This window comes from Amblyomma maculatum, chromosome 4 (assembly GCF_055883805.1).
Source record: "Amblyomma maculatum isolate TAMU_Amacu chromosome 4, ASM5588380v1, whole genome shotgun sequence".
Classification (NCBI taxonomy): Eukaryota; Metazoa; Arthropoda; class Arachnida; order Ixodida; family Ixodidae; genus Amblyomma; species Amblyomma maculatum.
The window spans coordinates 129,598,635-129,886,992 of NC_139347.1; the positions used below are offsets into that span (position 1 = coordinate 129,598,635).

Sequence of the window (288,358 nt, forward strand, 5' to 3'; positions counted from 1 at the left end):
GTTTGATCGGTCGGAGCTACCTGCAGGAAGCAGCTATCAGAGGGGGATCGCACTGCAATTCACAACATCTTGATAGCGGGAAAGTTCATCACGGACAATTTGGCGAATTATGTCTGATAAATGCGGTGGCGCATGAGATTCCACGCTTGCAACAGTGGTCACATTCGGCAAACGGCCGAACTTCGGGGTTATGCGACACAGCTTTAGAGCTTTGAACGTGCGACAGAGCTTGATCACAGCTGTGGTAGAATCCAAATTATCTTTTGTAATTAAAAAGTTATATACGTCCTCTGCGATGTCCTTTAAGAGGTGGCCAACCCTGTCTTCTTCAGACATGCTCGGATTCACCGCTTTGCAGAGTTTTAGGACGTCTTCAATATACATTCTGCATGTTTCTCCAGGCACTTGCGCTCGCTGGAGTAAAGTCTGCTCAGCGCGTTTCCGTTTTGCCGTGGTATCCCCGAAACAATTTCGAATCTCCTTTTCTAAACGATCTCAGCTCGTTAGGGACGCTTTATGGTTCTCAAACCATGTCAGGGCTGTGGCGTCCAAGAAAACAACATTTGCTAGCTTTACTTTGCTAGCTTTACTGTGGCATGCCAGGGATTGTACTTTCTCACCCGCTGGTAACTGGTGAGCCACTCGTCCACGTCTTCGCCAGCCTTGCCAGAAAAGGTCCGTGGCTCGCGAAAGTGCTGCCAGCGGGTGTCGCTGCGCCTTGGTGTTGTGCGTCGCTTTCCTGGAGCATGTTGGTGGAAGATCAGTGAGTCGTCTGCTCCAACGATGTCGAGAAGGGCCCGTGGTGATCGTTCCAGTACCTGCCACCACACTGTTAGGTTTATTTACAAGATGACTCCACTTCAGCTGGTGCGTTCACTGAATGTTGGCGAGCTTCCTCGTCCTCACCATTCCTTCTGGTGTGCTTCTTTTTCACACTTACTTGTTCTCTCCTCTGCGCTGCCTGACAATAATTGTAGCTCTAGCAGAGATGCGCTAAATTTAAGTGCCGACAGCGAATAGGTGCTGTCTTGTACCTATCTGAAGGTAAAATGGCGAGAAACGGGCCAAGTTGCGTATTCGCAGTGGTTCATCCTGCTAACACATAGAACGACAATAGAACGCGCTAACATAGAACGACAATAAACACAACAACACAACACCTCGCGCTCCGTGGTGTTGTGTTTATTGTCGTTCTATGTGTTAGCGCTTTGAATCACTATCTGAAGGCGTTGCAGGTTGTTGTCCGTGAGAATAGCCGAATCAGCGGCTCTAATAAATCGACGCGAGTTGCGTGGGTAACAAATTTGATCGCCATTGCACCACTTAGTAGCCACACTAAAGTGCTAAGTTGCAGGCTAAAAAATGGTGTGTAGGGAGTGGGGGGGGGGGGGGGGGGCTGAATATCAGTGAAAAGACCGCTTATATTGCTTCGAGACTAAAATGCCTTTCTACTGTGTCTGTGCATTTGCGGCGAGTGACAAAAAGCTTGCACTTCCCTCTACTGCAACTGTGACAGCCGCTACTTCACTTTTCGGAGGTGTGCTATAACAAAGTTCACAGCCAAAGAAGTGTTAGGTAACCCCTTTTGGTTTTTATTTCTGTCTATTCGAAATCACTTACATGCTGGCTGGCAAAACAAATATAAAAGGTAGAGTCGTACTTTCACCGTGAGCCAGAGCAACCAATATCATAGGAAATAAGAAAATACACAGGAAAAGCGAAATAAAACATTCAGTGCGACAACAGCACTTGGATTGCAGGAGAAAGAGCGTAGTGCGAAAATCACCAAATACAATGAAAAAGCGCATTTTTTGAAAGAGACTGCACAAAACTGTACAAAATAATCATTGCATGCGCGTACACTCACACTGTCTCAAGACGCCTGCAGTTTATTGTTGTTTTTATTTTTTTGCCCATAAACACATTTCATTGTTATTTTTATGGCAGCCTTAACAACTTGATGCGAGCAGAAGTAAAAACAATAAAACAAGTTCTATGCACCACAAGACTGCTTGTAAACATGAATACGTTCATGACAGCAGTATTCTTGGGCCATTTTTATTTAATGTCTACGTTAATGATCTTATGCGTACTGATGATAATGCCGTATTTGTATTATATGCGGATGATTCAAGTTTGTTCTTTAGCTCAACTAATGAAGCCGAATTGTTTGAAATGGCGAATAGGGCGTTGTCAAAGGTACTGAAATGGTCCGAAGTAAACAGCTTAGAAATAAATGGGAAAAAAACAAAAGCAATTTTATTTGCTCCTAAAAACAAACGTCTGGCCTGTAGTCGGGAGCTAAAATTAGGTCTCCGTAAAATAGATATCGTTAAACAGCATAAAATCCTAGGTGTGACATTTTCCAATCAGATGACATGGGACAGTCATGTTGAACAAGTGGCTAAAAAACTTTCGTCTGCTGCAGGTGCCTTATTTAGAACGCGCGACCTCTTTCCTATGTCTGTCAGACTACAAGTGTACCATGCCCTCTTCCGCTCACACCTTAACTACTGCACGCTAGTATGGGGGACGACCACCAAACAAAACATCAGTACACTTCTGCGTCTAGAAAAAAAAGCCATACGTTGCATAAACAAAGTACCATTTTTGCATCCTTCAGCCGAGCTATTCCGTCAGCATCATATAATCAATATTCAGTCTCTTTATAGTTACCATCTTCTCCACCACCTCCATTTTGCTAATGAAAAGTATAAAGAATTTCTAATTACGCTCTCGGGTGCAACATTACGCTGCAATATTTCTAAAACACGTACACCTGAAAAATGGACAATTCCGCACCACCGAACAAATTACCTTCTGCAGTCATTAAGTTATACAGTGCCAATGTTGCTAAATAAGTTCAATTTATCCACTCTTAGTAACGCTGTACTAACACGCAAAGTTTTACGTTCAATGTTTATAGGCTGACCTGTGTTTTGCTGTTTCCAGTGTAAAATGGTACCGCGTGTAATATACATAGTAGATTGAGTTTTGTGTCCGTCATGTTGTAATTATCGGTTTGTTGTAATATTTTGTGTATGTAAACGCTAGTCTTTATATAACACCCTGATATAACTTATATTTTCACTTCATTCGTCTCATTTGTATGTCTGTGATAAAATATCAGTTTTGTTTTTTTTCCCAAGTAGCAACTGATCTCTTGTACTCATTTTTTGTACTGCTGTCACTGTTGCCTGCCGCCGGTTTCCAGGCCCCGTCAAGCTGTCCCCACAGCTTTTTGCCTGGGAGACCGTCAACAATGTAAAATGTTGAAAATAAAAGTGACTTGAATTGACTTGACAGCACCACGGTTTCGTCGCGAGTATTCTCTCTGTGGCAGAGGAAGGTCTCGGAGCCCCTCGCCTGGTGGACACACGAGGAGCCCATCGGCCGAGGCTTGACCGTGAGCTCGTCCGCCACCGCTCATGGTTTCTTCCCTCCAACTTCCAATCTATCGCCACAACATGAATCACAGCTTCGGTATGGGGGTTCGTGGTTAGTGCTGGTGCCAAGCACCAACACCTCTTTGCACAAGGTGCAATAGAACACTGCTTCCTCACAATAGAAGCAGTTTCCAACAATACTGAACTTGTAGACTGAGAAAAAAGTATGTTGCGCATACGTGCCTATATGAAAACGTGAGGCGCTAACATGGAGTCGACGATCATTGCAGAGAGCTGAGAAATAGTAACACAAAACGCATATACATAAATAAGAAAAAATATTGGTCGAATTGTCGAGATATGCAGATTTCTCTATAACAGCCTAACAACAAACGGCACTGTAAATACTTAAGCTACTCAGTCAGATAACAAAAGATCTAGAATGGCTATAGCAATCACGCTTGAATGATGATAACTCTCCATGACACAATAGCAGGCGGGAACTTATTGCATTAGGTTCTTTGTAAAGTTAGGGTATCGCACTTTTTGTACGTTTACAAAAATAGGAAGCACTGTGGATGCAGTGCAGAGCGTGAAAAGCAGGTGGGAGAAGAGATTATTAATCGCCACAAGTTAACAATTTTGCGTTTTTGGTACCCATCTATTTATTTTGTTATTTATTTGCCATGTGTGCTCTACGTAGGGCTTCTACAGGAACAGGTAAAGTGCCCCACAATCAAAGTTGTTGCTCTTTGAGGGGTCGTTGCGCCTGTGTGTAGACATGGTGCCAATAGTCGTGCTTGGTGTACGCTCGCTCGCCTTGCAAGTGTTGCAACTGTGTCGACGTCATTCAGTGAAAGTCATTTGACTGGGCTGGAACTATCGCCCATCTGGCTTGTACATTTATGGGGACCCCTTCTGGTTGTAGACGGAGGACCCGGTCGACTACGTACATGCAAGTGATGCTGAGTGAACACTGACAAAGTTGCTAATTTTAGCAAAAATGCTGATGTTTCGTACCCGAGGACAGCTGAAGAAGAAAATATTGTGTAAGAGATAAGATCGTCGAAGAGGACCTTATATTCCTTGATGCTGACACTAACACAGATGGCTTGGTGGAGGTTATATAATTGCATGGAAATGATGCGTGCGCGCTCCCAAGTTTAGGAAAATGTCTATAAAAATGCAACAATTGAGAACACCTTTGAAGCAGGATAAGCAGTGTAATCGGAGTTGAAATTTCAAATTACGCTACGCATTTTCGCGCAAATACATATCCATAAAGAAAGCACTATTTGAGAGGTGTTGCGGCTGCGATAATGTTGCTCATAGTAAGTACGGATAGCTCTGATTACTTCACTCAAGGATGATATTGGAAGTCATCTTTATCAAAAATAGCAAACGCCAACAACGCAAGCGAGAGTGGCCATAGCGGATAATTGCAGCGCAAAAGAAACAAGGATGGCAAGTCACGTCAAAACAGGACTTGCGCACACTGCCAAATGAATGTTTATTTAACAGGCCCTATTTTATACTCCAAATTCACACAAGATCAGTAATCAGGGAACCCAAAGCACAATCACTGGCAACACGACAACCACCAAACAAGGAATATCAGAGACAATCTAGAGGCATTTACCTAAGGGGGCAAAAAGGGGGAAAGGTTAGAGAACCGGCAGATCGTATAGTTGACGTCATAGCAAAAGCAGAATAAAATGTTAAAGCACTAAAACCAACAGAAAAAAAAACAATTACTCGTGCAAACGTCACGCATAGTCTTTTAAAGAGCGTACCAAAAAAAAAACAACGTACACACACACCAGCCCTAAACAAAAAATGATTAATTGGAGTGAGCATACAAAAAGGCGATTTCTTTCTCCGACAAGCAAATTGACGGCGTGCTGAAGCACCAATCTCCATCCCTACACATAGCCACGTTTCAACTACCTCTCTTTGACGTTGTTCTTTTGCACCTTTATCTCAGATTCATGACGCACTGGCTCACACTTGAAATCGAAGTCTGGCCCTTATGCCATTGCCTAGGTACTGTTATGCGACGTCTATGCCTTACGATTGGACCCGTTGTTGTTAGCGCTGTCTTTTAGTATTTTTAATTCTGATTTTGCTACGATATGTGTCAACTGATTTTGCTTTGAGGGTAAGTAACGGATCTGCCGGTTCTCTAATCTTTCCTGACGTTTTTCCCCGTGAGGTACATAAACCACTAGATCGCCTCTGATCTTCCTTGTTTTGATAGAATTATTGTTGTGTTGGCAAAGATTGCGCTTCATGTTCTCCTACTAATGATCTTGTGTGATTTTGGAGTATAAAATATGGCATGTTATTCAACAAAAAATCAGCTGGTAGTCTGCGCTAGTCCTGTTGTCCTTGCTATTTGCCTTACTTGTTTTCTTTGCGCTGCACCTCTCCATGGTGCCTCACTGACTCGACCACATAAAGGTACTAATGGATAACGACAACATCGGCAGTATGCATTAGCGCCACTTTGTATGTGCTAAATGCAGTGCGAAAATTACGCTGCAAACATTCTTATGCCCTTAATGGGTATCAGTAATCCTAAAGCTTAAACATGAACGGTTAGATATACTACCAACGACTGTCACCTTAACATTAGGTGTGACAGCTTCAGGAAACACGGGATTGTAAAAAAAAGAGCCAGTTTCACTGCGTAATTTTCCTAACCATTTACACTAATGAACTGCACTGCTATTTCTGGGCAGTTTTCGCTTCATAAGCCTAGTGGACAGCAAGACGCCCTGACACCTGTCCAGCCCTATGCTGAGGTAGGAAATTCTTGAAAGGAATGTACTCCTGCACGCGGTCTCCCGCTCTTCACTACGCGTCGTCACCAGTGTAATAATAATTTGTTAGCGCACAGGCAATTGTTCCCTGCAGAATGTTTTCACTCAGTGCATGAGCTGCTTTGGGTCTACGAAAGACCAACCTCCAACCTTTCAATTTCGACAGCGACCACTGAGAATCTCGATGGCAAGGATTGCTGCTGCGCTTCCCAGGAAACCCAAGAAACACAGAAAGAAGAGTCTGAATTCTTCAACCTGTTTTGAGTGCGGTATATCATTCTCGTCGGTTGAATAGAAGGGCTCGTCGTCGTCTGCAAGTTTCTTTATGGGAGCTTCAAAGGTCCTGCGCACTACATAGTCATAAGCCCTCGAAAATGGGTAATTTTTGCGCATAGGCGTTACGCCGAAAAGGGGCCTCAGCCGTTCCTTCGACATCACTAAGCCTTGACCTTCTTGTCCAAGGAGTTGATTGGACATGCGTTGGTGTAAGCAAATATGGCCTTCCTTTTGAGCACAGATAAGACAGTCTTCGTTGTTTTTTGTCACCAGTTCCGTTCCCATTGTTTGTTTCCGAAACAGTGAGTGGAGTTTAGCGTGGAGAACGTTACCTGTGTAGTTATTTATCAGATCGTACTCCACTGATGTTCCTCCAACCACGCACAGCGATATCTTTCCCAAGTCCACTGCGTCTTCCAGTTCGTCCAGCGTGTCGATAGCTTCCGGAGGTCTGCGGAAGCTAAGTCGTGACGTCAGTTCGCTCCGAATGTAGTTGGAGAGTGGTAGAATGGCGACTAGCCAGACTCCGTACAACAGCGTCCTGCTCAGAGTCCAGCGCCTCGTGTAAGGAATGGGTGTTGAAGTGGCATACAATGACGCCACCAGGAACATCAGCGAGTCCAATGTTGTGGCAATCGAAGAGAGCCGGAATTCCACATAATCCGCTGTTGCCAGCACGAGCAAAACGGAGATAAGTACTACGAGCACTAGGTAGAAAGCATGCTTGGAATCAATTATGATATGAAACAGAGATACAAGTTGCCTTTTCCCGCGCTTTGCGTAGAAGTTCTCGTACGTGTACATAACTGGTGGAGAAAAGCTGCTGTTACGTAGTGCGAAGTCGGCCGCTGCGCAGACATCCCCTAAGACGTCAGTTTTTCCTCTGGAGAAATCAAGGAATATGTCAGTCAGATCTCCATACGTCGAGCGCTGAATCGTCACATTGTAGAAAAGCAAGGCTTCTCTAATGGGCTGGTATCTCGGGTGATTGCAGGGGTGTTCTTCGTTAGTGAAAGATATATCGTAGCAAGCCTCGCGCAGCACGGTATTTTTGAAGGAGATTGGCTGCCTTCGTCTCAATTCTTCCCTTTGAAATCTCATGCAGTCCTGGGAGTAAACATGCAATGACGACGTACTGTCTGAATCCTCGAGGGAATCACTTAGGTAACCGTCGGTAAAGCATCTGTCACTGCACTCAATACATTTTAGGATTTTGTTAAATTCATTCGAAATCGCACGATCCATGCTCATTGCTGCGGATACTTCTTCGGAGATCACAGTCCAGTCGACGAGGTAAAAGGAGTTTTGTTTTTCAAACGTTGCTTGTAGACACGATGAGACGCTTCTGCCAAGTGCTGGTATTACGACGACTGTGCTTATTTTGTTGTAAATATTCATATCAACCATGTGTTGGAAGCCATCACTTGGCAGCATCCAATGACTTGAAGGCCAAGGAAAATGCTGCGTCCAGTGTATGTCGGAGTAGCTCCAGAAACCCTTGCATGTTGCTACAGCAACGTGATCGTTTTTACGTATTCCAGATCCTAGCGCGCGAAGTATGGCTTCCTTATCTTTCTCGCTCCCTGTACCAGAAAATGACGAGGATAAATATGGTGCCAGCGTCGCTAACAGTAATACACGACCAGGAATCATTCTTGCAGTCCGGCTGTAGAGCCCAAAAGAGCCTAGGGTGTTCTGCAGTATTAGTGTTCGCTCCGCAGGGCCTTTGTTCACCCTATCTTACGTGGCATAGTACTCCAGCGGGAATGATGCCTGGTTCCTGACAGGTTGACAGAGATTAAAGGATCGCTTTGACGAGTTTTGCGGGCAAATACTTTAGAATTGAAAAAAAAAAGGATGCGATTCTTAAGGAGAAAAAGCACGAGCACCAGATACCTTCAAGCCTCGCTCTTGTTTTCTCATTCGTAGTTTAGTTAAGGGTGTTTGTGAATACGGCTATTGAAACGTCCTGTGTGCGACTATCGGCTGCCTTTAATAAAAAGCAGTGTTATACTCCGGATAATACACGAGAAACAATAAATTCGAACTGTTTTACACTGCTGTTACAAATTATGGTCCAGATCCGGTGCCACAAGTTTTAATACATGCAGTCTGCGCACTCACCCATGCAGAAGGAAAGTGATTTATATACTCTGAGATTTCCCAGCCTTACCAAGGGCCTGAACTACGGTCGTAGCCTACGTTACTCTGTTGCCAGTCTTGATCATGTCTGTCAGTGATATTCCAAAAAAATACTCAGGTATGTCCACAAGATATGAGAGAAATAGATGTCAACATGCCGCCTGTCCAAGTCCAGACATTTGAGAGGGAGAGCACCAAGACAAAACCTAGCCTGCACAAGTGTACTGCACTCTATTGTAATTGAGTGGCAACGCAGATGCCACCCTCTGTAATAATTCAGCAGTCGTTGCTATTGTCTTACTCTTGATGGCCGAGGTCCGTACATGAAGTGCGATGTGCGAAAAATCCGATTCCCAGTCAGCTTTTCGGTGAACAGCCTATATTTAGATGCACGTGAAGTAAAGTGCGAATCCGATGCCGTGCATTAAATGCCGTGCTGCGCCGGCTTGTCAGTGACGAAAAGCGCCGTTGAATGACTACTTCGAGCCAGTAAACCTCTGCATTGTATTCGGCATTGGGCTGTGCGTTGGACAGTTCAATTGCGCTGTCATTTACTCACGTATTGCAGCGCAAGCGTCTCGCTATATTTGTATTTATACTTTACCGATGCAGCTTTCACAGTGTCGTCATCGCTTCGTAAATATCAGCAGAAGCGCAGTAGTCGTGTATGGAGCCCTATACACGAACGTCACTAGACAGAATTATCCGAGGCAAATTCACCCAGCTTGCTAGCGTCTCCATGGTGATGGACTGGCTACAAAGTCCACATAAGCAAATGATTTCCAGGGCGACCTCAGTAAAAACAACTCCGGAAGGAACTATATAATGTATACGGGAAGGCAGGTGAGTAGCCTTATTTCAGAACCGCATCCTACGAAGCGGCGGCTGCAATGTAGGGTCTATGTGGTAGAGGTGAAAAAGTGGAAAATAGCGTGCTCTATTGCATAAAGGAAGAGTGAATGGGGCGGCGGTTCTCGCCAGAGAGCCGTGGAAGGACTTCGTTTTATTTAGTGATGCGCGTCTCCCTGAACAATGGAATGTAAAGCTCAACTTCTGCGGTGGGATGTTTTTTTTTCTTTTTTGTATGGCCCATGCTGGAAGCACGCACCAGGCTCTGGGTGGCTGGTGCTCAATTATTCAGGCATTGAAGCCGCGGGTGCAACTGGGGCGGAACTCGGGCGGAAAATACAGAATCGCCTAATTCTTCTTTTTGCTTTCCAGGCATGTCCGCCGAGAAATCTGCTAAAAGGAAAGATTTGGCGCGTATGCATAAACGGACATGCAGCGCAGACCATGGCTGCATAGTTGTTTTCGAGTGTTTGGAAGGAAAGAAAATACACGTCAGACAAGACACACCGCAAAATATACCAGGCATGCCGACAGCCAGAGTGGCAGCATTAATTTTTCTGTTGGAAATGGCACTCTGTTTTTGCCCGCTACTCAATGTCTTCATTTTATTGTATGCACATGGAACCTCGTGGTGTGCCCTGAATACCGTGGCAGGACAAAGTAGCGTTTATTGCGATAACGTTATAACGTCATCACAGAAAAAAATGGCGTGGTTACGCTCAAAATTTTCTTTTCATTGATAAAATTATATTGCCTGTTTAGTCGCAAGATTGCCTGTTAGTCAGGGACACCGGAACTGGGGAACAAGGCGTAGCTACGACCCAACATTTTTTTCTTTGAAGTGCGGGGTGCTACGCCTTTCCTATTTTCCCCACTTTCCCACCGTGCACACTAAAATACATGTTTGAGCCTTCCATTTCCATGTCCAGCGTTCTATACATTGTCCATTAATATAGTTAAAAACAGTGTGTCAGATTTTACGATGTGTCTTTTATAAGCAGGCCAGCATATTTTTGTGGATTTATAAATAATGTATTGCTCAATTTGGCTTTATATTTTCCTATTTCGTCTAAGAGAAGCTTCATACCAGAAAGAGCGAAAATGAACGCCAAATCAGAGAACGAGAAAAATGCACCGATGTTTGTCATTCGTTATGTGTAGTGTAAAATATATTTTCGTTATCGATGGGTAAAAAGTATACTCTACTAATGCGCTTCTCTCTGAGAAATCTTATGTCAGCTTTGACGATAACACGAGAGCCTGCAAATGTGACACCTAGGCTGCATCATTTCCTGAAGAGCAGAAAGAGGGGAAATGACCGAAGTGAAGTTCGCCAAAAAAATGTAAGGAACTTGAGGTGCATCATATAGAAATACGTGAATAGTGATTGTGTTTTCACGTGTGAAAAAATCTAGTCAGGGGAAATCTATAAGGAATTAGACGGAAATTAACCACATGCCGCCGGTGGGATCCAAACCCACGACGTCCGAATTTCCTGCCCGGTGTTCTGCCGGCTCTGCTACAGCGGAGCATATTCACTTTTTTTTAGGTATCTAGATTGCACATAACCTATCTTTCGATGCACTGAATACAGGAGCGTGCCCTTTAAAACGGATGTAGTGGTCGTAGCCACCATGTTTGGCTATATTTCTTACATTTCCTCAGTTTTATATGTCGGTCCATCAATTAGTCATTTTCCTTATGACGTCTTTATACATACACTTTTAACATTGTCAGACAGCTCTGCTTTTAAACCGCCAATCCTCCAATCACTTTTTCCTCTTCCATTTTCATCTGCTCCATTTTCACACCTTTTTAAGGCAGGTTCTTTCTTCTGAGAGCTGTATCTCCTAAAGTGAACACGACAGAGGGTAGCAGCTGACATTGATATCTTTGAATGTGTGGGAACCATTTGCACTGGAAAATTACTTCATGTCACTGACGGATGTGGTAGCAGGTAGTACTGGTGTCCCGGGAGAGGGAAAGCCCAAAATTGTAACACCAGAGCATACCACTTCGAGACAGGCAGGTTATAAAATGAAAAGAGAAAATGAAAAGAGGGAACCTAACGCGGAAATGAGTTCAGATATCCTTTAACTACTTAATGTTGCTGCACTGAAGGAGAGCTTGTTCCCATATCATTGGCAGTATACACATATGAAGTTGTCTACGAATGCAGCGAACAGCAGGGGCGCACCGGGATCAGCGCGAAAACACAGAGCGGAACTGCTGCTGCCAGACAGCACTAATCATCGTCATAATTTATGTTGGCCGACGTAAGAAACGCGTCTAGCAACTGTGTAGGGTCCCGGGGGGAAATGAAGCTAACATGGCGTCGTAATAAACGTGTTCGTGGTGCTCATCTGAGTCGTATTATTTACCACTTGTTGGCTGACTCCGGTACACCTCAACTGTACAACGCTGCCTCTGCAGTGCTGAAAATATCAGAAGTTGACAGACGTGAGTTCAGCATGCACAAGCAAGGAAACCTCTCTGGGTTGCGGCGAAGACCATGACGGACCTGATGCACAGTTGAAGTAACAGAATATCCAAACTGCAGAAGACCTCATGAGAAACCTAAAAGGAGTGCCGTGAAGTATGGACAGGCAAAGAGTTTAAGGGAGACTGCGAGAGACTACTCGTCTTGCAGAGGGGCGGTAAAAGCGGTTCACCGCAGTTGAACGCGCACAAGCAAGCCGCAGAGGATTTTTAGTAACGCAAATTAAGCGACGACGCATCAGCACGAATAATGCCACTCTTCAGCGAAGAAACCGTCAGCTCCGGCACCGCAATTTGCAAATATTACAACTTCTCAGAAAGATTCTGCGCCATAGACACCTCTACTGACGCTCAATAGCATAGCCGCGGCCAGTCCGCCAATACATCCACTGCCTGTGGCTATCACGGAGAAACAAATCAACATTATGCTTAAATAACTGATAGGCACCCCCTGACAGACCATTGCTGGTGTTAACAGGGCCGTTGATATGCTTTATTTGGACAGCTCCTGCTCTCCAAAGTTAGGGCGCTGTTGAGCAGGTTCTTGAAAATCTAATAGACGACAGCAATCATAGTTTTTCTGTCGTTGCCACCATCACTAAAATGAATCTCTCGATCTGCACTCTTTCGTAGGAATGCTCGAAGTCTGCGAAGAGGCCTGACGTACTTCAGGCAGAGGAGATTCTAGTACCGCTTTCCCATATCAGTAGTATGGGATCCGAGTATCAGCTCTATTTTTAGCTTGTCAGGGTATAAGCAGTTCTTATCAGGAGCGGTTGAATATCCAAGCAAGCTTATACTATGCATTCGCTTGACTGTATATACGTTCAACATCCGGTTTCCGGCAGCAGCTTCAACGAGTATGTTGCTGTAACTGTAATCCTGAATGAACACACAACCTTTAGGTGTAGATTTGAAGCAACACGACCAGAGTCGCTTCCGGACTGTCATTCACAGACCCATAATTGGAGATTTCAGTGCGCAGCATCTTTTCTGGATCCGCTCTGTAATGAGCGCTTGTGGTCAGAATATTTGTAATTGTTTTAAAAATGCAGCTATTGCTCGTAATTACGGGACTCCGACCTTTTTTCACTGAACTGCCCACAGCAGTTGCCTGTGCCTGGCATTTGTACCGAGGTGTCTGTTATAATACACAGCTTGGTGTCCTGATGTCGAAACGTTTTCGGCAGTGATCGTACTAACATATGTGCAGCCTTACTGATTTGACCGCCTTCCACGAGCCAAGGCACGCTGCACTAAAATATATTCCGTAACGTTTCATTATCGAGCTGTATAACCCAGATGATGTGATAGCAGCACATTGGTTAATGCAAATAAATAATTATATATGCTCCAAAATCTATGACACCAGTAGGTGTGCTACATGCGCACTTACGTGTGGGTCGGTGATGTGCAGGACGAAAATACCGCAGGACGAATACTGCATGTTTTAAACTCTAGCCTTCTCTGCGCGTGAAAAAGAGAGTACAGCACTTTTCGCCGGATAAGCACTAGGCTGAGCCCCCGGAGACCACTATCAAGAACCTGGCGTCATCTGAGCGCTGTGATTTCCAGCAGCAGCGTCCTTCCCGTACATTTGTACTTCTTCCCCAGGGAGATCGTGAAGTTCCGGGGATTTTTGCTTCCGAATTGCTGGAAGCTCAGCTGTAGTCTCGCCGCATCCGCGTGATTCTCCTACCATGGATGATCGCCTGGACATTCGTTTCAAGCCGCGCGAACTCAGAGAAGCGCTTTCCGCTTCTAAACAAAATTTTCTTCCCCAGAGCCCGATGAAATTGCCTACAGTGCACGGACGGAACCTTTTAACATGACGTAACCTTACTTGAGTTACCGTTCGTTTTCCACATCAAAGGAGAAGTTTCAATGTGCATTTGCTTAAACCAAGTGCGATTGCCCAATAACATCACATCTTACAGATCTTTAGTTGTCGGAAGTTGCGTCGGCAAAAGAATGAAACTCAAGATATAGCAATCTTGAATGTTTGCTTGAAACTTTAAGCCGGTACCCAGCAGCGATAACAGGATTTCTCAACGGGCGTTCTCCTATAGACAGTGTAATCGATATGCAGCAAGGGTGCTTTCGGCAATGTTCATCATGATGAAATATTACATGCTTTCGAGAAATGCATAATTGGCGGATGGTTACATCAGTGGATTGCAAATTTTTTGTGGAACCGGGCAATGCATAGTGAGAGATAAATGTGACATGACATATCATCTTGTCATACAGGGTGCACGTCCCTCAACGAGGAGCAGTAAGTCCCACATTATTCAATCTCTAGCTAATGGGGTTATTCGAAAAACTTCCAAACACATTTTCAGTATGCTATTAAGCCGACGACCATCAAACGTTACGCGTCCCCAAGTGGATATGAGGTTATGGCGTTAAGTTGCGTGTCCATTTTTGTCGATGGCTCAGTGACGACGACCTCATCGCAGCTGCATGTATAGTGTCTGAAAGCGCGTACTCCCAGCGTTTAGGGTTCAAATCATCATCTATATCAACCGGACTGGCAAGCATACGAGAGGTCAGCCGCTACATTGGTCAGCAGACAATAATTATTGAATATAGAATTAAGACTTGAATTGTAGACCACAGAAACAAGCATGAAACCAAGTACATATAAGCAGCTGATTGGGTGATTGTTCTTTACTTCTAGCTGAGGCGTTCGAGCGTGACCACTCCATCAAGTTTCAGTGGATAACCATTCACCGCGGTATAGCAGAAAATGAAAGCGCTGGACCGGAAACTAAGCTCGCTTATTCTGATCCAGCTTTCATAAAAATCTCCTTCTTGAGGAAGTGCACTTCAGCCTTACTGGCGCATTCAATACAGAGAGCCTCGCAGTTACACTGGAACTAAGTTAACCATATGTAAGGCGACTATTTTGATCTTGGTGAAGGTTTACGACCACGCCTGCATTAAAATATGCGACTCCAGGCAACCGTGCTCTATCGGTAACGGCTTGGGTTTGAGTAGCCAAAAGATTCATCAACAAAATCAGAGTTGAAGCCAGCCTGAACTGCTTGAACTGTAGTATCCTTAAAACAATTTACCATGTTATTTACGAGTACCCTCCTCATATTTATGAGAGGAGAGCATTTGGAGCTGCTGTCAGGAGGTTGGAGAAAACTACACTTTCGGCGGCAGGGTGAAACCATGCTGATTTATTTATTTATTTATTATTCCTGAAAGGCCCTATTGGGTATTACAGGAGGGACCACATAACTGGCGTGTCATGAAGGCTCTCTTCGAGCTATAAGGACTACATTCCCGCCTTTTACACATGTGTGAGCACGATGAGATGATTTACAGTGCGTACCCTATGTGCATGTGCGCTTCTGCTGGAACACGTGGACGTTCACTTTGATAATTTTCTGGTGCAGCGATGGCCGTGTTAAAACGTTTGCACTTTACTATGGAACGGTGCCCGTATGTGTGCAGTGACAACTGGAACGATGGCAACTGTTTTATGGAGCAGTGCCTGGCATGCATGTTTACGCGTTTGTTCCCGCAATGAATGTGCAGAGCTCTTGTCTGAAACTGTGCTAATATGCATGCAGTGACAACTCAACTGTCTCCGAGTATTTGTGGCTCCAAGTAAGTGTTGAGCTCTTCTTTGCGCCTGTGCAAGTATGTATACAGTGACAATAGGTGTGTGTGAAAATGTTTAGAAGCATGTACGAGGTCTCCTCAGTGACTTGGATCACCACACAAAATTTAACTGTATTATGACGTAATCACCCTCCATTCGCATTCTAACTCTTCTTTACTTCTCTTGCCGCCCTTATCCAGTATGGAGTAGTAGTCCACGATCTCTCTATCGTCGGCCGATCTCCATCTCTCCTTTCAATAAAGTTTATTCTCTCTCTCCTGTGTGTGCTCTTTCTGCGCTGGCTAAAATTTCTGTATGCAGTAACCAACCATTAAATTATTCAGTAAGTAGCCAACAATTAAGAGCCTTCAGATAGCGTAGCCAATGACTTTCGCAGTGGAAAACAACTGCTTCTGAAGTACATCAGGCACATTAGTGCAACATTATGCCGAGATCATAGCGAGCTCACTAAGGTGCGGCGATGGCCCAGCAGCAAATCTCTCCCTTCGCATTGTCCGTCTCGACAGAAGGCTCGGGTTTTATAGCCCAGAAATCCGATGCAGCAGTCCTCGCCCTCGAGTTAGGATGCATCTGGGGTCACTGTGGTAATCTGATGAATGAACAAGGGGCGTCAACTGGCTGATGGCAAGGATGTTAACCGTTTGGCACGGCCTGTCAGATGGCTGATCACCTTTCATCTGCCAAGCTTGGAGTTGCCCGAAAGCCAGTGAGCAACAGGGCTTGCTTCGCAGAGTGCCGGCCGGCCGCATGCTATTGATATCAACTAGGTGCCAGCAGAATGCGTGCTAAGGCACAGTACTACACATATTAGCTTGGCGGGCTGTTACATTACCATCAGACACAAGCGCTCAGCGTCTAGATCTTATATGTTTCGAAAACATATGGCGATTTGTTAGTGCTGTGACTTCCTCTTTATCACTCCGCACACTTCAAGGATAGCTCTGAGGAAGGCCACGAGCAGCTATATTTTTCATACAAATGGACTTCTGTGCACACTTCCCTAACGCTGTTTATCTGAGGTCAGGCGCGTGTAGTGTTTTGTTCATGCGGAAGCCGCGCGTTCGGATCCCACTGGTTGTATGTGGTGGTTATGCTTTCTTCCTATTTATTTAAATATCAGCTGTAGGAAACCTAAAAGAAACTATTTTCCCGGTGTATAACAGCACAAATATTTTTTTCTCTGTCACCGAAAGGACGTGACCGCATCAAAGCCTTTCGTAAAGAGATTCAGCGCTTTCTCCGACGAGCAATAGAAGCGGTTAGAGCCAGACTTTACTGATTATGCTGATTAGTATTTGCAAGCGCAGCAATACGAATTTAAAAGGCCATGGTCCACCCTGCTGCCGAAAATATTTTCTTTCCCTATAAACGTGCAGCTTCGCCCCCGGAAGGCAAGGCCGCAAACATTTTTTGGAAGGAGCAGTTAGTAACGCAGTTGCAGCTTCGGCAATCAACTCATTTTACCGTGCTGCTTTCCTACAGATCCCTTCCAGCCAAATTTCTCTTTCTCCTCGGCGTTTAGCGGGATACCCTGTTCGGTAGGCCATGCGTAAAGAAAATGCGCACGTCACGACACTGCCTTTTGAGATATTTATGCCCTTCTTTTTGCTGCCTCGTGCGTGTTAAGCAGGGTCCCCAACGGGTAGGGGGCCCCCAGGCGACGTTTTGCTCGAAAGCCGAAGAAGGAACTTCCTTCCCTCCCATAAAGCTCCCTGGTGGTTCTTAGAAAATCAGGTGGGCCCCGTATGTCTCCAGTATGTGTGCGTGCGTGCATGTGAGTGTGTACCGTTGCTGTGCTCATATGTATGCGCTTTTATGACCGCCAGAGCACACACTTTCAAACGTCAATGGGCTAGGAAAAGAAACTGGCAACCTTTTTTCGCGTCGTTTTATAGTTTTGCGAAAATGAAAAGTGTGGCGGAAAAGTACGTAGCGAGTGGCTGACACAATTAGCCGTCTACACCCCCCCTTATCCCACTCAATCAGAAAGAAGGACCAATTGATTGCGTCAAGGCTGCAACGTCAGCGCGGGCCAGCGTGGTCAACGAGGAGGTCGACTTTTCGAACGAAAGCATGAGAGAGCTGTCATTTCTGTTTTTGCTGCTTGCCGACGTCAGCATCCGTGTACCATTTTGCAGAGAATATCTTAGAAACCTAATCAAAGCATCGGGTTTCTTTAAGAGGTCCTACCGTGGGCGGTGGTTATTTAATAGAAATGTATATATCGTTTCTACTCACTTTAGAACTGATGAAAAATTGTGATATTCCTCGGACAATTTTTTTTGGTATAGCTGCAAGCCTTTATTTGATGGATGTTAACAATCGCTCTCTTCACAAATATACGCAACGTTGTCTCATTCCTCTATGCCACTGCTCTAATCTTCGATTCACGTTCAGCCATGTAAGACGCGTGCCTGGCATTCCTCCGGTTTGCGCTTTTAGCCAAGTGCTAAGCTGCTTCCCGGCAGTGATGAATAGGTGTCGTCTTCCGAAGGTTCGGAAGGGTGATTCGGCAGACGAAGGAACATGAAAAGCCAGGCAGTCTTCATGTTGAAAGAAGAGGAAAGATATAATCACAGATTATGTACAAAAACGACCGAATTTGCACTGGTGGCCTCACACAGAGCTGCCATCGCCCTAGCAAACGGGTACATCTCAGGCACAAAACATAGCTCACACAGAGAACCGCTTAGCTCACACAGAGGAAAGCTTACGTGCTGAGTACGGAGTTGCCAGTTGTGCTCGACTGGACAGAACCACTCAACCGGGTCTGATGGCTGCTTTTCATGGCAACGACAAAGACATGAGCGCGGTCGCTTCACATGATCCGCCTCAAATTCATGCAGCCAATCAGACCCGTTGATTAATAAGACCCAACTCCGGTTGGTTGGCAATATTCTCGGACCCAGGTCCTTAATTCTTAAAAACAAAATGCAGCATGCATGCTGAACGGTCTCTCCACTCGAGGTTTCTACCTCTCCCCATCGGCGCTCGTCCTCTTATCTCTTCACGGTGCATGCCGCTGCCGCGTTTCCCGAAAAAGCGCCGCGGGAGTTGAGACGAGGACTCTATTTTGTTAGCCACAGGGGGCCAGGGTGACAATACAGTCAGTGGCCGTTAACGGGAGGGGCTTGTCGCCGTCGCTGCTGCCCAAACCGGGAGAGTTGCCGCGGGTGGGCAAGGTCGAATCGCGCTTTCATGACAAAGCTGGAAACTGCAATATAAACAGCACCTTCCCGCGCACCCAATTTTTGCGCTGAAGAGAGCGCAGCTGAGGTGTCTTCGAGACGCCGTGTGTCGAACATCTCCATTAACTGCCCCGCTCCTTCCTTAGTGGCGCCACGTGGGGGGCCGCTGTGAAAGCCTGTTCCTGGAAAACAGGCCTTCCCAGGCAGAGGTGAGCGCAGCTATTGCCGCGTCCGGAAAGTCTTCCAACGCCTGCAGGAGGTGACAAAAACGAAAGGGCATTCCAAGTGTGCTCGGGAAGCGGCCGGCACCGGCGGAGAGGCGAGAAACAAACAAACAAAGAAAACTCTTCAATCCTGGCGCCGAGGAGCGGGGTCCGGCTGCCCTTTCAAAGCGTCGCGAGGCTACGCATGTAAGCACCCCTCCCCTCCCCCCCCCCCCCCAAAAAAAAAAAAACTGTCGTTTATCGCGGCCTTACGCCGGCGGTGGTATTCGTTCCCCAAAGCAGCCGTTACCGATATTTCTGCTCTATCTACGCTGACATTCTCGCACAATAATACCCTTGATGCGTTCCTGAATTCGTAGACGCTTGCTGGCTTTCCAGTCATCAAGCACCGTTAAATCATCCGTTCGAATTGCTCTGAGCGCTTAGATGTGGAGTGTTCACGCACCCGGCACGAAAGGTGACCTGATTTGATTTCATTCACTCTTTTTGAGTCAGTGCCGCTAGACTGCAGGCCTGCGCTCACAATCGAAGTGACCCGCAAGGGGCCCCGATGTACTACCAAAGAAACAGCCAACGCGTTTTGTAGTAGTACGTGTTCCTTCGTAGGGTCATTCATTTTGTCTACCTAATCTTCAGTGTATGTAATGAGACGAATGCCAGTTACGCGTTTCATTTCATTCCATTTATTTACTCTCAGGGCCGTTCGGTGTTATACAGAGGAGTGGCTGGTACAAACAAAAAAGCAAGAACAAATAATACAGGTGTACTGGGCAGGTTAATGCAGGTGATCAAATACGCTAGACTTGAAGCAGTCTGGTACGGTGATGGACACGACGGAGGCGGCAAGGTGTTTCCAGTTTAAGCTACCCATTGGAAACAAGGATTCAAAAAAAGATTAGTTGTGCAGTTTGGCACGCCAACTTTGATCCTGTGGTCTATGCGTGATGAGAAATAAATAGGTGCACTAAAAAACGATTGCTTCAGCTTTTCATTGCCGAAATAATGTTTGTGAAAAAGACATAAACGAGAAATGCGACTGCGTAAAGAAAGCCCAGGAGAATTTATATTTGCTTCGTAAGCGTTACACTGACCAAACGGGAATAGTCAGAATGAAACGAGCAGAGCAATTTTGAATGGATTCGAGGGCTTGTATGAATGATTTAGTGTGGGGATCCCAAACAGATGAGGCATACTCAAGTTTTGCGCTTACAAGAGACTTATAAGGAAGTACTTTCAGGATCACAGGAGCCAGGAACAAAATGTGGTCAGGGACCAAAGCGTTCGTTTAGCGTTATTAGTAATATGTTCAACATGCGCTTTTCATGATAGGTTGTTAGTAATGTATACGCCAAGGTACTTATAATCACAGACAGAAGTTAAAGGAGATTTATTTAGGAAATAAACCATGACGACGGGTTAAACATACGTGTTACTCTCATCGCTTTGCACTTACCAACATTTAGTTTCATAGTCCAGGTGTGATACCAAGCGGAGATGTTATCAAGGTCAGACTGAACAGCAAGTACATCTGAGGGGTTAGATATTTGTCAATATACAAGACAGAACCAGCGCCCGTCCCGTCTTGTGTGTCTTCTTGCTGTGTCCGGTTTCTTTGTGCTCTGTTAATTTTTTGATAATACACAATCATCCGCGTGAAGTCTTACTTGTGAGTCAATGGAATCAGAAAGATCGTTAAAATAAATTGGGAAGAGCAAAGGACCTAATACGGAACCATGAGGAACGCCGGATGTTACAGGACTTACGGGTAAGTCACAGTCGTTAATGGGGAGGTACTGGGTATGACCCTCCAAAAAGCATTCGATCCACTTTATAACATTAGCATCGAGATTAAGTTTGCTAAGCTTGAAAAGTAGAAGTTTATGTGAAACAATATTAAACGCCTTCGCAAAATTGATAAAAATGCAATCCACAAATGACGATGAATCCAAAATAGAAAACAAATCATTGGTAAAAGCGAGCAGTTGCATTTCACAGGAATGGTGTTTTCGAAAACCGTGCTGATCGGGTGTGAAGAAACAGTTTGATTCAAGATGAGAGATTAGGCTAGAATAAATTATGTGCTCAAGCAACATGCACGAAACTGACGTCAATGAATAGGTCTATAATTGTGGGGGCCGTGGACATAACCAGATTTATGCACCAGAGTTACCTTTCCCACCTTCAAGCAGCGTGGAACTCAGTAAAGACTTTGAAAAGACATACGACAATGTAATGGATGAGTAGGCGTGGGTGCTTTTTACAAATTTGTAGTTAATGCCATCAGGAACAGCTGACGATAAAATTGTTGCAACTTCTATTAGTTTGCAAATATCTACCAAGTTGATAAGAATAGGATCCATGTGTAAAATGTCATGCGCAGAAATAGCAGGAAAGGTTACTGGTGCAGCATGGGAAAACGATGATGAAAAGGAGTTATGAAGCACGATAAAACACTGTTTACATGGCAGAAAAATCCTTTCATCATTCTTCAAGCGAGCGTGTTTCTTCCTTGTAGGGATGCAGCCGTTGTAGTCCAGTAAATTAGAACTAAAGCAGAGCGTATACTACATGGTTCTCGCCGGTGTGGGCTTGAATCCGATTTCAGAAACGTGCTGAATTGTTTCACTTGTAGCTAACTCTTACGTCAAGTTGGATGTTGGGCTCAACTTCACTTTTATGCTCCACCACTAAAATATTGTACTCTGATTTCCAGGAAAACGACCTTAATATAGATCAGGTTATAATTATAAAACTGATTTTTTATTCATATGATTTCTTTGATTACTGGCCTCATTCGCATGCACAGGGAGCCTGTCAGAGATAAGCTTGTTTGATCAATGACAGGTTGCAGTAACCACTGTCAGTGAACTCAGTTCTCAATATAAAGCCGCGACAGCTGTCGTTTCGAACGTGCGTCATTTGTGCGTTATTTTTAAAAGTGCACATAGACGACCTTCATGACCCCATATGTTTTCGGAATAAGAAGTCAAGAAGTCTTCGCTTTAGAAAGCAGCAGCCTTGACTCATGTCTGACTTGGGAATCGGCACGTGCCTTCGTAATTAAGCCGTCTGGGATATGTTTCACTTCCGCGTACTTTGAGGATTTCGGCATGCAGTTGGAAGCAACTGCATTTGAGGTCGGATATGTCCAAAAGGTGATCAATCCCCATTGAGCGAGGATCGCGGCATATAAAGGCAGCGCTATAGACAGTCTCTCTTCTCGCAGTATGACGCTCTCGACATTGTTTGCATTATGCATTTTTGGCGTTTACTTGCTGAGCGACGCATCCGAGTGCCCCATGAAGAATGAAAAAGTCTCACGTAATCTGACTGAGGTAAGTAAATGTTGGAGCCTTTTTATACGATAATTGTATTGAGTAACATTCCGATTAGCAGTGTTAAATCTTTTATCATTAGTTGTACGGAAAACTGAAATACCACAATGGTGATTTTGGCTGGCATAACGTTCTAGAGGAAATATACATTGTAAACTATAAGTTTAAGTACCTGTGGTACACGTAGCTTATAAAGTCGCCGCAGAGGACGAACCCGATATAAGTCATACAACCTGGTGTTTGACCTGGTGTTTGTAACGTGCGATGACATCCCCTAGCTCAACCTCCGAAATACTAACCTGTCTAGATATGCGGCCTACAATCTGAAGATTTGGATTCAGCAGTCCAATTAAATGCTACTTGGCTACTGTGGTGGGTACAACACCTGGGAGGATTCAACCAGTACGTATGCGAATGACTATATTGCGTCGCATTGCAGTTGCGTTATAGTTGTGTAACTTACTGGTGACCTTTTTAATCGTGGACTATATATCGTTTCCAGCTATAACTGTCGCATTATATCACGTTGCTTTGGTGTCGTCCGTGCTTCTATCTATTCATTGTCTACATGATTCAGCCGCCTTTGACACGTCCTGTCAGGAAAACAAAATCCTCTTGAGCACGAGAAAACCCGGAACAAGCAAACTTCAATCACAGCATGTAACTTTCCAATAATCAAGTAGCTTTAGATCATACGTGAGGATGTGCAAGGGCGACTTTAGTTTTCTACATGTGTTAGAGAAATAAGGTGATCATTTGTTCACATCGTGCTTCAAATAAATATCATAAGATGCGCGTTCAAGATATTTAGCTACCAGCTAAGCACCGCTGGCCAAACTGATTTAAAGCGCTTTGCGCATTTATACGCATTGCGTATAACTGAATTAAGCTCCCAGCTGAACTGTTTCTCAGAGGTCAAATTGCATACGGAAATGGCACTTTGTCGTGAGTACTTTTGTACCATATCTGTTTAGGATGCTCGCCTCATCCGATCGAATGTCTTTTTCAAGACATCCAAAAGTTGTTCGAAGCAGACAGCGAGCAGCTAATCGTTATTTGTAAACATATTTGCGGGATAGCTGTCGATTGCCGATACGTCTTTCGGCTTTGTGACCTATGATAAATATGCGTCTTCTTGCCGTACTGAAGAATTGTGTGTCACAATGCAGATTTCTTACTTTGGTTCGATTCTCTGTAGATCTAGATCACTCCGTAGCGCATTGATCTGGTAAGCTGATCAGTACGCTACGGAGTGAACTTTGCTGAACCGAAATGAGTGTTTTCGATTAGCACGCTTTCGCGTTCGATATCCAAGAGCGTTGCTTGTCCTTTCTCACATTAACACATTTTGTGATCGAGAAATTCGAATCGCCCGCAAATACATGACATAGCAATCGGCATGACAAACGAATGATTGTGGTGGCTTTCTCCTTTTAGAGTCTGCCTTGCGCGTAGCAAAAAATACAAAGTTTCGCTATAATATTTGCATTGGCTAAAAGGCCAACGCGACGCTGTCACAAGCGTCAATGGCTTCGTAATAACGTAGGCTCACCTTTTGGGTGGAACAGTTGTGAAATCTTTGGTCTATGCTAGCTTTCATCTGATACTTTAAGCAAAGAGAACAGCTGAGCTTTATATTTAGCCAGAATATTTTAGCTGCATTTTTATTCTTACATTAAGAGATAGCAAGCGGGCAGAGTGGGTCAGAGAAATACCTCAATTTACCGACATTCTATTGGAAATTAAGAAGAAGAAATGGGCATGAGCAGGACATGTAGTGCGAAGAGAGGATAACCGATGTTCGCTTAGGGTAACAAACTGGATTCCAAGAGAAGGAAAGCGTAGCAGGGGACGGCAGAAAGTTAGGTGGGTGGATGAGGTTAAGAAGTTCGCGGGGGTCAAATGGATGCAGCTAGCACAGAACCGGGTTAAGTGGAGAAATATGGGAGAGGCCTTCGTCCTGCAGTGGGTATAGTCAGGCTGATGATGATGACAATGATTCTGTTAATTAGGAATTTTGAAAGATACATCATGCCTCTTGACCAGCAGAGAGGGTAGTTCGATAGTCAGGTTCAGGTGCAGGTGTCCACATTTAAAGTGTCCACATTTAAGGTGTGACAGTATACTTCTCCCGTCCTGCAAACTAATTTGCGTAAAAATGTAGTTTACTGGGACGCGCACTCATATGGATCCCACGAGCTCAGCATCTGAGTTGCATGTGCCGATGCTTTCATTGGCTAAGCTATTTCGTGACGCCTCAGCGCGAATTGCGTCTTTAGCGGTTGCCGCAGTAAGTTAGAGCCGGTGGCTGGCGTAGCATCCCTGGGACCCACTGGGGCAGTAGCATCGCCCGCTTGATGCTCGCAGCCGCAAAAACGTCAGAATCATGCAATTGTCAGGTGGTAGATGACAGATGAAGGCGCAGGGCCAGCGCGCGCGGGTCAGCGGTCAGCGGGTTGTTTGACGTCACGAGACCAGACTGTACGACCCCCCCGCAAGGGCACCTTGTGTAAACTAGGTGTTGGTGCTTGGTGCCACCACGGACCCTGAGCCCCCATACTGAAGCTGTCATCCGTACCGTGGCGAAAGGTTGAGAGGTGGAGGGAAGAAACCTTGAACAGTGGCGGTCGAGGCCATGGTCAAGTCTCGGCCGATGGGCTCCTCGCCTGTCCAACAGGCGAGGGGCTCCGGGACCTTCCTCTGCGTATAAGGGTGAACCAGAGGCGACATATATTAGGACCACTTAAACAATCCATACTGCATGGAAACACTACCTTTAAAAAAACCTGATCGACCCCCGAAAAGGAGTCGCACCGAAGTGACGCAAAAAAATCAGTACACCAACTGAGAACTTTCCAAAATTTCTTGTCTTGCGCTCTATAACCGCATCTCAACCAGTAAATGAACTGTCAGTCTTTCTGATTGCCAACTCTCTGAAGGCCATCATTGGGGCAACCTACAAAGCGAAAAAACTAGGATCTGGTGACCTGCTAATAGAGGTATCAGACAAAAGTGAATCTGACAACATTCTCATAACAAAAACATTTGCTCACCTTGACGTTCAGGTATCACCCCACCGCAGTCTTAACAGCTGCCAGGGAGTTGTTTCTGAGCGAGACCTCCTAAACGAAACAATCAGATCTCCTTTAGGGCCTACAGAACCAAGGTGTAACGGCAGTACGAAGAATAACAATCAGGCGAAAGAACGAAGAAATAAAAACGAAACATATTGTTCTCACCTTCCACCGGAGCACACTTCCTGAATTTATCAATGTGGAATTCATCCGATGCAAAGTTAGCCCGTACATACCAAGCCCCCGCAGGTGCTTCAAGTGTCAGCGGTACGGGCATGGTAGCCAGACATGTCAAGGACGCCATACCTGTGCAAAATGCAGCGCACATGACCATGCAACCGATAAATGCAGTGCAACTGACTACAAATGTGTAAACTGTGAGGGCACCCACCCTGCCAACTCGCGGTCCTGTGCAGCCTTTCAGGCCGAAAAAGAAGTAATCAATATAAAGATAACTGAGAAGATAACATACGGAGAGGCGCGAAAAAAGCACAGAATGCTTTCCTCCGCTCTTTATGCTGACGCAGCCCGCAGAGGGGCCAGGCCGCGTCCAGTAACGGTGGGCACGCAGTGCAATGCTGCTGACATGCTCCCACCACGGCTCCTCACTAAGCAGCCACCGGCTGCACCAATCTTTGCAATCCCGGAGGTCACTTTCCCCCAGACGTCCGGGACACCAAAGACATCTGAGAGGGACTTGGTTCCTCTTGAAAAACCTCCTGCCTCCATACCTTCACCAGAGGCGATGAAGGTGCGCATGGACTCCGCAGCGTCAGCGGCGCCTAGGGAGTCCGCCAATGAGAGGCGGGGCCTGCTAGACCGCCTCAAAAAAAAAAAAAAAAAAACATACACCAGTTAAGCCCCCTGATAAGGGCTGCGAGTCTTAACCCTACTCTATATTCTTTCCACATCTACCAAAATGGCTACCGAGAGCATCATTTATTGGAACTGTCGAGGACTTCTAAAAAATCTGGATGACGTATATGAAATCCTCGCCGAATACCAACCAAACATAGTTTGTCTGCAAGAAATGTATCTGAAACCAACAGACACAAGTTTTTTCAAGCAGTATCGCGTATTCAGGAAAGATAGGCAAGGCAGTACTCACCCCTCCGGTGGCGTTGCCATTGTAACACAAAAGTCAATCGCTTGTCGAAACATATCGCTTAACAGAGACTTAGAGGCAGTGGCAATACAAGCCTTAATATTCGGTAAAATAACAACGGTATGTTCGCTGTATATTCCGCCAAATCATAGACTGTGCAACAAAAATTTTGAAAAGCTGATTGACCAACTCCCAGAACCATGGCTGCTGGTCGGAGACTTTAATGCCCACCACCCATTATGGGGATGTACAAGAACGGACTTCCGAGGTGCACTAATTGAAAAGTTCTTGTTGTCCTCAGGATCATGTTTACTCAACTCAAAACAGCCAACATACTACAGCTCAGCTCATAATACGTACACAGCCATTGACTTAGCCATTAGCCAATGGCTCCGATGCTCTTGACAGCTACAGAGTGGGTTGTTATTGACAATCTATATGGAAGCGACCATTTTCCCATCTCTGTGAAGTACACAGGCAATAAAAATGTAAATGCATCTAGTCCCAGGAAATTTAAAGAATATGTGGCCAACTGGGAGATGTTCAGGGAACACTCAGCTCTGCCCTGTTCATCAGTTACTGGCTTAGGCGTTGACGAATCTCAACTCTTGATCACGCTGCACATTATAGATGCTGCAGAAAAACACATTCCACAAACATCAAGTAAGCCACGAAACAAACGAAGGCCGTGGTGGAATGCAGAATGTAAAACTGCCCGTGAAACACAAAACAAGGCATGGTCGAAGTTTCGCCGATACCCCACGGCTGAAAACCTAATAGAATTTAGGCGCGCAAAGGCAAATGGCAAACGTGTTCGACGCATCTCCAAGCGAGAAAGCTGGTCATCATTCCTTTATTCTGTGAACTCTTATTTTGATGCTCACAAAGTATACAACAGAATAAGAGCATTCAAAGGAAATAACACTCTCCCAACACCCCTTGTCAGCACTAGTGGTGACTCTCTTGAACAGCAAGCAGACACACTAGGGCAACACTTCGAATATGTATTCAGCTCAGCGCACTATACAGATTCTTTTTTGCGGCACAAGGTAACTGAGGAGAGGAAGCCTATATGTGATAAAATACCGTGCACAGGAGGGTACAATAGCCCTTTCACCATGCAGGAGCTGAAGATTGCACTTGGCACATGTAGGAACACAGCATCAGGTCCTGACAGGATCACATATGGAATGCTCAAACACCTGCATACGGGCACGCTTGAAACCCTACTTTGCCTGTATAATAAAATATGGGCCACAGGACGCTTTCCTAAAGCATGGAAGGAAGCGATCATTATCCCGATATTAAAACCCGGAAAAGAACCCACTCTTGCTGCCAGTTATCGGCCTATTGCTCTAACCAGCTGGTTATGTAAGCTTTTTGAAAAAATGGTAAATCGCCGCCTCCTACATTTCCTTGAATACAATGGTCTTCTTCATCCAAACCAAGCTGGTTTTAGAGCTAGGCGGTCAACAGCTGATCAGCTCATTGCATTCGAGTCTTATGCAAGGGATGCTTTTGTACATAAATATCATTGTTTATCTGTCTTTTTCGATCTCGAAAAAGCATATGATACCACTTGGCGCTATGGTATCATCCGCGACCTCTTCTCCCTTGGCATCACAGGGAACATGTTGAATACAATTCGAAGTTACTTGTCTGAACGGGCCTTCAAAGTTCGTGTTGGCAATACATACTCAAAGCAGTCCATACAGGAAAATGGTGTCCCTCAAGGTGGTGTTCTCGGTTGCACACTTTTCATAGTCAAAATGAACTCTTTAAAAAGTGTGTTGCCAAAAACCATTTCTTGCTCCGTATATGTTGACGACATCCAGATAAGCTTCAAATCTTGCAACTTGGCCATCTGTGAAAGACAGATTCAGCTAGTTGTTAACAAATTGTCCAGGTGGGCTGATGACAATGGGTTTAAATTTAACTCTGAAAAAAGTGTTTGTGTACTTTTCTCTAAGCAGCGTGGCGTCAGACCCGACCCCAAAATTACACTGAATGGTCAGAGCCTTGCCTTTAAAAATGAACATAAATTTCTTGGCGTAGTTGTTGACGAAAAACTTTCCTTCATTGCCCACATAAAACAGTTGCGACTGAAGTGTCTCAAAGCAATGAATCTGCTAAAAATTCTCTCTCACCGGTCATGGGGTACCGATCGCGACTGCCTTCTGAGCCTTCTGAATAGTGTAGTTCTATCACGCATATACTATGGCCCGATGGTCTATGGGTCAGCATCATCCTCTGCACTAAAATTACTTGATCCCGTGCACCACTTCGGCCTCCGCCTCGCTACGGGCGCTTTTCGAACTAGCCCAATTGCTAGCCTTTATGTCGAGGCGAACCGATGGTCACTGCAACGAAGGAGAGAATTTACTTGTGTAACTTATGCTATGAAGGTACTATGCCAACTGAACCATCCATGTCGCCGGCTCCTGCTTGACAAAACTAGCACAGCACTCTTCTCAAGAAAACCATCTCTAACACCGCCATACCCAGTCAGAGTTGCCACGCATATTGAACAACTGGACGTTCCGATTAACAGCCTTCATACAACTTCACCAAAAGACTTAATTGCTCCTTGGGAAATGCATGCTGTTAATTTTGACCTGTCGTTTCTTGCAGTGGGGAAGCACGCATCCTCTATTGCCATACAGCGGCACTTCATATTACTTCAGGCGAAGTACACTTGTGATGAATATTACACCGATGCTTCGAAGTCTGCTCAAGTGTCCTGTGCAGCACATGGACCACACTTTTCACAGTCAAAAACTCTGAACAGACATACAAGTATATTTACCGCTGAATGCCATGGAATCCTGCTAGCTGTGAGACACATTATAGCAAAGAAAATACAGACATCGATCATCTACACAGACTCCCTCAGTGTTTTAATGTCCCTATCCTTTCGAAAGTGGCACAATAAGAACCCAGTCCTGAATTCCCTTTATAACTCCCTTATGTCTGCCCATAAACTAGAACTTAATATTACACTGTGTTGGGTGCCAGGCCACCGCTGTATACCAGGAAACAAGGCAGCAGATAGGCTTGCTGCATCAGCTGCCCTTCGAAACACTACAGACACTGACAACATATCATATCAGGATCTCAAGCCTCACATCAAAAACACGATCAGACAACAATGGCAAGAGGAGTGGGACATGGCAACGGAGAATAAACTACACACAATAAAACCAAGGATAGGCAGATACACTACAGAAAAACAAAACAGATTCAAAGAAGTAGCTCTGTGCAGGATGAGAATAGGTCACACATACACAACACATTCATATCTTTTAACGAACTCTCCTGCACAACGTTGTTCGAGATGCGGTTGCCGGCTCACAGTGCTCCATATTTTATTTGAATGTCAAAGACTTGAACAGCATAGCAGACGTCACTTTCCTAAATTATACAAGAAACAAATACCGACACTTCCATCCATCTTTCTTGGCGATCATTAGAAAGACTTTTTAAATATTTATTAAAATTAGGCTTTCTATATTCAGCCATTTATCAACATGGGCGTCAGCCCGTTTTTTTTTTAATTAAATGGCTTTCTTTTAAAGAAATTGTTGCTGAGGCAACTTATTCTTTTAACACGTACATCTCACCCTTTCAGTTTTACTCAAACCACTAAACACCTTAACTCAATGTACACTCCGGAAAAACTTTTAGGCCCTATACACCATCGTATTTAAGTACTTCATTAAACACCTCACCTCGGACATTTTATTAACTTCAGTTGTCACTTCACCTTGTGTTTTGGCGCTCTTTGGCCAAAGATGCCCTTGCGCCATAAAAAATCAGTCCATCATCATCATCATCATCATCATCAGACTGTACGACCAAGATGAAGTTAACTGCCAGCTCAGGCAGCTCCTACTCTCCGGAAAGTTGAGATGGAAGTCAAACACAGTCGAACAGGGTGTGCTGTCGCTGTGATTGGCTAATGTCTTTCGCGACATCACTACTGCATTACCTCACGGGAGAAATTCAAGGTAAGGACGGCATAGCTTGAATTTCGGCATGGCAATAGGCTCAGCCTATCGCCATGACCGACCATGACTTGCTTTAACATGACATTTTGCTTTGACTTTGACCTAGACGATGAGCCAAAACAGCATTTTCAGCACACTCCGTTTGGAGTAAATGGGTTAATCCGTTCCTAGCATTTTCTTTTGGAGTAGGGTAATAATACTAAGACTGCAACAATTGTCCAGCATATACAAAACTCGAATATTTAACATGAGCTTGCAACTAAATCTAATTTTCATTACTGACGCACTGATAATATGTGTGCATGGGATCATATATACTGCGTAATTAGTAAAGAAACACAATAACCTAGAGCACAATTCGCTGTTTTTATGATTACGCGTCCCGTGTTTAATCCCGATTTTTTGTTCACTGTATCACGTTGAGTGCGACTGAAGCTGGCGCGCAGTTGAAGAACCACTAAGCTTATTATTCGTACCAAGCATAACGAAGGTTTCGCTTGCGCAACCTGGCGTAGTGGAGCTAAGCCGCAGCAACGTTTTTTTGCGCCCAAGGAGCCTACTTCTCCCGCGCACATTTGTTGCAGGGAGACGCAGACGTACGCGACGTAGCATCTGGCTTTCGGTGTAGGGTGAGGCACAACGAGGCGGCAGAGGCCGCGGCAGGCCGGCGCGACACAAAACTCCAACGTTTAAGAACTGGACAAACAATTTCGCTTTCTATCTGCGTTGCTGTATATTGGAGCTGTCTTCCCTGATTTGGTGGATTGGTACAACGTCATCGGAATGACGTTACCGCAGCTATTCTTCGTAGGTGATTTCGGTGTAGAATACTTTCATGAAATTCATTAGCCACTTTTGTTGTGTATGCAACAACAATACTTGCAATAAAATACTAGACGCTTCAGCTCGGGTAAGCACGAAATACCTCTGCAATAGCATTGCTTTGGCGCGGCACCACAACCTCGCGGACTTTTTTATGTGTGGTTGATCCTGTGATTGCACATAATGCTACTGTTCGTCAGATAACCCGAATGACACCTGTTTATTCTTAGCACTCACCCGGGAAACAGAGTCACGGCAGAATGTGTTTAAACATATCCTATACCCGAGACAGCTTTCTGTGGGTATGCAGCGAAAGCTACACAGCCCAAACGCACCCCGCCCACAGCAGAATACAGATCTTACGGTAGATTTGCGTTGTCAACCCTGGAGGAGCTATGTGCGTAGAAGGTGGCGGAGGGGTTATAGCGTTGAGTGTTGAAGCCGTATATGCGGAATGACACACCGGCCACGCCAGCCCCGTATCAAAGAGGGAGAAATGCAGAAGACGTAAACCTAGTGTATGGTGTCAATGTACGTTACTTGCAGACAGTTATTTGTCAGACGTCATAAATCTTCAACCTCGTTCCTCGCCTGGTGCGATTTATTGGGCGAAACAGCAGTATGGGAAGGGTATCACCGGCATTCTTTGCAAAACTGAAGATAGCTCGGTGCCAAATGGGGACAGACGCACAGCTAACGAAGTCACATCAATTAACACAAAGAGCAAAATATGAAATTATGTCACACACTGTCTTTTCAGATTTTAGTTCTGCATGATAACGTCTCATCGAAGGAATGATTGGCCCAATTTGATTATCGAGGGTGACGGATAGAGAGGGGTAGCTTCGTATGCTCAGTATCCAATTCATTTCAAGTTGCGTACACAATAGCCTTATATGGCTTGTCGGGCAAAGAACACGTGAGCGTCAACAGCGTCTGCGACAATGAAATGCAAAAAAAAAGTTATGAAATGCTAGTGTGCACCGCGTCTTAAACGGCTTAAATGCTATTTATTTCTGACCCAATCCTGCTTACGAAGTTCCTTAAATGTGGTGTTCGAGATTATATATTGTTAAATAAGTGCCGACACCGAGTTTGGGTGGCTTTCTCCTTCTTGATGATGTGATGATGCTTAAGACATGCCTGAATATGAATAACCACGAGGTTTCCACTTACGAACGTACTATTTGATAATTGAATCATCTTTCCTCCCCAGTTTCGGTTTTCGTTTCAGCAGCCGGGCGATGGCTGTGACGTCCCGTCTTGGACACGCGGGGGATGAAAAAAAAAAAAGCAACATAATATTTAGTCCACTAGTTGTGGCTACAGTTAAGGCACGCTGTCTTAAGCATTGTAGAGAATTCATACGGCAGAACAACGATTAGATCGCTCCTTTTCTCATACCTAACCAGAACTCCTTCCCTGACATCCTTCACTTGACTGACGTCATTGCAACCGTTCGTTCAGATGTTGAGACCGAAATGAAACAGGCGAAAAAAGAAAATTTCTTATAAATTGTGCAGTGGTCGTAGGCGTATATCACGGAATGATCTGTGGACAGTGACATAAATCAGGAACCCGAGATTTAGTGTCATTACTCGTTTTTTTAAGAGCTCAGCGACGTACAGGTAGTCCACCGTTTTAGTAAAACAAACATATAGCTTGTGCTCGATGTTGTATAAAGTTGTGGCAGATTTGCACTGATATATCTCTCTGGGTTGGTGGTAAAATTCAGAAATTGAGTGGCTTGATTTCTTTTGCACACCAGTTCATGGCTAAGGGTCGTCACATATACGCATTCGAGGAGAGCTCAACAGCACAGTTGCTTCTATGCACTGCCGACCTGCCCTCCGATGTTAACAACAGAGAGGTTCTGTTTAAAAGGTACACTCAAGGTCAAAGTGGGTAAGTTGTTTTAATTCAAACAGATGGCAAATTTACCAATGTGGTAGCTGTAGCTCGCTGTAACCGTTGGCGGCATTGCCTCTTGATAGGAATGAAGTTCTGAAGCTTAAAGGAACGTTCGTGGACTTCGACCACCCTGAAGGCCCTACTATAATGCTCGTCAGTGACCAAAAGGGTAAGTCAGGCGAAAATATTCGCGCAAAAATTTTCTTGCTACATCTTTAGCTGCCTATGATACTTACTAAGTCAAGATTTTTCTTCATATTGAAGGCAGCGCAAAAAACGAGAAACAAGAAGTAGAAGGACACAACACGAGCGCTCGTGTTGTGTCCTTCTACTCCTTGTTCCTGGTTTTAAGCGCTACCTTCAAAATGAACAATATTCAACTCGCCCAGCTTTCAACCTTACCAAGATTCTAGGTTCAATTTATTGAAAACTGAGGCGACCATCGCCTAAGTAGTACAACAATTCTGCGGCCCGACAGAGTGAAAAGTATGAATAATAAATTCTTTATTTCCATCACTGAGAGGGAAGATTGTTGGTAAACGTCGTTTGAAAAAAAAAAGGCGCCTTTAAACGCATGCAATGGCACTGCAGTATATACACAATAAATCATGATCAACTCAATGCACATTAAAAAGCAATAATAAATAAAACCCACAAAACGGAAAGAGATATGATCACACACCATTGATTTTGTACGCAATCGACGGTTAAATGCACGTAGCCTTCGTAGAGAAGCTTGTAAATTAGAACCTGATTTATGGAATGAATTTAGAAGTGTTCGCAGTATTCTAGACGCTTGTGTCAGATAATTTGCTTGCGCAGTTACCACCATTTACTGTTGTGTGTAACAAGCAGCGTACGAATGTGTTTTCATTTATATCCTACAATATATGAAGAACCTTTTGGATTTTTTTTTGTCTCTTGCTTGAGGGCATGGGGTCACTTACAATTGTTAAAAGTAAGCAGGCGTATGATATTCAAAAATGTAATTACAGAGAATATTGTAGAGAATATTCTACATTAATAGGATAATATTTCGTTGGGTATATCGTAAAAGAAGACCAGGTTGAGATGGCAAGGCAAGGTATGCCGTGTCTGGCGTTTATTCTGATGACGAACCGAGGCGCGAGCCACAGGCGGCGCCGCGGGATGATGACGATGGTATGTGCAAGTAAAAGAAGATCCATGGAAGGCCCACACATGTCTTTGCGAGCGGTCGGAAGAGGACAGCTTGGCCGGTCATAAGCAACCGGTGCACCTCGGCGCACAAATGGCTTCAAACGAGAAACAAGAACAATTTCACTACCGCGGTGACGTCGATCGGCTGGGGGATCAACAGGTGTGAGTTTTGTAGTTCATTGGGGAAGTTTAGTTGATGAAATTACAGTGATGACTTAGTAGCGGTATCCGCAGGGCTGTGTAAAGTTATACTTCGTCACCAGGAAGGAATGAGGCTACACAAGTAGACTCGTAGCCACTCTTTCGGTCTTGCTGGCAGGCTTCTGTGTTGAGGCGAGCAAGATGACGCCATCCAACCACACGGGATACGAACTGGGCACGTAAAAATGTGGAGGAATAGTCAGGCGCTGCGAACTGTCGAGGATTGTAGTGGGAGGACGGCCACGAACGCGAAAAATGGAGATTAAGCGGCAGTCCGCTGTACTACTGTACTGTATACGAATATGACGGATGGTAGATTAGTGTCCCAAGTTCGATGATCAGGTGTGACGTAGAAGGTGATCATATCCGATAGAGTGCATTGAAATGGTTCAGTCAGACCGTTAGTCTGGGGATGGTAGCTTGAAGTTGTTTTATGGGGGGTTGATGATGCGCGCAGAAACGTCGATAACGACTGTCGATAAGAAGGTCGTCCCGCGGTCACTTAGGAGCACCCGAGGAGTGCCATGCCGCAATACAATACAACGGAAAAAGAAGTATGACACACCAAATATGACTCGTCAAATATAATCATCGGTGTCATATTTGATACAACGTCCCTAGACAGGCAGTGTCCCAGCTTCACCTACCCGCCCATACACTGCGGTCCCGCGTTGACGTTGCTGGAAGTCGCGATGCTGTAGTCGCGCTTGTCTGCAGCTCTCGCGCGTTGCCTGCTGCGTCTGCATGAAGACAAACGGCAAAGCACAAATGCCTGCAGATAGTTTTCCTTTTTTTTTTTTGGTACAATAAAAAACCAAAATATGGATTAGGTAGTTATTGTACATTGTGAAAAGCGCACTCTGCACGTCCCAATGGTGCAAACACCAATTTGATGAACAACGGAAGAACGAGACAGTACGAGAGGAAACGTGAGATCGCCTTCTTGCTGGGCGATCGTCCCACCCTCTTGTGTGTGTCTTGATTTATGCATTCCAAAGAAGAAGATCAAGATTTTTATTGCGTTATATAAACAGTAAATTAGTTAATATACAGCAGGAGGTCCCAGAGCACGAAGGCTGTATGGGGACCTCCTACTTGGACCTCCTATCAAGCATTTGCTTTTCAATATGTTCCTTTGAGCGGTTACTCAGCTTACCTTCATTTATATTTGCGTGATTTAATAAACGTTGCTTCATACTGTTTGGATATCACACAGTTGTTTCAGCCAACGTGGAGGTATTTAGTGACATGCGTAACGCCACCATATACTGCAGACATTGTCTGACGATGCAGTGTAAGCAAGGCGCTGAAGGAGATCAACCAGTGCTGTTTCAATTGCTTGGTATATGAATCGTTGTTGTTATTGTTTTCATAAAAATGGCGCATGCTCACAAAGTGAATTAGCCATGACCAGGCAGTGATTATAGTTTCTGAGATAGCACTTTACAGAACTGAGATTATAAATTTAGTAAATCATTCTCACTGACAATGATGGTTGAGGGTGGTGCATGGACTTGTTGAACATTAAATTCCGAGATTGCTGTCTCGATACTCTCCTGACAACGCTCTCTTCTTCCACGCGGCTGTTGCACGAATGATATTTGTTTTCATTGTCTACATCGCAAAGGGATTTTCTTATTAGGTGCCATTTTTATAGCGATGTAGTCTTAGAGGCTCTGTTCAGCACTAAATGCGGCGCCTGCGTTGTGAGCGGAAAATAACGTTCATGGCTCTGGCAGGTAGTTGCTGGCAGGTGTCATTCAGTTCAGTTCACTCATTCAGCCGTGTCCGACTCTTCGTGACCCTATGGACCATACCACGGCACGATTTCCGGTCTCTCACTATCTTCCTAACATCACATACCTTCATCTGCACCGCCTCGAGGATGCCATCTAACCATCGCGTTCGCTGCCTACCCCTTGTCCGGTGACCCTCAACCTTTCCCAACATCAAATCTCTCTCCAGCGACTCCTCTCTTCTCATCAAATGACCAAAGTAGCTGAGATTTAACTTTAGAATTTGACCCTGCAATGAGCAGCCAGGGTTTATGGTCGATAATATCGACTGATTTGATCTTCTGGCAATCCAAGAAACTCTCAAGAGTCTCCGTCAGCACAATTCAAACGCGTCAATTCTTTGGCAGTCAGTCTTCTGCACTGTCCAACTCTCGCATCCATACATCACAACTGGAAAGACCATAGCACGAGTTATACGAATCTTGGTTGGCAGTGTAATGTCTGTGCTCTTTACTAGGCGGTCAAGGCTAGCCATGGCTCTCTTTCCCAGAGGCAGGCGTCTCCTAATGTCATGGCTACAGTCTACTTCCGGGACAATCTTGGAGCCCAAGAAGAGAAAATCTGTCACAGCTTCCACTTCTTGTTCCTTGATGCTCCAAGACTTGATAGGGCAAGACGCCATGATCTTTGTCTTTTTAATGCTCAGGTTAAGCCCAAACTTCTCACTCTCTTCTTATAAGCGCATCAGAAGTATCTTGAGTTTCACTTCACTCTGCAGCCATTAAAGTAGTACCATCCATATATCTAAGGTTGTCGATACGTTTCCCAGCAATCTTCACTCCAGCTGAAGACTCGTCCAGATCGGCCTTCCTCATGATGCACTCAGCATATAGGTTAAATAGGCAGGGCGACAGTATGCAGCCTTGTCTCACTCCTTGCTCAATCGGAAACTAATCAGTAAGACAATGCCCAGTTCTGACTATGGCCTCTTGCCCTTCATACAGGTTCCTGAGGAGACAGATGAGGTGAATTGGAACTCCCATCTCTTGGAGAGCTTGCCACAATCTGCTGTGATATACGCAGTCAAACGCTTTCGCATAATCAATAAAGCAGAAGTAGATGGGTTTCTGGAACTCTCTTGCTTTTTCCATGATTCAGCGAAGGTTAGGAATCTGGTCTCTAGTTCCTCTGCCCTTGCGAGACCCAGCTTGCACGTCCGGAAGCTCCCGATACACATACTGCTGCAGCCTACCTTGGAGGATTTTCAACATCACCTTGCTAGCATGCGGAATAAGCGCGATCGTGAGGTAGTTGGAACAATCTTTGGCACTGCCTTTCTTTGGAATGGGGATGTAAACTGACCTCCTCTAATCCTGTGGTCACTGCAGGGTTGTCCAAATTTGCTGACATAATGTATACAGAACGTTAACAGCGTCGTCATGGTTCAGGTTTTGAAGCAACTCAGCTGGAATGCTATCAATTCCGCTAGCTTTGTTCTTAGCAAGGCTGGCTAAGGCCCATTCAACTTCACTCTTCAGGATGCCCGGCTCGAGATCAGTAATCACAACCGTCTTATGTTGGGTTTGCACATCCGGGTCCTTCTTGTACAGTTCATCTGTGTATTCCTGCCACCTCTTCTTTATCTCTGAGGCTTCAGTGAGGTCCCTGCCTCGTTCGTCCTTTATCACGCCCAGCTTAGCACAGAAGCAGGTGTCATAGAAGTACACTAATTGGTCTTCGGGTTGTGTGACGTCATGGGATCATGTGACATGGCCGATTAGGCAGTCGCCAAATTCGAGCGTCGTCTTTAAGATGAGCGGTTAGATCACGGAATCCAGCCTTCCATGAAGATTGGGTATCTCGAATTAGATGCGCTGCCTATATGCCGCGTAGGCAGGTTCGAACGTCTTTCTCAAATAGAAGCTTTTTTTTTTATCGATGTGTAGTGGTCTTTCCCTATAATGTGATAATGCTATAATGATTATATATTCAATAATAGAGACGGTAAATACAAAGCAAGGAGCCACGCGTAGCTATTAGGTTTCTTGAACCTGTCTTCTCAGACGCCATGCGATGACTTTATATTGAAATCTAAAACGTAACGTTGTCGAACTGTTTCCATTCTTGTCACCTAGCTATTCATCTAGATTTGTCTTTTTACTTGCACAAAGCCATATGAATATATAATGAGGATATAGAGCAGCAGTTTAGTGAGAGCCTGGCGCTAGCTTTTTGTAGTATAAGGCACTCTTTGTGTTGTCAACCTTTAAATACCTTACTTTCTGCAGGCGGTCCACCATTCCAGTCAGAAATATTGGTTTATCAAGACAAAAGCAATACATGTGGCGTATTCCTGGTCCATGCATTGACAACCACTGAAGGTGAGCTCATACCCTGATGGCTAGTAGGTACTCCATCATTTAGTGAGAGGCTTCAAAAAGTAAGGTGGAGTGGTGGTCAACTTCCGAGCGCATTAGCTGTGGAAGACGGCGGGGACATTCCGTTCCCCTGGCGCTCTCCACCCCTACTTAGTCACCCAGTAAGGCGTGAAGTGGCATAACATGACTGCTCTAGACCTCTTGTTCAAAAACATAAAAACAAATGCAGTTAAAGACGCAACGAAAAGAGCATTATAAGCGGTAGATACACAAATACTTGCAACGTAGATGATATAATATTGTCGTATGGCTTACTACTGTGAACATATTGCCATGAATTGAGTTGCGTTTTTTTGCAGTTTGCTGCAGAGAAGCCACATGCACATTTAATACCTGGCCGCCTCTCTCGATAATGAGAAGAGTTATCTTTTTGTGAATACAATGGTCTCGAAAGCGTTTGCGGGCAGCCGCAAAGCCAAGTACAAAACTTCGCTATAAAATGGTTTGCAGAAACAAATATATTTCTTCATGTATTTCAATGAAAGTTCAGTTAAAGGTCAGATCACTTAAAGATGAAAATGAAACGCCTGAAGTATTTCACCTCGGAGACATCATGATGGGCGAGTCTGTATGGCACTAGGAAAGAGCAGCGCAGCTACACAAGCACGAAACAGGGGCGCTCTAAATAAAATCATCAGTTATCAGTCAGCGCCTTCCTTTTTCGTGTTTGTGCTGGTGCGCTGCTATATCTTAGAGTATTTGATCTCTTGGGATGACCCAGCGTTTTGGCTGCCCGGAAGAATAAATACTGAACGTAGTTTTCCGCGCATTAACAGCCCTTGTGGATTGATTCATGACTGTACGTTTGCACCACGAACCGTCGTGGTTCGTTAGTTAGTGTTTCGACAAGGAGAATTAAGTGTATTCGTCAATATTCGCCTGATTCAGTCACAATCATCGTCTAACAGGTAACTTTATCCGAGTCTAGTAAGCGGAAAGTCGTGTTGGTGATGGGCACATGGTCGGGAACCCATATGCTGCGCGACAGACTGTATACAGCGAAGATTTCAGTTCTTGCGAGGCCATGCATCGGTATGGCATGCGCCACGCTGATGCATTCCAGTCTCTGAACGAGGTGATTTGCCATACGTGGCGATATTCGCTAATCGGGCTTACCAAATGCACAGATGTGCTTTTTGTTACAGCGTCGTCGCCAGTACCTTGTACTAGACAGCTTGTCGTTCCGAGCACAGGGTAGGTTACACGTTTCGGTCTCAAGGAGCGGAAGCGAGCAACGGGCTGTGTGCAGTGACTTCGTAGCGGTATGTGAGTAAGCACACAAATGAAAACACTGTTTACGATTTTGTTTCGTTGAGCGGGTACGACTACGAAATACAAGTGGCCTCAGCAGTAGCTCCAGTTGGGAACAGTGCTGTGTTGCCTATCTCGCACCGATGACTGAAGGCAGGTGGCGTTTTGAAGCAAATATCTGCCGACCTCTAACTGAACAGGTGAGAAACACGATATGGATAAGATATGCGGGTCGCATTTGATGACTACGAGCCAAGTGTCGCGCATTCCGGTGCGTCAGTGTAGATAGTGGTGGCGCGGAATTCCGGCTACGTTTGAGCTTCACCTTTAAAGGTAAAACATGGTAGCGTTAATGGTTGTCATCAAAGTACCAGTTTCACTTTCTTTTTCAAGGCTTAATCGGTAAAACCTGACATGCCGCGGTTGTATTTGTGTCATCTGAGCAGCATGAAACGATGACATTCATAACGGCGAACTGGTTGCGCTTGGCGTAAATCTGCCTCATCGTAAACACACTATGATACCTAGAATTCTGAAACCGGGTCTTGACGCCTTCTGCGGGGGTTCAGCCATCGTCATTGAACCTCACGGCATTGTGTACAGCAAGTAACCTTTATAAAGTTCTTGTATATGACAACGAGATGCATGGAACAGCATCGATTCGCAGACTGCGTTCAGTGGCCGACAGTGTCATACTGTGTCAGTGCGGCGAGCTCTAAAAATCATACAGGGTCGGAATATCGAGTAAGTAGTGTTATAACTTCCTTTTGCACATTGCAGACAAGAAAGATTTGAAGGGCAGTAAGCAGTGGAGATTTGGATAATGAAGGTCAAGCAAACAAGTGCAAGATACATATTGGAAATAGGACATAATGATGCGCCACCTACGTATACCCATCTAAAAAGCTGATCGTCTACTTGTCTCGAAAGAGTCAAACTGCGCGAAAAAGATAGAACTGAAAGACACACACAAGCACAAGCAAGGTGCGAAATGTTTACATAGATCAGTGCCGCTTGTTCCTTGTTCTTGATAAGCAGGAAGAGCCCAGGGGTGGAGAAATATACTGCAGTATTACACTCTGATGGGCTAGTTGGCAACTTTTAAGAGAAAGAGTACTGCACGAAAACGACGGGACTGAAGACACCCAAGTCATGTCTTCCAGGCCCGTCTTTCTCGCGCAGTTTTATTCTTTCCCTTTGAATGTAACAACTGCTTTAAGATCAACGAAAAATTCATTTGCCAATGACAGGGCGCTTACGAAACTGAAAGTAGCCCCTGGGGAAATAGTTCGAACAGACAATCTTTGTTAGGATAAATGTTTTAGAGTACAGCTTTCTTATTCATAACCTGCTTCGGGGCGCGTCGCCTTCTTACCTGGGCAAGAGGTGTTGTCGGGCTTGTTGGCTTGAATCTTTCAATGACATGATAGGTTATTCGCAAAAAAGGACGACACGAATACAGTATGTGATGTTGTATACGAAATTCCATTGGCATGTGGAAATGCCTGCATTTACCAAACAGGCTACTGCGTTAATGATCGTGCAGGGGAGCATGAGCGCACGTTAGGAGATAGGAAAGGTAGGACGAATTTGACCGAACATTGCCGGGAATGCAAATGGCCGCGACGACTGAATGATATCATGGTTCTTGGCCGGGGCAGCAACACCTTGGCGCGCGAAATATTGGAATCTTTTTAATAAAGAACGTGCACAATTCAGTCAGCGATACCTTTCTTGCCTTATAAAGAAGAGAGGATTGCTAAATATTTGTCTTGTAGAGTAGATGGTGTTTCACGCTTACCATGCATGCTATGGCTGTATCCGGGCGCACGCGCTTACATGACTTATTTTTGGGGGTGTAAACGTCTAAATCTAAATTCTTTAACTTGCCCTTTTCCTTTACAGTCTTCTCCATTCGCGTTCTTTTTTGCGCATAACCTATCATGCCATTGCAAGATTCTAATCTAGGGAACAACACAATACGCTGTGAGCACGTTGCAGCGACAAGGCAGGTGGAATATAGACCGTAGAAAGACTCGTACGACGTCATCTTTTTCGTTTATGTTTTTTTCTTGCCATCCACAAGACAACATCAAGATAAGCAGATAACAGAGATGCCGTTTTATAGTGCAGGAGTAACGCAACACTAGAGCGGGTTGCTATGTTAGACCTGAATTACATGTTTTTCACGCAGGCCGCTATGGGGCAAGCAGTGATCTGGAGATGCGCATTACTCAGCACGAGGACGTGGGTTAGAACCAACCTCGGAGGCCGCCATTGTGTAGAGGTGAAACGTGAGGTGTGCGTGTGATGTGCGGTGTCAGTGCAAGTTAAGCAACCCATGGTGGTAGACATTATCTTGGAAAACAAAATAGCGCACTTCAAAACATAGACACAGGAAGGGAACGACAACACAGTGCTGAGTTGTCGTTCCCTTCCTGTGCCTATGTTTTGAAGTGCGCTATTTTGCTTTCCAAGATGATTTACCAATTAGCCCGTTCTTCCACCCTTGCTGGTAGACATTATTTCGGGTCCTCATACAGCTTGCAAAAAATTCCAACGTACATTCTATAGACAATGCCGCTTGGAAACATAAATCACAATAAACCGTGTTGCGTGCATACCATTGTAAAACAATTCGACGCCACTCAGTGATGTAGCTGGTTGACATTGTAATCGAGTGCATTTTTACCAGGGTCATTGCAATCTATGTTTACTGTATAGCTTCACTGAAACCTGCGCTCTATTGCTAAGAAATGCTTCATCCGTACGAATGTACCTCGATCTGTCAGGAAATTTCAACTAGCTTCCTCTGGGGAAGTGCACATTTTCCTTCTTGGCTGGTTATTAAGTGTCCGTCGGCAATACCCTTGGTGTCCAATTTTAGTCGGGGGCGACTTTAACGCCCCTCACCCGGATTGGGGGTATCCGATTGCAACCCCTCGTGGTAGGCGTGTACGGGACGCCTTCACTGATGCCCGGTTTGTTCTGCTTAATCACCTTAGGACAGCAACACGGCCTGTACGTCACATACGTAGTGCTGCCTATGCTCCAGACTTGACGTGGTGGTTGGGCGCGGGAACTCCCTCATGGCACATGGAGCCAGACTGCTGGGGAAGTGATCACCACCCTATCATCATCGGTCTCCATCCCTCCCGTCTCCGCCCTTTACGCCGCAAATGTTCTGTGATCAACTGGGACAGCTTTCGCTCATTTCTCGACAGCATGTCTTCAGATTCATCGTCACTCCTTGTGTATCGTATACAAAAAGCACTAAACAGCGCTACGACTACTACCTGGATTGATGTAGGTCGACCGGCACCAGATTTCGGCCTGCTTAACTTGTGGGCAGCCAGCCGTCAAGCTGAGCTGGCTGCTACGCGAAACCCTACTTCGGGGCAGGCACGTACACGACTTAATTTTCTTACTGCCAAGATTCGGAGATATGAACGTGATCTCTCGCGACGCCAATGGCATGCATGATGTAAACAATGTTCGGATAAATTCTCGAATGCCTCACTCTAGAGAACGTTTCGTGCAATGGAACACGGTCGTCGTTCTACTGACGCAGCAGCAACAGCATGCTTTGAGGCTAATCTGTCGCCGGGCGATTTTGCCAAAGAAGCTGCTCGAAAATGTTTTCCAAAATACGATATATTGCCTCCTTCAGCTGCAAATTTTAATTTAGCAGGTATCCCTGCAGACGTATGGAAACTACCATCTGCTGCCAACGCGGATGGAATTGCGAGTCTTTTTTTGATGCCTGAGCTGCTGGCTGCAGACGATGCGAAACGGAAAACAGCGCCCGGCCTGGACAACATTCAATATGAGGTTTACAAGAACCTCAGTACTGCTGCACTCTTTCAACTACTAGACACCATAAACCAAGTGTGGCTTGATTCTGTCGTACCCGAGAGCTGGAACACTGTTGTCGTGATCCCTTATCCTAAACCTGGGAAGCCTGCAATAGGCCTCGCACACTTACGACCAATCTCCTTAACATCAACGCTTTGCAAGCTGTCAGAGAAAATGCTAGCCACACGACTTTCTTGGTAGCTTGAACAGCACAGTTTTTGTCACCCTGCTCAAATTGGATTTCGTCCATACATAGGTACAGAGGACGGGTTGGCGGTCTTGGACACAGCAGTTATATCATCTACCCGCAGCCCCAATGTACGTACCAATTAGCAATGGACGTTGAAAAGGCATATAACAACATCAGTCATCCTGTAATCCTGAATGCTATTGACATGCATCATCTCCCTCCGAGAGTACGCACTTTTGCCGCATAATTTTTGGACGGAAGAAAATTTGCAATACGCCTCAGTGGTGACACAGCTGGTTCATTCGTTTCACTACGTGGCGTGCCCCAGGGATCAGTACTGTCTCCGACGTTGTTCAATATTACTTTCATCCAATTGGCGTGGCGCTTACATGATATCTCTGAAATCAAGTTTTTGCAATACGCAGATGATATCAAGGAGCACTCACCATGATCTTTTTCCTTAAGAGGCCGCTCTTCAGTCAGCATTAGACGTAACCTCTGATTATGCATCCTATATTGGCCTTCAACTTTCTGTGTGTAAAACTACATACACGTCAGTCGCCAGCCGCTGGGGACGACGTAATCTTACCTCAAATTCAATTCGTCTCTGTCAGGCACCCCACTATACAAGAAAGTTCGAGCCTGAAAATTCTGGACTTAACAATTCACCAATCCGGATCAGCGACTGCTAGGCTTTCTCCGGCAAAAAAAAAACAATCACTTAAAACTATGAGTTAATTAAGAAGAATTGTACCTAAAACGGGTGGCGCTGGCTCGTCTGTTGCACGCCAGTTAGTGAGGGCGGTTCTGCAGCCACGTATTGTTTATCAGGTCTAGTTCCAGCATCTTGCAAGAGCGCAATGGGATTGCCTTGAAGCCGTAAATCGAGAAGCTATGAGGACTATAACATGCCTTTCACGACTCACATCGGTCGTAGCGTTACAAGAGAATGCGCAGCTCAACACCATCGATGAACTGGTGCAGCAGCGCCGTGATGCTCGCAGACTCAGGGCCACTTTGTCACATTCAGCGCAAGCACTGAGGGCGTATGCAACGTCATACATTATTCTTCAGCCACCTGCGTCAGTTCTTCTTTCCTGGAAATTTGTACAGTTAAGAGACGACAAGCCAACTGATATCCGCAGACCAACGTCTGCCAACTAGGCATCGTTGCTTCGCCAGAAATTTGAAGAACAAGATACTCACCTGCCTCAAGATTCCATAGTAGCATACGTGGATGGAAGCCTGCAAGCCTGTGAAGCCAAAACAGCAATCTGCTGTTCATGGAGACCTAGCCTGAATCAGACCACTACGTTTCAGCTTTCGGAACCACTTATATCTTTCTGCGCTGAGCTCGTGGCAGTTCAGGAGGAACTCTGCTCCGTGGCTTCCATAACCATGCTCCCTGCAGCCCACGTTGTCATCCGCACTGACGCACTTCAAGCAGTACGTCTGCTCTGACGTGTCAGCCGCTGCCCTAAAATTTGCCAAGACATCCACCGGCTTGCGGCGCGCATCCCACAGTCAGTACACATTGAGTGGGTCCCACTGGATCTGCTGCCTTCCCAAAGTCAAGCTGATTTAGCGACCCGCCTCGTGAACCAAGACGCATCAATCCCACGGTTCCTTGAAGTGGACGACGCTGCCCTCCTTTTGTCAAGAAAGGATCACCTCCGGCGCCGAACACGTGCACTTATCCCTCCGTGTACGATATCCCTTCCCCGCGGTCTCACCCATGCAGAGAAGGTTGCGCTTAGGAGGATCCGGGTCGGTGTTGCCCTCACATCAGCTGTCACTAGGACGTGGTCATACTTCCAACACTTATATCCTCGCCCAGGGTGCCCGATCTGTGAAAACGAAGATGATGAGGCCGACATCCACCACTTGCTGTGGGACTGCCCGGCATTCAAACCAACACGAATCCGGCACCTCAGGATAGCTGACCTTTCAGCAACCAATCTTGCCTCATATGTGGCTTGGACGCAGGGACCTCATCATCGCTCACTCCTGGACCTCATAAAATCAGCCAACCTTTTTCATTCATTTAATCATTTATTCATCCTTCATCTATACCTTACTGATTCCCTGAGGCAATAAATATCGATTACAAAAATTCCTTCTCCTCTGAATATAATCTAGTCAAACCATAGAGCACGCTGTAAACAGCAGTTGCTGTCTACATCATGAATACAATTTTGCGCTCTCCTGTACTGTGCCTGAGGTCTAAGAGTTTTGAGAACTCTAATATGTGGAGTATAAAATATAAAAACAACAAACCAAATCACTTCAGGGGCAACCTGCGCACGTACGGCAGATGTCATTTGTTCAGAAAGTCCTCGTTACTAGACAGAAAGTCAACCAAAATTAATTTAATATTTTCCGACGCATTTTAAACCATAAGATGAAATGATGTTACAATAGCTTTTGAAATTATCAAAATCCTTTTTCTTAAAGGGAAACTAAAGACATCCAAAGATGCTATGAAAATCTAATAAACTGCATTTGGTGACACTGTCGCCGCATATCCGGCAGCAAAAAATCGAATAATTGCTGAAATATTGCGATAAGAAGTTGAGGTTTTTTCTTGTTCCCGCCGGTCGAATTCAAACTGTGCCCTCCGACTACGTAGTCGGAGTTGAGTGACGCACACTATCACGTCAGCAGGGACACCGTGATAGCTAGCGAGCCGGCGCGGCCCGCGGCGTCGCATCCCTCAATGGCCAACATGGCAACAGCGTACTCGCAACGACGGCCACTACCGAAATAAATAAAACGATGAAGAGAGTAATTTACCGAGCGATGGGCGCATAAAGGAAGAAAAAAAAAAGCACAATACTTTAAAAGTTTCTCAAGCTTTTGCGCTCCTTCATGCACTGTGTATAAACAAACCGAGCCCTCGGTCATTGCAACGCTTCCCTTGATGTTTACATACAAATAAGATTTAGTTTCCAGCAAAATAGTGTCCTCGCTGCTGCGCTTGTCAGTTTTGAAGCTTCGTCGCACTTTTTTTCTTCAAGATTTGTGCTACAGCTCCGTGTTCAGCGAAAATTAAGTCCACGGTAGCAGGGCATGACCGAAGTGCCGGCGCCACCAAATTTGCCAGCGCTGGGAAATTCCACATGTCAAATTGGATCTAGTGCACAATATAGTGCGCATAGGCATCCAGAACATTAGTTGCAAGACGTGAGAGCAGGCAGCATGCTCCGATGGTCAAGAAGTTGTAATAGACCGATCCCACCGGCCAGTTTCACGACGCCGCCGCTGCCGCGGTGCATGCTGGTAGATGAAGTCATTCGGCCGATCCGCCCGCCTAGAGTGCCGGCGTGCCGCGTTTCCGAATGGTTGTTAGCTTGTATGTATGTCCGAGTGCATTGAAAAAAAATTCACCTGTTACGTTCCTAGACGCCATAGCAATAGCACAAGGGAAAAGCTACTCTGGTGTTAAGTGTAGTTTTTCAGCTCGTTCGGTCGAAAAGCCTTCGGCGCCGTCATCGTCGTAATAATAGTAGTAGACAGCTTGTGTTGAAAATATTTGAGGGCTTCGCAAAAAAATTCTATCATGCTAATATTTGATTGAAGTGATTGATAACACATTCGTGTGTGATAGGTGATGAAAAGTTAATAAAATCATAATTAATTGTTTAATTGGTCGATTTGAGATATAAAAAATGTAAACATGGGTTCAAAGTTGTCAAAATACTGAGAATGAAAAGTCAATGCCTGCTGATGCTATTTAAATTATTCAGGAAATGTAAGTGATCAATTAGTTAGTTGAACTAAAATAAACACAAAATACAAAAGGGCTTCGAAGGTGTAAAAGTTTAGAATAAAATGCTAATGCTTGATGATGCTAATTAAGAAAATTTGGAGTGTGTAATTGATCAAATAACCTTATTATCGTGATGGTACATCAAGACCTACAATATTTTTATATATTTCTGTTTTGTTATATTTATTTTCAATTTTTTTGTTTTTATTTCTTTTTATACGTTATTACTTAGCATCAGCAAACATTCGTTTTCCGTTCTGAGCGGTTTGATACGCTTGAAAGCATTTTTCATTTTGTTAAATTATTTTAAATAATAAACTCATAACCCACATTTTAAAATTTTTTCACTGCCATCTTGACGCATTGACTTTTCATTCACATTATTTGGAGACCTGAAGCCTCTTCTCACTTTTTCATTTTTCGTTAGTTTAATTCATTAGTTGACCAATTAACGTACTATATTCCATGAATTAGCTTAATCAAGCATTGGCTTTTAATTCTGAGAATTCCGACACATTTAAGCCCCTTTTTCTTTTTCTTTTTAATTATTTAAATAATTGACTTATCAATTACACATTAAGAATTTCCTTAATTAACATAATCAAGCATTACTTTTCAATCAGAGCAATTTGACATCTTTGAAGCCCCGGTAGTGCAATTTTTCATTTTTCCATCTATTTCAATTAATTAATTCATTACACACGCTAAATTTTCTTTCTTAATCATAATGTATTGGCTTTTAATTGTCAACATTTTAACACGTTCGAATCCCTTTCTCCTATTTCTCACTTTTTGTAAATTTCTCGAAGTAAATAATATATTAAGATTAAGATGATGGAAGTAAATAATTGATTAAGATAATTTAGAGCGTGAAATTGCACGCTCTATATTATCTTCATTACAATAATCAAGCACTGCCTTTTCATTCTGAGAGTATGAACCTTCCTTATCTGCCAATAAAGATTTTCCATCATAATTCTGAGCATTTGACCACCTCTGAACCCCCTTTCTCCACTTTTTCATTTTTCAATTACTTGAAATAATTTATAAATTACACACTTCGCATTTTCCTAATGAGTATCACCAAGCATTGGCTTTTCATTCCGATGGTTTCGACACCTTTGAAAGCCCTTTATTCAAATTATTTTGTTCATTCCTCATTTCTTTAATTCGTCAAATAATCAGTTATACAAGTATTTAACTGGCCATCGCCTATCACATATCAAACAGTTATCAATCACTGGAACCACAAATTGCCGTGATATGTTATTTTTACTCAGCCCCCGATTATTTCCGACATGTGGTGCCGACTATGCTGTCGGCTTTTCTACCATACTAAAAGAACAAAAGGACGTTTCGAACATTTGCCTTGCATGTAACAGTAAGCGCAATTTTCTAAAATAATGACAAATTTTTCTCGGCGGGGAAGTCTGAGAAATGTGCGATAAGTTCGTGTGACGAGGTGATTACAGGCCTGCAGGGCATGCGCGCGCGCTGACCAGCCGACTACAACTAACATGGCGCAGGAGAAACTTCCGGAAATCCGGCGCATGCGCAGATCGCTTGGTGGGATCGGTCTATTGTTAGACCGGCAGCAAAAACGTTTTATTGTAAATGAGGCCATGATGTAAAGACCAGAAATATTTCCAAGGTTCTTGTGGCGCGGCGTAGCCGAGCGTTCCCAGTCTCCTCGGCTACGCCGCGCCACAAGAACCTTGGAAATATTTCTGGTCTTTACGTCATGGCCCCATTTACAATCTTTTTTCAATTGCATTCCGGCACTCTTCCAGTCAAACCATGGCTGCAGAACAAAGGGCTTTTCGTACCTTGGTCTATTAACTGCATTGTTTGCAGAAAACCTGAGACCATTGAACACATCTTCTTGGAGTGCCATGACTCAGTTTTCCTCTGGGATATCTTGAAGCCAACTTTAAAAAAGGAATTGCCAATAATGCCATTCGTTATCCGATATCTGCCTAGCGCCGACCCTGAAGGAGTGCCGAATGACATGCTGATGCTATTATGTATGCATAGCGTATGGAAAACGTGTATGGATGTCAGGCATGAGCGAACCGTTGTACACCCCGCTCGACACTACTTCATCGAGAGCGTGGTATACCTGAGAGAAATTCTGCGTGTACAAGATAATTCTCCGGAGTGGCTACCTTTACTGGACCAGCTAGCTTCAGTAAAGTCCCTTTAAATCTAGCGTTTTAGGCAGAACGTGCCTAGTGCTTTTAGCATTCCTTTTGTTTTGCTTTGTTGTTGTGTATTAAGAGTGTATGCTGTGTGCTTAAAGAAACTGGTAATAAAGAAAAAAAAAAAAGCGGCGTAGCCGAGCGGTTAGCGCTGAACGACGGAACAAGCAGTGGCGAGTTCGAATCTTACCGCTACTGGCGTTTTTTTTTTCCTACAAATCGTTTTTTTTTGTACCTTTTGTAATGTATTTCTGGTGCTTCGTTATTTTTAGTTTTTTCTTTTTTCCCGAGGCCCTTTATTTCGCCGGGCGACGGGCGCAATATATCGACGATCTCCTTGGTATGAGCGGCAAGTATATGCCCTTTTGTTTACGACGCCTGCAAATAGCACGTTGAAGGTCTTGTTGACGCAGTATGTTGGTCAGATGTGCCATGACTTAGTGAACAATTGAATGATAATGCGTTTTTCCTTCGGTACTTAGCATATGTATGCTTTTCGTGGCGTACGTAGCTGCAGTCGAGCGGTCAGGTCGCAGTCGAAGCGGCGACGGCGGCGATATGTTGGCGCAGTGTGAACGAAGGAGCGTGTCGGCGGCAGCGGATTTCGCTCGCTCGTGCCTCCGAATGCTCAAATGGGAACAAGCAAGGCGCATCTGCTGCTCCAAGCTCGTAATTCAGGCGCTGCAGGTCCAAACAAACTATCCGAGTGCGCACGAAATGCCTGAGCCGAAACATAACCAAAACTAAAGTGTGCGCCGATGGCGCCTCCAAGTATATTTGCCTTGCAACGTTTACGTATGATAAAAGCGTGTTATTATAATCGATAGAAAACCTACGACCGCATTCAAACGGGCAACGTAATTCGCATTTGTCAGCCTCCGTGATCCCTAGCGCGTCACGTGATTTGTAGTTGCGCGTTTCGGCTGTGGCGGCGATACCTGTATTTCTGTTCTTCCTCTTTACTACCTTATAACAGCTCTGTTTTCAGTAAGAGTGGATTTTTTGTAATCAGGAATAGGCATTCTATCGATGCAAGCCCACTTCAGTTTTCTCTTTAGCGTCCCTTTAAGCCCTGCAGCGAGAGAAAAGAGGGCAAAGAAAAAGATCATAGCGAATCATATCACTGTGTACCTGGAGGCTAACGGATTACTTAATGAGCACCAGCACGGTTTCCGCCGATGGCTCTCAACGTCCACGCAACCTACAGAGACTGTACATGAGTTTGCAAAGGATTTAGATGACCGTCAGCAGATTGACATTAAATGTGTAGATTTCGCAAAAGCCTTAAGGTTCCGCACAATGACTTGCTTCTTAGACTGCATAAAATAGGAATTATGAGGTTCTGAAATGGATACAGGCCTGCTTGTCTGGCCGTATTATTGAACGTACTCGGACGATTGCTTTTTTTGGTCTATATAAATGACATTGTTGCTACTGTTAAAATACCTGTAAAAATTAATCTTTTTACTGATGACTGTTTAATTTATGCACCAGTATCTTCTACGGAAGACCAGAATAAAATTAATAAAATTAACCAGCGCCCCCATGCTTTCAGTGAGTGCTGTAAAAAAATGCTCAGCTGTTATAATTTCGAGCGGATGGAGCACTGATGCTTCCATGTATTTCAGGCATTCGCCATGCCTGACGCGGGGAAATAACTTTCGGCGAATTTGCTGCTCGCAAAATTTTGTTCATGACTGTTCAGTCTTTTTTGCTTGGCCAATTTTCGCGAGAAAGGGCAGTCGAGGCCATCTAGGTTCCGCTATTTTTGACAGCGATGAAATAAAATAGCGCGTAGCGCGGAATAATAGATCAGAAAATTCAGAATATGGCTTCATGGTGCGCAACAAGTCACGCACTGCTGTAGCATTCGCAGGGAGCTTCCTGCACGCCTCATAGCTCTTTTCCGAAATTGCTTTCAAAATTCATTCGATTTCCTCATTCCACGCGGTGCTTTAGATAAAATCTTTCTATGGTTTTTAAAGGTGATGGAGTACCGTTGCTTACGATTAGGAACTGGCCATTCGAGTTAACCACCAGATTGTACTTTAGGGCGCTAGGTAAATTCTAGTTGCTTAACTGTTCCATTCACATCTTGTCCTATATAATTTACATTGCGACGGCTTTGTTGCCTTGCAGGAGGGTGCTATCCAGAAATCCCGAGTTCGCTGTGTGAATTGCGTGATACCAGTAATACGACAACTGCGATTCAGGCCTCCGACTGCTACGAAACGTTTCAGAAACTTTGTAAGCCGAGGCCCAGTAATGATAACGCGATAACCAACGACCTATGGAGCTGTGGAAAGACAAAAAATAATGAACGCTGTAAACCGGTAACTGATTGGTATGAGAATGCTTAGCATTGTCTAATCAAATCACTATGAGCACCTGCAGTCTTCACTCATCAAAGTTCCTAAGAACGGCTTTGCATTGTACATCAGTCTCCATCATCAATGCTCTCAACTGCGATGGAATATCTGTATCTTCTGTTTTGTTTCATGCCTCGCAATAAATGACGCCCTAAAGGCAGCTCAAGTGTATTGTCATTTGCTGATTGTAGGTTTGCAAATTAGCCTCGGTTGCGTAACGAGCAAAGCATAAACTGTGTTTTTTCTTTCAAAAGAAATGCGGAAGGATAACAACAGCCTATAATGACAAAAGTGTCAAGCGCATTATTTAGAAAAAAATCATAGAGTTAAGTGTAAATTATGTTGCAAAAACAACACTAATCAGAAACCATATTTAGCACAGTTTGCAAATTGCGGCAGAGTCAAATTGGCGCCGGAGAGTTATGTAAGTGGTGGAATATTGGACACATATATCCGATATTTCCATTTACACAAGGCTAATCAAGTCAGCGTATGTATTGACAATAAGCCTTAGGCGTACAACTGACAAATGCTGTTTATGCGTCGGTCATGACGATACAGATTTATATATCCTCAATTTTTTTTCCGATAGAAAAACAGAGATGGCAAGGGGAATAGCTATCTGCTTTGCTATACTACTCCAGAACATCATATATTCAGAGTCTCATTTTATGCGTCTGGTGAAGTCTTTGGCCACTATCTTCATGGCTTCCGGATTGTCTGGGTCGCTTGCGGCGTCCGTGTTAATGACATTTATAATTTCTCAAGAAGTATTGCTCTACGCTCCCACTCAGGGGTGCCTACTTCCCGAATTGTATTCGCAGTGCATATTTCTAAATAAGCGACACTTCGATTTCTGCACGGACTCTATGGCCCAGGGTTAGCAGTATTTGTTAGTCGACATTGCAGATTTTGAAAGGGTGCTACGTCACTGCGTGTGCTTCGGAGCATGATGAGTTGACCAGCACTTTTGGGCATGTGTCACCTGTTCATAATTAGGGAGGATTATTAACGATGCGCCCTTAACGGTGCGCACACTCCCAGACACCCTTAGAGTGAGTGGGGGTAGCTGCTCCGGTCGTAAAGATGATTCCCTCGACTTGCGTGGCAATCTCAGCCGGAATTCAACTACCTTGTAGTGACAGGGGGGGGGGGGGGGGGCGTTTGGTGCCCAGCTGTCGCCGGTTCAAGCCAGAGTAAGGGTCGGAGTCAGAAGTAACAAACAAAACAAACTTTATACACAGCGAGAGTCGATACAGAGGAATACACAAGAACACTACACTAAAATTGTACAGTCTAGCGGTTCACAGAATAACAAACGCTAAGCATGCAACTACAGAGGGATTCAATAACACAGGCTTTACAACACAGATCAGGGAGAGACACATAAACAAACACCAAATTGTTCACCGGGCACTGTTGCAGTCCGACGCCTCGAGAGTCACGATGTGGCCGCCATACCAGACGAGCGCCGCTCCCTCGCAGGTCCGTAGGCTTGCCAGCAGCGGGTGATCCCCGGGAGTTCAGTCGATGAACTAGCGAACACACCGCAACCACTGGCTGACTGACTGACTGCACAAGCGGCGCGGCCTCAATAAATAGGGCGCGCCGCGTCTGTCTGTTAAGGCGCGCTAAAGCTAGCGCGCACACACACTTAGCTTCGCCGGTTAGAGCGCTCCCTTTTCCTTCTGTCGAGCCGCGCGTCGTCATTGGCTAGGACCCGTAGAAAATTCTGGAGAGCTCTGGCGTATTCCAGACTGATGAATCACAGTCATCGCCGGGTGATGAGAAAGAGGGCGACGGTGACGCGTACAAAGCTACGCGGTCTCTCGCTCGGGGAAGGAGGCTTTTCTCGAACATTGTGGAAGCTTCCATGCGGCGCCGCGCGGGCCTCGCGCCACGCCGGCTTAGTAAAAATGTGCGCCGATTTCGTGACAGCATGATAAATTCTTCCAGTTTTGTAAACACGCAGCTGAAAGCGGCGCTTCGTGGATGCGTGTGAAGGGTGTCCTACTGCCGCCTTGACTGTCACCCGCAGTATGTGCAGCCGTCTTAGCTCTGTTCGATTTTAGTGTTTAGTAAATGACATACGATGCGCATGGTGACCGGCACTTGGACAGTGCGTGATATTCCACTCCTCAAGGGGTGAGTCATATTGACGACCCCAAAAGAAAACATTTACTTTTTAATTATATGAAACCTTCGTCTTGCTTGTGCTTATTTTGCCGCCGCTTTGAAGACTTTCGTTCCAGTCTGCGTCAATAGCGGTTTTGCACGATCCCGCGTTGTATTGACGTCTGTGGCTATTTCAACGTTTGACGTTGTCGTTTGTAATTAGTTATCTAGTCATTCCACGTCGACTAAATTTATCATTTCGCGACATTACTTCAGCCTCTACTTCAAACAATTTTTCTTTTTCTCCTAACTCTTCAATAAACGAAGCAAACGTGCAGTACAGTTTGCGTCCACGGTTTGCGTCCAGTTCCTGATGAACCGCAATCACAAACATAGTCGAGTAATGTTTTTCGATTAAAAACGATCTATTTCGTCCTCTTGGGCCGAAGAGCACACAAAAAGGTCCTAATTAGAACACTGGATACTTTTTACAATTCGTGGCAAAAGTAAATCAATCCGCAGAGAGAAAGGTTGGCCAACCACGGCTGGCCGTGCTATTAGGGACAAAGCAACAACACCTGTTGACAACAAAGATGCATTTATTGCTGTAATAATAACACTCCCAGCTAGCAATAAAACACGCTAATAAATCTAAGAGATCCGAATCACAAGCAAGGGCGCGGCACGTGGCTGGCAAGCAACATGTCTAAGCTTCCGCTACTGCTTTTGCAGATTTTGCCGTGGATTTTCACCGCCGCAACAACCAGCAACGATCAACGACTGGTCTTCTTCCGAGTGCCTCGTGACAATGAAACCGTGGAATGCCTCATACTCGATTACCATATGTCATCTGTGATGTCATTACTCGACGCCGAACTAAACGGGTCTCGCAGCGACCACTGCTTCCGAGGGCACTGCACTTGGCTGGCAAGCAACATGTGTAAGCCTCCGCTACTGTTTTTGCAGGCAGTTGTTCCGAGCAATACGACTGCTTATTGTTGCAACAACAGCTTCTTAATAATATTACCGTGCCCTCGGAAGTGTTGTGAAATTTTGTGCGACTGCTGGTCAATGCTTCTTTTATTGCTTATGTCGGGAGACATTGAACAGAATCCCGGGCCAAATGTGAATGAGAAGTTGGAAGAAATCTTTGAAACCCAAGCTGTTCGCGCGTAAGATGTACGACATCAAAAGTGAAATTGCTGTAGTGAGCGCAAAAACCGACAACTTACAGAGCCTATTTGATGCATTTGATGCGATGAATAGCAGGGCCTGTAAGTAAGAAGAAATAGTTCTACAACAGGCGGCAATGCTTATCGATTGTGAGAACCGAAGCCGACGTAACAATTTATTAGTATTTGACGTCACTCAAACTGAGACATACACTGAAACGGAAACAGAATTAAAATTCAAGGAACTTGTTATGGAGAGTATATTTCGGAACACTATTGGCGTGCAGTTGGACACAGTGGAGCGAATTGGTAAGCACCAATTATAGAAATGTAGACCAGTTATTGTTAAATCGGACGATTCCAGAGCAAAAGAGAGTCTGCTGAAAAAAGGCACAAAACTGAGAGGAACTTCGTGGCGCTTTAGCCCTGGCTATGCCAGAGAAACGCCGAAAAGTATGGGGCAGTGCGGTTGCAAACAAGGCTAAGAAGGGAAAGGTCTTTTTTGTTCATGATAAATTTCGCATAAACAACGAATCCTATGTCTGGGATGACAGCCGAAACCAGTTGTCTGCTGTCTACAGGCCTTGGCGATAAGGCTGATAATTCCAGACAGTATCAGTCAGATGAGCCAGGCAGCCCAGATGACGTGGATTTCTCTATCAAGAATGTGACGTTGAACATGTCATCGCAGATATAGCTATCACTTATACGTTTGAATGCGCAAAGCATTGTAAATAAGACTACAGGATTAGGAAACTTTCTTCTTTCACAGAGTGCGTATATTTTAATAATAACAGAAACCTGGATGAACAAAAATATAACTGATGACTGTATTGTTCGTTCAGACTATATAATGCTTAGAAAAGACAGGGACACACGTTATGGGGGCGTTTGTGTCATAGTAAAAAAAAAAAAAACCTTTATCTGCTGTAATGTTGGATTACAGAACTGCTGATACAGTTTAGTGCAAGATACAGTTTTATAAGGTTACTTACGTTATCGGGGTTGTCTACCGCGAACTATCTGCTTCACCTGAGTTTCTGGATGAACTAAACATTTTCTTATGCGAAATTGTGAAAAGAAACACGAAGACTAATAATGAGTGGCGTTTTTAACCTACCACACATAAATTGGCAGCGCCTATGTTTTGTTGGACGTGATTCATCTAACGGAGAGCAACCATTAAAATTTTATTCGCGTATACCATAAAGCAAATTGTGCAAGAGGATGCAAGAATAACGCCCCATTCACGATCATTGTTGGACTTGGTGTTCTTGTCAAATTATATGGAAGAGCACACTGTTAACGTCGAAGATGGTGACCACAAGATGGTTGTTGCTGCCATACCATTTAGAACCAGTGAATGCTCAAGGCCTTTATCCCTGTGCGCATTAAAGATTTCGGGCGTGCGGACGACACCTCCATGTTTGATTGCCTGAAATCTGGCTTTGACTATTTTGAAATTTACTATGATTCCAAAACAGTAGAAGAGTTCTGATAACAATTTAAGAAAATTATACAACATTGTGTTGACAGGTATATTCCAACTCGGGTTAAAAAGACTAAGCACTGAAGCCTCTGGATCACCAGGGACATAATTCATATGAAAAGAAAGACAAAGATTACGTAAAAGGAAAAATAAACGTATTCAAGTTTTGTGACTTCGTGCTGAGCTGAAGCATGCGTTGAAAGAAGCTAAAAAAAGTTCCTCGATGAAACGCTTTGCCGCTTCCTCAAAACGTCACCGAAAAAGTTCTGGCTATATTTCAGTGATAGGAAGGATAGAATAAAAAAGGTCAAGCAAGAAAATGAGGTAGATAAAAATGACCATATAGTCATCATCATCATCATTATCATCATCATCCTGATTATACCCACTGCAGGGCGAAGGCCTCTCCCATGTTTCTCCACGTAACCCGGTTGTGTGCTAGCTGCATCCACTTGACCCCTGCGAACTTCTTAATCTCATCCGCCCACCTAACTTTCTGCCGCCCCCTGCTACGCTTTCCTTCCCTTGGAATCCAGTTTGTTACCCTCAGCGACCATCGGTTATCCTCTCTTCGCACTACATGTCCTGCCCATGTCCATTTCTTCTTCTTAATTTCCACTAGAATGTCGGTAACTTGAGTTATTTCTCTGACCCACTCTGCACGCTTTCTATCTCTTAATGTTACCCCTACCATTTTTCGTTCCATAGCCCTCTGGGTTGTCCTCAACTTAAGTAGAACCCTCCTGGTTAGCCTCCACGTTTCAGCCCCATAGGTGAGTACAGGCAAGATGCAACTGTTGTATACTTTCCTCTTGAGCGATACCGGTAAGCTACTAGTCATAATCTGCGAGTGCTTGCCAAATGCGCTCCATACCAATCTTATTCTTCTTGTTATTTCCTTTTCATGGTCCGGATCTGCGGTTACTACCTGTCCTAAGTAGACATATTCGCCTACTACTTCCAGTATTTCGCTACCTAATGTAAACTGCTGTTCCTTCCCGAGGCTGTTGAACATTACCTTAGTCTTCTGCATATTGATTTTCAAGCCTACCTTTCTACTTTTTCTGTCTAGGTCATCAATCATTATTTGCAGTTCATCTCCCGAGTTGCTTAGCAAGGCAATGTCATCAGCAAATCGCAGATTACTGAGGTATTCTCCATCTACCCTTATCCCTAACTACTCCCATTCCAAGTCTCTGAATACTTCCTCTAAACAAGCTGTGAATAGTACTTGGGAGATTGTGTCTCCTTGCCGAACACCTTTCTTTATGGGAATTTTGTTACTTTCTTTATGCAGAACTATGGTTGCTGTGCAGCCACTATATATATCTTCCAGCACTTTCACGTACGGCTCGTCTACCCCCTGATTTGGCAATGCCTGCATCACCGCTGAGGTTTCAACTGAGTCAAATGCTTTTTCGTAATCAATGAATGCTATGTATAAGGGCTGGTGATATTCTGAGAATTTTTCAATCACCTGATTGATGGTATGGATAAGATCGACAGTAGAGTATCGTTTCCGAAACCCTGCTTGATCCTTTGCTTGACTGCAGTCTAAGGTTGTCCTGATTCTATTAGCGATTACCTAAGTAAATACCTTATACGTAACAGACAGTAAGCTGATTGGTCTGTAATTTTTAAGGTCCTTAGAGTCTCCTTTCTCGTGAATGAGGATAATGTTTGCATTCTTCCATGGTTCCGGTACCGTCGATGACACCAGGCACTGCGTATACAGGGTGGCCAGTTTTTCTAACACGATATCCCCCCCGTCCTTAAGCAAATCTGTAGTTATCTGATCCTCTCCAGCTGATTTCCCCCTTTTTATAGTTTCTAGTGCTTTCTTGACCTCGTCCTTCGTCTCTAGTGGAACGTCTGGCTGTTTTTCCCTAGCGCCAATCTCATTACGGTCCTGACTACTTTGGCTACTGTAGAGATCTGTATAGAACTCCTCGGCTACTTTGACTATCTTGTCCATATTAGTGATGACGTTGCCCGCCTTGTCCCTTATCGCATACATCTGGCTTTTGCCTATGCCCAATTTCCTCTTTACCGCTTTAAGGCTTCCCCCGTTCTTTACAGCATGCTCAATTTTCTCCGTGTTATACTTCCGTATATCGGCCACCTTTCGCTTATTGATTAGCGTTGATATCTCGGCAAATTCGATCTGGTCGGTTGGATTGGAAGCTTTCATACTCTGGCGTTTCTTAATCAAATCTTTCGTCTCCTTAGACAGCTTACCGGTATCCTCTCTAACTATCCTACCGCCTACTTCTACCGCGCACTCAGTAATGATATCTCTGAAATTATTGTCCCTTGCCTCTAGGGTAATGTCGCCATCCTCAGTTAGAGCTGAATACCTATTCTGTAGCGAGATCCTGAACTATTCTGCCCTCCCCCTCAGCGCTAATTAATTGATGGAGTTCTTTCTTACTAATCTGCTGCGTTCCTTCTTCAGATTCAGGCTAATTCGGGACCTCACCATCCTGTGGTCACTGCATCGCACTTTCCCGATTACCTCTACATCTTGCACAATGGCGGCGGTTGAAAACATTATGAAGTCGATTTCATTTTTAGTCTCTCCGTTAGGACTTTTCCATGTCCATTCCCGGTTCTTCCGTTTGCTGAAGAAGGTATTCATGATTCGTAAGTTATTGAGCTCTGCAAACTCAACTAGTAACTCCCCCCTGCTATTCCTAGAGCCAAGGCCATAGTCACCTACTGCCTTGTCTCCTGCCTGTTTTTTCCCTACCTTGGCATTGAAGTCCCTCATTAGTACAGTATACTGCGTCTTTACTTTTCGCATTGCCGATTCTACATCTTCATTGAAGCTTTCAACTGCCTGGTCATCATAACTACATGTAGGTGCATGGGCCTGTACAACCTTCAGTTTATACCGCTTATTAAGCCTAATTACGATGCCTGCAACCCTCTCATTAATACTGTAGAATTCATCTATATTACCCGCTATATACTTGTTGACAAGGAAACCTACTCCTAGTTGTCGCCTCTCTGGTAAACCTCGATAACACAGTACATGTCCATCCTGCACTACAGTATATGCCTCACTCGGCCTCCTAACCTCACTAAGCCCTATGACATCCCATTTCATGCCCTCTAGTTCCTCTAACAGCACTGCTAAGCTAGCTTCACTAGCTAGGGTTCTAGCATTAAATGTTGCCAGGGTCAGTTTCCGATGGCGGCCTGTCCAGCGGAGCCAGGCTTTCTTAGCACCCCCTGCTGCGTCACAGGTCTGACCGCCGCCGTGGTCAGTTGTTCCGCAGCCGCTGGTGACTGAGGGCCGGGGTTTTATGGAGCTTATCATAGGAGGTTGTGGCCAATTACTGCACCAGGGTGGCCAACTCCTGTTCTGGTGAGGGAGTGCGTTGCCGGAGGTGGTCACCGGCATCAAGTCGCACCCCAAACCTGTTTATGCAATTCCATCGACACGCGGACTTTTTTTTTCATTCGGTGGAGAATTGCGCGGCACCGGGATTTGAACCCCGGTCCTCTTGCATACGAGGCGGATATTCTACCGCTACGCCACCGCTGCACCGCTATATCCGCTGCACCATATAGTACATCAGTTTATTCACTTATCCCACTCCGTATTCACCGCAACCAAAGACGACACAGACTTTAGTTCGGAACGCTTGTTGCCTAGCCAAATAGATGACGTCATAATTGCACAGGAGGGCGCATTTCAGCATCTCCTCAATTTAGATGCTAAAAAAGCTAATGGACCAGACAACATACCAGCCCAGTTTCTCCGAAGATAGGCTGAGTGGGTGTCGCGGCACCTTAAACTTATTTTTCAAAAATCCTTGCACACGCATGTGTGCCGCAAGATTGGCGCAATGCAGTAGTAATTCTGGTGTTTAAAGGGGGCATCCGAATACTCGTAATAATTACCGCCATATATCTATTACGTCGATTTCTTATAAACGGTTGGACCATATTACAGCGAATCACATCTTTCATCACCTAAAAACAAGCTCTGTACTTTACCCTCATCGGCACAGTTTCAGAGCCGGTCTATCAACTGAGAAAATCACAAGCCTCACAACCCACCACAAACAGGCCAAAGGGCATAACCCCGGGTAGAAGCTTTAACCCATCGTTTGCCGGCTCCTTAATAAAGTTATACATACATACATACATACATACATACATACATACATACATACATACATACATACATACATACATACATACATACATACATACATACATACATACATACATACATACATACATACATACATACATACATACATACATACATACATACATACACACACATACATACATACATACGTACATACATACATACATACATACATACATACATACATACATACATACATACATACATACATACATACATACATACATACATACATACATACATACATACATACATACATAGTTTACAAATTGTCGATGACGATTGATGCGAAGCAGCAGATTGACGTTCGCTGTAGATTGCGACAGCTTTTCATGAAGTGCTGCAAAACAAATGGGTTTTAAAGTGGAAAGAGCTAAAATATTTTCGAATAGATTAAAATAGATTTAAGCATACTTAACGAATTGTAACCAGGTTAATTAGCACTGCTTTCAGGAGTTCTGCAGGGGTCTGTTCTGGGACCGTTGTTATAATTGCTGTATATCAATGATATCTATGCTGTCATGGAACCTAATGTAAGACTAAAGCTATTCTGTTTATTGTATTTTACAGTTAGAAATATGGATGGACCAGCTTATAATTACCAATTATTTACAAGCATTAGAAGACCGGTGCAAAAAATTTAACATGCAAATAAATTGTTCGAAATCTACACACACGTACAGTACAACAAATGGGTTCGTTCTTTCGTTCGCATGATTTGTTTGAAAGTGTCCTTTGATACTAAACTGAAGGTACTGTTTGATGATGGTGTATTCAGTGCTTGTAAATAAGGGTGTTTTTATATGAAGTTTTTCATACTCTCGCTTCAAAGGAGGAAGGTGAGGAGGTGCTGCTGATAACAATGCTGCAGATAACCAGCGCATGCGTAGATAGTCCCTCTTTCCATCTTCCCCTCCTTTCTTTCATTCGCTATATATTTCCGAGCCGGAAATAAAGCGTCGTGATTTCGCTCTGCGAATCTGCCTGGTTTTCATCGCGTAGCTGCCGGCCTTTGGCCGGTAGATCGCAACAGTGGCGACAAGGATTCTGCTGCAGCAAGGAAACCACCAATACGCCCAAGCACGACAGTCACGCAGAAGGAACCCACCGCCAAGGATCAGCCATGGCACACAGGCTACCGGAATTCGAAGACGAAAAAGATAAGTGGCAGCCGTACCTTGTCAAGGTTCAAGCTTATTTCGAAGCGAATGATCTGATAGACGATGCTAAGAAAAGAGCCCTGCTGGTAGCGGCGCTTGGAACAAGGACAATAGAAATTTTGAACGCGAAGGTAGCACCGCGAAAGCCTAACGACCTTACCTACAAAGAAGTTGTGGAGACGCTAAGCAGCTACTACAACCCGGTACAGATTGAAATCTTTGAAAGTTTCAAGTTCTTCCATCGCTGCCAGCAAGAAGGGGAATCTGTACATGCATTCATTGTGGCAATACGGCAGATGGCACACAATTGCAATTTTGGAACGATGCTAGACAGAATGATAAGGGACCGTATTGTGTGTGGTGTCAGATCCAAGAATCTGCAGAAGCAGCTGTTAGTGAAGAAAAATCTGAATCTCGAAGAAGCCGAGGCTCTTGCCCTCGCCGCAGAGAGCGCTGAACGCGATTCGCAAGGGATTGTTACTGACCAAGAACAAGCGAGATTGCTAAAGCTCTCTGGCCAATACGAATCGCGCACGAAGTCACATGGCGTGCAACAATGCCAATATTGCTGTAAGCATGGTCATAATACAAAGGCTTGTCGACTAATCAAGCGCAAATGTTTTAAGTGTGCACGGCCAGGGCATTTAGCGCGAATGTGTGCGGGAAATGAAACAAGCAGGACGCTAGCACTAACAGCACAGACGCCAGAAACCGAAGAGAGTGATAGTAGCGCGTCCCAAATCTGGTCCTTGACCACCACGCGCTCTCTTATACCCCCCATCAGAAAATCGTTTGCATGGAATGGCATCGAAATAATGATGGATATTGATACCGGCTCCCCTGTTTGCGTCATTCCCAAAAGCATTTACCAAGTGCACTCCCATCAATGGCTGCAGCTGCAATAGTCGGAAGTACAGCTTTCATGCTATCTCGGAAAGTTGCCACTCCTCGGTACACTGACCATGCCAGTTTCCTATGAAGGTACCACAGTACAATGCAGTCTGACGGTTTTAGACTGCAATGGCCCCAGTCTTTGCGGCCGGGACCTGCTGAAAAAATTGACAGACGAATGCATTCAGGTGCTGACCATGTATTCGAAGCCTTCCGTATCAAAGCAAGCCTGGGAGGACGTGCCGATGCTGCTCCAGCAACACTGTGACCTGTTCACTGAAGGCGCTGGTCTCATGAAAGGTCCGCCAGCCCGACTGCACATCAAGGCCGGAGCAAACCCCAAGTTCTTTAAGGCAAGGAAAATTCCTTTCGCACTTCGTGATAAAGTGTCTAAAGAGCTTGACAGATTAGTCTCGGCTGTCATAATATCACCAGTTCCTCATTCTGAATGGGCAGCGCCCATCGTGCCAGTCTTGAAGAAGGACGGAACAGTGCGCATTTGCGGGGATTTTAAGATTACACTGAACCCTGTGTGTGAGGTTGAGCAGTACCCCTTGCCTGTCATAGACGACATTTTTGCAAATCTATGTGGAGGAAAAAAATTCAGTACTTTAGACCTTCGCGATGCTTACAATCAGGTTGAGCTAGATGAAGACTCGCGGAAATTAGCAGTGATAAACACACACAAGGGGCTCTTTTACTACAACAGGTTACCGTTTGGCATCGCATCAGCGCCAGCGATATTCCAACGAAAGATTGAATCGGTGCTGCAAGGACTAAAAGGGACTCAGGCTTATCTAGACGATGTCCTGGTAGCCGAGAGCAGCGATGCTGATAACGCAAATCTGCAAGCGGTGCTACAGCGTTTCCGCGAGAACGGTATCAAACTTCGTTATGACAAGTGCAAGTTTGGCGAACAATCGGTGACGTATCTTGGTCATCGTATTGATGTTGAAGGGCTACACCCTCTCGAGAAGCACGTGGATGCAATCAGGCTAGCCCCTTTACCGCGAAATGTTGCCGAGTTGCGATCCTTTGTGGGAATGGTTACATATTACAACAAGTTTTTGCCAAATCTTTCCACTATGCTTGCACCCCTGTACAGCCTTCTTGAAAAAGGTGCAAAATGGGTTTGGCACGAAAAAGAAGACGCGGCATTTAAGAAGGCCAAGGATGCTTTGTGTTCAGCCCCAGTGCTAACGTACTTTAATCCGCAGCCGGAGTTGATGTTGGAATGCGATGCTTCACCTTACGGTGTCGGTGCTGCCCTTTTCCACAGAATAAATGATGAAGACAGCCCAATTGGCTTCCGATCACGGACGCTCACCTCAGCTGAGAGAAACTACTCCCAAATTGAGCGAGAGGCTTTAGCCCTGGTGTTTGGCGTGACACGGTTTCGCGATTACCTGTTGGGACGGGAGTTCACGCTTGTAACGGACCACCGCCCCTTATTAGGTCTACTCCGACAGGATCGTCAAACTTCTGCCATGGCTGCCGCCCGAATTCAGCGCTGGGCGCTTTTGCTAGGGGCATACAAGTACAAGCTCATTTGTAAACCTGGAAAACAGATGCTAATTTCTGACGCTCTAAGCCGTTTGCCTCAATCGTTGCAGGAGCCGCAAGCGGAAACAAAAGATCTGTCGGAAATGGTGCTTATAATCGACGAATGGGACCAACCAGCGGTTTCCCACCAAGAGATTCAAGCGCTCACAGCAGCTGACGGGCTTTTGCAAGAGATATGCAGGTACGTGACTAACGGATGGCCCTCCGTCGTAGAAGGTGACAGCAGGCAAGTGGCGGAATTCCGGAAAAGGAGACATGAGTTGTCTTTGGAGAAGGGGCTGTTGTACTGGGGGCATCGTGTGGTGATACCAAGTGCGGCGCGTGAGAAACTGTTGACGATGCTACACGAGTCTCATCAGGGTGCGTAAACCATGAAGACAAGGGCGAGGGCTAAGGTTTGGTGGCCCGGTTTAGATCAAGGTATTTGTAGATTGGTCTCAAATTGTCGAAGCTGTGTGCAGGCTTTGCCCATGCCCCCTAGGAATCCTGTCAGCTGGCCGATTTCAAGAGAGAGGTGGTCACGGCTGCATGCAGACTATGCAGGGCCTATTGGAAACAAAATGTTATTAGTAATTGTCGATGCACACAGCAATTGGATAGAAGCCATTCCAGTATCTCGAGCAACCGCTAAAGTCACTGCCGATTGCATGAGAACCTTGTTTAGCAGGTTTGGATTGCCCCGCACCATAGTTACCGACAACGGTACACCCTTTACTGGGTTAGAGTTTGCGGTATTCCTACAGAAAAATGGAATCGAGCATATTCGTACCCCGCCTTATCACCCCCAGAGAAATGGCCTTGCGGAACGGGCCGTAAGAACAGTCAAGGAGGGCTTGAAGAAATAGCCGGGCGTGGAGTTGACAACTGCTCTGGCGAGAATTCTTTGTAACTACAGAAATTCGCCACAAGCTTCAGGCTCTACTCCGTCCGAACTTCTTCTGGGATACCGTTTGCGTACAAAATTAGATATGTTTTCCTCCCAGGAACTACGAAATGCCCAAGCATTCAGAGATTGATTCCGCCAGTTGGTACTCCACACCGGGAAAAGAAGAGAGGTTAACCGGTAAATGAACTTGTTTACTACCCTGCACTGGGGGAGAGGGGTACGTGGGTATAAAAGTTGTGGGTGAGAGAGGGATGGGTGATCACAGTACAGTCACATCACATCACGTCACAGTCATATCACGTAAAATAAAAAATCATAGCCTTTCGATCAGTCCTGTGCTTTTCATAAAGCGGAGCAGTGCCTGGGAGGCCTTCACCGCAGACGATCGCTGAGGCCAGGGACCTAGGACCTCAATTTCAGTTAGTGGGCGTACATCTAGACGCTCCAGCGCACGGCATAGACAATGTCTTTCCTCTCTGTATATGGGGCCCTCACAAAGAATGCGGCCTATAGTTTCGTCGCACCCGCAGTTTGTGCATGCAGAGCTATTTGCCATACTTATCACAAAAGAATAAGAGTTTGTAAATGCTACACCAACCCACAGGCGGCACAGCAAAGTTTCTTCACATCGGGGTAGGCCAGGTGGAAGCCGGAGCTTCAGGTAAGGGTCCAGGGATTTTGAGCGGCAGTTCGCAAACTGGTCAGAATTCCACTAGAAGAGCGTGTGTTCCCGCGCAAGTGCGCGAAGCCTGCCCGCTGCGTCTGCCCTGGAAAATGGAATCAACACACAATCGCCGTCTTGGTGGGCTGTTCGTGCGATCTCGTCCGCCAGGAGATTGCCCGTTATGCAACTGTGTACTGGAAGCCATTGGTAGATGATGTCATGTCCTCCATTTATGGCACAGTGATGAAGTTGTCGTATTTCCGCGGCGAGTTGTTCATGGGCTCCACGGCGAAGAGCCGCTTTTAAGGCTTGTAGAGCTGCTTTTGAATCTGTGAAAATAGACCATCGTTGCGGGCTTTGCTGACTGATATGCCTAATAGCGACACGTAGAGCGGTCAGTTCTGCGGCGGTTGAAGAAGTACGATGAATTGTCCTAACTTTTACTTCGGTAGTAATTGTGAGTATGACCATGGAGCCTGAAGAACTCACGCCATTCACTGAACCGACGGTGTAGACGTGCAGACGATTTGCATGGTACTCGTGGAAGTATTCAAGAGTGATTTGTTTTAGTTCTGTCGGCGATAGCTCGACCTTCTTCCTGATGCCGGCTATTTAAAGAAGCACGTGAAGTTGATGCAGGCTCCACAATGGAGAGGACGGTCTAGATGCGGGTGTAAACTGGGACGGCAGAATAGCGCGATGCGCATCAACGGTCTCTGTAAACGATGTACGCGGCCTGGTAATAGGAAGACTGGCCAAATGATGACAGGGAACCCGGGTGATGTGTCGGAAATGTGCCCTCAGGGCGTCAACTGTTAGGTAGGTAGATATGGGATGCTCCTGAGCAATCAAAATGGTAGCAGCCGTAGAGGCACATATCGGCAATCCCAGTCGGGTTCGCAGAGTTTGAGCTTGAACGCTCTGTAGAATTCCCAAGTTGGTTTTCCTGACATTTCCAAGAGCAGGTAAGCTGTACCGAAGAAATACTATGAATAATGCAATGTAGAGCTGGAGCATCGACCGCACGGACGCTCCCCATGACTTTCCCTAATAAAGGCAAGTATATGAGCAATTGCTGTCAGCCTCTTTTTCATGAATGAATTTGGGGAGTCCACGAAAGATTTCTGTCGATGATCACTCCCAGAAAGCGATGGCTGCTTTTGTAGGGTATTGCTTTACTATCAATGCGTACGGTGTAAGGTGACGAGTTCTTGCGTGTAAATACAATTAGCGAACACTTTTCAGTTGATATCTGCAGACCTTGCAGGTGGAGGTAGGACGCAACTATACTTGCCGCCTTTCGAAGCCTCGCTCTAACCTGTGGGCGCCTAACTCCTGATGCCCAGATACAGATGTCGTCCGCGTATATTGAAAGTTGCGCCGACGGCGGTATTAAGTCAACAAGCCCGACAGGAGTAAGATTGAAGAGTGTTGGGCTTAGTATTCCACCTTGTGGGACTCCACGGGAAGTGAAATGGGAAGATGTTGGGCCATCCTGAGTCTGCATAAAGTGAGATCTGTTGGATAAATAATTGCGTATCCAGCAAAAAGTACGACCGCTGAGCTCCGCGGCTTCAAGAGCGTCCAAAATGGCCTGGTGAGTGACGTTGTCATATGCGCTGTTTATATCCAGGAACAACGCCGCGGGTAAGCGCTGCAAAATTTTTTGCCGTTGTACAGATGATACCAGGTCCACCACGTGGTCAACCGAAGAGCGTCCACGTCGAAACCCTGACATTATATCCGGATATATGCGGTAGTGCTCCAGGTACCACTCAATACGTGTAAGCAGCATTCTTTCTAGTAATTTACCAATGCAACTAGCCAGTGCAATTGGATGGTATGATGTCAAGTCCAGAGGCGATTTGCCAGGTTTCAGGAGCGGAACTAAACAACTGCACTTCCACTCGTCTGGAACTGTACCCTCACTCCATGATTTGTTGTAATATTCCAAAAGAGCGTGCCTAGCTTCTTGTCCAAGATTTCCAAGCGCAGTGTATGTTACACCGTCGGGACCCGGCGATGATGACCATCTGCAAGAAGCCAGCGCAGCGTCAAGTTCTTCCACGGAGAACGGAAGGTCCCTTCGTGAATCCCGTGAAGCTGAAGCTGGAAGCGCCTGCGAGCATTGCGACGGAGGACAGAACGTAGATACCGACGCACGAAGTCGCGCCTCGACCTCAGAGAAGCGAGGCGCCTACAAAAGAAAATTAAGCGCCGAATTCAAGCCCTCCAGGAAAAAGGTTGGCGGTCCTTCTGTGAAACGCTTGATCCCCGCAAGCTTTTATTACGCATCTGAAATGTCGTTCGTGGTCTCCGAACATCCCCTAAACAGCTCTACCCATTCAAATCTCTCGCACTCTATCAAAGACGTAGTGAGGTCGACGTAGCAGAAGATTTCTGCGCTAGGGTAGCAGGCCAATCGACTTCTACGGCAACGCTACATTTCGCTTCAAAGACCCTCGCACGAGGGTTGACAGTGTCGTTAAATAAATATATAGATGTAACGGATGAATTTCGCCCACACTAGGGCAGGGGACATCTCCGAGGCCACATGGCAGGTGCAGGCGGGATAAGTGGGATAAGTTCACCGAGGCATCGGGTTGATGGCGACAGCGGAGCTCGTGTGGCTATAATTGGGAAATTCGCCAACTTTACTTAAAGGGCGATTACAGGGCCGTTCTATGTATCCCCGTTTTGTACTTCTGTGAATAATACACAGGTCTCAGATTCTGTTCGCAAAGCTTTAGTACCTAGCGCTCGGGGCATATTAAAAAAAAACAAAAGAATTTTGAATGGAGGAACTCTTCCCACCGAGAGCGACCGCCATTTTGAAATGCTCGTGAGACGTCAGAAGAGAACACGCGGCGGAGCGTCGTTTGAAATGCAAGCTGCAATAACAAATGATAAGTCTCTATTTCTTTTGTGGATGATTGACACAGTGGTCATCCCTCATGCAGAAGTGCATGATAAGATGTTTCCGCAAGAAATCGATATAGACTAACGCACACTTTCTTCAGAATAAAACACAATCACAGTCTGTGGACTGCACAGTTAGGCTCTTTAGTTTATCGGCGCACGGATCTGTCGCCTTACACGCCAGCCACACTAACGGTCGTCTATCACCTATCACCGGCCAGACTGAACAATTTTGCAAAATTGCTTCACATGCCGAAAATAATTAGGTTTGACTAACAAGCGCATATAACAGCAAGAGTTACCACTTCGTCCAAAAGTTTTACCTGCTCTAATAATCTCTCAACGTATACTCCCCTTTCACTGTTGGCTTCTTTGGGATTTCCTGATAATTTTTGGACTGAACAAGTGACCTGCAATAGCTGAGCAATCAGCAACACAAGGGTAACCCATCCCTCCTTTCGCCTCGTGCACGGCAGAAGGAAACGTTAGACATGTACCTTTTGAAGCAAAACGCTTCACTAGGCTATTCAACACCGGGTCTAGAGTGCGTGTGATCACTTTTAGCCACAGCTGCGCATGCGCGAACTCGCCAAGTGACGTCACTAGCAGAGGCGCAGGTGTTTGAAGCGAAAAGCTTCACTACGAGGGTCAGAGCCGAGCTTAGCATATTCAATGTGCCGTATGCCATGACGTCACAGCCAAGGCCCTAGCGCAGCCCCCTCACCGAGCCGGCGTTGCCTAGCAACGCTTAAGAGGTATGCGACTCCTCCTCATTAAAAAAAATTAGTATCCATCCGGGATCCAACCTTCATCCCTTGGATCCCCAGCCGAGCGCTTTACCGCTGCTCCACGGCGCGGGTCGTGAAGCACTGCTCATAATTCCGTTTGTGTACCGTGAGGATGATAGCAAGATTCCGCGCGTGACAGATACTGCGAATGGTGCGCAATTTGAACATACCAAATACTAAAATAGTTGGACAACTCAATTAGGGTGACACCAAGGATGTGACGTCCCCATCTGCCGTCAGCTATTAGGACCAAGCGGGAACGAGTGCGCTCCAACGCCGCCGGGCGGCACTTGTCTTCCGCGAGCGACAGATGCTACGCCTTTCCTTTCCTGTAAACCAATAATAGAACGCCGGTGAACTTATACCCAGTCAAGCGTGCAAGTTAGAGTGCACTTAAGGGAAGTGCACTTCACAGCTCAAAGGACACTTTATGCTATGCAGTGCTAAACGGAAAAGTGGAGTGCATTCGCGTCAGCACTCGTTGGTACGAAACTGGCAACTGAAAAACATATTTGAAAAAAGAAATTCGAACCTCCAAGCGTGAAGTTAAGAGAACTGCTTTTTAAAGTAGTAAAACACACCAAAAATGCTTAAAATTTGACACCGGGCCTTGATTCGGAGACCATAAACAACATAGAGGAAGGAAACACTTCTTTAATGATGAACAACAACACGCTGCCCCTTAACTAAAAACAGCGTCGCCGCGGTGGGGCACCACGCTTAATTTGGAAGTTGCGTACATCTTTACATCACATTTTTGTTATGTGATATTTTGCCCGTCGTTATTATAAAACAATTCCTAAAATAAAAGTATGTACCAAAAAGTAAAATCAACTTGTATGCATATCTTATTACGTGACATTTGTGACGAAGAAATTTCTTCTAGCCAGGCTACATACTCAGCCCACGCTCAGCCCTCAAAGTGTGTTTTGCGAACGCACTCCGACCTGTGTGCACACTTTGGCAAGTGCACTTATTTTACGCTGTTTAGCAGCCATAGAGTGCACTTTTCGTGACACTCGCCGTGAGTGCACTTTATTTAGCGTGCTTGACAGGGGTATTAGACGCGCTCGACATGGAAGCCAAGGAGAGTTTAGCTGCTGACGAACGGCGCAGAAGACTGGAGAAATTAGCTTCTTCTGATCCAGGGGTAGTCACTGCTTTTCGATACGTGTATCCAGGCATAACAGAGCGAAGCCATTTTCAATTTTTTTATATGCGCGTGCGCTTGTTGCTAAAGAAATGAACTATAATAGCGTAAAAATAATGTTCTTCCGATTCTATGCCTAAATAATACAACAGCATGAGCCCATCTACTTAGACCTCCTCGACAATCTCTAGACGAAGCACAAATCAAGGCCGCTGATCACTAAGGTCGCACATTATGGTGGGGGCTTGTCAAATAAAAAAGAATATGCGAATAAAATATTTTTGCTGAAAAAAATAAAGCTCTTGGTGACCACCATCCGCGGCGTGCACGCGATGGTGGAGTCGACACCGCGAATAGCAGCCGACATGGAGATGATATCTCGTTGTTACGTGTGCGGCCAATGGTGGCCAGACCAGGAAGTTGGTTTCGAAATCAATAATAAAAATTCATTGTAAAACTATCTACTACGTCGAATGAGATTGTAACGCTCACCAACGCGACGTACCACACCGCCGGCTTCTGGACTGGCGCCTGCTCGTCGAGAGCGCAGCGGCGGTGTTGTGTTCACTTGAGAGCCGGCGCGCGGTGTGTGCCTTTTCGTTCGTTTCCCATGACCCTGACTCGGGGTATGCCTGGCAAGTGCGGATTTCAAGTCACAGCCCGCAAAGACCGCTATACGGTCACCTTTTGGGCGCTGCGCCCATCCGCTCGAAGGTGCATCCGCCAAGTCCTAGCAATAGGGCGGACGGACGCATGCGTCCTCCGCCCGGATGACGCACCCAGTTGGTCAACTTCAGATTTGAATGCCTCAGTGGCATGCGTTCTCGGAGACGCATCCCAAGCTCGTCTTACGTTTGCAAAGATGGCCGTTTGCGAAGCGCCGACCAAGCATAGCGCGAAACAAGGCCTAGGTGGATGGTGCCTGTCGATGAGATATCTTCGTATCGCTATTGCTTGTTTATTACGATTATGCTACTGCTTCACATTTGCGGTGCCTCGACGTGTTTATATGTAGCCGTTTTTAATTACTGCAGGATTTTCACGGACAGCATCAAGAAGCAGCTGCGCGTAGTGATTAATTACCTGTGCGCGCAGTGTCGTGACGCTGGGACTACGTCGACCCGGCCTTCACTTGGTAGCGTGCAGAGACTCGGGGTTGAAGTAGGATTGAATCTTCGAAGTTGGTGAAATATGTACAAGCAGGTTTAATGGCACTTTGAGAAACTTATTTACAAGATTATTTACACGAAAAAGAAGGGTACATCAGCAAAATGACAAGCGTTAAGAGTTCATAGCGAGAAGCGACTGGATGAGCCGTTTACCCAGGGCCCAGAGCGACATTTCGTGCTCTGCAGCGTCCTTAAAACCCCCCTATGTCCAGCCCCTCTCTGAAGATGTTGACCAACCAAATCCAGGGCACGCCCCTCAGGTATCGGCATCCAATCGAACACATCACTGCACTGATGGTCTGAAGCACTGACTGGTCCGGCATTCATTCGTTGGGCGTGATCACTTGTTGGCGGGAAAAGCTTGGGAACGGCGAGGAGAGGAGGTACATTTCTATTCTTCAGCAAAGAAACCACAGGCTGGTTCTGACAAGGGGTTTTACTTCTCAGAAACCCGAGTGCACGTGGCGCCGCATAGGGCTCCCAACATGGTCCCTTTTCGACAATTGCAAATCTTTCCTGCATTCCCGGGAAATCACTTAATGGCCGTATGAGTCATGCTCCTTTCTTGTCCTGCACGTCAGCGGACATGTCACTCTGTCGTCTCCTTTGGATAGGAGGCATTCATCACTGGAGGATAGTACTTCTCGACTGGAAGGGTGAACAAAAGAAAGAAAGCACTTCCTGCTATTTCCCGCAGGGGGACGTTTCTTTGTGTTTTTCCAGACGTTCTCTTGACAGGGTCAATTTGGCATTTGCAGGTTGTCCACAAAGCAAAACATGCTTACAAAACAGGATTCCTGGAAACAGGCTCCCTTAGAGCCATTGGACCATCACCACATTTTCACAATACTTTTCCATGCCCACAGGCGAACAATAGAGCGCGCAAATGCGGATGCTTGGTCGTAACAGCCTCCTCCCCCGCCAGAAGAGTCTCGGAGGGCAGCAGTCCCAGCTGCTGCATGAAGAGACGACTTAATGGCCTGCACGTGAACGCTTGAAGCTCGCTGTTGCTTGTCGCGTTGTCTTGATTGTTGTAGGCCAAATTGTTCGAGCTGTCTGAAACTCAACCACATGTCGAAGCAAGCACTCGGCTCCCGTCTGAAGAGACCAGGTTAAAAGAAAACTGCCATTGTTGTTCGAGAAAAGCCCACTCTCAAGACGTTCAGGACCCACGTATTCCTAGAAAACCAAACGTGCTGCTTTACATAGTCACACATATACAAGCGCACGAAAAAAAAAAAACCTGATTATCAATTTGGATACATGGTGAGGAACATCTCGGACCGCTTAGAAAGAGCGGCTAAGCGCGTCCGCATTCCCATTTAACTTCCCCTTTTTGTATCTTATTTCAAAATTGTACTGCTGTAAAATCAAGCTCCACCTAAGAAGGCGACTGTTCTTTGATGTCGCAGTTTGCAGCCAAGCCAGGGGACAATGGTCCGTCTCTACGGTGAATTTGGCCCCTCCAAGATAACACTGCAATTTTTGAATGGCCCATACAATGCAAGTGCACTCTTTCTCTGACGCGCAATAAGCCCTCTCTCTAGAACTCAGTTTTCTGCTCAAGTAGAGCACGGGGTGCTCATTACCGTCGTCATCTCTCTGGCAGAGAACAGCACCTAACCCTCGATCACTGGCATCACACTGGACCGTGAATTCTCGGTCATAGTCTGGAGCTCGCAATACCGGACGGCTAATCAGCACAGCCTTCAGGTTTACGAAGGAGGCTTCCTTTTGTTCGTCCCAGACTACATTTGTCGGTTCTGTCTTGCGGAGAGCGTCGGTCAGAGGGCTAGCCAAAGCTGAATAGTTAGGGATGTAGTGATTGTAGTACCCAGTCAGACCCAGGAATGCTCGAATTTCCGTCTTCGTGCTCGGCCGCGGGTAGTCTGCTACCGCAGAAATCTTAATCTCGCTGGGTTTCCTGAAACCTTGACCTACATTGTGACCCAAGTAGTCCACGGTCGCCCTTGCCAGGCAACATTTCTCGGCCTTTACGGTTAGTCCAGCTTGACGCAAAAGGCTCAGTACAGCTCTTAGATGTACCATATGGTCCGCCCATGAGTCGGAAAAAACCGCAATGTCGTCTAAATAAGGCACCGCGAATGTTTCACACCCCTTTAAAACCCTATCCATGAGTCGGGAAAAACAAAATGGAGCATTTTTGAGCCCGAAACTCATCATTGTTGGCTGGTAGCTGCCCGTCGGAGTGACGAAAGCCGCGTATCTGCTGGCGCGTTCAGTGAGCGGTACTTGCCAGTATCCTCGAGTAAGGTCCAGCGTAGTCACATATGCCGCTCTACTGACCTGTTCTACTCTCTCCTCAATATTCGGAATAGGATACACTTGATCCCTGGTGAGAGAATTTAGCTTTCGGTAGTCTACCACAGGCCTAGGGTCTTTACCTGGAGCTTCTACTAAGATCATAGGCGAAGCATAATCGCTTTCCGAGGGTTTTATTACTCCCAATTCCAGCATGCGAGTTACTTCCCTATCCAGAATTTCTCTTTGCCTTGGAGAAAATCGGTAGCACCTTGATCGCACTGGCACGTCTGAAGTCAGCTCAATATCATGCTCAGTCAAATCAGTTCTGCCTGGCCTGTCCACGAAGCAGGCCTCAAACTCTGTTATTATCTCGCCCAGATCGGACAGCTGGGATTTCTTTAGTTCTCCTCTCTGCTCCGTCTTTTTGAGAAGCTCCTGAGCGTTGCTTCCTTTTCCGCTGAGGCAAATCAAGTTGTCCCCCATCTCCTCGGGAAGGTTTAACGTTAGATTTACCACGGCTTCCCTCTGCACATAAGGCTTCATAAGATTGCAATGATAAATGCGCACTTCTTTACGCCTACCGGGAATTTTCACTGCGTAGTTAGTGTTAGAAAGCTTTGCAACGACTTCAGCCGGTCCTTCCCACTGTACTTCGAGCTTATTCTGCCTTGAACTTCTCAGCAACATCACCTGGTCCCCGATACAAAACGTCCTTTGACGGGCTGTCTTATCATAGTACACCTTGGAACGAGCCTGGGCTGACTTCATGCTGGCCTCAACGAGTTCCTTAGTGTTATGTAAGCGATTCAAGAGGTTCAGAATGAATTCTACTACTGTTGGGTCTTCTCCGCGCCCCTCCCAGGCTTCGCGCACCATTCGCAAAGGTGAGCGCAGTGACCTTCCGTACACCAACTCGGCTGGGCTAAATCCAGTGGATTCGTGCGGCACTGACCGCAAAGCGAAAAGCGCTGCAGGCAGGCAGGTATCCCATTCGCGCTTGTTTTCATAGCACAGTCCCCTCAGGACTCGTTTGAGAACAGAGTGCCATCTTTCTACGCTGTTGCTCTGCGGATGATGGATCGAGCTATGCACTACCTTAATGCCGCATCGCTCGAGAAATGAGGTGGTGAAGACACTCGTGAAAACGCTACCCTGATCACTTTGGACCTCGGAAGGGAATCCAACTCGTGCAAACACTGACAGCAGCGAATCCACTACACTCTCGGACGTCACCTCGCGCAGCGGAACAGCCTCTGGAAACTTTGTGGCTGGGCATAACATAGTGAGGATATAACGGTACCCTGACTCTGTCACAGGAAGTGGCCCAACTACATCTATTACTAACCGGTGAAACGGCTCGGTAATGATTGGTACTAACACCATCGGAGCTTTCCACTTATCTTGCGCCTTTCCAACCCGCTGGCACGTGTCGCATGATCGTACAAAATTTTCCGTGTCCTTAAAACATCCAGGCCAATAGTATTCTTGCAACAGCCTCTGCTTTGTTTTCCTTATTCCAAGGTGACATGACCACGAGCTGCCATGGGAAAGTCGCAGTAAGTCTCCGCGGTACTTTTGGGGAACGACTAATTGGTCCCGCTCTACTCCGCGCTTATCCTTGAATAAGCGATACAGCACTCCCTTTCTCATCTCAAAAGAAATGTTCTTTGCTGTCTTAGTGGCGCGGTGGCGCTCTCTTATCTCCTGTATCTTGGGATCATTGGCTTGCTCCATAGCTAAGTCCTCTCGAGTTCCACTTAAAAGTCTCGTGAGATTACTAGACACTGGCGGCAAGAGGTTACTCTCAAGAACGTCCTCATTCCGCGTCTCATCAAGCTCACTTTCAAGTTGACATATCTGAGATGCCTCGCTCTCAAAGTTTTCTGACCTGCTATCTTCCGCATTTACCACTGTTTTAACTGCCGTTTCCTCCGCTGTGGATTTTTCTGGAATGAGCAGTGTAGCTAGTTCTCGCGCCTTTGAACGTGTTAAGGCTTGCACAACTCTGTCTCCGAAAAGGATGCCCCTCTTTCGCAGCAGCATGTCCGATTTGTTGGAGAACAAATACGGATAGCACTTAGGAAGCTTTCCTGAAACGGCAGCCTCGGTTGTTAATTCGCCGAAAGGGCCCTCGATGACCACGTTCGCGATCGGCAAGCACACACTCTGTTCCTCAACTACCTGTCGGATCCATGCACACTGTCCTGTATAGTCGGAAGGCGATACATACGCCGGATGGACAACATCCATCGTTGCGGCCGAATCGCGCAGTACCTTGCAAGGCTTCCCGTTGACTACTAGGTCATGCAGGTAGGGTTCTAAAAGCTGCATATTTTCATCGCAGTCCCTGACATACGAGAAAGCAATCTTTTCTTTCCTGCAGTTGACGGCAATGTGACCCTGCTCATTACACCTAAAGCATGTGAGCGGCTTCCTAGCCTCAAGCTTATTCTTTGTGTTCTGCACGTTGGTCACTTCCCCACTTTTCTCACTGCCGTCCTTTCTAGGGAATTTGCCTGAAGAAACCTTCATTTCTTCGTTTCCAACTCTAGCAAAGTGCCTTTCCTGACGGTTTTTCACACTGAACTTGGGATTGCGGGGCCTATCCACTGCTGGATTACTGAATTGTCGGCGCGAAGCATACTCCTCAATAAGTTCGGCAGCTTCAGTTGCCGACTTAATTTCGCCTCGGTCCTGTAACCAATTTCTTTCTTTTTCTGGGAGGCAGTTATAAAACTGCTCCAAAAGAATTCGCTCGACTACAGCGTCCCTATCACTGTAGGAATCTGTGCTCTTTAGCCACTCGCCCAAATTTACTCTTAAATTGTACAGGAATTCAGGGTAACTCTCGTCCCTGGACTTAGTAGCGTTCCGAAAACGTTGTCTGAACGCCTCGGCGCTAAGCCTATACTTTCTCAGAAGGCAAGCTTTGACCTTCTCGTAGTTGTCCGCGTCCTCCTTGCTTAGCCGCGCGACAACCTCCGCTGCCTCGCAGGGCAGAACCGTCAATAATCTCTGAGACCACGTGTCTCGCTGGAAGGACAGTTTTTCGCAAGTTCGCTCAAAGTTAGCCAGGTACAGACCGATATCCCCTGATATCACATATGGCTGCATGTACTTTGACATCTTGAAATCTGCCTCCTTGTTGAGACGAGGTACCGCTAGCTGGGGACAATCGCCCGACCTCTTGCTCAACTCTAGTTCTAATTTCCGGAGCTCAATTTCTAGCTCCAGCTTTTTTGCTTCTCTTTCAATTTCACGCTCTTTCTGCTGTCTGAGCTGTTCCTTTTTTTGACCGATGAGGTTCCATGCTTCACTGAGCTCCTCATCATCGGTTCCCAGATCAGTGATTGCCTTTATAATCAAGGGTTTTCGTGCCAAACCACTTGTATCAATTCCCAATTCCTCACACAATAGCAACAGGTCCGGTTTCTGCAGCTTTTGTAGGTCCATGATCGCTCCGAGTGTCGGCTACTTCCAAAACAACTGTGCAAACTACCAACCTAAAGGCGTTTCCACACTCTCTTTACCAGTTCTAAAGTCTAACCCTGTTCTAGAACCTGGTCCACATCAGAAGAAAAGCCAAGCACTCACCCACACATGCGATCGATCTTCCGAGCTGCCCTCTTGTTGGCCGATTGTTGCTCCTGCTTGTTGCTTGAGATGCCACCTCCGATCACAAGGTGTTGTGGCTTGTAGCTTCAGATCCACCTCCAATCACCAGATGTTGTGGCTTGTAGATTCAGATCCCAACGCTGGGCACCAGTTGTCGTGACGCTGGGACTACGTCGACCCGGCCTTCACTTGGTAGCGTGCAGAGACTCGGGGTTGAAGTAGGATTGAATCTTCGAAGTTGGTGAAATATGTACAAGCAGGTTTAATGGCACTTTGAGAAACTTATTTACAAGATTATTTACACGAAAAAGAAGGGTACATCAGCAAAATGACAAGCGTTAAGAGTTCATAGCGAGAAGCGACTGGATGAGCCGTTTACCCAGGGCCCAGAGCGACATTTCGTGCTCTGCAGCGTCCTTAAAACCCCCCTATGTCCAGCCCCTCTCTGAAGATGTTGACCAACCAAATCCAGGGCACGCCCCTCAGGTATCGGCATCCAATCGAACACATCACTGCACTGATGGTCTGAAGCACTGACTGGTCCGGCATTCATTCGTTGGGCGTGATCACTTGTTGGCGGGAAAAGCTTGGGAACGGCGAGGAGAGGAGGTACATTTCTATTCTTCAGCAAAGAAACCACAGGCTGGTTCTGACAAGGGGTTTTACTTCTCAGAAACCCGAGTGCACGTGGCGCCGCATAGGGCTCCCAACATGGTCCCTTTTCGACAATTGCAAATCTTTCCTGCATTCCCGGGAAATCACTTAATGGCCGTATGAGTCATGCTCCTTTCTTGTCCTGCACGTCAGCGGACATGTCACTCTGTCGTCTCCTTTGGATAGGAGGCATTCATCACTGGAGGATAGTACTTCTCGACTGGAAGGGTGAACAAAAGAAAGAAAGCACTTCCTGCTATTTCCCGCAGGGGGACGTTTCTTTGTGTTTTTCCAGACGTTCTCTTGACAGGGTCAATTTGGCATTTGCAGGTTGTCCACAAAGCAAAACATGCTTACAAAACAGGATTCCTGGAAACAGGCTCCCTTAGAGCCATTGGACCATCACCACATTTTCACAATACTTTTCCATGCCCACAGGCGAACAATAGAGCGCGCAAATGCGGATGCTTGGTCGTAACAGCCTCCTCCCCCGCCAGAAGAGTCTCGGAGGGCAGCAGTCCCAGCTGCTGCATGAAGAGACGACTTAATGGCCTGCACGTGAACGCTTGAAGCTCGCTGTTGCTTGTCGCGTTGTCTTGATTGTTGTAGGCCAAATTGTTCGAGCTGTCTGAAACTCAACCACATGTCGAAGCAAGCACTCGGCTCCCGTCTGAAGAGACCAGGTTAAAAGAAAACTGCCATTGTTGTTCGAGAAAAGCCCACTCTCAAGACGTTCAGGACCCACGTATTCCTAGAAAACCAAACGTGCTGCTTTACATAGTCACACATATACAAGCGCACGAAAAAAAAAAAACCTGATTATCAATTTGGATACATGGTGAGGAACATCTCGGACCGCTTAGAAAGAGCGGCTAAGCGCGTCCGCATTCCCATTTAACTTCCCCTTTTTGTATCTTATTTCAAAATTGTACTGCTGTAAAATCAAGCTCCACCTAAGAAGGCGACTGTTCTTTGATGTCGCAGTTTGCAGCCAAGCCAGGGGACAATGGTCCGTCTCTACGGTGAATTTGGCCCCTCCAAGATAACACTGCAATTTTTGAATGGCCCATACAATGCAAGTGCACTCTTTCTCTGACGCGCAATAAGCCCTCTCTCTAGAACTCAGTTTTCTGCTCAAGTAGAGCACGGGGTGCTCATTACCGTCGTCATCTCTCTGGCAGAGAACAGCACCTAACCCTCGATCACTGGCATCACACTGGACCGTGAATTCTCGGTCATAGTCTGGAGCTCGCAATACCGGACGGCTAATCAGCACAGCCTTCAGGTTTACGAAGGAGGCTTCCTTTTGTTCGTCCCAGACTACATTTGTCGGTTCTGTCTTGCGGAGAGCGTCGGTCAGAGGGCTAGCCAAAGCTGAATAGTTAGGGATGTAGTGATTGTAGTACCCAGTCAGACCCAGGAATGCTCGAATTTCCGTCTTCGTGCTCGGCCGCGGGTAGTCTGCTACCGCAGAAATCTTAATCTCGCTGGGTTTCCTGAAACCTTGACCTACATTGTGACCCAAGTAGTCCACGGTCGCCCTTGCCAGGCAACATTTCTCGGCCTTTACGGTTAGTCCAGCTTGACGCAAAAGGCTCAGTACAGCTCTTAGATGTACCATATGGTCCGCCCATGAGTCGGAAAAAACCGCAATGTCGTCTAAATAAGGCACCGCGAATGTTTCACACCCCTTTAAAACCCTATCCATGAGTCGGGAAAAACAAAATGGAGCATTTTTGAGCCCGAAACTCATCATTGTTGGCTGGTAGCTGCCCGTCGGAGTGACGAAAGCCGCGTATCTGCTGGCGCGTTCAGTGAGCGGTACTTGCCAGTATCCTCGAGTAAGGTCCAGCGTAGTCACATATGCCGCTCTACTGACCTGTTCTACTCTCTCCTCAATATTCGGAATAGGATACACTTGATCCCTGGTGAGAGAATTTAGCTTTCGGTAGTCTACCACAGGCCTAGGGTCTTTACCTGGAGCTTCTACTAAGATCATAGGCGAAGCATAATCGCTTTCCGAGGGTTTTATTACTCCCAATTCCAGCATGCGAGTTACTTCCCTATCCAGAATTTCTCTTTGCCTTGGAGAAAATCGGTAGCACCTTGATCGCACTGGCACGTCTGAAGTCAGCTCAATATCATGCTCAGTCAAATCAGTTCTGCCTGGCCTGTCCACGAAGCAGGCCTCAAACTCTGTTATTATCTCGCCCAGATCGGACAGCTGGGATTTCTTTAGTTCTCCTCTCTGCTCCGTCTTTTTGAGAAGCTCCTGAGCGTTGCTTCCTTTTCCGCTGAGGCAAATCAAGTTGTCCCCCATCTCCTCGGGAAGGTTTAACGTTAGATTTACCACGGCTTCCCTCTGCACATAAGGCTTCATAAGATTGCAATGATAAATGCGCACTTCTTTACGCCTACCGGGAATTTTCACTGCGTAGTTAGTGTTAGAAAGCTTTGCAACGACTTCAGCCGGTCCTTCCCACTGTACTTCGAGCTTATTCTGCCTTGAACTTCTCAGCAACATCACCTGGTCCCCGATACAAAACGTCCTTTGACGGGCTGTCTTATCATAGTACACCTTGGAACGAGCCTGGGCTGACTTCATGCTGGCCTCAACGAGTTCCTTAGTGTTATGTAAGCGATTCAAGAGGTTCAGAATGAATTCTACTACTGTTGGGTCTTCTCCGCGCCCCTCCCAGGCTTCGCGCACCATTCGCAAAGGTGAGCGCAGTGACCTTCCGTACACCAACTCGGCTGGGCTAAATCCAGTGGATTCGTGCGGCACTGACCGCAAAGCGAAAAGCGCTGCAGGCAGGCAGGTATCCCATTCGCGCTTGTTTTCATAGCACAGTCCCCTCAGGACTCGTTTGAGAACAGAGTGCCATCTTTCTACGCTGTTGCTCTGCGGATGATGGATCGAGCTATGCACTACCTTAATGCCGCATCGCTCGAGAAATGAGGTGGTGAAGACACTCGTGAAAACGCTACCCTGATCACTTTGGACCTCGGAAGGGAATCCAACTCGTGCAAACACTGACAGCAGCGAATCCACTACACTCTCGGACGTCACCTCGCGCAGCGGAACAGCCTCTGGAAACTTTGTGGCTGGGCATAACATAGTGAGGATATAACGGTACCCTGACTCTGTCACAGGAAGTGGCCCAACTACATCTATTACTAACCGGTGAAACGGCTCGGTAATGATTGGTACTAACACCATCGGAGCTTTCCACTTATCTTGCGCCTTTCCAACCCGCTGGCACGTGTCGCATGATCGTACAAAATTTTCCGTGTCCTTAAAACATCCAGGCCAATAGTATTCTTGCAACAGCCTCTGCTTTGTTTTCCTTATTCCAAGGTGACATGACCACGAGCTGCCATGGGAAAGTCGCAGTAAGTCTCCGCGGTACTTTTGGGGAACGACTAATTGGTCCCGCTCTACTCCGCGCTTATCCTTGAATAAGCGATACAGCACTCCCTTTCTCATCTCAAAAGAAATGTTCTTTGCTGTCTTAGTGGCGCGGTGGCGCTCTCTTATCTCCTGTATCTTGGGATCATTGGCTTGCTCCATAGCTAAGTCCTCTCGAGTTCCACTTAAAAGTCTCGTGAGATTACTAGACACTGGCGGCAAGAGGTTACTCTCAAGAACGTCCTCATTCCGCGTCTCATCAAGCTCACTTTCAAGTTGACATATCTGAGATGCCTCGCTCTCAAAGTTTTCTGACCTGCTATCTTCCGCATTTACCACTGTTTTAACTGCCGTTTCCTCCGCTGTGGATTTTTCTGGAATGAGCAGTGTAGCTAGTTCTCGCGCCTTTGAACGTGTTAAGGCTTGCACAACTCTGTCTCCGAAAAGGATGCCCCTCTTTCGCAGCAGCATGTCCGATTTGTTGGAGAACAAATACGGATAGCACTTAGGAAGCTTTCCTGAAACGGCAGCCTCGGTTGTTAATTCGCCGAAAGGGCCCTCGATGACCACGTTCGCGATCGGCAAGCACACACTCTGTTCCTCAACTACCTGTCGGATCCATGCACACTGTCCTGTATAGTCGGAAGGCGATACATACGCCGGATGGACAACATCCATCGTTGCGGCCGAATCGCGCAGTACCTTGCAAGGCTTCCCGTTGACTACTAGGTCATGCAGGTAGGGTTCTAAAAGCTGCATATTTTCATCGCAGTCCCTGACATACGAGAAAGCAATCTTTTCTTTCCTGCAGTTGACGGCAATGTGACCCTGCTCATTACACCTAAAGCATGTGAGCGGCTTCCTAGCCTCAAGCTTATTCTTTGTGTTCTGCACGTTGGTCACTTCCCCACTTTTCTCACTGCCGTCCTTTCTAGGGAATTTGCCTGAAGAAACCTTCATTTCTTCGTTTCCAACTCGAGGAGAGGAGGTACATTTCTATTCTTCAGCAAAGAAACCACAGGCTGGTTCTGACAAGGGGTTTTACTTCTCAGAAACCCGAGTGCACGTGGCGCCGCATAGGGCTCCCAACATGGTCCCTTTTCGACAATTGCAAATCTTTCCTGCATTCCCGGGAAATCACTTAATGGCCGTATGAGTCATGCTCCTTTCTTGTCCTGCACGTCAGCGGACATGTCACTCTGTCGTCTCCTTTGGATAGGAGGCATTCATCACTGGAGGATAGTACTTCTCGACTGGAAGGGTGAACAAAAGAAAGAAAGCACTTCCTGCTATTTCCCGCAGGGGGACGTTTCTTTGTGTTTTTCCAGACGTTCTCTTGACAGGGTCAATTTGGCATTTGCAGGTTGTCCACAAAGCAAAACATGCTTACAAAACAGGATTCCTGGAAACAGGCTCCCTTAGAGCCATTGGACCATCACCACATTTTCACAATACTTTTCCATGCCCACAGGCGAACAATAGAGCGCGCAAATGCGGATGCTTGGTCGTAACAGCAGTCAGTTTCATAGCAGCGACAATTAGTGGGAGGCCACGCGAAACGATTTTCGCTGTACGGAGGAGCGTCGGGTAGTCGGCACCAATCTGCTGCTTGATGCTTCGTGAAGTATGTTCGCGATTGTTGCTTGTTATTGTTGTTTCTTGTGTGCTACGATTGCTCTCATTACAACCGTGCGCCGATGGCATTGTTGTTAGTGTTCTTGGCCGCTTTATAAATAGGTATGGGTTGTGGGAATACAACAACGGCGGGCTCGTAATCAAGTACTAGTGCCGAGAAAAAAAAAACGTCATTTTTGTTCTGAATGGAACGATTACCATAGAAATGGCTACGAAAGCTAGGAAGGTCTGTATGATGTTTAGGACAAGTGTATTGGATTGTCCAGTGTTATATATGGTACAGAAAAAAATGTATATATTGACACAATCTGGAATGAAATGCCATCTTATGTGTTATTCAGTTTCTTTATTGGAGCAGTATAAGGGTTGAAGGCTGGATGTTTTCTGCTCTTTACTCAGAGCAGTCCTCATGGTATTCTCATTAAAAAAAAAAAACTCTCACTGTGAGCTATATTATTAGAGTAAGAGTATCTGCAACAAGGTCTCAGTAGCAAACCACCTGCACGAAAGTATATAGGGCTCCATGGATTCAGCTTTATCATGCGGCGCACAGAGAATAGTGTGAATCTTGGGGTGCAAATACATGGCACAAGGCAAATGTTTACACCTGGAAAGCCTTAAGCTGCATGCAGTAACACTTAATGAGAGTGATGAATGCTGGTACTCTCAAGTATGACTCAAGGAGCAAAGACTTTAGGGATATTCATAGCAGAAATATACTTTCGATCCTCATTGAACTCGATCTGCATTCAGCTCGTGCAATCGAGACCGAGCCTGCTTGGATCGAAGCTGTTTCTGAGCGCTCTTGAGTTTTGAAGCACATCCGAGAGCGCGCGTCGCCACCCTCGATGTCACCTAAAGCACACGGAGGAAGCTCCTCAGTGGTCATTCAAAACGGCCGTGCAGCACCGGATGCTTCAGTGCTTCCTGAAAACCTTTATGTAGATCGAATTCAAATATGATCAAAAGTGTTCGCGTCGCAAAGGTATAAGATGGAGCAGGGGATTTCAGACTGAGTCTGCTAGGAAATGGGCTGCTGCATTCCACTCATTTCCGCAATATCCTTTGTACCTGGTTCCACTATAGTTCTTTCAAGTGCATTACAATGAAAAACCAAAGGTATATGCAGAAAATAGAATCTCGCACGCTTCGTACTTTCAAGACAGGCAGGTTGCACATGTAAGCACTTCAGACGTGACGTGAAATCTTGTGAACAGCTGACCAGCGGCAAGGAACTTGGCTACAAATATTGTTTTGCAGTATACATTACCCTCTTTGTCTTATGAACAGCAAAAAAAAAAAAATAATTTTCATAATATCAATAACATGCCCCTATTATTTACTGCTGCCATTGATGCATTTTCCTTTTTTATTTTTAGTTTTTAATTGATTTCATGGTTGAATTTGTTTACAAGTATTTGATTCGCTTGAAAAGCTCACTACATATATCTTGCTTTCTGAATGCTGAAATCAGGTTCGATTTGTGCGGGTAGTCGCGTCTGTTCCTCTCCCTGTAGTTACCATGCATACATGGCCTTGTCTCTGCAACGTGTCCATCGTCAATATTGATTGCGGCTCGTGTGTAGTGTGTCTTAAAACTGCCTTGGGTGCGATGTGACCATTCTGAAAACTATTTTGTATACATAAAATGATCTCGGCTGTCTGCTTTCTGACGCGACTACAGAAGCATCGACACCACTTAGCAGCTTGATTCTTCGTGGTATATTTTTTGCGATTATAGCCTAATTATAGCAGGCCTGTCTTGTCTGTGCCCCATCTTGTTCTGCTTAATAATTATGTTATGGGCTCTGACATCCTGATCGTGTGCCGACGGCGCTGCTATTTTTCTTGTCTCTCTGGCAAGGGCACATATCTACGATGTGTATTAAGGGTTGATGCTGAGCCGAAAACAAGAGGTAAGATTCTTGTCCCAACAGAGCACATACCATGTAAACATCTTCTTACTCTCGTTCTAGTCTTCTAGCCTTACAGCTTTACAGCAAGTACTTCTACAAGCATTAGATAGTCAACACGTGTGGCACCCTAGCGGTATGTTTACATGACAAGGCAAATGCTATTTGAGTTACTAAATCGCACACCAGTTGGCTTCGCCCCGGGAGTTTTCTTCGTTCCTATTCGCTTAGCGTTGCGGTCTTTGTTTAACGAGGCTATTTAATGAGTGTCAGGGGGGATTTCGGGGGAAGATGCAAGTAGTAATAAACATGCTGCAACCTCGTTCTACTCCGAGTAGTTCTCCAAGGGGCCCAGTGGCACACCTCAACAGACCGCCCGTCAGCGCACCCAAGCACGGCGGGTGAGATGAGAACCCTTTCGAAGGCCTGCATTTGAAAAGACCATCGCCGTTCTAGACGAGCACGGCGGGTGACAGCTTAGACAGAGGCTTTGAAGCTTAATTGGCCCAGTCGACACGGATATGCTGTGGCAGAACAGGAGTCTGCGGGATAGACGACGGCGACACAACGAGCCTGGTCAACGACGATGCCTGACAGTGACAACGGCTCGGAAAGCCAATTCGTGAAGACGCTCCCAGCTTCTTGAATCCGGCACACGGGGACCCACCACCAGGGACGCAGCGGCAGTCAGGCCAATACCCCTTTGGCATCTGCCGGCGCATGCAATGTCAAAGCCCTAGGTTTTAGAGAGCGATTGCGCTAAGGAAGGAGGAAAAATGACAGAGGGAAATCAGAATGAAGAGTTGGCAACCGCCGTCAAGGCAGACGAAGGCGAGGTAGACTCCGTACTGGAGGCTACGTCAGAGCAGTTGGCACTACTGCAATTGCAACTGAAGATTGTAGAAGCCCAGAAAGAGAATCAAAATTGATTCTGGAAGCAGAGCGATTGCGCTGTGGACAGAGTGTGGAGCCTAGCGATAACGGCAGCACCATCACGGCGAATGCTAGAACAGATGAAGATAGAAGACTAAAATACGCGAGCCTGTTGAAAGGCGTCCTAGGATCTATGCCGAATCAAGATCAATTAGTGTCTGGGTAGTTTGACGAGATGGAGGCGACCTTATAATCGTATGACGTCCAGACCGAGTGCTGGGCCAGACTGGTTTACTGGTCACCGAGGCTGAGCGAAAAGGCGCGAGGACTCTTCGTACGGTTATCAGCAGACGGGAGGCAAAATTTCGCTTCTTTGAAAAACAGAATTCTTCGCGGACAGCGACTGTCAGTCGCAGAATACAAGACACCATTCTCGTCAAGCAGCAAAGCGACAGGCGAAACATGGGAGCAGTTCACCGTACTACTGGAGAATTATCTCGTCTGCTACCTAAACATCTGTAAAGTCCGCACCATCGACGAGTTTGAACAGCTGGCGGTGACAGACTGAATCAAGGAATGCTTAAGCGCCGACGCAAGAGAATACATTGCCTTGAATGAGAAAAGAGGTTTGCTCAAACCTAGTGACCTCGTAGAGCTCGCAGATAACTTCGAAGAGAGTCACAAGTGTAGGTCAGCGGTAGGACTAGCTGCGGCTGCAACGGCAAACCACCATTCCGAGAAGAGATCCGCCACGTCATCTCAATTTTGAGGCAGCACGGCTGGAAGGCATCCCGGGCGACAGTGCTATATGTGCCACGAGAGAGACCACTTTGCAAGGCAATTCTCGGGGAAGGAAAGAGCCGCAACAAAAGATGGAAGCAGCAGTCGCAGAAGCGAGAGGCCGGTTGTTGCTAGAGAGGAAGTTCCAGTTAGCGAGGAGAGCGCGACAGGGATAATCAGGTGACAGAATGAGACAGGCGATAAACGGATCATCACAATAGAGAGCACGGGTCAGCATCTCAAAGCCTTGGTTGATTCAGGTGCCGATGTGACAGTCCTTCGTAAGTCACTTTTCCGCGAGTATGAAGCTGCGGGTCAACGCTGAAGCTGACAGAAGCATTTGGGGGTCCGGTAGTCGCCGAGCTCGCTTACGTGCCATTAAAGGCAACGGAGGGTGCTCCCCTAGTGTTGTTCAACCCGCCCGAACGAGGAGTGCTGTGTGCACTTACCGATGAGGTAGTCGCAGGCCTAGATGCACTGATTACGCCAGATGACTACAATGAGCCTCTCGGGGAGAGAGCAATGAGACAAGCAGATGGGTTAGTAACTCGGGAATTAGACACAGATGAACCAGATGGGCAGGATACGGACATACTAACGAGGATGCTGTGGCGTTCGTCGTCGAGGCTGAGCCTACTTCCAGCCAAACCGAAACGAACCAGACAGCAAGGAGCTGTTCCGCAACGCTCAACTTGCCGGCGAATCTCTAAAAGAAGCTTGGCCGCAGGCTAAAGAAGGCTCGCATGCCATATTTATACGGGACGAGCTGCTCTTCCATCAAGAGCCAGTTGCCGGTCAATTGGTACCACCATCGGAACGGCGCTCGGAGGTTTTAAGGTTGGCACATGATTCGGTATGAGCAGAGCTCATGGGCGAACCTAAAACGTTCCAGAGAATAAAAGGGTCGTTTTACTGGCCAGGCATAGCGAGAGATGTCAAGCAATACTGCCGTACGTGCCATTCATGCCAGGTAAAGACCCCTGCGCGCACTCTCGATCGTGTGCCGATCACACCCCTCTCTAGACCAGACAGCCCGTTTCAAGTCGTCAACGTCGACTGCATAGGGCCAATTGAACCATCATCTGCGCGAGGGCACCGTCCACCGTTCTGCGTGGTTGATGTTAACATTCGGTAGCCCGAGGTCGTATGCTTGCGCGCTCTGACAGCGAAGGCAACGTGCGAGGCGTTGCTACAGATCTTTGCACGCATGGGAAAACCGGAAACGGTGGGCTGTGATGAAGACACAAATTTCGCGGCCCAGTTAACTAGACAGATGCTGTCCAGGCTAGGAGCTTGACCAAGCGTCTCCACGCCCGACCACCCGCAAAGCAACTGACTGGTTGAACACTGTCACGATACCTTATTGAAGTCCATGTTATTCCGTATTGTGGAAGAGCACGGGAGGGATTGGGACAAACTTGTCCCATTCGTGCGGTGGGAATACAGAGAGGTAACATAACAAAACGACGGGCCGATCTCCGTTTGAGCTGATGTACGCGAGGGTACCAGCGGGGCCCCTTTCCATCTTACAGAAGTCGTGGAGTGGAGACTAGTTCGTCCCGGACTTTTTGACAATGCCATCTGAGGAATATTCTTCGGAGCTGCGCAAACGGTTAGCTGAGGCACACGCGAGAGCCGAAGGTAATTGCACAGGTGCGCAGAGAAAATACTCGAGTGGCTACCATCTCCGCGCGACAGGTAAACAGTTCTCGGAAGGGGACGAAGTGTTGTTGCTGGAGATGGTGGGCCAAAGCAAATGGATGGGAAAGTGGATAGGGCCGGTCAGAGTTGCACAAAGGTTGCGGTCTTACAGTTACCTAATCGAGTTGGAAGGCGGCACATGTCGAGTTGTGCACGCCAACAAACTCCAAGCGTACCACGCACGCGTTAATGTTGTAGGCGCAGTTTTCGAAGGGGACAGTGACTTCGGCAACGTTCCGACATTTCCAACACTGTGTGACGAAGGAAGTAGCAGGTCGGGCGAAACTGTGAGCCACCTTACACCATCGCAACGGGGAGAGGTGACCGCGGTGCTCGCTAAGCACTGACAAGTATTCGATAGTAAACAGGAAGCTAGCGGAGCGTCTGATTCATTCATAAACCTTTATTCATGAGGATGACCTGAGGCCTAGAGGGGAAGGGGGTGGGTTAGGTGAGGTTGAGGGCGCCAGACTCCGACATGAAGTCTAGCAGGGCACTAAGCTTGCGCTTGGCGTTGGTATTGGGGGCTGTCCAGTCTTCGTAGCTCTGAATGTGGTGAGCAGATGTGTAGCGTACGCGGAGGCCAGCCGTGCCAGGACAGGTCCAGACCAAGTGCTGCAGGTCAACGGAGTCAGCAGGGCAGTTGGGGCAGCTGATCTTGGTTCGGCGCCATTGACTCAGGATGTCCGGTGTGTACGCTGCACCGGCTCGCGCCTTGTGAGTTAGAACTTGGGCTGGACGAGAGAGGCCGGAAGGGATCGGAGGATTAATACCGGGGACAAGGTCCCGCAACAAACCCCTCCGCTCATGTTTAAGCCGCGTGATGACAGAGTCCGGTATGATGGAGACGGGAGAACAGTAAGGGCGGTCCGAGTTGGACGGGCCCACATCAAGGCTATGCCGGCGGTCTTCCTCTAGCTGCGCTCCAGCGGCCTCGTGGGCCATTCTATTCCCAGTTCCTTGTGCGTGATGTCCAGGTGTCCAATGTATTCGTACCGAGACTTGTGAGGTCTCTCGCAGGTATCGGCAGCGCTCTTTGATGCTGTGTTGTACCGAGGTCTTGTAAGAACGGGCTTTCAGGGTTTTTATAGCCTCTTGACTGTCGGTGTAGATGTGGATGAAACGATCTGTTCCTTTGGTGCAGTGTTGAAGGGCCTCGTCGATGGCTGTTAATTCGAGTTCAGTTGCGGACCAGTACCTGCGACCACTGTGGCTAGTGGCGTGCAGCTGTGAACCCTCTTGGTAGTAAGCAGTGGTTGCAAACGTGATGCCGGTGTCATCGTCATGATATAGGGCGGCGTCGGTATAAATGCGGAGACCGATGTGCTGGTCTTGTGTATCAATTATGTGGCGTTGTCGGTGATCTCTTCCTGGTCCTTTGGTGTTGGTTGGAATGGGTTTTGGATCTGTTACCAATGTTTCTGTCCATGGTGCTGTAAGGTGGTCCAATATGGGCAAGTGTAGGTTAGCTTCGTCAAAGATTCGAGTGAGGAGCGTCTGCTCCGGCGACGTCCATCGTTTCCCTTTTCGCCACCATGCCAGGAATGCGGCGCTGCCATCGCGCGGCGAAATTTGAGCTTGGGTTTCCTATAGACAGTATGTCCCTGACTATTCGCGTATTGTACTCTCGTTAACTAGCCTGACGAAAAGGCAGACCCCTCATCGGCTACCTTGGGACAACGAGGCGCACAAGGCGTTCGAAGGCATTAACGAGTGTTTAGGGCGCGCAACATTGCTATATGCACCAGATCCTAGTAAGGGGTTTATCCTAGCCACCGATGCCTCCGACTACGCCGTAGTAGTATGTCTCGCATGCCGTAGTAGTATGTCTCGAGGAGGGAAACGAAAGCCCGATCGCATTTCTAAGCAGGAAGCTCAGTCCGGCCCAGACTCGGTGGGCCACAATCGAGAAAGAAGCCTACGCGATCATATGCGCGCTCAGTAAGCTCGATGCTTGGCTATTTGGTGCGCAGGTGCGTGTAGTAAGGAACCACAATCACCTCAAGTACCTTACGCTTACCAGCCCGCATAGTGCCAAGCTAAATCGCTGGGATTTCGCTCTCCAAAGGTTCAATCTCACGATAGAGCACAAAAGGGGCACTCAAAACGTCAACGCCGATGCTATGTCAAGGCTTGTGGCGGCCGACTGAATGGAGTTTAGCGCATCGATACAGAGGTAAATGGCTTAGGGACGCTTTGGGCTTTGTCAGTGCGTGTGCGCGCGGATGGCGGGGTGGTGGGGGGGATATTGAACCTGACGCGAGCAGCATCGCATTGGTTGCTTGTGTGTGCTGTGTGGCTGCAGTATAGACTTATGCAGCACACTTAGTCGGAGGTGCTACGCTCATCAACGCGCCGTACCACACTGCCGGCTTCTAGACTGGCGCCTGCTCGTCGAGAGGGCAGCGGTGTGTTCACTTGAGAGCCGGCGTGAGGTGCGTGCCTTTTCTTTCGTTTCCCATGACCCTGGATTGCGGAATGCCTGGCTGGTGTGGATTTCAAGTCGCCGACGCAACGCCGCCCGTATTACGACTCCGGACGTCCGCGCGTCAGCAAAGGCGAGTAGCAGTATTCCCGACCGCAGGTTCGGAGATCATCTGCGGTGTGTGTGTGTGTGTGTGTGTGTGTGTGTGTGTGTGTGTGTGTGTGTGTGTGTGTGTGTGTGTGTGTGTGTGTGTGTGTGTGTGTGTGTGTGTGTGTGTGTGTGTGTGTGTGTGTGTGTGTGTGTGTGTGTGTGTGTGTGTTAGGCTCTTGTGTAAAGGAGCAGCGGAAGCTCATTCCCACGGGTCTCGGGCTGTCTGGCATGGGCGCACGTGACGATGGCCGCAGATTCGAGCACTATGGAATGTGCACGCGTGAATTTGTGCGGACAGCACTACAGGTGTGAGGAGGAGCTATGCTGGAGCCTGTTAGCCCCACCCAGGGAGTTTACTTCGTTTCTATTGGCTTAGCGTTGTGGTCCTTGTTTAACGAAGCTATTTAATGAGGAATCGGAAGAGATTTCAGGGGAAGTGACGAGACAGCCCAGCAGGCACACCTCTGCAGATCGCCGGTCAGCGCATCCGAGAATTGCGGGTGAGATTAGAACCCCTTCGAAGGCCAGCAGCTGAACAGACCGTTGCCTCTCTGGACGAGCACGGCGTGTGATAGCTTGGACAGCGGCTTCTAAACCCAACTGAGCTCAAATTTCGAGAATTTATAATTTAACGTGTGCGGAGTGAAATGTAATAATCAGTTTATGCTGAAATATTAGCTGTTATGACCTATTTTACTCGTTGAACAGCCCTTTGGGCCAGAGCAAATACACTCATGAATGTAGATGTGTAGTTTGACGTCTGCCACTTGGCTGAATGCCCGCGCAACCCATTCATATATCACAGCCAGCAGGTGTGAACGGGCCTTAAAGTGGCTGATTACCGCTAAACATTGCTTATTAGCACCTTTTCTTTCGCAATGAATGCACCGTTCACACTAAAAGAAATGGAAACATGCTCTGCGTTAACTGTTTGAGTGGTATTTATAGTTTGGACCACGAGCAAGCCGTGTCGAAGTGATGGCATGATTTTAATGTCAAATTATTCATGCGGGACTCGTTCCTCTGATTCGATGAACATGAGCTTCTTCTGAAAATTGTTCGCATGTTATGCAATGGTGTGGCTTGTTCTGGTAGGAAGTACATTTTGTTCAGCACTTAAACGGACATAGAATGTGAATAGCACTGCAGCGAAGTGCGGCGGCATAATTGCAAGCTGATGGCGACATGTAATGCACTATAATGGCACATGACAGGCGGGCTCCTTGCATTTGTCATCACGCAAACCTGGCCGCAGAGATTAGGTTGAGGCCTGCTTTCTTGTGCATTAACAAGTCTTTTTGCAGTAATCAGTACCATGCCATCACCTTGCTCGTAACCATTCTGGCAGCGCATTGAGCGGTTTTATTTATAGGTCTTAGCGACGGAAAGACGCATGAGCTATGTGTTTGTACTTATCTGGAGCGCATTTATTTCGCCTTGGTTTAGTTATAAAGTTTCGTGATTGCAGTGAGCATAATGGGTAGCATGTATGAATATCTGACATTTGAACGTAAGAGCGGGGCCTCTATTCTTCTTAGACCATGTGAGTTGTAATGCGGCAGCTTCTTCGTTTTCATTAATACTGCTACGAATTCGACGGCGACGAAGCCGGCAGTGGCGAACGGCGTAGCGCTCGCGCCAGGTACGGTGGTCATTGGTCACCCCACTCTCCCATTTTTTCTTTATATAATGGTGCCGAAATTTCACTTTTTTATTTTTCAGGAAACGACATAACATGGCATGTAAAGCGTAAAAGCACACTAAGAAATGTTTTCTACCATATATCGATCCTCATTGAGCCTTTTTTGTTGCGGAGAATGCGGATCTTTCAAAGTACTCAGAAGCGCGGAGGAAGTGCTTCAAAAAAAAAAAAAAAAACTGTAAAGTTCACATAATATTTCTGAGCCTCACTAAGTCACACAAACCTTCCTTTTCAATGCATTCGCAAGTGTGCCTGGGCATGAATTAGGGGATTTTACGCGATGATTTCTAGCACCACCTGCACCAAGTGCCTGTTTATTGTCCAAACAGCATATCACAGAGTTCCATATTGCTTGCTAATTTTCCCGTCTTAATCCTCAGCTTCAGTGATCGCAAGTTTCCCCCTCACGTCGTCATTACTTGAGGAAGAAAACAAATTGTAGTAAACGGTATTATAAATGGCGCATCGCCGGTCATACGTTCCACCATGTTGATTTACGTACTGACACCACGTCACACACGAAGTTCCAAACAATAATGCGCCCCCACCAGGCTCCCTTTCGATGCCCGCTCCCCTGTTCTCATCTTAGCATCCTCTTTAAGGAAAATTACACGTGCCCTCGTTCCCCCGTGTACATTCCCACTCCCTCGTAACTTAACGAGGGTGGAGGGGGTTTCCCTTAGAAGGATAAGAGCTGGGGCGGCCCTTACCCCGTCGGTAAAATGCCGATGGGAATCGCAAGCAGACATCGGACCAACCACATGCCCGAAGTGTTCCACACCAGCTGCAGAAGTGGATGTTCGCCACCTGCTATGGACGGGACAAGGGCATCAAGGACACAGATTCAGCGCGAAGTGGGTCTAACCACAACAAGGGAAGAGGACTTTTCTAAATGGCTCACCGACAACGCTGAACGGGAGCCTGCTCCGGTTCCTCACAGAAAATAATTTACACGAGTTTATATAATATGCTTTATGGCAAGCTTGCGTACAAAAAAAAAAGTCTCTTAGTTTAGGCCGCACAAAAGCAAACAGCGCTGTAGTATTCAAGCTGCCGTCTATCGAGAATAAGAAAAAAGTTTGAATGAAGCTTTACTTGTCTAAAACCGTAATCGGAATGCCAGACAGCGTGCGATGAGCTGAACTCGTTATTACTTAAACAAATTATGGGTGACACTTAATGTCCGCCTTTGAGGGTATGACGCGATAGCATGGACTACGAGCCCATACATCTTGGAAAGCAAACTAGCGCGCTGTGTTGTCGTTCCCTTCCTGTGTCTTTGTTTTGAAGTGCGCTAGTTTGCTTTCCAAGATGATTTACCAACTAGCCCGTTCTTCCACCCTTGCGAGCCCACACATAAAGCCCGCTTTAACCAAGCCGTATGAATGTACCTGTATGGTCTAGGGGTAACGGGAATATAAAGGTTCTGTGGCAGGCGGATTCTGATATCACTTTACTATATAAAAGGACACCCCGAGTTGGCATCTTCTGCCATGCGTAAAGTCAGGCAATCCTACTCCTAATCAGTGCACTACCATATCAGGTGCAAGCTATTGCCTGCCAGATTTATGCTCATGGTTTTTCGCACAGAAAGACGGAGACGCTATCGCTTCGCGATGCGAGTCGGATTAATGACAAGCGTGGATCGCCCAAGTCCACTCCGCGGTTAAACCTCATTATTTCATCCGGTCGTTTTGTTTCTACCACGTCGCCATGTTATATCGCTAGCCAACGGCACCATGAAAGCACGCGATAAAACATCACGCGTCAAAACAGCGGACAAGGAGCAGTGTAGCAACAAAGCAGCACAGGTAAAAAGCAAAATAGCGACAAAACACCAGAGGCAAAAAGCAGCACGCGTCAAACCAGCGCGCGGTATAAAACAGCAAACGACAAAACAGGTCAGCACAGTACGGTGCAACGCAACTGGAGCAGTAAATAATAAGTTACAACCGCGAAGGTTAATGTACAACGTAAACCGCAACAGCGTTTGGAGTCTGATATTGTTGTTTTTGTTTCGGTATGCCGGAAAGACACCTCAACGAGCTTTAGAATGCGCATTTCTAACCTTCGATATTTCGAACATGCCACAGACACACGCACAAAAAAACATAAAGGTGGGTCTGGCCTCTGATGTTGACTGCCTATAATGGCGCATTATATCATTGCCCCTTAAAATAAGAAAAAAAAACGTTTTTAATTGAATTTAAATAACCGCTCACTCATCAAGCCCTCTTCACATACACGATGCCTGCTTTGAAACCCACCTGCGTAGGGCGGAGAGATGTATCAGTGTAATTTTAAAGTACAAAAATGTTCACGAGTATAAAATCACCCTCCACATTGTTACAATATGGCCATATAAAATCGACACATAGTGACGGATTATTGTTCCTCTGCAGACCTGATTCATTGAAAGCATCTACCGATTTTTTCAATAAAGCTCCTGAGAGCGACGCCTTCGACAAGGCTCTGTCTGTGGCATCCCATCATCGGCTACGATGTCCGGTAGTTTTCTCGAATTCGTTCTTTCCTGTGATGTACTATAAAACCTTCATAATGATATCTTTTTTGTTTGCTTCTAGAATGCCTGTAGAGGAAGCAGACCAAAGCGAAAACTGCCGCAATGTTTATCCTGGTGGAGCGTCTGCAATGCAGTCAAAACCAAATCTAGGATTTAATCGCAGCGCGAATAACTGGTTGTTTATATGAAGGTGTCACCACGCAGAACAGGGCAAGCTGCCGTAAAGAAATTAACACAATTTTCGCAGAATATATCTACTTTCATGTGGAGAGTGAAACTGGGCATGTCGTTTCCTCGTTCCTGATTATCCTTGTCGCAGCTGGCGCAGCAGTATGGTTGAGTTTGAGTATTTCAGGCTTCCTGGGGACATAAAATGACTCTTAAATTTAAAGCCACTAAGTAGCTTTTCGCTCTCAATCTATCCTGCGTTATGAGTTTTGGAAGAAAATCGAGCTTCCTCCTTGTTGACTCAATCCTCTCAAATTCCTTTTCAACCAATCCCTCTCCCATAGCCTTTATCGCATGCATACTGCGCTGCTTCCTTTGTTTTACCTGTTCTTAATTCCTCGCTCGTGGTCGGTCACTTTGCTGCAGGAGGGTAATTGTTAAAGCCCTCCCCACTGGTCTCCTGCACTCTCGTCCGAAATCTACGAACGGAATTAAAAATATATCTCAGAAACCTTTGGTGGTGTTTGCTATAAAGCGAACAAACGAAGGTCCTCCGCGTCGAAGACGAGTGACAACGACGCCACCATTACGCCGACGCTCCTTATGAAGACGGCCTCGGAGATCACGCGGCCAGACTTCAAAGTGACACTACCGCTACGCACGACGACAACATCGACGACAACATGACTAGCGTCGAAGGTGACACCACCGCCCAGAGAAGTTCAAACGGTGTGCACATGCCGCGACTTGAGCACACGACGAAGTACAGATTGAACGCAGAAGACTACATGAAATACGAGGACACGAACAAGTGACCTACCAGTTGCTGTCGACGGTCGCACGGTTACCGCCCTAGTAGACACCGGAGATGGCCATTCTAACCTCAATGGAGCGTTCGCCACCTGGCTCCAGATAGGGAGAACCTCTTGCGATGGATCGCTGATCCAGAACGCTGTGGTCGACCTTATTACACCGTCGGGACGGTGCACCTCAAGAGTAACAGTCAATGGACGAATTTGTCCTACCAGTTTTGTGGCCCTGCAGCAGTGCTCCCGCAACGTGAATTTCAGCATGGATTTTCTGAACAAACGTCGGGCGATCATCAGCCTTCACTCAAAGCTGATCAAGCTTACAACCCATATGGACATACCTGTTGCGGCCACTTCGACGCGTCCCGTTGCTATGAACATCCTTGACAAAAAAAATGAACCTACTGCCTCGAAACACGTCATCGTCTCCGTAGGTACCGGAAGTACCGAAACCTCCGAAGGCGTCGTAGAGGGCAACATCAAATTGCTATTCGATCGAAGACTGGGCATCGGTAAAGGTATCGCCCATTTTTGCAGGGGACAAAGTCATGTTCTGGTAAAGAACTTCACTGGAGAACACCGATATCTTAACAAAAGCAGTACGATTGGTTTCCTCGACGAGTAAATAGACATACGAGAAGACATACATCATACCATCCCTACCGAGAAGCAGGGAAAAAGCAGATACGCACGCTTTTTGAAATCTACAGCGAGTGCTTTCAAATATAAAACTTGATTGGCCATGCACGGACGAACGCACCCAACCTCTTCATCAAAGACCCTACCGTGTACGCCCCGCCATCCGCGATCAAGTTGAGGAAATGCATCGATGTGGCGTAATTCAGTCATCTAATAGCCCCTGGGCGGCACCAGTTGTCTTAGTGAAGAACAACGGCCCTTGAGCGTCGATTACAGCCGCTTGAACAACTTAAAGGATGTCTACCCGCTCTCTCGCATCGACGACACTGTAGACAGTCAGCAACACTAGGTATTTCTCGTCCATGTACATGAAGAGCGGGTACTGGAACATTGAGGCCGACTAATGAGATCGCGAGACGACGGCGTTCGTAACAACAGACGGCCTCTTCGAATTCAAGGTAATGCAATTTGGCTTGTGCTCCACACCAGCCACGTTCAAACGAGTAATGGACACTGTCCTGGCTGGCTTGAAGTGGCAGATTTCTTTGGTACACTTGGATGACGTTATTGATCAAACTTTGAAGGTCACGTAAAAAAGATGCGGACAGTGCTTCATACCATCTATTCATCGTGACTAACATTAAAATCAGAGAAGTGCCACGTCACCTACGAGAAGCTGTTATTCCAGGGCCACAACGTGAGCAAGAATGGCATTCGCCCAGACCTGCGGAAACAGTGGTGTTTGCCCTGTTTCCACAGCCTTTCGATAAGGAAGCTCTGCGCAGATTCCTTGGGCTCTGCGCTTACTAGCACGATTTTTCATTATCTTTTCGCGCATCGCCGAACCGCTGAGACAAATACAAAGGCTGATATACTTAGCTTTCAAATGGCAAACGCTGCAAACGGAAGCTTTCAAGGAACTTAATCACCCCTTACAGTCCCCTCCAGTCCTCGGGCATTTCGACGAAAACACCGAGACCGAAATACATAACGGCGCAAGCAGCGTTTGGCTGGGCGCAGTTCTCGTTTAGAGAACAGAAGGGCAGAAAAGCGTTATCTCGTACGCCAGCCCTTCCCTCTCGGAAGCCGAGCGAATTAGTCGATGACCGATAAAGAGTGCCTCGCGATCCTCTGGGCAACTTGTTCCAGCCATACTTAAAGGGTCGACCATTCGAGATTGTTAGCGATCACAGCACGCTCTGCTGGCTCGCCAATTTGAAAGACGATTCCGGCCTTCTTGTGCGATGGAGCTCCAAGAAATTACCATCACGGTTGTCTACAAGTCTGGCCTCAAGCATTCTGACGCATTCTGCTTGTCACGGACCCCTATTGAAGCACCCCCGATTGAAGATGATGATGCTTCTTTAGGACCGGCAAGCACAGTCAGGTTTGCACGGCGCCAGCACTCGAACCCAGAGCTGAGAGCCCTAGCGGATTACCTAGAAGGAAGGGCCGTTCATCCTTCATTGTGTTCAGGCATCAGTGTTCGTCCTCCGCATTGCACAACGACCCGTGAAGAACTTCACACCCAACAGGACCGCTTGCCTCCTTGCCGTGCCGGAGGAACTACGAAATATTTCGGCTTTAGACTATGGGGGGAGGGAGCTGACAACAGGACAAATCTGGATGGCACGCACGCTGCATTGAGTCCGAGAAAAGTATTATGTGCCACGATTAGCTGCCTACATCGTCTACTAAATCCAAACATGTCGTTAGTTTCAGCGACGCAAGACACCCCCGATGATACCTGCTGGGTTGCTGAACCCGTTAAGCCCCAACTAAGCCCTTCCAACAAATAGAGATAAACCTCCTCCGCCCTTCCCAACTCCATCAACTGGCAACAAGTGGATCACTGTGGCCACCGACGACATTAACCGCCATGCTGAAGCAAAATCCGTGCCAAACAGTTCCACATCGGAAGTCGTCAAGTATTTTGTCGGACAAAATCTCCTCCGACACAGTGCCCAGAAATACTTATCACGGAGATGGGAACAACATTTAGGATGACGCTGATGCAATCTACTTTGACATATAGTCATACAAGCACCAACGTACAATGGCGTACCATCTCCAGACAAACGGACTTACGGAGCGTTTAACAAAAACAATTACGAACATGACTAACATGTTCGTCGATGACATACACAAGACATGGTACTTTCTGCCTTACTTGGTTTTCGCGTATAAAATCGCCGTCCAGGAGACTAGGGCGACCACGTTCCAGCTTGTGTATGACTGGGATCCCACGACCAAGCTAGACGCACTGCTACCGCACGAAAGAGTCGAGGAGAACCAGAACACTGCCGCCTACCTTCAGCGTGCAGAGGATGCTCGACGACTCTCACGACTGCGTATGAATACCAACAACGCATTGACACCCTATTATAATAGTTGCGACGAAGCGACGCACAGTACAAACAGGGAGACCAAGTCTGGGTTTGGACGCTGATCCGCCGTCGCGGACTAAGTGGAAAGTTGTTATATTGTTACATCCATACTTCGCGCCATATGAAATCCTTTGCTGCATCAGACATCTGGACTATAAAGTCATTCCTGATGGTGCGAAAACATCCCAGCGGCGACGCGCGCCTAGAAATCGTACATGTTGCTTATTTCGGAAGCCATACTACGCGCGTTAAACAGTACGTGATGTGTAAACTTTCTAATATTAATGCTTACCTTTCTCTGTTTATTTTGAAACATCGGGGCAGTGTTTTTTGAAGCGGATAGCGATTCCGGGAATCATTCAAATCTCTATTTGCTGTTTTTTAACAGCGCCGGCATGGCCTTATCACAGTGATTGTAGCACGGATCGATTATGTATTCCTCCTTTCCTTCGTTGCGGAAGATGCTTCCAGATTATGTAGTGTTTGTTCGATAAGCAAACAGCTAACTCATGCCAACGTGTCGGCGTAGGGGTGCCGCCTCCTTTCCCTCTATCTGTAATTGTGATATAAGAGCTCTGTAATCTACGTTGCGCGGGCATTTGTTGCCCAGCGGAATGCGCAGTCGGATAACAATAAATGGAGTCCAGGTGATTGCTCGGCTGCTGTGTCGTTGTTATTCCAAGAGACAACTTCTTGGCGACGATGATGCTGAAGCAGATCGATGACAACTTCTGCGGCGGCTATATTAAAACGGATACTCAACCCATCTAAGAATGACCACAGTAGAGCGACTGGGAAGCATCCAGGATGGTAACGATTGGACAAGTGGAACCTTTCGATGATTATCGGATATATTGGGACACATACGAAGAAAGGTTCAATGCATTCCGGCGAGTGAATAAGATTCCAGACGCCAACAAAGTGGACGTATTCGTGAGTACTGTGGTCCCGAACACGTACAAGATATTGAAGAGTTTAACCGCCCCGACGATGCCAGCCAGTCAGCCTTCGTCAGAACTACACAAACCATTACGAGATTACCTTTCGCCCAGGCTATCGGTCATCGCGGAAAGAGCAAATGTTCTCCGAAAAATGCAGCTGGAAACGGACAGCAATGCAAAGTTCCTAGAAAACGTGAAGCAGTACGCAGAGACATGTAACTTCGACATGAACATAAAAAAAAAAACACCGAGAGACAGATTTATATGTAGGCCTGGTCCGGGCCAAGATCCAAAGAGAGACTGTTTGCTGAGGAGTAGTCCCTGGCTTTCAAATAGGCGGTTGACACTGCCTTATCAGTGGAGACGACTTCCAAGAACGTCACAGGGCGCCAGCCTAGCAGGGAAACTCAGGAGGACCTTCAGAACGTTGCTGCAGAGAAGAAACGGGCAGGAGACGGTTCGCAGTTTACATGATGCAGCTTACATCATCGCAAACGTACTTCCCGATTTCGAACAGCGACATGTTTTGTATGCCATTGCGTTCGGTATATTCAGAAGCTGTGTTACGCGGAACTGACGTCTTGTTTGCACCCTGCGAAAGGCAACGTAGAAGATGCACAACGAAAAAAACACCCGGAGGCAGAATGTTTGCGTGTCAGTTCTTATGAAATGGGACTGTTTGGATCAGCTCAGGCTCGACTGGAGTAGCGTTAATCACGTGGATGCTCATGACCGCCGGGCCTTGATAGAAGTCTTGGACCGACTTTCCCAGTTCTTCAGCAAGGAACTTGATGACAATAAGCAAGCTCGACTAGCCATCAAGATGGAAATATACTCAAAGTTTTGTGATGCTAGACGCATTTCGTTTGCGCTGAAAAAAGCCGTGTAGAAAGAACTGGATCAGCTGGCTGGCATGGACGTGGTCGAGCAAATTTAGAAAAGTCGTTTTGCCTCGTCAATTGTGCAAGTAGTAAAGGTGGCATTGTGCGGATCTGCGGGTATTATAAGGCATCCTTGAACCCGTGCCTAAATATTGACAACCACCATTTGCCAAAGATTCAAGAAATATTTGCTACCTTGGCGGGAGGGCAGATGTCCTCTAAGATTGTAAGTGCTAATGGACAAAGCTTTACGCGGATGCCTCACTATAAATACGCACAAATTACTCTTTTCAGTAAATCGCCTAGCGTTTGTGACTACGTCCGTACCCGCCATTGTTCAAAAGATCATGAACAACTTGTTAAACGCCTGAACAATATGCTACTTAGATGATATTCTTGTCATGATTGAAACGAAAAGGAACACATCGAGGACCTGCATTCGCTAAAAATTCGGTTTCAGGAAACGGGCGTTTGCATTAAGGAAGAGAAGTGTGAATTTTTAACACAAGAAGTGTAGCTACTGAATCCTATGGTTAGTAAGCAAGGAATTTCAGAAACGCCAGAGAAGGTGCAGCCCGTAATAGAAGCTTCCGTCCCCATCAATATAAAGCAGCTGGGAACGTTTAGGAATACGAAAACATACCACAGAAAATTTATACCAGAGTTGTCAAGGTAATTTTCCCAATAAATCAGCTGCTCTGTAAGAATGCGCCGTGGGTATGAAGTGAAGAGTGCGATCTTGCGTTAAAATAAATAAAAAGAGTACTAGTAAAAGGGCCGGTCTTGCGCACATTATGATCCGCAGGCACCGCTTCAGATACTGTATGATGCAAGCACCGCTTCAAATACTGTATGATGCTTCATCACATCGGCTGGGTGCCGTCCTACCGAAAATAAGAAGGATGGTTCCCGATGGTCGATATGTTTGTGTCGCGCACATTGCCACCGAGTGAATGGGACTAGAGCCAGTTAGAGCGAAAAGCTCTCGCCTTAGTTGTCGGAGCTGGAAATAATAGCGCACAAAGGAAGACGGGACCAGCAAGTGGACACGGACAACGCTACCGCCACTTGTCCGTAGCGCTTATCCGTGTCCATTCGCTCATCCCGCCTTCCTTTGTGGGCTATTTCCAGTTTAGAGTGAATCACCACCAGGCCCAAACCTATTCTCTGCTTAGTCTTTGGAATTAAGAGATTCCATTGTACATTTATGGCCGCAATTTTAGCTTCGTAATTGATATCATAAGTCTTTACAGACCACCTTTAGTCCAAATTCCAGAATACGAAGCCTTGCGGTTGTTGCAGAGGTGGGCCACTTCTCTCGCGCCCTACTGTTACGACCTGCACTGTTGTTCAGAGGCAAGCAGCGTGGAAGCACAGTGTCTGCCGCGTCTAGCACTACCCGATATTCATGACAAGGACGACGACAAAGGAACCGCATCCGACACACTTCGCTGGGAAACATTACCATAACAAGCTCGGAAATTGCGCGAGAAACTTCACGGGACCCCATCCTACGACAGGTTCTTAATGCGGTCACGATACAATGACCAGAACGTGTAACGAACACAGGGTTGAAACCTTTCGCCCTGGCAGGACTGGAGCTGTCTGTGAACCAACGTTCTTTATTCTGGGAAATACGCATTGTGCTTCGCCTGTCATTACAAAAGGCAATCCTGGACGGGCTGACCGAGGGGCATCCTGGCTTGGTGCGGATGAAGAAAGTTGCTCGAAGCTATGTCTGGTGGCCAGGAATTGATGCCGACATGGAGACCGCTGTGCATACGTGCGCGGCCTGCCAGCAGTAACGGGCGTTGCCGACTCAAGCTCCCCTTCATCAGTGGGCTTGGGCTACAAAGCAATGGGTCCGGCTCCATCAGGACTTCACTAGGCCGCTTCTTGGGCGCAATTTTTAGTTGCCGTAGACGCCCATTCACAGTGGCCGCAGATTTTCTTCATGCATACGACCTCGGCAGGAGCTACCATCGGCTAGCTTCTTGACCTTTTCGGCCATTTTGTATTGGCAGAGGTTACCGTATCTCATAACGGACCACAGTTTTGCAGCGAATTTCAGTCATCTTTCAAGATGAACGGAATAAAACGTGTGCGGTGAGCCCGTTATCATCTGTCAAATAACGGTTTGGCTTAAAGGCTCATCCGAACAATGAAGGACGCTATCTGAAAGTACGTGAAATCCCAGTCCATTGAAGAGAGACTAGACAGTTTCCTTCTAGGATACCGGAACTCTCCCATGCTACCACTCAGTACTCTCCAGCAGCACTTTTGATAAGGCGACCCCTTAAAACTTGGCTTGATTTACTAAAACCTAGTGCAAAATCAATTCCAACAGACATTTGGGCAATGAAAGCTTTACAGAATATTCACCGTTGGTGAGAGAGTTTTCGCGAGACACTCTAGACACGGTCCAGAATGATGGCAAGCAACGGTGACAGCACGCTCGGGGCCAGTGCCTTATTTATTTATTTATTTACCCTGGTATGGGGCATTACATGTTACAGGTAACTATTCCACGTGGAGTCATGGAATAGAAAGGCATCACGATGATATACGCTCAAGGGAGGTGCCCCCAGAGACGCCTGCCGACCAGGGTGACGGATGGTGATGACTCCTAGTAACGGTGACAACCTTCTGAAGATAGCCTCCTCTACTTTCTCTGTGCCTGCTCTAAGGCTACAAAGGCGCTGTCTGATGAAAATGGCTTCGCGTCGGCTTTTTACTCGGAGTGGCGCTGCCAACCTCGGAGGTGGGCGCGCGCCTTTCAAATGGGGCCGTTTATGGGTGCTGCAGCCGCTCCGGAATTAAACTGCTGCTTGCCTATTTTGTCAAGGGCCGACTCATTCTACGCCAAACAATATCATTTTCTGACAGCAAGAGAGGAATAATCTTTCCTTCATTACCTCCCAGCCTTTCAAACAAACACTCCAGTTGTGAATCACCAGCGCTGGGGACTACTTGATATCTATTCTTCGGTTGCATTAACTTCAGCGAGTCGCGGACGCTGCGCTATTTATGTTCAATCATTTGTAACCCCAACAGAATTCTAAATGCCAAGTCTTTTCCTATAATTGAGCAAAACCGATAACCCACAGCAGGCAGCTCTAACTTCTCACAAGAGCACCAAGCTGTGGCGGCTCTTAGATCACATACGCGGTTTTAAGTGTGGGGAGTTCATATGCGTCGTATAAGATATGGCATCACGCGTTGCATCGCGACGCAAAGGGGAAGAAAGTCGCCTCCTTCCACGAGATTCCCGTTGTCAGAGAACTAATGCCTCAGTGCTTGAAAATCATCTCTGTAAAGGACTGGGTGCCAAATACCACATCACTGCATTCAGTCGTCTGCAGCAAACGTCTACATTCAAACTAAAACAGGGATGGACGCAAGGCTGAAACTAGAACGTGTGACTCCCAGCATTCTTCTAGACTATCCGGAATACATGCAGCCACCTGCGAAAAGACTAAAACGCGACGCCGCTCTGCACCAAAACGAGAAGCAGTCATTCTTTGCCCCCTCGCACCCGTGTCCTGTGCTCGCCCATCGCTGCTGATTGCATGAATCCTTCCTTAAAAAAATCGCCAGTTTGAGCCTCCGTTATCAATAACGGTATCTCCTGCTTTGCTTTTGAACGGTCGGTAAACACTGGTGATTCAATTAAATGACGGCGAGAACCAGTCAAGTGGGAAGCCGCAACACCCAAAAGTGCTGGAGGTGAGACAGGCTGACATGCGCAGCTGGATTTCGCTTGTCGAACGCTAGAAGTGGCGAAATAAAAACGGGATTTGGAAACCGAATACTGCAATTGAAGCAAGCAGTGAATAAACGGGAGTGCCTAAGGCAACTGAAATGGGGTTGACGCTTTTGACGGCGTCGCCAAGCGGCGAGTGAGACTTGCTTGGCTGCCCTGGTTGAACACGTCACAATTAGGAGTTTTTCCATAACCAGACATATGTATACGTAGTTGGTCAAAGGTTGTTATGTGCCACTGTACTTAAAAAAAAAAAAAAACAACCTGGCAACAAATTCCTGCGAGCACATCAGCAAAGAATGTCCCCTGAGCCTGCCGAGTTGGTCTAATTTAGAAAATTTTTCTTCGAGTCAATTGAGGAGAGATATAGGTTTCCCATCTACTAGTAGGCTCCCTAACATCCTTTGTCAAACAAACGGGAAGTAACGGAGGCGGAAGTAACGGAAGGTATGCTCTCTGATTTTTATTGAGATAACAAATTAGCGAAAAGGTCGTCATAATTAACAAGCAGAGAAATTCATTTGTGCAGGACGTCGGCCTGCGAAGCAGCATGGATAAAAGAGGCAGTGGATCCTGCTTTACCTAACTTAATGTAGTGCTTTATGCTAGCAAGGCTGTTGAATATATAGAATGTCATAATACATAGAATGCTTACAATCAAGTTCTGTTCAGAATGCGTGTTTGGTGGAAAACGCCCATATAATAATTTTATTAGGCAATGCAGCCGAAAATCGAGATTCTATCCTCTCGCTACTGCTATCGAATGCCAGGCCGCCGCTTCCATAATTTGTTTGGAGAAATGCTTTTTATTCAAGCATGCGTGCACATAGGTGCATGACTAGAAAATACCAGGTGCACTCTCACAATTGCGTCGCCTATCATGCATGTTGAACTAAAATGAGGAAATGCACAGTAAGAGAACGGTGCACCGCGTTTTACGCTGCGTGCTGCTGCTTCCACATACTGTGCTTCACCCATGTCTACACGCGCCACATGTCGGCAGCCTTACGTACAACAATGCCCTCGTCACTGCTGAACAGGCACCAAAGATAGAGGAGGCTGTGGTCTGGATAACTATTGTGTATTGATGAACCGCATACCAGGCAACCTTGGAAACATGCCACGACCATTGCTGAACTGAAACCTCTCGTTTCTAAGGACGTCAGTGACGAATCTAGGCATCCTGCGAGTGCCACGGGCAGCAAACAGTCAAAACAACACCGGTAGCCGAGAAGGAAAATACGTCCCCAAGGTCGGTGCATATCACATCCGTGGTCATGCCAACGAACGTTTCGTCACTGCTTTGAACAGTTAGTTCGATTCAGTTATATTCGTATGAACGCCAAAAATGTTTCTTTGTTATACCTGTTAGCCTTGTGTAACAATGTGAGCATCCTCTAGGATAAAGGGAATGTAGTGTTTGTTTGATAAGTAGACGGCTAACTGATGGCAACGTGTCGACATATGAACGTCGCTCCCTTTCTCCCTCTCTTTTGTATCTCGATATAAATGCGCTGTAATATATGATGCATGGCCATTTGTTGGCCAGTTGAATGTGCGGACGGAGAATAATAAACCGGGGTTCAGACGATGGCTTGGTTGCGGGCTTTCCTGTTCCAAGATACAACAAAGTACACACTTCGAAGGATTCCAACCACGCGAATGTGTTTCTGCAAAGTTCAAGGTTATGCTACCAACCTGTTGACAGTTTTATCTGCACATTTCTCCACAGCCTTTATTTGAGCGGTAACGAGTGAGACGGGCCGTCTATATACGACGACCAGCGAAGCACATTTGCTGTTGTCGCCGCCACCTAATTGCGCATTGCTTTTGCGGGCTCGTCAACCCAATGAAGAGTTTCTTTAGTTCACCACCAGACGCTTCATATGTATATTCATACTGTCAACCACGTGATATAAAAACGGTAGGAATATAACTAGCCCTTATACATAGCATTCATTGATACAGAGAAAACACTTCCCTCATTCGGAACCTCAGCTATCATTCAGACATTGCAAAATCAGGGTGTAGATTAGCCATATCTCAAAGTAATGGAAACTATCTATAGCGGCTGCACAGCAACCATAGTTTATAAAGACACCAATATAATTCCCATAAAGAAATGGGTTAGTTAAGACGATGTGAACTCTCCAGTACCATTCACTACTTACAGAGATGAAATATTAGATTAGGAATGGGAGTAATTAGGGATGAAGTTTAATGATTGAGAAACGAAAATCAGAAAGGTATGTTTAAACGTTAATATGCAGAAGACGTAGGTAATGCACTACTGCCTCAAAAAGGAACACCCGATTACTCAGCAAAGCACTCAAAGTGCCGGGCGAATACATTTATTAAGGACAGCTATAGAAAGAGCAGATGCAGACGACGAATGGGCAATAACTGGGAGAATAAGAATGCATTGCAGCCCATATGCAAAGCACTCGCATGTTATGAGTAATAGCTTATCGGCGGCTATCGCTCAAGAATAAAGTATTAACAGTTGCACCGTACGGGTACTCACCTATAGGGCTGAAATGTGGATGCTAACGGAAAGGGTTCTACCTAAGTTGACGACAACACAGAGAGCTATAGAACAAGAAATGGCAGTTGTAACCATAAGAGATAGGTAGCATGTCGAGTGGATCAGAGAAATAACTCGAGTTAATTACATTCTAGTGGAAATTAAGGACAAATGGGCGTAGGCAGGACATGTAGTGCGAAGAGAGGGTAACTGATTTTCGCTAAGGGTAACAAATTGGATTCCAAGGGAACGGAAGCGTAGGGAAGGAATTGAGAAAACTTGGGTGGGTTAGGCTAAGTTTTCAAGTCAAGTAGGCGCAGCTAGGACAGGACCGGGTCAACTGCAGGAATATGGGCGAGGCCTCCGCGTTGCAGTACGTAGAGTTTGTGTCATGATGATGATGATGCATTATACCATTTTCATCGCAGGACTGAAGGGCTACATATTCAATGGAATAGTAGAAGTATCTGATATTGACAGAAAAGGCAAACGTTTCTACCATATGACTTTGTAAACTCTAATACGTGCTCTGAATTCCTGACAATAAATTGGTCATCTATGGAAAGCCATTTGAGCGTACCCTGTAATCAAAGAGCCACATATTTTTCAAAGCGCCCTTTTCAGATACCCTTGCCCGAAAAGTTACATCAGTCTTCAAGGCTATCCCACTAAAGAAAACTTCAAGAAAATTCGTTTATAGTCGGGATTAGCTTTTGCAACAGGTCGGAGGTTCCGTTTGTTACAGTTCTTGCATTACATTGTACCTTAGAAATGTATTGAACTTTATTTCATGTTGGTGCAATTTCTAACAGTATTCGTCTCTTCCTGGTTAAATGCAAGTATTTCCTTGGAACCAGCTCGAGCACTTGCAGTGAGTTGGGCATAGCGAATTTCTGCAGTTCTGGAATGAAATATGCGAGCACATTTATCAGCATAGATGTTCGAAAATTAGCTTAAAAAAGCACTAGTGTAGCAAAAATAAAGATGCCGAGGGGCCTATTCTATGTTTTCAATTCCAGGTAGGTTTTCGAACAAAACCGAAGCTTCCAAAAGGGTCGACTGAAAGTTCTAAATGTGTCACGAAAACTGCACTTTCTGTCTAATTTTCTAATATTAAGTTTGGAGACGGTGTTTGGGGAAACTTGTTTAGTACAGAAATGTAATTAAAATGCAAATATAGCACAGCCCATCTAAAGTTCAGTACATTCGCTACACCGTGGATTGTTCACTATTGGCTTGTGGTGAAATGTGAGGAGCACGGGGAAGAATAAATTTATTTCAGTGATGACTGCTATCGTGGCATCCCTAGAATGTCCTTAGTAGTCCAGGTGCTATCTAGGTTCTAAGTAATTCTTGGCTAGTTGATCAGCCTCAAGTCGGTTGAGTTATCTGCTCACGCAGCGCCGTCTAGGGAAAAGCGGGATTATCAAGGGGTAGGATCTCTGCGCGCTGGTGTTGGCAACCAAAAACAGCCAACTCAAGATTGCCTCTTTTGACATGCAAGCATAAAAACCTGAAAACACGTGCACGTGAGAGACCTCCAACGTTTTCGAGATCATTGATGATTATGATGAAAAATAGCGCAAAAAGTACACGAAGGACGTATGGACGACACGGAAAAGCGCAAACTCGCTAGTGGGGCTGATGCTGGAGCACGCAATTTACACTGGTCCTTGTCCGTGTCGTCCATGCATCCTTTGTGTACATTTCGCGCTATTTTTCATCATGAACTTTCACCAACTCGCCCAACTTTCGGCATTACTTAGCATTGATGATTACATGTGTCCCCTAAGTTCTGAAAAACGCAAAGATATGATTCATTTAAAGGTATCTAAGCGACAATAGCAACACAATTTATACACAATGTTTTTGCCACGAAAACCCAATTTGACGAACATGTAGTCCATAGATGTATATTAACTTCGAGTTACGTTTTCAAACACCGCGAAAGATGCCAGGCAGGTTCGGCCCGCTAAGTCCAGTTTGCTACACAATTTCAGTTCCCTAGCACTAATTGGGTCACTGGCGTTGGGGATGCATCGGAACCATACACAACTGAACTGTTGTGTAACTTAGTACAAACTCACAGCATTACTCGAACGTCATTAGGGCATCCAAACATACATATGTTTTTTTAAGTACACTCTGTGGACCCCAAGTGTGATATTTGCTTATCACACTTCGGGTTTTTTAAAGATGTGAAGAACAAAACGGCAAACTTTGTTAAGCTCTGCGAACTTTGTTAAGTCCCTACACCGACTTGAGGCTGATCAACCAGTCAAGAACTATTTAGAAGCTAGGTGGCTCCAGGACTAATAATGACATTCGATGGGTGCCACGACGGCAATGTAGAAGAAAGTAGCGCAGGAAAAGGGACAAGGAAGTAGACAACACGAGCGCCGACTAACAACTGAATGTATTCAAAGCGGGAGCGTATGAACACACTGAGCGACAGATGCGCAATCAGGAAAAAGAAGAAGGCCCACATTGTCAGAGGGGCTTCATGCGCAAGAATACCTTCTGTTTCGTTGTCGTACCACGAGAGTGCCTATATTAACTCTTAATGGTGAGCATGACATGTTTTCGCGTTGAAGTTGTGGCCCTTCTTTTTCTTTCCTGCGCATCTGTCGCCCAGTGTATTTGGTGTAAAAGTAGTTTAGGTAAGTGAACGGCGCGGCCGCGCCGCTACGTAGAGACGAGGCCGCAAGATTCTGCTTGCGCAGAGCGTCAACAGATAGCGCTCACAAATATTGCCCTATTTCGCCCTTCGCGCCATTCCTGTTCTTTGTCTGCCGAGACTTGCTTCTGCTTTCGTGCTCGCGTTTAACGAAATCTGCATCTCTCTGATCAAGTTATTATATGCGGCGGTGTCATGGTGTAGTGTTTTGTGCCCTTTTGTAATAGCGGCTACAAATCGTGCAAGGAGAAGTACTCGCTTTGCAAGCCTTCGGACGACGAAGCAAGGTTTGAAGCGTGGCGGCGAGCGTTACCTCGCAAAGATTGAGTATTGCAAAGAACCGATCGTGTTTGCGAAATACATTTTGCTCCCCATTTCATCTTGAAGACGTGGTCAGCGGAAATTGATGGCCGCGTGCTAATGTCCAGGAAGAGGAGAGCTTGCCTCAAAAAAGACGCTATTCCGTCTATCTTCGTAGGGGCGTCGAGCTACCTCTCCAAGCGGATCGAGAGTTGTCGCAATACACCGAAGCGACTGTCTGATCGTGCAGCTTCAATCTCTCAAAGCAGCAGCAGCGGCGGCGTCGGATCAACATTGCGCACTGACACAACTCTCTCTGCGACAACCGCTCCTGGTGAAACGACGTTGCGTCATCCTGTGAGACTGTCACGGTTAGCTCACCACTTGAAACGCTCTTCAACGAAGCAGGAAGCATTTGCCTGCCTCAGCATTCGTGAGCAGTGCATCGCACCGACGGTGCAGGGGTGAGGACATTGTATTTATCGACACATAAGTAACACACAGACAAAGGGACGGTTCTTCAGAAATTTTCAATAGAAAGACTTTGTATGTGAAGGGTGACCTGACAGTTCAGGCGTATGTCTTCGGCAGGCCTACGGATTGTGCTGCTGTTGGTATAAATTCGGTTGCCGCATCGTCATTCTAGATTGAAGTTATGCTCCAGACTGTTGATAGCCTTAATGTGTGGCTGGGAGGTCCGAGTTTGAAGGACCTCCCGAGTGCATCCGGAGTGTGCTTCCGTCGACTGCCACAAGAGATGAAGACACAACAAGTGCCCATTACTGTCACCTGGAGGTGGCATATGTCATCACCGCCGTGGTCTCGCCGACACCTTTAGGTTGCATGCCGACCGCCAAGCTGCAAGAGCGAAACAGGAGCGACCATTGAAGCGCATTAGGCTTTCCGTGCCGCCTTCCCAGCAGGAGAAGCTCAAAGCTTTGCGCCGTGCAAAATCAGCGTTGCTGCAGTCACGAGTGCGGCTTATGAAGCGCAACAAGCGCTTGATTAAGCAGATACAGGACACAAGAACAGAGTTAAAAAAATTGCAGGAAGACGTCAGAAGTAAACTGCAAGCCCTGAATATGCCACCAGCGCAGATGTTTTTGCTAGAGGAATGTATTTCAGCTGCTCGGAGCGCCACAAAGAGAAACCGGCGGTACACAGATGACTGGATTCTGTTGTGCCTATTGCTACACATACGCAGCCCTGCTTCATACGTGCTTCGTACACACCGCCCCACGTCGTTAAGATAACCGTGGCCGAAGATACTGACATCCCCGCCTGTTCTGCCGTCCTCGTGCCCGTTTCCAGCGCCTGCTTTTCTGATTCGACAGTTGTTTTCATTCCGACTCATGCTAATAATCCTCGCCATTGCTTAGTCCTGCCTTTCGCCCTTCTGACTTTCTGTGGTGGCTACAGCGCCATGTACGTCTCTAACCCGTTGCCTTGTCCGTCAACGCTTCTTCGTGGAGAACGCCTTGGTCATGTCGAGTCCTTTGATGACGCTATGACATATGCCGTCTCAGAAGACCCAGCCCCACTTCAGCTCGATACTATTGACTTGCCTGCTGAGCAGAACGACAATTCCACTGCAGCTTTTTCTGGCTGTCTTGATACCAGCCTTTCAGCAGATCAACGCGACCGGCTGGTCAGCTTACTTCAGCTCTTCCGTTCCGCATTGGACCTTCCTCTGACATCTTTGGGGCGCGCAACCGTGGTCACTCACGGATGTGCGCCCTCGCACTCATCGACACCGGTACGGACGCCCCGGTACGCCAGCGTCCTTATCGCGTAGCTGCTGCAGAACGTCAAGTTATCACCGATGACGTTAATGACATGCTTCAGTGTGGCGTCATCCAGCCTTCGCACAGCCCTTGGGCTTCTCCAGTTGTTCTCGTGAGGAAAAAGGACGGCTCTGTACGGTTCTGCGTTGATTACAGGCGTTTGAACAAGATAACGCGAAAAGACGTATACCCCCTTCCACGTATTGATGACGCTCTCGATTGCCTTCAAGGTGCCAAATTCTTTTCATCTGTGGACCTTCGCTCGGGCTACTGGCCGGTACCCATGGCAGCTGACAATCGACCAAAAACCGCTTTTGTGACACCTGACGGTCTCTATGAATTTAGCGTCATGCCGTTTGGATTGTGCAACGCGCCGGCCACCTTCGAGCTCATGATGGACACAATTCTGTGGGGACTCAAGTGGCATGACTGTCTTTGTTACCTGGACGATGTTGTCGTGTTTTCAAAAGATTTTGCGTTACATTTGGACCGTCTGGAGCGTGTGTTAACGTGTTTGACTGATGCCGGCCTGCAACTAAATTTGAAGAAGCGCTGCTTCGGGGCTCGCCAGCTTCTTATATTGGGACACGTTGTTTCGAAAGACGGTGTTCGTCCAGATCCCGCGAAACTCCGTGCAGTAGCCGAGTTTCCACGCCCAACTTCTCTAAAGGAGCTCCGTAGTTTTATCGGGCTGTGCTAGTATTTTCGTCGCTTCGTCCGCAATTTTGCTTCGATCATCTCGCCGCTGACTGAGCTTTATGCCGGCGACGCCATTCTTTCGTCTTGGACATCCGACTGTGATGAGGCCTTTTCGACGCTTCGGCGCCTTCTAGTGTCGCTGCTGATTCTCCGCCGTTTTGACCATGCGGTGCCTACCGAAGTTCATATTTATGCCAGCGGTGAAGGTCTCGGCGCTGGCCTTGCGCAACGAAAGCCCAGCAACCCAGAGTACGTTGTTGCTTATACTAGCCGCACCTAAACAAACGCCGAAAAAAATTATTCTGTAACCGAAAAGTAGTGCTTGGCCATCATTTGGACCATTGGGAAGTTCCGCCCATATCTCTACGGTCGTCCCTTTTCTGTTGTTACGGACCATCACGCACTCTGCTGGTTGTCCACCCTTAAAGACCCATCCGGGCATCTTGCTCGTTGGGCCCTCCGCTTAAAAGAGTACGACATTCGGGTCACCTACCGGTCTGGCTGTAAGCATTCTGATGCCGACGCCGTCTAGGTCACCTTTTCAATGCGGCTCTGACTCGACAGCTATCACCATAGGTGACTCATCTTCACTAAAATTGCCACATGCCCAATGCACAGAGACAAGACCCTTGGACCGCTTCTCTTCTTACGCTTCTATCTACACCTTCTCTGCGCCCAGCTTCACGAACGCTTCGCCGTGATTTTTCCATCCGCGACGGCATGCTTTACCGCCGAAATTACCTTTCCGACGGACGCAAGTGGCTCCTTGTCATTTCTCGGCACCTCCGTTCAGAAATATGCGCCACTTTTCACGCCGATCCTCAGTGTGCCCACGCCGGAGTGTTGAAAACGTACACTCGTCTTCGCCTATGCTATTACTGGCAGGGTATGTACCGCTTCGTGCGTGATTACGTTCGCGCATGCCAGGAATGCCAACGCCGCAAAAACCCTCCACACCACTCCACCGTTCCGATGCAGCCCTTGCCCTACCCCAGCCGGCCATTCAATCGTGTGTGCATTGATCTTTACGGGCCACTACCAGTAAGTCCAGCTGGTAACCGTTGGGTCATTGTGGCTGTTGACCACCTTACCCGCTACGCAGAAACATCTTCTTTACCTTCCGCGTCGGCGCCAGACGTTGCGTCTTTCGTCCTGCGCCATCTCGTTCTTTGCCGCGGTTCACCTAAAGAATTTCTCAGTGACCGTGGCCGTGTTTTTCTTTCCGAGACCATTGAAGCCCTTCTTCAACAGTGCCGCATTGTCCACTGTTCTACCTCGGCCTACCATCCGCAGACAGATGGCATGACGGAACGTTTTAACCGCACCTTGAGTGACATGCTGGTCATGTATGTAGCGTCCGACCATTCAAACTGGGACCGGCGTCTCCCATTCGACACGTACGCTTATAACACTGCCATACAAAGCACGACCGGCTACTCCCCTTTGTCCCTTCTATACGGCCGTGAACCCACCTCAACTATGGACAAGATACTTCCATATCTCCCTGACACCTCCGAAGCGACCACCGTCTCTCCAAGTGGCAGCATATGCAGAAGAATATCGCCATTTGGCCCGATCATTTACAACCCAGAACCCAGGTCACCAGCAGTTCCTTCGCGCACTGTCTTGTCCAGCACAAACTCCCTCGTGTGGCTTTGGGTTCCTGCCACCACCCCCGGGCTCTCTATCAAACTTGCTTCCAAATACCATGACCATATCGGGTTATTTTCCAGACCTCTCCGGTGAACTACGTTATAGAAACGCTTGTTCGACACCAGATATGCGTCGACGCGGGCGTGATACAGTGCGCGTTGACAGCCTCAGGCCCTGTTACGACCCGCCTGTTGTGTCGACGCCATGAGTCGGCAGGATGTCTCCTTGTTCTCCCGGGGATAATTTTAGTGTCACATCAACGCTCGGTGACTGTCAACGGTGACAAAGACGACGAGCGTATGTCGAAAGGCGCGTGCTACAAAGAATACGGCAGACAAAGAAGAAGACGCAAGAGACTGACGCACCAGTTAAACGGTCGACCGAAACACCGACCTAAGCTTGAATGTACCCTTAGACATAGATTCATTAGATGAAAAAATCCTAGTGCGGAAGCAGTAGGTCTCCATGCTTTCACTTTTTGAAATGGGAAAAACCGCGTTTTTAGCTTTAGTGATAAACAATTTCTTTTCGAGATAACTACACCGTATCTAACAAAACTAAGGTTCATTCCTTAGCGTGCAGACGTTTTCCTATCACATATAAAAATATAATTGAAAACAAGAAATGTTCATGGGACTGCAATAATCGTTATCTCAACACACCCATTATAAAATGGCGTGCGTGCGTGCTAACCTACTCTTTAGAATTTTTAAATATGCGCTCTGTTGTTTATCGTCTCGTTCTTTATAATAGCTTACATGCTTAGTTACCGGCAAAGGAATACGTCGATTCTAATCAGTAGCCGAGAACTACGAGAGCTATCAGAAGTTTTGTAAGAACAGCCGACAAGTTAGGCTTAGGCATCGGGCTCTGATAAGTGCAAAGAGCATGCAATACAATGGCATCCAGCAAGAAATACAACGGGGAAGTAACAAAGCTCCTAAAGATAAAAAACACACCTCTCAGAATATGCCTGCTCAACATGCGTAGGCGGAGAACCTTTCCCGGCTTATATATGTCGTAAATCTGGCTTTCTGTTTGGACTACTGGCTTGACCGATGCTGCTTGACTGCATAATTTCTTTTATCTGCCAATGCAAAAATGCCGTACGTGTCAATGCACGTACGGAGTACAATACTGAAACCTGCCTTCAGCGCAGACATCCCTATGCCAAGGATATTGAAATTATCGATGGACACGTAAAGGCACGGCTGCTGTGGTCGGTACCCTAACACTACTTAACTATGATTTTGCCTGAAATGTATGTGGCGCATTTTGACGGCAGCGCAGTCGAGTCTTTGGGCCTATCGTCCGAATGAACTGTTGATTCTGTTGATCTATTCTGTTATTTATTTTTACTGCACACCCCGCCGGGGTGGCGCAGGGGTTACGGCGCTCGACTACTGTTCCCAAAGACGCGGGATCGAATCCCGGCCTCGGCGGCAGCTTTTCGATGGAGCCGAAAGGCAAGGCGCCCGTGTGCTGTGCGATGTCAGTGCACATTAAAGAACCCCAGGTGGTCGAAATTTCCGAAGTCCTCCACTACGGCGTCTCTCATAGCCTTAGTTGCTTTGGGACGTTAAACCCCACAAACCAACCAACCAACCATTTTTACTGCACACGCTACATGGGGCAATCGTTGGAATTTGTTAACCAAATCATCAGTAAATTTATTTCAGAGACAATGGAGAGCAAAAACGCAATCTGTATGAAGCACGGCAAACCAATATACACTGCTTACACGGAATACATAACAGGCGCAGCACTATTAATGAAATGCGCACTGCACTATGAACTGGAATATGTATACATTCATACGGAATTTATTTCTAGTAATGCCACTTTATCCTAAAAGTTAATATTGGTGCTCCGGCTTTCCCATGCAATCTATTGTCTTAGAGTTGGAAAATGGTTTGGTAGGTTTGTGGGGGTTAACGTCCCAAAGTAACTCAGGCTATGAGAGACGCTGTAGTGGAGGACTCCGAAACTTTCGACCACCTGGGGTTCGTTACCGTGCACTGACATCGTACAGCACACTGGCGGCTTGCTTTTTGCCTCCATCGAAAAGCTGCCGCCTAGGTCGGGATTCAATCCTGCGTCCTTGGGAACAGTAGTCGAGCGCCGTAACCACTGCGCCACCCCAGCGGGGCATAGTTAGAAAATGGGCCACGTAACTAAACTCCGATTATTAAAAAGGACCAGACAACATTCGTGTATGTTTTCCTCAATCGGCGGGAGTGGACACAAGAGGCAAGAATCAGAAAGAAAATAAGGTATGCTAGCCACCAATTGAATTTTAATTTTGAAAGGTTGTCATTTTGACAGCGTTTTGCCCCATATAGGTATGCGGACAGGTACAGTGAAGAATGAGGAATAAACCAGACTTGGTGTAATAAATTTGGTTGAAGAAGAAGAAAGTTGGACTAACCAAGCCAAGAAGTTCCAAGAATTAGCCAATTAGCCAAGACTTGTCATAGATGAAATGGCAGATGCTCTCGCAACAGCTTTAAGGCGGGAGTACCAGAGCGGAAATCTTTGATAAAGCAGTAGTTCGACCGTTAGGGCAGCCCTGCTTGTCTGAGAAGCGAAACGTGCGCTTGCCGAGACGGTCGAGGCTGCCCTCTCCGCACTACTTTATGCCATTTCCTCCCCATATAGCTTTGTGTCCAGGGCTGAATATTGCAGCGAAACCTTCAAAACTGTATTTGTTGTTTTTTAACAGCCGCCGGCATACAGGCTTATCACTCTGATTCTGGACCGCGTATCAGTTCCGTAATCTTTGTTAATGCTCAATGTCGCGAGTCACACCTTTATCAGTTTCGTTGTAGCGCAAGATGCATCGAAGATTCTGGCCACTCGGGTGTCTTTCCACAATGTTCCAGCCCGTGCTGGTAGCTGTTTGCGACGTTATCTAGATTGTTCTGTGCAGCCATTAAATTGAGCGTTGACGAGTGTGATGGGCATTTTTTGTTCGACGATCGACGAGCACGTTTGTTTCTATCGCCGCCGCCGAGTTACTTAGTTCTTTTGCGGGCACAAGTCAGCCCAAATAAAGAGTTCCTTTAGTGCAATCATCGACCCCTTCATTTGTGTCATCGATCTCGTCACCAGTACGTGACATCTGGTGGAGGTGCTGCCTTTGATCCTTCAGGCGAAGACCCAAGCCGTGTTCCTGTCGCCCTGGAAGACCAGCCTACAGGTCACCGAGCCAGCCGCCGACTTCAAGGCCTACAACCCGAACATGGTCTTCTGCCTGACCCCATTCGATCTCGGAAGGCATCGACGCTGACAATGGCCCAACCTACAGCACCGGTTGTTTTCGTCCAACCCCGGGAGCCCCCCTGCTTCCATGGCCGACTGGATGAAGATGCTGGAGACTGGTGGACCTTTTCGACCGTGTTGCTGAATTCAACGGCTGGAACGACGCCGCGAAACTCAGGCAGGTCTACTTTGTTCTTCAAGGACATGCCCGAGTTTGGTTCGAAAATCATGAGGCAGCTATGAAGGATTGGGACATTTTCAAGGAAGCGTTTTTGACTGCTTTTTCAAGCGTCGTCCGAAAGGAAAGAGCCCAGGCCCTCCTTCAGTCAAGACTTCAACTCCCTAACGAGCCTGTCCTGGCGCACGTTGAAGAGATGAAGCGCCTCTTTCGCCGCGCCGACCCTAACATGACTGAAGGTGAGAGAGTCAAATTTTTAATGTGAGGCGTCAAAGAATCGCTTGTTGCAAATCTTGTCCGAAATCCGCCAAAAACCGTGGCGGAATTTGAAACGGAAGCGTCTGCCATCGAGAAGACGTTGTACACCCGGATGCGCCACTACGAGCGACCACTTCAGCCAGACTACTCAAGCCACTACCCCAGCGCATCTGCAAGTGGAGAAAACCTTCTGGACCTCAACCGGGAGATCGCGCGAGAGGAGCTCCGCCGATTGATGCCATCATCGCAACAACCCCAGGTGGCGACGCTCGCGGACGCCGTCCGTGAAGAAGTCCAGCAGGCGCTGGGCGTTCCTCAAGCGACGGCTGCGACTGTTCTAGCGCAAGAGGCAGCAGCAATGAACTACGCTGGTGCATTACGTCGCCCTGCGCCCCGACGTGATGACTTTCCGAGCCCTCGCCGCTACCGTCCTGTTCCTGAAAACCGCCCCTTGGCCCCCGCCCGCCAAGCCTACCAACGACCCCCAAACCCCAGGAAGTACGGCGCCTGGAGGACTGCAAACAACCGGCCATTATACTTCCACTGCGATGACGCCGGCCACATTCTGCGCCACTGCCCGTACCGACGAATCGGTCTCCGCGGATTTGCAGTCGACGCTCCACGACCACGCCCAGGTGAACGACCACTAGAAATTGACAACTATCTGCGTAGCGGTGAGATTGCGCCACCAAGCCGTCGGTTAAGATCTCCATCGCCGTACAGGGCCCGCTTTGCGTCGCCAGGCCGTACCTATGATGTGAGTATGCGCGGAAGGTCCCCAGGTCCGAGCAGGGGAAACTAAACAAAGCAACCTTTGGAGGTGAGGTTGCTCAACGGCGAAAAGACGAACATCCTCCGCCGCTGACGACCACTAACGACGACGCAGCCATTTCACCGCCGCTCCACACGACGTCATCGACGACAACACGGCCAGACTGCAAGCAGACACCGCCGCCCAGCGAAGTAACAACGGTATGCCCCGGCCATGACTTGAAGAAAAGACGGAGCCGAGATCCGACACTAAGGCCCACGTGCAATGCGAGGACGCGAACAAGTGACCTTGAAGTTGATATCGACGGTCGCAGAGTCACTGCCCTAGTAGACACCGGAGCTAATTCAGTCATTAGTGGACCGTTAGCCTCTCAGCTCAGAAAACTACCACTGCTTGGGATGGCCCGCTGATTCGCACCGCAGGTGGCAACCTGATTACTCCGTCGGGACGATGCACTGCAAGAATAACCGTAAATGGGCGTACTTACCCCACCAGCTTTGTGGTCTTGCAGCAGTGCTCCCGCGACGTGATTTTAGGCATGGACTTCCTAAATGAACATAGGGCTATCATAGATCTGCGATCCAAGCTCATCAAGCTCTCTGCAGACAAATTCATTCCCGCTACGACGACGTCGATGCAACACATACCTCTAAACGTCCTCGATGAAGAATTGACCGTCCCGCCCCGATCAAGCATCGCAGTCTGCGTAGGTAGCGTAAACATCGAAACCGCTGAAGGCATCGTCGAAGAAAATATCGAATTGCTCTTAGAACGAGGTGTCGGCATCGCAAGGGGCATCACGAAATTCCGGAGAGGTCGAGCTGAGGTTCTGGTAACAAACTGCACCGAAGAATACCGGCATCTCAACAAGGGCACGACGATCGTTTTCTCGACGAATTAACGGACCTCAAAGATGTATTCGCCCTCCACGACCAAACGCTAGAAGACGCACCGGACCTATTCCGTCAGCCCACATTTGACATCAACCCGGCATTGACCCACAACAGGAAAGACCAGATTCTCAGTCTGCTTCGAAGCTATAGGGAGTGCTTCTCATCGTCATCGAAGGTACGGCAAACACCACTGGCCAAGCACCGCATAATAACGGACGAACACGGCCGAACTCTGCGCCAAAGTCCTTATCGTGTATTGCCGCGAGAACGCCAGGCCATTCGCGATCAAGTTGAGGAAATACTGCGTGATGACGTAATCCAGCCATCGAACAGCCCCTGGGCGGCACCAGTCGATTTGGTGAAGAAGACGGCACACTTCGCTTCTGCGTTGATTACCGCCGCTTGAATAGCATAACGAAGAAGGATGTCTACCCGTTTCCCCGCATAGACGACACTCTCGGCCGGCTCTGCAATACAAGGTACTTCTCACCGATGGACCTGAAAAGCTGATATTGGCAAATTGAGGTCGACGAAAGAGATCGCGAGAAGACCGCATTCATCACACCGGACGGTCTTTTTGAGTTCAAGGTGATGTCATTTGGCCTCTGCTCCGCACCAGCCACATTTCAACGAGTAATGGACACAGTCCTGGCGGGCTTGAAGTGGCAAATTTGTTTGGTATATTTGGACGACGTTGTCGTCTTCTCGTCAAACTTTGAAGACCACCTAAAACGACTACAGACAGTGCTGTAAGCCATCAAGTCATCTGGACTAACGCTAAAAGCAGAGAATTGTCACTTCGCCTACGAAGAACTTCGTTTTATAGGTCACATCGTTAGCAAGGACGGTATTCGCCCAGACCCGGAGAAAACAGCTGCAATCGCACAATTCCCACCGCCTGCCGACAAGAAAGCTGTGCGCCGATTCATTGGGCTGTGTGCTTATTATCGACGATTTGTCAGAAACGTTTCGCGGATCGCCGAACCGTTGACGCAGCGCACGAAGGCTGACGTACCTTTTAAATGGGAAGCGCCGCAAGGAGAAGCCTTCGACGAACTTACGATCGCCTGCAATGCCCTCCTGTACTTGGTCGCTTTGATGAAAACGCCGAGACCGAAATTCACACCGACGCGAGCAGTGTGGGCCTAGGAGCCATTCTCGTCCAGAAGAGTGCCGGACAGGAAAAAGTAATCGCCTACGCTAGCAGGTCCCTCACAAAAGCCGAAGTCAATTACTCGACGACCGAGAAGGAGTGCCTTGCGATCATTTGGGCTACTTCTCGCAGCAAGCGGATAGCGAGCCACACAGTGAATACCCTTGGTGACTTACTCGGTAATATCCAAAGTTTCGCCCATACCTATACGGCCGACCATTCAAGGTTGTTAGCGACCATCATGCGCTCTGCTGGCTGGCTAATTTGAAAGGTCCCTCCGGCCGCCTTGCCAGATGGAGCCTACGACTCCAAGGGTTTGACTTGACTGTAGTCTATAAGTCGGGCCGGAAGCACTCCGACGCAGACTGCCTATCACACGCTCCCGTCGACGCTCCCCCGAAGGACGATGACGACGACGCCTTTTTGGGACCGGTAAGCGCCAGCAGTTTCGCAGAACAATAGCAATCAGACCCTGAGCTGAAAGCGCTAGCTGATTACTTATAAGGAAAGACCACTTCCCCTCCTGGTGTATTCAGGCGACATTTATCATCGTTCGCGTTAAGCAATGGCCTCCTAGTGAAGAACTTTGCAACCAACAAGACCGCGCAGCTTCTTGTAGTGCCTAAAAACCTCCGGCAGGAAATTCTGCAGGCGTTGCACGATGAGCCCACAGCAGGCCATCTCAGATTTGCGCGCACGTTGCGTCGAATCCAGAAGTATTACTGGCCGCGACTGCCTGCCGAAGTTGCCCACTACGTGAAGACGTGTCGTGAGTGCCAACGACGCAAGACGCCGCCGATCAGACCAGCAAGACTACTAAACCCGATTCCGCCCCCAATCCTGCCCTTTCAAGAAATTGGGATGGATCTCCTCGGCCCCTTTCCACCTTCGTCTATGGGTAGCAAGTGGATCATCGTGGCCACTGGCTACCTTACCCGTTACGCCGTAGCAAGAGCACTACCAAATGGTACCGCGGCAGAAGTCGCCAAATGTTTTGTCGAACAAATTCTCTTGCGACATGGCGCCCCAGAAGTGCTCATCACGGAAAGAGGAATGGCGTTTACGGCAGAGTTTACGCAAACCATCCTGGAATACAGTCATACAAGCCATCGACGAACAACTGCGTACCATGCCCAAACCAATGGCCTTACGGAGCGCCTGAATAAAACTATCGCGGACATGATCTCCAAGTACGTCAACGCTGAACACAAGACCTGGGACGCCATCTTGCCGTACGTGATCTTCGCGTATAACACGGCAGTCCAGGAGACGACCAGAGCGACCCCGTTTAAGCTTGTGTACGGTAGGGAGCCCACGATGACGCTCGACGCAATGCTGCCGCACGTAACCAGCGAGGACAACCTTGACGTCGCCGCCTACCTGCAGCGTGCAGAGGAAGCCCGACGACTTGCACGGCTGCGTATGAAAGACCAACAGCGCACCGCCAGCCGACGATACAATTTACGACGACGCCACGCAGAGTACAATCCAGGAGACCAAGTGTGGGTTTGGACACCAATTCGCCGTCGCGGGTTAAGTGAAAAGTTGTTGCGTCGGTACTTTGGGCCGTACAAAATCATTTGCCGCGTTGGACCACTGGACTATGCAGTCATTCCCAACGGAACGTCAGCATCACAACGGTGACGCGCACGGTCAGAAATTGTACATGTTGTACGACTGAAGCCATATTACGCGCGTTAAAGAATCTGTGTTGTTTAAACTTTGCAGTGTTTATGTTTACGTTTCTTTGTTTTGGAACCTCGAGGAGATGTTTTTAAGGGGGGAGTAATTCCGCGAAGCCTTCAAAACTGTATTTGTTGTTTTGTAACAGCTGCCGGCATACAGGCTTATTACTCTGATTCTGAACCGCGTATCAGTTCTGTAATGTTTTTTTGTTAATGCTCGATGTCGCGAGTCACCCCTTTATCAGTTTCGTTGTAGCGCAAGATGCACCGAGATCTGTCTCGAAGGTTCCGGCCACTCGGGTGTCTTTCCACAATGTTCCAGCCCGTGCTGGTAGCTGTTTGCGACGTTATCTAGATTGTTCTGTGCAGCCTTTAAATTGAGCGTTGATGAGTGTGATGGGCATTCTTTGTTCGACGATCGACGAGCACGTTTGTTTCTATCGCCGCCGCCGAGTTGCTTAGTTCTTTTGCGGGCGCAAGTCAGCCCAAATAAAGAGTTTCTTTAGTGCAATCATCGACCCCTTCATTTGTGTCGTCGACCTCGTCACCACTACGTGACAATATGGTGACCGGTCACGAAGGGGGGCAGTCCTCACAATAGTGAGTCTTCGGAGCTGCGCACATTCCTAGCCACTCGCACCTCTCCTTGCAGTTTAGTTTTGTTGCTTTCACCTAGGTGGCGCGAGAACTAACCATGAAGCAGTCAGATCTGCAAATGCTAACCATCACCGCTATTTAAGACTACTTTTTAAGGTTGTTTTAACATACAATTGTTACGTCAATTAGGCTGCGCCGCACGATGTTGCGCATGTGAAAGAGGACGAAGTGGTTGCGCGTAAACTCGTTCAGGGACAAGCTTTACTGAGACTGTGCTGGAGATTTACTGTGCGTAGCTTTCATGCATTCCTCATACATTTCGTAAATATTAAACCCATTTCTCCGTAACAACTTGGTGGAGTTTATGGCATAGTCCTGGAACCTTTCGAACATCGTCGACGAAGCAGACGCTTGGCTGGGCTCCCTCCACCTCACAGCCATGGAGAGCCACGACCACAACAAAGAAGGTCATTCTTCTCGCTCAACTGGAGATGCTTCTAATTCAGGCCAGGAGCACTACGTACCGTTCAGTTCGTAGCCGCATCAGCGGGAGCCCACAGCATTATCTGGTCTGGCCCATGAGGATGTCGATACATCCTCATGTCGAGGACTGGCTGAAGCACTACCAATATGTCAGCAAATGCAATCGCTGGGACTCGGCCATGCAACTCGCTAACGTGGTATTCTTTCTGGCCAACACGGCGCTGCTTCGGGTTGAGAACCATGGAGTTAACCTTTCTACCTGCGACAAGTTGTGGAAGAGATAACCAACTGTTTCGGAGACTCCACATCGAAAAGACGCAAGGCTGAGAAAACCCTTTCCTAACGAGCACAGTAACCTGGAGAGACTTGCATGATATACATAGAGGAAGTCCTGAAGCTCTGCCGCATTGTTAATAGACGCATGCCTGAAGAAGACAAGGATGGCCATCTCTTAAAAGGATTCGCCGTAGATGTTTATAATTTCCTTGCCAGAAAAGAAACCCTAGCCAGTACTTCGGACGTTATCCAGCACTGCCGTACATTTGAAGGTTTAACAATACGGCGTATTGTACCCAAATTCGGACGCCTTTCCAACTTCCCAACAGTTACCAGCGTTGACTACATTGTTCACGACGATCTCGCCTCTCTGGTCCGCAGTGTTCTGAGTGAAAATCTGGCCCAGCACCTGCAAGGCGCCGACGCGAGACCTGTGTACTTGGAATGCGCAGTTCAGAGACAGCAGGCTGAACATCCAGCGTTGTCGCGTCAACCAGAACTTCCGCGCTACTCCTACGGCAATGCGCGCGGCTATTCGTGTCTGACCAGCCGCTTTCCTCCACATTCAAACGTGTGTCATGCAGCTCCCATCGTCTCTCAACCACCGTCAAATTCCTCCGGATCCAGCGCCTACGCTTTTCGTGAGTCGCCCGTTTGTTACAACTGTGACCGCCGCGGGCACATAGCGCGGTTTTGTCAGCATCGGCGACAGCAGACCTCACGTTCTTGGACCCGCCCTTGGGCAGGTTGCCATGACCACGACAACACTGAGTGGCGTCAACCTCGTCCACTACAGTCTCGCCCAGGCGTCTTTCGCAGTGACTCTCTAGTTTCTGAGTGCAGCTTCACACCACGAACACAGCGCCGAGTACAGTCCCCATCCCCACGCAACGCTCGCCTACGCCACCACCTGGCAGGAGCGACCGATGGAGGCGAGGTCGCGAAGCTATCATCTTCGCCAATTCCTCTGCCTACTGTGATGCTGAAGAACAAAATAAATATTACTGTAAATGCTGTAAATACGTTAGCTTTATTGGATACTGGTGCAACAATTTCCGTCATGGGTCTCAGTTATAGAAATCGCCTTGGACCGACAACAATGTTCGCTTGGGACCGAAGTGCCAGCTTTCGCGCTGTTGTGGCAGAACATTTGCGTCCAGTGGGTCTTGGAGTTGGAACGCGCATCGGAGCTGAGTGGACGCACTCCACAAGTGCTGCGCAGAAACCCATGAATTTGGCCGTCAAGTCACCTTTGATAGGCGTGAAATCTTCACTGACGGTTTCCTAACTACACCTGGACTTCGTAAAGACTAACAGCAAGCGCATGAGTGGAAATTTGACCATTTCACGAGACGTCAACGTTGGTAGCGACCGCCACCACCCTAAGCCTAACGACGAGTACGGCACACGCCGCCGGGAAGCCGGCACCGCTAGGCACGCCGACGGCACGGCCGCACCCCTGACTCTCAAACCATCGCAGCTCATTCCTTCAGCCTCGAGCACAGATCGCTCCCAAGCCATGGAGCTTGGATCACAAGGAAGAGGCGCCATGGGGCAGGAAATTAAACCAAAGTTCCCAGCTAATGACACCTCGTGGCGCGTTGCTAAACAGCTCGAAGAGTTGAGGATTAAGAGACTCGGAGCCGCGAACGGCCACGAGGCAACGACTCTAATCTCAACGACCCAGTCGACAATACCCAGCTTCGCAGCGAGCCCTGCCGCTGCACCCAGAGATGAAGACATCGCCAAGGAAGCAAGACTTCGTGAAACTGCCCAAGAGAGGATTCAAAATGTTTCGACCGATGAACCAAAATCTAAGGGTGAATGACTTCAAACCCCGCGAATACATTCAAGCCCTGCTGAACGCGTGTAACATAACATACATTGGCGACATGCTCGTCGCGGTCAATGACACTTCAATCATAATGATAGTTCGTACACCGGACGGCGCTAAGGCAGAGCCGCTACAGCGGACAAGAAAGTTCACCTTGGGAGGCAAGACCTACGAGTTCAATGCTTATTGCTCGACATCGGAGGGCACGATAGGAGGAGTGGTACACGACATCCACGCCGGAACCTCACAAGAAACTAATGGCCAACATCCAAGTAACCACCGAAGGTGTCAGGGTGGTCTACGCTAGGATGCTAGGCAAACCAGAGACAGCAATGATCGCCTTCGAAGGCTCACGACTGCCCAAGACGGTCGCCGTAATGGGGGGACTCTACAAGGTGTACCCCTACATGCCGACCAGGCAGGTGTGCTTCAGATGCCACAAGCACGGTCATCGAACCGACGTTTGCCCACAACCGCTGCCTCAATACCCACTGTGTAAACGCACGAACATCGAAGGACACATATGCGGCCCTCCCATGTGGGAGTGATGCGGTGAAGCCCACGCAACAGAAGAGACTGGATGCAAAAAAGACGACTAAAAAATCTACCCAAAAAGAAGACGAAAGGCATCAAAACCACCCATAGACCGAAGTGGTTCGACAGCGAGGAAATCGAAAGAGAGGGAAGGAACGGTGTTTGAAGATCCAAGTCCGGGACTCGGGACGCTGGCTCCAGGCCACCATACAACGAAGCGGATTTCCCGAGCCTACCGAATGCTGATCACGACGGAGGTGCGAAGAACGCCATGAGGTCACCGCCGAAAAAGGTTAGTCGGTTTAGAAGTACTTCTCCCACTGTTCATGACAAGACAATACTAGCCAGCATACAGGCCGCCGAGGCCGCTAACCGTGAGCTCAGGGAGGAAAACGAGAGACTTAAAAAGAGGCTAGCCATGCTAGAAAAAAGACAACAAAACGAAGTAAACGCTGCGCACAGGACCAACTACGAGCTGCCACCAACGCAAACAACATCTGCCCCTAAACAAGGCCCCCCGATCACTCTAGAAAGCATGGACCTCATGCAACTGAACAACATGATGCTAGCATTGCAACAGATAGCAAACAGAAAAAAACATCGCAGGCCAAACAATAGAAGAGCTCTATCGACGACACAACAAAAGGAGCTGAACCCGATAGCGTTTGAGGAGACACAAAGATCTTCGCAGGGCAGGCGTAAGCGTTCAACCTTAACCAGAAGACGAAATTACTAAGCATATGGCAATGGAATTGCTGCGTGTTTAAAGGGAGGGCTGATTTTAGCGTCCACGTTTTGAAACAGACAATACCACCAGATATCATAGCGTTGCGAGAAACTAACTCGCCTCCCAAGATGGCAAGCTACAAAGTTTTGACCGATGAAAAATTCAAGAAAGTCGCAATATTTTGCTACAAAGACATCACAACAAGATTCGGTCAAAGGAGATCATTGAGCATATTTTCATTGAAATCTTCCCGAAGAGAAGGAGCGACGGCAAGCTTATTCCTCCTAAATGTCTACTCCCCCCCCCCAGACATTAAAGAGCTAACTTCGATGCACTAATGGAAGAAGTGAGAAAAGCCAAGGATAACCAATTATTGATAGTGGGGACTTTAACGCCCCACACAGAAAATGGGGGTATCGGATAGACTGGGACATGGGAAGATCCATCGTAACCAACATGAATGGGCGCAACCTGGAGCTTGTTACCGACCCCCGTTTCCCCACAAGAGGAGGAAACAGTGTTTCCAGGGATACATGCTCTGACCTCACAATAATCCGGAATATAGAAGAGTGTATATAGACCAACACCAAGGAAAATTTTGGTAGCGACCATTTCGTTATCCAAACACAGGTAACCTTAATGGAGTACAGCAGACCCCCACGTGATGCTAAAAATCACCAACTGGCACTAGCTCAGAGAACAGACGACTGAGGACCAAGAGATCATCAGCTTACAAGAATAGGCAGAGGCGATTAGAAAAGTCCATAAGAAGAACACAACGTAAGTCGCGTTCATGGAAGACTTCCCAATTGTAGACGCCGCCTACTCCATATATGGGACGCACGCAGGGGATGACCAAACGATGGAGAAAGCACAAATATAACAGGAAACTCAATGGAGAATTGCACAAATCAATAAAGAATTCAGCGAATACGCCCTTAAGCTTACGCGCAATAATTGGAACCTGATCTGCAAAAGTTTAAATGGAAATCTTTGCAGTGCGAAAGCGTGGGCACTACTAAGACTCCTTATTGACCCAAAAAACTCAGAGAGAACACAGCAAGGCACTAGAAAGGATTACGCATCAGTTCCGAGGAACAGATGAGCAAGTCATCGTCCACCTTTGGTCAAGATACGTAGGAAACACACACACACACCACCATGCACGATACAATACACGGGAGAGGACAACCAGAAGCTAGACGCCCAAATACCAACACACAAGGTACATGGTGCTGCCAGACCATTTGTCAAGAATACAGGTCCAGGCAAAAACCAGATTACCAGCGCGATAATAAAAAGCCTAAATGACAAGCAAATCCAGATACTAACGGATTTTATCAACAAACACTGGGACCAAGGTACAGCTCCCGAGGAACGGAGACACGCGGATATTAAATGATCCCCAAACCAGGCAAACCATCTAACCTGGATAATCTCCGACCCATTTCGCTGACCTCTAGCGTGGGGAAGCTTTATGAAAAAGTTATTAAGACAACACAGAGTAACTATCTAGAAGACAATGACCTGTTTCCGGGCACGATGTTCGGCTTCAGGCCCAGGCTCTCTACACAGGACGTCCTACTGCAGCTAAAGGAGACTGTCATAAACAGAATAACGGCAAGAAATGAGACCATCATACTGGCCATAGATTTGAAGGGCGCATTTGGCATTAGCCACGAAGCGATACTCAGGGAACTCTTGGCAACAAATTGTGGAAAAAAGACCTTCGAGTATGTCAAGGCGTTCCTAACGGACAGAACAGCCGCCATTGGGATTAGTAACATACGGTCAGAAACGAGAAAGAACCCCAAAAAGGGCACACCATAAAGATCAGTTATATCTGCAATACTGTTTAACATTGCCATGATAGGGAGAGCGAGAAGACTCAGGAACAAAGAACACATAGAACATGCAATCTATGCAGACGATGCAACACTATTGACCCAGAAGGAGTCCACCGGGGAAAAAGAAGAACGGTTACAACTCGCTGCGCAAGAACTTGAGGATTTCACTCGTTCAAGCGTAATGCAGTGCTCTCCGGAGAAAACATAATACATAAGATTACACTCTATCAGGTAGAAACCACTGGACATCGAGCTAATCATGAACAGACACCCGATTCGTCAGACAGACAAAATGAGAATACTAGGTCTGTGGTTACAAGAAGGAGGCAGGCGGGATCACACGATCAAATCTCTTAGCACTGTGACCAACCAAATCTCTAGAATGATAAGCAGGGTAACAAACAAAAGAAGTCGTGGCCAAGTGGTTTGGGCGCCCGTCTCGGCTGCGGGAGGTGGCCAGTTCGAAACCCGCCGCCGGACACCCATTGGTAAAATTGGGTACAAGCGTCCCCCGGCATGGCGCTCGGCTCTTTCAGGGGTGTGCGTTTGGAAGAGGCTCTGATAACCCTGCTGTGCTCCTTCGAGGGCTTAAAGGTCCCCTGAAAGGGGTCACAAAGAAGGGTAAACAACGCCATAACACTGATAGTTATTGAACCACCCATCATTCTCCCACAAAAATTTTCGATCTAGCTTCTGCAACACCAGAGATATCGGCGATTAAAAATGACCCTTCCAATTTTCCCTCTCAACTCGTACGCCGAAGGGAGCCATAAAAAACAGAATACAAGCAAGTTCAAAGCTCCGCCCAGACATACGTCACTTCGACGAACTTCCGGTTGCCGCGCGCTCGCTCGCTGGAGTACTCGCGCCAACCCGTCCTCGCTCGCACACGCCTGAGGAGTTCGCCAGTTCGCGCAGCGACGGTTAGTGTAACCGCGAACCCGTGGTTATCCTATGTTACACGGCGGACCAAACCATGGTAGCACCACTAACCGCGGTAACCGCGAACCGAGCTTGACGACCTAGGTTAGCGGTGTTAACCGAGGTTATGACGGCGTCTGTTGACGGAATGCTACTCGTCGGCGCCCGAGTGCGCGAAACGTACGAGCGGGTCTGCTTCACAAAGTTATTCATTTGCCCACTGTATCACGTTTAAAGATCGATGTATAGATTATGGTGCCGTCTTCGATTACGGCCGACAGCGCAGCGACTGCGTACTGAAGCCTTGTCTTGCCTACACTCTTAGAAAAAAGGTAGTATTTTTACTAACTTTAGGGTAGCAACTGCTTGTCACATATGTTACTACCTTGTTAGTAAATGCAGTTAGCAATGGGAAGGTTAGTAACTGTTACTAACCTTCCTGTTGCTAACTTCAGTTACTAATAGGGTAGCAACCCATTGAGTTAGTAAGTGCAGTTAGTAACGGGTTAGTAAAAGTTACTAACCCTGCCGTTACTAACTGCAGTTGCTAAAAGGGCAGTAACTAATTGAGCTAGTAATATGTATACATATAAAACTTTTAAAATTCCTGCTGCTCACATCAAAACTGCCTCTTGAGCTGAATTACATAGAAAGGGAAGACACCTTTTTGCTCTGCAAGTAATAAGAACAACGAATATGTTTAACAAATCGGTAAAATCAGTATTACATTTTGAATTTAACCCAGAGTCACATAATTGTAGCCCATTAATATGCACAAACAATTCTGCTGATGCACATTTTGTACCAAGCCATACTTATAACTACAATTGATTCATATTGGGTGCTTTGCACTCGGCGTGGAGCAAATGTTTTGCTCTATTTCGCACAGCTGGAGAAATGCAGCATGCTTACGAATATATTTATGCGCACACTTCTGAGCAGATGCATCTCAAACGGCTGTACATATAAATTTTGTTCGCATAAAATATTTCATCTAATCCCGGGCTTCTATTTTGTAATCACTACACGCGTATTATTGTTACACGTAAAAAAATTATTCATGACATTTTTGCTAAATATCCGCATTTCCGCTGTGATATTCTAAACAAAAAAGGGAAATTTCCACTCTTCTATAGCCCTAGCTTAAATGTCATTGATGTGGTATCTACAGAAGGTGTTTTCACATCACGCAAACTGAAAAATTAAAAAAAGTTGCCTTCTTTTATACAAGAGACTCCAATCAACTCTCATCAAATAATGCTCATTGTCATAAGAACAGTGGGCCAGTAGTTTGGTTCCTGGATGTTGATCAGGAACTAAAATTTGCACTGTTTAAAAGCCAGGAAAAAATATAGTCAAATAGTGCAAAACGGACTGAACTTTTATTTTCCCTCAAAATCTACATTATGCAGTCTTCTTCAAGCCCTCTTCAATGCATGATATGGTGCGCAGTACTAACGGGGTCCTGGTTGATGTTCGAAGGCCACAAAAATGTTATAAAACAGCAAATGTGTTCTTGTTGTGGCTGCTGTACTTAATATCGAAAATCCAATATATTTCTATAACAGCTGCAATACCGTCTATAAGGTCAATGGCATCCACATTGAGTGCCTCAAAAGTGGCGACGATTTCTTTGGCTTCATGCAGCTGCGAAGACTCCAAAGAAAAAGCGGGGTAGGTGTCCTGCGCCAATACCATGAGTCAAAATTAGTGCCACTTTTAAACTACCGAAGGAAAATTAAAGCAGTACACTTGCCGGCCCTTTCAGAAATCTGGGCTGCTCCTTCAGAAGCATCGGCAATATGCGTAGAACATCAACCGCGAAGCAATCGGTCAACCAAAATTCTGTTATAGCACTGAGCAAGACTATGAACATGGAAAAGTTATACATACACTTTTTGTGCCTCCTTCCAATTTTTCGAGATGTGCTTCTATCTCGGAGACTGTTTCTTTGGCACACCGTCGACCCTTGGCCAGCTCCAAACACCGCGCTCCGTAGTGATTTATAAGTGCCAACAACTTTGGTACCAAATTTATGCCTGTCATTGCGGAGAACTCCTCATAAAGCTTGAATGAGAAAAATTTACACTTCATTACTAAATTCAATATTTTTATCGATAATGTTAAAACATAAATCGAGACATAAAAGAAAACATCTGACAGAAGTCTGTCTGGCTGAGAAACTTACCGTAAGGTAAAGGTGAATAACCCCAACAAAGTTCTTTAACAGAAAAACACGAAGTTTCGAAGCGGACTTGGCTTATTCTTGGTGTGACTCCGGGCGAGGCGCAGCTTGGTTTTTTAAGCCCTTGCATTGACCCCCTCCGTGTTAATGGCCGCAAACCATAGATGTATGAAGAAGGAAGGATCCCCAGAGAGCGATTAACATTCCCCGTTGTTTGCTGAATATGCCACGACTCAGGTAAAAGCCTCCTGCGGATATTAGTGTCATTGTCTTTTATAACCGTTCTGTTGAAGCCGATTTTGTGATCGCATCTGTTGCAGTGTTCGGACACTGCACTGGCTGACTATGCATTTGTCAAACGTCCGCTCTGTGTTGCTTCATGCTTTCCTCGAAGTTTTTCGTTTCCCCTACATATGAAGCCGGGCAGACCGAGCAGGAGTTTTGTAGACCATGCTTTGAATATTTTCTTTAGGGTGGTGGTCCTTCGGGCGAGAGAGGAGGCGTTCGATGCTGGTTGCCAGACCCTTCCCTCTTCGCACATCCGTGGTTTACGACCATTGGCGCGAAGGTCGTCAACACAACGGCTTAAAAAGTCGAGCTGCGCCTTGATCAGAATCACGACATGAAGAAGGAGCCCAGCCGGCTTCAAACCGTCGTGTTTTTCTGTTAAAGAACATAGGTGGGGTTCTTCACCTGTACCATGAATGAGGACAATGTGCATTCATGCAAGAAAGAATTCGGAAAAAGAATAAATGTAGCATCCTGCTCACCATTTCCGCATTCGATAGAGTAAGGTACTTTTCGATAACTTCGGCTGTTGATGGCTACGTGTCTTTCATCCACTGTCTCCTTGATGCACTAGTCTGTTTCATCGAATCGGATAGCTTCGCCTTATGAGGAGAGGACCGCTTGACCTCTTTTTTCATGAACTACACGTGTCCATTAACGGTCAGTTCATCATGCAGAATTGCTGTGTCTCGCGGGAGATTTGTAGTCTGAAAAGAAACACCAAAATGAAGATCTGCAGGGCTGAAAAATCTACATCTACACAAAAAGTGCAAGCCTAACAAACGTTTCTTTGAATTACGTTGCATCTTTTCTGATACTAGACATACGCGACGAAGTTGTTTGCACTGCACTACTGGCCCAATCGCATTAGTCAGAACCACAGTGATTGTGCGAAACAACCCTATGCAAGGTAAGCCAAGGCAAAAACAATCTAAGCTGAGCATTTTCTTTCTGTGTAAGCTATTCACAAAGGAAAAATGCAGTGTTCACGGAAATACATCAAGTTGGAATGCCCTGGGATGAACATAGCCGAATTGCCGCAGAATTGCTTTCGATATTTATCCCTTTAGACAAGTATTTCTGAATGCTTGAAAATGCTCATGTAAGTCTGTAAGTCTTACTTTTTACTGAAAAACATGTAAGAAACCCACGCTTTCATCTGCCATTCTGATCGAGGCTAGATCAGGCAGGGCATCAACGGATACGCGTATCAAACATCGCCGATCGCTGCCTGTCACTCTGATAAAGGTACCCTATTCAGGCGGCAGTCCACATTGCACATTTTAGGTTCGGAAATCACTTACCTCCATCCGTCCTCTCACCAAGGCATGACCAAAATCCGTGTTCTTCAAAGCATCCGCAACATCGGCTTGCGTTTGTTCTTTAACACTGATTATCTTTTTGCGCTCTTTAAACAATGGTATTCGAATGAACGGAGTTCCGTAATCATTCTAACACGTGGATAATGTTCTGATCAAACGCCCACAACATGCTTTACAAACACGCACGCACGGGAAACGGGCAACAGGCGGCTTCCCGCGCGACTGTGCCCCGACGTAACGTAACACAATCGTGCACCCGCCAGGAGCCTCAACCGACGGCGCTATCAGCGCCACCACCGCCGTCCACCGGCCAATTTGGTGTATGCAGGGGAAGTGGAGCAGGCATGGCAACAGGAGCCGGCGCGCCGCTGCTGATAGCTGCCTGATTTCAGCCTGCCTTGGGGTTGACAGGTATTTTTCGGGGCTCAAACATGCATCAAATATTTTGAGTCTGGACATGGTGCACCATGTGAAAGACTTTTGCACAGAAAACGGAAGCGAAGTGTCTGACTAATGCATCGCACAGATTTATACCTCAGCGTCCTCTAAATGCATCAAACTGACAGTAGTAATATTTTTTCGTTCGCTGTAAGCAAGGTTTAAATTTTCCTTTTTCAACTCAGCTGCCAACCGACCAGGCATATCGGAGAAGCTAGCTGCAGCTCTAAGGCAGGCATTGCAGGAAAATGAAAACATGTTGCTGCTGTGACATGTTTTTAAAGCGCAGCGACAAGTTGCCGAAAACTGGTCATCCGCAAGCATGGGGAATACTAAGTTCCAGAACAGTACCCAAGTTTTCGACGGTTACCAATTGAAACTAGAAGGAATCAAAAATTATTCTCTCGCGAATGATACGCTTTTATTTAAAAAAAAAAAAAACGTATACATGCTACTACGTAGGACAGTCATTTTCCTCATGCCACCTCACTCTGGCCACTTTCGGCAAGCTGCTGTTCGTGACGTTTCTGCCAACGATGACGAGGAGGGATGGAAGCCGAGTCGATGGCGAAGGTCATACATAGCCATTGCACAGCATATCGTGGGAACGCACCGCCGGCGGGTTTCATTGAGGTGAAGACGAGACGCCTCGTCCGAAACGAGAGCAGCCGGCGCCGATCGCTCGCTTCAAAAAACCACTGCCGTGAACGCCACGAACAAAGAGCCCTTCCCTCGCGGTGTTGCCTTACGCGCGCTGCGGCGTCGCCTCCTCTGTTTCCGAGGTCTATGCAATGGCCCTGTGGCCGCGTGAAAGTAAACACATGTGAATTTTATAAGTCCTCGATCCTTTTCGACTTGATAGTTTTGCTCGCTTGACATATTTACTCTGCCTTATTTGCTCAGCTTGTTGGCATTTATATTGTATATTATTTATAAATGTAACACCTAGCCCTACTTTTCATTTATTTTCCTTGTTCCGTTTTCAGAAAAAGGTGAATAGGGGATTGGAGTTCGTGAATGTTACGCAAAAAGTGTTTACTGCTTCATCAACAAAGCATTACCCTATCAAGTTCCTCTGAGGTGCGATATACAGGATGGTTATTTTTTTATTTATGTTTACAGAACATTAGTTTGAAATCTGACAGAGTAGAATCGGTGCGGCCTAATCATGTGCACAGCTAGATGGACACGTGCGTGATAGAACTTAGTGATTGGACACTTACACAGCAAACTACATATAAATGGATGCATGATAATATTTCACAATTGAAGGCTTTCAACATAGACGCTGAGTCGACTTCTATGTTTTTCTTGATTGGCAACGCAGTTAGAAAAATTTGGATAACATGTACGCATTTCAGAGCTCGTTATAAGCTTGTGTCCCGCATTCCACATGTTTAAAATGGTGTCAAAAGCACTTGGATGCAGAAAATACGTAATACGCTTGCCTATTTCATGACACCGAAGCAATTAACGTGACTTCAGCGACAATACTTCAGCGTCCGTGCAGCGACGTCCTCTTATAAATCTGCAAGGCGGGAATCCAACTAACGAGCTCTTAAATGCCTATGGCTGAGGTTAAATTTTTTGAAATGCGTAATCATTGCGAAAGTTTTAAAACTGTGCTCAACTTTTATGCTTACGGCCTTCAGCTTCACGATATATTTCCCTCTCAAAATGAAACTAAAAAGGTTGCCTAGCTAATTTTACTTAGTCTTCAAGCTCTGGCCGCCTTGCTGTACTATCCATCTGCACAGGCTGCACGAAAGTTTCGCTCTTATATTTAAAAATGGCACCTATAAACGCCTAAAAAATTACAAGTATAAAGGGATGTTTCAGTTACTAACTTGGGCACACGAGGTAGTAACAGAGACAGTAGTAAAATGTTAGTAACGGTCCAAGAACTTACCAAGAAGTTAGCAACGGGAATCAAGAGGTTAGCAATCGTTGCAGTTACTAACTTTTCGCTCGACTAGAACGTTAGTAACGGTTCTAGAAGTTAGCAATTGCAATCAATACGTTAGTAACTTCAGCCGTTACTAACTTTTTGCTTGCAGTCACTAACTTTTTACTAACTTTTTTTTAAGAGTGTACAGTATCGTTTGAACAGCTTGTTGCTGGGCAGAACGTCAAAAAATACGTGGCCTTAGCTATGAAAGTACACGAGTTTGCAACGCTTGCAGCGCGGTATGCCGCGAGCAGGCTGAGGTACGTTACACAATTACCGCGGGGGTGGAACGTGCGAGCGCGGCGAACGCCGGCGCCGTGCGTGACCGTCCCTAGTTGTCGCTAGGCCTACATTGTTTCGCTTCGAAGCCGCGGCGGTGGACGCTTTGGAACATAATCAACGCTGTCGTAAATCGTCTACTTATGAAACTGCCTTATAGTGATTCCTATCCTGCCATAGTAAAATAATTATAGGATTAACTCTGCCGACGCATTAATCGCAGAGCTAGTATACGAGCAGATCGGATCAGCCGAAATGCACCAGCGGCAGCTGGCTTGAGCAGAAACTAGCTTGTATCACGGCTAACGCTCTTACCAGCAATTTGCTGCTGATCAGCGATCCTCACGAGGGCTTCGTACTTGATATTCGGCTCAGTATTCCAGACGCCAACAAATTTTAGCACGCTTTATTTCGGACATCGGTGCTAACGATCCGCCGTGTCGTTCACGAACGGTATGCGGGAGGAGGAGCCACAGCGGCGGTGTTTATGGCGGTCGAGGAGGTGCTGCCATCGTGCGGTGCTTGACCGTGCTGTTGACGCCTCGTCGGACGACACTCCGATACTCCTGAAACCATGTTATATGAATAAGATATTTGTAAATGCAGCTTCGTTCTGCCGATCCCTGCGTCGCTTCGGTTGTTGCACTTAATGGGCAATGGCCACCTAACCGATAAGGGCGGCGAGCTGTGTAACAGCCCGCACAGAGTTCGAGCAGCGCACGAGCAGACGACTTTCGCAGCTACCGGAAGTGTGTCCGTGACGTCATGATTGCAGTGACCGCAGCGAATGGCAGCTTCTAGCAAGCCTTGCCAGTCAATCGACCCGTGACGTCACGGGACTGGGAAAAGTTCCATGCGACACCGCCAAGCGACATTTCCTGTGCCCGCGAATTTCAAAAAACGCTGTTTTTAAAAATTAATAATAAATCGCTGGCTTTGTTCCAAGGAGTTATACTTTGCGTTAATGCTCAAAAGGATCTGTTCTACACACTGAACACGTTTATCAGTGGTTTCTTGGGGGCCGTTTCCGTGGACCTTTAAAGTTTCGAACTAATGGCACCGAAGCGTGGCCTTGTGGTGGAGCATCCGCCTCGTGTTCGGTAGGTACCAGGTTCGATCTCTATTGCCGCCGGGCACCCACCGGCTTTTCAATGGGTACAAGCTTTCGCCCGGCCTGGTGCTCGGATATTTGGGGTGAAATGTTTGGGAAAGGGGTCATAGGTCTCAAACAGCTGCTCCGATGTGGCAGTGATAAGTTCCGCCATTGGAAAAGGGCCCAGTATGTGGCCCTTTTTTCTATCAGCCCGGCCTTTGCAGGCCATTAGTTGTTCGAAACTTTAAGCCCTCGAAGGAGCACAGTAGGGTTAGCAAAGCCTCTTCCAAACGCACACTCCTGAAAGAGCCGGGCGCTGGGCCGGGGGACGCTTGTACCCAATTTTACCAATGGGTGTCCGGCGGCGGGTTTCGAACTGACCACCTCCCGCAGCCGAGACGGGCGCCCAAACCACTCGGCCACGAAGGGGGATCAAGAAAGAAGACGCAATACGTGTAGTGACAGCCCTCGTCTACCACGCCTCACCTACAGTCTCCCGTATCTTCAAACAATCAAGACGGAAAGGAGGAAGATAAACGTGCTAATCAGGAAGGCATACAAACTGGCTCTAGGATTGCCGCCATACGCCTCTAACAGCACGTTTGACGATTTGGGTATGCACTGTACCTTCGAAGAACATAGTGAAGCTATGCTGGACGCCGGAGATCAAAAAACTTAAACAGACACAAGAGAGACCATGCTCTCCTTACGAAACTCGATTATACCCTTAAATATGACAATAGCGCAGAAACCACAAACATCGCACCAGACATGAGGGACACTTTCACGGACAGACCACTGCCCAGAAATATGGACTCTGTCAATCATAATGGCAGAAGGAATGCCAGAGCCAGAACCCTTGACAAACAACTGAACACAAAACACTTTGTGATGTACGTCGACGCAGCGAGGTACAAAGGCAGAGAGGCGACCGCAGCCGCGGTCATTGAATCACGAGGCAAGCTCATATAGATTGTTTTATAGGAAGGGAAAGACACGGTAACTGTCTCACTTTTTTCTGCGGACACCTCAACCGCGCCGTAAGGGAAGGGAGGAAGGCGGAAGTGAAAGTGGAAGGGCTACGGAGTAATTTCGAACACCTGGGGATCTTAACGTGCGCTGAAATTGCACAGCAGACGGACGCCTCTTCGTTTCGCCTCCATCGAAACGCAGCCCGGAACAAGTATACGAACCAAATGCATCTGCACAGCGGAAGAGGTGGCAGTAGCCCTAGCAATCTCGGAAACAAACCGAAGACAACACAGTTACTGGATAATCTCGGACTCGCAAGCCACCTGTCGAGCCTTCTAAATCAGCAGGATTCATCGCATAGCAAACATGTTCATAGCCGGCCGATCAGAAGGAACAGACCCAAGTCGGCAACAGCCGATTGTTTGGGTCCCTGACGCTGGAGTGGAGGGTAACATTAGATGCCGTCGTCCGAGGTTTCACTAGCCGGGAGGCGGAGCAATCGATAGAGCCTTTCACAACACCAGAAAAATACGGGGAAAGAATACGAGCGTGTAGGGAGAGGCGTAGAAAGTACACATTTCCACATGACACACTAAGCCGAGAACAAGCCATTACACTTAGGCGCCTACAAACACGTATCCAATACCACAAGATATGGCCAACACAATACAAAAGCGAATGTGCTTGTGCGGAGACACTATACCACACAAAATGAGGATGTAGGGCAAGCCCCATAATGCCTAAAATAGATAGCCCTAGTCCTGAGCAGTGGGAGGACCTTCTAACCGACTCGGACGCGCAGCATCAGCTCATGCTGGTGCAGCGGGCCGGAGCCGCTGCTGAGGCCAACGAACTTCTGGACAGAGGACTGCCTATTACTGCTCTTTCCTAACCCACTACCCCAATTTTCCCCAATAAAGTTCATCAATCAATGGGTCTCTGCTGCCAGTCAGTGGTCATTGCTAGGGAAACGTTCCGAGTTGAATTTGTAGTTTTAGCAAGAGCCACACGCGTAGTTATTCTCGGTATTAATTTTCTGCGCGATTGTGGAGCACGGTCGATTGCACAGCCGGCGAAATTTCTCTGCGCCGCAATATTCTGTCTGCTTTTGTAGACGAGACACCTAGCTCTTGAGATGGCGCATTTTATGTCTCCAAAGGTATACTGTTACCTTCTATGGCTGCAATGTTTGTGCCGTTTCACAGCTCTGCCGAATGAGCAGGCACCAACTCGTGTGTTTGTTGAAGCTGACGTGAACAATGCCGTGAAGAAAAAGTTACCAGTGCCGTAAATGGTAGATGGTTGTGCGCTCGTGTAGACTGTAAACATTTCGTCAGAACCCGTTTGTTTACCATCCGGCCTCAGGTTGGCTAAATTGGACAGCTACGAGGTCCTTTCTATTCTGTCTGTATCTCCTCATCCGCACCATCGCGTGGATTCTGATTACAGCGCGAATATAACCCGGATAATAAACAAATTGCTTTCGTCATCCGACCAGAGAGAGTTATGTGAAGTTCTGGCTACTTACGCCTCTGTGTTTTACTTTGCTCAAGACGCCGAGTTTTCTGTTCCGCCACGATCACGTATGTCACGCAAGATCCACACTGGTGATGCGATCCCTATCAGACAGAAGCCCTACCGAGTATCGCCAGTCGAGCGCAGAACAATTAACGAACAAGTCCAGGACATGTTGAAGAAAGGTGTTATATGGGAGTCCTCCCGTCCTTGGGCAGCCCCCGTCATCTTGGTGAAGAAGGACAACTTGTGGAGATTTTGTGTAGACTATCGTCGGTTAAACGGTTACAAAATAGGACGTTTATCCTCTTCCACGCATCGACGATACCTTAGATTATCTTCAATCCGCTTCCTATTTCTCCTCAGTAGATCTTCGGTCGGGCTATTGGCAGATCCCGATGCATCCGTCGTACCGAGAAATGACAGCCTTTGTGACATATAACGGACTTAATGAATTTAACGTGATACCCTTTGGACTGTGCAATTTACCAGCGACATTCGAGCGATTTATGAACACAATTCTGCGTGGTTTAAAATGGGAGGTATGCATGTGCTACCTAGAGGAAGTCATCATCTATGAAAGGACATTTCGGGAGCATAATCAGCGACTTAGTCTTGTGCTGAACTGCATCCGAAACGCCGGACTAATTTTGAAGTCTAAAAAGTTTCACTTCGGTGAACGGCAGGCCTTTGTGCTTCGACGTTTAGTGGATCAGGAAGGTATTCGGCCCAACTACCAAAAGATTGCTGCTGTGCGAGACTTTGTAAAACCTCGAAACTTAAAACATTTGAGAAGCTTTCTGGGGCTATGTTCATATTTCAGCCGTTTCATTTTAGGATTCGCCCAAATTGCCCATCTGCTCACTTCCCTCCTGCAAAAAGCTGCTGTGTTTGTTTGGTCCTTGGGATCGAGTCATCGTTCCGACAGCTGCAGTTTCTACTCACATCTGGTTTTAAGCCATTTCGGTCCGGCTGCTACCACCGAGATTCACGCCGATGAGAGCAGCGTGGGCGTTGGTGTGGTTCTCATCCAGCTCCAGAACGGCGCCCAGCATGTCATCGCATACGCAAGCCGCACTTTAACGAAAGCAGAACGCAAATACACAGTGACAGAAATGGAATGCCTCTCTTTCAACTTCGCCGTTACCAAGTTCCGCCCATATTTGTACGGCCGTCACTTCAACGTAATTACCGATCAGCACTCCCTGTGTTAGCTTGTTGGCCTGCGCCACCCCGCCGGTCGATTAGTCGCTGGGCATTACGTCTACAAGAATATGACTTTTCTGTGTCCTATACGAGTGGTCGCCGCCACGCCGCTGACTGTCCCGATTTCCTCTTCCATGCACGGCAGTCGGTGAAGATGACCTGGACGACTGCCTGGCGCCTGTGAGCGAAACATATACCAGACAACGTACAGTTCTGGCAAGAGCAATGTTAAGACCGTGAACTTACTCCGTTGTTTGATAAGGCGCGCAATTCAGCATCTACGCCTTTTGTTATTCAAGATGGTCTAGTCCTCAAAAAGAACTACTCAACTGATGGTGCCCGTCTTCTCTGGTTGTCCCGGCTTCTCTTCGCAATGCTGTCCAACATGCGATGTATGACGGCATCACTTCAGGTCATCTTGGTTTTGCCCGCACTCTCGCGAGGGTCTGACAACGATTTCATTGGCCAAGGTTGTACACGACAACGAAACGCTATGTAGCAAGTTGTATCTCTTGCCAACGCCTCAAACGAAGCACCACTTCACCTGCTAGCCTTCTTTAACCTGTAAGCCCCCAGGGCGCCTTTCGAGAAAATTGGGATTGATCTGATTGGTCCTTATCTCAAATCGTCTGATGGCCGTCGCTGGATTGTAGTAGCTATTGCGTATTTGATCCGATATGTGGAGACGTCTGCACTCGTTTCTCCCAAAGCAAACGATGTGCCGAACATTTTATTACACCAAATCGTCCTTCGCCGCGGCACCCCCCGAGTGATCATCCGTGATCGCGGTCAGCAGTTCACTGCAGATATCGTGGAAGAACTTTTACGGCTCTGTGGCTCCAAATATCGTCATTCTACTCCCTACCACCCTCAGACAAGCGGCCTTACCGAGCGTCTAAACCGGACTCTCATTATCACGGTGTCAATGTACGTAGCATTAAATCACAAGAACTGGGACGCCACCTTGCCCTTTGTAACTCAAGGTTATAACAAAGCTAAGCATGAAGTGACCGGATATTCTCCTTTTTTCCTTCTTTACGCGCACTCACCATCAACCTTCCTGGACACCATTCTTCTATTCTTGGTGTACGATGACGCATCCGTGTCGCAACATCTTTGTCTTGCTGAAGAAGCGCGTCGTCTTGCTCGTTTGCGAACTATTGCCTCCCAAGACCGCACGAAGGTTCGGTATGATGCGGCTCATGCTGCAGTATCCTATGAACCCGGAGATTTAGTTTGGCTTTGAACGCCATTGCGACTCCGCGAACTGTACCAGAAGTTCTTGTGGCAATACGCCTGACCGTTCGTTGTTTAAGTCGTTTAAGTGAAGTAACTTACGTTATCGCTAAAGTAACATCGACAAATCGATGCTCGCGGAGGACTCAGCTGGCTCATGTGGCACGACTGAAACGCTGCTACTCCTAATCTGCTTGACTCGCTCGAGGACGAGCTTCATCTGTCCCGGGGTAAGCTGTTACGTCAATTATATGCGCTGGGTGCTGCGCATGCGAAAGAGAAGGACGAAGTGGACGGTTACGCATCTTAAAGACGAGGACGGAGTGGTTGCGCATAGACTCGTTCTGGAACAAGCTTTACTGAGACTGTGCTTGAGATTTACTGTACGTAGCTTTCATGCATTCCCCATATATTTTGTAAATATAAACCCATTTCCCCGTAACAATATTGTCGCGACTCAAGCCTCAGGGAGCCGTGAAGGTACACGGTACCGTGAAGGTAAGACCCGAGAGTAAAGGCTGGTTCACATGCAAGCGATTGAGCGAACTGAGCGGCGAGCGGCAGCGACAAGAGCGAAAAATTTCCAACGAGTCGGAACTACGTCGCTCTCGCCGCTCGAGCCGCCGCGACAGCTCAGAACAGTTTTTTGCCTCGCCGCGGCAGAAATCGCTTGCGTTTTCGCTTGCATGTGAACCAGGCTTAAGGTCGGCTTCTAGCTCCGACGACAGTGTCGAGCACCAGCGCGCCTCTCGAGCAAACGACCGCTTCGTCGTCGTCGGCACCAAGCACTGCGGCCGCGCGGTGCTAGGCACGTGCGATAAAGAAACATCGTCCCGATGCCAAGGTGAGAAGATAAAAAATATTAGGGGTGAGGTGAAGCGTGATTCCGTTCTCTCAACGGTTGGGTCTAAGGCTCCATTTTTTTTAAAGGTAGCGACAACTACACGAGCGCCCTCTCGAGGGGTCCACGGGGCAGCGCTAGCAGACGACGCGCCGCACTTTCGTGCATACCGCATACCGCGTACTCACGAAGCCGTGCTCGGTGCGCACATAAACTGTTTAATTCAACAGATTTGTGTCCTATCGTGCTCAAAAAGCTTCAAAAGACAGGAGTAACAACTTAAACATGCGTGTGCAGCATAAACGCAAAAAAAAAAAAAAAAAACGCGTGCGTTAAACGAGCCAGCTCATTCTTCTGACCGTTCGCCTCAGTACAGCGGTCAGGAAACTGTTAATTAATTATGCTTTGAAATTAGTAGCGAACTTAAAGTAGAAACAATATTTCAGTAAGCGTATTGAGCTCGGTTCCTTACTAAAAACATAAGTCGACTGCGAGTTTTCTGCAACGTTTGGGAACGTCGTAGTGCATAGAGCTCTAATGCAATTAGGGCGTCATTGCGTTTGTAATCGTTCGAATATACTCCGTTTTACACACTTTTTTGGCTCGAGTTTATTTCATTTAGACAGTATTTCAATAGCTTTATTTTGGAGAAAAAGTTAGTTTCTCTGCAGCTGTGCATTGCCAGCGCATGTATATCTTCAAACTACAAAAAAAAAAAAAAAACCCGGGTATGATGCGTTACAACGCTCACGGATGTTTTCTCACTTTTCTATTCTTTATTTGCTTTATATTCGTTTCCTTATAGCCTACCGGGCAATAATGTCACCAGTAATCTTGGATGCCGCCTCTTGAAACTTGACGAGTCCCTATGCGCGTTCAGCGTTTGCATTCCGTGCAACGCCGCGAGACTCCTCCGTTAAAAGAATAGCTCAGTAGCGTTTCACACACACGGGTGCTTTTACACTTTTTATTGTACACATTTTTGTTTTTTGTTGTTTTTTTTTTACTTTTATATACCGATATTTTGCATAGGCAAATATTAACTTTCCATTTCGAACAATTTAACACATTCGCACCCTCTTTTTCCAATGTTTCATTTTCCATTTATATCAATTAACTAATCAATTGTTCGGAATACATTTTCATAATGACCATTATCACGCATTTCTTTTTCATTCTGAGCATTTTGACACCACTAATTCCACGCGTTATATTGCAGTTCAGATCTGTTCAGAGAAAGTAAGGGGGCGCGAAACGGCAGTGAGTTTTCACTAGACATCCAGAGTACAAGTAATGGCTGCATAGTCATAGCGTCCTTGATATTTTGCTGATGAAATAGCATATGCCCAAACAAAGGTCATCCCGGGCAAGCGAACGGCTTTTTAAGCAGACAGAAATCATTTCTCATAGTCGGGTGCTTTCTGCGGCCATGAAAATCTTACGCCCGATCCTGTGAGACCATAGCTTCCTTCCGTTGCTATTATCGTCACCGGGAGGAATGGAAAATGACTTTTTCGCGTCTTCCGCACGGTTCCGGCAGCCGAAAGCACAGCAGCCCGGTGCAGCTGCATGTCACGCGTGCGCTTCAAAATTTGAGATCAGAGATGTAATTCTTGCGTTAGCTTAAGCATTAAAGACCAACTGTCCACCCTCCGGTCGAAAATATTTTCTTCCCAGGTGACTGTGAGGCTTCGCCCCCAGAACGCAAGGCCGCGAAATGTTTTTGAAAAGAGTAGCTGATAACGCATTTACAGCCACCCCAGTTACCAGATTCTGTCCTGTTTCTCTCCTTCCGTTCCCTCGCAAAGGTTTTTCACTCTCCTACCCGGTCGTCTAGCCTCCGCAAGACAAATTCCCCTTCCTCCTCCGCGTTTGGCGGGAGGTGGGGCGTGACACTCCGCCTGCGCGAAAAAAAAAAAAAAAAAGAAAACGGGCGAGGGAGCGCGCGCCTCTGAACTCAGTCGGGCCGTGGCGAGGGAAAAGCGCAAAGCGAGGGGTAGACACCCATTCTTCACCCTCAGACAGCGAGACGGACCAATGGACGTCGTTCGCGGGTCGTACGTCATTACTGTGGCTCGACGGGCCAGCGCAGGAAACGGGGAAGCTGGCTTCCCGAAGGAGAGCATGAGAGAGCTTTGATTTGCATTTTCGGTGTTTTGAGGCGCGCGTGTCACTGTAGCTTTTTGCACAGACTATCTCCGGTACCTGATCGAAACACTGGGCTCCTTCGCCTAAAAGGTCCTTCCCTGGACAGTGGCCCTTTAAGTACTGCATATACACTCCTAAAAATGCAATAGAGGTGTGTGCAGGACATTTTGCTTAACTAATCGGCCAATATCACGCTGACAAGCGCAGATCGCAGTGCATTTCAGCGGCACAGCGAGCACCGCTGGACCCTCTGGGCGGAGATTGGTGGCGAAGAGGTCACGTGCAGTCAACCGGCCTATCGGAGGGAGGGGCGGCTGCATCAAGACCTGTCGCTACCTTTAAAAAATAAAGGAGCCTTAGTTGGGTCTAGTTGGGTCCTCTGAGCAGCGTCACCTGGCGACAGATAGCAGAAATATTGTAAAAATGAATAAGAGCGCATTTAAAGCTTGCCGTACTCCTTGCCTGAGTGGCGCAATGAAATAACATTACTTACCATTCGCACCTACCAAATAAAATATATGTTCGAATCCTGTGTTTGTAACTGGGACCCTACCGTTGAGGATACGGAATTACGCATTGGAAACCCGTTTTGTTGCTGCAATTTCTTTAGTAAAAATCGAAAAATTTGCTTCAGGAGCGGCGCGCTGCAAAAATGTTAATTTTCAACCTTACATAATGGCACGATGCTTACATTGTTTGCACTAAAACATTTGTTTCTCAATTATGCTGGTTGTTTACTTAATTTAAACCAACACTTGAAGCTCTAGGTTGCTAACGAATCAGGTAAAAACGCATCAAAATCGCCCGAAATTTGAAAGCAAGTAGAAGTGAGCCCTTATACATAGCATTCATTGATTACGAAAAAGCATTTGACTCAGTTGAAACCTCGGTGGTGATGCAGGCATTGCGAAATCAGGGGGTAGACAAGCCGTACATGAAAGTGCTGGAAGATATATATAGTGGCTGCACAGCAACCATAGTTCTGCATAAAGAAAGTAACAAAATTCCCATAAAGAAAGGTGTTAGGCAAGGAGACACAATCTCCCCAGTACTATTCACAGCTTGCTTAGAGGAAGTATTCAGAGACTTGGAATAGCAGCAGTTAGGGATAAGGGTAGATGGAGAATACCTCAGTAATATGCGATTTGCTGATGACATTGCCTTGCTAAGCAACTCGGGGGATGAAGTGCAAACAATGATTGATGACCTAGACAGGAAAAGTAGAAAGGTAGGCTTGAAACTCAATATGCAGAAGACTGAGGTAATGTTCAACAGCCTCGGGAAGGAACAGCAGTTTACATTAGGTAGCGAAGTACTGGAAGTAGTAGGCGAATATGTCTACTTAGGACAGGTAGTAACCGTAGATCCGGACCATGAAAAGGAAATAACAAGAAGAATATGATTGGGATGGAGCGCATTTGGCAAGCACTCGCAGATTATGACTAGCAGCTTGCCGGTATCGCTCAAGAGGAAAGTATACAACAGTTGCATCTTGCCCGTACTCACCTATGGGGCTGAAACGTGGGGGCTAACCAAGAGAGTTCTACTTAAGTTGAGGACAACCCAGAAGGCTATGGAACGAAAAATGGTAGAGGTAACATTAAGAGATAGGAAGCATGCACAGTGGGTCAGAGAAATAACTCAAGTTACCGACATTCTAGTGGAAATTAAGAAGAAATGGACATGGGCAGGACATGCAGTGCGAAGAGAGGATAACGGATGGTCGCTGAGGGTAATAAACTGGATTCCAAGGGAAGGAAAGCGTAACAGGGGGCGGCAGAAAGTTAGGTGAGCGGATGAGATTAAGAAGTTCGCAGGGGTCAAGAGGATGCAGCTAGCACAGAGCCGGGTAAAGTGGAGAAATGTAGGAGAGGCCTTCGTCCTGCAGTGGGTAGAGTCAGGCTGATGATGATGATGATGAAAGGGAGCAACTTCGATTCCAGTTTGAAAAGAAAAACAAAATCACCTCTATTTTTATTAAAATCGCTCTCAAGAATCTTGAGCAGCTAAGAAACATTGCAGACCAAAATGTGCTGCAATATATTGAGTAAAGGTATGAAAATAAATATAAAACTGAGCACTTGCCCTGAAAACTCCCAATATTCAGCCCTCCATTTAGGCACTGCTCAATAAAGCGTTCTCATTGAACCTTTTTGTTTATAGTACCCAGGCCTTGTTTTTTTATCCCAGCAATAATTTGAAGTTTTAACCCTTTATAGGGCGCGAGCAAACCACAAAAGCAATATTGTTTTTTAAAGGAAGATGTGTTTATTCAACTCAAGAAAAGAAGCTTGAAGCAACTTGCAAGATTCTACTTGATTCTAATAAAGCACAGAAGGTGGGACAACCTATGTCCCACTGTACGGATAGGGGTATAAAGCAGGGTGGGACATGAGATGTCCCGCTGAGCATGAGATGCTGTCATTTGTTGGAAGGTTTCGTTCAAAAAGCGCTCATTTGCCTGGATGGAAAGGCGAGAAACACTGGACACATAATGACACATTGCAACCGGCACAGAGGAACTTTGTGCGCACCTCCGATCGCTTTGTGGAGCACCAGCGGCACCTCCTCCTTGTTCCAGATGCTTTTGGGAAGTGATCCTTGTTGGCTTGCATAACGATTTGTCTCTAACTATCATCTGCCATACTTCTTCATCAAAATACAAGGTGAATGCTCTGCTTTGCGGATTCAAGTTTACAGAAAATGTCGGCGGCTTTTCATTGATGTCAGGAATGTCGGTCGGCAATCCTGCAATCCACCCTGTTGATTGAGGTTCTTCATTTTCATCTGATGTAGGATCATTATTGATGCCTTTATCAAGCACTTTCTTCCCTTGTTTTTTCTTTTTTCGACATGTTTTACGGATTTTAGGCCCTGGCTCGTCATTGCTATCTCTTTCTGATGTTTCGATCGGCACAAGGGCTGATGAGGACGGCACATTGAATTCGTCGCTTGAGGAATCAGTGAAAGAATCACTACCGTAGTCTTCCGGGAGGCTGAAAAATACTTCTAAAGCCTCTTCAGCAGTAAGGGTTTTCTTATTTAAGGTAAAAATGAATAGATCGGATTTTTTCAAGCAAGTACAGGTACTAGGGAGTAAACGTGAAGCAAACAATAACACGTGCTGTATCAGATTTTCAAAAATAAATCATGGTTCGCTGTATGCAAACCGAAATGCTTGTAGTGACACAATCTAGACACATACATAACCACGGGGAATGGAAAATAAGTCTTACCAGCCATTTGGGAAGGATCATACGGAAGTCCGAAAATCACCGAGAAAGAAACTTCACACCTCGAAAAAAGCGGCACATTTGAGCGCTTGTTGGACTGTCTACGCCACCTTGTGTGGCGAATATAAACTAGGATATAGTTAACTGATCTATTCATAGATGGCACAAATAGTACTTGACGTTCCAGTTGACTTCAGATTTTCGCTACCATGTTTTTTCTAAAACCATTAAGGTGGGACACGGGTTTCCCTATGAGGTATAAAGGGTTAAATTTGTCCATGCTTTCTTCGTGTTATATTGAAATCGGCCCAAATTCAAGAAACAAAAAAAATGGACAACTTTAATCCGAATTTTAAGAAAGTGCACCAACGTCAATTTTCATCAAAACATCCTAAAACCAATCCTAAGTATTTTACAAGTATCAGACACTAAGAAGTATTAAATAATTTCAAATAAAATTTTAATATATTGTTACATTAGTCTCACCGGTCCGCCAGTGTTGGCTCACTTCAATCCGTCAGCGCCCACAGAAGTACTCACCGATGCAAGTGGTCATGGAATTGGTGCCGTTCTCGCACAACGTCAGCTAGGTTTACCTCGCGTCATCGTCTATGCCAGCCGACTCCTCTCTGCGGCCGAAGAAAATTATTCCATCACTGAACGTGAGAGCTTAGCCCTAGTTTGGGCCATTACAAAGTTCCGCCCTTACTTGTATGGGCGACCATTCACAGTAGTCACTGATCACCACGCACTGTGTTGGCTTTCTACACTCAAAAACCCTACTGGCCGCCTTGGACGTCGGGCCTTGCGCTTTCAGGAGTACAATTTTTCAGTAGTTCATAAGTCTGGCCAGTTGCATCGAGACGCCGATTGCCTGTCCCGTCATCCAGTCGACCCGTCAAGTCAACCTGAATGTGACAATGACACTTGCGTGCTCTGTATTTCTGATTTTTCCAACGTTCGCCGTGAGCAACGCCAGGACCCTCAGCTTCGAGAAATTATCAATCGCCTCAGCGCCGATCGCCATGACCCTTTCCTTCGTTTATTTGTGCTCCACGACGGCACCTTATACCGGCACAATATGCGACCTGATGGCCCCGACCTTCTACTAGTAGTCCCTCAGCACCTACGCACAGCCGTCCTTGAACAGTTTCACGACGTTCCCACAGCCGGTCATCTAGGCGTCTCTCGCACATACGGCAGTGTGCGCCGTCGGTTCTTTTGGCCAGGCCTATATCGCGCAGTCCGCAGCTACGTAGCTGCTTATGACCGCTGTCAACGCCGGAAGAAGCCATCAGTTTTACCAGCTGGACTTCTGCAGCTGATCGACATCGCCATAGACCCCTTTTCTCGAGTGGGTCTGGATCTTCTAGGGCCTTTTCAACGGTCCGCATCTGGGAATAAATGAATTGCGGTGGTCACTGATTACACCATACGCTACGCGGTCACACGAGAAATACCATCCAGTTGTGCAACTGATGTCGCTGCTTTCCTCCTCAACGACGTTATACTCGTCCACGGAGCTCCCCGCCAACTGCTCACCGACCGTGGCGGTTGCTTTCTTGCTCGTATAGTCGACAAGATCCTACGGTTGTGCAACGCTCGTCATTCTTTGACGACTGCCTACCATCCACAGACGAAGGGGCTTACCGCACGCCTTCACCGGACAATGACTGACATGTTTTCGATATACGTTTCTGATGACCACTGCGACTGGGACATAACGCTGCCATTTGTGACATTTGCATACAATTCGTCACCTCACGACACTATCGGCTACTCCCCCTTCTATCTTTTATACGGCCGTGAACCTCTGCTTCCTTTTGAGAGCCTGCTCCCGTCTGTCGGCACTGCCAGCTCATATGCTGGTGACGCCATAGCCCGAGCTGATGCTGCCCGCGTTGTTGCTCGCAACCGACTCGCAGCCTCCCAGAGCTCCCAGAAACGTCGCTATGATTCCTTTCATCGCGATGAGGGCGCTGCGAGTGGCCGCCGAGTGCGGACACAGTTTTCATGGGCTCTGAATTTTTGCCACCTGTCGCGGAAATTGACCAGCTACCCACAAGATTCTTCGTCAGGGAACCAAGAAAGCTACAAGGACCACGCGAAGTGTCCTGTTTCGGCAAGTAAACTTTGTTTCCCGCCGATTTTTCGGTTTCTCGTCTTCACTGACCACGTCTACGGCACGGCGCGGGAAGTAGGGCAGACTCTAAGGAAATGACAAACATGGAGATCGTTGATGGAGAGAATATAAGCCCCGGGGATATGATACAAGGCTCATGGTTCACCGTGAGGAAGTCGAAGGCGCTACCACTCGAGATCGCGGAGGCGTAGACAGACGAAGGAAAATGAGACACGAAGGATACATCTACGACGAAGGAAGGCAGACGCTTAGCACGCCAATCAATAGAGACGCCACGTACGCATTTCCCGCCGTGCACGTACAACATCATTCTGCGGCCGAGAGGCGGCCTGACAAAATTGCTACAGGGTGGAGAAGTGACCGCGATAGACGCGGTGAAGATGGCGGCAGGACTCGATCCGTTCAAAAATAAGGACGATGTCGTTGTGCTCAACCACAAGCTAAACTCGATTATGGTGTGCACCAGCCAAAAAGAGAAGATGGCAAAGTATTCAAAAATTACCCACCTCCCCTGCGGAAAAATTCGCATCGACACATTTGCCTACTTAGCGTCTCCTGAACATTGTGGGAAAGACGTAATACATGGCATACCTCTATACCACTCCGTGGAGTACATCTTGGACATGTTGAATTGCCTCAACAATCCTCGAGTAGTGAGCCCGGGGGCTTGGAAAAGACTCCAAGACGGTGCTTATGCTCTTCGAGCAAGCGGAGGTGCCCCGATGGATCTTCTATGGAGGCATGCTTCTGAAGTGCCAACTTTATCGCAAGAAATATGAAGTTTGTGAATCATGCGGGGGACTAGGACACCGTTCAGATGTCTGCCCGGACCCCGAAAACATAAGATGCAGGGGGTGCGGCATGGAGTTCCCGCCACAGGAGCATCGCTGTGAGCCAAAGTGCATGCTCTGTGGGAAAGACCATATTCTCGGAGACTAGAAGTGCAAGAAAATGTATCGCACCCCGCATCACGTTAAGAAGAAGGCATGGGACAAGCTGACTCAACAGCAACAGCAGCAACATCAACAGCCGCAAGCTCAAGACCAACCTCCGACGGGTCGGCGCAGCAGATCAAAAAGCAAGCAAGGGCGAGAGTTCGAGGGCAGGGACGAATCCTTTCCCCGGCTAGACGGCAAGAAGACGGAACTGGTGGAATGTTCCAGCTTACGGGACCCGGCGGACGCCTGGCGGCGGAGCGGCAGCCAGGAGTAGCAGGGGGTGAGTTTCGCAGATATGGTCTCCCAGAAGGAATTGGCAAAACTAAGAGATGAAAATAGACAGCTTAGAAGCATGCTACAAATTCTTAATGGGGTAGTAGATTCCCTTCGAGTTCAAATTCAAAATCTGCAACAGCAAGGGCAGTCCAGATCTGGCACAGCCGCTAATCTCAATATCAGGCCCAATACGCAGAATGCTAAAGAGGATAGCATGATCACTGACACGGCAAACCCTCCACCTGCAAAACGGAAGGCACGCGAGGATCCCTCCGAGGAAAAGTCAGTAGAAGAAAGGGTGACCCGAACTGAGGGGGCGCTAGATTCGATGGCCGCCTCCCTAAATAAATCAAATCACCTCCCAACTCCAGACGCTTGCGGGGGCAGTGCAAAAACAAGCTGAGGAGTCTCAAGTACTCCGGAACGAGCTGCTAGGTATCAACGCCTGGCAGCAGAACATCGAACAGACCCTTGCGAGTAAACAGGGCTTGCAAGGCTAAGTATGAGATATGGCAGCGGAACTGTCGCGGATTCCGAAGGAAAGGGCCGGTGCTGCAGCAGTTCCTCACAACGATAGAACATGCGCCTCTCGCATTAACACTTCAGGAAATTGGGGGCCCTACTAAACTTTCGGGATACCAAGCATTCCACAGCGATAAGGGGGAGCGGGCGGCAGTGACAACTTTAGTTAAGAGAAATATGGCAGCAGTACAACACGACCTCGCATCGCCAGAGTTAGAAAATGTTTTTGTGGAGATTATCCTGGGAACCAGTCCTAGGACCAGTATCTTCCTCCTCAATATTTACAGCTCACCGAGGCAGCGCAAGGCCAGATTCAGGACTTTGCTCCGAAAAGCAGAGCAAGTCAGCGGGGAACATGAGTTAGTGATTATGGGAGATTTCAATGCAAGACACCCTGCGTGGGGATACTGTACACCTTGCCCTAAAGGGAGGCAGTTGTGGGAGAATATACAAGACCTAGGGTGCACTATACATACAGATCCTACCTGTTCGACACGAATTGGGAACAGGGTTAGCGTCGATACATCCCCCGACCTCACACTATCTAGGCGCACCCTCAGTCCCCAGTGGAACAACACGGACATGAACTTCGGTAGCGATCACTACATAATCGCGCTTAAACTTGGGGTGGCCCCGGCCCCAAACGTCGTGCAAAGCCGGCGATAGTGGAATGGGACAAATTTCGGGACAACAGGACAGGCGACAATGAAGGAAAAATAACCGACTTCGACACGTGGGTTGCACAACTAAAGTCCGACGTCAAGGCAGCAGCTGAATATTTCGATGACGCTAACGCTCCGGATTTAGTGGATAGTCGTCTTCTCCGCATGTGGGAGGCAAAGGAACGAATGGAAAGGAGACTTAAGGGGCAGCGGTGGAATCGTAACCTAAGGCGCAAGATAGCTCGGCATAATAAGGCCATTGAAGATTACGCTTTAAAGCTATGCGAGCAAAACTGGGGGGATCGATGCGAACACATGGCGAATAATATAAGCATGCCTAAGACCTGGGGTCTTCTTCGTCACCTTCTGGACCCTGAGAGCTCGAAAGCTCAAGTAGGCACTAACCTCATGAAGATTGGACACTCCTTTCCAGGAGATGACGAGAAGTTCTTTCGACAGTTGCAAGACTTGTATGTTAGTGATACAAGCAGGATGCGCCCCTTCCTGATTACTTAGGGGACGCCAATGATGAGCTTGATGCCCCTATTAGCACGGCAGAAGTAAGAGCAGAGATTATTCGGCTTAGAACCAACGCGGCACCGGGCCCAGATGGTATCACTAATAAAATGCTGCGAAACCTAGATGACCAGTCGGTAGCCGCACTAACTCAGCTTATGCAGGAGTGCTGGGAGAAAGGGGAAATACCTCAGCAGTGGAAAACGGCTGCCATTATTCTCATACCCAAGCCTGGTAAGCCACTTCGGTTAGACAATTTACGGCCAATATCCCTAACATCATGCTTAGGAAAGCTACTAGAGCATGTTATCCTAACCAGGCTCACCAAATATATTGATAGACACGACCTTTTCCCGCGGGAAATAATAGGCTTCCGCTCTCATCTCTCGACTCAGGACCTCATGGTCCAGTTGGAACATGACATTATCCGGTCCAAGAGTAAAGATGCTAAGGCCATCCTTGACCTCGATATAAAGAATGCATTTCATAATATCTCGCCCCAGGGAGTCATGGACGGCCTATCAGCATTGAATGTAGGGACAAAAACGTATAACTATATCAAAAACTTGTTGAGTGGGCGTAGTGCTCGCTTTAAATTCCGCGATAGCACATCATCACTTTTCCCTCTGGGCAGTAGGGGTGCTCCTCACGGCTCGGTACTCTCGCCTCTTCTCTTCAACGTAGCAATGGCAAAATTACCAGCACAACTACGACGTTACCCTCATTTAAATTTTAGTATTTATGCTGACGACATTACACCATGGATCAACCGGGGTAGCGATGCCGTTATTGAACACACGCTACAAGAGGCGGTGGACACGATCGTGCGGTTCGTATCAGAACGTGGACTTACATGCTCGCCGGAAAAATCAGAATTCTTAATTTACAATCCACGGTGCCTGCGGAAAGAGCGTAAAGTGGATATACAGATTTCGGTACAAGGACATCAAGTTCCCCAGGTGTCGCAGATCCGTATATTAGGTCTCCTTCTCCAAGATAATGGCTACAACGAAGAAACTATTAAGAAGTTTGAGCGGCATGTATCTGAAACAGTTAGCCTCCTCCGCCGAGTTTCGAGTAAAGGCAGAGCACTAAAGGAAAAAAATCTTTTGCGCGTAATTCAGGCATTTATCATTAGTCGAATCAGCTATTCTACGCCATCCTTACTCATTAAGGCAGCAGAGCGACAGAAATTAGAGAGCCTCATCCGCACAAGTATTAAAAGAGCCCTTGGACTCCCGCGCTGTACTTCCACCGCTAGCCTCCTGCAACTGGGCATCTAAACACATGGGATGAGACCGCGGAAGCGGTGCGCACTTCACAGGTAGAACGGCTCCGCCTAACCGCCGCAGGCAGATCCATTCTAGAAAAACTGGGCATCGACACTTGGGGAGGCGCTCAGACAAAATCTGAAATAGACATGGCTGCACGGGACAGGCTATGGATACCTCCGCTGCCAAAAAACATGCATCCCGAACACCATACGGAGCGTCGGGAAAAAAGAGCTCAAATGCTCAGTAAGAAATTTAGCCGCTTGCCGCCGGAGGAAGTAGCCTTTGTAGATGCTGCCGGAGGGGCAAGCCCCTTTATGGTTGCAGCGGTATCGAATGGGTCGGGTAGACCGATCACCGCGGTCACCCTGAAAACTAGATCTCCTGAGGCAGCTGAGGAAGTGGCTCTAGCTCTAGCCTGCGCCCAGACAAAGGCGCGTTTCGGGATCTGCGACAGCAAAACTGCCATACGATATTACAGTCGTGGGTTGATTGCTCCCCAGGCAATTCGAATATTACAGCAATCACCAATCTCGCGAACTATACAGCTAATTTGGACTCCATCGCACACTGGCGTTCCCGGCAACGAATCCGCCCATGCCATGGCTCGAGGGCTCTACCACCGAGCCGGTGGCAGAGAGGGGGGGGGGGGCTTGGAGCGGGGAGCATAGAGTGTGCCAAATCGTACACAGAAATTCTGCCGCATTATAGACTGAGTAGACGGGTGGATGCTGCGCCAGCCCCTACCCTAAATTGCAGGCAGGCCGTCGCCTGGCGTCGCCTTCAGACTGGGACATTCCCACACCCGCTCCTGGTGAGCCATATGCTCCCAGGAGAAAGATCTGAATTCTGTGCAAACTGTGACTCGAGAGGGACCCTCGAACACATCCTCTGGGACTGCCCCTTTTCTCCCGGGAGGGGTCTAAATCTGACGCCGCAACTCTGGGAGACCATGCTGTGCTGCTCGGACCCTGGGCTCCAGCTAGCCGCCATCCAGCTGGCCTGGGACGCCGCCGGCCAACAACGTCTGCCGGCCTGCGTCTGAGGCGGGGCACCGCCATCCATCCCAAGCGACGGAGGGCCGGAGCCTCTTCATCCGCTGGAATAAATAAAAAGTTCTGCTCTCTCTCTCTCTCCTTTCATCGAAATACCCAGTATTCTTGCGGCTCTCTCGTGTTGCTTTGGACCCCAGCTCGCCGCGTTGGCCTCTCTGAAAAACATTTGCACCATTATACAGGACCCTACCGTATTTTAGAAGTGACTACAGTGACATATAAAATTGGGCCCTTACATCCCGCACGCCATACCTCTACACCACACACCGAGACGGTCCATGTTGCACGCCTCAAGCCGTACTATACGGACCCTGGTTTGGACGCTAGTACGTACCGGCACGGTGCTTTTCAGCCGGCTGGGTAGTGCTACATTAGGCGTTGCATGCACTGATATGCGCATAAGGAAAGGAGAAGAAGACTCTCGTGAGTTCCAGAGAAGACGACGTTCGAGCAGAGTCGGCTGGTTCCTGCAGAAAACGTGTTTTTTGAAAGCCTTGTCTTCCGGGTCCGCCCTCTGCTCCGAACTTTTTAATTTGTAGAAGGGCGTATGGCTTCCCCTTAAGGAGCAGGCGTGAAAACTTCGGTTTGTGATTTGCTGGATTTAGCTACATTTATATTCTGGAAGTGTCCAAAGCCTTCAAAGTGCTTATAAGGAATTTTTATGCTTGTTTTCAAGGTTGAAGATAGCATAAGATGTACTAAATTCGGTATTTCTGGCAATTTCATGGGGAAACGCAAGTGACGGTTGGACGCTTTCACTAGCGTGTATTTTTGTATTGCAATGTGCAATATTATTCAACCTATTTCTTATTCATATTGTTACGCACCTTTGCACAACATCGACGGAACATGAACAGTCGAACGATTGGTAGAGGAAGAACGAGTGTCAGAAAGACGTTTGTAGTCGCCGTCCTGTTTCCATTGATACCTTTGTATACATAAACCCCTCGTGCGTACTCAGCTCGTAACAGTTTTGGTAGAGAAGGCCTTGGGTATTGAACTCGGAGCATTCCATCTATTGAAGAAGCGGTGCACTCGCTGGCTTACCACCAATTCCATTGGACATGGCTGAAGAGGGCAATACCGAGCAACTGGGACAATCGACGGCGAACAACTGGCCACACTACCGAGAGCTCCGGACATTTTTTGGAAAACCTGAGGAAGACGTCGACGAGTGGCTCAAACACTACGAAAGGGTGAGTGTTACAACACAAGCACACACATTGCGCCATCCGTGCTTCCATGAACCACAGACGGACGTTCGAAGTGGAAATGCGTTTAATCAGGTCGAACAACCGGCTTATATAGTCTGACCGGCAGAGGGGAAAGGGGGAAAGAAGGAACGAAGGGAAGGGTGGAGGGCATTCTGACTGGCGTTCGCCAAAGGCGGAACTATAATTCAGGACGTTTTACAACATTTCTCTTCCCTTAATAAGAAAGTCGCTGTCTTCCCTTAATAAGAAAGTCGCTGTCTGGAGGGGGGGGGGGGCGCCGCTAGCGTTCGCCGCGAGCGGACGCACGCTACATGTGCTCTGCCATTAATTCCCAGCATTACCGAATTCCTGCTTCAAATCGTCAAGAGTTTACCATCAACGGGTTTACCTCGAGTCCCTGCATCGACTGACACCACTGGTGGGCCGGTGAGTCCGGAATTGCCACTTTCTCGCCCGCTTAACTGCTCAATGCCCGAGGTAGGGAGCTAAGCCTAGCACCTTCGCGGCGGAGACGCTGCTCCGCCGGACAGCCGCTGCTTCGGAGCAGCTGCGTTCGAACGGTAGCGTTCGCTTCGCCACGTCGACACCAGCCTCGCTATGGCGAATAACGCCATGCAAGCATTACCAGTGAGAAGATATGACCCCGCGGCAATGAATTACACCACCATTGCGCCAGCTCAAATGCAAGCGCCTCCGCAAGTCACTCCCGGGGAACCATCAACCTCTGGATAGAATACCCAAATCCACAAGAACCTCCCCGATGCTACGCGACCACCACCATCACCGATTCAAGAACCAGCCACGCAACAGCAGGGACCTGCTACCCGGGCGCCCAGGCTCCCTCGGCTATCCAACCTGAGTAACTTCACTTACAAGATAGTGATGAAGCCTCGAATGACTTTTGATCTACAAGCAATTGCTGCTCGCCCGTTCGACCTTGAAGAGGGCATACAGGCAACTCTCACCACTCAGCTACAAGAGCGGCCGATGCTTAGAATCCTCAGCAAGCAGAATATCATCATTGTTTGCACAAAAAACGAGCCAGACGCGCACCGCCTTGCCGCACTTACTCACATCCGGCTGAACGGCAAAGCTCTCGCAATTACTGCTTACATCACCCTCCCTGAAGAGGTCTGCAAAGGGGCGATTCACAACATCAAGCCCGACGTGAGCGATGAATCCATCGTTCAAGCCCTTTATTCTCCCGACCACCATATCCTAAGTGCACGACCATTCGGAAAATCATCCTCGGCGGTAGTAGTATTTGCTGGACACCGAGTTCCGTTCACTGTCAACTACGGCTGGTCCGAGCGCCGTTGCTACGTCTACCGCAAGACCAGGCCAGCATATCTCAACTGCGGCACGCCAGGGCACAGGATCGACGTCTGCCCTCAACCCAGAAAACCACTATACCAACTGTGCGGTAACCAGCTCACCGAGGGAATACACGAGTGTAAGCCCATGTGCGTCCTGTGAAAGGGTCCCCACAAGACCTATTCCAAAGACGGTGGAGAGAAGTTTTACTCTGTCAAACCCAAACTCACAACTTCATCAACCACCACAGCCCACCTTGAGGACCACAGTCAAGACCCGGAAGACCATAACCAATATCTGCGAGGGAGGCCACGGACAAAAGAGCAGACTTCGGAAAGGAGACGCACCTGCTCCCGCTCCTCAAACGGAATGCGATCTAACTCGAGGTCGCGAGACGCAGCGGGTGGCCGAGAACGCCAGGACGAGCAACAGCGGCAGCACCACGGGAGCACCAAAAACAAGATGTCCGCGGGCCAGCCTCCCGATTCCAGAGACCAGTCCCAGCTGCCCATCACCCGAGCTACGGATACAAAGGTGAGCTGGGCAGAATGGCCTCCCCTCTCCACTTCCTCACCTCCCTCACAGAAAGACAACATTATAGAGTCACTCAGACAGGAGAACATACAACTAAAAGCAGTGGTGACTACACTCACCGCACGCCTCAATGCCATAGAGCACAACATGCGCACAAACACAGGCCCGAACCCACAACCCAATTCCGGAGCTCAAAACGCACCCTTAACCCAACCCATCCTAGGGGAGGTATATCAGCAAATTATTGAGGAGCTCAGATCCTTCAGAAAAGAATTCCGAGCCTACCAGCAGTATGTAGAACATCAAACGGCTGAAACACGCGAAAGCATGGTAAACACCAAACACTACATGGAAACCGCAATTGCAGCCGTCCGTGACGAACTGCCTGAAAAAAAGCACAAATCTCGTCTAATTAGACATGTGATCTTGGACGATCCATCAGACAGTGAGCAAACATGTCAGCCGATTCAAGAGTAACGCTGTGGCAGTGGAACTGCCGGGGATTCAAGCGGAAACAAGCAGCCCTTAGCATGTACATCACGCAAGCACAAGAGCCCCCGGCAGTGATCTTGCGGCAAGAACCACTTGCAACAGGGTTGAAGCTAATAAGTTACAAAACGTACCAGCACGACAAATTCTCTGCCATACTAGTTCACAAATCGTACACAGCCGTATTGCACGAAGAGATAATCGAGTACATATCACATTGCTACATCACTCTCCTGGCGCTAAGGAGAGGTGAGGAAGCCATACACATATTAAACGTCAACAGCCCACATAAAGACAGACACCCTAGGCTAGGCCATCTCGTTAAAAGGTTCCTAGCGCTGGCGGGCAAAGCTCCGTGCGTGATTCGGGGGGGGGGGGGGGGGGACTTCAACGCCTCGCACCCTTTGTGGAGATACCCGAAGGCAACACCCAAGGGTCGAAATTTGGTCGAAATAATTACTCATGAGAGACTCACTCTCCTAACAGACCCTGCGTTTCCAACCAGATTGGGCAACAGCATTTCCCGAGATACCTGCCCAGACCTTGTGCTTGTAAAAAACGCAGCTAATCCAAATTGGAGTCATACGGACCAGCACCTGGGTAGCGACCACTATATCCTCGCCACCAGCCTGACTACCGGCACATACAAAAAGAACTTGGAACTGCGCGACTCACGGACTGCGACAAATTGAGGGAATCCCGCCACCCTTCGAGCAGTCCCATCGCCGACACAGACGACTGGACATCAGGAACAGCTTAACTAAGTTTACAAAAAGGGTCCAAACAACCGAAGACTGTCCAGCGGTCGACCCACATCACCTACACCTATGGGAGGCGCGGCGTTCTCTCACTAAGAGATGGAGAAAACAGCGACATAATCACAAGTTACGGCTCCGCATTGAGCAGATCAATACCCAAGCAGAAAAGTACGCGTGTACCCTTGCCCGACAGAACTGGAATTCGCTCTGCGACAATATCCAAGGCAATCTCGGAGTGTCTAAAACGTGGCACTTATTAAGGTCACTCATCGACCCTAGCAAAAGCAAATCGAAACTTGTGATCGGATGAACAAGATAATTCACTCTACACCGGGCACCAAAGAAGAAATTCTAAATCAGTTGCAGGACAGATACCGATGCGTAAGCCAGCACATACCCCATCATGAGTATACTGTGGCCTACCAAACGGTACCCTTACAGCCCCTGTTACGGAGGCAGAGGTCAGGGCCGAACTCGCTGGGATGAGGAAAAACACCGCTGCAGGGCCAGACAAGGTGACGGCCCAGCTTCTATACAATCTCCCCGACGACCAGATTACATCATTAGTCCAATATTTCAACGAGAAGCGCTGGGATACAGGACAACTTCCATCATCCTGGAAGATGGCTGACATACGTTTCATGCCAAAACTCAACAAACCCTTGCAATTAGACAACCTCCGCCCGATTTCCCTAACGTCATGCTTGGGAAAACTCTTTGAAAGGGTCATCACCACCCGGCTTACCCGGTACTTGGAGAGCAATAACCTACTGCCGCCAACGCAGTTCGGATTCCGGCCGCATCTGTCAACGCAAGACGTTCTACTATACATATACAAAAACCTTCTCGAGAAACCTCCAAATACCCAAACCAGGGCAATTTTAGCACTTGATTTAAAAGGCGCATTTGACAACATTTTCAACTCCAGCATTCTGCGCGGCCTTGCAGATGTCAACTGCGGTGTGAAGACCTATAACTACATCAAAGATTTCCTTACATCGATACAGGCTATCCTCAATCTGGGATCCTTCCGATCACAGCCCATCACACTTGGCCCGCGAGGAACCCCACAGAGGGCGGTCCTGTCACCCCTTCCATTCAACCTGGCGATGAAGGACCTGCCATCCCAGCTTCAGAAAATTGAAGGCATACAGCACGCCATCTACGCAGATGACATTACGATCTGGTGCCGCACTGGGAACGACGCAGAGGTAGAACAACCTCTTCACGCGGCAGCCGACGTGGTCCACCAGTACACAAAATCTTTAGGTCTATAATGCGCCCCAGAAAAGTCGGAACTGCTCATACTCAAGAACCCAAGACAACCTCTAGTTCAAAACATCTCAGTAAGCATCGATCGACACGAAATCCCCAAGCCATCCGAAATTAAAATCCTTGCCAGTACATATCACAAGGCCGCAAAAACACCGCGACCGTCAAAAAACTCGCAACAACAACGCATCAGATAACAAGGATGCTCAGCCGCATTTGGAACAAGCACCACGGCTTAAAAGAAAGGGACGCTATTCGCCTTGTACAAGCTTTTGTTGTCTCACGAATAATGTACGGGACTGCCTACCTCCGTCTCACCTCGCAAGAAATCGCAAAGCTAGAGTCACTAATACGGGGGCCTATAAAACGGCACTGGGTCTGCCGAAGACCACATCAACATCGCGCCTCATGTCTATCGGCGTCTACAACACACGCCAAGAAATCTGGGAGGCGCAACGACTGTCACAGCTCAACCGCCTAGCCATCACTCGAACAGGCCAAATCCTTCTTAACAAGATACACCTCAAAGTACCCTACACAGTAGACCAAAGGACGGAACTTCCTCTATCAATCCGCAAGAACATCTATGTCCATCAAACACCCAAAAACATGCATCCGACATTTAACGCGGAGCGAAGAAAGGCCAGAGCTGAAAGCCTTCGCAAGAAATGGGATGGCAACCCGGACACGCTCTACGTGGATGCAGCCGGTCCATTCCAAGGGCGGATGACCATCGCCATAACGAATCCCGAGGGCAAATTAGTCAACTGCGCATCAGTCCGCACATCCAACCACACTCACGCTGAGGAGGCAGCCATTGCACTAGCGCTGGCTACCAACCCAAATGCTATTGTACTCACCGACTCCCGAAATTCGTGCAGAGTTATTACCAGCGGACTCATCCATCATTCATGTCTGATACTATTAGCAAAACACCCTCCTAATCGGGCCTCAATCATATGGTTTCCGGGACACACGGAACACACAGGAGGGAATGACGCCGCCCACCGGCACGCCCGAGCTCTCTTACACCGGGATCCCCCCTTAGCCGATGAGGAAAAAGAGCATATCACAGAGCCTATAATCACCTTTGCTGAACTCCTACAGGCCTACAGCCAGGCCAGACAGACATACCCCACACCTCACAAAACTCTAGACAAGGTAGAAGAACGCACCCTCTGCCGGCTACAGACAGACACTCTCGTTACACCATTTAAACTCCACCAACGGTACTCCTCACTTTACACACCAGAGTGCCCACACTGTGGAGAAATAGCTACGGCTTTTCACATGGTGTGGGCATGCCAATAAATCCCTTTATCGATAAACTTAATCCAAATTTGGAGTAGTGGGAGGCCATTCTGCACAGCGAGGACCCCGACCAACAACGAGGACTGGTTCGCAGGGCCCACGCTGCGGCGCAGGCCACTGGACTGCCGGAATAGGCGGACCACCCACAACTCCGAGAACTCCTATGCACTCAATAAAGTTTTCAATCAATCAATCGCTGTCTGGCTTCTTTTGGCGCGTGGAACGTCGAAGTGTCGGCGTCGTACACGATGGCTGCGTCGATGCGGTTCCTGATTGCTGTTGATGGGGACAGCTTTCGGCGTCTTGCGCTGCTGTCGAATTCGCCGGTGACGTTGGGGCTGGCTGTGGGGTACCTGATCGAGGAATCGCGCACTCCACTTCTTTGTCGTGGGCTACAGGCATTGGTATACCAGCTTGCACAGCGCTGTCTTCCGCTAGGCTGTGATCCTACGCACGTGGAGGAGTGTGTCGAACACGCACCTGGTCGACGTGACGCCTGACCGGTCCGGCCGGTGTCTCTATGGTCACCATTCGTGACCCTCTTGTAGACGTGACTGTTCCAGGCCGCCATTTTTCTCCTATGCCAAAGTTGCGCGCATAGACTGCAGCTCCAGGAAGAGGTGGTGACCATTCACGTGGTTCAGAGACAACTTGTAGGGATGGGTGAAAAGCATGTATCTATGTGAGAGAGGAGACGATAACTAAGAAACGCCTCTAACGGAGACTAGCCCGAGCTGTTAGGTGTCCTACTGTAATTAAAGAGCAGTCTGGATATGTGGATATCTAATCTTCCAGCCCCCATTTTTTTGAGGCCATCCTTAATCGTTCTGACTGCTCTTTCCGCCGACCCATTTGACGATGGGTGAAACATAGCCGTTCGCAGATAAGTTGTATTATTCTTTTTCATGAAAGTGTCAAATTCAAGACTGCTGAACTGAGTCCCGTTATCAGATACTACAGTCCTTGGGATTCCAAACCTGCTGAATATCTCGCGCAAGGAATTCACTGTCGCAGTAGAATTACCTTATTTCATGGGAACTGCCTCAATCCACTTACTGTATGCATCAACTACAACGAGAATCATGCTTCCCGCTAATGGCCCTGCGAAATCTACATGTATCCTGGACCATGATTATCGAGCACTAGGCCAGCTTTCTGGTGGTGCTGCGGCTGGCATGGGCAAGCTTTGGACACAGTTTGGACAGTTTACTGATGGTCGTTCTATGTCGTGGTCCAATCCTGGCCACCAAAATGATCTGGTAACTGCTTCCATCGCTGTACACCCCTGATGTGTTTCGCAGGTGTAGAATACGATCTCGCGCTTCCTTTGGCAGTATTACGCGGTGCCTCCAGTACACCAGCCCGTGGGCCAGCCCTTGTCGTTTGTCAAAAAATGGGATTGCGCCCTCATCAGCTATACAGCTTGCCGTCGACGGCCAGCCATCCTTTGTCAACTGCGCAACCCTTTTCAGTTGCGAGTCATTCGCAGTTAATTGCTTCAGTTCATCAAGGGACACCGTTCTGTCATCGAGTCCTGCTAGAGCAAGAATGTAATCAGGGGAAGTTCTCATTGCAACTCTGTCGTACGTTGTGACAGTCGACTCAGGGCGTCGGCATGCAGAAGTTGCTTACCCGGCGAGTACTGGAGCTTGTAACGGAAACCACCCAGGAACAGAGACCAATGTTGTATGCGCGCGGCTTCCAGCTATGGGGTCGGTCAATCAGCTCTCCGCAATCCCAGGAGAGGCTGGTGATCAGTAACAAGTGTGAACTCTCGACCTACGAGAAAATCCCGGAACTTCGCTACGTCAAATACAAGGGCAAAGGCTCGCGTTAGAGTTGCAATTTCGTCCAGCCTTTGTTAAGGTTCGCGAACGGAAGCCTATGGGCTTGTTCACCTTGCCATACGTGTGGAACAGCGCGGCTCCAATCCCGTGTTGCAAAGCGTCACACTCTAACTTGAGGGCTGCAGCCGTATTGAAATGGGCAAGTACCCCTGCCCGACGAACGCCTTGTTTAGCTTGCATAAATGCCGCCTCCTGTTCAGGTTCCCACACCCATCGTACGTTCTTTTCTAGCAGCTTGTACAACAGTGCAAGGACAGATGATAAATTTTACATGAACTTGGCGTAAAATGTGATCATGCCCAAAAATGCACACAGCTCCTGCACATTTTGCGGACTAGGAGCTTGCATGATTGCTTCAATATGCTGTTCTGTCGGATGTAAGCCCTCACGGTAAATTCGGTTGGCGAAATGTACATTTGTCGAAATGTACATTTGTCCAGTCTTAGTTTGACCCCGTGCTCTTGGAAACGCTGGAGCACAAGTCTTAATGTATCAGTCTCGCCGTGTTTTCCCGATACTAGAATATCGTTGAGGTATGCCTGAACACCTGGCATGCCTTCCAATATCGTGTCGATTAGCCGTTCGAAGATGACAGGCGCGGAAGCTATACCGAAAGGCAAGGGGTTGTGGCAGGACAACCCACAGTGCGAATTGATAACGCACAGTTTTTTGGACTCGTCATCGACAGGGATCTGATTATAGGCGTCACGAAGGTCAAGAGTGCTGAATTGTTCGCCACCATTCAAAGACGCAAAAATGTCATCAATAACAGGCAGGGGGTACTGTTCCAGCTCGCATGCAGGGTTCAGAGTTACTTTGAAATCTGCACAGATTCGAACACTGCCATCCTTTTTGAGTACCGGCACAATCGGTGTAGCCCACTCTGTGTGCGTTACTGGGGACAATAATACAATAGTTTCAAGCCTTTCAATAACTTTGGATACCTTGTCGCGTCATGCAAATGGAAGAGAACGGGCCTTACAGAATTTTGGTGTGGCTCCTTCTTTCAGTTGCAGATGCACTCGTGGTCCGTCTATCAGGTCCAATTCTGTGCTGAAAACATCTTGGAAGTCCGAGAGCACATCGTCCACCGTTGATGTGCAGTTCGTTCCTAAGCGCTCCGCCAGCTTCGCCCCGACGTTGAGTACTAATGACCCTGCGTTGCTGAACTCTGATATCAAGTCGCGTCCGCAGAGACTTGGTCCTGAGCAGTCAACAATAATTAATGAGCCCTCGACGCTGGTCCCGTTGTACGAAACAAGCATATCTAACTGCTCCAGCACTGGTAAGGTTCCTAGGTAACAGGAAAGTTTGATGTGGCACGGCGACAATGGTGGCCACTGTTTCTTGTGCGGCTCAAAAACTTGCCTAGGCAGAACACATACAGCCGAACTAGTATCGACGGTCATCTGTATATCGCTGTCACACCGCGTGAACGTTCGGCGAATTGAAGGTTCCAATTGGGCTTTCCGAGACGCAACTAAAGTCCAGATGTGCATGCTGTCGGCCGCGTCACCCAAACTCTCCTCTGTTACATTTAAAGCGTGGCTTAACCTGCTCCGAGCATAGTTTTTCCGGCGTTCCTTGCTGACGTCGCTAAGACATTTTTTTGAAAGGTGCCCGCACCTGCCAGAGCGGTAGCATCGAGCGTTCGTCCAGCCACACGCGTTTCCGTTGTGTTTAGGGCTTCCGCACCGTCCACACTCTAATACCGGCTCGTCGAAGCTCTGTTGATGCGCGCTTATCTTCATTACAGGTGTCAAGTCCGAAGAAATCGCGTTGACACCCTATTCTGCTGCCTCAGAGCTGAACGCTATCGCTTCAGCTTCCTGCAGGGTAAGGTCTGTTTTCGCCAAAAGCTGCTTTTGCAGGGCACTTGACCGGACGCCGCATACTATCTTGTCGCGAAGCATTCTATCGAGCATGCTCCCGAAGTTGCAGCTATCCGCTATTTGGCGAATTTCGACAATGAAGGTATGAATAGACTCACCTTCTAGTTGGCGCCGGTTGATAAAGCGGAAACTCTCCGTTATTTCGTGGCGTTTTGGGATCAAAGTACGAACTTAGGACTTCGAATACTTTTTCGCACTTCATCGCATTTGGCTTCTCCGGTGCATCGTTTTCTGAAAGCACTTGGAATGAGCGTGTGCTGAACGCAGAGATGAGCAACGTCATTTTCTTCATTGGATCTTCGATGCCACTTGCTTCGAACTAGGCTTACACCTTCGTCACATATGCCCTGCAGTTGTCACCGCGGTCGTCATACTCGGGAAGCTCGTGATATGTGCCATGAATGAACCGGTTGCATCCAGCTTCTCAGTCTTGACATCACGTGTGCCACGGCAAAGGTCACCGGCACAGCGGAGGCCGAACAAATTGCCGTTGCGCTGGCGGCAACAGAAGGCTACAGAACGGGCCGATCTCTCAACACACTGACGAACTCGATGGAGACGTGCAGGAACTACACGAGGGGCAGGATCAGCAGAACAGCCTTAAAATACTCAGCGGGGTAACCTTCGCTGAGGAGAAACCCAGCATAACCTAATCTGGATCCCGGGCACACGGGCATAGGGGGGAACGAAAGGGCAGACAGCCTAGCTCGAGGTAACGCATTCCGAGCAGGGCAGTCAAATGCTCCGGAGCTCCGCCTACAGGCTTGCGGGGGGGGGGGGGGATACGCAGAGATCGTGCACTTGCATAGGGGAGCTAGAATTAGATATCCACCACCACACAAAGCCCTAACAAAGGAGGAAGCGACCGGCTGGCGCAGATTACAGACCAACTCCTTTCCTAGCCTACACATACTTAATAAAATGTTCCCGACACAATACAGAGCCACCTGCCCTTGGTGCGATGCCACACCTACACATTATCATATCACGTGGGAATGCGAACGCAACAAAGCATTCCACCAACACGAAGACCCGAGTGCGGAGCAATGGGAGAGTCGGCTCACCAGCGGCGAGCTCGCGACCCAAAGGGCCTTAGTGCAGCACGCGACTGATGCAGCACGACTCAGTGGAGCCTTGGAATAGGGGCCCACCCTTGCTGACGAGAAGCCTCAAGTCGCCAGCGCCAGAGAAGACGACGGAGGCTTCACAACCGCGAAACCCTTGAAATATCCAATAAAGTTTTCACTCACTCACTCACTCAGTCTTGACCATTGTTTCAGGTTGGTTTTCCTCGTGGAATCGCATTGGGCTCGTCGCCACTGTTACAAGTACGCGCATTGCGCGTTCCGTGCTTCCATGAACCACATACGCACGCTCGAAGTGGAAATGCGTTTATTCAGGCCGAGCAGCCGGCTTATATAGCCTGACTGGGAGAGGGGGAAGGGGGGAAAGAAGGAATGAGGGGAAGGGTGAAAGGCTTTCTGGCTGGCGTTCGCCAAAGGCGGAACTATAAATGCAGAACGTTTTACAACAGTCAGCAAATACAATCGATGGAACGCGGCTACTAAATTGGCTAATGTGGTGCTCTTCCTTGCTGACACTGCCTTCGACTGAAGGCCGTTTCACATGATGCGATTCTCGCCGCAGCAGAGTGCGATTTCAGCCGCACAGCGACAGAAGGGCACGCCACTTCCGTCGCAGAGCGGCTGCGGCAGACTTCCAACATGTTGGTCGCACGCCGCTCCCGTCGCAGCGATCGTTGCGAACGAGACAGCCGCCAGCCTATGGAATTCAACCTGATGTGACTGTTGTACGTAGTTGCGTACAAAACGAAAAAGTTAAAAATGTCTATTTTGCATTAAGTGTTTTATATTTTGATAAAAACATAAATTAAATACTACATTTATTCTTACGCGTGTTCTACCTTTATTGCTCGTAAAATATGATGGTGCCGCCGCTTATGCCGCACCGACAGAAATCGCTGGTGCCGCAAGCATGTGACAGGGCTGTTGCGATTTGCGCCGCAATGACACTGCGACTGGACCGAAATTTTTCGTGCGCGTCGCACCATGTGAAACGGCCTTGATTCGACAATCATGACGATTCACTAACTACATGGGCTACCTTTACAAGCGATATAAAGACAAATTTTGGGAATGAACCTGCAAAGAAGTGCCCCACCGGGGTGGTGCAGTGGTAAGACGCCCGACTACTGTCCGGAGCTCCCGGGTTCGAACCCGACCACGGCGGCTGCGTCTCGATGGAGGCGAAACGAAGTGACGTCCGCGTGCTGTGCGATGTCAGCGCACGGTAAATATCCCCAGGTGGCCGAAGTTACTCCGTAGACCTCCACTACGGCTCCCCTTTCTCTCTTTCCATTTTAACTCCCACCTTCATCCCTTCCCTTACGGCGCGGTTCAGGTGTCCACAGAGCAAGTGTGGCAGATACTGCGCCTTTCCCTTCCTGAGAACCAATTATTATTATAGCCTTCAAAGAAGAAGCGTACGTAACAGACATTGCTTCACCGGGCGCAAGTTCCTGGAGAAACTGGAATGCAGACATCGAGGCTATTTTAAAGGTATGAAAGCCAATGAATCCCAGTATGCTTGAAGAGGACAAAGTCGGCCACCTCCTAAAAAGAGAAGACGTACACAATTTTCTGGTTAGGAAAGAGAGCCTGAATACCACCGCCGACATTATAAAACATTGCAGAACATTTAAAGCTCTCAGGCTGCGTCGAATCATTCCTAGCTTCGGAAGGCTAGCCGTCGTGTTATTTGTAGCCAGTGTTGAAGCCTGTCCTCCACTTCCTATGGATGTTATGATACGAGAAATTATGCGCGAGGAATGGTCCAGTTCCTGGGACACCTCCGACCGTGAAGAATATCTGCGGGACAGTTGTGCACCGCAGGCGGATGTCGCCGCTCTGTCCACTCCATGGGTCCAATCTCGCAGCGCTTCGTATATGAATGACCGAACCAACTCTGGCCAACGTTATGCCCACCAGCCAACGGGAAAGAGGCCCGCCAACCCTGGAGACGTGGTTTGGCAGCAGCGAGAGTCTGGCTACAACTAACGTCGTGACTTTGCTAGTCGGAACTGCTGATCGATGGCGCCCTCAACCTGTGTGTTACAAAGGTGTGGAATTGCAGGGCACATCGCTAGATATTGCCGCCGCTGCTTCCCTGCTCAAGATTACCGACCCCCGGAGAACATTCACGGACGACAGCACATCGAACAGCAGCGATCTGCGACTATATCCGCTTGGGACACGTACCATCCGACACATTTGCGGAATTCATCACCTGCATCTAATCGCAGTGTGATGCCGCCACCCCAGCGCCAGCGGCGTCGTTCTTCCCATCTGCCTCCGGAAAACAAGGAGGCGTGGCCGATGGAGGTGAGGCTGCCGGCGAGTCAATGACGTCCATACATCTATCCGGGTTTATGCTAAAGAACAAATTGAAAGTGTTTATTGATGGTGTGAAAACAATGGCTTTTATGGACATTGAAGCTACATTATCTGTTATGGGTTCGAGTTTTAAGAATGGTTTGGGTAGGCAGCGCGGTTCAGGTGTCCACAGAAACTAGTGTGACAGATACTGCGCCTTACCCTTCCTGTGGACCAATTATTATTGTTAATATTGATATTAATACTATATTATATTAGTATTATTATTATTGTAGGAAAGTAATGTTAAGTGGTGACAGTGGTGTGTTATTCCATGTTGTCGGTAGTGAACTTTTTGCTCCACTTGGTGTATGTGCTTTAGATGTTATTTCTAGCCTAAATTATAGAACAGAATTCACACTGCTGCCTCGAAGAACACATGATGTGATTCCGGGGATTGATTTTCTTCAAGTATGGGGCGACTTTAGACTGTCGTAAGGGAGATATTGATTTGAACCGCTTGGCTACTTTCGGCTCTTGTGGACGATTTGACACCTGAGTTTGGAGAATTTGCGGTTGAAGAAGATACAGTTGTACTAGCTTCATCTGCAGCATTTGTGCGGGTTTTTTCTATTCGCAATCAACGCGAATCGTTTGAAGCTGTAGTAGAACCAACACTCACCTGCCCTAAAAAGTGTATCCTCGTGCGTTGTTGCGTCGTTGCCTTTACCAGGGGCCGCACTGAGCTGTGGACGTAGGTTGTTGTGTTGTGTTGTGTTTTGTGGCACATAGGCAGCTAAGGCCATCATGCGCCAAATTCAGGGTTTGCGTATCTGTTTGGTGAAAGGAATCGAGCGATTATTTTAATATACTAGAGTAGGTTTAGGATGTTGGCATCTTTTAAGAAATCAATGAGAGAAGACGTTTTAACCAGTGAATTTTCTCCTAAGAGTAAGCTAGGATGTAGGGGAATGTAGTTGTCATAGAACTGTGGGAAATGCTTTTTTCTAAGTTGATCGAGCTTTATAGAGGATATTAGGATGTGGTTTATGGTGACCACCTCTCCGCAGTGTTCGCAAATGGGTTTGTCTTTCTTTGCTAGGATGAAGTTATGAGTCATGTGGGTGTGTCCGATACGAAGACGACATAAGATTACTTCAATAAAGCGTTCTTGATGGCTGCATGATTTCCATTCTTTTATAACTGGCTTTACTAGGTGTAGCTTGTTATTAACTTCGTTATCCCATGAAGCCTGCCACTTTTGTCTCAGTGTTCTTTGCATGAATTTTATGGCATCATTATGTGGAATTTTCACCTTCTGTACTTGAGCAATGGAGGCGGCCGCGGCACATGCATCAGCCCTCTCATTACCGCTGATTCCTACGTGGCTTGGCACCCAGCAAAATTTGATTTAAGTCCTTGTGTTTTTGCTATCAGTACATAATGGACTATGCCCCCTATTAAAGGTTCTGTAGCATTTTTTTGATGTAGTGATGCGAGTACGCTCAGAGAGTCTGTATAGATGATACTGTTTTTGATGTTTTTGTTGACTATTTTATCTATTGCTAGGGATAAGGCGTAGCATTCGGCAGTAAATATTGAGGCACACTGTGGCAACCTTACTGTTTTTTCCTGCTTATTTTCTATTACTGCACTGCCTACATGAAATATTGTCTTTGAACCATCTGTATAAAATGCCTTGTGATCACTGTATTTCTCATTTAATTCCAAGAACTCTTGTATAATGTGTTCATGCGGTGTTTGTGATTTGCGAAATTGAGTTAATGTGAAGTCACACACAGCAGTGAAGTTGTACCAAGGTGGCAGTGGGTCAGGTCTCCGTGCAATATCAGGAAGTGCATCCAGCAAGTTGAGTTCCCGGCACTGCTCTTCAAAACGGAGTATGAGAGGTCTGATGGATCGAGGTTTATTGATGTACAGTGTTCTTGAGGGGCAGTTTGTAAGTATGGAGTAACAAATATGTTTTGGTAACGAGCGAATTTTCAGGACGTATGAAAGTGTAAGCATGGTCCTCCTGTATTTTAGTGGCGGTTCGTTTGCTTCTACATACAGACTTGCCACCGGCGATGTCCTGTATGCGCCAGTTGAAAGACGCAGACCCAGGTTATGTACTGGGTCCAGCCGTTTAAGGTATGACGGTCTTGCTGACCCATAGACCACGCACCCGTAATCTAAACAGGAGCGTACCACTGAGCGATAGATATGGAGAAGACATGTCCTATCAGAGCCCCAGTGTCTCCTTGAGAGTACTTTAAGGATGTTGAGAGCTCGAGAGGCTTTGACTTTCAGGCTGTTTATGTGTGGGAGGAATGTGAGCTTCTTGTCAAACGTTAGTCCTAAAAATTTGTGTTCTTGCTTTATCGGGAGTATATGGTTTCATTTAGGTGCAGGGTGGGATTGAGCTGTAGGCCTCTCCTCAGAGAGAAAAGAACTGCAACTGTTTTCTGAGGCGAGAACCTAAATCCATTTTTATCTGCCCAATTACTCAGTTTCTTTAATGCTAGTTGCGTCTGTCGTTCACACGTCGATAGGCTGAATGATGTGCGTGCGATTTGGAGGTCATCAACATAAAGTGAGTACATAACAGACTGTGGGATTACTTTGGCTACGGAATTCGTTTTTACAATGAAAAGTGTAGTACTTAATATGCATCCTTGCGGTACTCCGTTGTCTTGTGTAAAGTTCCTCGAGAGTGTAGAACCGAGGCGTACTTGGAACGAGCGATCGGACAAAAAATCTTTTAAGCAGTTCAACATTCTGCCGCGGATTCCAAGATCTGCCAGATCGCGAAGTATCCCAAATCGCCAGGTGGTGTCGTACGCTTTTTCCATATCAAAGAAAACTGCGACACAGTGCTGTTTATGTATGAAGGCTTCTCGGACTGTGTTTTCAAGCCGAACTAGATGATCCAGTGTTGAACAAGCTCTTCTGAAGCCGCACTGGTGGGTATCAAGGAGTTCACGAGCTTCAAGAATGAACATTAACCTGGTATTGACAATGCTTTCGAAAGATTTGGCAAGGCAGCTAGTTAGGGCTATTGGCCTGTAACTAGTAGGAAAGTTTGGCAGTTTTCCAGGCTTCAGGAATGGTACAATGACAGCCTTCTTCCAAGCATCAGGCATTTTGCCTGACACCCAGATTTTGTTAAAAACTTTCAGGAGTGCTCCTACTGCAGGTTCGGACAGATGGGCTAGCATTTCATAGTGTATTTCATCGGGGCCTGGTGCAGTTTTCTTGCCATTAGTTAATACTCTATGGAGTTCCTGAACTGTAATTAAGTTATTGTAGGGCTCGTTGGTATAACCATTCGTAGGAAGTCTCTGTTTTTGTGCTGTGTTTTTATACTTTAGGAAGGAGTCTGTGTAATGTAGAGAACTGGAAACATGAGAGAAGTGTTCTCCCAATAGGTCAGCCTGCTCGAGTATACTTGTTTGTGCATCAGGGGGTGTAAGGAAAGGAACTGCAAAAGGAGAGAATTTGCCATCGAGTTTGCGAACTTGCTCCCACATTTTCTTTGCTGTGACGGAACTGTTTATTGAAGACACATAACCTTGCCAAGATCTTTTTTCAGCATGACGTCGAATATTTCGAGCCTTAGTCCTTGCCTTTTTATATTTAATTAGATTTTCCTGTGTAGGGTATCGACGAAAAATTCCCCAGGCTTTGTTCTGTTTCTTTTGGCCTCTCTACATTCCTTTGCATACCATATCTTTCCATTCCTTCGTACAATTCCCGAAGTCTGGGGGATGGCTAAATGAGCAGCGGCAATGATACATTCTGTGCACTTTTTATTTTGCTCGTTGACACCGAGGCTGTCCGAAAAGAGTTTTTCTAAAGCGGCATGTTTCTGGAAGAGTGCCCAGTCGGCTAGGTACAGTTTCCAACGCCGTGGTTTAGTAAAGGTGATTACTGGTGACGATGTTAGACTGATAATGATGGGAAGATGATCGCTTCCATAAGGGTTGTCAATAACATTCCATCTAAAATCAGTGAAAAGACTTGGTGAACAAAAAGACAAATCAATGCAACTCATTTTTCCAGTGCTTGAAGAACAGTAAGTGTGTTTGCCAGTGTTCAGGAGGCAAACATTGTTGTTGAGAATAAAATCTTCTAAAATCCGACCTCTGGCGTCCGTTTTTTCGCTTCCCCAAAAGGATGAATGAGCATTAAAATCCCCTACTAAGATATATGGCTCCGGTAGTTGCATTAAAATTGCTTGTAAATCATTAAGTGTGATAGTGAAATGAGGTTCGGTGTATAAAGAACATATTGTTATTGTTTTAAAATGCACCATGGTGACTGCAACAGCTTCAATTGAGGTTTTAAGGTTGATTCCTCGTGTCGCAACGCCACCTTGACCACAATAGCAGTGCCCCCGGAGAGCCTGCTTGAATTCTGTCGGTCACAACGGAAGACTTGATATTTTTTAAGAAAGTTTTTGTTCTGTGGTCCGAGATTGGTCTCCTGGAGACCCAACGCAACTGGAGAAAATGAATTTAAAATGTCAGTTATATCAGTGTAGTTGTGTAAAAGCCCGCGACAGTTCCAGTGAACTAGAAATGCCATGGTGGTGGATTAGTTGGGGATAGGGTTGAAAATCTATGTTGTTGGGTCTTTTGGACCCGTTATTGGGACTTTGTCCCTTCTTTTACGCTCGAGAGAGCTTTGCCGCCGCTGCTGCGGAGGCGAGGGGAGCGATGTGTCCATCACATCTTCAGATGTGCTGGACCTTCGTGCAGAAAGCACGGATACACTTGTTTTTGACCTTGCCCCTTGGGACAAGGCCTTCGGGCCCGCTGACCTGGGGGTCAGCGCAGCCTGTTTTGGGGGTAGTGGAGCAGCACCAGCTACTTCCACCAGGGGCGCGGATGGCACCACCCCAGACTCATTTTTCGTGGCCTGGGTAGGGGCTGAAGACTCCTGTGGTGCCGCGAACTGCTGCGCCACAGAGGAATAGGAAGGGTGTTGGATTGAATATCGTTTGCGTGCTTCGGTGAACGTGATGTTTTCTTTTACCTTTAGAGTGATTATGTCCTTTTCAGTCTTCCACACCGGACAGCTACGCGAATAAGCAGGATGGTTGCCCTGACAGTTTGCACAGAAATGGGGTTGAGTTTGGCAGTCATCGGTTTGGTGCTCAAGTGCAGCACACTTTGCACAAGTGAGTCGGCCTCGGCAGCTCTGAGCCCCGTGACCGTACTTCTGGCAGTTAAAGCAACGTCGTGGGTTCGGAATGTATGGTCTCAGGTTGACCTTCGTGTACCCCACCTCCACAGACTCGGGAGTACGCTCAGTGCAAAGGTAAGGACAAAGTGTTTAGTCTCGATTTCTTTGTTGTCACGTCTTATTTTTATTCGGTATACATTTGTCCCGTGTTGCTCTTTCAGCCCTTCCAGCAGTTCCTCCTCTGTCATGTACTTTAGATCTTGGTCAGAAAGAACACCACGAACAGTATTCAAAGAACGATGTGGGCTAATCACAACAGGAATGTCACCAAAAGTGCTAACTCCTGAGAGTTTCTCATACTGATGATGATATAAAAGTTCCAACAGCAGGTCTCCATTTGCAAGCTTCTTGATCTTGTAACCCTTGCCTATAGCTTCAGTCAGTGTCTTTGCAACAATGAACGGTGAGGCTTGTCTTGCTGTCTTTTCTGAGTGCTCACTATGAACTACATGAAAGTGTGGGAAGGTGCTCTTTGTTTTCAAAAAGAACTGGGCAGTTTGGTCGGTGCGCCCTCGTTTCGAAGGAGGGCGATCAGTTAAAGAAGAAGAGGAAGCCATAGAAAATGTATATTGTTCGGCTGCGGTGCCAGCCACCCACCACGGAGCCCAACGAGGGGACGTGACAGGAATTGGCAATCAAGTCCTGCCCACGCCAGCTGTACACCGTAACTATAACCCAATATGGCGTAACTCAGGCTGGTTTGCCACACAAGGTTAACCCTCGCCGCCTGGAAGTAGGAAGAAACGAAGAAGGTAAGAGAAGACAGTACAGTTGTAAGAGAGGGGATAGGAAAGCGAAAGATGGAGGGGAGGACAGGAAAAGGCGACTGCCGATTTCCCCCGGGTGGGTCAGCCCGGAGGTGCCGTCTGTGGGAAGCGTGGGCCAAAGTGGTGTGTTGCCTCCGCCGAGGGGCCTTAAAGGTCCAAACACTCGGCATCGGCTCAACCACCAGGATCCCCTTTTCCCCAGACACGGCGATGCCACGCACGGCTAAGCGTGGATGCTCGGGGTCCGTGGTGTCGCACAGTACATGCAAACATCTGCTTTAACAGATGCCCCCTGCGGGAGCTGTGGACGTAGGGGGGATGTGGTTTTCAGGAGGTGGGAGTAACAAAGTATGGGGCCGCCCCTAAATCAAACGCGCGCCATTCTGACCGAGCGAGCATTACCTGGATGCTTCGTCCGGCAGCGCTATGTCATAAATCCTCCTTCTAAAGGGCGAAGTGCCGTACGGGTGGCGGCCCTGTTGGAGATGTATGGGCTCCGGCCTGCGTTGATCACGAAGGAGTAAGAGGAGATCAGGCGGATAAGAAGGATCGAAGGTGAAAATGGGTCGAACGTGGACGATTTTCTCTAATACAGGTGAACGGTTGCGGACAATCAACCACTCTGAAGAGCCAGCTCTGATGCCTCGGGGCTAAAACTCGCCCATTTCGAGGAAGGCGCGTCAGGTTCCGCCGCGGCGTTGAACAGCTCTGTCACAGAGCAGCACTTGAAACCAAGTATGGAGGCCGAAGTGAAGTCTATGATTAACAAGTCTTTTTCCACAACAGAGCGTCGCATTCTAATGGAACTACTATAGAAGCGCGTGGAAGTGTTCGACTTTGCCAAGGACGACTCTACACCGCTGCCTACCAGTCGTATTCATCCCACTACAACACCGGGACCGCACCTCCGATACGCCAGAGGCTCTATCGAGTCTCGACAGCTGAACGTAAGGTAATAGATGAGCAAGTTCAACAGGTGCTAAAGCGCAGAATTATTCGAGAATGTTCTAGTATTTTGGCAGCTCCTGTTATCCTTGTTAAAGAGAAGGACGGCTCATGGAGGTTTGGTGTTGACTACCGTCGTTTAAATACAATAACGAAAAAAGCTGTCTGCCCGCTTCCAGCTATTGGTGAAGCAATTGATTGTCTGCACACAGCCTCACACTTTTCTGCTAATGATTTATCAGGCTACTGGCAAATCCCCGTGCAGACAAAGAGAAAACGGCATTTGAAACACCCGATGGTGTTTATGAAGTCAACGTAATGCCTTTTGGTTTATGTAATGTGCCTGCCACATTTCAGCGGTGCATGGGTACAGTCCTGCGTGGACTAGTATGCAAATTTGTGTTATTTGGACGATGCTGTAATTTTTGGCAAAACATATAGTGAGCACACAGTAGTCTGGATATTGCCGCGAAACCTACAAAACAGTATTTGTTGTTTTTTAACAGCCGCCGGCATACAGGCTTATCACTCTGATTTTGGACCGCGTATCAGTTCCGTAATCTTTGTTTGTTACTGCTCGATGTCGCGAGTCACACCTTTATCAGTTTTGTTGTAGCGCAAGACGCACCGAGATCTGTCTCGAAGGTTCCGGCCACTCGGGTGTCTTTCCACAATGTTCCAGGCCGTGCTGGTAGCTGTTTGCGACGTTATCTAGATTGTTCTGTGCAGCCTTTAAATTGAGCGTCGCCGAGTGTGACGGGGATTCTTTGTCCGACGACCGCTCGTCGGTCGTCGGACAAAGAATCCCCGTTTGTTGCTATCGCCGCCTCCGAGTTGCTTAGTTCTTTTGCGGGCGCAAGTCAGCCCAAATAAAGAGTTTCCTCAGTGCAATCATCGACCCTTCATTTGTGTCGTCGACCTCGTCACCACTACGTGACATCTGGTGGAGGTGCTGCCTTTTATCCTTCAAGCGAAGACCCAAGCCGTGTTCCTGTCGCCCTGGAAGACCAGCCTACAGGTCACCGAGCCAGCCGCCGACTTCAAGGCCTACAGCCAGAGCACGGTCTGCTACCTGACCCCATTCGATTTCGGAAGGCATCGACGCTGACAATGGCCCAGCCTACAGCACCGGTTGTTTTCGTCCAACCCCGTGAGCCCCCCTGCTTCCATGGACGACCGGATGAAGATGCGGGAGATTGGATGGACCTTTTCGACCGTGTGGCAGATTTCAATGGCTGAAACGACGCTGCGAAACTCAGGCAGGTCTACTTTGTTCTTCAAGGACATGCCCGAATTTGGTTTGAAAATCACGAGACTTCTTTCAAGGATTGGGAGATTTTCAAAGCACAGTTCTTGATGGCCTTTACAAGGTCTGTCAGAAAAGAAAGAGCTCAGGCCCTCCTCCAATCAAGAATTCAACTACCAAACGAGCCCGTCCTGGCCTACGTAGAGGAGATGAAACGCCTGTTTCGCCGCGCCGACCCTAACATGACCGAAGATGACAGAGTGAAATTCTTAATGCGAGGCATTAAAGAATCGCTTTTTGCGGGGCTTGTCCGGAACCCGCCGAAAACTGTGGAAGAATTTGAGAGAGAAGCATCGACCATTGAGAAGACGTTGGATACCCGGATGCGCCACTACGAGCGACCACTTCAACCAAACTCCTCATGCCACTACCCCAGCACATATGCAAGTGGAGAGAACCTTCGGGACCTAATCCGGGAGATTGTGCGAGAGGAGCTCCGCCGAATGCTGCCATCATCGCAACAACCCCAGGTGGCAACGCTCGCGGACGTCGTCCGTGAAGAAGTTCAGCAGGCGCTGGGCGTTCCTGAAGCGACGGCTGCGACTGTTCCAGCACAAGAAGCAACAGCGATGAACTACGCTGGTGCATTACGTCGCCCTCCGCCCCGACGTGATGACCTTCCCAGCCCTCGCCGCTACCGTCCTGTTCCTGAAAACCGCCGCTTGGCCCCCGCCCGCCAAGCTTACCAACGACCCCCAAACCCCAGGAAGTGCGACGCCTGGAGGACTGCAAACAACCGGCCATAATGCTTCCACTGCGGTGAGGCCGGCCACATTCTGCGCCACTGCCCGTACCGACGAATCGGTCTCCGCGGATTTGCAGTCGACGCCCCACGACCACGCCCAGGTGAACGACCGCAAGAAATCGACAACTATCTGCGCAGCGGTGAGATTGCGTCACCAAGCCGTCGGTTCAGATCTCCATCACCATACAGGGCCCGCTTTGCGTCGCCAGGCCGTAACTATGATGAGAGTATGCGCGGAAGGTCCCCAAGCCCGCGCAGGGGAAACTAAAGGCAGCAACCTTTGGAGGTGAGGTTGCTCAACGGCGAAAAGACGAAGATCCTCCGCCGCCGACGACCACTAACGACGACGCAGCCGTTTCACCGCCGCTCCACACGACGTCATCGACGACAACACGACCAGAGTGCAAGCAGACACCGCCGCCCAGCGAAGTAACAACGGTATGCCCCGGCCATGACCTGAAGAAACGACGCAGCCGAGATCGGACACCAAGGCCCACGTACAATGCGAGGACGCGAACAAGTGACCTTGAAGTTGATATCGACGGTCGCAGAGTCACTGCCCTAGTAGACACCGGAGCTGACTATTCAGTCATTAGTGGACCGTTAGCCTCTCAGCTCAGAAAAGTTACCACCGCTTGGGATGGCCCGCTGATTCGCACCGCAGGTGGCAACCTGATTACTCCATCGGGACGATGCACTGCAAGAATAACCGTAAATGGGCGTACTTACCCCACCAGCTTTGTGGTCTTGCAGCAGTGCTCCCGCGACGTGATTTTAGGCATGGACTTCCTAAATGAAAATAGGGCTATCATCGACCTCCGATCCAAGCTCATCAAGCTCTCTGCAGACAAAGCCATACCTGCTACGACGACTTCGACGCAACACGTCGCTCTAAACGTCCTCGACGGTGAATTGACCGTGCCGCCCCGATCAAGTGTCGCCGTCAGCGTAGGTAGCACAGACATTGAAACCGCTGAAGGCATCGTCGAAGGAAATCTCCAATTGCTCTTGGAACGAGGTATCGGCATCGCAAGAGGCATCGCGAAATTCCGGAGAGGTCAAGCTCAGGTGCTGGTAACAAACTTCACCGAAGAATACCGGCATCTCAACAAGGGCACGACGATCGCTTTTCTCGACGAATTAGCGGACCTCAAAGATGTATTCGCCCTCCACGACCAACCCCTGGAAGACGCACCGGACCTATTCCGTCAGCCCACATTTGACATCAACCCGGTATTGACCCACCACAGGAAAGACCAGATTCTCAGTCTGCTTCGAAGCTACAGGGAGTGCTTCTCGTCATCATCGAAGGTACGACAAACACCACTGGCCAAGCACCGCATTATAACGGACGAACACGACCGACCTCTGCGCCAAAGCCCTTATCGTGTATCGCCGCGAGAACGGCAGGCCATTCGCGATCAAGTTGAGGAAATGCTGCGTGATGACGTAATCCAGCCATCGAACAGCCCCTGGGCGGCACCAGTCGTTTTGGTCAAGAAGAAAGACAGCACACTTCGCTTCTGCGTTGATTACCGCCGCTTGAATAGCATCGAAGAAGGATGTTTACCCGCTTCCCCGCATCGACGACACTCTCGATCGACTCTGCAATGCAAGGTACTTCTCATCGATGGACCTGAAGAGCGGATATTGGCAAATTGAGGTCGACGAAAGAGATCGCGAGAAGACCGCATTCATCACACCGGACGGCCTTTATGAGTTCAAGGTGATGCCATTTGGCCTCTGCTCCGCACCAGCCACGTTTCAACGAGTAATGGACACAGTCCTGGCAGGGTTGAAGTGGCAGATTTGTTTGGTATATTTGGACGACGTTGTTGTCTTCTCGTCAAACTTTGAAGACCACCTAAAACGACTACAGACAGTGTTGGAAGCCATCAAGTCATCGGGACTAACGCTAAAAGCAGAGAAGTGTCACTTCGCCTACGAAGAACTCCGGTTCCTAGGTCACATCGTTAGCAAGGGCGGTATTCGCCCAGACCCGGAGAAAACAGCTGCAATCGCACAATTCCCACCGCCTACCGACAAGAAAACTGTGCGCCGATTCCTTGGGCTGTGCGCTTATTATCGACGATTTGTCAGAAACTTTTCGCGGATCGCCGAATCGTTGACGCAGCTTACAAAGGCTGACGTACCTTTTAAATGGGAAGCGCCGCAAGGAGAAGCCTTCGACGAACTCAAGCGCCGCCTGCAATGCCCTCCCGTACTTGGCCACTTTGATGAAAACGCCGAGACCGAAATTCACACCGACGCGAGCAGTGTGGGCCTAGGAGCCGTTCTCGTCCAGAAGAGTGCCGGACAGGAGAAAGTAATCGCCTACGCGAGCAGGTCACTCACAAAAGCCGAAGTGAATTACTCGACGACCGAGAAGGAGTGCCTTGCAATCATCTGGGCCACTTCTAAGTTTCGTCCATACCTATACGGCCGACCATTCAAGGTGGTAAGCGACCATCACGCGCTCTGCTGGCTGGCTAATTTGAAAGATCCTTCCGGCCGCCTTGCCAGATGGAGCCTACGACTTCAAGAATTTGACATGACTGTAGTCTATAAGTCGGGCCGAAAGCATTCCGACGCAGACTGCTTATCCCGCGCTCCCGTCGATGCTCCCCCGAAGGACGATGACGACGACGCCTTTTTGGGACCGGTAAACGCCAGCAGTTTCGCAGAACAACAGCGATCAGACCCTGAGCTGAAAGCGCTAGCCGATTACTTGGAAGGAAAGGCCGCTTCCCCACCTGGTGTGTTCAGGCGACATTTATCATCCTTCACGTTAAGCAATGGCCTCATCGTGAAGAAGAACTTCGCACCTAACAAGACCGCGCAGCTTCTCGTAGTGCCTAAAACCCTTCGGCAAGAAATTCTGCAGGCGTTGCACGATGAGCCCACAGCAGGCCACCTCGGATTTGCGCGCACGTTGCGTCGAATCCAGGAGAAGTATTACTGGCCGCGACTGCCTACCGAAGTTGCCCACTACGTGAAGACGTGTCGTGAGTGCCAACGACGCAAGACGCCGCCGAACAGACCAGCAGGACTACTAAACCCGATTCCGCCCCCAATCCTGCCCTTTCAACAAATTGGGATGGATCTCCTCGGCCCCTTTCCATCTTCGTCTATGGGTAACAAGTGGATCATCGTGGCCACTGACTACCTTACCCGTTACGCCGAAGCAAGAGCACTACCAAATGGTACCGCGGCAGAAGTCGGCAAATTTTTTGTCGAACAAATTCTCTTGCGACACGGCGCCCCAGAAGTGCTCATCACGGACAGGGGAACGGCGTTTACGGCAGAGTTGACGCAAGCCATCCTGGAATACAGTCACACAAGCCATCGACGAACAACTGCGTACCATCCCCAGACCAATGGCCTTACGGAGCGCCTGAACAAAACGATCGCGGACATGATCGCTATGTACGTCGACGCTGAACACAAGACCTGGGACGCCATCTTGCCGTACGTGATCTTCGCGTATAACACGGCAGTCCAGGAGACGACCAGAGCGACCCCGTTTAAGCTTGTGTACGGCAGGGAGCCCACGACGACGCTTGACGCAATGCTGCCGCACGTAACCAGCGAGGACAACCTTGACGTCGCCGCCTACCTGCAGCGTGCAGAGGAAGCCCGACGACTTGCACGGCTGCGTATGAAAGACCAACAGCGCACCGCCAGCCGACGATACAATTTACGACGACGCCACGCAGAGTACAATCCAGGAGAACAAGTGTGGGTTTGGACACCAATTCGCCGTCGCGGATTAAGTGAAAAGTTGTTGCGTCGATACTTTGGGCCATACAAAATCCTTCGCCGCGTCGGACCCCTGGACTATGAAGTCATTCCCGACGGAACATCGGCATCACAACGGCGACGCGCACGCCCAGAAATTGTACATGTTGTACGACTGAAGCCATATTACGCGCGTTAAAGAATCTGTGGTGTTTAAACTTTGCAGTGTTTATGTTTAAGTTTCTTTGTTTTGAAACATCGAGGCGATGTTTTTTTTAAGGGGGGAGTAATGCCGCGAAACCTACAAAACAGTATTTGTTGTTTTTTAACAGCCGCCGGCATACAGGCTTATCACTCTGATTCTGGACCGCGTATCAGTTCCGTAATCTTTGTTTGTTACTGCTCGATGTCGCGAGTCACACCTTTATCAGTTTTGTTGTAGCGCAAGACGCACCGAGATCTGTCTCGAAGGTTCCGGCCACTCGGGTGTCTTTCCACAATGTTCCAGGCCGTGCTGGTAGCTGTTTGCGACGTTATCTAGATTGTTCTGTGCAGCCTTTAAATTGAGCGTCGCCGAGTGTGACGGGGATTCTTTGTCCGACGACCGACGAGCGCGTTTGTTGCTATCGCCGCCGCCGAGTTGCTTAGTTCTTTTGCGGGCGCAAGTCAGCCCAAATAAAGAGTTTCCTCAGTGCAATCATCGACCCTTCATTTGTGTCGTCGACCTCGTCACCACTACGTGACAATATCGTGCTTTGCATAGAACGAGCTGGACTGATACTGAATTCAAGGAAATGCCACTTTAGAAATTATGAAAATTTGTTCTTCGTCACTTAGTTGACATGAAGAACAAATGAAGGTGTTCGACCAAATCCAAAGAAAAGTGAAGCTGACAAACGTTTTACGGAGCCTCAATCAGTAAAAGAGCTGCAGAGGTATTTAGGGCTATGCTCGTGATTTCGACGGTTTGTACTAAGGTTTGCAGACATCGCTTACCGACTCACGTGTCTGCTGCATGAAAATGCACAATTCAATAGGACAACCGATTGCGACGCAGCTTTCCGTCATCTGAAATTTGTTTCGACGTTGGGCCTCATCCTACACCACTTCTGCTCATCAGCTTCAATTGAAGTACACACTGCTTCCACCGTCGTGACCGGCCACCATTCACTGCTGGCTCGTGCGTCTTTGTGATCACTGTGGACGGCTCGCTCGATGGGCTTTGCTCCTAAAAAAATAATTTTACTGTGGTGCATAAAAGTGGCCATAAGCATTCAGATGCTTGTTGGCTTTCGCGGTTATCGCTTCAAAAGATCGATGATGACGCCGGCAACTTCGATGAATACTTGGCTTCACTTTCCAAGCCTTCCCCGATTTTCGAGTTTTCCGAACTGAGCAACGCAAAGACCAAACATTATCCTCTTTTTATGATTCCGCCAAAAATCCTATGAACAGCACTTTTTGCATTCGCGAAGGATTGCTCTACAAACAGAATTTCGCCTCTGGGAGAGCACGCATCTTTCTTGTGCCAGAAAGCTTATGCATCACAGTTCCTGGAATGATGCACGACGACGCCACGTCTGGGCGCTTGGGAGTGGCTCAAAGAATTCACCGCAGACAGCAGCGATTTTACTGGCCGAAGATGCGTTCAACTATCCAGCAATGTGCAGCCAGCTGTGTGCGATGCCAGCGTTTTAAGCTACCGACTTCAAGTTCAAATTTTAAGCGAATTTGATGCGTTGTGGAGTACACACCTAGCAATCTAGAGGTTCAGATTTTGTTTGAAATTAAGAGCATTACCCGCATAAAAAAAGAAAAAAAGTATTAGTGCAAACAATGTAAGGGATCATGCCAGTCCGTAAGGTTGAATATTAACATTTTGCAGGCGCGCCACTCCTGAAGCAAAGTTTGCGATTTTTACTAAATCAATGGCAACCACAAAACAAGTTTGTAATAGTTCTGTAAAAGAAAAGGTTGCATAGATTTAGTGAGTAAAAAATAATAGATGACATGGTCTTACTGCAGACGTAGAAAGTCTCCAAACTTGAACCTTTGTAAAATGACAAAAATGGTATTTTCCGCCTCTAGTGATACACGTTTTTTTTTCCGAGAACATAACGCCGAATATTGCAAATCTAAGGTTCATTAATTGGTGTGGAGACGCTTGCCCACTACATATAAATATTTAATTGAAAATTATGAAGTGGTCATGGGGCCTCCATTACATCTTATCTGAACACCCCAGTGGCAAAAACAGAAAAAATGCAGAAAATGGCGTCAGTTCATAATTAACGGTTTTGATACCGCCTTACGCTCTCTACGGTCTTTTCCTAACATCGTTTGAGCATATTGGGTTTGAGCATATTCGGCGCAGTGTACAAATATTTAATGCCAAGTCAAGAGCAAATTGCCTACAACTCTTAACTACGGGAAGCATTCCTCATTTTCCCAGACTGAATGGAAGAAAGGAAGGCGGGACACTGTTCGTTCCTTTTTACTTATACCACTGAGATCTAGCGTAATAGTGCAGAAGTAACCATTTCGTAGGTATAATAGGAGACATTATACTCTGGGACAACGGTTCATAGTGCTGTAATCAATATGCGAGTTTTTTTCTATGCTGTAAACTTACATATCTTCTGAAGGTGTCTTGATCTATTCTTTCCTGGACTTGACCCACGTATGCATTACTTTCTGGTAAGCATTGATAACTGCAAGTAAAAATACATCCGGTTTACTCACGGTTCTCGTCGCTTAACGTCAGCCTTCGTGAAGTAAAAGTGCAAGCATTTTTTATGCATTTCTAGAAAAGCTCGTACTCTTGTGTATACACCTCTCTGGAGAAAAAAATTGCTTCAGGAGCACATTCACAAGTTTAAAACAGCATGCTAAAAGGAACAACATGGACAGAGGTTTAACTAATAGGAGGCTTTCCAGCACCCAGCATAAACTTTTCACTGCGTTGTCTCCAATTCAGGATGAGCTCCTTCCATTTGCCCCGTCATTATCGCCCCATAGGTTAGTACTGCTAAGATGCTACCGTTGTATACCTCGCTTAGTGGGATAAGAGTTAACCGTAGTCTATTATCAGGGAGCACCTGCGAAATTTAACCCACCTATTCTTAATCTATAAGTTACCTAAATCGGTAGAATATGATATGCTATAATTACCTTCCCTCGACAAAACTGATCCCTAATTACTTAGTGCCTCTCCGCCTATCGTAAACTGCTTCTCTTTTCTGTGACTCTTCAGCCGTAAGTGTTCCGAATACGTAGACTGCATGGGATTCATTGTTGCGTACTGAGCTCGGACAAGATATAAACTGGCCTCTGTCTTGTGTACATGGGATCGCCTGGCATGACAGCGTCTTTCAGACGGTTGTGCTGCGAAAAAGTGGATTAAAGGAATGTCAAGCAGATGCTCCAGGCTGAACAGAAGTCAGATTAAATGTTTTACCTCACAACTTATGTCGAAGAAAATGAACGAATGTGCTGTGGCGCAATGAATATGGCACGTCTAAATAACCCTTTTCAGACAAAAGCAGCTTTTTACGCACTCAGACCTTCTCTTGGGCGACTTTGGTTGTTTAGACTCTTTTCGGGAAAGGTTGTACAATGCATATATGACAGATATATCCCATTTACTATATTTAAAGGAATTTAGACAAATGATTAAACGCATACAGTTGCTTTGACTTGCCGAGTGCACTTTAAAAGAGCAAACACGCACAAGAGCGTACTCATGATGCCTGAAAATCGGTTAGTTGTAGGGAACCGTAGGCCACACTTTAAAATGGTGTCGAAGCACGTTCTCTGCGAGAAGAGCTCACTGGTAGAACAAAGCGATAAGAGCATAGGTACCCTTATGCTACGCAAAAATTTACAATTACAATATGCGCTTTACAATGCTCCTCTTCTATATAAGGTTTCGACTGTACATCGAGGAAATTTGTGTCACTATAACAAACACCAAGAATTATTATTGCTTATCAGCGCAGTCGTCAAATTAGAGAAGTGTTTGTATTTTTCAGAGGCTAAGAACAGCACCCGCTCTTGATAAAAATCAAAAGCGCTGCGTCCCTCCTGTTCGTGTTACCCTAATTGTGCGAAAAAAAAATTGACGCAGCTTCAGGTAAATCATCTCGTTGCCTTCATAGGGGAGCTTTGCTATGCTCGTAACACACGCGAGTTAGTCTGACAGTTCCTTCATTACTTCCATTACACTTCCCAGTTTTCATTAAAGCCATTACTCTCTATCAGTCCAAATTGGCAAGATTTATCACACTGTAATGTGCGCTGCTGGGAATATGGGCAGTTACTGAAGCGGTCGGAAGCGGTAAGGTAGCGGCGCTAGTCAAGGACAGCAAACAGCCGGTCTTAGTTTTGCTGTAGTTTGAGCATATCACATTCACTGGTGGATATGGAGGACCTGTTATTAAGAAATTAAAGAGGCTGGGGGGAGAACATTTCCTGAGCTACACATCGCGATACAGCTCTTTCGGTGCTTAAGGTACTTCGAAGCCTCACTCGAATTGTACGATCACTTACGAACGCATGAATGAATCATAAAAGATGGCCTTGTATGCCTTTAATTTGGCCACCTCGGACAGGTGGGACATAGACGAGCTCTTCTCAAGCGGCTCCGAAAAAGGTCCGAGTTACGAGTCTACTTTGAACCTAATACTCTCAGTTCCCTAGGCCTTGATGTTCGAAGATAAAGCAAGCGGGCGCCACCACACTGATCATTTCGAGCGTCGACTGGGCGGTCACTATTCCTGATGCGCGCGCAAAGCGCAGTTCTACTATGTCGGCAAGGCATACGCTCATTCTTGAACATATGAAAGCATGTATGCTCGCCATACTTGAATTTTTATTGATGGTTTTGTGCACAAGGCCAGAAATTCTAGCGCAGTGCCTTTTTAAATTTATTATTGGACTCTACCCGGTCTTAACGCTTTAATGAAGTAATTTTCTTCAGTGCAGCAGAAAACGTAGCATCGGGGCAGCTTTACTGAAGCTATGGCCATGTGCGACTCAGCCTATTGGGATTCTGACGGATTCGAATTCCGCCCTCCATAAGTGAAAGCGTGGTTTCAATGCTGACACCGTGCTTCCTACCTCTCGACTTTTTGTGCTTAATCTGCAAAGAAAAAACTTTCCTCTAGGTTTTCAATGCGGGCTCTCAAAAAAAGGTGTCATGGGTGACGAGGTGGCAAACTGTCTCGTTTATAATGCGCGATCAGGTAATGCACCAGGAAAAGTCCTTCAAGATGCCAAGAGACTCCACATAGAAACGGTGCCTGGATATGAGCCTGGCTTCGCCTCCACTTTCCTATGCACGTGGATCGCCCTAGGATATAGAATATTTTAGTATGTTCTGTCCAGTGAACAAAGCAGAAAGCGGTGTTGTATTCGCTCTTGGTATCTTGACTCCAGATGATGACAGATAGAGTAGACTTTGTACTAATAGGAATGATGTGTTGGCGGTGTAAGTCCAGGCGTTATTAACGTGCCTAATATGTGTACCTTGATTAGCCTATGAGTCGTTGTTTTGAAGCAGTTGCCCGGTGAGCGCGCAAGAATAATCACATCTATAGTCTGCAGAAATCTTTAGCTCGACAACCTTTTTATATTTCCAGATGCATTTCTATACATCAGGAATCCCATGCTGCCGATGAGTTAAAACACGGTAGAGTAGAACATTCACGCCCTTTGGCTATGTATATGCCTCATGTGCGCTCATAATCTCACTAAGCGCTCTTGGTGTCCAATTTACTACCCTTTAGCTGTTCGAATAGCACTGCTATGCTTGCGTCATTAAATAAGGTGCTAGCGTTAAAATATCATTAACGCTGATCGAAGGGCCACTGGACTGACGACTTCCTTGGTGAATTGCTCCGCAGCTGGTCACAACTGAGGGTCAGAGATTAACTTATCATATTTTTACAGAGCTTGTAGCCAATGACAGCACCAAATTGGTTAAATATTGTTACGGACAATTCAAGGAAGAAGCGGGTAGTGGCGTGGACAGGAGCGCTCACGCTAGGCCCGGCAACATTCATCTCACTGTCATCGACCATCTCTCTGTCCTTTGTTCTCCTGTTTTCATCGGCTTGTCGCTTCGTAACATTTGGTTGGAGGTGCGGTATGCTTCATCATCAGCCACTCATCCTAGTCCGGAGCTCCGGCGCCCTTCGACTTCGTGCTCCATCGGCTGAAGGTTAGGAGGCATCGTATGGCTGTTCCCCAACCTGCCGGACCAGCGAGACCTTGCCGTTCCTCCGCCCCGTCCCCCCGCCCCGACCACAAGACACGACGAAGGAGATACTGACCCGAGACGCTACACATGACCACAAGACACTAGAAGAGACCCGAACGACCATATATGACCCCATTGTCCTGATGTGCCGACCAAGAACCCCATGACCCAAGACATCGCTATACTTCAAGACATCCTCCCCGGTCCCTGCCTATGCCATGCGGTGCGTGTCTTGGCCTCCGCCATCGAGTCGAGGCAACGTGGAGCCCGAGAGTGTCCTGGGTCAAGGTTCATCGAGAATAATCGTGCCGGCAAGCCCTTCTATTCTTCCTTCTTCCTCTTCTTCAAGCATGCCATGGAAACATCTACATCGATAAACCTCATTGTTCACGATCGGGACGATCGCTCGGTGGCCCCGGGTCATGTTACGGACAATTCAAGGAAGAAGCGGGTAGTGGCGTGGACAGGAGCGCTCAGGCTAGGCCCGGCAACATTCATTAAAACGCCATCTACCATCGTCATCGGTCATGTTCTGTCTCCTGTCTTCATCGGCTTGCCGCTTCGTAACAATATGTCTGCTCAGGGAGTTCATTTTCGGCTCCAAAGTTCAGTGGTGATTATGCTTCATTAACACAGGGGCATTTTTAATGAGCTGGCTCTGCATGTGTTGCTTGCTAAAGAGCTATTATAACCGGCGTTAGCTTCAGTTGAAATCATATGCACGAGTTACCTCTGATAACCAGTTGATCGAATACGAGTGCATAGTAATCCAATTCATTATAATCCAACTACTGCCTAAGGTCGCAGACGCGAGGTGGAGAACAAAAAATGCAACACATCGCAGCTGAGTTGGAAGGTCATGTTGGATCATGAGTTGGAAGATCAAGATGGTGAAAAGAGAGGGTGAGTTGTGGAAGTTTGAGCTGAGACGTCTCGTCGCGCTTCGGCCGCGTCTCTGAAACTCCTCAATATTCACTGAAATGGTGTGCAGCAATCGGTAAATCTTGGATGTGAGCAAGCCTCAAGTAAAGGCAAAGAGCGGCAAAACTTTCTAGCGCAGTTTAATTGCCTTTAGCGTAGCCTCAAAATTCTACTCATTTATATTGGAGAATATACGCACAGCAACGAGATTCGAGGCGTGGTCATTCTAAACGGAAAGAGAATGCTCCATTTATGCCTCATTGGACTCATAAGCACTCAGGATTAAGCATCATTGATTATTCAGCATGTACGAATAATTTGTGTTCAGATAGTTGAGAAACTACTATCTTCTATATACAACTGCGTAAATAAGGTTAAATATTGAAAGAAAAAGAATAGTTTGTTGTACCTTGGAAAATGAAGGAGGGGGGGAAATGATGAAGCCGCAAAACCTAATGAAGAATAATATTTCCAATGTTTACCATTTTGCGTAGAGCACGAAATTCAGTGAGCCATGGTGTAAATGTTTCTTTTTCTTCTTTCTATCTACACTTGTCGACATTTCTCTAACACCTCGAGGTACGGTCAGGCTTCCAACCCAATGAATAGCTAGTATAGAGGACTCCTCTTCAGACAGCAAGGACACTCGTTCCTAAAGCTATGCGTTGAATAAGGCGGGGAATGTCATTAGCGTGAACGTAGGACACTACTATCTCCGATTTTTCCACAGTATACATTTCAGCGTGAACGTTAAAAATATTATCATATAAAATGCCTAGGCATATACTTGCAGATGTTTTCGAACAGGAAAATTTTAGCTTCATCTTTATGAAAATAGCATTGAAATGGAGAAAAGTATTTTTAATCTTAGACACAGAGGTCTGCGTGACAGTTTAGAGACTCTGTAGGAGAAGTCACGCACACATCGTTTCATTTATCTGACCGCACAGCTAACATTATAAGGAAGAAGGGCTTTAGTTTTGGTGTACGGTTAACTAGCGCGTTCCATTATACAGAAAGCTTCGGGGAGCCCGAATGCCGTAAATTCGCATACTGATAGGCTATAAAATTTGTGTCAGATAATATTTCAGCGCAATCTTCATTATAGAGATTTCAGTTCCACCGACATTTATGGCCACAACACTGAACGTTCTTACTGAAAGAAAACATTGTTGTCATTCTCTGGCATTTCACAGAAATATTTAATTTAGCTCCAAACACTACACGGTTTCGTTTAATGCTTAGTAAAATGTTTATAGAATGGACTATCATTATGTATCCCATGGCGGTGATGTAGGGCGCTCGAATTCTTTGCTCAAGGATGTCCGATCGAATGCGGGCCTTGGCAACCGCTTTTCGATGGAGGTGAAAGGCAAGGAGCCTGTGTGCTGTGCGATGTCAATAGTTCTTAAAAAACCTCGAGTGTTCGAAAGTTCCGAAGCCCTCCACTACAGCGTCTCTGATAGTCTGAGTCACCTTGAGACGCTAAACGCTGTAAACTAAACCAAACCAAACCAATATCGTCATGCTGACCCCGTTCCCAGGTGTAGTTGTCCAGTGAGGTGATACCACCCTCAGCAGCAACAGACGTCCATGCGTCTCTGCAGAAACCTGATGTCAATATTCGTCGCTTTAGTTGTCTGCAGCTCTCTTTCGAGGAAGGCTATAATCGCGGCCTACCGCGCATGTGCGGCAAAACATTTACTATAGCGACTTCTTGAAAATATATTTTTTCGCACCTAGATTTTGGCAGCCGGTTAGGCGGGCAGGTGAGAAGTTTGCGCTGACAAAGTGGTGGCATGGGGCAAATATAAGGATTGCGCGTTGTAACATGGCGGGGGCCTTCCTCCATGCTGTCGCCGTAATAAGACTGCTGATGATAATTAAGACATTTTAGCTGTCATTGTAACGTTAAAAACAATAAACCAATAAACCATATCACATCAGAAGGTTTTTTTCATGCAATGCAACGTTGTTTGTAAAGTCAAATAATACTTCATCACAGATGTAAGTACTTGGGATAACATTGCACTGTTTATTTGTGTCCTCCCTTCGTGAGTTTGTTGCATGTGGTTAAAACTGCCGTGCTGGTGGTTTGTTACAACAGTTTTAAAATATAGTGTGTACATGCGTGCAACAGTTTGTACCAAAAAACGTACGAAACATAAATCGTTGAATGCATAAAATGCACTGACGTAATTCATTTCATAAAACGCCTCAAGCGTATAAGCAAGCGTTGCCGTGCATTAAGCGCAAGTCGTCAATTATTGCTTTTTGAGCTCAAAGAGGAATTAAAAACATACCTGAGATAATCTAAAGTTGTCTAGTTTAACACGACGTTGATGATATATACCCTGTTAAATGTTTCAAAAACTACACTATATCCTCATGACTCTGCATCATTCATAATAAATGATCAATCGGCGAATGATCCTAAACCTGTATCTGAATTCCTTATTACACATTTTCACTCTCTCTCACCATGACGATAGTACCTGTTCCTTCTTTCAGTTGTAGCCCGATGCACGATTCAATTCCTAATCAGAGAATCCGGCTTATCATACGGAACACGGACGAGCCCCTCCTACGCAAGATAGGATGGCACATTCAGTCAGTACCCATCAATGCGGTTCTTCCGGAAGACTGGAAGATGACCATGTTGACGAAATTCTTTCCCCGCAACATGCCGCCAGGCAAGGACGAAGAGAAGCGCGCCGCGAGGGACAAAGTCATAGCCCAGAAGCTGGAAGAGAACCCCAGGGGCCTCTACGCGGAAGCCTCGCTCTGAAAACATAGTGACAGTGCAGCGATGGTGGTTACGCCAAAATACAGGCTGATCGTCAGCGTGTTCATAAAGACAACAGCCGAACTTGGACACCGTGGTCACCGACTCAAAGACAGCCCATAGAAGCTTCCGCAGGGGGCTAATCTCCTCCGCGGCCCAAGTCGTTCTATCCAAGTGCAAGCCTACGGGGAGAGTCATAGAGCTCGTGTGGTTCCGGCTCACTCACAGGTAGCAGGCAACACCATCGCAGACTACCATGCTCGAGAAATCTCAATCCGGTGCGAGCACGAGCCGGAAGAGCTATCGTATCCGGTTACCAGCTTCCGGGAGATTACCTGGATATACCGAGAGCTAAGGTGCAGACTGCCAGAACCGCACCCAAAACTCACCAGGCAACAACAGATGATCCTGTGTCGAGTGCAGGCGGGATCGCTTGCACATCCCGTACTGAGGAACCACATGTACCCTGCGGAACACGATATGCTCTCTCCTTTTTGCAAAAAGGAAGAGGGCACCCTGCCGCACATTTTGGCGGAATACACAAAACTCAAGACCTTCCTTCCTCCGCTTCCCGCCAATACTCCTAATGCACAAACCCTTGAGCGATGGCAGACCATGTTATCCAGTCCCGCGCTATCGATTCAGCTCGCACTGAAGGACCGGGGCCAGGAGCAGCTGGCACTATATGGGTTCCGCAACTAGGGGACCACCCCGTCTGGTACCTGCAAGCACCATCGATTTATTTCGGACCTAATAAATGTTGATTCATCATCATCTTGATGTTAACTTTGGCAGTGGTCAAAATCTGTTAAAACTTGACACTACTAGCTGTACGTACGTCTTATGTTCACAATGGGAGGGGGTGCTCGTTATCTGAAAGCATTTTCAAAAATCTCTGGACATGTCATCCGTTCCTTAAGTTTGGAAAACTGCCAATGTCGTCTTTGTGTTTCTATCTAGTAATAAAGAAGTAAATAATTACTAACCAATTTCTCATCCACACTTCTTGCAAGCTTGTTGAACACATTATTCACAAGCATATTGTTCAGTACGTACCTTTTACAACGTTTTTCGCAATGGCAGTTTCAGTTCCGGATCCGTGTTTGCACTTTCATGCAGCTGATTGAATTTACGCGCTTTGTAGTTTCCGACCTCAATAACCATCATTGATTCGACGCCAGTTAAAAAGCTTCTACGTAAATTGCGTTGGATATTTATACACACTAAAATACTTGACTGGATCCCTTACTACCTGCACGTAAGATAGTTCTCCACTTTAGGCAACAACTCTGATTCTCAGTATTAGCACTAATATCAAGCGTACCTTAAGGTTGTGGGATGTGACCCTTATTGTTTATCATTTACTTTAATGATGTGGAAAATGTAATCAGTTATGTTATATGTTATATTGCCTATATATTGATGCCCATGTTCTTTACCGCAATCTTATAATGCTCATTATCACAAGAGATGAAGTGCGTTTCATCTTGGGAAATTGTAACACACGACCAAGGTAAATAAATTTCTTTAAAAAAGTCGCGATGACTTTCGCTAACAAAAAGCAGCTGCTTGAAATTTTTTATACTGGTAAGGTTTATTTGCGGGTTGTGAATTCACGTGGCGAGCTTCTTCCACTTCCTTACACTTCCTTTTTCTCCCTTCAGCGTTGCCTGAATTTCACCCTTCGCAGACGAAGCCCCCTGAACTGTCAGTCAGAGTTCCGAGAGTGGCAGAGCTTCATCCTTGTGAGATGCAGAACTTGTGCTTTTTGAGAGGGACGGGCTTCGGTACATTGGCAATATATCACGTAATGGAAGTCATTGATCCGAGTGAGCACAATAAATGGGCCTGTGGTTTCTGGATCAATTCACGCTTGCGGAGAGGCGTCAGAGCCATGCTAAGTCTCCGGGAAAATAGCAGACATCCTGGTGTAAGTGATCGTAACGCTGCTTAAAGCGGTCCTGCGAGGCCGGAGTGCATAATCGGGCGAGCCGACGAGCCTCTTCAGCGCGGCAGAAGGTGCTGGGAACAGAAGGCTTGCTGTCGAGAGAGAACGGTAAGGTGGTGTCGAGTGAACTTCTAGACCGACTGGCATAGAGAAAGAAAAATGGTCATTAAACAGTTGTTTTATGCCGCGAGGTGTTATAGGCATATGTATTGAAGGGAAGCACGTCATTTTAGTTCTTATTATGGGAATCGACATACATCGCAAGCATGTTCGTCACAGTCCTGCTTGTGCGTTCAACGAGGCCATTTGTCTGGAGTCAGTACGATGTAGAGTGACGGAGTGGCAAGAACAAAAGAGCAAAAGCTGGTCCACAAAATCATCGGTAAACTGGCGTTCATGATCACTAATAATGACACGATGAGGCTGACGACGGAGGACAGCACCCTGAAGAAGAAAGTAAGGGACGTCAGCGTGGTGGCGGAAGGAGCGGCGGAAGCTTCACTATTACGCGTGAGATGATCAACGCATAAGATGATTCAATGACTGTCTTTGGATGAGCGGGGAAACGGGCCTATATGAGGTCAACACCAACTTGCTAATATGGTGAGTTCGATGGTTTTACCGAATGTAAGCAGCCTGGTGGAGAAGCCGTGGGAAGCTTGAACCGGTAGCACTGCACACAGGAGATGAGCAACGCATATTTGCCCTGTAAAAACGTTCCTTAATACGCGTAAGGGTCCTGCCAAACCCTAAGGGCCCAGCTGGGACGTTATCGTGCATTGCGTGTAAAACAGAGGAATTGAGGCTAGCAGGAAGGACGCGCAGAAAGCGTGTACTACCAGGCGAGTGATTTGTTCGGTAGAACAAATCATTGCGAATGCAGAAAGAATTCGCAGATTTCGGATCACGAGCTTTTTAAAAAATGGTACCAACTCTAGATATTTGCGCTGTTGTCCCTGGAAACTGTCAAGACCCAGAAATTTTAAGGGTACGGCGGCAAGATAATCGTAAATGTTGTCATCTTCGCAAAGAGTAGTCATGAAGGGCAGCCGAGAGAGGAATGTGAGCTTCGGCATGTTGGCGGTCATTTTTGTACGACGCAGTAAAGTTGAACGCCTGAAGGCGCAATACGCAGTGCACCAACCGACTGCAGTGGTCGCGAAGATTCACCAGCCAGCAAAGCGAATGATGATCAGTGATGACTGTAAAGGAACGTCCGTAAAGGTACGTTCGAAACCGCTGTACGCCGAAAACAACCGCGAGACACTCTTGCTTTGTCACGGTTTAATTGCGTTCAGACTTGCTCAGGGTGCGACTTGCATAACCAACAACGTGTTGATTGCCACCATGTCGTTCTATGAGCACAGCACCCGCGCCGATGCCGTTGGCGTCGGTGTGGAGTTCAATGGGAACTGTCGGACTGAAATGACGCAGTAGAGGCTGCGAGGTAGGACGAAAAGAACAAACAAAGATTGGTGTGATTCGCGGCATTGCTTCCTCCCCAAAAAGGCATCACCTCGATGCTTACACGGCAAACACGAAAAGTAAACAAAATACGAGAAATTAAAATAGCTGGGCCTTTAGCGCGCTTAATAAAACTTCAGGCGCACAACATGGACGATTTCTGGGCTCGTCCAGCGCCCCTGAGACGTTGTCGTGCCGTCAGGGATGACCTCATAATTAAGTGGTCAAATGCGCAGAACTTTGTATAGGCCGAAGTACCGTCGCAAGAGCTTTTCGTCCAGTACGCGGCAGCGTATCGGCGTTCAAACTCACACTTGGTCTTTCGGCCTGTACTCTGCGTCGCGTTGTCGCAAAATCACGTACGGCAAGATGGCGTCCCAGGTATTTTGTTCAGCGTCAACGTTCATGGCGATCATGTCAGCGATGGTTTTGTTCAGGCGCTACGTGAGTTCATTGGTCTTGGGATGGTACTTAGATGCTCGTCGATTGCGTGTATGACTGTATTTCAGGATGGCGTGTGCCAACTCTGCCGTAAACTCTGTTCTCCTGTCGATGATGAGTACTTCTGGGGCGTCGGGACGCAAGAGATGTTGTTCGACAAAAAATATGTCGACTTTCGCAGCGGTACCATTGGCTTTTGTGCTTCGGCGTAACGGGTAAGATAGTCGGTGGCCACGAGGGTCTACTTGTTACCCATAGATGAAGATAGAAAGGGGCCGAGGAGATCCATCCCAATTTGTTGAAAGGGCAGGGGTGTGTACGGAATCGGGTACAGTAGTCCCGCTGGTCTGACCGGCGGCGTGTTGCGTCGTTGGCACTCACGACACGTCTTCACGTAGTGGGCAACTTCGGCAGGCAGTCGCGGCCGGTAGTACTTCTTGATTCGTTACAACGTGCTCTCAAACCCGAGATAGCCTGCTGTGGGCTCATCGGGCAACGTCCGTAAAATGTCCTGCCGGAGGCTGTTCGGCACAACAAGAAGGTGCGTGGTCTAGTTGGGTGAGAAGTTCTTTTATACGAGGAAGGCATTGCTTAGCGCCAACGATAATAAATGACGCCTGAACACAGCAGGAGTCGAAGCGGTGTTCCCTTGTAAGTAATCGGCTAGTACTTCCAGCTCAGTGTCTGGGCGCTGATGCTTTGCGAAACTGCTGGCGCTTACCGGTTGTCACGAAATCGGCGCACATTTTCAACAAGCCGGTACGGCGCGGCGTCGCGTGGAAAACATGGCGAGAAAAGCCTCTTCCCCGCGCGGGAGAGCGCGTAGCTTTGTACGCGTTGCCGTCACCCTCTTTCTCATTGCCTGGGGAGGACGGTGGTTCATCGGACTGGAATACGCCAGAAAATTCCAGCATCTTCTATGGGACCTAGCCAATGACGACGCGCGGCTCGACGAGAGGAGAAGAGGGAGCTATAACCAGCGAAGCTAAGTGTGTGTGCGCGCTAGCTTTGACGCGTGCTAACAAACAGACGCGGCGCGCCCTATTTAAAGCGACAGCGCCGCTTGTTGAGCAAGTCAGTCAGTCAGTTCGTCAGTGTTTTGCGACGTGCTCGCCTGTGCTTCGGCTGGACTCCCGGGGATCACCCGCTGCTGGCAAGCCAACGGACTTTCAAGGGAGCGGCGCTCGTCTCGTATGGCGACCACATCGTGACTCTTGAGGCGTCGGACTGCAACAGTGCCCGGTGAACAATTTGTTGTTTGTTTATGTACTCTCTCGTGTTTCATCTGTTGTAAAGCCTCCATGTTATTGAATACCTGTGTAATTGCATGCTTAGCGTTTGTTATTCTGTGAACCTCTCGTCTGTGCATTTCAAGTGATCTTGTGTGTTCCTTTGTATCGTCTCTTGCTCTACATAAATTGTGTTTTGTTTGTTACTTCTGACTCCGATCCTTACTCTGGTTTGAACCGGCGACCGCTGGGCACCAAACGACCACCCCCTTCTGTCACTACAAGGTAGTTGAATTCCGGCAGAGCTTGCCACGCAGGTCGAGGGCATCTCCTTTGCGCCCGGAACAGCTACCCCCACTCACTCAAAGGGTGTCTGGGAGTGTGCGCACCGTTAAGGGCGCAGCGTTAATAATATCCCCATAATTATTAACGGGTGACAATCATTCTGGCGTCCGCGACAGGACGTTTGGTGCACTCAAGCTCAGAGGACGGAGAAAGAGTTAGAAGAGCTTACGAAGAGCTCGTAAACTGTGTAGCAGCAGAGCGACAGCGAGAGGTTGTGCCGCGCGGAAGCGTTTAGGCGAGTTTCGCTAAGCCGACTTAAGGATACACCGAAACAGTTCGCGCTGCAGAGATGAATCTGAAATAGTTGATTGAGGCTGGCACCCAGGTGGGGTTGTCCGGTGCCGAACTGCGCAAATGGGTTAGCCAGAGAGAAAAAGAGGAAAAAGAGAGGGAAAAAGAAGAAAGAGAGAGAGAAGAAAAGGAACGAGAGAGGGCTCGAAAGGAAGCCGAGGAGGAACGAGAGAGGGCTCGAAAGGAAGCCGAGGAAGAAAGAGAGAAGGCTCGAAAGGAGCTGGAAGAGGAATTTCAGCGAGAAAAGGAATTACTGACTATGAAACTTCAGCTCCAAAACTCCGGGAACAGCAACGGTTTAGCTGAAGTGCATAGCTGCAGTGAAGGACATAGCAGCTTGCGGATAGACGCAAGTAAATTGATTCCGAAATACGACGAGAGAAGAGACGATCTCGACGCGTTCCTCTTGCGTTTCGACAGGATCGCCGTAAATGCAAATTGGACAGACAGTGAATGTGATACCATCTTGAGCACTTGTCTTAGCGGCGAAGCATTAAGTGTGTTTGGAAGACTTCCTCCTGAGGATGCAGGCAGCTATAACAAAGTGAAAGCTGCATTACTTAAAAGGTTTAGATTTACGACGGATGGGTTTCGTGAGAAGTTCAGGACTGGAAAACCTATGGACGGTGAAACGGCAACACAGTATGTTGCGCGACTTAGTCATTATTTCGACCGCTGGACTGAACTCTCAAAAATTAAACTAGAGTACGGCGCACTACGCGAACTCCTAATTAAGGAGCAATTCCTGGGCAGCTGTCACCCTGGTTTGTCGCTTTATTTAAAAGAAAGGCACATACATTGGATGAAATGATGGAGCTCGCAGACCAGTATTTGGAAGCCCAGGGAGGCGAAAAGTTGAGCAAAATTGTAAATTCTGAAACCCCTCGAAAGCCCGAATTCCGGCAGACACAACTTAGCGTAAAGTCAGCCCCGAGGTGCTATCTCTGCGGACAAATAGGCCACATCGCACCTAACTGCCGCAAACTCGCAACCAACAATCCATCCTCGTGTTGGAAATGCGGACAGAAGGGCCACAAAGCGATGTCATGTCCCGACGCTGACAAGGCAGCTCCGCAGGCGGCATGCGCGAGGACTCCGTCAGAGTCGGAATATCGCCTGGAGGAAGAAGATGCCGATGGCTTTGTTGAGCTGAAGAACGGCAGGAAAGTCCGCGTGGTGCACGGCCTAGAGGAGGAGGAAGCAGAGAAAGGGGTTAATCGGAAGAAGGACAAGAAAATCCGGGTGGTGAACGCCGCAGTACACGCGCAACCTGGATCTGCGGTGAATCGGATGCCGGTTTCGAGGGGAAAGATAAAAGGAAAATCAGTTTCTGTGCTACGAGATACAGGTAGCAGTGCCGTAATCGTTAGACGCAGTTTGATTCATGAGAATGATCTAACTGGGAGAAATGCCCTGTGAGGCTAATTGACGGCTCAATCCAATTACTCCCTGAGGCAAAATTGGAAGTGCAGACGCCATACTATTCTGGAAAACTGACAGCCCTGTGCATGGAACGCCCTATCTACGATTTGGTGTTGGGAAATATCAAGGGCGCAACATTTCCCGAGGATCCTGATCAAAGTCCCGCGCCTGTGCGCTGCAAGGAATCTAAAAAGAAAAAGGCAAGGCGAGGAAAGCAAGGCCATGAGAAGCCGGAAGAAAAGCCTCGAGACATGAATAAACAAAAGGAAGCCTCTCAGGAGGAAACCGAAAAGAAAGGGACGGCTCAGAAAATTAAGTCAGGAATGCCTAGGCCGTCGTTGATGCAGGTAGCCCAAGTGTTTGTCCTACTTATGGGGGCATTACTTGGAATATTTCCGCTTCAGCGGAAGGAATACCGGCGCCTAGGAAGGAACACTATTACAGTGATTCTTTTTGTTGGTCTGTGCGCGTTGGCACAGGTTCCCGTGTATCCGTCGGCGCTACTGGCTGTAGGGGCAGTTATCGGCACACATTGGTTGTGTGATTTGTAAGATGATAAGTCATGCCTCTGGGAATTTTCAGTAAGCCGATCTGGGAACATAGAAGCGTCTCAAATGCGAGAGCCTAGAGCGAAGGCAGAATCCCTGGCGGACAGAAGCGTGTCACGCACTGATCGCGGGTTGTAATTACGCTCGCAAATTTAGGTTTGTGCGCTTCGTATTTGAAAAGCGGTGTGTTGTTGATTCTTATGTGTATCTGACGACAGTGTGGTGCTATGTTTGTGAACATCATGACATTGATGTGTGAATTTTGTAATGTGTTATGGCAGTTGTGAAATTTGTGCAATGTGTGGACATTTGCCCCATATATTTGTGAGCGCATGCATGTGCGCGCGATGTTCGTGGTTGTTGTGAATATTTGGGACAATATTCTTTAAGGGAGGGGCAGTGTCACGAAATCGGCGCACATTTTCATCAAGCCGGTACGGCGCGGCGTCGCGTGGAAAACATGGCGAGAAAAGCCTCTTCCCCGCGCGGGAGAGCGCGTAGCTTTGTACGCGTTGCCGTCACCCTCTTTCCCATTGCCTGGGGAGGACGGTGGTTCATCGGACTGGAATACGCCAGAAAATTCCAGCATCTTCTATGGGACCTAGCCAATGGCGACGCGCGGCTCGACGGGAGGAGAAGAGGGAGCTATAACCAGCGAAGCTAAGTGTGTGTGCGCGCTAGCTTTGACGCGTGCTAACAAACAGACGCGGCGCGCCCTATTTATAGCGACCGCGCCGCTTGTTGAGCAAGTCAGTCAGTCAGTTCGTCAGTGTTTTGCGACGTGCTCGCCTGTGCTTCGGCTGGACTCCCGAGGATCACCCGCTGCTGGCAAGCCAACGGACTTTCAAGGGAGCGGCGCTCGTCTCGTATGGCGACCACATCGTGACTCTTGAGGCGTCGGACTGCAACAGTGCCCGGTGAAAAATTTGGTGTTTGTTTATGTACTCTCTCGTGTTTCATCTGTTGTAAAGCCTCCATGTTATTGAATACCTGTGTAATTGCATGCTTAGCGTTTGTTATTCTGTGAACCTCTCGTCTGTGCATTTCAAGTGATCTTGTGTGTTCCTTTGTATCGTCTCTTGCTCTACATAAATTGTGTTTTGTTTGTTACTTCTGACTCCGATCCTTACTCTGGTTTGAACCGGCGACCGCTGGGCACCAAACGACCACCCCCTTCTGTCACTACAAGGTAGTTAAATTCCGGCAGAGCTTGCCATGCAGGTCCAGGGCATCTCCTTTGCGACCGGAACAGCTACCCCCACTCACTCAAAGGGTGTCTGGGAGTGTGCGCACCGTTAAGGGCGCATCGTTAATAATACCCCCATAATTATTAACGGGTGACACCGGTACCAAAAAGGCGTCTCTGTCGTCTTCTTTCACTGGCGCATCAACAGAGACACATGGCAAGCAGTCTGCATCAGAGTGCTTGCGGACTGACTTGCAGATGACTGTGATGTCGAATTATACAAGACGTAGGCTCCAAGACGAAGGCTCCATAGGGCAAGCCAATCGGAGGGGTCTTTCAAATTTGCCAGCCAGCAGAGCGCGTGTTGATCGCTTACTACCTTGAATGGTCGGCCGTATAAGTAGGCCTAGGCGCACACTCTCGCTCGAGATCTCAGCTGCCGAGCCGAGAGTGTGATCAGCCACCCTTCGTCCGCTTACACTAATATCTCACGCGCTTCTCTACTCACCCCGTACACGGACATACTCCAGCACTACAGACACCAAAGATGCACATATCCTCCCGTACACCGCTGTATAACAAGACGCCAAGGCGCGAGGCGGTCCAATGGCGCAAACTACAAAACTGGGTGCTTCCCAAACCCCCTCTTATACAGCTGGATCTTTCCGGATGAGATAGCCCCCATGTTTAAACACTGCTCAACTCCGGCCTCTCTCATACACATGGCGTGGAACTGCACACACAACACAACTTAAACGCCCCAGAGACATGGGAGTTTCTCCTGCGTACTTCCGAGCCAGCAGACCAACACTGTCTTATCCAGCGCGCGGTGGAGGCCGCAACAGCCCAAGGGATCACCGCCGACCTCCTCTAAGCCAGCGCAACCGATCCTTTGACTGGTCGCCTATTTTTGGGCGCAATAAAAGAGTTCACCACCACCACCGTATAAGTACAGGTCCAGATGATCGCGAGGCACTTCTCGGTCGTCGAGTAATTGGCTCCGTCTTTCGAGAGGGACCTACTAGCGTAGGCAATTACGTTCTCCTGTCCGGCATTCATCTGAATGAGAACGGCGCCTAGGCCTAGACTGCACGCATTGGTATGTATCTGTCAAAGCGTTCTCATCAAAGTGTCCTAGCACTGCAGGGAGCTGTAGGCAGCGCTTAAGTTGCTTGAAGGCTTCCGCTTGCTTCCCATTGAAATTACATGTCTGCCTCTGTAAGCTGCGTCATAGGTTCGACGAGGCGCGAAACGTTACTGACGAATTGTCAGTAATAAGCGTGCAGTCCGTGAAATTGGCGCACTGCTTTCTTGTCACCGGGCTGTGGAAACTGTGCGATCGCAGCTGTTTTCTGTGGGTAGAGGTGAACTCCCTTCTTGCTGACCCTGAAACAATGTCTCTTCGTAGGCGAAGCGACACTTCTCGGCTTAATGTTAAACCCGAGGACGTTGTTGCGTAAATATCATTCGAATCCTTCTCAGGTGGTCTTCAATGTTCGAAGAGAAGAATACAACGTAAAGTGTTTCTTCAGTGCACTCACAGACTGTTCATTTGAGTCATCGACAAGGACGGGGCCGAGGGGCGTCGATGTCAAAGCCGCGCAGGCCGATGCGTCTGTATGGGCAGGGGTGTATGATGTGGCCAGCCTCACCGCAATGGGAGTAGAGTGGGCGGTTGTGTGCCGTCCATCAGGCGTCGCACTTCCTGAGGTCGTGCGTAGGCTTGGCGGGCAGGGACCAAGGGGCGGCTTTCGAGAAGAGGACTGTTGCGGCCAGAGCTTGGAAGGTCGCGACGGGGTGCAGGACGACGTAGAGAGGCAGCATAGTTCATCACTGCTGCTTCTTGCACTGGAGCCATCAGAGCCGCTGCTTCATGAACGCCCAGTGCCTGTTGGACTTCCTCACGGATGACGTCCGCGAGCGACGCTAACTGCGGCTGCGTCCGCGATGGGAGGAGTTGGCGTAGCGTTGCTCGAATAACCTCAGGGATAATCTCGCGGAGGTTATGACCACATGTAGCTGCAGCGTCACAGTTTGCACAGAGCGCTTGAAGAGGCCGGTTGTACTGTCGAGTGCGGGTATCTATAGAGTTCACTCTATTGAGGATGCTTCTTGTTCGAATTCAGCCACGGTTTGGGGTAGGTTTCCCACGAGGCACACGAAAATGGATTCTTTTACTCCTCGCATTAAACAATGCAAACTTTTCCTCGGTCATTTCAGGGTCTGCGCGTCGAAATAGGCGCATCATTTCCTCTAAGCAAGCGAGGACTGACTCGATATTATGGAGTTGAATCCTTAATTGGAGGAAGCCTGAGCTCTTTTGATTCGGACGGAACTTGCAAAGGCCATCAAAAACTCCGCTTTAAACGTCTTTCAATCCTTCAAAGAACTCTCGTGATTTTCGAACCAGACTCGGGCATGACCTTATAGAGCAAAATAGACATGCCTGAGTTTCGCAACGTCTTTCCAGCCGTTGAATTCTGGCACACGATCGAAAAGGTACATTCAGCCTTTCGCATCCTCATTGGGCAGTCCTTGGAAGTTGGGGACTCCAGGGGCTGCACGAAGACAACCGGTGCAGTTGACTGGGTCATTTCCAAAGTTGATTCCTTCCGGTGTCGAACGGGGTAAGGCAGCAGACCGTGTTCGAGTTGGAGTCCTTGAAATCGGCGGCTGGCTAGGTTACCTGTAGCCTGGTCCCCCACGGCGACAGGAACAAGGCTGAGGTCTTCGCTTGAAGGATCAAGGGCAGCACCTCCACTAGATGTGAAGTGGTGGTGGCAATGCCGTAGGCCACAAATGAACAGACAGGTAGGTGTGTAGCACTGTAATTAAGTCTTTATTGGACTCGCTCGCGCCCGCAAAGAACTGAGATAATCGGCGGCGGCGATGACAACAAACATGCACACCGGTCGTTGAGCTAAGAATGCCCGTCGCACCCGTCAACGCTCAATTTAAAGGAAGCGAATAAACTTCTAGATAAAGCCGCGAACGGTGACTGTACTGACTCGTTGTTGTTCTCTGTCGCAGCGCTTGTAATTAGCAATCATGCACCAACTAGCTCAACTTTGCGTATTACTGCAATTTGTCACGATCGTCGCTGCTTTTCTGCCTGGCCTGACGACTGCGCAGTCAGGTTCCTCATCCCTACCTGCGATTCATTTTGGCTGCGGCGGATTTGAGGCTGGCTACGTCAACGTCACCGCTGCCGTCGACACACCGCCATGGTTCTGCCCAACCCTCGCTGTCTCCTGGATCTCCCCATCACAGTCGACATCACCATCTTCAACTATAAAACCGCAGCGTCCGTCAACGACACTTCGTGGGCTTGGTGGCTGTGCCATGGCAAAGACCATTAATCCGCTCTTCCTGACAATGCAGGTTGGTGCACCAATATAGCCTATTCGCAAAGACAACTAGTAACTACTTCTTAGTGCAGCTTGCAAGCCTATACTGTCTGAGTGCTATCGTTGCCGATTTTGCCCGCTCCCTTTTGTTGTTGTTATCTGGTGATATTGAAACTAAATCCGGTCCTGGTTCTGACACCATTCTTGCCGAGCTGCAAAAAATGTCAGCCAGTCAACCCCAACTCATCGCCGAGGTGGGCGAACTAAAAAACCAACTACTAGTGACAAACCAAACCATCTCTAATCTGAACGAAAGAATGACCGACCTCGAGAACCACTACCAAACCCTAAGAACCTTACAAACAGACCTTTATACTATCCGAACTAACGCCGCCCAGACAGCCTGCTTAGTCTCTGCATTAGAAACACGCCTAGACGACGCTGAAAATCAATCTCGGCGGAACAATCTAATATTTTATGGCCTTGAAGACACCAATACGATCGAAACATATGCTGAGGAAAAAAAAAATCATTCGTCACTGCCAGGATCGCCTTAACATATCAATCGACCCTAAAGAAATAGAACGCACACATCGTCTTGAAAGCCAGTCTGACGACCGCTGTCGCCCAATAATAGTCAAATTCACGTCCTACAAATCTAAAGGCAATATTCTTTCAAATGCCTGGAAACTAAAGAACACATCCTATAGCATCGGCGAAGACTTCTCTCGTTCTGCCCAAACCGCGCGTAGCCACATTGTAGCACATTGTAGGAAAAGTAATCAATACCCGTCCCTGTACTTCACCGAATAATCATATTTCGTTCTCTGTAACCTTAACTAATATTCGCAGTTTTATGCCGAAACGAGAACGCGTGTCTAGCTTAGTCACATCATCTAACAGCAGTATGCTCTTGTTAACTGAAACCTGGCTTACTATTCATATCACTGATGCTGAAGTTATTGCCGATTTGCCAAAATTTTTCTGCTTATCGAAAGGACCGCACAGATTCTCGAGGGGGTAGTGTACTGATCGCTGCTGGACCGGAATTATCTTGTTCACCCATCCCCCTACCATCTAACTTAGAGATACTGTGGCTTTTGTGCCGTACTTCACAGCACTAAGGCATAATCGGCGTGTGTTATAGGCTCCGCATGCAAGCCCAAACTTTTCCCGCGAACTCAACAATATGCTCAACCAGCTCATGACCTCTTATCCGAACGCGCATATTCTTCTATTTGGTGATTTTAACTATCCAGAAATAAACTGGCTCAACCGCGCTCATTCACAGCCGATCAGTGTAGATTCATGAGATTTTTTAAATGTTTGCTTGAACTTTAATCTTTACCAACTAGTAACCCAACACACATCGCAGGCGATTCGAGCGACATTTTAGGTTTAATACGAAGCTCTCACCCTGACAGTTTGTCATCCATTGCATACTTAGAGCTTATTAGCGAACATAAAGTCATTCAAGCAGATTTTTCCTTCTGCACCGAGCGCCATGAAATGCAAAAGAAAACAATCACCCTCTATGACAAGGGTAACTACAATGCCATTAATCATGAACCTAGCATTTTTTTCCCACTCTTCGAAGCCGGCTGTAACCAGAGATCTGTTAACGAGAATTAGGTAATATTAAAAGATAAACTCCACGAACTAACACAAAAATTTATCCCTGGAATAACTTTTCGTGACAATCGCTCTACAACCCTGGTTTCCTAAGACGCTAAAAAGACTCGAGAATAAAACGAAGTGGCTTTTTAGCGCTGCCAAATTCAAAAGCAGTTCCGAAGCGTGGGAGAAATACTTTTTAGCCAAAAAAAAAACACTTGACTTCTCTACCAATGCTAAACACGCATTTTTTAATAGCGACTTACCGCGCATGCTATGCGATAACCCCCAAAAAGTTTGCCGCGTTATCAATCCCGCACCATCACACTGAATAACCCTCACTCATGCATCCGGTATTCAAGCCTCCGACACAGAATTTGCACACATGTTCAATACGGAGTTCTCGTCAATTTTCACCCAGGAGTGCCACCCGCCTCCAAGGATACCTCGTACTAAGCCACCTCAGCGATGGACGCAATAACTTTGTCTTCAACCGGCATCTCGTCTTTAATTGAGAAAATGAAACTTTCCTCGCCAGCCGGTCTCGACGAGATAAACACTAAACTACTAAAAAACACGAAGTGCATTAGTACAGTGTATCTATAATAATTATTCTCGCAATCACTCTCTACAGGTCTCATTCCGGAAAACTGGAAATTTAGGAAGGTCGTTCCACTCTACAAATCAGGTGACGAAAATTCCCCCCTAAACTACCGTCCTATTTCTCTAACTAGCGTCCCCTGCAAGATCATGGAGCATGGCATATACTCTTAGGTAATGGACTTCTTAAACTCTAACAATTTCTTCCATCCATCCCAACACGGTTTCCGCAAGGGGTATTCATGCGAAACACAGCTAGCCCTGTTCCTCAACGACTTACATGCTGACCTGGACTCTAACCTTCAAGTTGACGCCATCTTTCTGGATTACGCTAAAGCATTTGATAAAGTTCTACATCAGCGATTAATACAAAAACTTTCTATTCTAAACTTACATCCTAATGTGCTAAACTGGATCAAGGCCTTCTTAACAAATCGTTTTCAGTCAGTCATTTTAAACAACCACTCTTCCAACCCTCTCCCTGTAACATCCGGCATCCCATAAGGCTCCGTTTTTGCGCCCCTACTGTTTTTAACATATATGAACGATCTCAAACTGTATGTATACTGCCAAATTCGAATGTTCGCTGACGACTGCGTAATTTACCGCCAAGTAACAAACATAACTGATCAAAAAGCCCTCCAGCAGGACCTTAACCAAATTGAACAGTGGTGCGAAAATTGGCTTATGACCCTGATTCCTACCAAATGCAAGCTTCTTTCCATTATCTGTCGCAAAAAGAGTCATGCCTTCCATTACAAAATCACTAAAGAGTCCATAGAATCTGTATTATCTTTCAAGTACTTAGGCGTCACATTATCTAATGACCTAACAAGGAATGCACATGTTGCTAACGTGATATCATCTGCTAACAAAACTCTGGGATTTCTTAAACGTCACCTTCGCCTCACCTCGCTTCACGTGAAATTGCTCGCCTACAAGTCACTCGTTCGGCCTAAACTTGAATATGCATCCGCCATATGGGACCCGCATCATATTAACCTCATAAACGATCTAGAAGCCGTTCAAAACCGCGCTACAAGGCTCATTCATTTTTCTTACTCGTACGACGTCAGTGTTTCAGCTCTAAAAGCTAAATCAGCACTATCGCCACTTTCCGTTCGTCGTCGCATAGCCACGCTATCACTGTACCACAAATTCTCTCACTCATCACTTAACCGTGCCCCCTACATCACGCCAGCATCTTACAATTCCCACCGCACTAACCACATCCTTCACGTTTTTCGCCCACGTGCCCGAACTGTTACTTTTTCAGCCTCCTCCTTCCCACGTGCAGCTAAAGACTGGAACGGCCTTCCCCAGCATGTCGTCGACATCACCTGCCCTTTATTGTTTGCTAGCAATCTAAACAACATTTTTTACATGATCACATACTACATTGTCTAGTACCTTTTCTGCTCATCCCGCCCCTTACGTAATACCCCTCGAGGGGTCTTTAAGGTAATAAAATAAAAATGAATGAATGCAGTAGTTACGATGCCCGACTAGAGTGCCGGAGTACGCTGGTCCGTACCCGACCGCCGACGACTGCGTTTAAAAGCCGAAACGGATAGTTATCCGTATGCTGTGCGACACGTCGTGCGCGTAAAAGAACTCCATGTGGTCAAAATTTTGCAGGGCCCTCCACTATAGCATCCCTCACAACCTTAGTCGCTTGGTAGACCCCATAAACTAAACTAAATATAAGAAACTGTTCGGAAACTCCGGTCGAGCATAGCCATAAATATATTGCCATACTTTTATCTACATTTACACATTGCCCTCTAGCTCATTTGGACGTAGTGCTGGATAATGAACGCAAAATTCTTTTACTCGTGTATATTTCTCAAAGATTTGCAAGCGTGTTATAATAAGTAGGTTTTTCATGTTGTTAGCGCCCTTTAAGAATTGACGACTGCTATATGCTATCAGCATGCTGTGCCACTGAAATTCTTGCAAGGGCACCCAAAAGGGAAAAGCCAAGTGAAGGCAACGCGCTTGAGAGCTGTTAAAATTATATTGTGACTGCGAAATATCTGAATAATATTTGATTCCTAAACTGGATGCCATCTTAAAGAGGTATCCAGAAATCATTGAGAAACTTTCGTGCCCACATTTTTGAGCAGTGTATACCGTTTCGAAATAGTTCTTGGCCCTTTTTATTCTCATTCCTTTGCCATTTTTATGACACTTGAAATACCATTGCTCCGCGCTTTGAATGCATGCTTTTTGCTTACTGTCATGTTTGAGTTATTGTGGCAGCGGCTTGTTCTCTTGCCGGCCATTTTTCTGCGGCATTATACTTGTGTGCGTTTTCTTTCTTTTCAGTTATTCTTGTATAATTATCTATTCATCACGGTATTATTGTTTGGTTTATGATGTAAAACGTCTCGAAGGCACTCAAGCTATGACGTACGCCGTAGTCGAGAGCTCCAAATGATTTCGACTACCTGTGGTTCTTGAACGTGCACTTACGTCACACGTCACGCCACACTGGCGCGTTGCTGTTCGCCTCCATTCGAAAGGCGACTGACACGGATGAGTTCGAACCCTCGCCCTCGGGACCCCTAGTCGAGCTTTCTAACCAATAAGACACAGCGGTAGTGCGAATACGGTTGTACGTTGTCCTCAGCTGTTTTCTGGGCAGCGTGTGGCACCGTCTCCGTCTAGAGCAACGTCGGGTAGCTTTTAACCGTTGTGCCTTTGTTTCAGCGTAACAGCGGGGCACGCGGTTATAGGGCCAGCAGCGCCATATAGTGACACTCACGAATGGCATAAGGAATCTTCCTGCTCTCTTCGATCTCCCGACTTGTCTTTTTTTTTTTTTTTTTTGCTCTGTTCCCGGTGTTATGGGCGCGGCCGCTCTCTTCATTCGCGTTGTAGGTACACTTTGCGGCAGGAAACATCTCTGCCTCCCACGGTTTCTCTCTTCTTTCCAGATTTTACAGGACGCGTCCACATCTGCATTTTGTTTCTTGACAAATACAGCCCCCGATTTACAAGTCAAATATACCCGCTGTTACATTTTTATATTTTGTTGATTGGTCCCTTCATCTCTTTTTCCACCCTCAAGACCTCTTCAAGGTACTATATAAGAGGTGCGATTGCAAATAATGAGAAAAAATGTTTGCTAACGAGATATCACAGCCATCGTAAACGGTGATAGAAGCGTTAGGAAGGCCGATAAGTGTTTGGAGAAAAAATGACTCTGGAAACGAACCAGTTCTAGTAATTGATCGAGCAATAACAAAAGAACGCGTTGTGTGTTGTAATATAAGTATAGTAAGGGGGCGATGTCTAGGGGCCGTTGAGACAACGCAGAAATTCATTGCGAAACCGGCAAAATGCTCGCTTTGCGACGGCGAGTACCAACGATCAAAGGTCGAAATAAAGTTATATTGCTCTAACGCTTGAATCAAATGGCTACAGCAAGAATTAATTGAGCAGTGCGATTTTGTAAACCATTAGCGCGCAATAGATAGAAAACATTATGCGGGAGTCAGATTAATGATGTATGTTCTAGCCCCTAGTAATTGAACGATCTTAAGTTTACTTGCATTCCTGCATGTCCGAAGTGACAGATTGGAAATCAGGCAAATCAATCAATCAATCAATCAATCAATCAATCAATCAATCAATCAATCAATCAATCAATCAATCAATCAATCAATCAATCAATCAATCAATCAACTTCTATTTCCAAACAGAAATACACATAAAGGTGCGCTGGTCAATCAAAGCACGCAGTGCTTGTGAGATGACCAGGCAGCCAGTCTTGCATGTTTTAGAACATTTCATCACTGAGGAAAAAAAAATCACGCACACACAAACAAAACCATAATACCAAGTTTATCACTAGGCAAAGAAAAAAAAAAGAACGTCATGTGAAAACTAACACATCACAATACAAAGATAAACACCACTTACTTAGATTTTTCAGCATTTTGATTCGTGATTTTGTTCCATAGGGTGTTTCATTTAGTTCATTAAACGTGTCCAGTACATCATAATTTCTGGCTTTCTTTCCATAGTTAGTGAATACCCTCGGTTTATTTGTAGCTCTCAGGTTTGCGCATTGATACAACTTTTTTAACTAATATCTTAATTGCGTTTGAAAAGTAATAGCGGGTGAGCACAGTATATTTAAATAGCGCATGTATTGGAAGGAAGTTTTCTAGAATGCGATATTTTTCTTTCGTCTCTGCTGGTTACCTTTCTGTTCCATAGGTTATGCTGTTGACAATTCTTTTAACTACACGGGTATTTTTCTTTCGTCTCTGCTGGTTCCGTTTCTGTTCCATAGGTTATGCTGTTGACAATTCTTTTAACTACACTGTTAATAGTTTGTTTTTTAAAATCAGAACATGTACCGTATAAACTGACATGGCATGTTATTACTGCTTCGGCTAAAGTCTTATACACAGTTCTTCTAATGCTGACAGGACTTTTCTCTCGCAGGCAATACATCTTAGCCGCAACAGCCCTCAGCTCTCCGCAAACGTACGTGACATGATTTTTCCAGGAAAAAATGCTGATCAAACAGGATTCCTTAATACATAACAGCTGACTCGAACTGTAATGAGTGGCAAAAGCATATGTCACAATGAGAGGTATGCAAATATATGTTCCTATTTAACAAAATCCTTTTATGAGGATTTCTAAAGCACATTAGCTTGCATAAAGTGCCTGACAGGAGTAAGCCTTTCCTTTAACGGTAGGCTGCAGCAACTGCTGACAGCTATCAATATAAAGCCGCTTACGAGGCCTCTTTTAACGTGCGTCATTTGTATGTTATTGTTTAATGGTCGACACATATACGAGCGTCATGGCACCTCATATTTACTGAATACGGAATATAGCAGGCTTTGCTTAACAAATAAGTACTATTGACGCATGTGCGACTTGGGTAACGGCGCGCGGCTTCACAAGCCAGCTGTGATATGTTGCACTTTTGCGTATCTTTCTGTTTTCGGCAAGCAGCTGGAAGCCGCTGCGTTTGGTGTCGAATGTATGAAAGTGGGGATTAGTCATTATTGAGCGAGGAATTAAGTTGTTACAAAGGCACGTACCTCCCTCGATGGTCTCTCTGTCTGGAATATGGCCCTTTCGACTCTGTTCGCATTAAGCATATTTTTCATTTATTTGCCGAACTACGCATACGACTGCCTCATGAAGAATGGAACAGCCTCACATAACTTGATTGAGGGAAGCAGATTTTAGAGCTTTTTCGCCTGATAATAATGTTCTCTACATTCCCATTAGCAGCGTTTATCTTCTGTATCTAGGTTCTACACAAAGCGCTAATAACAATGGTGAATTAATTTAGAATAACACACGAGAGGAAATATGAATTGTTAACTGCGCTTTCAAGCAACTTGGGAATATATGAGGGGCGCTGCAGAGGAGAGTTTCGACATAATTCGTGTACAACCTGCAGTTTGTAACATGTGCTGACATTTCCTCAACCTCCTAAATATATCTGTCCTCTATTGAAATACAGCCTCCTATCCTTGTTCTGTAAATGCACTTGCAATAAATTTTTTACCAACGGTTGTTCTTGGCTTCCGCCTGCTGCTGACTTGTAGAAGTGGGGATTCTTTTCAAGCAGTGTATAATTCACAAAATTTTTCTGACCATCCCCAGTTTGCATGTACAAATCGAAATTGATTGATTGATTGATTGAATCCCATGATTTCAATTTAGCAGCCTAATTCAAAGCCACTGGACCACTGTAGCGGGTACAATGCCTCGGTGGCTTCAAGCTGTTCCCACGAAAATGACTACGGCGTCTCATTGCAGTCGCGATCAGGCATTTGGTTCTTGGTAACCATGCAATTTATTAGCGCCCTTTGAATTGTGAACTACGTTGCGTTTTCAGCAACAGTTGTCACGTCATGTCACGTTCACATGGGTTTGGCCTTGGTTGTATTAAATCGTTTTCTACAAATCAGCCGCTATCGAGAAAGTCCTGCTATGCAGAAGAGATCGGGCACAAGTGTTCCTCGTATACGAAAACTGCTACAATAGCTCATAATGTTCGCATCATCGAGTAGTTCGCTTCGTACTAGAGAATATGAAGGTGGAATTGAGTTGTGTCGTGTTTTAGACAAATAAGATGATCAGTTTTTCCCATTGTCCTTCTAGGTAAATATCATGAGACGTGTTCCAACTAGATTTGTCGCCGATAATGAGAATCCTATTGCGGTTGGCTAACCGTGACGAGCTAGAAAACTGGTTTCTGAAGGTTTGCGCAATCATGTGCTTCCCGTGCAAAATGGACTGTTATATTCTTAGTGCTTATACGAGACAGGAACAGCATTTTGTCGCCATTATTTCTTGTACCAAATCTATTCACGTTGATTGCCTAATTAAATTAGAAAAAGTGGGATATGCGCATTTTCTGCTGGCACAGAGAAACAAAACAACCCACCGTCCTATTAATGGCACGCGCCGCGCCATCTAGCTGCCTTTTAGACTCAAAAATAGTTTATTGCGATACACAAGCAAAACTCTTCGAATTAAGAGCTGTTTTCGCCGAACCAAGAAGCCGGCCGAACCAAGAAGCCGGCGCCCCAGTTCTTCGCACGTGCGGCGCGCGGAACCAGCGACGCTTGCTTCGTCTATACTTCGGACGCCTGCTACTTCTGCACACACCTGGCAAACTTCATTCGTACCGATACATATATCCACAAATATATATTGCTTGACACAATGCTACCCCTGTATACTGTTTTCCTCCACCGTTGCCACTAACCATCTTGCTTGCCGCCTGGCATCTCCTCTTGCGAACCCCTGAGATCCCCAGACAGCCATGGAAGAGTCGCTTCGCTTGCGTTTCCTTGACGTTCCCAGAGATGAGTGGAGCATTAAACCATAGAAACCATGGGTGACCATGCTTAAACAAGCCTTTATTCCCTAAACCACGTTCAGGCATGCGTGAGTCTAACCTGGCTTAACAATACCGAACAAGCAAGCAGAGCAAATCTTTCACTTGCACAGCCTGGCTTAGCTGAGGAAAGCCGGAGTAAATATTTTTCTTGCCTTAGTCGCCATACCACCTAATGTACAGGTGCGACCACTTCCATCTTTAACGCAACTAACATTGTTCTGTGCGGCCCGCGTTCCGCGGAGCTCCACTCGTGGGTGCTTGGGGAGCTACAGCGCACAGGCGCCGTGACAGCTGTAGGTGCGGCCTGGACCACGTCGTCTGATAGAGCGCGGCTGCTCCGCTTACCTAGCCGAAGCGCGATTGTTTTGCGGTAAAATGGTCCTTGCTGTTGCTGTCCGCGCGCAAATCGCAAGTCGAGCAGAGTTTATGACTGCGCTTTACTCTGTGCAGCAAGTGAGACAGCGTGGCTGTGGCTTCTCGTGTTAGAGCAAAAGTACTTATGCGCACAATGCAGCAGCCACAAATATTTTCAGTTTTTTGTGCCGCTGCCTAGCAAGAGTGACATCATGACAAGTTAAAATTAGCGCAAAGTAATCGTCTCCGAATCCTAGCACGGTTGTGGCCATAATGTTTTGCCCATTCTATAACCGAAATTGGTCTCGTGTCACCTCGGAAATTTGGCTTGGCCGATTTAAACCAAAGTTGATACCTAAGCCAATTGACCGGGGTTAAACGATGGTTGAATCTAAATTACCTCCCAAACTCCAAGTCAAATCAAAATGGAAGTGAAGTTGGTGGTGCTTTTTCTTGTCGAACCAGAGTTCACCAAGTTAAACCAAATTATTTGTTTATTTTCCACGCGATCACGTAAGGTAAATAAACGCTGAAATGTGTAAACCTTGCTTCATTCATGAGTCAAAGCTCCGTGCTGTAGCCGCGCTTGCTACAGAACAGCCAGAATATTCCCGCGACTCATTCGATTGTTTTCATGACCCAAAGGTTGAACAACTGAAAGTCATTGATAAAACGCATGTATGAAAGCTCTAGTTAGCACACACGGGTTACAACACACCGCATTAAATATATTCAGAAAATAACAAATATTTTTAATTCAACATGAAAGAAAATTACACAATTTCCAAAATTCAACTGAAAGGGGGCTGTTATTTTAAGTTTCCTGTAGGCAAACATGAGAAAGGAATTCACGGAACAGTTTCAACATCCGAGACAAAAAATAATAACCAAGGAACTAGTGTCATGTCTTTGAATTCGCATTCCTGCACTCTTCATCAAGCTGAGCGAAAGCGAATTAGCAAGTAATTTGCTTGCACCTGCTTTAACCATGCCTGCCAAGAAAAGGTAGCCAGGAGCGCTGCTCAAGACGTCAAGAGTCAGCAGCACTTATTTAACAGCGCAGGTGTTATGTCCTAGGAAACGCTTTTGATTGCTTAGAAGCGAGTCGAGTCGCCGCCAGCTTTCAATCATGGCTGTCATCTTTCCCAGAAGAGATGCGTACAATGTGCTGCACAGCACGGAGTTAGCCCTGAGGTTTTCCAGCGGTCTGGAACTGCGGACCACTGATCGTCAGCTGACAAGCACTGTACGTTTTGGGAGTACAACGCAGATTTTATGTCGCCCCACAAGCTCTCAATAATGTTCAGGTCCGGGAATTGCGGTGGCTATTCCAGCACCACGATTCTATGTAACCGTAGGAAAGAGGAAGCCAGCATCAAAATGTGTATTAGAGAGCGGTCTTGCTGGAGTATGAAATTATGTTGCGGAAACTCTTCAGCAATAAGGAATAAAACTCAACGCCTTCACGAATAGACCAGTAGCTGTCGGCTGTGAAACGGCCCTGTATACTGACAAGGGCCCCGAAACCAGCATTTGTGATTGCTCCCCCCATCCACCACCAAAAAAAGTCACCCTACTTCGTCCACTCGCAGCTACTCTTTGAACTCAGGTATGCACTTGCGGAAAAGTTAACGCCTATAGGTGATATGCTTCCCTTAGCCTTGGCGCAATTATGACGAAGCACCGAAGTACAAACATTGTAAGTACTTGCTATTTGCATTACCTTGTAGGTGTTGTGGTTCATTTAAAATGCTCTTTTAGAACAAAATAAAGCGGCCGTTTGTAGAGCGAAATCACCCGCATCATAACGACGACACCGTATCCGAAAACTACAGTGCCTATAGAACCGAAAATAGAGGTTTTAGAAGCTTGAAAAGGCCTAGGAACGTAATATTGAAACTAATGTTCGAGCAGACGGACGTGTGAAGCAAGAAAAGAAGCAGGTGTTTTCGACGCCATGGGTAAATTAATCCAGGCGTAAAGATCAAAGCAGGATAGGCAGTTGATATATGAGCTACGGCCCTCGAGTAGTAGAACATATGTTTTAAAAGCCCATTTGCTTCGTATGTCGCCATTGTAGGCCAAATGGATCACCAAATTCCACGACTCCATTTTTGTAGATAAGTACGCAGTTACAGGACCTCAGCTCCACTCCTGACTACAATGTTTGTGTGGAAGTTGCCGCAGGTAAACTCAGACCGTCGTATTAGCACACGTTACGACCCCTGCCAGATACCCTGTGCCATAGGGGTGTCAAACTCTTGTTCTTTGATCCCGCCATGTCGTGAATATAGACTCATCTGTAAGGTCCACATGATTTCAATCAATAACGGACCAGTCAGTATGATCTGGATGAAATTGGAACCACATCGTCTTGTGCTCTGCATGCAGAATCGGCTTTCTAAAAGCTTTTATGTTTTTCAGCCCTGTCTCATTGAGGAGGCGCTTGACTATTGTAGTCGAAACATGGTAAAGTGCGAGCTCAACCTGCACTCCCCGGACAGAAAAGGTTGTTTGGTATGCTATCGCAGCTAAAATCGTCATGTCTTCTCTAGTCACTTGGCCACGGGGCTGCCGAGGGATATCTTCAATGCGTCCTTCGTCCCTGTGCGATTGACTAATGCGGTTGACGATTGGAAAATAAGCACATCGCGCCCGAAACAAAGTCAACTGTTCTGTGAATATTTGACAAAAAGAATGCAGTGCTTAAGAGTTTAGCCGCGTATGACCTAAAACGTCAGCAATAAACACGCTTATTTTTGAGCGAAGTTGCAAAATATCGAAGCAGTACTGCCGTAGTTTTAGCCGCGTGACAATGCGCACCTTCGGGTAATGAAACTACTGAATGACTGAAGAAAAAGGGTTCCGCTCCGCTTATCAGCTCAAAGCGAGCTGAATGCACATTTTATTCGGATCTAAAGTATTCGTGATTTTATAACTGCCTCATCGCCCTGAAACTTAATAACTGAAATTCTACATTTTGTTGAACAACCACCTCGGGGGCTCAGTGGTTATGGGGCTTAACTGCCGTCTCAGACGAAGCGGGTTTGAACCTGGCCGTGGCGGTCACATTTCAATGGAGGCAAAATGCTAGACACCCGTGTACTGTGCATTATAAATGTTCGTTGAAGTCCGCGCAGTCGAAATTCGGGAGCTGTACCATACAGCGTCTCAAATACTTGTGTCTCTGCGAGACATTAAAACCCTTAAACGAAACCAGAGAGCCTGATAACGATCACTTCGCCGCACATATTGTTTGGTGCTCCGATTAGACGGTGCGAAATGAACTGAAAAAGAATGATTATAAAACCTTCTCTTCTGTTGTTTCATGAAGGGCACGAAGACACATATTTGAGAGGGAACAGCAGTTTGGGCGGCGTATACGTCAGAGAAATTTCCTTGCGCACGAAGGCCGTGGTCCTATCTGACAAGGCCAGGATGTTTTTAAACAAATTCTCTGAAATCGACTAACTACTCACTTCCTTCTGCATTCAGATTATTAATGAACTGAGAATATATCTTCCAAGGTGCTGTATCACGCCCCAAATGTCAAAAGCTTTGGGGCGTAAATCTTTGAGCTCGTCAGCTCACAGCTTGGTTCTCATCGAGTTCAAACAATCACGGTAGTCAATAGAATATTCTGGGTGCTCAGCTTGATGCACCTGAGCAGCTAGTTTGAGATATAGTGCCAAACAGTAGGCAACCTTGACTCACGCAGGAGACAAAGTTATCCAGAGATTCTTTACTCCCACTGATCGAACGAAAAAAATTAAAATACAAGGTGAAGCAGCCACCGCCATCCCAAAGACTGCACAGCGCCAAGCGTAGTCAAGAAGTCTGTTCGATTCACGATTTGGGTGCGGAAAGCGAGAGCAACGGTACCTTCACCCCATAGCAGACGCGGTTCTGGTGGTTCAGCGGAGCCGCCGCTGTAGCGACGGTGACTTATTTCGATTTAGACAACCAAAGTAATTCCTTCCCGACTGATTTTCAGTCGGCTGTCTGATCGGCTCCTGCAAAAACGACGTATGGCTTCGCTGCACAATTCGGTTCTTTACGCGGCACCTTCTCGCAACTCTGGCACAGCTTTAATTTAACCCATGGTTACGGCGCTCGACTACTGTTCGCAAGGACACGGGATCGAATCCCGGCCACGACGGCAGCTTTTCGCTGTAGGCGAGAAGCAAGGCGCCCGTGTGCTGTACGATGTCAGTAAGAACCCCAGGTGGTAGAAATTTCCGGAGTCCTCCACTACGGCGTCTCTCATAGCCTGAGTTGCTTTGGGACGTTAACCCCCCCCCCCCCCCCCCCCCCCCCCCCCCCCCCCCCCCACAAACCAAACCAAACCATAGTATAGGCTGTGGGCTTTATGCTGGCCTAGGGTGCCTTGATGCCAGCGCCGCCATTGCGTTTGCATCGAGGCGCGAACTCTGGCCGCACTGAGCAATGTTCATGGCATTGAAATTGAAGTGGTCGCGCCTCTACATCGATGTGAGAAAGTGATAAACATCACAAATCACATTTTACTGCATCATACAGCATCATATATATTAGGCGCACATTATTGTCCTTGATACGACATCCACATAATTGTCCGCGTAACAGGTAGCGAGCTCATAAACACTCAGAAAGGAAGATTCTTGAGCTATAGCTAAACGTTCGCCAATTGGCCTAGCACTATGTTTAAATACATTTCTGCGCTTTGTGTCGCTTGGGCGGCGCACTCTATTATCATTGAAATTATCCTAATTTCGGCGTCGCGACAGAATAAAAAAATTGCTCATAGTTTAGCTTGATTATACCTTGTTGGCATGCAAAAGCCTTATTACTTATAAAATTACGCCCTTAGCCGTTCTCTCGGAAATCACTTACATTGGCTGTTGTACAGTCCCGAAGGCGGAGACTTCTCTTGCGGCTCATCGCTGTCTCTTTTCTGTTACTTTTGTTTTCTTTTTTTTTTTTGCCAGCCGTTCTTCGGTTGTTCGGGCATCTCAGCCTCACCCTTGGGTTTCCTCAATTTATTTTCGCGTCATCAGACCGCCTTGTAGACTCTAAGAAAAAAAACAAAACTAACTGGAATAGTAAGGTTAGTCCTCTTGGGGACCAACTAGTTTGTCACAACCGTTAATCGTTTTTGGGACCAACTGCAGCGGGATAAACATTTTAGTCTCCAAAGGACAAACTGTATGAGGAAGAAAGGTTGCCCTTTTCAGATGCTCTCAAAGAGACTAACAGTTGGTCCTCGAAAATGATCGTAAGTAGAGCACATGTCGCTCCCTTATGGACTAACAGCTGGTCCTAACTGGGAGCGCAAATATTACTCCATCATGATTAACTATTTATACTGAGAAATGCTCCTTGGGAGAGCAAATTACTGCCTCAAGATTGACTGCTGATCCATATGAACGAATTTCAAAGGAATAACCACTAAACCTCTGAGAGAAACGTTTTATTCACAGGCTGGTCACCCTGGCCCGCCGCGGATATGCTAGCTTCGGTCGACTGCGCTCCAATCACCGGTGCATGCATGTATGACAAGACAGAGCACCTTCAGTTTAGAAACTTTTTATTTATCTCAATTAGCTTATTGGCCTAGTCGACAATGTAGACGCTAGTGGGACTGGACATAAAAATAAAGAACAAAGGTAGAGAGGAAAGAAGAGGGGTACATTGCATTTTAAGTCATGAAGCCAATGATGTTACCAGTGAGAAATACCGATATAAAATACTAACAATAGCGAGCGAAACAAAGATTATGCCCATAGGTAGTAAACTGTGATAGCAGAAGCACAATATAAGTGAAATTAAAAAAAAAAAACATCAATGACGCTCGGCTATAGCATACCGTTCACCATCATCAATAAAAGCACAAAATTAAGCTCATATGAAGTTGCGTAAAAATCCTAAAATCGCCGACAAGCAAAGGCACACAACCTGCCCTTCAAGGCCATGTGGATGAAATTATTTATTGAGAATCAAACTTTGTTGCACAGTACACACAGCTTTCTTTTGAAGTCCTTGACATCGTCGAGAAGCACCAGTGTACCAGGCAGGCAGTTGCATTCCGATGCGGTTCCATCTATGAAAGAATATATATATATATATAAGATACAGTTCTAAATTAGAGCATTCCCACTAAATGAAAGTTATCGAGATATAACGAGACATTCCAACTGCGTAATTAGTGAAGTTTTCAAGGTTAGATTACTGTGAGAAATTTAATAAAAAGACACAAACAGGAGACATCTAACGTCGCAAAAAACAATGCTAGTGACAGTGCATCTTTCGCGAGTGTGTAACTCTATATACGACCATAGTCCTCAATAATGAAACGTTACACAGGTTTTGTGCCAGGCGCACAAGTGGCCATGGATGAAGGCCGCTGCACAGGAAAGAAAGTCAAAACATAGACGTTCTCTATTCTGTGCGAAGAAATCCTAACAAAAAGCTTTATGTAGGCATGTGATTCATGCTGCGAGTGCACGCCAGCCACACAGGAATGAGCGTCCGCTTGAAGCAATGCACGGTTCATGGTCTGCTATAACACACCACGTAACATCATAAATTCTCACCAAGTATAGTAAACAGGTAGTATGCCTACCGCAATCAGCAAAAATAATTTAGACATAGTTCGCGGCTGAAGTCGCTGCATCTTCATGATGCGCTGAGCGTCGAGGTCGTTTTTCCTGCGCGCAAAACAAAATGGCGCGGCCACAGAAACAATTGAAATATCGACTGAAATATCGACTGCCAAGATGGCAAAGGAGCAGCGGCTAAACAGCTTCGCAAGCAAGGCTGCAGTGCTCTCGAGACGTAGAGGTATGGTACCTTAGTGGAGTCCCGACGCGCCTCATCGCGGTCTGTAATACGAACCTTCGTGATTAGAATGCTCCGTCGAAGAAGCGCATGCACCAGAACAAAAAAGTGAGGAGGAAACCTCGCCGGACGTTTCTTTGTTAAACGTCTGCCACTTCTCATCGCCACTTCCAGCGATAGTGGCGAGTGGCCGAAGCTGGTCGCTGGCCTGACTTGGATGTGGCGATGGTGGTACCGTGGCACCATGGCGAGATGGCTTTCATGGCTTCGCAGCGTACGCATATTGTAATCGAGTGAGACCCCATTTGTTATAATATTCCTTGAGCTTCTGCCTCGTGAACAGCTTGTCGTCGAGCGGCATACTGTGATATTTCCAGGCATTCTCAGTCAGGGACTGTGCGACGCCATATTCTGCAATTCATGTCAACCTGCGCTTGTCGATGGAACATGCCTGCGGTGTGACTTAAGTAACTGGTGTGATCTGTGTTTCCCAAAATATAGACGGGTCACTGTCTTTGGATTGTCCGGAAATATAATCGGGCTAAGAAGCACAGCGCGAGCACCGTAACACATAGGACGACAAAAACTTGTATCCGATTGAGTGCAAATTGAGTGGAATCTCGCGGTCGTTTGTATCAAGGTTCTTGACTTCCACATCAGTGTATAGTAGCAATAGCGAACATTCATTACCTGGAAATCACCACTTTAATTGCCGTTTGGAGCCTGTATTTTTACGAAGTTGCTTCTCTCTCTTGGATTTGCTAGAGATCGGATAGTGTATAAGGAAAGAAAATTCTTTGCCATTTTCGTTGCCTTTAATCGGGTATACAGGAATTTGGTTCGTTAATGATACAGGCAGCTCAGCGCAGCTGATCTATTCTTAAGCTCCGGTGGGGTACCGAGCCCGCGCCCGGGACTAAGCAGGAAATAATAGAACCTCAATCGGGAAGGCTACCTGCTCATCCCTGTCAGCTCTGAAGTGAGTCGCTGCCGGCCTACTGGACTAGAGTCTACAACCCTGAACCCAGCTATCTTTACAAGCAAAAAAGCCTCTCCCGCGAAAAAAAAACAATGCTCTCCACTTCTTCCAACGCAGCCCTTTCCTAAAGCTGTGAAATTTGTGCTAATTTTGCACAGTATGTTTCCGCCAGCTGCTCTAGCTCTAGATAGTTTATACTCTTGTGCCGAATTTTTTTGGTTTTTTATTGTTCCAGGAAACATCCCACGGCATCGTATTCGATCGATGTTGTTTCTACTGGTGCTATTGTGCTTGCCATTGTTGACAAGCGTGTATACTATTGTGAAAACAATAAAGAAAGGAGTGGTGCTGTGTTCGTGATTCCTTTTTGTGTAGTCATCGCAACTGTGACTGGTTGCAGCATGGAACAAGAAAAACATTTGCCAACTAATTATTTCCTCTCCCTTAGGGAAAACAATCCTGCTGTGAAAGCTGCGAACATGTGGGTTGATATTCCTTAATACTGTTTAACAAAATTATGCTAATGATGTGTTGATTTTCAAAGACTTGAGCATTTTGCTTCCAGGCACAAGATGCAACTTTGATTGTGAGCTGCATACTCGTCGTTTAGTGTCAAAATACGCACGTGCATCTTGATCTCAGAGCATTAAGTACCCCATCAGGTGATTACAAAATATTCCAGCTGACTGGTAATCTTGTATTTAAATATATACGGATATGTATAATTGTCAGAGCAACAGAATTGCAAAAATTTGCACTGTTCAAAATATTGAACAGTACACTGTTGAAAATATTGAACAGTACAAAGTGAATGCAGTTTTGCTAAAATCCTTGCTGTGACTAAGATGGTAAATTTCAGCGCATGTTGCCTTTATTGAGGTGCTGAGCACAGACCCTGCTTTGTAGATATTAATCCTGTTAGTTGCGCAGAGTTATGTCTTGTTTTTGGTTTTGTAATCATACATCCAGGCCAAGGCAATGTCATGTGGTTCTCTGTTCCAACACTGCAGTTCTGAAAAAATGACTGCCAACACAAGCTAAATGTATGCTGTCCCATTGCTGACCATGTGGATTTTGAAGTGATGCCTTGTCTTGGGTAGACACGGCTCAATAGAGTCCACAAAGCAACATTCCTACCAATGTGCTGGCCTACCATAAAGTCCACATGCCACTGCTGCCCTTCATAGCTGCAAAGCAATTTTGAAGTTGCTACCTTGAGTGCAAATTAAGCACACTTCGGATATTAGGTGAGGTTATATAGAGGCAGTTTTTTTTAAGATTAAGCCTATTAAAGTTAAGCTTTATTTTGTTTGATAAACAAAGCTCCTTTTCTGAAGTAGAACAAGCTACAAGTAGCTACTGGCACAATATCAGAAAATGGCATTGCATTAGCAATACTTAGTTATTCTTCAACATATTCTATTTTTGAATGCCCTTACAAACACTAAGTATGGACAGACATTTGCCTGTATCGAAAATATAGTGTTTTCATCTTGGACCACTCTCAACAAATGCAAAGTTTTAAAAAACATTTAAACTCAAGAAGAACAAAGCTGTTTCCATTACCGGCCAATTTCACAAGTAAAATGTGTACACCCACGCACAAGCTTTATCACAGGTTTATACAAGCTGTATTGTATCATGAGACACTTCATAGTTGCAGTGACTCATTTGTTCCGGCAATGCAGTTATGAATTTTACTCAATTCTGAAAGGTGCTTTTAATTTAAATTTTCTAGCCAATATATGCATCTTTTGTAGCCGCAGAAACCTCAACATAGCCATATTGAGCCAAGAAATCAATTTTTATTTAGAACAGTAATTGCGTGGAGTTGTCCTCAGTGTACAAGTACGTAATTATAGCATGTGAGCATTGGATTGGATTGGTAAAACGTTTATTCGGGGCCTGCAGTAGAACGCGCGCGCGCTCCGGACGGGGCCTACGTCGTCCTCTGGGTACCGGCCTCGCGGCCTGGGTCCCCGCTCGCCGTGGCCGGCTCGCTGGTTCCCTGCCGGGCCAGCGCCTTGATGACCTGCTGGACGGCCCAGAGTTGTTGCTCTTGATTGTCGCTCTCTGCGGCTGCTTGCAGTCGCGGCGGGATCCTCCCAGACTTAGCTTCTTCCTGGTACTGGCTACAATTCCACAGCATGTTTGCGAAGCCGGCCGTCTCCGTTCGGCAGACTCTGCATTTGTCTGTCGGGTGCGTATCGGGATACATTCTATGCATCAGCGACGGGCTGGGGAGTGAGCCCGTCTGTAGCTGTCTGAATAAAATGGCTTGCTCTCGACTGAGCCCCGAGCAAGGGGGTGGAAGAGTTATGCGATGTAGGCGGAACACCTTGGTTATTTCGTTGTAGTCGGTCATTCGGTCTTTGGTGCTGAACCACAGCGGCCAGTCGACCGAGGCGCGGTCAGTTAGCCCGCGCGCCTCGGCGTGTGCCGTCTCGTTGAGGTTGGCGTTGCGGTCTGACGCCTCGCCCAGGTGCGCCGGGAATCATTTGATTCTCACTTGTTTGCTGCCATCGTCGTTTTTGGTTGCCTGCAGTATGCGCACAGCTTCTTTCCTCTACAACTGGTCATAAAATGGTGTGTTCGAGTAGTTAGAGAGTGTATATTTTATAGTGTGGAAAGACCGCAATTTATTCTGCATAGCGGTAAAGAGTAGGTAGGGCTTTTTCGTGTCGTACACTGTGCTTGTGTCGCGTAAGTACCACTATGTTAGGAAAGAATGTGTTGTTATCGGCTGTTGATTTTTTATGGAAGAATGCAAGCCTGTAGCCAAACATTTTGTTTATCGGTATTGTTTTGTATTGGTAGGTAGATCGGACCTGTATGTGCGTCATGCGGCACGTTAGCAATTACACGGAGTACTCTTTTCTGCAAACTTAGGATCTTCTGGATGTTAGATGCTGTAGTTTTTCCCCAAAAAAGGAAGCAATACGATACATAGGTATAAAGGAACACGTAGTAAAGTGCAGGTTTTTCTTGACAGGAATAATATACTTATTCTGTGTAATAATCCCGACATACTTAGAAAGAGCTGTGCAGACTTCGCTCACATGGGCATCCCAGAACGTAGTGGCTGTAAACACGAAACCAAGTAGGTAAATGTTTGTACATACTCAATGGGAGCGTTAGCTAAATAGAGGATTGGCGCTTTGATTATGTGTTGGCCCTTTGGACGGAATAATAAAGCCTTAGATTTTCCTTGTTTATTTTTAACGAGTTTAGCGACGACCAGCGTGATAATAATGTCAAAGCTTTATTTGCGGTGTAGGTTAGTTCCTTAATGTCCGGCGAAGAGAGAAACAAGCTTGTGTCATCTGCATATATGACATATGTAACTAAATTGGTTACGTTGGATATGTCATTCATATATATGTTTAATAAAAGACGTCCCAGAAGGCTGTCCTGGGGCACTTCATTTCTAATTGGAACATATCAGAAGGGAACTGATTTACAGGCATATATTGATAGCGAGCGCTGAAATATGATTCGATAAGACAGAAGGCATGCCCACGTATACCATAATGGTCAAGTTCTGTCAACATAGTTTCGTGGTTAAGCATATCAAATGCTTTGTTAAAATCAACAGATATACCTAGGGTCAGAAACTGAGCTTCGAAGTTATTTAATAAGTATTCGTTTTGATCTAGCAATGCATGCTCAGCTGATCTTTGTTTTGTGAATCGATATTGGCAGTAGGAAATTACAGAGTGCTTCAATAAAAAGTTGTTGTAACGTCGGTAGATTATTCACCTAACGCTTTGGAAAAAACTGGAAGTATAGGTATTGGTCTTGTTTTTATCGCCTTTTTTATACGTAACCACCATTTTAGCTATCTGCATGGCAATATATGAGTGAGACAAGGAACTATCAAGTGTAGCACGTATTTTACAGATTTCCTTTGATTTATTGCCAGAGTCAAGACTGGGCGTGCTCTTTAAGCCTTTAATCGTCGAATAAACCACTGCTTCACCTGCTGCTTCCAAAAACATTGATTTCCCTAGTTTGTCGACCATATACCGAGACATTCCGGGATTGTAAAAACTATTTATTACTTCAGAGAAATGCTTACTAAAGGCATTAGCGAGGGACGAGCCGGCTAATTCCTTATCATTAATTAGTAGTCACATAAGATCTTGAGGTTGGTTATTTTGATTTAGAAGGATGTTTAGCCGTCTCCACCTTTCTCTAGGGTTATGGCAGAGGTGTACATTAAACAAAGTGTTATAATTAGCGGTACGAGATGATCTCATTTCATAGTTTCATGCGCATAGTGGTACGTCCGTCGTTACAGAAGGCAATCTTGGACGAGCAGCGCGATGGGCGTCCTGGCGTGGTGCGGATGAAGGAAGTTGCTCGAAGCTATTCTGGTGGCCAGGAATTGACGTCCACATGGAGAACACCGTGTAAACATGCGCGGCCTGCTAGCTGCAACGGGCGCCGCCGACTCAAGCTATCCTTCATCAGTGGGCTTGGCCTACAAGGCCGTAGGTACGACTCAATCTAGACTTCGCTTAGCTGTTTCTTGTGTGCAATGTTTAGTTGCAGTAGACGCCCATTCAAAGTGGACGGAGGTGTTATTCATGCACTCGACCTCGGCAGAGGCTACCATCGGTAAACTTCGTGACCTCTTCGGTCATTTTAGATTTCGAGAGGTTATCGTCCCTCATAACGGGCGGTAGGTTTGCAGCTAATTTCAGTTATTTTCCAAGATGAACGGAATAAAACAGGCCCAGTGAGCCCCATATCATCCGCAAAAAGAAAAAAAAAACAGCTTGGCTTGACGTTTCATCTGAACAATGAAGGAAGCTCTCCGAAAATGCATCAAAGCCCGGTACATTGAAGAGAGTCGCCAGTTTCCTTCTAGTATACCGGAACGCTCCTCATGCTACCACTCGGTACTCTCCGGCAGCACTTTTGATAGGGAGACCCCTTAGAAAATGGTTTGATTTACTAAAGCCTAGTGCTCGTTCAGTAGTCTAGCAATGATGATGATGATAAACTCTTTATTTAATCCCAAAGAAGGGGAACCAGCCGAAAGACTGGTTGCACTGCTTAGAGAAGGTCAGCAGGGATCCCTTGGGACTCTGCGGCCTCCAATGCGCTCAAAATGAGCTGGCGCTGTTGGGCGAGCTCGGTGGTACGCAGGAGGGACTCCCACGCGTCCATTGTAGCTGTATTGTCGGCGTTGTGTCGTATACATGTCCACACCATGTGAATGAATGTGGCCGGTTGTGAGCAGTGTTCCAACAGACACGTAGGCAAAGAGAACTCCACACACTTTTCGACGTCGGTGAGACAGCGTTCGTGAGAAACCCTAGACAAGGTCCAAGATGGTGGCAGGCAAAGGTGACATCATGCTCAAAATGGCCTCACGCCGGGTTTTTGCGCGAAGTGGTCGGGTTCTTTTCAAATAAGGTCGTCTACAGGAGTTTCAGCCACTACGCGATTAGGCTGCTTCGTGCCTGTTTTGGCAAGGGCCGACACATCCTATGCATTACAATACCATTTTCTGATAGCAACACAGAGGAATAATTTTCCCTTCCTTACCTCTGAGCCTTTAAAACAGACACTCCATTTGTGAATCAACAGCGCTGGGTACTTGCTTGAGATCGGTCTTATTAATTTCGGCAAGTCGCGGGTGCTGCGCGATTTATGACCAATCAATTGTTAGCCAACTGCATTACAAATTCCCAGTCCTTCTCTATAATTAGGCAAAACTGCTAACCCGCAGCAGGCGGTTCTAACTTCTCACAAGACCAGCATGCTGTGGCGACTATTACGACCACATACGCGTTCTTAAGTGTGGGAAGTTCACATGCGTCGTATAAGCTATGACATTACGGTTTGAGTCAGGACGCAAAGTGGGAAGAAGGCACTTCCTTCCACGAGATTTTTGTTGTCGGCGAACTAATACCTCAGTGCTTGGAAGTCATCTATGTAAAGGACTGGGTGCCAAATACCACATCACTATATTCAGTGATCTGCAGCAAATGACTTCTTTCAACCAAAACAGGGAGAGCAGGAAGGCTCAGAAACTAGAACATGCGAATCCGAGCATTCTTCCAGACTATCCAAAATTATTTGCAGCCACTTGCGACGAGTCCGAAAAGCGATGCTGCACTGCACGAAAACGAAAAGCAGCCATTCTTTGCCCCACACCCATGCCCTGGCTTTTCCTTCGCTGCTGACTGCGTGAACCCTACCTCATGAAATCGACAGAGTGAGCCTCCGTTATCAACTAAATCATCTCCTGCACTTGAACGCTCGGGAGTCGACACTGGTGGTTCAATTAAATGACAGTGAGAACCAGTCAAGTGGAAAGTCTCAACATCCAAAAGTACAAGAGGTGAGGCAGGCTTACATGCGCAGCTGGATTTCGCTTGTCAAACGCTAGAAGTGGCAAAATAAAGAGCGGTATTTGAAAACCCGAATACTGCAATTCAACAAACAGTGGATAAACATAAGGAACCAAGGTAACTGAAAGAAGACTGACATTTTTGCCGGCATCGACAAAGCGGCGGGGGAGACGTGCTTGGGTGCTTTGGTTGACCAAGTCAGAATAAAGTATTATTAAGAACGTTTCCAAACCCACGCGTACAGGGTCATCCACTTACAGCTATAACACGGCCACTGCTTTCAAGGCGACATTGTGTTCGGCGGAGGTGCATATCGAAGTAGAGCGATACAAGTACACAGGGGCCCAGAGTGGTGCTTCGCATGACCTGTCACTTGGCTTCACTGCGTGGCCGGGTCGGACGCAATGTCGCTTTGAAAGCAGTGGTCTAGTTATAGCTAGTAGCAGAGGAGGCTGTACGTATACATAGTTGGTCAAAGGTTATGTGCCACTGTAAATAAAAAGACCTGTAAACATATTCCTGCGAGCACATCCGCGAATAATTCCCCCCTGAAACTGTCAAGCCGCTCTACTTTACAAAGATTTCTTTGAGCCAATTCATGAGAAGTATAGGTTTGACATTTACATGTAAGCTCCCTAACATTCTTTGTCAAACAACTCCGTGAGGCGGAAGTAACTGGACTAACAACGGAGCAGACCAAGGTATGCTGATTACTTTTAATTAATTTAGCGAAAACGCCACCATAAATAACAAGCAGAGAAATTCACTTGTTGAGGACGTCGGCCTGCAAAGCAGCGTGGAGGAAAGAGCCAGTGGATTCAGTTTTGCCTAAATCACTGTTGTGCTTTGCACTAGCAGGGCTGTTGAATACATAGAGTGTCTGAATACATTGAATGCTGACAATCAAGTTTTGTTCAGAATGCGCGTTTGTGTACAAAACACCCAATTAATATGCAGACAATGCGCACTAAGCTGAGATTCCTTCCTCTCGTTACTGCTATCAGAATGCAAGGCCGCCGCTTCCATAATTTATTTATTAAAATGCTTTTTATTCAAGCATGTCTGCACAAAGGTTCATGATAAGAGCTTACCACAATTGTGCCACCTATCATTCATGTTGTACTGATAATGAAGAAAATACGCAGTGAGAGAACGGTGTGACATGTTTTACGCTGCGTGCTGCTCCTTCCACATACTCTGCTCCACCCATGGCTACGCGCCACATGTCGGCAGCCTTGCGTACTAGCGCTTATGGCGTACAACAATGCACTCGTCACTGTTGAACAGGCACTAAAAATATAAGAGGATATGATCAGAACTACTGTTCAGTATTGACGACTCGCATAAGAGGGAACCTCGGAAACAAGCCACGACCATAATTGAAGTGGATCCCCTCGTTTCTAAAGACGTCAGTCACGACTCTAAGCATCCTGCGAGTGCCAGGGGCAACAAACCGTCACCACAACGCAAGTACCCGAGAGGGCAAATATGTACCCCGGATCGGTACTCATCACAGCTGTGGTTGGGCCAAATAAATTTCTTCGCTCTTTTGAACAGTTAGTTCGATTAAGTTATGTCCGTATGAACGCAAAATATTTGTGTTATGCCTGTAGCCTTTCTATGGAGGAAGCAATGTAATGCTCTTTCGATAAGCAGACGGTTACTCATGGCAACGTGTCGACGTAGGGGCGTCGCTTTTTTTTCCTCCTCTCTTCGTATCTCGATATAAACGCGCTGTAACCTAGTTGGTGCGAACATTGTGGGTAGGTTGAATGCTCAGCCGGATAGCAATAAACCGGAGTCCAGGCGATTGCTCAGCTGCGGTCTTTCGTGTTCCGAAATAAAACAAAGTACATACCTCGAAGAATTCCAGAAACGCGGAAATGTTTCTACAAAGTTCAAGGTTATGCTTGCAGTCGTTCACGGTTTTATCTGTGTTCCTTCGCCGCCTTTAAATTGAGCGCTGCCGAGTGAGACGGGCAATCCCTGTTCGACGGCCAGCGAGCACATTTGCCGTTATCGCCGCCTCCTAATTGCTTAGTGGCTTTGCGGGCGCAAGTCAGACCAATAAAGAGTTTCTTTCATGCACCCCCAGTCTCTTGATGTGTATATCCACACTGTCAACCAGGTCATATTAAAACGCTCGGAATATAACCAGGCCTTACACATAGCAATCATTGATTACCAGAAAAAAATTCACTCGGTCGGAACCTCAGCCATCATTTAGACATTGCGAAATCAGGGTTAGATCAGCCGTACGCAAAAATAACGGAAGATATCTATAGTGTCTACAGAGCAACCATAGTTTTCCATAAAGGCAGCAACATAATTGCCATAAAGAAATAGTTTAGGTAAGACGACATGACCTCTCCAGTACTACTCACGACTTACATAAATGATTATTAATATAAACAGCGCGAACACGAAGACAAGGGACAAGATACAAGAAAGCCACAGTACAAGCGCTGACTCACAACTAAGCCTAAGCCCTTTACTCCAAGGCCCGGAAAAACAAACATGAAGAAGACGAAACAGTCACGTGAAACAACCCCTGGGTTCACCTGCTGCATAAAAAATTACTTTAAAAAATCACTTAAAGAAGACACCTCTTTGCTTGAAAGAGCAAGAGAAGTCTTGCTGACACACTTATTGTCCGTTGAAATAAAATACGATTCCACTATCTCTCTCGTTATCTTCTCTTTGTGGCGATATAAAATCTTAACACTGTCAAACTTAGGAGTCTACTTCTTCTTCTCCTTCTTCATTATTTCACATGACTGGCAATGGGATACCAAAAACGTTTTGTCCTTTCCACTTTCCAAGTTGTTCCAGTGTTCCTGTAGTCTCTTATTAATACACCGTCCTGTTTGTCCTATATAACTGGCTCCTCAAGAGAGTGGAAGCCTATACACAACACCTGTCTTGCATCCAACATATGGGTTTCTATGTTTCACCCCACATTCTTGCTTCTTCGCTTCTCTTTCCCTTTGAATAGCCGGGCAGATCCTCTTCATCTTGAGCGGGGCGGTCAATGCGACGTCAACATTATACCTCTTGCCTACATTTTTGAGGCCATGCGAAATTCTGTGCACATACGGTACCACTGCAACCTTCCTCTTCCTCTCATCCATGCTGGGCAGGGATTTCAGTCTGTGCGTTCTTTTAAGGCTCTTCAGTACCCGGCAACTGGCCTCAATAATAACTGACTCAAGATAACCGGCCTTAGCAGTTCTCGTCACTTGTCTTTCAAAACTTTTGTCCATGCCGTGGTAACAAGATGTCTTCAACGCATTTAATAAGCATGTGTTGATCACCCCATTCTTCACTAATTTGGAATGTCCCGAATTGGAGCCTAGCAACGGCTTCATCGATCTCGGGTTGTATTCCCAACAAACATGACCATCACCGAATTGAATCAATATATCTAAATACTGTAACCGATCGTCCACTGGTTCTTCAACAGTAAATTCCAGCCCGGATCCACACTCAGTAAATACATCCATAATGTCCTTCATTCGTTGATTGAATCCTTCACGGTCTGTGAATACTAAAAAGTCGTCCACATACCTGAAGGTGGAATAATGTAAGCCGTCCAAGTTTTCCTTCAGGTGTCTATCCACGTACATTAAGAAGATGTCACTCAAGACCGGTGCAACACTCGACCCAATGCATACTCCAGCCTTCTGCGTATACAGCTTGTTCTTCCAGCCTATGAAGGTGGATTCCAGGTAGAACCTCAAAAGTTCAAGGAAACTTTCAACACTCACACCTGAGGCGTCAATGAAGTCACATTCATTATTGTCTTCTGTAATGCACATTTGTACACGCTTAAGGTGGAAGTCATGGGGAGGCTATATTACAAATCCTTGACATCCATGCTGAAGCCGACACATTTTCTTGGGTTGTGTTCTTTGAGGAATACAACAAGGGCTTCAGAGTTAGGTAGCCTTAGAGGGTCTGATAAAGTCAACGAGGAAAGGTGTTTCTGCAAACATTTGGACACCAGGTACTGCCACGTGCTCTTCTCAGATACGATGGCTCTGAACGGAACATCTCGTTTATGGGTTTTTGCCGAAAAGAATACTCCCAAATGTAATTGCTTGCATTGTTTCACCTGTTCACGTATCCGTTCAAGTCCAAGATCATCTAGTAGAGCCATAGCCCTCTCTTTTATCATGGTCGCTTTCATAGGAAACCTTTTGAAATTCTTCTCAACAGCAGCCTCGGCTTTTTCTTGAAACTGATTCTCAGAAAAAATAGTAAAATACCCTTCTTTATCTGATAGTATAACTCTGAGGTCTCTTGAGGCCATCCATTTTGCAATATAGTTAATAGGGCACTGTTTCCCCTTTAATCCTTTTTTTGTGTGCTCTAACACTTCCAAGCACTCATGGATGCACCGCGACCTATCAGAATCTTCAACTCTATTTGCAATACAGCTTGACATGGTCACCTCTTCAGCCTCATCAACTCTAGGCTCAAAAGCATGCTTAGGACGCAGCCTCAGTATCTTACCAATATCGAGAGGTATCTCTTCATCTGCGAAATTCAATACCTTGCCTTGCTGATCTTTGTTCATCTTCTTTTTCCGTGGAAGCAGAGGTAGAACCACCTTCCAAAGGAATTCCGTCAATCTTTCACTCAGGGCACTCCACTCTGTGTACTTGCGACACGCACGATGCTTGCTATACATGCACTCACACACGAGTCGTAGACAATCCTTGAAATGGCGGGCTTGCCTCCACATCTCAAACACCATTATACGGCAGAGTCTCCTGCAATGACCAGTAGACGGCCTCAGGAACCCAAAGGTCTTCAGGAATTCCGGAGGCACTGTGCCGAGCTTGAGGTACCAAGAGGCCTTTCTTGCTTGGCAGACACAAACTGCGATGGCAGGCGCTAGCACCTCAGGGTCATTAAACGAAAGGTTCTGTAGGACACACGAAGAGCCCGTTGCACAAGAAATATGGCTTACTAAGATACTTTGTTGGGCGAGTTGGTACTTATTCATTATTAATATAAACAGCGTGAACACGAAGACAAGGGACAAGATACAAGAAAGCCACAGTACAAGCGCTGACTCACAACTAAGCCTAAGCCCTTTACTCCAAGGCCCGGAAAAACAAACATGAAGAAAACGAAACAGTCACGTGAAACAACCCCTGGGTTCACCTGCTCAGAGGTACAATAAGTGTGTCAGCAAGACTTCTCTTGCTCTTTCAAGCAAAGAGGTGTCTTCTTTAAGTGATTTTTTAAAGTAACTTTTTATGCAGCAGGTGAACCCAGGGGTTGTTTCACGTGACTGTTTCGTTTTCTTCATGTTTGTTTTTCCGGGCCTTGGAGTAAAGGGCTTAGGCTTAGTTGTGAGTCAGCGCTTGTACTGTGGCTTTCTTGTATCTTGTCCCTTGTCTTCGTGTTCGCGCTGTTTATATTAATAATGAATAAGTACCAACTCGCCCAACAAAGTATCTTGGTTACATAAATGAAATATTAAGCCATTAGGAATGGGAGTAATTAGCGATAAAGTTTGACGGAGAATACTTCAGTAATCTCTGACTTGCTGGTAAAAATTGCCTTCATAAGTAACCGAGGGAGGCATTGGAAAGAATGAATAATTATTTAGAAACGGAAAACAGAAAGGTGGGTCTAAAAGTTAGCTAATTTGCAGAAATCTTAGTTAATGTTCAGCTTCAAAAAGGAACACTCGCTCGCGTAGCGAAGCAATGAAAGTTGTAGACGAATACGTTTGCTTACGACAGGTATAGTAGCAGCAGTTCCGGACGACGGAGAATAAGAATGGGATGCAGCCTATTTTGAAACCACTCGCATATAACGACTAACAGTTTATTGGCCGCTATCACTCAAAAACAAAATATATAACAGTTTCACCTTGCGGGTACTCACCTATGGGGCTGAAATGCGGATGCTAACGGAAAGGATTCTGATTAACTTGAGGAAAACACAAAGAGCTATGGGAAGAGATAAGAAGCACGGAGAGTCGATCACAGAAATAACTAGACTTAATGCTATTCTAGTGGAAATCAAGAACACATGGGCATGGTCAGGATATCTAGTGCGAAGAGAAGATAACTGATGGTCACTGTTGGTCACAAATTGGATTCCAAGGGAACGGAACCACAGAGAAGGGGCGGCAGACAATTTGGTGGGTGGATGAGGCGAAGTTTGCAGTAGTCAAATTGCGCAGCTAGCACAGGACCGGGTTAATTTGAGGAATATGGCGGAGGCCTGCACCTTGCAGTACGTAGAGTTTGCTCATATAATTATGATGAGCCATTATACCACTTTCAGCACAGCACAGAAGGGCTACATGTTCAATGGAATAGTACAAGTATCTGATATCGACAAAAAAGGCAAACGTTTCCCCCTTATGACTTTGTAAACTCTAATACGTGCTCTTAATTTTTGTAAGAAATGGGTCATATATGGAAAGCCATTTGAGCTTACCTTCTAATAGAAGGGCCACATACTTTGCCGAGTGCCCTTTTGAGATACCAGTGCTCTGAAAGCTACATCAGTCTCGAAGGCCATCCCACTAGAGAAAACGTCCCGAAAATTGGTTTATAGCCGGAAGTCGCTTTTGCAACCGACCTGAGGTTCCATTTGCGACAGTTTTTGCGACCACTATTACCTTTGAAGTTTATTGAACTTTAATTCATGCTGGTGTTATTTCTAATAGTATTACGTCGCTTCTTCATGGTTAATAGCAGATGTATCTTTGGATCCAGCTCGAGCACCTACAGTGAGGTGGGCATGACGAACTGCTGCAGCTCTGGAATGAAATATGCAAACACATTTATCAGCACTAGACGTTCAAAAATTAGCGTGAAAAGTGATAATCTATGAAAACAATGGCGAGGGTCTTAATTTTATGTTATCACTTCCAAGTCGGTTTTCGAACCCAATCGAAGCTTCCAAATTGTATAACTGAAAGAACTAAATGTTTCACAAAAAGTGCCCTTTCTATCGAATATTCTAAAATTTATTAAGCACTCGTTTAGAGGAGGCTGTTGGGTACACTTCTTTCGCGTAGAAATGTAATTAAAATCCAAACATAGCTCAGCCAATCCAAAAACTCAGTACATTCGTTATACCGTGGATTATTAAGTATTGGCTTGTAGATAAGTGCGAGGAGACCAGGGTGGAATAAATTTAGCTAAATGATGACTGCTTTCGTGGCACCCCTAGAATCTGATCAGTATTCCAGGCGTCATCTAGCTTCTAAATAATTTTTGGCTAGTTGATCATCCTCAGGTCGGTTGTGTTATCCGCTCGCACAACGTCGTCTAGGGAAAAGCGAGATGGGGAAGGGATGTGATCTCTGCGCTTGGGTGTCGGCAGTCAAAAATAGCCATCTCAAGCTTGCCTCTTTTGACATCCAAACGTAAAGACCTTAAAACACGTGCGTGCGAGACATCTAACGTTTTCGAGATCAATGATGATTACATGTGTCCCCGAAGTTCTGAAAAACGCGAAGATAGGATTAATTTAAAAGTATCTACAGCGAATTTAGCAACGCAATTTATATACAATATTTTCGCCACGAAACACAACCTGACGAAAATGTAGTCCATAGATGTATATTAACTTGAAGTTACGTTTCCAAATACCGCGAAATATGCCGGACAGGTCCTGCCCGCTAAGTCCAGTTTACTACACAGTTTCACTCCCTTAGCACTAATTGGGCCAATGGCATTGGGGATGGCTGGGAACCACACATTACTAAACTATTGTATAACTTAACTGCGAAATCTCAGCGTGACTCAGACGTCATTAGGATATGTAAACGTATATGCAAAACGAATCGCGCTTGAAAGAAATGTTATGGTGAAGCGTAAACCGAAAACGCACCTTTCGAACCGGAGTCAGCCACGCCATCTCTAGCCTAGTGAGGCACCTTGTACAGCATTTTTAAATCGTGGCGGAAATATGGATTGTCCCACACAACTTTAGATAAGGTTTTAAAAATGAACGGCACTCTGGGCGCTAATTGAACCGATTACATAACGTTGGCAGTAACCTGGGGTTACGCAAGGTATATTGATATCGCCTAAACTAACTTATTCGGTATGTGTAACTAATCAAATTTTTAGGTAGTGTCTGTGGACCTCAAGTGTGATATTTGCCTATAAAACTTGGGGTACTTAAAAGGTGTGAAAAGATGTGAAAACAGCGAGCTTTGATTAGGCTCAGCAAGCCCCTATACGTCTCTGGCCCTGGTGCACTTTCCAGGTTACGCCCTTTCGCTGCTTCGCACAGATAAGAACAGTTTGGGTTTAAGTGTTTCAACTTTCTGTAGCTTAAAGAAGGTGCAAATAAAGCTATTGACAGCACCAGAAGGACTCTGTCAAAAGCAGAATCCATCTACTGAGCCATAGAAAAAAAAATGCATTTCAGTGGCATGTGTGGTTAAGAAGTTTCGCCCTTAATTTTAGTGCCGCCTCTTTGGTGGCCCGGGGTTAGGGTGCTGGAGTGCTGTACCCAACGATGAAGGATCTAATTTCAGTCGGGCTGCCTCTTTTCGATGGGAGCTATGAGCGAGGCACCTGTGTACTGTGTGGTGTGAGTGCACATTAAGGAAGTCCAGGTGGTCGAAATTTCCGGAGTCCTCCACAGCACCGTCCCCGATTGCCCGAGTCCTTTGGGGCATTGAACCCATAAGCTGAACCAAACCTTTTACGCCATCAGCGAACATATTACTCATTACGTTGACTTGACAAGTTGAAATAACCGGCGGGGTAACTAGTAACTAGGGCGTTGGAGCCGACTATTTCGAATGTTCAAATATCCGGAAAAAGCATGCCGATGTCGACAATCTTTCACGAACATCGGTCGAACTTGCCACAGTGGCCGATGCAGACATCCCCTCTTTGTGGGACAAAGCGGGGATGTATGCATCTGCGTTTCTGCATGTTTCCCTAGTCTGCTGATAAAGGCGGATTAAACCAAGTCTAGTTTATTCCTTATTCTTCACTTTACCTGTCCGCTTACCTATATGCGGCAAAACGCTGTGAAAATTACAGCCTTGGAAAATTAAAATTCAGTTGATGCTTATCGTACATTGCTTTTCTTCTGGTTCTTGCGTCTTATGCCCCCTCCCGCCGAAGGAGGAAAACATACGAAAATGTTTTCTGATGTTTTTAATAATGAGAGTTTAGTGACGTAGCCTATTTTCAAACTATAAGACAATAGATTACATGGGAATGCCGAAGCACCAATATTACTTTGTACGATTAGCAGACACAAGTGGTACTACTAGAAATAAATGCCACCTCAATTTACACATTTTTATGTTCACAGTGCATACTGCGGATTTCATAAATAGTGCTGCACCTGCTCCGTATTCTGTGTAAGTAGTGTATATTTGTTTGCCATGCTTTATATTGATTGGGATTTTACTGCTTATTGTCTCTGCAATAGATTTACTGATGATTTTTTTAACAAACTCCAGCAATCACCCCATGCAGCGCCCGCAGTATATACGCCACATACACGCAGAATATACGCCACATACAGCATATATGCCAAACGCGCCACATACACTTCAGGCAAAATCATAGTTGAGCAATGTTAGGGTCCCGACCACGGCGGCCGTGCCTTTCCTGCCAATCGACAATTCCAATTTCCTTGGCATAGAAGTGTCTGGCGCTGAAAGCAGTTTTTAATCTTTACTCTGTTCTGTATCTGGTTACGTTCATGGCCGTACGTGCAGCCTTCTTGCATTGGCAGATTCAAAATAAATATGCAGTCAAGCTGCATCGGTCAAGCAAGCAGTCCTAAAAGATAGCTAGATTTTCGATGTATATAAGCCGGAAAAGGTTCTACGCCTGCGCAAGGCGAACAGGCATATTTTATGGGATTTGTTCTAAAAGGTGGATTTCTTGTATTTAGGAGCTTTATTCCTTCAGCGTTGTATTTCTTGTTGGATGCCATTGTGCTGCATGCTCTTTGTGCTTATCAGAACCCTATTCCTAAACCTAACATGTCATGGCTGTTCCCAGAAAACTGCTGATAGCTCTCGTAGTTCTCGGCTACTGATTAGAATTCACGTAATCCTTTGCCGGTGACTAAGAGAGTAAGTTATCATAAAGAGCGAGAAGATGAACAACGGAGCGCATATTTAAATAATCTAAATAGTAGGCTATCACGCCTGCCATTGTACACTGGGTGTGTTGAGATAACGGTTGTCGCGGTCCCATGAACATATTTTTTGTTTTTAATTATAATTTTTATACGTGGTAGGCAAATGTTTCTACACGAAGAAATAAACCTATAGTTTCGCAAGATGCGGTGTTGTTTTCTCGAAAAGAAGTTGTATATTAATACAGCTAACACCCAGTTTTAGCCATTTCAAAAAGTTGCAAGCTTGGAGACTTACTGCTTCCGCATTAGGATTTTTTCATGTGTTACTGTTCACTCAATGTATGTATGCAACTTATAAACACTATTGGAAACCCGTCTTGTTGCTGCAATTGCTTTAGTTAAAATCGAAGACTTTGCTGCGGGATCAGCGCGCCGCAAAAAAACGTTAATTTTCAACCTTGCTCACGTTTTCTACAAGATGTTTACGTTTTCTACAATAAACCCTTTTTGCTCAATGATGCTGGTTGCTTACTTAATTTCAAACAATATGTGGAGCTCTAGGTGACTAATTGTTTTCTCCACAAGGCATCGCAATTGCCCTAATTTTGAGAACAGCTAAAAGGAAGCAAACTTTGATTCCCGCTTAAAAAAAAAGAAAACATCACCTTAGATTTTTATGAAAATTCCTCTCAAGTGTTTGTGCACTTCGGGAATATTGCGGACTAAAATGTTTTGTTTATATTGTGTGAATATGTAAAAATAAATATAAACCTGTGCACGTGTCCTGAAAATTCCCAATATTCAACCCTCCATTCCGGCATGGCTCAATACAGCGTTTCCATTGAAACGTTTTGTCTGTTTTACCCAGACCTTGTTTTTTTTTTATATTTCAGCAATAATTTGAAGCTTTAAATTTGTCCATTCTGTCTTCGTGTTATTTTAAAATCGATCCAAATTAAAAAAAAGGACAACTTTGAACAGAATCTCATCCAGTTCAATTTCGATCGAAATTTCCTAAAACTAATCCTAAGTTTTTAAATGTATTAAGGACTAAAAGTATTACAATAGGTAAATAAAATTTGAATATAAATATAAAACTGCACGAAGTTTTTATTCTGTCGAAGGGCTTATGGCTTCTCCTTAAGGAGTAGGCGCCAAAACTTCAATTTGTTCTTTATACAGCACAGTTATGCACCAAAGGCAGATGCCGCCGCGCTGTCCATTCCGTGGGTCCAACCTAGCGGCACTTTGCATATGGACAATCGAAGCAACTATGCCCAACATTACGCCAGCCAGACGACTGGAAGGATGCCCGTCTACCTTGGATATGAGGTTCGTCAGCAGCAAGAGCCTGGATACAGCCAACGTCGCGACTTTGTCAGTCAGGACTCTAATGCTGATCACTTGCGTACCTGAACCTGTGAGTTACAGGTGTGGCATTGCAAGGCATATTGCTAGATATTGCCGCCGTGGTTTCCCTACTGCTTAAGGAATCCAACCCCCCGCCAACATTCGCGCACTGCTGCACACCGAACAGCAGTGATCCCCGAATATGCCCGCTTGGCAGATGCACCATTCTACATATTTGAGGAGTTCATCATCTGCATCTGATCGCAGTGTGATGCCCCCACCCCAGAGCCAGCCACGGTGACCTTCTCCTCGACTTCGTTCTTCCCCTCCACCTCCGGGAAACTGGAAGACACGGCCGAGGGAGGTGAGGCCGCCGGCGAGTCGATGACGTCCATGCATCTACCTCAGTTTATGTTAAAGAACAAATTGGAAGTGTTTATTGACGGTGCGTGAACAATGGCTCTTGTCGTCACTGGAGCGACATTATCAGTTAAGTAGTTTGAGTTTTAAGAACCGTTTAGGTAGGAAAATAATGTTTAGGGGTGACCGTGCAGTATTATTCCGTGGTGTCAATTGTGAACTTTGGTTCTGTTAGGTCGGGAACCTCCGGCGACTAACAGTTTGCCGGCCGCCCCTGTACCCCCTGATCGCTGCTTGCTCGCTGACTTGGTCCCCCTCTGTAGTGTGCGTCCGACGGGACACCCCGCCGTCAAAGAATAGCCATTGCCGGAGCGCAGAGTCTTTTGTGTCGAGGGGTGCGACTCGGACGAAGACAAACTAACCGTCCTTGCGAGCCCTTATGTTTCTGAGAATTGTGGTTTACGGCTCTCGAAGATGCGGCGCACGGATGACCCAGAAAGGAAGAGGGGATGGGGACCGCTGCTACCGCTACTGCTCCTCGGACCGCACGTGTGCATCCTGCTGCGCGATGGTTTTGTTCGTTGAGTGCTTTTCCGTGTCGGTCCGCGGGGCTGGAGCCATGTGTTTAGACACGAGTGGTTCTGCAAAGTAAAAACACGCCCCGAGATGGGTCCCGACACGCCATTGGCCCATTTACGTCGGTCTAAAATTGTCGTAATGGCCACCAGAAGCTGGACGGTGATTGACGCGTAGGAGGTGACCCAAAAACCTGGGAAAGCTGATTTAAGGGGACGTTTCGGCGCGAAATGGGGAGTGCGCGCCGGGTCTCGGTCGTCTCTAGACTGTAATCGTTTTAACCGCCTTTCTTGATCTGCCCTGTACGTCTTTGGTCCTGCCTTGAATAAACGGCATTTATATTCAAGACTTCTCCAACTTGCAACGCGTCGTCGGACGAGCGGACGAAGGAGCCACTTCGTTCGACTGAAGCCCTATACGATCATCCTCGTCGGGCATCACCCCGTTCGCAATTTAACTGGTGCCGTGACCAGGATCGTCCGAGCGGCTTCCTGCGAAGTTCGAGGCAGCACCTGCTGGAAGCGTAGCCGAGCCCTTGTGGGAAGTACCGGGGACCAAGGTCCAAGTGAGGCGGCGTCCCAGTGAGAGACCTTGGGAGTCAAGGCTCCGCGACAGCTCCAAGCGGCGAGCGAGAAGTGGCGGGGGAAGTGAATGAAGCGCGACCGACGACGCGGAGCGCTGCGAGAACGAGGCGACGGTTCCTGCACTGTTCGGCACCTATGACACAACCTGCTGCGGCGCTACCGGGCAAGCTTCATGGTCGACAGCCCGGGAACTGAGTGAGTTTCTCCGCTTTCACTTTACTTGCCTCGGCGTGCGTGCATGAACCGCAGGGTTTATGTAAAGTAATCCACAATGGCTGCATTTGCTTGGTGGAGGGATTTGGACTGCGGATATGGCGCTCGGTGCACACCGATTTCAGAAGCTGAGGGAGCCAGGGAGAAGGAAAGAGGCGACGCGTACATTCGTGATCTCCAGCGCCAGTTAGCGATAGCCTGGAAGAGCTAAAGCAGGAGAGGAAGCGGATTGAGGAAGAAAGGTCACGGAATACGGCGCGTACGCTACCGATGCCGGCACAGACGCAGGCGTACCCTTGGATAGATAGTGCTGGCCAAGCGCTGGTCGAGGTGACCAGTAACGATGATATCCGCGATATCCAGCGCCAGTTAGCATAGTCGAGGAGGCGCTAATTCAGGAAAGAAAAGGGATTAAGGACAAGAAGGAGCGCACACGGAGGGCGGCGCGTGAGCCACCGGAGCAGGCGCAGCATCAGGCGTGCCCTTCCGCAGTTGACGCTGGTCAAGCGCTGACCGAAGTAATCGGCAACGAGGACATCCGCGATATCCTGCGTCGATTAGTCATAGTCGAGGAGACGCTAAGGTAGGAGAGGGAAGGGCTTCAGGAGGGGGAGCACGCACGGAGAGCTGTGCGTAAGCCCGCGGAGCCAGTGTACACTCAGACGGAGAGTACAGCTGTGGGATCAATCACAGATGCTGAGAGAGAGAGAGGCAGTTCCCTATTTCAGTGGTAGATGTGAGCTCTACTGGGGCTCTTCGGAAAATTGCCACCAGTGAACAAAATGTGCAGACCCACACTTGTGAGGAAGCCGAACGGGCTCATGATGCTAACGACGCTAATGAGAACGATGACATAAACTGCATGAACAGCGCGAGTTCTGAGGCCAACCTTAGGTTTCCGACCGAGGCAGCAACGTGCCAGACAGGCTGCGGCGAAAGCGCCGAAGCTCTAACTGTGACAAAACTAGTACCGGCCTCCGACGGGCTAGCAGTGCACCTGAGTAGGCGAGGGGACCCTGATGCAGAAAACTCGGGGTCATGTGAAGCTACAATGAGCGCGGAGGTAGATGATCGCGGCTGCGGCGGTGGCAATGGAGATGGCTCTCTATGCTCTGAGCGCAGCGAAGTAATATCGCCACAGGTAGCAGTCGGTTATGGCCAGCATTGGGACCCCCGTGTACATCAGCGTAACGGGCAGATAGCAAAGCTGCAGACTCCTGAGAATAAACTGCTTGAGACAGTCATGAACCCTTCAGAGAAACCCTTTTGGTATGTTCTTGGTCAGGTTTTTGTAGACATGTGTGTGCCGTGTACACAGTCAGCTAGAGCTTTCTACGATGTAGGAGAGCGACACTGCCAAGATGCAGGAAGCATGCGATTACGTTGCACGCTGCAGCTCGTCTGTGCAATGCGAGTCCGGCCAGTCGAGGTGTTCGATCCTGGTGGATAGTGCCGAGCGCGAAATGTTCACAGTCTTCGCCCACTCTGCCACTGCCAGCTTGGATGTGTGTAACCGTGGCCTGCGGCACGCTCTGGGGCAGTGATGAGAGTGAGGGAACGTCGTGTGTGGATCCAAGAGACTGAACGCGGAGCAGACATCAGTCATTCATGTGCGGGACGATTGTCTTGTGTGAACCCTTGGTCTTTTTGCTTACATCACGATATGTGCCTGAATATTATGGTTTTTTGGATTATTATGGATGTGTATGTGGACCGGGGAGTGAATATATGTTTCATACGGGCTGTGTTTTAATGCGGTGTTCTGTGTGTTTGAAAGTGTCGAGGTAATGTCTGTAGAGCTCGGGGAGCGGCCCCCAGTAGCTTTCTACGCTTGGCTGTGTCAGACATTGTTCCTTTTCGCGGAGGGTGATTTTTTTATGTTGGAGTACGGCTAGGGTCCCCCAACACTCTTGGCAGGTAGGTGTTAAGTTTGCCGGCCGCCCCGGTTCCCCCTCCTCCCCTTGCTCGCTGACTTGGTCCCCCTCTGTTGAGTGCGTGCGGCGGGACACCCTGCGGTGAAAGAATAGCCATCGACGGAGCGCTGAGTCTTTTGTGTCGAGGGGTTCGACTCGGACGAAGACAAGCTAACCGTTCTTGCGAGCCGTTCTGTTTCTGAGAATTGTGCTCTACGGCCCTCGAAGATGCGGCGCGCGGATGCCCCCAGAAATGGAGACGGGATGGGGCGGCTACTAGCGCTACTGCTCCTCGGACCGCACGTGCGGATCCTGCTGCGCGATGCTTTTGTTCGTTGAGTGCTTTTACGTGTCGGTCCGCGGGGCTATAGCCATGTGTTTAGACATTCGACAGTTTGTAGGAAACGAGTGGTGCTGCAAGGTAAAAACACGCCCCGACATGGGCCCCGACACGCCATTGGCCCATTTAAGTTGGTGTAAAATTATCTAATTGGCCACCAGGAGCTGGACGGTGATTGATATGTAGGAGGTGCCCCAAAAACCTGGGAAAGTTGATTTAAGGGGACGTTTTGGCGCGAAATGGGAAGAGCGCGCCGGGTCTCGGCCGTCTCTGGACTGTAATCGTTTTAACCGCCTTTCTTGATCTGCCCTTTACGTTTTTGGCCCTGTCTTGACAAACGGTATTTATATTCAAGACTTCTCCAACTTGCAACGTGTCGCCGAACGAGCGAACGAAGGAGCCTCTTCGTTCGACTGAAGCCCTATACGATCATCATCGTCATCGTGATCACTTCTACGGGCATCACCCCGTTCGCAATTTAACTGGTTCCATCCAGTGTAGGTTCTTCAGATGTTGTTATTGGTGGGCTAAAGTTTGGAACCGAATTCGCAGTGCTACATCGGTCAACGCATGGCGTGATTCCGAGGACGGATTTTCTTCAAGTGTGGTGCAAATTTAGGCTCTCGTACAGGAGAGATTGCTTTGAATCCTTCACCACTATCGGCTTTTGTGGATGAATCGACTGTTGATTTTGGAGCATTTGCGGTGAAAGAAGCTGCAATTGTACCAGCTTTATCTGCAGCACTCACGCGCGTTTTCTCTATTCGCAACCAACGTGAATTGTTTGAAGCTGTAGTAGAACCAACACTCACCTGCTCTAAGAAGAGTATTATCGTGCCTCGTGGCGTCATTCCCGCGACCAGAGGCCACACTGAGCTCTGGATAGTCAACCGCTCTGAAGAGCCAACTCTATTGCCTCGAGGCATAAAACTCGCCCATTTCGAGGAAGGCGTCTCAAGTTCCGTAGCGGCGTTACACAGCGCTGCCACCGAGCAGCGCGTGAAACCAAGTATGGAGACCGAAGTTAATATTATGATTAACAAGTCTCTTTCCACAAACGAGCGTCGCATTCTAATTAAACCACTTCTGAAGCACTTGACAGTGTTTTAATTTGCCAATGATGACACAAAATCGCTGCCTACCAGTAGTCATCATCCCACGATCAACAGTGGGTCCGCGCCTCCGATACGCAAGAAGCCCTACTGGGTCAAGGCAGCCGAACGTAAGGTAATCGATGAGCAAGTTCAAGAAATGCTAAAGCGCGGAATTATTCGAGAATATTCTAGCCCTTAAAAAGAGGGATGACACAAGCAGGTTTTGGGTTGACTACCGTCGTTTAAATACAATAAGGAAGAAAGATGTCTACCCGCTTGCACGTATTGATGACAATTCTGCACCCAGCTTCATACTTTTCTTGTATTGGTTTATCAGGCTACTGGAAAATCCCCATGCACCCTGTAGATAAAGAGAAAACATTATTCGTAACACCAGACGCTCTTTATGAATTTAACACTATACCTTTAGATTATGTAATGCGCCTGCCACATTTGAGTGGTTCATTGATACAGTCCTGCGCGCAGTAAAGGGACAAATGTTTTTGTGTTCATTGGACGACGTCCTTTTTGGCAAAACATTTAGTGAGCACAACAGTGATCTGGATATCATGCTTTATTGCATGAAACGAGCTGGCTTTTAACTGAATCAAAGAAATGTCATTTTGGAGATCGTGAAACAATTGTTCTTTGTCACTCATTTGGTAAAGAGCCAAAGAAAATTGAAGCTGTCAAAAGTTTTGTTTTGGTCCAATAATTAAAAGAGGTGCAGGTTGTTTTAGGGGTATGGTAGTACTTTCGACGCTTTGTGCTAACGCTTGCAGACACCGCTTGCCCACTGACGTGCCTGCTGCATAAGTTGCACAATTCAAATAAACCAGCGAATACGACGCAGCTTTCCGTCATCTGAAATTCATTTTGACGTCGGGCCTCCCCCTACGCCACTCTGCCCATCAGCTCCAATTGGAGTAAACACTGACGGAAGTGGTATCGGTATCGGCGCTGTACTTATACAACGTCATGGCCGTGATCAGCACGTCACAGCATGCCAGACGCTCGTTGAGTAAGTGCGAAAGAAAGTACACGGGTACTGAACAAGAATGTCTCGGCGTCGTTTTGACTGTAAAGCGCTTCCGCTGCTATCTGTATTGGAATGCTTTCACCATAGTGACCGATCAGCATTCTCTTTGCTGGCTCGTAAATCTTCGTGACCCCTGTGGACGGCCCGCTCGGTGGACTTGGAGCCTACAAGAGTATGTTTACTGTGGTACCTAAGAGTGGTCATAAGTACTGTTCATATGCTGGCTGTCTTTCACATTTGCCGCTTCAGACGACTGATGACGACGCAGACAAATTCGATGAATACTTGACTACTTTTCATGCCTTCCCCGATCTTTGAGTTTTCCAAACTGAGCAACGCAAAAACCAAATATTAACCTCTGTTTTGTTCCGCTAAAGATCCAATGAACAACACTTCTTCATTCGCGAAGGATTGTTTTACAAGAAGAATTTCGCCGCTGGGAGAGCACGCATCCTTCTTGTCTTGCTAAAAAGCTTGCGCATCACTGTCCTTGAAATCATGCACGACGAAGCCATGTCTGGGCACTTGGGAGTAACCCGAATACTCTACCGAACACAGCAGTGATTTTGCTGGCAGAGGATGCGTTCAACTATATAGCAATATGTAGCCAGCAGTGTGCGATGACGCCGTTTTAAGCTATCGACTTCAAGTTCAAATTTCGAGCGATTTTGATGTGTTGTGGAGAAGACACCTAGAAATCTCACACATGTATTCTTAATCTAAAGACAACAAGGGCAGGGCTTGACCGCCTTCACCTAACCAACATTAAATGGATCGCTCATCTTTTTGCACACCCTCTCTCTTGTATTATTAACCTCATCTTTAAAACAGGACTCAGCTAGAGAAAGCTAAGGCAAACTACGGCAAGCCCACGACTCATTTTGCTTCGTTATAAATTTAGAATAACGAGCTCCCTTCTCATGTCAAGCAATTCCCACCTCTGTCCGGTTTTGAACAACAACTGTTATCCGTATTATCACAATTGCGTAACACAACTTTCAAACAAGTTTTTCACTTTATATGCCGCTTTGTTCACTTTCAATTAATGAGTGTTTTCATATGTCCGTTTTGAAGATGTATAAAATTGTATACAATTTTCAAGCACTTTCTTTTATCAGCACCGGTCGTGCATGAAATTTTTGAACTCGTATTGTATTCTTACTTTCTTATTTTCGCCATATTGTATTGCCCGGTTTTGCCTGTTTTAACTGTGTTTGCTGTACCAATGATATTTTTAATAAGTTTAAACATCCATCTATAGGAAGTCTCGATACAGCCTTGAGCTCTAGGACCTCCTTTATTATTTATGTAATACCTGCTTTTATGAATAAACAAACTTCCTCCTTAATCTAGAGTTGAAAAGTTTGCTTGAAATTAAGAACATTGCCCGCATAATAAAGAGAAAAACTATTAGCTCAAACAATTTAAGTGATCATGCCAGTATGTAAGGTTGAATGTTAACATTTTTGCATCGCGCGGCTCCTGAAGCAATGTTTGCGTTTTTTTACAAACGCATCTGCAACAACAAACAAGTTTGTAATACTTGTATAAAAGGAAACATTGTATACATTTATTGAGTAAAAAAATAATAGATGAGAAGATCTTACTGCGGAAGTAGCAGGTCTCTAAACTCGCAACATAATTAAATGGCAAAAACAGCATTTGCCACCTCTCGTTTATCGAGAAAGCTACGCCGAATATTGCAAAACTAATGTTAACTCCTTTGCGTGGAGACATTTGCCTACAACCTAAGATATTTCATTGAAAAGAATAAAATAGTTACGGGGCTTCGATCACCGTTCTCATCTGAGCACCCCAGTGGCAAAATAACAACAGATAATATGCAGACAATGGCGCACTCCATAATTAATGGTTTTGATGCTGCTATGCACTCTCTAGGGTCTTCTCGTGCCATCGTTTAGGCATATTTGGTGCAGTGTACGCATATTTCATGCCCAGTTGAGAGCAAGTTGCCTGCAACTTTTAACTACGCGAAGCATTCCTCATTTTTCCTAGACTGAATAGAAAAAAGGAAGGCAGGACACTCTTGGTTCCTTTTTACCGATACCACTGACGTTAACGCAGTGGCGCAAATTTACCCTTTTCGTAAATATAATAGGAGACGGTAATGAACACATATGCTCGGTGACAAACTTTCATAGTGGTCCAATCAATATACGAGAATTTTCTAGGCTGCAAACTTACATAACGTCTGCAGGTGTCTTGACCTATTCTTTCCTGAACTTGACCACTGTATGCAGTATTTTGTGGTGCGCATTGATAGCTGCAAGTAAAAACACATCCATTTTACTAACGACACTCGTCTTATAACGTCAGCCTCAGGGCAGTAAAAGAGCGTGCATTTTTTACGCATTTCTACAAAAGCTTATCCTCTTGTGCATATAGCTCTCTGGAGAATATAATGACATTAGGAACGCATCCGGAATTTTAAAACAGCATGCTAAAAGGAACAACATGGACCGATGTTTAAATATTGGTAGGCTTTCCAGCACCTAGCGTCATTAATGCACTGCGTTCTCTCCAATTCAGAATGAGCCTCTTCCAATCGCCTTGTCATTCTCGCACCATGGTTAGTACTGATAAGTTGGTATTGTTGTGTACTTCATTTTGTGGGATAATAGTAAACCGTCATCAACTATCAGAAAACATCTGTCATATATAACCCACATCATTCTTAATCTCCCTGTTGCTTCAATCGACAGATTAGTATCTGGTGTAATTACTGCCTTAAACAGAACTAAACCCTAACTGCTCCTAGCACCTTTCCACCTATCGTAAACTGGTTCTCTTTTCTGTGATTCTTCAGCCTTAAGTGTTTCGAATAGTTCGACTGCATGGGATTTATTAACGCGCACTGAGCTCGTACATGACGTATACTGGCCTCCGTCTTGTTTACATCGCATCGCTTGGCATACAGCGTCTTTCAGACGGTCGTCCTGCGAGAAGGCGGGCTGAAGAAATGTCAAGCAGATGGTTCAGGCTGAATACAAGTCAAATTAAATGCTTTACCTCACGGCTTATGTCGAAGACAATGGATGAATGTGCTGTGGCGCAATGCATAGGGCACAAGTCTGATTAGCCTTTTGCCCACGTAAGCAGCTTTTTCCGTAAGGGCAACGGGCGTTCGCTAGGAGCCGCCGTGATCGCCTAGCAAGCTAGCGCCACCCTACGAGCAGTAGTGAGAGTATTGCAGGATAGCTCCGGCACAGCCGCCCTAGGAGGCTGGGTAGCGTAGCACGAAACCGAAGGCACCGCACAAAAAAAAAAAAAAGCAGGCGAGAAAATGGCTATTCCGGCCGCGATTTACGCGTTAGATGCTTTAGTTATCAGTTCAGTTATTTGGCAGAGTTAATTTAAAAGTGGGGGGGGGGGGGCGCTTTTTTGAAGCAGGACGCGTATATGAAGCGAAAGAGGGGATGTGAAACGCAGCGAATTGTACTGCTGCGAAGATCAAAGCGCAGCTGCACTTCCACTTCAAAACACTTATAATTAATGGGCTCACAGTTCTGGCTATTTTCGCATGGCTGGTATGGCCAGTGCCGTAAAGTCCGCATCAGTTAAGGTATCGTATGGCGACCAGGCATAAGTTCGATGTCTCAATGGTGCGGTACATGAACTTCACATGCATAGTCGTGTGTCAGCATTTTAAACAGTGATTTCAGCTAAAACGTGTCTCTGAGTGAAACCTTAACTGTGTCTTTACTCAGTGGGAAGCTTTGGAACATTTAGAAAATGGAATCATGCTGCGCCGCGACCTGGCCGCAAAGCCGTGCGCGATGCCGTAATTTTTGGCATATATATAGCAAGGGACCTCTAGTACTTTGTGGCGACACTACAACTATCCCGGTCCTAAGGCTGAGTGAGGACAACAACAATAACAAAAATGGCACGAATTTAATGTAGTTAAACTGATCGAGTTGCAAGGCCGAAAGCTTTTCGTAACAGCTGGAAGTTGGCGCGTAGAAAACGACTTGCAACAGGAGAGTGGGTTGCATTCTGCACCTGGGATAATCGGTCAAAAAAAAGAAAGAACGGTAATAGCGACGGGGTTTGGTACTTGAATCTCACGAGAAACTCCAAAGCATGCATCGGACGCAATGACGTAATTCATTTCATAAGACGCCTCAACCGTATAAGCAAGCTTAGCCGCGCATTATGTGCAAGTGGTGATCCATTTCATTGTGAGCTCGAAGGTAAATAAAAACATTTTTATATATTCATACTGTTGGCCAGAGGCCGTTACAGGGTGGTTACAAAAAAAAATTACAAAATAGCAGTGCTGCTATGCTTAAAGCAGGTAACACAACATGAATATTCAAGAAATGGCACAACTACAAAGCAAGAAAAAAGAGAAATTAATCAGGATGTCATCTTTCTACAGCTGAAAATTAAAACGTAATCACTATTAGAAATAAATGCACATATTGAAAACAAACACACCTTCAATGAATTGTTAGCTACGTATTTCCAGCCGCTGAAAAAAGATTATTCAGGCTGGATTCAACCTGAGATAAGCTAAAGTTGTGTAGTTTAACACGACGTGGACATCATTCATGATTTCATCATCATCATGATCATCAGCCTGACTATACCCACTGCAGGGCGAAGGCTTCTCCCATATTTCTCCAATTAACCCGGTTTTGTGCTAGCTGCATCCACTTGACCCCTGCGAACTTCTTAACCTCATCCGCCCACCTAACTTTCTGCCGCCACCTGCTACGCTTTCCTTCCCTTGGAATACAGTTTGTTACCCTAAGCGACATCGGTTATCCTCTCTTCGCACTATATGTCCTGCTCATGCCCATTTCTTCTTAATTTCCACTAGAATGTCAGTAACTTGAGTTATTTCTCTGACCCACTCTGCACGCTTCCTATCACTTAATGTTACCCCTACCGTTTTTCATTCCATAGCCCTCTGGTTTGTCATCAACCTAAGTAGAACCCTCTTGGTTAGCCTCTACATTTCAGACCCATAGGTGAGTTCAGGTAAGGTGCAACTGTTGTATACTACCCTCTTAAGCGACACCGGTAAGCTGCTAGCCATAATCTGTGAGTGCTTGCCAAATACGCTCCATCCCAATCCTATTCTTCTTATTTCCTTTTCTTGTTATTCCTAATGGGGACACATTCATGATTTATAAAGCGTTAAATGTTTTATAAACGACTATTCCCTGTCCTTGTGACTCTGCATCATTCATAATCAATCATCAGTCGGTGAATGATCCTAAACCTATATCTGAACGCCTTATTACACATTTTCACCCTTTCTCGCCATGACGATGGTACCAGTTTCTTCTTTCAGTTGTAGCCTGATGCACGAGATAACTCGTCTTTATGTTAACTTTGACAGTGGTCACAATCTGTTAAAAACTGACATTACTAGCAGTGCATAGGCCTTATGTTCACAAATGGAATGGAGTGCTCGTTATCTTGAAGCATATCAAAAAACTTCTGAACATGTCATATCCGATCCTTAAGCTTGGAAAACTGCCACTGTCGTCTCAGTTTCTATCTGGTAATAAACAAGTAAATAATTACAACCTAATCTCCCTAATCCATACTTCCTGCAAGCTTGTTGAACACATTATTCACAAGCATATTGTTTAGTACATACCTTTTACAACGTTTTTTTTTTCGCACTGACAGTTTGGCTTTCGGATCCGTGTTTACACTTTCACGCAGCTGATTGAGTATACGCACTTTGTAGACTCCGACCTCAATAGCACCGTCGATTCGAAGCCAGTTAAGAAGCATCAACGTAAACTGCGTTGGTATTTATAGGCACTAAGCTACTTTACTGGATCCCTTACTACTTGCACGTAAGGTAGTTCTTCTCTTTACGCAACCACTCTGATCGTCAATATTAAGAATAACATCAAGAGTACCTTAGGTTTGTGTGCGGTGACCTTTATTGTTTATGATTTACTTCAATAATGTAGAAATTGTTATCAGTGACGCTTCTGTCAAAGAAGACCTATATATTGATATCTATGTTCTTTACCTCAATTTTACTAACGCTCATGATAACAAGAGATCAAAGACTTTTCATCATTTTGTGAATATCGTAACATGCGGCCAAGGTAAATAAATTTCTCTAAAAGGGTCGCAATGACGTTTGTTAACAAAAAGCAGCTGCTTGGTTTCTTTTATACCTTTAATGTTTATTTAGGGTGTGTGACTCCACGTGGCGAGCGTCTTCTTCTTCCTTATACTTAATTTTTCTCCCTTACGCGCTGCCTGACATCTCACCCTTCACAGACTAAGCCCCTGAACTTTCAGTCAGAGTCGCGCGAGTGGCAGAGATTCATCCTTGTGACATGCAGTTCTTGTTTTCTTCGAGAGTGACGGTCTTCGGTACATTGGCGAGACACCACGTAATTGAAGTTATTGGTCCGAGTGAGCACAATAAATGGGACTGTGTAGTGTGACAGCAGCTTCTGGGACATTCCACGTTCGCTTAGAGACGTCAGAGCCATACGAAGGCTCCGGGAAAGTAGCAGGCATCCTGTTGCCGACGATCGCAGCGCCGCTCAGAGCGGTCCTGCGAGTCCAGAGTGCGTAACCGAGCGAGCCGACGAGCCTCTGCAGCGTGGCAGAGGATGCTCGAAACAGAATGCTCGGTGTCGAGAGAGAACGGCAAAGTGGTGTCGAGAGAACATCCAGGCGGGCGGGCATAGAAAAGAAAAATAGACTATAAGCAGTTATTTCATGCCTCGAGGTGTCATAGCCATATGTATTGCAGGGAAGTACGTCATCCCAGTTTGTAGATTAGAGTTGAAATACATCGGAAGCATGTTCGTCACTGCCCTGATTGTGCGTTAAACGAGGCCATTAGTCTGAAGGCGGTGCGTTGTAGAAGGACGGAAGTGGGAAGAAAAAAAGCGCAGAAGTTGTTCCACATCTCCGGTAAACTGGCGGCCATTGTCACTTATAATGACACGATGAGGCTCACGACAGAGGACGAATTGTGCAGAAAAAAGGAAGAGATGTCAGCACGGTGGCGGAAGGAATGGCGGCAGCTTCAAAGTTATGCTTGAGATGATCAACGCATAAGATGACCCAATTACCGCCTTTGGGCGGGCGAGGAAATGGGCCTATGAGGTTAACACCGACCTGCTAATATGTGTGCTCGATGGGTTCACCGTATGTAAGCAGCCCTGCGGAGACGTCGTGGTAAGCTTGAACCGTTGCACTGCACACAGGCGGTCACGTAACGCTGAGTCATGCAACGCATATTTGGCCAGTAAAAACGTTCCTTAATGTAGGTAAGGGTCCTTGAAAACCCCAAGGGCCCCGGTAGATGTGACGCTATCGTGCACTGCGTGTAAAAACAGAGGAGTAGAGTCTAAACGGAAGGACGCGGAGAAACCTTGTACCACCAGATGAGTGATTTTTGTTCAGTAGAGCAAATCATTGCGAATGAAGAAAGGATTCTGAGATTTAGGATCACGAGCTTTTTAAAAAGCGGTACCAAGTCTAGATATTTGCGTTGTTGTTGCTCGAAAATGCCAAGATCCGGAAATTGTAAGGAGATGGCGGTAAGATAATCGTCAAAGTTGTCATCTTCGCAAAGAGTTGTTGCTAGGGGCAGCCGCGAGAGGCAGTGAGCTTCGTCGTGTTGGTCACTTTTGTACAACGCAGTAAAGTTAAACGCTTGAAGGCGTAATTCCCTGCGCGCTAACCGACCGCAGGGGTCGCACAGATTCACCAGCCAGCAAAGAAATCATCAGTGATGAAAGTAAAGGCATGTACATAAAAGTACTAGCGAAAGTGTTCTACGCCGAAAACAACAGCACGGCACTGTTACTCTGTCACGACATAATTGTGTTCAGACTTGCTTAGGGTGCGACTTGCATAACCAACAACGTGTCAATTGCCGCCATATCGTTGTGTGAACACAGCACCCACATCGATGCAGCTGGCGTCAGTGTGGAGTTTAGTGGGAACTGTCGAACTGAACTGACGCACTATATGCCACGGGGTAAGAGAAACTTGAGCTGACGCAACGCAGAATCACATTAATGAGTCGATGTGAAAGGAATATCTCTCTGCAACAGGCATGTGAGCGGGTAGGGTACGACAGAGAACTTACGATAGCGAACTTTGAAGCTGTTGACAGCTTCAATCTTCTGTGTCCAAGCACAATGATTTGGCGTTCGCCGAAGCAACACTTCGTACAGTTCAGCACTAAACCAGCATTCACCATGTAGTTAAAGACACAGCTAAACGGCTGTTATGCTCGGCGAAGGTCCTCCCGAAAATCATTACGTCATTTAGATAACACATACAAATTTGCAACTTCAGTACCCGCAAAACGATGACCATATATTTTTCAACGGAAGTCGAAGAACTGCATAGCCCGAAAGACTTCACATTAACGCAACCTTCTCCTTGTGTTTCGGATGAATCGGGATATGCCAATATCCGGACCGAAAATCTAGAGGAAAAGTAGAAAGCTGAATGGATGCAGTCAATGGCATTCTCAATGCGCGGGGCTGGGTAGACATCCCTTTTAGTGACATTGTTCAGGTGGTTATAGTCTACATAAAGTCACCATCTGCCATCTGTTTGAATTCACGAGGACATGGGGGCGGGCAAAGGCTCGATGATTCCTGAATGATTCATTGTTGCAGCATTTCACGGACCTATTCGGCAATTATCTGGAGTTCTGAAGGTGAGACACTGTATGGCGTCTATATATTGGGGTGTGTGACCCGGTGTTGACCATATGATGGGTGCAGGAAGGTAGAAACCGTGGTGGCTAATCTCGAGCGAAGTTGAACACGTCCACATGTTTCAAACGAACTTCCATGAATACCCGGTGGTCGTTGGTGGACAGCGGCGTGTTGATCATGGACAGGAATTGGCAATTAGTAAGGACGCGACGTCTAGTTGGTCGAGCAACACGGTCACTGTCGAAGTCGGCGAGCTTCAAACCACGCGGTAATAAGGCAGGTTCATTGGAATGATTGACAGTCCAAAGCATGGCTTGCCCCTCGTCCACTCTAACAACGCTGTGGGGCACCAGCACACTCTTTTTCGCGCCGGCAAGAGAAGCGGGTCCCACCAGAGCGTCGAAGTCATTAGAAACCGCGCCCTAGGACACACCTTGGACGAAGATGGCACGCAGCACATTCACCATACTGCTAAGGTTTATTTACGGGGTGTGACTTATCCTTAACCTTGTTTGTTAAACGAGAGATGGCGAGCTTCTTCCTCTTCCTTACAGTTTCCTTTTCTCTTCTTCAGCGCGGCCTACAGTATTTAAAATGGCAACGGCTTCAGTCACGCCACAGAGTTTATATAGCTAAGCGTTAGTTCTTCTCATATCTCAAAATTTATGCCCGTACCAATCACAGTTCTGGGAAGTAACTTCGCAGACTTGAATACGCTAGACGAGCTTCAAAACGCTCAATTGGGGAATCTACAATTGCAGCTTACAGACGACTATTTCGGCCGATAACGAAGTACGTTTGAACTATTTGGCCTCCTGACCGGACATTGACTTTTTTGGAATCAATTAAAAAATCAATCAGATTCGCCTTCAGTCGCTACGATCATAATTTCCCCTTCGGTACACTCTGGACTTTATCACTACAGACTTCAACATAGGCGCCCATGTGTACGCATCACCATGCAGCACAAGGATGTTAACAAATCTTTATTCATTCAGACCTTCCTTCGTACCTCGCTGTGGATGAAATCCACCAACTAAACAATGTTTCTTTCAACTCGCATTACACTTTAATTTCGCATCATCTATTTTTCCACTCAGGGCCTAAAATATTATGGAAGGGAAAACTCTGAAATGGTTGACATTTCCTTTTCTTCCTCAAACTTTGGAATTGTTGCTCTACACATTTTCATGTGATCAGTTCATTCTACGGTTCCCTAACCATATGACCTATTGATGTGTTCTGATTGATTGTTACGTTTTTCGACCTTATTCTTTTTTGCACTAATATTGTAACCACTCCTGTTTTGCCATGAAGGTAAGACATCAGAATTTGTAAAACATACAATAAACATGACCTTGTAATTATATCGCAGCACCCTTAGCAGAGCGTTCAGCAGTCCCTCCAAGATATATTATTTTGCTTGGTTTGCTCCCACATGTAAATATTGCGATGACACCAAGAAATTGTACATTGTATTAGCACATGAATTTACTGTGACCTTACGGGCACATATATAAAGAGCAGTAAAATTGCGCTTGAGCAGCGCGATGATTTTACTTACAAAATATTTCGAGTCCTATGTGAAAGTGCTTCTCTTATGCAATATTTTCTACGTATTCGCGAAAATCATCAAGAGCCCTCCTGAGGTGGCTGCGTCTGTTTATGCACCAAAGCTTCCTTGCCTCTTCTGACGAACTTGCGACTTTCTGCCACGTTTTCTTGCAAATATTTCTTATTTAGATCTGCTAAGCTATCGCCAGGCGCTCGAGGCATTTTTTAAAATAAGAAAACCGATGGGTCACCGTAACAGTACTGGTATATGGGGCAGAAACGTGACACTAACGAAAAGGGCTGTACCTAAATTGAACATCGCAAAAGCTATGAAGTGGAGAGTGGCCTAATTAGTCAAAAACAAGCTCAGGTTTATTGCATTCTAGTCGAAGTCAAGAGGCACAAATGGGCATAGTCCGAAGGCAACAAGCGATGGTCTCTGTAGGTGAAAGACTGAATTGCAGGGGAAGGCCAGCTTAGCAGAAGGGGTCAGAAAGTAGGCGTACGGATGAAATTGCAGAGTTTGAAGCTGACACAGGGCAGGTTAATTGGAGGGATAGGGTAGAAGGCCTTTGCACTGTAGTGGCTAGAATACGTTTGATAGTGCCGATGAGACAGCCTGACCATGCATGATACTTCATTCGGCCTTTTGCTGGGAGACAGGTGGAATAGTTAGTTAGCGGCTATCTGAACAAACACGGCAGGACAGGAAAAATAAGAACGAAAACAGGACGCGCGCTGCATAAAGGACGCAACAAGAAACAGCACAGCGCTGTGAAAGCATGGGACAATATTGTCAGGTGGTGGTGACAGTGCCGTAGGCCACAAATGAGCAGACAGGTAGATGTAGCACTTATTGAAGTCTTTATTGGACTCGCTCGCGCCCGCAAAGAACTAAGATAATCGTCGGCGGCGATGACAACAAACATGCACATCGGTCATTGAGCTAAGAATGCCCGTCGCACCCGTCAAAGCACAAAATGAAGGCTGCGAAGAAACGTCATGTAAAGCCGCAAATGGTGACTAACACAGCCTGGAACATTGTAGAAACACACGCGATTGGTCGGAATATTCAAGAAACATCTCGGTATATCTTGCGCGACAAAATGGCATTGTCTCAGGAAAACAGGCATGAATAACACATAATCTATACGCGCGCTAGATTCATAGTGCTAAGGCCGCGTGTCAGTGGTTGTATAAAAAGAACAAAGATTGGAATGAATCGTGGCATAGCTTCTCCTAAAAAAGACATCGCCTCGGTGCTTACAAAACAAACACAAAAAGTAAACAAAATACAAGAAATTAAAATAGGTAGGGCCTTTAGCGCGCGTAATAAGGCTTTAGACGCACAACATGGATGAGTTCTGGGCGCGTCCTGTGCCCCTGAGACGTGGTCGTGCCGTCGGGGATAACTTCATAACTAAGCGGTCCGATGAGGCGAAGGACATTGTATGGGCCGAAGTACCGCCGCAAGAGCTTTCACTCAGTCCGCGGCGGCTTATCGGCGTCCAAACCCGCACCTGGTCTCCCACCTGTACTCTGCGTCGCGTCGTCGCATGTTGTACCGCGGGGCGTCCGTTGTTGCTGGTCTTTGATGTGCAGCCGGGTGAGTCGTCGGACTTTCTTTGTATGCTGCAGGTAGGCGGCGACGTCGGCGTTGTCTTCTGTGACGTGCGGTAGCATCGCGTCTAGCGTCGTCGTGGGCTCGCTGCCGTACACAAGCATGAACAGGGTCACCTTGGTTCTCTCCTGGGTGACCGTGTTATATGCGAAAACCACGTGAGGCAAGATGGCCTCTCAGGCCTTGTGTTCAGCTTCGACGTACATGGCAATCATGTCCGCTATCGTTTTGGTCAGGCACTCCGTAAGTCCATTGGTCTGGGGATGGTACGCAGTTGTTCGTTGATGTTTCGTATGAATGCATTCCAGGATGGCTTATGTCAACTATGCCGCAAACGCCGTTCCCGCTTCCGTGATGAGCACTTCTGGGGCGCCGTGCCGCAAGAGAGTTTGTTCGACAAAAAAGTTGGCGACTTCTGCCGCGGTACCATTGGGTAGTGCTTTTGCCTCAGCGTAACAGTTAAGGTAGTCAGTGGCCACGATGATTCACTTGTTGGCCATAGAGTAACATGGAAAGGGGCAGGGAAGATCCATCCCAATTTGCTGAAAGAGCATGGTTGGGGGCGGAATCGGGTTCAGTAGTCCCGCTGGCCTGATCAGCTGCTTCTTGCGTCCTTGGCGCTCACGACACGTCGTCACGTATTGAGCAACTTGGGCAGGCAGTCGCGGCCAGTAGTACTTCTTCTAGATTCGACGCAACGTGCGCGAACACTCGAGATGGCCTGCTGTGGGCTCACCGTGCAACGCCTGCAGAATTTTCTGCCGGAGGCGTTTAGGTACAACAAGAAACTGCGCGGTCCTGTTGGGTGCGAAGTTCTTCACGAAAAGGCCATTGCTTAACGCGAACGATGACAAATGACGCCTGGACACAGCAGGAGGGGAAGTGTTCCTTCATTTATGTAATCGGCTAGCACGTTCAACTCAGGGTCTGATTGCTGTTCTGCTAAACTACTGTCGCTTACCGGTGCCAAAGAGGCATCTTCGTCGCCTTCTTTCGCCGGCGCATCAACCGGGGCTCGTGACAAGTAGTTTGCATCGCAGTGCTTGTAGCCTGACTTGTAGACCACTTCATATCGAATTCTTGAAGACGTAGGTTCCATCGGGAAAGGCGGCCGGAGGGGTCTTTTAAATTTGCCAGCCAGCAGAGTGCGTGGTGAAATGACCCAGATGATCGCGAGGCACTCCTTCGTAGTCGTCGAGTAATTGGCTTCGGATTTCGAGAGGCACCTGCTAGCGTAGGCGATTACGTTCGCCTGTCCGGCTTTCTGATTGAGAACGGCGCCTAGGCACAGACTACTCGCGTCGGTACGTATCTGTCTCGGCGTCATCATCAAAGCGGCCTAGCACAGGAAAGGAATGTAGGCGGTGCTTAATTTCCTCGAAGGCTTCCGCTTGCGGTGTTTCCCATTAAAATTGCACATCTGCATTTTTAGGCTGCGTCGAAGGTTCAGCGAGGCGCGAAAAGGTCTTGATGAATCGTCGGTAATGCGCACACAGTCCGAGGAGTTGGTACACAGCTTTCTTGTCACCACACTGTGGAAACTGTGCAATCGTAGCTGTTTTCTATGGGTCGGGGCGAACTCCCTCCTTGCTAACGATATGGCTCAGAAACACCTCTTCGTAGACGAAGTTACATTTCTCTGCTTTCAATGTTAAACGCGAAGACCTGATTGAGTCAAGTACAGCTCGAAGCTTTGTCAGATGGTCTTCAATGTTCGAAGAGAAGATGACAACGTCGTCTACGTACACTAGGCACATTTGCCATCAGCAATTCATCCCAATAAAGAGTTTCTTCAGTCCACTCACAGACTTCAATTGTGTCGTCGACCAGGGTGAGGTCGAGGGGCGTCGATGGCAGAGCCGCGCAGGCCGATGTGTCTATGGGAAGTGGCGTAGGATGAGGCCGGCCTCACCGCAGTGGAATCAGAGTGGGCGATTGTTTGCCGTCCTCCAGCTGTCGCATTGCCTGGGGCTAGAAGTTCGTTTGTAGGCTTGGCAGCCGGGGGCCAAGGGGCGCGTTTCGAGAACAGGAAGGCAGCGACGAGAGCTTGTAAGGCTGCGACAAGTTGCAAGAAGACGTAGCGCTTCAGCATAGTTCATTGCTGCTGCGCCTTGCTCTGGAGCCATCGGAGCCACTGCTTCATTAACGCCCAGTGCCAGTTGGACTTCCTGGCGGATGACGTTCGTGCGCGATGCTACCTTTGCTGCGTTGGCGATGGGAGGATTCGGCGCAGCTCATCTCGAACGACCTCAGGGATAATCTCGCGGAGGGTATAGCCACATGTTGCTGCGGCGTCGAAGTTTGCAGAGAACGCTTGAATAGGCCGGTTGTACTTTCGAGGTCGGGCACCTAGCTTTCGCTCCATTAAGGATGCTTCTTGCTCAAATTCAGCCGTGGTTTTGGGTTGGTTTCTCATGAGGCATGCGGAAAGGGATTCTTTTATTCCTCGCATTAAACAATGCACTTTCTTTTCCTTGGCTATTTCAGGGTCTGCGCGTTGAAATAGACGCTTCATTTCCTTTACGTAAGCCAAGACTGACTCATTTAGGAGGTGAATCCTTGATTGGAGGAGGGCCTGAGGTCTTTTTTTTCGGACGGAACTTGCAAAGGCCATCAAAACGCCGCTTTGAAAGTCTCCCAACCCTTTAAAAAAGTCTCGTGATTTTCGAACCTAACTCGAGCATATCCTTGAAGAGCAAAGTGGACTTGCCTGACTTTTCCAGCAGCGTTCCAGCCGTTGAATCCTGCCACATGGTCAAAAAGGTCCAACCAGTCTTCCGCATCTTATTTTGGCAGACCTTGGAAGATGGGGGGCTCCCGGGGCTGCACGAAGACAACCGGTGCAGGTTTTTGTTTTTTACGCAAGCTTATCATAAGGCATATTGACTGGGACATTTCCGAAGTTGATGCCTTCCGGGGTCACACTCGGTCAGGCAGTAGACCGTGTCCGTGTTGGAGCCTTTGAAGTCAGCGGCTGGCTCGGTGACCTGTAGGCTTGTCCCCCAGGGCGACAGAAACAAAGCTGAGGTCTGCGCTTGAGGGATCAAGAGCAGCACCTCCACGAGATGTCGCGTGTTGGTGACAACGCCGTTGGCCCTAAATGAACAGACAGGTAGGTGTAGCACAGTAATAACGTATATTGGACTGGTTTGCGACCGCAAAAGAGCTACGATAGTCTGCGGCGGCGATAGCATAAAACGTGCACGTCGGTCGTCGAACTATGAATGCCGGTCGCACCCGTCAACGCTCAATTTAAAAGCTGCCAGGAAAAGTCGAGGTAAAGCCACAATTTGCGACTGGCATAACCTGGAACATTGCAGACCCACATGCGAGTGGTGGGAATCTTCGAGAAACATATCGGCGTATCTTGTGCCACAAAATGATACAGCATTGTCTCGGGACAACAAGCATGATTAACAGCTGCGGAGAAGATGGGTCCCTTCGCTGGACGCTGACGAAGAAGCAGTTGTAGAATCGCCATCGTGCAGATCGTGTTGGTCTTGATCGCCCCGCTTCCTCGCCAACCTCGACTCCGTCCTCGACGTCCTTCTACACGCGCACTAGATTCACAGTGAAAAGGCCGCATGCCAGCATCTGTCTAAAAAGAACAAAGATTAGAATGGTTCGCGGCAATACAGACAACAGGACTTTCTTGTCCAATCCTTAGCGCTCTTTGTTAGGGTGATAAACTTGTGTGATTAGTTGGATCTCGTTTGAGTGTTTCTGAACATGTTTAAGACAAACCTTTCCGCTATTATTGACTACAGCCTCTGTGAGCCATCTCCAACCAACTTGTGTCATTTTGTCCTGAAATTTTATTCCCGAAGTGTTAAAATGTGCACTTATTAGTGTGCGTCATGCCAATCGCAAGGCCTACCATCCCACTATTCGTTCTAGTCCAGCAGTCTTCATGGGCAGGCTATAGATACGTGCATACATTTACGCAGTTCATACTGCTGTCCCTCCGTATTGTATCGTTGTGGCTTTTTGGCATGCGTCTCCCTCCCACGACTGGAACAGGCGTGTTTGCTTCCACGGCATCACACGTACCCGCTGAACTTTCAGCAGTCAAGTACAGCGGCCACTTCGTAGGGCCCCAAATATATGTATGCTCGTTCGGAAGAAATATTTATAAGCGTGCTCTGCAGTGTCGTTCGTGCCCATTGTGCCGGAAACTTGTGCTTAATCTTCACTGTCTGACACGTTCCTTCCATCGTTCCGCTACTACCTCTGGTGTCGATGGATCTCAGTACTTTCGAGATAACTTTGGCGAACATCCCGTGCGCATTTGACAAGCGTCTAACGTACGCTGGGAAATCATTTCCCACGACAGATAAATATTTCAATTTTGCCAAAGCGTTTTCCAACGCTAAGGTAACGCTTCTGGGTAGGTGAAGCTATTTCCTGGGGCTTATACATAGTCACTATAGTCAGACACTCAAGAAGGAGGCGGGAGTTGCGACAGCAAAAAGTTACCTAAATATTTTGCATGCCAACACATGGCCTTCTATAATTTACGTGCCCGGTCAGGCACCGAGATCAAAAGATTCCTACCATCGCATTCACGACCATGGCGATAGAACTAAAAGTATTCTGCCGTGGTGCCCGTAACGTGGCGAGTTACGGGCCCTAGTGTACGTCGTGAATGACAGTACGTTATTAAACTGTGCGGCTGCGTAACATTACATTTTTATGCAGCAATCATAAAAATGAAGTATGATCTAAATTTTCATTAGAAGTGAATGCAAAACAATTATAGGAGATTAATGGCGTCTCTGTTAGTAACTTCCACGTATTCTTACCTTTCGAAGCAGAGAGCAACGAGAAGCAGTGCAACCGAAAATTTCAGCATCATGAGCAGGCTTCAAATCTTGCCCGAGTGCCTAGCAAAGCAGTGCTTGAAAGTGTTCAATGCCTTTTTATATATATACTAATGCACTGGGCAAAGCAGGAAAAAATATTTGATAAAAAGACTATCTTAAAAATGTAAATTCCATACACTTGAAGTTTGAAAAATATGTAAGTGCGGAAAAACAATGCGTTGAGGTGTGATTTGAGCAGAAAAGCTGCTTAGTTTATTTTTTATTTTAATGTGATAGCGCTTTAACGTACCTATGACAAATACTCGAGTTAAGAAGTAGTTCCTCGATTTGGAAACACAAGGAGAAAATCAGAGTCTGAAGTCAATGGACTGTTATTGGAAAGGGCTTCTAAAAAATAAAACGACCATGATTAAACTCTTACACTGGCAACTGCAGGAAAAGCATGCTCTACTGAGTGCTTATGTTGGTCGATGTTCGGGTCATAGCAGCCAAATCAAGGTGTCACTTCTGACTGAGAATGGTTCATTACACATGATTATGAATTTGGGTTCAATTCGGACAATGTCAATTTGAAGCTGATCCGAACCAAACTCTTGAATTGTGTGGCGCAGTGTTGTGCGGCCATCGGAGACGGCGTGGTCAATTTTTAACTTATACCCTGATAAGCCTTCACCCAATTTGACGAAATGCAATAATCGGGTGACCCGGGCCCAATTCTAGAGTGGCCCTGGTCAACTTTGGCGTACCACTGAACTTGACGCATTCTCGATACAAATTTTGATTAGGTTTTGCCAAGGTCAATATTAAGGTAATCCTGGTCAAATACTTGAACAGTGCAGCCAAAATGGGCAATGCAACCCTCGAATTGGGCAGAGCCATTAGAATTCGATAATACTTTTAGTTTATCTTGCTCTTTGTCAAATTTCGGATGACCTGGGCGAAAGTTTAGGTTTGGTCTTGGCCAATTTTGGGGGAGGCCATCGAGGTGAGCTGAGCCCATTATACTTCACACGAACTTTAGTCCAAATTGGCTGAGGTAAACTTTCGAATAACCCTGGCCAAACTTTGAAAGTAGCCCCGAAAATAGAAATGCTGGCCTTGTGGTTGAGTAGTCACATCGCATTCGGGCGGTAACCTTTCTTGTACTATCGGGTACCCACAAGTTTTCAATGGGTACAATATTTCCTCCGTCCTGGCAGTCGGCTCTTTTGGAGAGAAATGCTTAGGAAAGGAATCAGGGTCCAAACAATGGCCACATATGGGCTTCTATAGTCTCGGTTGTGTCATCAGCTACGTCAAAAGAGCAGCTAGCGCTTGTTATACTGCTGCATACGAGCTGTTACAAAGGGTTTCTAATATATCACAACAGGGTGGTCCCTCGATATAGACCTTGACGCTGTGTATGCCCCTGCTTTTAGTTGCGGGAGAACTGTCTCAAATGGGCGGCCTGCAGCACAGAGGGGAAAACATTGTAATATTCGATGTTAGTTGCCAGCTTCGTAACCACCCTGGAATTTTAAGGGCGAAGTAAAGGCTGCGTAACATCTATTGGTGGCCTCGAAAGGACAAACAAGGAGAAGAATTAATGTCGCTGTCACATATGCTAGACATTTGATAGGAGTGCTAAACCACATTTTGCGCCATTGCAACGCGATATTTGCAGAATATCCATGGAAACAGCTAGCAATCGACATTGCAGGACCTATTCTTTCGGCACCTTCCACCTGTCGATACATACACTAGAAATGACCTGAAGTTGTATCTGCCCCAACGGTAAAGTTGCATACTGTTTGTCGATTTCCTGCAAGGGTTATTCAGCCGCGATGGTTTTCCAGACGAAACTTCAACAGGCAGTGGAGTGCAGTTCAAGCTCCAATTGTTGGAGCAATTCTTGCATGATAGGAGCATAGCACATTTTTGCTTTTCAGGGGAGGCTGTGGAACTGACATATTCATTAGGGTACTCAAAGACTGGATACTAATGGCGAGATTAGAAAAGAGTCCTTCGCAGTCTTCATTCATTGACCACCTCGGCACATATTGGTCGATTCCACGCGCGACAGCTGGCATGTCACCCGCGAGGCTTCTACACGTTCGTCAGCCCAACACACGGTTCAGTATTCCTTCACGCATCACGGCTCTGCTGAAACCAGTTGGAGAGAAGATCTGAGCCAAGCAGTCATGCTTCGTACAGTTAAAGACGACATGGTGTTAGGATTCCAACGCTTTTAAACGATAACCTTGTTCTGGTGAGAAATTCAGTGGCAAGATATTGATTTCACACATGGGCCTATTTAAAGAAGCAGAAAAAGGAGATGAATCTTTTTCTTTTAAGCGATGGCTATTTCTTGGAAAACAGGGTTGTTTCTACGTATTCCTGGGCACTGCCTCCAAACGCTAGGCCAAAGACGTCTGGAGATCACTCCGAATCAGCGTCAATCAAAACGACGACATCCGGACCACGTTCTTCTGCTCCAGTGGTTGAAGTTCACATCCTCCTAAACCAACCACACAGGACAACTGCTGCGTCAGAGAGCGAGGGAGCACTGCCGCCCTCGCAGACTTCAGTACTAAGTTTACTGTGTCAGATCTAGTGTGTGCTGTGCTGTTACGTGTGTTTATTTTTTATTGGAAGCTGGAGGAGGGGGGGGGGGGGCATTTTATATTTCGTACAAGTCTCAGTTTCGCTCTCCCTATGACCCGTGTTCTCGTCATCAGCGTTTTCATTTCTTCTCATGAATCCACAGACCCACACTTTCTGTTGGAAAACACAGTCTACCATGAGATGGCGTCTGTGCCTGTCCATTCCATCCATGTCGATACCGACCGCCACACAGCTTTTTCAAGTTGGCTTTTGATGTAGTTACTAGGACTTAAGAAAGTTCATTTGCGACGCCGAGTACGAAGAGCAGAATGAGGTCTTTGTATGAGCGTTGTTTCAAACAAAATTCCGCCTCACAATTCTTATCACCTTTTGGCCAGACCAAAAAAGACGAACTTCTTATAGACGCCTCTCTTACATAGGCCCCGCCGCCTCGGCGCAGTAGTTATAATGTCCCACTAGAGTGGCGGAGTAGGCTGGTTCGTACCCGACAGCCGGCGACTGCGGTTAAAAGGCGGAACGGAGAATTATCAGTGTAGTGCGCGACAAGTCGGTGCGAGTGAAAGAACTTGTGGTCGAAATTTTGCAGATCCTTCCACTACGGTAACTCTCTGTTAAGCGTAGCCGTAAATATATTGCCTTAATTTAATCGCGTTTCTTACACATTGCTCTTTAGCTCATTTGAACGTAGTGCTAGATACTGAATGCAGAATTTTTTAACACGAGTACCAATTCCCGAAGGTTTGCAAGCGGGTTCCAATAAGTAGGTTTTTCATGTTGTAAGCGCCCTTAAGATTTGACGACAGCTTTTATGCTATCAGCATGCGGTTGTTGTGCAACTGAAATTATTTCAAGGGCACCCAAAAGCGAAAAGCTGAGGGAAGGAAACACGATTGAGAGCTGTTAAAATTATATTGCGACTTTGAAACCTCTGAATAATATTTGATCCCTAAATTTGACACTTCCTTAAAGAGGCGTCCGAAAATCACTGGGAAAGCTTCCGTTCCTACATATTTGAGTGTTTTTAGCGCTTTTAAATAGTTCTTGCCGCCTTTAGTTCTCATTCCCTTACCATTTTCATGACACTTGAAATACCAGTCTCTACGCTCTGAATGCATGCTTTTTGCTTACTGGCATGTTCGAATTAATGTGGCAGTGGCATGTTCCTTTGGCCGCCTTTTTTCTGTGGCATTATACTTGTGCGCGTGTTCTTCATTTTCAGTTATTCTTGTATAATAAGCTTTTTCTCACGTTATTATTCTTTGGTTTGTGACTTAAAACGTCTCGAACGCACTCAAGCTATGAGGTACGCCGCAGTCGAGAGCTCCAAATGATTTCGACCACCTGGGGTTCTTTTCTTGCACTCACGTCACACAGTACACTGCCGCCTTGCTGTTTGCCTCCATTCGAAGCGTGGCTGACACTGGCGCGTTCGAACGCTCGTCATCGGGACGCATAGTCGAGGTTTTAAGCAGTAAGGTACAGCGGTAGGGCGAATACGGTTGTAATTGGGCCTCAGTAGTTTTCTGGGCAGCGTGGGGCACCGTCTCTGTCTGGTGCAACTTTGGGTAGCCTTTATCCGCTGCGCCATAGTTTCGGAGTGACAGCGGGGAACGCGATTACAAGGCCAGCAGCACCATAGTCACGCCCACGAATGGCGTACACAGTCTTCTTGCTCCCTTTGATCTACTAACGCAGAAATCTGGGCGAGTTGGTGAACGTTCATGATGTCCTTGTGTTTTTCGCGCTATTTTTTACATCATCCCTTTGATCTCCCGATTTTGTCGTTTTTTGTTACTATCTTCCGGTGCTCTGAGCGCGCCCGATCTCTTCGAATGCGCCTATATTTCTGATGAAGGTACGAGGCGCGGTAGGTGACAGCTCTGCCTCCCACTATTTCTATCTTCCTTCTAGATGTTACAGGATGCACCCACGTTTGTGTTTTGTTTATTGACAAATACAGCCCCTGATCTAGACGTCAAATAAACGCGCCGTTACTTTCTTTTTTTTTCTCATTTTTCATCATTTATCCTTGCATTTTTTTTCCACCCTAAGACCCGACAGCAGGTGCGATTGCTTGCAAATAATTAACAAACGTTTTGCTGACGATATATCACAGTCCTCGTAAACGGTGATGGAAACGTTAAGAGGGCCAATCAGCGGAGAAAAAGTGACCGAGAAAATGAATTATTTCTAGTAATTGATCAAGAAACAAGAAAAGAACGTGCTGTGTGGTAGAATATGTGTAGTGAGGGGTGATGTATAGATGCGTTAAGCAAACTGTGAAATTAGTTGCGAAACAGGCAAAATGCTCGCTTTGCAACAGCGACTACCAACGATAAAAGATCGAATTAAAGTTTTATTGCTTTTACGCTTGAATGAAATTGGCAGTCAGCTAGAATGAATCGTGCAGAGCGATTTTATGCGAAGCATATTAACGTAGGTTTCGGGCCTTCGCGCGACGCCCGGCGGTGGCCACCATTGACCCTGAAGTGGGGTCACGTGACATGACGTCACGTCATGACGTCACACCGGGTGCAGATGGGGCCTCATATCGCGCTGTAGGTCGCCTCCCGGCGGTGGCCACCATTGACCTTGAAGTGAGATCACATGATGTGACGTCACGTGATGACGTCACACCGGCTGCAGATGGGGCCTCATATCGCGCCGTCGGACGTCGCCCGGCGGAGGCCTCCACGCTTCGGTTCGCGCAGTCGCGCGCGACGCGGCGGCGGCGCCACCATCGCTGCATCACGTGATATGTGACGTCACGCCAGGGATGAAGCGGCGCGCGCCCGCCGTCGCGTCAGTCTCTGTGCCCGCAACCGCGCCAGCGTCTTTGCGCCGGGCGTGTATGCGTAAGTGACGTGCAAACCCAGATTCATGCATTTACGGACCATAAGAGTGTGTTTGTCGGGCTGCAAAGAATAAAGTACGACGATTAATCTAAAACCACGTCTCCGTTACTTAGCCCCATCCACACTGAGGCAGCTGCTTAACATGCTTCGCATCAACTGGGCTTAACCTTGATAAGCCTCCAATATTTTAAACCATCTAGCGCGTTAGATAGCATTGATGTGGGAGCCAGATCGGTGGTGCATGTTCTAGCCCTTAGTGATTGGACGATATAAATGATCTTAAGCTTACTTTAATTCGTGCATGTCCAAGTGACGGATCAGAAATTAGACAGATCGGTTTGCAGATGGCGTGACGTGATTATTATGAGTAGGCTAAACAAGATATCTGCCTAACGTCATGGCATTGCATTAGACCTTTAGTTCTACTGGTCAGGTTCGCAAAAGTTGTGTTATTCCGCAATGTGCAAACAGCGACAGTTGTCGTGGTAACGGCGCGAATCTATTGCAATGCGATTGCGCGTAACATGTTACCGTGAAAAATAATTGCCAGTAAACGGATCGGCTTCCCTGGCTCATCTAGGTACAGAGCACAATGCTATACGGTATCGCCGAAGACGATCGTGCCTTTTGTAAAGATCCAACATACTCTCGCTCTGTTCAGCAAACATGCAGCTCGGTTTCGGATGAAAACTTTCGAAAGCCAGGAGAAAGGTCAAATAACTTTTTAAATGCCCTGAAAATAAATTATTTCAATGTAAATGACGTGATCCAGTATTTTACGAGTACATTCGATGCCAGTTTTTTACATGGTACGATAATTGAAAGGCCCATGAAAAGCATGTGCTACACTAGAAAATGCACACGAGTAAACCTAGGCGCTGCAGATGAAGTTATGTGATGTTAGGAATATAGTGAGAGATCGGAAAGCGTGGCGTGATATGGTTCATAGGGTCACGAAGAGTCGGACACGCCTGAACGACTGAACTGAACTGAAACCTATTTGTCCTCTCCTGAACGTAAGAATTCGTAAGCTAGAGTCAGTAACACCAAAATATTGTTAGAGTCGTTAGTGACTTGAACTACGGTATACCATGCCTAACTGCCAGTGGTTGACGATCACGCATGTCGCCCGCCTCAAGCGGTTTGGTTCCAAATGATCTATTTAATTCGCCCGACGGGCTTCGTCTGCGAGGAGAGGTTTTTCACGTACCATAGCATATCGACGGAAGAAGAGAACCGTCGGATGATTTGAAGAGGAAGAAGAAGAACGAGGGTCAGAAGGCTGTTTGTAGTCGCGGTCCTGTTCTTTTGATCCCTCTCTAAATACCCCCCCCCCCCAACCTGTGCGTCTAAGTACGTAACAATATGTCATCTGTAATAATTACGACCAACAGCAGCTCACGCGACAAGTCGAAGAGGTGGACGAAGTGGAGCTGAAGCCTTGTTGACCCTGCAGAGCTGATTCGAGCGATACCCAGTCGCTTGCTACTCGGTCCTAGACTCGGTCATCACCTACCGTCCTGATGTTCCAATAAACACCTTACACATCCCTCATGTATTGCCCCTTGCGAGCCATTGAGGTACAAATAAACAATATGAATAGAATATCGGGGATCAAAAATGATGTTACTCCTCTCCCTTCTCCCAACTCAACACACGCCGTCATGGAATAAAAAATTAACAAACCACGAAAGCGCCCTACCAAGCTTCGTTTCGCCTGTGCCATTTTGCAGCGTTCAGTGAGAGGGCGCATGCAGAAAGCCCAGATTATGTCAAATAGAAGGTTTGTGTCCTACGGGAGGTTTCGTGGGGGGTTAGGGGGGAGGGGGGCGGCACGCCCTAATCAGTTGTGGGCGGTGTACAGGAGCTCATTAAATAAGTTTTTTGTACATTATAGGCTCCACACAAAGCTATTAATTTTGGCTCTTCGACTAGAATAATAGAAACCATTTTATGGGTCATAAATTGAAGAAGGCATTGTTTTCCACCAGACGGGCACACTTCATCTTCCGTATCCCTTTTACAGCAATTCGGTGAGGGCTTGGAAAACAATAAGTGTTCGATGGTGGCATGTTTAGCCTTATCGAACAGTTAGAAACATTCATCCCGTCGATGCCTGCAGATGATGAGAGCTCCATAGTTTCTTTTGCAGACGTAATACCTCAACCGAAGACATTATAAAGGATATTTGCGGACATACTGCAGTTAGAGGGCCAGATGACGAAATGCGATGAAATGTCAGCGTCATTGCTGAATAGTAATGAAAACTAAATATTGAACCATTCAGCATAATGAGTACCAGTGACTTCATCACCCACTGTGTCGGTGAGGGCAATGGTATTGTCTCCTTCCTGTTAAATATTTGCCACGATATTTTTGTCTCAGTATTTGGAATATAAAGTTAAAGCTCAGCTTCATTGGTCATCTGATGAAAAGAGAGGAGTCGCTGGAGAAAGATTTGAAGTTGGGAAATGTTTAGGGTCACCGGAGAAGGGGTAGGCAGCGAACGCGATGGTTAGATGGCATCTTCGAGGCGCTGCAGATAAAGTTATGCGATGTTAGGAAGATAGTGAGAGACCGGAAAGCCTGGCGGGATATGGTCCATAGGGTCACGAAGAGTCGGACACAGCTGAACGACTGAACTGAACTGATTTGGAATCAGAGGTGTTCAGTAAAGAGAAAGACTAATTATCATTACGAATAGCAGTATAGTACATGTTCCGAGCAGAATAATATTTTAACAGTTTTTACACAGAAAGACTGTTGTGGCCGCTGAGCGAGGGCACAGAGACAGCTGAACCAGCGAACGAGGGCACCAGGAACAGACCCCCCACTTCAACGTTGTCTATTTCGCCCGATTGCGCTCCTTCTTCTCCTAACTCTAATGCACTTGTCACTGTCCCCTCCTCTGGAGCATCGTCCCGATGCGGTGTTACCGTTAGACAGAAGAGCGGGGAGAAAAAGCGTTGATGAATTACACCCCGAGTCTGGCATCACGGAATAGACTGAATGCAGCCTGAAAGTCAGTTGGGTGTTCACTCGTAGTATGGCTTCAATCGCACCGCATGCACAACGTCACTGCGCTTGCTATAGTGCGATTAATGAGCTGGCGAGGCTGATGCAACTTCATACGTTACGTCGTTGAGGCGTCGTATAACAAGGTAATGGCCGAAGTAGCAGTGCAGTAACTTTTCGGCGTCTCGTCTCCTAGGCGTTACCATTCCCCAAGTCCTCGCCGAGACGCCGGCTATTCTGAGCGGCGTTCTCCCAGTCCACGTCGGGAAAAACACTTCCAGTGGTCTCCGGAGGCAAGGTCGCTGCTGTCGGATAAACTGAAGATCCTCCGGCGCCGATACACCGAAACGCTGATTTCTCACAAACGTAGGGTAGCGACAGCATCCGACGCGCTACCTCTGATTTGTTTGTGACAATTGACGGTACTGACGCTATCATCATCATCATCATCAGCCTGATTATACCCACTGCAGGGCGAAGGCCTCTCCCATATTTCTCCACCTAACCCGGTTCTGTGCTAGCTGCATCCACTTAACCCCTGCGAACTTCTTAATCTCATCCGCCCACCTAACTTTCTGCCGCCCCCTGCTACGCTTTCTTTCGCTTGGAATCCAGTTTGTTACCCTCAGCGACCATCGGTTATCCTCTCTTCGCACTAGATGTCCTGCCCATGCCCATTTCTTCTTCTTAATTTCTACTAGAATGTCGGTAACTTGAGTTATTTCTCTGACCCACTCTGCACGCTTTCTATCTCTTAATGTTACTCCTACCATTTTTCGTTCCATAGCCCTCTGGGTTTTCCTCAACTTAAGTAGAACTCTCTTGGTTAGCCTCCACGTTTCAGCCCCACAGGTGAGTACAGGTAAGATGCAACTGTTGTATAGTTTCCTCTTGAGCAATAGCGGTAAGTTGCTAGTCATAATGTGCAAGTGCTTGCCAAATGCGCTCCATCCCAATCTTATTCTTCTTGTTATTTCCTTTTCATGGTCCGGATCTGCGGTTAATACCTGTCCCAAGTAGACATATTCGCCTACTATTTCCAGTATATCGCTGCCTAATGTAAACTGCTGTTCCTTCCCGAGGCTGTTGAACATAACCTTAGTCTTCTGCATATTGATTTTCAAGCCTACCTTTTTACTTTTCCTGTTTAGGTCATCAATCATTATTTGCAGTTCATCCCCCGAGTTGCTTAGCAAGGCAATGTCATCAGCAAATCGCAGATTACTGAGGTATTCTCCATCTACCCTTATCCCTAACTGCTCCCATTCCAAGTCTCTGAATACTTCCTCTAAGAAAGCTGTGAAAAGTACTGGGGATATTGTATCTCTGTGATGATGGTGATTGTGGCGAGTGTGCGGGTGGCTCGAAAGGAAGTGAAGTGTGGCCGCGTGCGGGGCGGGCCAGTGCGCGTGAGTTTGTTCCGACAAGCGAACGGGTCGGACGCTCCTGGGCGTCGCTGGCGGCGGAGTTCATCGTCCTGGGCCTGGCGTTCAAGGCCGGCTCGCCAGCACCTGTCGGGTACCTGGTCCGAGGTCTGGTACTGCCCAGCGCTTCGCCATCCGGCGAACAGCTTGCGGAGACAGCTCAACCGCTCCAGCGTGCCTGGCCGCCGCACTTGTGCTGCCGCACTGGTGCCGCACTTTGCAGTACCCGGGCGTGACGCGGTACCCCGCGGTACACCGCAGTACCCCGGACTGTGAAGCAGACGCCGGATACAGACGCCGGAGCGTGGCCTGCCGCGCTACCGAGTCCTCGAGTGACTGGAAGTCCCAAACGAGAAGTAGGACGGTTTTGTGTTGGGACATATCCTATTGGGATAAGCTAGGCTGTATGCATGTCTGTGCCAGTTACGTTAATTGGTCAAGAAAAGGAAAGCGTCCGTGTGTCTGTGAACCTGCTCTGCTACCTGCCCAGAGCTCCTGAACGGACCTGGGCCCATATATAACATCACAATTTGGCGAGCCTGCCAGGATCCTAGAAATTAGTAGATTCAAGGAACTAATCATTCAGAGAGAGGGCAGAGAGTCGAGGACGGGTTCACACGCATCGCGACGTTTGAGCAAATATGGAGCTCGAGGCGTTGGTGCTGATGAGCGAGCAGCTAGGTATGACGCTTAAAGAATTCCTCGGCTGGTACGAAGAACAGCTTAGCATTGACAAAGAGGAATTAGAAGCGGACTGGGCAGAAACGCGAATGGATGGGCGGCTTACGCCTAATGCCGAACCCAAGCATTTGCATGAGGTTACAGAACTCCGTGAAAGAGAACAGTGGTTGAAGGCGACCGAAAAAACACTATTAGAGCTTCGAAAACGCGTGACAGCGGAGGAGAAAAACGCCTCGTTTCATGGTGTTGGACGTTACATAGATAGAGCTACTGGGTTGGATCAGAGCAGCCCTGACAAAGTGACCCTACTGTTTAATGAAGCACATGGGGCATTACAGGCCGCAGCACCTGCTAGTAGTGTAAGATCACATCTAGAGCATGAGTACAAAGCTGTGAAAGACCTTACGAAGCCTTCAGCGCTACATGTGCTCTGTTTTGACATAGATACAGTTGGACACCGTCGTAATATGTTCACCTCTGTTCTTAACGAGGTTAAGAGCTCCATAAGGACATATGTCTGCATGGAAAGGTGCCTTACTGACTGTCACAATAATACTGAAAACGTAAGCACCTTGATAAAGGATCACAGGGAAGGACTATGCATCCATGAGAAGGTTGAGAATAAAGTCGTTGTGAGCAGAAATGTGAGCATGCGTGAAGATGAGAAAATGCATAACGAGAGTTTAAGAGTCAAGACTGTGGCTGGCCTAGGTTATATAAGGCTGCTACGAAATGTTGGGCGTGAGAAGCTCGCAAATGGACTGTTGAGCAGCACTGGAAATTCTCCGGAACGTCGAGATGGCTATCTTACTTTAGATACAGCTGCAGCGACTCACACGCCTGGTGAGGATCGCCGCCGGAAAGGTGGGCGACCGAGGCATACCAAGAAAAGTACATATTCTGATGTTTCTAGACTATCTGGAGAACAGGCGGAGGCGAAAGACTGGCCGCAGATCTTCCATGTTCCCAAAGCCGTAAAATCAGTGATGGTTCATCTCAAGAAGAATGTTGGTGGCCGGAAAAAACACCCCCTACGAGAAGCAAGCTGTGCGAGAAAGTGCAGAAGTGCGCGAAGAACCTCGACGTGCAAAGCTCATTTCCGCAAGCACATTCGGTTTAAGCCAAGGACGGAAATGAAACCACATGCCATAAAACAGTGGCATCGTACTCACTGCCGGAAAAAAGCAGCTTGTGAAATAACGGAGGATGTTGCGTCTTAGAATTATCGAGAAGTCGAAATCTCTCTACCATGCGCCAATTGTGTTTGTTAAGATGTCAGACAACGCATACGATTGTACAGTAACTTCCGGGAGTTCAATAACGTCCTGAAGTCTGACTGTGGGTTCATTCCGCGCATTGATGCCGTCTTCATCCTTGCAGGACAGAAAACGTTTTCTCCAAGTTCAATTTTACGAAGGGTACGTCATTGGAAGGTCACTATGGTTGCTGGAAGCAGAAAAAAAAAACGGATTTTTCCAGTATTTCTGGACTGTACCACTTTCGATATATGCCTTTTGGCATCAAAACACCACCACCACCTAGAAAGGGCTCGCACAAAACAAGACATACTACGACCGCAAGAGTCGGCCGGGGAAGCTACAGCCTGGAGAGAAAGTGCTCATCTTCCTGCTGGCCTATTCAAACAAACTATTCATGTAATGGCGAGGTCCATTTGAAGTTGTGGGCGTGAGAAACGAGGTTAACTACCTCACTGACTTGGGAGGTGCAAAGGAACAATTCCACATCAACATGCTGAAAAAATATGAGAAACTGCGTACCAGTTTCCCCACCGTGGCTGTCGCCGCTGTAGAAGGAAACATGTCAAACACACATCCCATCTGTCGCAAGAAATGTGACTACAGTGACTGTATCCCGCTATTAAGTTTGTGCCACGCAAGGACTACAATTGATGCTTAGGTGTCGCAAACTATGGGAACTTGCTTCCATATGAAGTGCGATAGAGTATGTCAAGGAAACTGACAATGTGGGCGCTGACTACGTAAGCCGTGTGTGAACTTGAGCCTGCATTCTGCAGCCTTGTATTCTTGTGTTAGTGTTTAATTCCTGTGTCTATGTTACATGAGCAGCGTGTGAAAGGTGTGGGAGTGTGTTTCTGGTGTCCGAACAAAAATTTAAAAAAAACGAACTCGTGTGTTGCATTGTGAAGTTTTGTGTGCTTCTGATTTGGGTTTATTATTGTTGTAGTTTGTTCTCTCCCTGCCACGTTTTCCCCCTCCCCGGCGCCAGAACAGTTGCAAGAAACTGTCTTGAAACGGAGGAGGTTGTGATGATGGTGATTGTGGCGAGTGTGCGGGTGGCTCGAAAGGAAGTGAAGTGTGGCCGCGTGCGGGGCGGGCCAGTGCGCGTGAGTTTGTTCCGACAAGCGAACGGGTCGGACGCTCCTGGGCGTCGCTGGCGGCGGAGTTCATCGTCCTGGGCCTGGCGTTCAAGGCCGGCTCGCCAGCACCTGTCGGGCACCTGGTCCGAGGTCTGGTACTGCCCAGCGCTTCGCCATCCGGCGAACAGCTTGCGGAGACAGCTCAAACCGCTCCAGCGTGCCTGGCCGCCGCACTTGTGCTGCCGCACTGGTGCCGCACTTTGCAGTACCCGGGCGTGACGCGGTACCCCGCGGTACACCGCAGTACCCCGGACTGTGAAGCAGACGCCGGAGCGTGGCCTGCCGCGCTACCGAGTCCTCGAGCGACTGGAAGTCCCAAACGAGAAGTAGGACGGTTTTGTGTTGGGACATATCCTATTGGGATAAGCTAGGCTGTATGCATGTCTGTGCCAGTTACGTTAATTGGTCAAGAAAAGAAAAGCGTCCGTGTGTCTGTGAACCTGTTCTGCTACCTGCCCAGAGCTCCTGAACGGACCTGGGCCCATATATAACATCACAATCTCCTTGCCTAACACCTTTCTTTATGGGAATTTTGTTACTTTCTTCATGCAGAACTATGGGTGCTGTGCAGCCACTATATATATATATATATATATATATATCTTCCAGCACTTTCACGTACGGCTCGTCTACCCCCTGATTTCGCAATGCCTCCATCACCGCCGAGGTTTCAACTGAGTCAAGTGCTTTTTCGTAATCAATGAATGCTATGTATAATGGCTTGTTATATTCCGAGCGTTTTTCTATCACCTGTATGATGGTATGAATATGATCGATAGTAGAGTACCATTTCCGAAACCCTGCTTGATCCTTTGCTTGATTGCAGTCTAAGGTTGTCCTGATTCTATTAGCGTTACCTTAGTAAATACTCTTATACGTAACAGGCAGTAAACTGATTGGTCTGTAATTTTTAAGGTCCTTAGAGTCCCCTTTCTTGTGAATGAGGATAATGTTTGCATTCTTCCATGGTTCCGGTACCGTCGATGACACCAGGCACTGCGTATACAGGGTGGCCAGTTTTTCTAGCACGATATCCCCCCGTCCTTCAGCAAATCAGTAGTTATCTGATCCTCTCCAGCTGATTTTCCCCTTTTCATAGTTTCTAGTGCTTTCTTGACCTCGTCCTTCGTCACTGGTGGAACGTCTGACTGTTTTTCCCTATCGCCAATCTCATTACGGTCCTGACTACTTTGGCTACTGTAGTGATCTGTATAGAACTCCTCGGCTACTTTGACTATCTTTTCCATATTAGTGATGACGTTGCCCGCCTTGTCCCTTATCGCATGCATCTGGTTTTTGCCTATACCCAATTTCTTCTTCACCGTTTTAAGGTTTCCCCCGTTCTTTACAGCATGCTCAATTTTCTCCATGTTATACTTCCTTATATCGGCCACCTTGTGCTTATTGATTAGCTTTGATATCTCGACCAATTCGATCTGGTCTGTTGGATTGGAAGCTTTCATACTCTGGCATTTCTTAATCAAATGGTTCGTCTCCTTAGACAGCTTACCGGTATCCTCTCTAGCTATCCTACCGCCCACTTCTACCGCGCACTCAGTAATGATATCTCTGAAATTATTGTTTCTTGCCTCTAGGGTAATGTCGCCATCCTCAGTTAGAGCTGAATACCTATTCTGTAGCGAGATCCTGAACCCTTCTGCCCTCCCCCTCACCGTTAATTCGTTGATGGGTTTTTTTCTTACTAATCTGTTGCGTTCCTTCTTCAGATTTAGGCTAATTCGGGACCTCACCATCCTGTGGTCACTGCGTCGCACTTTCCCGATTACCTCCACATCTTGCATAATGGCGGGGGTTGAACACATTATGAAGTCGATTTCATTTTTAGTCTCTCCGTTAGGACTCTTCCATGTCCATTTCCGGTTCTTCCGTTTGTTGAAGAAGGTATTCATGATTCGTAAGTTATTGCGCTCTGCAAACTCAACTAGTAACTCCCCCCTGCTATTCCTAGAACCAATGTCATAGTCACCTACTGCCTTGTCTCCTGCCTGTTTTTTCCCTGCCTTGGCATTGAAGTCGCCCATTAGTACAGTACACTGCGTCTTTACTTTTCGCATTGCCGATTCTACATCTTCATAGAAGCTTTCAACTGCCTGGTCATCCCCCCGGCCCTCAGTCACCCCGGCAAAACCCCGGCCCTCAGTCACCAGCGGCTGCGGAACAACTGACCACTGCGGCGGTCAGACCTGTGACGCAGCAGGGGGTGCTAAGAAAGCCTGGCTCCGCTGGACAGGCCGCCATTGGAAACAGAACCTGGCAGTGCTTAATGCTAGAATCCTGACGCTATCGCTTTCCTTCGTACTGGTGTAGATTATTTGGTGATGAACCACGCCTTCGCCCAGGACTTGAGCAAAATTTTGACGCCATGGTTAGACCCTAGCATTCGAACGGATGTAAGTCACCTCATTAGCCCGGCCGGAAGGTGCACAGCACGAATCGGCATCCGCGGTTTCGTCTACGTTGGTGAATTCGTCGTCTTGCGCGAGTGTTCAAGAGATTTGATCCTGGGTCTCACCCTCGACGTTCAACAGGCGAACGATGCTGTGATCCACCTACATGAGGCGCGAGTCACATTTTCGATAAAGCAAGCCGTGGCGCATATTGACAAAGAAGACCTAGGAGTCAACACTCTGCGTATTGTCCAAGACGACGTAATGCTTCCACCACGGTCCAGTGCGCTGGCGTTATTGAGGAACGACTGGGTTCATGACTACGAAGGTATTGCGGACAGTAACCTTTCGCTGTTGCTCGAAAAGGAAGTGGCTATTGCGTGCGGCCTTGTCTACCTGAATGACGGCTGTGGGACAGCCTTCCCGACTAAATTCACCAATGAAATTCAGCACCTCACCATGGGAACGGCTGTCGCATTCCTCCACGATGTGAATGGGTCGCCGAATCTGTGCCCCTGTGGAGATGAATCTTCACGACGATGCCGCACCATGTAACGCCCGTCAGAAGGTTAAAATCAACCAGGGTTGTCACCTCATCAGAATAACCTTCTGTCGTCCATGCTACTTGATTTTAAAGATTGCTTCGCGACGAGCTCCAAAGTCGGACGTACGGCGGTAGCCAAGCATCGCATCGTCATCGATTCGGCTACGCCACCAGTTTGTCAGCGTCCATACCGTGTTTCGCCTAAAGAGCTGAAGGCTATTAACGCAAGTCGATGAAATACTTGCAGACGATGTTATACAGCCGTCAACAAGTCCATGGGCGTCGCCGGTCGTCCTGGGGAAAACGAAAGACAACATGTTACGATTCTGCGTTGGTTACAGGAAACTCAATAATGCTACTAAAAAGGACGTGTACCCATTCCCCAGAATTGATGATGCGCTTGATCGAGACCGAGACAGCTGAACCAGCAAACGTTGGCACCAGGAACGGGCTCCACACTTCAACGTTGTCTACTTCGCCTGATTTCGCTCATTCTTCTTCTACCTCTAATGCACGTGTAAACCTTCGCGGTAAGCGCAGATGTTTGGTCTCAGCTTTAGTGCTCATACCACATTATTTCTTTCCAGTCTTCTTAGCCTAACTCTGAACCGCTGCTTTTGTTGACTGGCGCGTATGAACATCGGATGAATATTTGTTATTGGGCGGTAAGCCAGTGAAGACAGACCATATTCGAAGCGATGATATTATTTTAGTGAATATCGGTGGGCCTGCTTGACGGCACAGAGCACGCCAGTGCCCACTTCTCCTTTCTTGTGCGTAAGCTACCGGTAGCCACCGGGCTGGTGGCTGGATCCTTGAAAAAAGTTATTGTTGTGAATCAGATATGAGATGAATATAGGTTTTGACTGGATGGACTGGAACATAAGAAAAGCAAGCTATTGGCTTGCCGCCAAGATAATGACGGGATGACGTCTGGCCCAGGGAGCTTTCGGGCGACAGGTCGCCAAGATTCAACTGCCGTAGTCCAGGCATACATCGAACGGCATCAACAGTGACGGCGTGATGGTGATCACCTATGGTGAAGTCTACGGCCGGCCGGTCCTCTGGTCGTCTCGAGGTCGTCGTGTCTTCTGTTCATGTCTTTGGATGGCGTCTCGGGTCGGTGCGGTCCTGTACCTTGTCTCTCGCTCGTCATGTTTGAGTTCAGGGCGGGAGAACAGGAAGGGAACGACGCGGTCAACTCGAGCCTGGCAAACTGCTAAACAGCCTCTCGAAGAGCACCAGGAACTCGCTGCCGACGATGGAAGTAGACGCACGCGGGCCGCGTAATATGCATGCCAGGATGAGGAGGGATGCAATTACGCCGCAAGCTGGACTAAGATATTACGAGGCGGAACTACACTGAGGGCAGACCATAGCGAATGGCGTTAAGATGATTTGAATGAATGTCGGTGTGCCTGGCTGTAGCGCTGCAACCCGTGCTCCTGCCCACTTTTTCTTTCTTGTCGGTAACAATGTCTTCTTTCTAGCTTCAGAATATCTTTATTGAGCGTTCGCCAAAAGTCCTTAACAGAGCAGCAATGAAATTTGGATTGAAACTTGAGCACAAATTCTTCAAGTTCGTCTTTAATTGCATCGTAATCACCTAGGCTAAAACGCCATAGTGCATTGTTGAATGTCTGTCATAACTCGTAAAGAAGCTGAATAACTGTGTAGATACGTTTTCCGTCACTTACTTCGCGTAGGTTAGTTATAGGCAACAAGCTTGCGGTATCGGTGGCTAGCATCAGCTCTAGAATACTTGAAGTAGCGCTTTGCACCACGCTTGGATTTTTTTAAAATTATATTGTCAGCCGTACAGAAATCCGCGTCATTCGCAGGTATCCACCAATAACGTTCCATCTTGAAAAAAGAATAACCTTTATCTGATTTCAGCTCTATGTGACATTGCTTTCACCCAGATAACCAAGGTTCGAAATGTCCACGTTATGCATAATGCATTCCTCGAAACCAGTTACGCAATAGGAATAGAAGGTCAATTCACCTTTCAATATACTTCATCCCGAATTTTCTATCGTTTTCAACGATCGTTTCAAAACTTAATGCGTTCATATGATTACACAGCAGTCTATTGAATTCTTCAATCTTCATACTAAGAAAGATATCTAAACGTGTGACAGTGAAGAAAGATTCGGCTCTCATTATAGTATATATAGCATAATATATCCGTTGTCTGGATACTTCCCCAACCAAGCCTCGGAAATGTGGTTGAAGGCAGTGTAGTGTGGTAATCTTCATCGTTATAGCCACTGACATGCGTCGCGTGCTACCGCTCTCAAGAACGAAGAAGTTGGTCGTTGTCTGTGTGATTCGCTACGCATTACTCCCCGCTGCGAGTTCATCCCGAGCAGCTAGATCCATCTGCGCCAACTGAATAAACACACCCCTACAATTGGTGGAGGTGCTGCTAGGTACGTTCGCGTCCACCCTGGAACTGAGAAGCCGCACATTACCCTCTGCTTCCAGCGTGCCGGACGACACTGCCTCGACATCGTCGCCCCTCCCAACCGCCGTGCTGTGTTATGGAGCTCTACGGCAGCGTGATCCGTGCCTCCTCAGTGGCACAGCCGACCAAGACGTCAATGATTGGTTGTCGGAATATGAGCGCGTCAGCAGTTACAACAGACGGGCCGACGCTATCAAGCTAAGTAACGTAATCTTTTAAGTGACTGACGTGGCGAACCTCTGGTTTCGCAACCATAAGGCAGACCTGCCACCTTGGTCTGCATTTAAAAAGAATTTTGCGGAAGTGTTCGGCCGCCCTGCAGTTCGCAAGCTCTGGGCAGAACAACACTTGCGTGAGCGCACTCAGCATGCCGAAGAGTCGCTCACCAGTTATATGGAAGACATCGTGAACCTGTGCAAGCGTGTCGATCCGCTAATGTCCGAAGCGGATAAGATTGAAAACATCATGAAAGGCATCTCTGACGACGCGTACCAGATGCTCTGGGTGAAAAATCCTGCCATGGTCAGTGATGTTATCAAAATTTGCCAGAGCTACGACATGCTTCGTAAGAAGCGCGCTTCTACCCGGCGGTCCGATGTTAGCGATGACGCCATCTCTACACTAGCGCTGGGCGGTTCTACCCCATTAGAGGACTGCCCTTTGCTTCAACAAATCAAAGCCTTCGTTCGAGAAGAGGTCGGCGGCAACTATCACTGGTCCCTCAGTTACAGGATACTGGCTGCCTTGCTCCTGACATGGCTCCGTCTTTGGCCCGTATCATACGGCGTGCCCTACAAGATCACATCGCTGATGTCCTTCCGCCCAGCTCCATGCTCCCGCCCAGCCCTGTGCTGCCGCCCAGCCCCGTGCCGGCGCAAGTAACGGCACCACTGACTGACGCCCAAGTTGCGGCCAGGCCGCTAATGCCATCCTACCAGGCCGCTCCTTCCAACCTTCTTTCGCCTTTACCTTTGTCTCCCTATTCCAAGGGTACGCCAACGCCCTACGAACCCTTGGCGTACCGCGAACAACCGGCCAATCTGCTACTCTTGCGGGCTACCGGGCCATGTCGCACGCATTTGCCGCCAACGCCTTCCACCTTCTCGTCCTGAGCTCTGGAACTACTCCTACGATACAGACCAGCCTTCGCCGAAAATACGCCGAGCGTATTCTTCCGAAACAATACAGCCTCTCATCCAGCAAAGCACCGCATTGAAATCGCCAGTGGCGCCACCTAGTGCATGTAACATCTGCTTTAACAGGAAAGGAGCGCGGCAAGCCCACTACCTTATCCTAGCTCACTTTAACATCGTCATCGCAATTATTATCATAATAGCTACCACTAACTACATCGTCATCGCCACCACCACCATCATCATCATCATCATCGGATTCAACGTCCATACGCTCGACAAAAAATTACAATCCGTTGCTTACGCGACTCTTCAACAGATTGTCAAAGAAGTCATTGATAGTAAACCCAATATTATAAGATTTTTAACCACAGTGGAAGGTTCTATGTGGCGCTCTTACGAATGTTTAGTCTGTGAAGAGGCGAATGAAATATCGCTACAGAGAGCCACTGCGTTCATCAAAGTCTCTGGGGAGAGAACAGCCTGCTAGCGCGGGGTATATGCTGCGCAGGATCGATTTCTTGCCTGGCTATATTCATTCGATGCATGTAAATGTCTACCAGAATTTCGATGCGTGGGCAATGTGACATCTGTATGCTGGTGAAACTGCGTACAACGAATTGAGGTACGCGACCTGGTTAAGTGCAGTTGAAGCCTGTAAGGATGGGTATATTTAGAAGCCATAAAGAAAAGAATGCCGGTATGAAGTACAGGTTTGCGCGCTGGGCTGAGGATGTTCGTGTAGACAATTCTGCCGACACATTTACCTATGCTGCGTTCTCCATCACCCATTAGCGAAGAAAAGCTTTCGCCTTAACACCATGTGATGACGTCAAAAGGAGAATAACTTCAGGCGCTAACATAGATGGAAGAGCTCTTAGAGGGAGCAAACAATGGTATATATACGCTAACTGGCAAGTGACGCAGCTGGAATAAAAACGACGGGGTGTGGTAATAAACGCCGATGTCCAGCTATTAACTGGCCATGCCGATCGCTCCAAAACTATCTTTGAACCCCCCCCCCCCCCCACCCCCCTACCTGGATTGTATAAATGTACTGCGGTGGCTTTGTAATTTTCCTACAATATTTAAGGAAATGATTATGGATACTATATGACGCATTCATCACCAGGACCGGATTAGCTGGAGAAGTACGGGAGAGGCCTTCACCCTGCAGTGGGTATAGTCCTGCTGCTCATGATGTGATAACAACGTGACGTAATGTCGGTGTTCTGTTACCTCAACAGCAGTTTTTTTTTTCCTGACTAGCTACTGCCTTCACCGCGTGAAGCACGTCCTAGGCGGACGCTATAACAAGCTGGCGTACACCTTTAAAGAAATGAAATCTTGGTATCCGTCCACTCACTATTATTTCCACGCTGTTTCGAGGAGACTCTCCAGAGTTGCTCCAACTGTGGGCTATGACTGCCTTTGTCAACTCTACCGCCACCATATCCTTGCACTGCTGCCTAGGTTTGTGCCTTACGTGCATTGATTTATTCTTACCTTCGCTTCCGTTTACACAACTCCTTTCTGGCAGTTCAGCACAGAAGCCCCATTTCCGAGCTAGTTGTTGGGCTTCTGCAATTGGGAGGCATTCGGATGTCGCCCGGTACCTCCCACTAAAATAGGTAGGAGCACATCTTCGGCCTCCTGCTGCAGGGCCTCGTGGAACTTGAGCGATGGAAACAATCATCCAACCAATTCCCAGAAACTGCGCCACTGGCAGGGCCGACTATTTTTGGGGGTTAAATTCCCGCTATCATTGGGACGTCACCGGTCCAACTACGGGGAAGAAACGTCCCCTGGTTTCATGGCGAGCGTTTTGGATCCTCACAATTGAATAAAGGCACTACAATCGCTCTTACGGTTGCCAAAAAAGATCATGGATGTATCCGATCTCATAACGCGTCGCATGTACACAGCTGCTTAAGGCTTCACAGTGCATACCGCTTTCTGAAAGCGGAAAGAGAAACCAAGGAAATAAACTAATATAATAAAGAAAGAAAGTGATAAGGAAAGCAGAGGAGCGAAAAGGATAAACGCGAGATGCTTGGAAGAACGATAAAAAGAAGAAAAGAACGTGGTAACTAATAGCACGCGGAGAGATAAAGCACGAACTAATCGCAGAGATTTAGAATCAATGCAATTAGAAATGAAAGCGGGGCAATCGAGACATAAAAAAGTAAGTGAAAAGAAAAATCAAAGACAGAAAGGATAAAAGAGCGAAAGCATTGTAAAAAAGAAAGGCGAGGAAGAATAAGGCAACACAGAGATGAAAGCAAAAAGAAAATTCAGGAAGAAATAAGTATGAATATATACAAAGTTAACAAAATAAAAGCAGTGATATCAAAGCATTGTGTTTCGGGCTCAGGTCAACTCGACCGTCGAAATGTTTCTAGGAACCCAGGCGTAGTTACGTATTAAAATATGCCTTTGACGGCGTCACTGCAATGTCTGTAGCAGTCAAATCAAGCCTTAAGAGGCGTGAAGACGTTGCCTCGAGAGTGTTCGGAACTATTTCTTTTCTTGATCTATGCAAATGAAACATTTCATTACAGTTGTGTTAGCTGTTTTATAAAAACTATTTTAGCGCATTTGAATGGGAGGTGGGGGGGAGGCTAACGATCTTGGGTCTTGGCATAAATATCTAGTTTTCACCTCACCGACCCCGCAGTATAATTTTACAAATTCCAGCTCATTCATCTTTGACCTTTTTAGAGCATATTTAAAATATTACTTGTGATAGTGCTGATAGGTTTCCCGTTTTCTATGCTATTTATTTATAAACGCATCACACGTAAACTGCTTCTGTGCACATAATCACACAATTAGGGTAATATTCAAAACTTCATAGCCCACGATGGCAGAAGCGGCTGCCGGACGCACCTTGTAGGTACAATTTCCATCGGGCGCCCGACGTGAATGTGAATACAATCCACCTTCAACGTGGCACATGCACGCTTGATGATTTCTGTGTGCGATAATCGTCCTTGACTTCCTGGTTCAGGAAGTTATACCAATTATCCTTGCCTACAATAAAGAAACAAAGCATTTCCTCGGGGTCGTGCCCAACCTCGAACTTCCGGAGGTAAGCTTCTTAGTCACAATGGACGTAACATCCCTGGGCATGAATATCCCCCATTCTGACGGCATATGCGCGGCAATGGATGCATACCTAAGGACGGACCCCACGGTGGATATGGATGAGGAAAATCTCTCTACGATTCTTAGCCTGGTGCTTATACACAATAACATCGAATTTGAGGGACGGCACTACCTTCCAGTTAACGGAACGGCGATGGGAAAAAAGGTGGCACCGACCTATGCCAATTTATTCATGGTGGCCCTCGAAAAGCAATTCCTGGACACAAGTCTCTGAAACCCCTCCTCTATTATCAATTTCTTGGCGATATTTTTCTGATTTGGCCCCACAACCAAGGCAGCATCTTAACATTTATACAAAATTGCAACTCATTTTATTCATCCATATCATTCACGCATAGCATTTCTAAATGTTTAATTAACTTCTTAGACACTACAATACAGATAAAAGGCAGCGTGCTTACGACTACTCTATATCGGAAATCCACCGACCGCCAGCAGTACCTGCAGTTCAAAATCAGCCACTAAAACCACTGTAAAACCGGCATACCCAACTCACAGACCCATGGATTCCGACGGATCTGCTCTGAGCTCAAGGACTTTGACCACCATGCGGAGAAAAAAAAGCACCAATCTTCTACAAAAGAAATACCTTCATCCATTGTTTATGATGCTATTGGGAAAACTCGAGGCTTAGACAGAAATAAAATAATCTGCATTCAAATATGACGGGAGAACGACAGGCCAACAAACTTCGTTCTTGCCCATTCCTCAAACAGGCCATGGGCTAATAATATCCTATCGAAACACTTCAACATAATCCAGCAATAGAGTCACTTGTCTTCTATTTTCAACCAGTCACCGAGAGTAGTGTATCGGCGCTCTTCGAAATTTCCTGGCCGTTTTAGTTAAATCTAAAACAACTGCCAATACTAATGCTAATCCTTGATGTAAATCGTGCGGAAACGCACACTCTAACATTTGCTGTCATGTGCAGGCGACAAACATTGCAAAAGGTAACTTCTCTGATTTCACCGTTAAGATTAAAGAATCAATGAACTGCGAGAGTGTTAATGTGGTATACATGCAAGCTGCGGTGCCAGCGGCATGGAATACATCGGCCAGACCGAAACACCGTTCAGGTTTTTGTTTTAATAAACACAAGGCCCATGTCCATACACTGCCAAATATCCCTTTTTCTAAGAACTTGTGCTTTCCAAACCATACTTTCGAAAACACTCGGGTCAACCTCCTTTAATCAGGCTGCTTCATTGTACATCTGCCCACTCCTAAAGATTTTCCCTTTTTCACGCAAACTCCACTGTTCATTTTTTAGCTCCTTGTAATACCTCCCCCCCCCCCCAATGACCGATTTCCTTTCCCGCAACAAACGCCTTCGCTTTGGGACAAGCTCGCGGGAACGACTTGCCACGAATGCCCTACTGCGGGATTGGGTTTTGGGAGAGCACGTCTGGCCGACCGCTCTCACCGCGGCGGCGCGCTGCCCTTGCTCCGATGACTAGTGCGTCGCGGGGTGGAACAACTGAGTCTAAAACACGTATCACTTATTCCTACGGTTTCTTGAATACCTGCACCGCAGGGGAGCGGGCCGTCCTGATATCCATGATCGCGGTATCTGTTTTCGAGTCCATTCTTTTTAGAGCATAGCTCTTTGGCGTCCGTTCCTGGGTTTCGCGTCGGCGTCGGCCTCGTAACCAGCTCCGCCCCCTTTTCATCCCCCCAGCGCTAGCAGCGACCGACTGATACCGCTGGATGCCGCTGACGCCGCTAGAGAGTCAAGATAACATCACTGCATAGAACACCGTCGCCGCCATGCAGAAAGAGGAGGGGAGGGTCCCCCCCCCCCCCTGTTCCTGTGTGGCGGATAGGGTGCTCTTCAGTTGCCGACGCGCCG

The 288,358-nt window shown here is 47.0% G+C and overlaps 2 protein-coding genes, 1 long non-coding RNA gene and 2 pseudogenes across 3 annotated transcripts; 3 read left to right on the forward strand and 2 right to left on the reverse strand.

Moving 5' to 3' along the window:
* The first annotated feature begins 22,041 nt into the window (after nt 1-22,041).
* Nucleotides 22,042-52,618, forward strand: LOC146192382 (uncharacterized). Its single transcript, XM_084600053.1, has 5 exons — nt 22,042-22,358; nt 33,135-33,271; nt 33,361-33,446; nt 38,682-38,774; nt 52,234-52,618. The coding sequence occupies exons 1-5, from the start codon at nt 22,251-22,253 to the stop codon at nt 52,452-52,454; spliced, it is 645 nt and encodes a 214-aa protein (XP_084456179.1). The 5' UTR covers nt 22,042-22,250; the 3' UTR covers nt 52,455-52,618.
* Nucleotides 52,619-62,382: 9,764 nt separating this feature from the next.
* LOC146192383 (uncharacterized) lies at nt 62,383-126,849 on the forward strand (annotated as a pseudogene).
* Nucleotides 126,850-132,263: 5,414 nt separating this feature from the next.
* Nucleotides 132,264-213,285, reverse strand: LOC146192384 (uncharacterized). Its single transcript, XR_014706400.1, has 5 exons — nt 213,212-213,285; nt 186,375-186,453; nt 133,840-134,064; nt 132,778-132,951; nt 132,264-132,567 (listed from the first exon to the last, which is right to left on the reverse strand). It is a non-coding gene; the product is annotated as an uncharacterized LOC146192384 (long non-coding RNA).
* On the reverse strand, nt 165,431-170,914 carry LOC146192385 (uncharacterized; annotated as a pseudogene).
* LOC146192386 (uncharacterized) lies at nt 190,824-194,482 on the forward strand. Its single transcript, XM_084600054.1, has 2 exons — nt 190,824-190,904; nt 193,434-194,482. The coding sequence occupies exons 1-2, from the start codon at nt 190,861-190,863 to the stop codon at nt 193,708-193,710; spliced, it is 321 nt and encodes a 106-aa protein (XP_084456180.1). The 5' UTR covers nt 190,824-190,860; the 3' UTR covers nt 193,711-194,482.
* Nucleotides 213,286-288,358: the final 75,073 nt, after the last annotated feature.

Coding starts and splice junctions, on each gene's coding strand:
- LOC146192382 (XM_084600053.1), top strand. CDS start 22,251: ATGACGCTCTCGACATTGTTTGCATTATGCATTTTTGGCGTTTACTTG. Junction 33,447..38,681: donor GCTCGTCAGTGACCAAAAGG/GTAAGTCAGGCG, acceptor TACTTTCTGCAG/GCGGTCCACCATTCCAGTCA. Junction 38,775..52,233: donor TGCATTGACAACCACTGAAG/GTGAGCTCATAC, acceptor GTTGCCTTGCAG/GAGGGTGCTATCCAGAAATC.
- LOC146192386 (XM_084600054.1), top strand. CDS start 190,861: ATGTTGGATCATGAGTTGGAAGATCAAGATGGTGAAAAGAGAGG. Junction 190,905..193,433: donor CAAGATGGTGAAAAGAGAGG/GTGAGTTGTGGA, acceptor TCCTTCTTTCAG/TTGTAGCCCGATGCACGATT.